Source organism: Condylostylus longicornis, unplaced genomic scaffold, assembly GCF_029603195.1.
Source record: "Condylostylus longicornis isolate FDR11 unplaced genomic scaffold, ASM2960319v2 ptg000038l, whole genome shotgun sequence".
NCBI classification, from domain to species: Eukaryota; Metazoa; Arthropoda; class Insecta; order Diptera; family Dolichopodidae; genus Condylostylus; species Condylostylus longicornis.
The window spans coordinates 7,530,956-7,819,313 of record NW_026578007.1 but is presented as its reverse complement, the minus strand read 5'-3'; the positions used below and the strand labels follow the sequence as shown (position 1 = coordinate 7,819,313).

Sequence of the window (288,358 nt, the reverse complement as noted above, 5' to 3'; positions counted from 1 at the left end):
TAAAAGTATTTAAGATTCATTTTTCTTCTAATTTGTTCAATATGTTAAATTATTTTCTCAAATTACTGATCGCAAAATTTTCTTGTCAATTGAGCAGACAGTGAAATAGAATCTTTTAATACCTCAGTTGATTGCTAAAATTTATATATAACGTTCACAAATGTTACTGATGATTGTAATGTTAACTAGTTTAAGTTAACAAAAAATGTCAAACGAATTGTTAAAATAAATAGGGTCATTAGATCAAATGTATTCTAGACCATTAAACAGAATCGGTGCAGGTTTTTTGTATATGAAACAATAACAGGTTCAAGTGAAAATCGCTCCTTTCTATAAACCATTGATTTGATCCGAAATAATCACTTTGTAAGGAAATATGTGCGTTCATATGTACATAAACTGTATCTCTCATTTTATCAACGAATAAAGTGGAAATTATAAGATAAAATTTGATTTTTAAAAATTTTGCAAAAATTTAAAATACTTTATTGGCATTTATGTTTTACTCAGCCAATAAAGTTTGAGATCCCGTAAAGAGTTTCACGAATGGGTGAGGTTATGTGGTACGTTACTTATTGATTGATGTTATAAATGATACAAAAAAATGCTCATATTTACTTACCATAAATTATTTAAAATACTTTGGTTTAAACGCGTTTTAAATGAATTTTAAGATGCCTTTGTGCAAAAGAGCTTAAAATTTTTTTTTTTTGAGATATTAAAGTGATTTTACACCTAAAAATATTTCGTACATATCTAATCTATACATACATAATTATATTCAAATAAATTCAACAATTTTTAAGCCTTAGTTTGGATATTTTTAGCCTTAGTTTAGAGTGATGTACATATCTGTTAAATTTTGTGGGAAAATAGTATTTCCCATTAAATTTAACAGATATGTACATATATCAGAAAAAAAGTTTAGCTGAAAAGTGAATAAAAAATATTACAGACGATGAGTTAACATGGAAATTGGTATTTGACCTTGAAAATTATGGGAATGCATCATTTTCGTTTTAACAACGCTTAATAATTTTGACGCAAATTTTTTATATTATAAAATATTGATTAATATTATGTAGGCACATATTTTTTTGCTTATTACGTTATTAGGTTTATTTTTGTCTATAACACAATAAACAAAAACAATCATTAAAATCACTGTGCAAATATTCTTAGTAACATAATTGGTAAATTTATTTTATATTGTCACTCTTATATAACTCGTACGATAAATAATACTCCCATACGCATCTGTAAATCTATTTACATAGGTATATAAATTATACGTTCTATATGTGAATTTAAATACGTATATCCTTTATGTTCAAAACTTATATTATCTTAAGAACTTTTATTTATTCTTTTTTTATTTTGATTATTTTTCGGTAATTAAATAATTTTATTTCTCATAATTGTAACACATTTAAATTATACGCTTAATAATTATTTACAAATAAATATGTATATTGCTATATTTATATTGACATATGTACATACATTAAATATAGTATGTATATGTAATATATACATTATATTTATCTTAATAAAATCATAAAATATAACAAGGATAACAAGGATAAGAAGAATTGAATTGAATGAGGCATCATACAATTTACGTCTACAATTTAAAAATATCTTAAATATATTTGTTGTATATCTCCAGTTTTGTATATAATAATGTTTAAAAATGTAAACGATGTCACTTCTTTTTCTTATTCCAGACTCTTTGAAGAAAAAATAAGGATAATACGAGATTTTAAACGTTTTCGGCATAATATTGCAGTATCCTTTAAATTAAATTTAATAGAGGAATAATAATTATGTATGCGTATATGGAGCATACACATATTTTTATATAATATATAGGTACTCGTATATATTAATTCTTATATGTACTCAAAAATATTCTTATATATGTAATTATTTACAGTGATTAGCTTTTATGTGCGACACTGGAATCATTAATTTAATTCTTTAATTTTCTAAAACGGTTTTAACATTTACACAAGTAAAAATATTTATTTCAAATAAAAGAAGTGAATATTTCAAATAAAAAATTCACTGAGAAAAAATTAGTTTTTTTTTATATAAATAAAGTTTTTTAATATTACTTTTGAATCGAAATATTTTTAGAGTTGCATTAACGATTACTGTGCTAGAATGTTATAAGATGTGTGTTAGAATGTTATAAAAAATAATTGGAGTAAGTTTATTTAACAAATCAATTGGTTTTCAACTAGAATTTAAAATTACTAAAATTATAACCTTTAAATTTTTTTCAGAAATTATAGGTATATTTTATAAATTTAGAACTATAGGGTATGTTTTCACTTGTTATATATGTTTTTCACTTGTTCACATTTGGAAAGCATACCGAATCGTTTAAACTCATAATTTTGTACAATTAATAGACGCTACTTCTTAATAGATCCGCAAGAAACTCTTGATACTAACTAAAATGCAGGACTGCCAACATCGCTTTGTTGAAAAGAATATTTTCACTTGTTACAGATATTGTTTACCCGTTTACATTTGGAAAGCATACCGAATTGTTTATATTCATAATTTTGTACGACTCATAGACGCTAGTTATATACAGACTCGCACAAAGCTCTTGACACTAAAAAGCGGGACTGACTGCAAACATCGATTTGTTTGAAAAGAATATACTTTTGGCAATATTTGTTGAATCAGGGCAATTAATTAATGCCAAATTAATTGATTAATTTTTGTGGAACTTCATTTCAATACAATTAAAATTTAATGACAGAGTTATAACATCATTAATATTTTTAAAAACCATCATCTTTTTTTTTTCTCTGTGTTAATATTTAAAAATGATAAATATTTACTTTAGCATAACAGTTAAATGCTTTTATGTACACATAAATATAATTGAAAAAATATAAGTGTAGGAAAATATGTTTTTTTATCATTTTGAAATATGCACGTGATTAAAAAATTAAAATTATTAATAAAAAAAAATAAATGAAAAAAAAAATAATTTTTATTAGGACTCCTTCAAGATAGCAAACAAATTATTGCTGTATAAAAGCAATGAAAAATTTCAATTTAAATATCATTTTCTTGCTATAATCCCAAGTGTTAACAAGTGAACATTAATTTAATAATAAAATAAAATAATAATTATTAAGAAGTATTAAAAGTGAATTTGTAATTAAAAGGCTATATGAACATATTTTATATTTAATATTGAAATAAAATAAAAAAAAAATATTTTGGTATTCAGTTAAAATACAAGAAGCAGAAGAAGAAGAAGAAGTAAGAATTAAAGCATTAAAACTTTTAATTATTATTAAATTAAATAATTAATATTGAATAATATGTAATGGTGAATTTTTGTGTCCAAATTTATTGATCCAAGTTTATTGCTTAATATACTTGTAATTTGACAATTTACTATATAACACATTACTAGAGCCTGGTATAGTGATTTAATTAGTTATAGCTGATCTTTTATAACAATAATATATTTGTAATAAAAAAGAAATTTTCCTATATATTGTACTGTAGTCATATCGTATATGCAAATGTCTTATAAAGTGATACTATTGCTTATACCTAGAAACATTTTTTTATCACCTGTACTGAATACTGTAGAAATACTGTACGAATACTGTAGAAAGGTATATTTGAGGTGATTTTTTATCACCTTATAGTAACGCGACTAATGGGTGATTGTGTATAATTGAAATTTGTATTTCAAGCTGCTGAGCTTGATTTTACAATAATTTTTATATGAATACGGTATTAAAAAGGTAAACTAACTGTGGTAAATCTTCGAATCTGTAAAATTTTTCAAATGTCTAATAGCTTTTATAAATATTTCCTTGATAAATTGCAGTTGAAAAATTTTACTCGATAAATTAGTAACTCAGTGGAAACCATATTTGGCATATAATATCAACATTAATAAAATGGTACATCTTCTAGTTTCGAAAATTTTGAATTTATCAGGACATTCCTTAGGTCAGATCTCAACACCGCGATTTTTCAATCGATTTGAAATTTTTTTGAATCCATTGATAATTTATTTTATTCTAACGGAATCACACATGTGATACTTACTGATTTATATTTTATACTAACTCAGTGAATATTGTTGTCTTATAAGCTTTACTATTTTTCTCACAAAATTTTTCTTGTATACAATTTTAAATGTTCTTAATTATTTTTAATATTTTTAATTCTTAAAAATAACATTTATTAAAGATTATTTTTTTATTTTTTACAGATTATTATTTGCTGGCATAAACTCAAATATAATATAAACATTATAGTGTGAAATTATCATTCTATAATGGCGACATCAAAAATATATAATATATTTTTATTATTTAGTTTTATTTCTATACAATATGTATACAGTACACCATTTCCAAATACATGTGAAGATCAATTAATTAGTTATCGAAAATTTATTTTAACAGCTGTATTAAATTTTGAAGATATATGTGATGCAACTATTTATCAAGAAAATCAAGATCAACATAATAATGGTTTTTCATCTAATAATGGTCAAATAAGTACTGCAGCTATTAGATCTGATGATATACGTAATAGACCAGAAGTATGGGCATTCTTTCGTATGTTAATGGCACAATTTAAAGATTCTGAATTTATAAATATTTTAAAGGATGCAATTATTGAAAAATGTAAAGAAAAATCACAAAATGATAAACGTGATGGTGTTGTTATTGGTAAAAAACAACGTTTTCATTCATGGGGCGGTAAAAGAGCTAACAATAATAATAATTTATCTCAAGATACACTATATAATTCTAATATGGGTATTAGAAATGGTTTTGGTAATAATTTAGAAGCAACAAAATTTGGATGGAATAATTGAAAAAATAATTGCAAAAAAATGTTCAATTATAAAATTTTAATATCATAAAACAAATATTTTTGAATTTGAATATAAATGAAATAAAAGGGCTGGAAAAATTTTATTCATTATAGAATATACATATATATACTTATAGATATATATACATTAATAAAAGTAATAAAATCAAATAAATAATGTAAATACATAAAAAAAAATTATTGCAAAATTTTTAAATATATCAAAATTATTATATTGTATGTATGTGTTTAATATATCATTACAATATGTATTTAAAAAAAAAAAAACAAATATTAAAAATAATATTGCAAATCATTTTAAAAATGAAACAAAGTATTAGAATTTAATAAAATAGTTTAACAGCTGGTTATCCTAACAATATAAGCACGTATTTTGAATAGATTTGCCATTAAAACAATAATAGCATTACAAAATATATAGCTTCCGCATTATGCGGCGCATAAAATCCAAAAGAGATGCATGAATTTCTTCTTAACTCTAAAGTCTTCATTAATATTATCAAGCGTACTAGTTTGTCACAATTAGCTATACATAGAGTAAAGCTTTTTTCGTTGATGCTTCATTTCATACAAAATCTGCAACTGAATTTCAAGCTTCCTGTTTTTGTATGTTTATTAAAAATCTGTAATCAGATAATCTTATTTAGAGAATAGCCAACCCTAAAAATATCTTCTAGTAAACTTTATATTCGGTAGGAAAAGTTTCAATTTTATGAGTGTTGTTTTATGTTTCCACAGTTCTCTTAAATGTCGGGAGTATAGAGAATAAAAAGAAAATGGGATTTTGTTTTAGTATAGAGTTATAGAGTTTTAAAGAGTTTTTAATAAGTTTCGGTTCGGAAAAAATTTTGCTAAATTTCCTTTATTATTTTGACCACTCGTATGCCATTCAGAGAAATCATTCTGTTAAAATGCATGTAGGCCTGGTTGCTTTTTAGGAATTCAGTAATTATCAACTTTATTTTAAATTCGGTAGTTATTAAGCCAATAATGAAATAATCATGTTAATTTTTAGCACTTTTCCAAAAATATTTTGAAAAAAAGTGCTCCGTCTGTCCGTCCGTGGACACTTTTTTTGTTTACAAAACTTCTACACCCTGGAAGATTGAAAGCTCAAATTTAATACGTACATAGATCTTTACTAGAAACTTATTTCCGTAGAACAAAATTTTTACCTATCTCCCCCCTCTAGAAATTATACCCCCCAAAACCCTAAAAATGGCCTTTTTTAACTATTTGTTGCAATGAAACCATAAGAATTTTAGAAATTTTGCAAACGCATAAAGTCAGCGGCTTGCTTCCCCTAGCGTGGTATACTATAGTTTAACTTTAGAAAAACAAAATGGCCGTTCAAATTTACCGTTATCTAAAGTCCTTTTTTTCCAAATTTTTTATTTCGTTTTTCTTCTTAAGCCCAGCCTGTAGAAGTTTGAAATTTTAGGGGCTTTTAGACATTAACCAATAATTCGTTTCGTTAGAAGAAAATTTTTTTCCATCTCCACCCCCACTCAAGTTATCGCCTCTTGAAATTTAAATAACAATAGGGACACAAGTTATGCAAACTCACAACTGTCAATGCGTTCGAAATTCTTCGTTCAATTCGTTCAATTATCAACAAGATATCTGAAAAATATTCTTAAGTTTTCTTATTTATAGGCCAATTAGCAGTTCTCTCTATTCTAATACAATTTATAATATTATGTACTCATTAAAATTCTAACATTCCTCCGAAATATATGCAACATGATGTTTTAATAAGAAATGAATTTTGGATTTTTAAAGGTTTTATTGCGTTAAAATCTTAATTGCTTTTGCAAGATTGAAATTATTATTTAAGTGTTAATTTATAATGTGTTTGACCGAAGTGTAGAATTTGAAATAATTGCTATACTTTGTATACAAATAATAAATATTTTAACACTTCCTGGAAATGTTACTGTCAATTTTATTAAATCATTAAAATTTTTATTAATCTGTTCATTTTGTTATGAGTCATTAATGAATTATTATAACAATCGAATAAGAGTATAGAAAAAAATTGATGTATTCCCCTAAATTTATGTAAAAACTCAATCCTCTTTATTATTATATGCCACATTTTCAACTACAATACATTTAAATCACTTGTATAATGTATGTAGCTTTAATTTTAAAATATTTTCTATAATATCGTTATTATTCTATATATGTACAATAATATATAGGACAAAAAACAAATAAAATTATCAACATTAAAAAACAACAAAGCCCAGTTAAAAAACTTAACAATATAATCATTTTCTATTATAAAAGAATGAAAGAAAAGAATACAAAATAAAAAAAAAAAATAACCATTGAGCTTAACACTGGCATCGTTAATTTACGATTAAATTGTATGGAAAATAAACATTTAACCTCATAAAATTTTCTTAACTTCTTTAAAAATCATCAAACAATAAACCCTCTAAAATGGACTCTTTAAATACAAAATATATTTTTGTTTATATATATAAAACAAAAAGAATAAAAATAAATTATATACAATGTATATATAAGTCTCTTGTTTGTATTACAATTATACATTTAAAACAAGAGCCACTATCTTTCATTTATTTGCTCCAATAATAATGATTATTGCGTTAATAGTATATTTGGAGCAGATTATTGTAGGTATACTTTAAAGTTTTATTAAACTAAAAAGTAGGGGAATATATAAGTTTATTAATCTCATAAAGAATTGTAAGCATACTCTATAAACGAAATTGCATAAAAAGGATCACGATAATCGTGTCAAATAATGCCATATTATTAACAAAATCTTTAAATTTAAAAAAAAAAAAAACTTTTTAATTTTAAAAAACTTACCTATTGTGGTATTTGAGCTACGTCCAGTTTTGAGTTCAGCCTAGAGTTTTTCTTTAGCATATCATTAATCCCATACCATTAGAATCTAACAAATCTACCCCAGGCACTCGATTTATTTGTATTTTATTCGAGAGATTTTTATTATTTTCATTATAACTAATCAGAATTATAATTAATCAGAGCTCCCGTATTCGATAAAAATTTCTTATTTTGTTTACAGAAAGAAAACAAATTTATATTAGGTAAAAAAATTCTAATATAATTTCTACAGATTTTAATAATATACTGGCAATACTTTTAAAATATATTTATAATCTATAATTATTTTTCCCCTTTTACAATACATTCAAAATTGATATCCTCCATTTGTTCATCTATGTATAATTGTATATTGTTTCTTAACATAAAAATTAACATTGTATAAAAGTATCAGATCCGAGAACAACTTAATATTATGTTATAAACTGTATACATAATTGCTTTAACATAATGCTTAAGTATTTCGTTTTCTAAGTAGTAATTATGTAAGTATAGTGCATATGTATAACAGATGGTACAGCATGAAAATGAAACAATAAAAGAGAATAGATTGGGATTCATACATAGCCTGGATATTATTATACATATCCTGGATTTAATTTTTTTTTTCTCAAAAATTTTTATTAAATTGGGAAAAAAAATTTATAATTCAGTTTTCTTAAATTGTATTTTAAAAAAATTTAAAAAACAATTCAAAAACTTGTTATTGAGTATGTAAGACGGATCTTATCCGGGGAATCCGTAGATAAGAAAGATGTTTCAATGTGTTGTCTCTTGTTCTCACAATGTCCAGGCATTTATTTTTAATGAATTGAGTACCATATTGCAACTATTTTACTGCGAATGCGTGTTTTTCAAATTTAAAGGCATATTTTGTCTGTATCATGTATGTTTCATTGCATTTGTGAATTGTGTTTCATATTTACTGTGTTCCGATAATTGCTCCGCCTCAAAAAAAAACAAAATGTTAATTATTTTTAGTGTGTGTGCGTTAGTTAATATTTCATTTTTTTTTTGACTGTGTGGTAAATAATTATATGAGTTCAAATACACACACACAAACATTTTTTTATTTCTTTTTTTTTTAATGTATTCATTATTTATTTGGTTTTTTTCTTTAATTTTTTTATTTTCTTGTAAATTAAAATTTCATCTTCATTTTGTATTTCAATTTCATTTTGTTTAATATAAACTTAAGGCGTTGTTTAATTAACTGTAAATCTGAGAGTATATATTGTATGTATGTGAGATTTTTTTAGTTTTTTTTCTCTCTTTTTTTTTATTTTGTTATTTTGTATTGCATTTTGTTTGTTTATTTTTTGTTTTTTCCTTTATATTTACTTTTTTTTACTCTTTTTTTTTTAATATAAAACACATAAATAAATAAATATGTATAAAATTGAAAAAAAGGTATATATAAGAGAGACGACAAAATCAGAAAAAAATAAACAAAAATATTAGTAGAAAAGGAATAAAGAGAAAAGAAAATGATATTGGATTTTGTTTTGTTGTACCCAGAAAGGGTGAATAAAGGAGAGGAGAAGGTTGGCTTGGCAATAATAGAGTTAATGAGAAAATATAAAGGGAAATAATGTTGTTACATTTTCTACATTTATAAAAATATAGCAATAAGTGTTTGTATATATTATGTATGTGTGTATGCATATGTATGTATATGGATGTATTCTAAATACTTTATGGTTTGTTATGCTTTTTTTTTATTTTTAATATTATTTTCTATTTATTTTTCTTTTTTTTATAATAATTTTTTTTCTAACTTTATACTTTGCGTAGACTTCATGAAAATTGAAATTTTCAAGTAGTCGAATTAAAAAACGGTAAAAATAGGAGGAGTTTTTTATATTCTATTTAAAATGTATATCTATGTATATATACATTATAATATAAAATAGATTTTGTGTATATTTATATTAATATGTACATTAATATATTTGCCTTTAAATAATGTATTATATGTACGAATGTATGTATATATATATAGATTTTTAAAGTGAAATTATAGCGTATAGCGTAGAGAAGACGTTAGATAAGTAATGTATGTTATGTATGTATAGAAATGATATACTTTTATAGATATTGAATTTTACTATACAATATAATTACTGGTAAATTATAAATATATGAATTTCTAGTTTTTGGGAACACATAATATATATAGTTAGTGTATCTATATAAAAAAGAAAAAAAAATTGGAAAATAAATATGAGAAATTTGATTCGAATTACGAGCTATTTTTGGGTTTCTTTTTCAAATATATATTTGAAATTTATAAACTTATCTTCATTTTATATGTAAATTGTACATTCTAGATATTATATAATTGATTAATATATGCATACACTTGTGTAGTTATATGTATATACGTATGTTCTATATATATTTTTCATTATAAAGTTGTTTATTTATGAAAATATTTTGTAAAAATTTTAAATTTTTTGGAAGTCGTGCTTTATTCTTCTAAATATTTTATTTATAATTTTTAAAATTCTCATAAATTTTAAATAATAAATTACTATATAATCGTACATTTAATTTTATGAATATTTTTATTTCAATTCCGATATGATAATATTTTATTTTCATTTCTCTGTTTTTAGTTTATATGAGGTTATTATAAAACCGATTTGTTTTGAGGAGAAAAAATGCATGTATTTTGGAAATACGAGTATAGTCAAGAAAATTTTCATTTAATATTTTTATTTTTATATATCATCAATATTAAATATATTATTGTAAAAAAGAATTAAATGTTTTATTATAAAACATGTTCATTTAAATCTTTTTGGAATATTCTTTGATTTTAATTTAATTTAAAAGAATCATTTTAAATAATAACTTTTAATTCACTTAAAAAAAATTTGTTATTTTGCATATATTGAAAATATGCGCCTAGAAGACTGCAATATTTTTTTCCATTTCATATTAAATAATAAATTTCAACTATGTAAGTACATGACGGACGAACACGTAAATTAAGTTCTTAAATCAATTTGACTTATTTAACAAGCAAAATTTATAGTATTGAATAAATTGATTCAATGCTTCTGCACTAAAGTAGGCGCGTAAGTATTTGCTGATATTATGCTGCTACATATATACTCTTTTAGAAATAGGAAATTCCGAATTCCTTAGTTTTGTTTTACATGCCAGTTGTTCATAAACTTATTCAGAATAAACTTTTATTTTTTAAAAAAACTTATGCATTTAAATTTAAATTTTTAAAATATTTTTGATTTGAATTTTTGGCCGAATATGTATATATTATTTTGGCCGAAAATTGGGAAATCTACAGAGCATTGTACAGAACTTCTAGAATACAACTTACAAGTTTTTTTGGAAAGCGAATTTTGTACGAATAACGGTTTTGATCCTTTCAACAGTCGTAAAAATTTTATCATTTATGATAATCTCATTCAGAATAAATTTGTTAAGAAATTTATACTAAAACTTCTGTATTAAATCTATAAGAAAATATTGATATAATAAAATTATTGTTATAATTAGATGGGGCTTTTCAAAATGTTAATATTTAATAATATCTCTGAAATGATTCTGTGTTATAGTATAAAACGATTCAAAACCATTTGCCAATTTGTAGAAATAAAATGAAGCTCTTCCATTTTAATTTGTTTCCAATATTTAACATATATTCACTTTCAAATATTGGAAACAAATTAAAATGGAGTTCAATGTTGACTATATTAGAGTATTTCCATTAAAATATAAAGAAAATATTTGAAATTAAAATAATTAATTTTTATTTTATTAAATTATATTATGATCCATTTCAATCTAAGTAATTGCATATTATGTGTATACATAATATAGATGTACTTAAATACATTAAATTCTCGAGATACGATATTGTTGGCATCAAAAATTTAAGTCATATGTCGAATTGATTCGTACATATTTTTGTAATGTAATACACTATTTGCAATACTTTCAGATGTTAAGTGTGATTTCTTAAAATTTTTAATTAAATTTTTCGAAAATTTCTACAATTTTACTTATATATACTCTAACGCTTCTGCTTACATTGAAAATTTAAAGGTATCCAAATAATTTTGTTCGTCATTTGATTTGAATTATCCCACTTCTGATTAGAATTCAAAAATCTGTTAATATCGTATTATGAAATTTAAATCGCAAGTCGAAAAAAATTACTTAAATTTTATTGTGTCGTAACAAGAATTGGGAGATGTCGAATCTCGAAAAATTAGTGTAATGTCTTCAATCAGATTTTTTGGTTATTTTGGATTTTAACAAAAATTTAAAAAATTATTATTACAATTTATTCTCATTTTTATTTGTTTTTTAATATAAAAAGGGTACATACCATATTGATACAAAGCTGCCTATATAAAAATCTCAATTTTTTTTTATCTTTTATTTTCATTATAAATAAAAAATATGGAAAATGTATTCGGATTTTTTATAAAATATTTTTTGTACATAAGGATGGGAAAATGTTATTTAAATGTGTGTATGCGTGTGTGTAAGTGCGCATATATAAAAAAAAAAATTTTTTTTTTTTACATTAAATAATCACTTCATTATCGATATTATCCTTTTTCGTTTAAGACTTCATGTACATAAGTAAGTTTTTATTTTTACATTATACAAAATAGTAAAGGAACAAAAACAAAAAAAGAATGAAAATAAAAAGAGAAATAAAAAAAGAAAATTTATGATACAATTATACTTTCATACATACATACATACACTTACAAATGAATGGGGTCTCTTTTTGTTCTTCTTTTGGTATAGTTTTGTGTATAGAAACTTTGGAAGCATGTGATTTCTTTCATTTGTTTAAAGGATTTGTTTGTTTGTTGTGATCCTTATGTTCATTTTATATTCTTTTCTTTATTTTTTACTTTTAAATTATTTTTTTATGTTTTGGTCTTTATTTTTTTTGGATTGCAGTTGTTTAGTAATATGAATTTTACTATTTTTAATATGTTTAAATTTATGTACACATAATATAACATATGTATATACATATTTAATAATAGTAAAGTATATAGGATACATACTATATGTACTTATATATGTATACATATATGTGTTCAATTAAATTGGAATACAAACATATATGAGGACGGCAGCATATTTATAGTTTTCGAAGGATATTTTGATTTGCTTTGTTACTTTTCTTTCTTCTTTTTTTTTTTGTTTCTTTCTCTTGTATATGCTTTTAATGTCATTTAAGAGAGTTTAGAGTGTGTAATTAATATAAATTGTTGACGCATAAGGGAAAAATTGAATTTTCATATATGTATATGTATATGCTTTTATAGAAATATTGAAAAAAAAAATTGGAGTAATTGGAGTAAAAATTGTCAGAGTAGTATTTAAATGAGGAGGGATTCTAATAAAATCCGCAGCTATAGGAGGGAGCTGAGATTTAATCAAATGGAAATTTTATATGTGTTATTAAAAATTTTTAAGATAATTGTATGTGTGTATGTATATGAAATTTGAAAATTTAATTCATTTGAATTGCAGCTATAAAGATTAAGCTGTAAGAATTATCAAACGCACTTTGACTGATATTTGATATTAATACTCTAAACTAGTTGAAGTATACAATACGTTCTAAACTATCAATATATGATATGAACCATTTGATTTATAAGTATAAACCATTTAATTTCAATAAGAATCTTTTTCATAAATTAAAAATTTTTAGCAAAATTTATCCGGTTTAGTATAGTAGTATTTTATTTTTATATATATCATATTGATATATATGAGCTAAAAATATTTAGATATTTAAACTAAATTGAATTGAATATTCATGCTTATGCAGTTGCTAGAAATATCACATATAATCAGCAATGCCATCGTTATAAATGCAGTTCTTGATGATTCTTCATCCTTATAAATACAGTTCTTGTTAAATAATTTTCATATTTGTTCATATATTTTGTGGTTCCGTAGAGTTGTCCGCAAATATATTTTTAGCACATCGATTTCGGTGATTCTTAATTTTTTTTATTTGATAAATTTAAATTTTTCATAATTTAATACATTTTGGTAAAATTTAATCAACTAAGTTTCAATTTTTAAGGTAATGGATAAAAATATAAAAACACTACAATTGTTTTTTAAAATTAAAAAATTTAAATTAAATTTCCAGACCGTTTTTCCTTAAAATAAATAAAATTTTTATACATATAGGTTGAAAATAATAGGAAAATGAAAAAAATATAGTTTTACAGTTAAATTTACAATTTATTAATGTTATTTTTCATTCAATTTAGTGTAATCACCTCAATCTTTTTGCAATGTTGTACCACAAAAGAAATTGAGTAGTGCAGTGGTGAAAATTTTCGAAATAAGCATCTAATAGTAAAACAATTTGAAAAATCAATATATGTAAGTGCTCTTTTCAAAATAATTCATTTTGGTGATTCAGTAACAAGTTAGGAGTCATATATCATCAGATGAGTATAAATGACTAGAATTTTTATTCGAAAAAAGTATTAAATCGGATCAGTTTTCGAGCTACAAGAATTTTAAGAAAATTCCAGGAAGTTTTAACACATTTAAGTTTTTTTTGTTTGTAAGTTCCGTTCCAGTAGAAATTTTTAACAAACTGGCTATCAGAGGACTTTAAATAGAGAATAGCGGATTATTTGATTTTACATGCTTTTTACATGAAATACAAGCATTCAAACTTTAGAAAAATTTCAAATTTTCCACATCTTTCATCTTTCACTTTTTTTGTTTCGACAATTTCTCATGAAATTTTTTCAAAATTCTCTTTACAGAATTTTCCCAAACTGCTCAATTTAAGTCATTAAACGTTAAGAAATCTTTTATGGTACTGATTGTACCCTCTACCCGATGATAAATGGCTCCTAACCCGTTGCTGAATCACCCTGTATGCATTACATGATAGCCTGAACTGATACAATATATGATTAGGAAGAATTAGTAACCACGCAAGGAATGCAAGGAATTGTTGTTTTTCTTTAACTTTTACAGGAAAAACTTGTTCGACAGCATTAATTTATTGCTTAAAATAAAAAATTTGCATCCATTAAAACCATGTAGCCATCTATACATTCAATTGATTAATTTATGGAAGATCATTTGGATAAAATTAAAACAAGAACCTAAAAAAACAAAAAGCGCCAGTTCTTAGTGCTAAAATGAAAATTTATTTAATTAATTTATAAGATAAGGTCTTAAGAACCTGTGTAATTCTCATTCAAAATGATTGTTGTCGTTAAAATAACTTTCAAGTTATTAGAGTACTAAATGTGGTATTAACTTCATATATGCGTTTGATGTTGTCATTATTATTGAGGGCTATTAAATTTGATTTTAAATTATGTAGATTACAAAATTTATTTTTTAGATATATATAGCCTAAAACCCCTTCTCATACAAATACTTTATGTCTACGCTATTGAAATCATTTAAATAAATATAAGAACTATATCGTAAGTGTTTTATAAAAAAAAAATAATATAGTGTTAAGTATAAAAATGAAAAATAAAAAAGTTTTTGTTTTTTATATTCAATTTAAGTATTTTAAAAACATAAATTTTTATTATAACAAAAGTATTTAATGAAAATTTAAGTATATTTCTACTGCCAAAGTATAATTTGCTTTCTTTCTTAAATTTTTTGTTTTTTCATACTTCTTGTCGCATGTACATTAAAATTATATACCATTAAATTTGTCTGCATATGACGTATGTATGTTTATATAAAATATATTGAAAAATAAACTTTAATATTTTATTACATATTTATTATTTTGTATGTGTATAACATTTAAGTATGTACAGTATAATATATATAGTCACTCACATAATATACAAGGTGTTTGGCATAAGGTGGGAAATAATTTCAGGGATGATTTCTTAATACTTCAGGCTATTTCTTCATATCTCTGTAGCTCAGTTGGTAGAGCGTCTGCCTAGAAAGCGGTAGGTCACTGGTTCGAGTCCAGTTCGAGGAGAAAAACTTTTTAATTAATTTTTCTGCCTTTAACTCGATCCTCTGATTACGTCATACATCTGTTCTGCAGTTGTATGAAGAAATTTCGATTAAGTTAAGATTCAGGGATGATTCTTTGATCGATTCACAGCAAAAAATTGTATGGGTAGGGGGGTGGAGCTGCAGATTTATTCGTTTTCGAACTACAGCTTGTTGAAAAAAGGCACCAGATTTTTTTGGTATATAAATAAATGCTCATTAGTTTCAGAACCATGTGACATAGAGCAATTATCGGATGCTGATTTCACAGTCGATTGATTGCTCTTTAAAAATTAACGGATAGAGCCCGTCAAAGTCAGAATTTTTATTTTTTTTCGAAAATTTTTGTTTTTTTTTTTTTGAATGCGCTACGGTGAAATCTAAAAATTAAATCATTTAACAATTTTTTCTATCTCTCATATTTTTTTCTCTTAAACCTGTTAAATGTAATTAAAAAACATGCGAAAAATGCAAATGTAATAAATGATGCTTTGTCTGTAGCTCAAAAACGAGTATATCTGCATCTCCTCCATACAATTTTTTGCGACAAATTGATCAAAGAATAATTCCTGATATTATTGGCACTTTACGCGAAACACCCTGTATATGTAATTATCTACATATATTTTCTTTTTAGTTTTTTAATGTCCTCATAATTTTAAATGTAAAATTAAGATAAAGTTAATTGATTTGGACAATGTTTTTTGGAAAAAATTTTTGACTAATTATTATTTAAAATATTTTTAAGTATTTTACTACATATTCATTATTATTTATATATTCTTCAATTATATATGATTTCTCATTGCATTACCCTGTTCTTACCCAGAGAGATTTTGCATAAAATAAAATGTGGTTTAGAAATTAAAATTGTGGCTTCAAAAACTTTTTTTTATTTTCAATATAAATATGAAATTTTGTTTTTTTTTTCATGATTTATTTTCAATATTTTAATGAATTAAAATTTATTTTTTCTTTAAAAATTGCATATACATATATATAAATATTATTTATTAATAATTTTATAATTATGGATAAAAATTTTTTTTCCAAATTAGTAAAATTAATTTTCAATTTCTCTTTTATTTTTACTTCAATAAATATTTATTGAATAAAAAACAAGGAAAAAATATTCAAATATGTCATTTTAAATTATAATTCTAATATTTATTTTTAATTAAATTATAATTATAAGGAACAATACATACATACAAGCATATATTTTCGATTATTTGCAAAAAGAAATCTAATTGAATTGGATGGGCTTTTCTTTAAATAAAATTAATTACATATTTTTTTAAAAATATGTAAATGGACAAATTCAGATGAATTGTTGCGGCATTTGGAATTTTTAAAAATAATTTTAATAATTATAATTTGTCACTCACATACATACATATTTAATGGATTCGAATTTTTGAAAAGCCTTTGTTGTTGAGCTTTTGCATATTAATTGTTTTGCAAATTTTTGGAAGAAATGATTTTTTTTTTGAGCCTGGATTGGAAACTCGGAATAAATTAAAGACTAGCAGAAATTTATTTTTTAATTCAATAAACAAATATATGGAGTTTCTAAAATTCCCGGATTAAAATAAGTTTTATTTTTTAGGATGAACTATACCAGATACAAAGAATGAATCAAGTTTAAAAGTCTTTTAATGCCACATAAACTAAATTTCAAAATTAAGCAAAAAGAAAAGTGTGAATATTGGAAATTAATTGAAACTGAATAATCCTCTAATATTTGGAAAAATTGTTAATCGTAAGTGTTTGTTTACATATTGAATTTGAATATTATTTTGACTCTTTGAAGTTTTGGGTTTTTAAAACTTAAAAAACTATGAATAGTAAATTTGTTCATTTTACTTTTCTTTAAATTAATTTTAATAATGAATTCAGGATTGTATTAAATGAAATGTTGTAATTCATAGCGTTAGTCTCATTGAACTAGTATAAACTCGAGGTATATTTAAAATAAACCAAACCTTAAATAATGGAATACAAGTTTACTTTTGTAGAAATACTTTGGTAGAGATTATGATACCATGTACGTGACTTAGGTTATAACAACATATATGTTGTTTACAATTAGGAGTAGATAGTGTTTCAATATATTGTTACAAAAATACCTTTTTGTAACATAAACTTTAAAAAAACCCTTAAAATCAAAGATTTTATGCACATATATCACTAAACAAATACATTTTCAAGAGAGATGATGAAATTCTTACTGATCTCCAAAACTTAATATTTTTCATTTAATTAGATGCGTATAGAGTGAAAAATATGAGTTGGAATTATGAATTTTGATTCTTTGCTTTCATGTAACAACTGTCCGTAATTTTTTTATTAATTTTACTGAAAATACATTTTTTAATTATAGCTATTACTCAGCTAAGATTTATTGTGGCGAACCGTGAATTATGCATTATTTAATAATTTGATTACAGTTCCAAAAATAGCGATAAACAGAAGGCATAGAAAATCATTCACATCATTTAAGACCCCAATCGATTGTAAGACCCATTTCAATTTGATGGATAATAGGCAAATTCTATTCTAGTTTTTGTTGACAAAACAACTTTATGTTGCTTTCGTAAGACCAGTCTTGGAGTACACATGTCAGGTTTGAGGCTGTGCAGAGGCGTTTCTTTGGTGTGGATTTGCCGGATCCGTTTAATTAGAGTTGGCCTAAACTTTTGGACTTAAGGTCGCTTCTCAGTCGTAATCGGTGTCCGAAATAGTTTTCATTGATTAACTTATAATGGGTAACGTGGTAGCCCCGGTCTTATTCTGTCAAATTTCTTACAAGGAAAATTACGTTAACTTGAGGTCGGTCGAGCTTTTCAATATTCCTCGTTATAGTACGGACTATGGGATGCATGAACTGGTAACGTGTATATGTTGCGCGAAGTTAATTTGTTTTTTGTCGAACGTAAGTAAAAGGGTGCTTAAGGCCAGACTAATTAATTTATGTGACAGTTTCTATGTACATGTCGTACAGTAGTTGTACGTTCGTTTGGTTTTTCTTGTTTCATTTTTAATTTACTTATAATTTTTAAATTAATAGTACCAATACTATATGTCCTTCACCTTTCCCTTCCCTTTCCATCTATAAATGATGACGACTTTAGTTATAGTTACTGACAGCCATATTTGTTGGCTATAATCTTATAAAGTGATATGTTGCTATACTAATTGCTTTTACTCGTCTGATATATATCAAAATTAGAAAGAGAATTCGATTACATACTAACTATAAAAATTTCGGTTTAGAGAACACTTTGCAAAAATTTAATTAAGTTTAGAAATTAATAAGAATTAGAATTAAGTTTAGAATTAAGTTTAGAAATTAATAAGAATTAGAGTTTAAGTGGTATGATTTTGTGATTTCATTACAATAATTCACTGTATAATGCTTGAAAATCAAAGTAGATGCTTGAAAACTTCAACAGTAACACTTATATTTTTAATATATACAAGCATATTATATGCATACACATGTATATTAAGTAGATATAAGCCTCTTATCCAGTTGTATATTAAATATTTTTACTATAAATTTTAAGGCAGATGTTTTTTATTATAATTTAAATAAGAACAAAATTATAAATCTAATGTCAATCAATTGGTATAAAATTGGTAAAATCGAAAACCTAATTATTTTTTTATCCTCTTAAAAAAAATTTCCTTTCCCCCTTTATTTTTTTAAATTTTCTAATCGATTATATAAAATTAACTTTTTTTCACAATAACAATAAAATTTATTTTTATTGACAAATCGATTGATCATATTTAAAAACTCGTAACTAACGTGAAAAAATTATAAAAAAGCAAAAATAGATATAGTTGACCATGTCAACTCTGTGATACCCGTGCAAAATAAATGATTTTAAATTTTGGAGATAATTAATATACAGTTCCCTACAATCTCTTACTTTTTATATGCGTATAGTGCTATTTTATACATATATGGTAATTACCATCTAAACCTATACAATTTAAAAGAATTTTATTAAAAATATTGCAACTACCTTCAAATTCCTTTGTTCAACACTTCAGCTTTGTAGCCTTAATAGTTTCCGGATTATTTACAAACAGCTTATGAAGTTGTATGACAACTAGCACAAGAAATTTCATCGATTTTTATCAAACGAAACCGCTCTAACAATAGATATGCTTGTGCAAATTTTCAAAACTGTACGCTTAATAATTTCTGAGAAATGGCCAAATTACTTTTGGAGTTGTATGACATTGGCAGCTATAACAAGCACTCATTACATCTCAACAACTTTTAACGAATATATAGCTACCATTTTACCATATTTGTTTTTACCAAATTTCAGTGATGTAGGTTGAACAGTTTTTAAAATATAGCCAAATTTCTTTTCAATTGTATGGCATAACTACCAGAAGGAGCCAACCGATTTCAACTAATTTTATTAAATACAATTGCCCAAATAATATATCCACTTGTGTGAAATTTTAATACAATAGCCAAATATATTTAATATATTTTGAAGTGGTACGGCAACTACCCGAACCAGTGCCTCGATTATATTCAATTTAAATAGGGTTCTGGCATTTACTATAATAAATCATTTGTGAAAATTTGGTATGCTCAGCTGAATTAGTTTTTGAGTTATTGTTGGGACGGGCGGACGGAGGGACTAACGGACCGACATAGTCAAATCGACTCAGAATTCGATGCTGATCAAAAAACATATTCTTGAGTCTATATCTCAGACCATTATTTCTTAGTCTTACAAACTTAAAGGCAAATTCAGTATACCCTTCGAGAAAACACGTTCGTTAGGCTATAAAAAAGAAATTGTTCCACCATATTATCCTGATCAATTTATGAGAATTTCATATTTTCATATTTCAAAAAAAAAAAAAAATATTGTCCCGATTTTCATTATCCTTTTCAAACCGATCTTATTTTGCAAAAAAATAAAATTTTATTATTCCTTTAAATAAAAAATTACATGAATTTTTAAAAAGAGAGTTGCTTCCATCTCATGCTTACATATAGACAATAATTGTATATACGTGCTCCTACTTAATATTTTTGAATATCCTTTGTTATTTTATTGCAGTCATATTTATTTTTTATATCCAATATATGTCATTGTATACGTATAACAAATAAAATATGTTCTTTTAATGTCCTTTTTGTATCAATAATGCGAGTAATTATTGAAGCGATTAAAATACAATAAAATTCTCTAACAAAAATAGTTTTCCCGAAAAAAAAAATTTAATTGATCTTCTTTATTCAACAGACTAGAAAATATTTAAGCATCTACACATATACACAATCCATATTTTCAATAACGAAAAATAATAAAATTAAAACTATAAAAATTAGTCAAATATCCTTTTTCATTTTAAATCATATACGAGTACATACAAAATATTTGAATGTCCTCTTTTATAATTGAATGTACAATAATTATTTTCAGCTTGAACTAAAATAAAAATGTTAAAAATAAACAAATATTACAATTAGAAAAAATATAAATAAATGCTAGAGGAATTAATTCTAATTTCAATTGATTTTCACTAAAAACACTTTTACACGCACACAGAAATTTCGTATTAATTAGAAAATAAAACAACAAGCCTCTACACTTGCAATTCCATGTGTGCTCATAATATGTACATATTTAAAAAATTTAATGAAAACTGATTTTAGAACAGTTATTATATGGGATATGAATGAGAAATAGTGAATTATATATGTATACAATTTTTAAGAATATGCTTGTATTAATTCAAATCACAGCAGGAATGAACCAGTAGTTGAAACTATATATACCTTTCAATTTCATAACCGGAATAATTTGCGGAAATACTAATAATTTTACAAACTAATGGCATAATATGTTAAATTTATAAACAATTAGAGTGTTTTTGATTAAAATTTTGAATAGTAAATTTACTACATTTTTAGTAAAATTACTCAAATTGAATTATAATTTATAATAAAAAAATTGTTTTTTCCTAAGATTAATATAAGAATATATTTGCATATTAATTACTATAGAAACAACGGAAATTAAGTGCATATATACACCTTATACGAATATAACATATTTATAGAGTAATTTTAAACAATTCGATAGAAAAAGAATGTTGAGTTTTTATAACGCTTTTGAGTTAATTTTGAGTATGAGTTTTTAACTCACAATGAATTTTGACTTTTCATTTCAAACTAGGTCTGACCTTTGTTATAGTGTGAAAACTTCATTGAATTGGTTCTTGTACTAAATTCACGGGTCAACACACTTTCCCTCACTGAGTTTTAATATAAATTAAATCTTTTAAGAGGATAAGGTCTTTCATTCACTCAATTTCTTTTTTTAACTGCAAAATTGGAGAAAATTGTAGAACACTATTTCACATAATGGTTTATACTAATCTTTAATACGCTGTATAAAGCACCCATTCTCCGTTTTGCTTGATGTGCTATATAATGTAGCAAGTTCTAATGAAAAATTTTATGAAATAAATTAATCTTTCTTAGCTTATTTCCAAAATTGTCATTCAAGTTATAGATTTTTTGCTATTTCTATTAGATTTATCTATAATTTAATTAAGAATTACAATGTAGCACAATAATCATTTTGTATGGCCAAATACAAAAGAAATAAAATAAAGAAAGTATTCGTTGTAACATCTAAAAAGAATTTCAAGAAAAATTTCTGTAAGAATTTACATATTTTGGCAATTAAGATGATTGGAATTTTAACTATTCAATATTTATTTAATAGTGTTACCGTTAAGACTGTAATGTTGAAATTATAATCTGTAAAAATAATAAAATATTGAAATTGCAATCATAACGGTAACACTTATCTCAAATATAAATTTGAATTTGTTTTGTGAGTTCAAAATTTGTCTTATATCTGACATTTTTTTTATTTCTTAATCCAATTAACTGCTAACACACCTGGAAAAGAATACCTCAAAAAAAAAAAAAACAAAAGAAAAAACAAGAGAACAACACAACACAAACTTTTAATTTTTTGCTTCCTAAATCCCCTAAAAATTTCTTTTGTTTCTCTTTAAAAATTTTGGTTTTTTATTCTTGCATCGTTTGTATCCTTATTTGTCAATCATATTATTTTATGTATAAGCAAAATATAGAAAAACTTTTGACTTTATGCCTTTTTCATACAGATTATTCGATTTGATACTAATACGGGTATAAATTTACGTTAAACATGTTTAAAAGAATGAAAAAGGACATCGGCTTTTGTTCTGATTTAGAATACAAAAAAAAATAGTAAAAGAAAAAAAATTTATATTTTGTAATTCATCTTTTTCATTTTCTTAAATTCCGGTCTTTAAAACTGATAATATGAATTACTTCTATTTTCTTTGACTTTTTTTTTTGGTTTATTATAATATTAAATTTACCAATAATAAAAGATATAAAAGGATATAAAAATGTGTACAGAATGTATTATATTTAAAATGACATCCAAACATATTATAAATTTAATAGAGCAGGGTGTTTTGTAATACTCTTCTCATTTCACGTTAGATACTAAAAGAAAAAGTGATCAATAATTTTTAATTGAATTCCTCGAATGGCATTATTTAATGCAATTAATTGTAGAGTTTCTTAAATCTTTAAAAATTTCTTACCCTTTAATATAATCTAATATCAATTTCATGCCTTTCTTAAAATAGAATAAGCTTCCAAACAAATATTAATTAATTGCAAATGTTCTTAATTTTAAAGAATTGAAATTTATTAGTATAACAATATTGATATCGAAACTTGGGATAGGCAAAGTAAATCATAAGCAAATTTCTAAATTTTCGTGACATTAACCTTATTCGCCCCATAATTGAAAAATATGTATAAAACTATTATTTAAATTTGATTGCATTACATTCTAGATATATGCAATATAAGGGAATTTTGATATATGTAAATAGACATCCAAACAAAAGCTTATATTTATAGAATTAATAAACACATCGAATTTGTTTTATAACATAATCCAGCACTGTCCAATCGTTACCCCGAATCATTTTTAAATTGTGCGATTTTTCGGATACAGCGATCAAATACGTGCGAAAAACTCCAAATACAAATTATTTCCTCTTATATCAACTGTCTGTGGCAATGAAAGGTTACAAATTCAACATCAGTCTGGAGTCAGTCGATTTTATGACGATTACGCGATTGTTTATCTTCGTTTCCGCATTTTTCAGTGGGATATATAATTCTTAAATGGAACCAGATATTGAAATTTGTTAAAAAATTGGACTACTCTTTCATATTTTTTTTCGGAATTATAATTAAGATTGTTTCAAAATATAATAACACAAAAATCAAAAGGGATTTTAAGTGCCGTTATATCGATATCTAAAAATAATTCTTCAAAAGCCTGAAATTGTTGTAATAGCATAGTTTCTTTAGAACTGCAATAAACTGATATAATCACTTGTACTATAAAACAGATTTTGCATACTGTAGAAACTTCAATATATCCTGACTTCAAAATCAATACGGCTGCAACACAAAATAAGTTACAGCTAGTTACAGAATTCGTACATATACATTTTCGAAAATAATCAAATTTCAAAACCAAATTTCTGTCCTTAGCACCCCTGTCTGTAACAATGATATATATGTATATGTATATTTATTAAAATCACAAGGTATCGAAGCATTAAATATGAATGAATCATCATATAAATTAAAAATATATAAAAAGAAAACGGAAAATTAGGTATTAAACGGATATACGAGTTAAAAATCATTATTTGTAAAGGACACTCTTTATAGAGGATAATAATATCTTCAATGTACAAACATATATATGGGTATTAAAAACTCTACTAAACAATGAATGGAATTGCCTATTCAATTATGGAACATTAAATACATGTACACACATACGGCACATATATTTAAACGGCACATATTTAAAGGTATATGTTTAGTTCCCATTATGTACATGAAGAAAAAAAAAAGTGTCAAAGGATCAATTAATCGTTTGAAAAAAAAAAAAGAAATTTTCTTTTTATTTTGAGTTAATAGAGTGTTGGCTGCTGTTGTTAATTTTATAAGGGGCAAAAAAATAGCTATTGTTCTCTTTTTGTTTTCTAAAGGACATGATTTTATATACATATAAAAATTGAAAAATTTAACTTTGTGAATGAATGAAAAGGATGCCGAATGAATGAAAATTCATGTTTATGATTTAAACGAGAAGATTTAGTCTTTCATTCATCCATTCATTTTCATTCTTCTACTCTATATTTAATGTTTAATTATTTATTGTAATCAATATAAATTAATAAGACATGTAAGTTGAGGAGATTGAATTGTATGCAGAGTTATTGTTTTGTCAAATAAATGAATGAAAAATTTCTTTTAAATTTAGTTTGTGCGGCGACTAATTTAAAAATATAAGGGATTTTTTTATTTAATTTTAAAATTTTTTATCAATATTATTTAGTAATAAATTGTTGTTTCTATTTTAGTTTTGATAAAATTTTTGATTTTACCGCAGTAGAAAATTATTTGTTCCGGTTATGAGTTTTAGAAACTGTTGAATATATGAGCTAGAACGTGATTATTTATAGGTTTGTTGTGCGAACGTGATTATATATAAAATTTTTAACTAATATTAATTTAATAGAAGGCTTATCGAAAGCTATAGGAGTTTTTTGTTGAGTTTTTGCAAAATAAAATGATTACCAAATATTTTTTGAAAAGTAAAAATTTCTATAAGTTATTTTCAAATTAATTTGCTCTTCTTTTCAACAATATTTTTTAATTCTTATAATAATTTAATAAATTTTTCGTTCTCGATGTATTTGCATAAATAATTGATTAAGTTAAAATATTGTGTAACATTTTAACGTTACATTGAGAAACTATCTCGAGTATAACATTGAGAAATTATCTCGCATTTATACAGTATTGTCTCTGCCATTGCGAAGAAAAATTAAAAAATACTTATGCTATACGGAATATACTTCTGCAGCGAATATTTTTACGATCATTATGTGGTAGCAATTCTCTATTTGCTCATATGATTAGAGTTCCTGTGTATTTTCTATTTTCCTTTGTTAATAAAACTAATCAATAATTTTAGGTGTCAATGAAAATGATGTTTCATAACAATTGAATACTTTAAAGGTCTGTTATTATTATTAAAAATATATTTCAAATCTTTTTCCTTGAGATTTGATCCACTTTGTACAAGCTCTGATAAATATTTTTATAATACTCTGTTCTCGAGAAAGTTTTCTGTTTGGGGTATTTATGGCTTTCTTGCCACAATCACTATTTGCCATTATTAAAAAACCCACCCAAGATATCATTATTTACCATATCCCGCATTTGTTAATGGAGTTTTTCCTTTGTCATTTTTTCTTATTTAGTGTTATCCACAGAGATGCTTGCCGATAGTTAGTAGAAAAACATATTTTGCTATTTTTTTAGCTTATTAGAAACACATATTAAGCTATATGCTATTTTGTGACTTCGTACTCTTTGTAAGTCAGTAGAGAGGTTTGCTTCACATAAATTGTTTCGATTTTAATTAAACAATATAACAAAAATATTCAAATTCCCATTAATTTTAAAATAAAAGAAAAAATTTGAAAATATTATTTTGAAATATTAACGAAGTAGGATTTTTTTTTATTCCTATTCTTTGGTTCTATTATTCTCAGTAAGAGCTATAGTAGCCGGTTCTAGTAGCTGCTTCTAGGTTAAGAATAATTGAATATTTAATTGGACTTCAGGAATATTCAACCGCCTACACTGCTTTAATGTAAAAAAGTATAAGCTTATTGTGACATTTTTTTAAATAAAATTTTTGCAGTAAGTCTAATGCTAATTAGTATATTATTGTCACAAGGATTTTCATATTAATTTGAGCTCATAGCACTATTATATAATTATAATTATGTAGAAATTATAAAAAAAATTTCAAATCATGACCATATCAAGTAACACATCATTAACATGTTTTTTTTTATTGAAGAATGTTGCTTCTACATTCTACTTAAAATTCCACAATTTTATAATTCCTAAAAAAATTTCGCTATATTATACAATGTCAAATTAAAAGTAAATAACAAACCTTTAAAAATGATCACGTATAATATTTTTTATTAAAAAACTGCTCTTTCCATCCTTAAAAAAATAAATACATATACACACATACGTACACACACACAATATATGTTTATCCTTAAAAAATTATTGAAAGCATTATAAAAGCGAATAAAAGAAATATAAAAATAATGTTGATTTGATTAATGATGAGAGATTTAATCACAAAAATATTTTAACAAAGAAAAAATACGCGACAATGTGATTCCAATAACCAATAAAAAAAAAATTGAAATTTTAATAATTTTTTTTTAGAGGAAAAAAAACATTTCATCACTTCACACTTATCACTACACAAAAATTCTTTGAAAGCGCGCAATTGTTCTGCGAATACAGTGCCATCCGATATAATGTTGTTATAGTATTTCTCTCATTTTTGTAATCTGAGTTGTTGACTATAATTTTGACAGTAAAAAACAAAAGGTTGCAAAATTTTCATAAGATACTCGTATCAATAAATTACATTTTGTTATTAAATCTTCTTAGATTTCATTTATAACCTTATCCTAGTTATGCGTATTTCTAGTGACTCCTAAAACTATACAGGATGTTTCGCATTAGGTGGAAATAAATTTTAGGCATAATTCTTTGATAAATTCCCAGCAAAAAATTGTGTGGGGGGGAGGGGGTTCAGATAAGAATTTGTATGAAATGCATGAAACATGCATTTTTCGAAAGTTTTTTGAGAACTTTTAACACGTTTTACTGTCAGCAGAGATAGAGGAAAATATTATATGGGTTAACTTTTAGATCTCATCGTAGCGCATCGAAAAAAACAAGAAAAAAAATAATAAAGAATAATCAATCGCCTGTAAAACAAGCTCCTAATGATAATTCTATGTTGTATGTTTCTGAAGTTATAAGCATTCAATTATACGCAAGAAAAGTCCGGTACTTTTTTTTCAACAGAATTTAGCTCGAAAACGAATTTATCTGCATCCTCACTCCATACAATTTTTTGCTAGGAATTTATTAAAGAATTTGCCCTGTATAAATAAAAGATTGTTTCATATAATTTCATTTGTTCAAAAACATGCTATTGCAAATGACAGCAAGAACAAACCAGAAGAAATGTCAAATAATTTCTCTAAATTTTCACAAATAAAAAATTTAATTTGCAAAACTTAAATTTGCAAAAGAGAGGCCCGCATATTTTATATTCTTCTTGATTTTTGAAAAAACAGACCTATATTTCCGCGAATAATAAGATAAAATTACATGTTGTTTTAATTTTTAATGTAAATGTAGATAAAATATAAAATTTTGACAGTCATCATTTCATTGACAAAAATACTCATTTGAGCGAAATGAATATGAATGATATGTATACATAAGTGTGTGTGTATTAAAATCTGGAAGTGTTAATGTTTAAGAAAATATTTTTGATTTTTCAGTGGTTCACATTTAAAAAATTTTTTTTTGTTATATAAATTAATGTTTTATTGTCATCGCGATTATTTACCTTCCTCTTATTTCAAATAAAATAAAATCAGGAATGTTCTTTAACTATAGAATAAGTAAATTAAAAAAAAACTGGGATTTTAAATTATGAGAAAAAGAGAAATGGAACAAAAGTTTATACGTTTGACTTTACAATTTTTGTGAATATTGCAAGAATAATATTTACGTACGTCATAGAGATTTAGATTAATATTTTCATATTCTACGTAAGTGAATTGAAAAATTTTTAAATTTTTGATAGAAATTATGGTTTATTTTTCACACACACTTATAGTAGCAATTTAATGTAGCAAAATCAATAATTATTAAAATGTACAAAATGAATATGAAATCATTCTCTGACACTGTTGCAACACAAACACAACGAGCATGTCGGTAAACAATATTTCTTTACACTGATTAGTAGATTTTAAAGCAGTACGAAACACTACATTATATTTTACTGCGATTCCGAATTACTCGTTAACATTAGATTAAATTATTAAATTTTAGGTTCTCAAATACTCGAATGTTTACAATACAATATAAATATTAAATTATATACAAATTTGTATTGTAAACTTTGCTAGATCCTAAATTTTATTTTAATATTTAGAGGATGAAAAAATAATTTACAGCATTTAGGAATGAGAAATGTTTAAACGGCAAAATATCGAAGTTCCGCATATATAAATTTTACTCAGTTTCAATTTCATTACTTCATAGTTGGCAGGACATATGCAGTTTCTCTATAGTAATACTACAATGAAAATATTCAATTTATTTTATTTTCCTCTTAATAGCAATAATAATTATGTCTGGAAGCGACAAATTTTTTAAAAATTAATTTTTTTTTGCCATATCACTTTTTTTTCATTATATACCAAAAAAAAAAAAATAAAATTCATTTTTGTCAATATTGTTTGTTAACTGTTTCCGCTTACAAATGTCACATATTTTAACTATTATACAGTCCATACGTATCTATAATAATATGTGCTTGCTCATAAACGTATATACCTAAGTTAATAAACAATAATATATATGTATAAGCATGAATGACATTCCATAATTGTTATATGATTGACATTCTATCAATCATTCTAATTAGACGCACTAACTTACCTATTACTGTTATTGTTATTATTACTATCATTATTATTATTTTTTTTTTTATTATTTTCATTGTATAACTATTATATGAGTGTTAAAGTGTAACTTCATTTATTCTTAAAAATTTTTTTTTTTTTCTATTTTTTTATTATTTTCAAATATTTTCTTTTATTTAATAATGAACCTTTAAAGGTTTTATATTTTCTTTTTAGTTATTATGAAGTTACGGTGAGATTTTTGTATATAACAGAAAAAAATAATAACAAATGCATCCGGTTTTTTGATCTTCTGAGAGCTCTTCTTATGCTTACAATAATAAAATAACGATTATTAATCCAAAATTTTCTTATTATTTTTGTATGTAATGAAAAACTTTTAGAATATTATCACGATTCTTGCATATATGAAAGTTTATTTAAAATTTATAAAATAACAAAATGAATGAAATTTATGTATAATTTTAACAGAAGTGAATTAAGGTATTTTGTGATATTATTAGTAATCAGTTGAGTATGGATACGAGTATATAGTGCATAATAATTTATTGTTATTGCAAACAACCAGCGACGAAAAGCGACAAGCATACAATTTTTCGTTAATAATTCGTTGAAAAATTTAACGAGATTCTACATTACGTTTTCCTTTTTCGATCTGATTAGACCGAGATGTATTAAAAAGATATACCTATTTTTTAGCATTTTTCCAAAAAAAATTTGAAAAAAAAAATGCTTATTAGTTTCACTCTGTCCGTCCGTCTGTTCGTGTGTCTGTTTACAAAACTTTTACACCCTTGAAGATAGAAAGCTGAAATTATATGTACATAGACATTTACTAGAAACTTATTTCCATAGAACAAAATTTTTACCTATCTCTCCCCCTCTAGAAGTTATATCCCCCCAAAACCCTAAAAATGGCCTTTTTTAACTATTTGTTGCAATGAAACCATAAGTATTTTTCAAATTTTACAAACGCAAAAAGGCAGTGGCTTGCTTCCCCTAACGCGGTATACTATAGTTAAACTTTAGAAAAACAAAATGGCCATTTAAATTTACCGTTATCCGTTTTTTCCAAATTTTTGTTGTCGTTTTTCTTCTAGACCCTAGGCTTTAGGAGCCTGAAATTTTAGCAGCTTTTAGACACTAATAAATACTTTATTTCGTTAGAAGAAATTTTTTTTCCGTATCGACCCACTCTCAAGTTATCGCCTCTTGAAATTTGTAAAATTTGAATTTTTGACACCTTATATTTCCGAAACCGCAAGTTTTTTCAAATTTCTATAAACGTAAAAAGCTAACGGTAAATTCTATGACATTAAAAAATATAATTATTTTTCTTAACTCACACAATTAACCCTTAAAATCGAGCATTATGTTAACCCCACTTTATATTATTTTTGCTTTATTTTAAAGACTGCAGAAATCATTCATCCTAAATATATGCAATCCTAGAAATAGTTTTGTATATGGTAGAAATTAATTTTAATAGTGTGATAGGTATACATACACTGTATTTAAAAGCAGAATTTTCACTTGTTGAGAGTTGCAAAGTATTCAATTTTTTTAATCAGAGCGTGATCAGATCTCAATTTGTACTCACTCATACTGAAATTTCATTTATTTTTTTTTTCGTCAGAATTATTTTTTTCCCAACCTTAATCGATTTGACAACAAAATGCATTAATGTTGTTTGAGTATAAGCTTAAATCTGTTTTACTATTTTAATTTTTGATTTATTCAAATTTCTGATTGTCTTAAATCCGATCTGAGCGTGAACTTGAATGAAAAAAAAGACTAACGCCCACAAATATAATTGAATTTTTTAAAAGCAGTGTGTGAAAAGAAGCTTTAATTTATATACACGCTTTTATCTAATATTTGTAGCAATATAAATTAAAGCAGAGTGCGTTAAGTCAGCTCAAAAATTCATTCAGGTCGAAACGTGTAACTCTAACTCTGTATATAGCACTTCCATATGAAATGTATAGATTAAATTGGATAATAACGTTAATTGGATTTATTCAGCAGCACACTTTTAATTCCTGAATAAAATTAATTATAAATTGTAGATTGTAGATTATAGACTATAGGATTTAATTAGGCAAACAAAAATTTCATCGTTGTACTAGGTGAGTCTACTTGTATGACATTTAAGATAAGAATCTCCTAGTTACTCTTCTCTCCGGGGAAGTACTCAAGTACTCAATTGAGTGCTTCCCTGGTTTTTTATTATTGATTTCACATACTTATTTCTTTTCTTTTTACTCTTTAATGATTTGAGCAAACGAATATAATGGTTAATGATTAAATTAAAGAAAATAATAAACCAAAAAGTGGTTTATTTTTTTTAATTTACCATTTCAATATTATTTTACATTGTTATATGTCACGAAATTATTAATATTCATTTTCTTTTCCTTTTAATATAATTTCATTCATTCTTATAATTTTAATAATTCATTGGCTCATTTATTCATTCATTGATTCATTGATCCATTCAAAATTGAATACATCTTTAAGGTGATCGATCATATTTTAGGTAAGATGTAAGGTTTTTAGTATTTTTTTTTTTGGGTTTTTCTCTGAAGTAATGGTGATGTTTGTTCAAGTAAAATTGCCTTTTCTTCTTTATCTGGATGTTTCTTGTTTGTGTTTCTTTCTTTTAAACGCGTACATATGTACTTTGAATTTATGAATGAAAATATTGTAGACATAAATGTGTATGTATGTATGTATATTTATGGTGCAAAATACGAACATACGAAAAATTACAATACGAAAAATTCTTGAAGTTGAAGTGAAATATATAAATGCGTGCGCTCGATTATTGATATATGCTCATAAATTAGGTACATATAATTAAATTATGTAGAAAAATCTTTGCTTCCATAGCAATATTTCAAAGTTTAAAATTTAAATTTAAATAGGAGAAAATATTTATATCACATAGCCTAAAATCATACACCTTTTCAGGGCATGTAAATTTATTATAGGAGAAATGTTAACTTTTATTAATGTTTACTTAATTGCATTACACGTATATAAGTTATTGGTTATTGCTATTATACGAGTGTTTTAATCTTGTATTTCTGTAGCTGTAGACAAAAATTAATTGTTTCAATTTTGCTAAGTTGGTAAGCAGTTTTAAATTAAACTTATTTAAATACATATTAATAAACCAAGGCGGTTCCAGCTGGAGTTAAATTTTCAGACTATTAAGAAAAAATATAGTTTTGCTTAGAAATGTTCAAATATTTGCCAATTCTTCATTTTAGCACCTTACACGTTAAATTACTGAATTAAGTCTGAATTGATAATAACTCAGTCATTTCTGATTAAATTACAGTTGAGATTTAGTATTGTCATAATATTTAATAAATCTAATGTTCAATTGCTAAACAATTAAATCAATGTTGTTATTGTTAAACAATTGAGCTTTGATAAAAAATTGAGTATTTTACAATTCTATTTTAATGTTTGTGATTCGAAAAAGCAGTATAATATAGTTTAACTGTGTTAACTCTGTGCTCCGCATATGAGTGAGAGATAGTTAATTGCATAATAAACTTACTAAAATATCAATTTTTAATTCCGGATTATTTGTCTTTTTTTTTTGCTGTAGATTAGTGGTACTGTTATAATATATGATTTGTTTGCATTAAATGTCAGAATTTTCCGTTTTTGTAGAACTTTCAATATTACAAATATTTTTTGTAAGAATGACAACATCGGGTTCCAATTTTTTTATGAATTTTTAGTTCAATTAATAATAAATTAGAATTTCAATAGTGCATTCTGTTGTACATACATAATTGATCAACAGGAATCACACCTGAAAGACATTAAGCATAACATATAGATTTGTATATTTACATATAAATGTAGGGAGTTTGAATGCACATGATTTTTGGTCTTTTTTTCGATACCCTTAAAATTGACCATGTTGGTCGTTAAATTGACTCATTTACACTAATTAAAATCAGAAGCTCAGACATACTTATATGTTATCCAAACAGTGCCGCTATTCTCAAACCAAAACTTAATTTGACATTTTGTGTTAGACAGTGAGTGTAAATTTCGCATTCACTGTCGAATAAAAACCGATTTATTTTCCTCTTCTTAATTTCCTCTTATATTCCATATCGTATTCCGTATTGTAATATTCACTCCTATCAAAGAACAAATAAATTCCTTTGTTAACCCATTGGAATCAATTTTCTTGTACATTTTGTGCACCAGTTTATATAAACTTTAATTCAAGTCAATTTTAACTGAAAATTGCTTTATATACATTTGTACAAACCAATAAGATTTCTTTTTCAGTTTACTTGCGTTTTGAACAAATAAAAAGTGGCACGAATTGATCATTAGTTTTCATTTTTCTCTCTTTTATAAAATAAGTGGGGTTTTTTTTTTGTACCTTGTATTTAAAGATATAATGAAAAGTAATTTCTTTAAGCTACTCTTTTAAAATTATTAAATAAAAAATAAACTATCAAATAAGAAAAAAATTTATTATTAAAAATCATAAGAGCAAAAACAAAAAATCAAAATTTTTTTAAAATGAAATCATTAGTGGAAAAAATTGTAAAGAAAATTATGATTTTTCTGAGGTGACACGAATATATTTTTTATATATTCAAAATAAAAATGTATAATTAATAAAATCAGATTATTTTATATAATAGAATAACAATATTTTCATATATGTATATAATACTTGTATAAAAAATGATTAATGAGTTCATTGTGTTATTAATTTTCTTTAAATATCCCCAAGTATTCCATATTATTAAATTTCTTAAGGCATATTTTCTGATTTGATTTGAATAATTAATTAATTTATAAGATTTTTTTGTTTGATTCTCTTCCGCCTCTCCCCCTGCTTCCATGTATATAAATTCATAATTCTATTCATTGTAAATATGAGTGAGTGTGAGTGAGTACACAATGAAAAAATGGGATTAAGTGGAGTAAAGGATTTAAAAAAGAAGTGTTTCTGTTATTTCTACTTTTTTTTTAATTATGATATGATGGAATTATCTAGCATTTATTATATTAAATTGCTATTTATTGTTACTTCATTTGTATATGAATAAATCAATCTTAATTAAATTATATTTCAATTTATTCAAATTAAAATGCGTTATGTAAGTAATTTAAATATTATTAAAATATAATATTTAGAAATCTTTTTCGGGAGAAAAATGTAAATAAAAATAAAATAAAAAATTTGACATTTACAAGTTACGGGTTATAAGGTATTTGTATCGAGTTTATGTTGTGAGTTAGTAATATTTGGGAGGGGTGTAAATTGTCGATTTAAAATCTTGAAGAGAAGAGAAATGGACAAATTCCCGGAGGCACGACTCAAGAAATTGTACATGACCACCTGTGCTGCTATGTGGCGATCAGAACAAAAGTATGTCACACAAAATATGTATGGTAGTCTTCTAACTATTTTGGTTGAATCTAAAGGGAAGTCAGATTTATCAATTTGTCCAGCAATGAATAACATAAATTCGATTTCAATCCGTTCTTAGTAATTCTGATAGTATAATCCTTTTTTGTGAGGATAACTTTATAATAAATGTACTCGTAATTAATATTTTTTTTCATAAAAGTGTTGCAATGCAATAAAATGACAATGTAAACAAAGTAATGATAACAAGCAGGTAGAAAGTAAAATTGTTAGACGAAATGAATATTTGATTCTAGCATAAACGTAGTGAGATTGTTACTTATGCAGTTTTGTGTTATTTTGCAATTATGTCGGTTCGATTTAAAAAAGATAGAAATATAGGATAGAGAAACCCAATTTTCATGTTGCGGTTCCCCATCTTATATTCAAAAGATAGAGTATAATGTTTCCCACTTATGTAAGTGTGTGTGATAAGATCAATTCTTATTCAAACTTGAAAAATTAATCAATTTGATGAAATTGAAAATACATGACCATATATGCCTGTATAAGGACATGTATATTACCTACATCTTTTATTTACTAAAACAAAATTAACTTACCATGGTTGTTGAAAATTCTTTTTCCCATTATTTTGTAAAGGGCTGTGTGTTTTAAACTTATTGTTAACCATGAAAATTATAGCAGTTAACTATAACATTATCAATTGTTTCCTTTAATACACCAAATTCAATTTTCATTAAAAAAAAAACGCATTTTTGAATTTTCTTATTCGGAAACAAAACAGGGATGTGAAACCCTAATTAATTGCTGTTCAATTATATTGTCACATGCATTTCAAACTCGGATTCAATTAAATATTTAAAAATTTATGCGTGCATGCATATGTGTGTGGATTTACATAAGAGATATTTTGCTGTAAAACCGTCGATATCGATATGGAAAACAAACGTTATTATGGCCAAATTTTATGCCCCTTTGATAATCCCTTTAAAAGAATTTTCTTGTCTTAAATTTTATTTCATTTTTATTTTTATTATTGTGTTTGAGGTTATATTTAAATATTATACACTTAATCCTATAAAAGGAAAATATACACAAAAATTTCAATAAAATAAAAAGCAAAAAAAATTTATAGAAATTTTAATGGTAAGAATAAAATATTACATAAGAATTCATTGTACACAGCAGGTTTCTAGGATTGACCGGAAGTTTGTTGGGATTTTCCCTATATAGTCTACATAGGGTACACTATTAAGTAAATAATACTTTACTCTTATATTTTATAACTACATACATAGGAAGAATTTTCAAAATGTGAAAATATTTTTACTTTAATTTTTTTAAATATTATGCAGTGTAGGAATTACTTTTCGCAGTTAGCCAAAAAAACGTGTTATAGCTTTCCTATATTCGAATTGCATAAAATTTAAAGAGGAAATTTCTTTCTTGCATGAAAATTCCCGCAAAAAAATAAAAAAAGAACATTTTAGCGAATACATGAAATGGGGTACAATAAATAAGTGATATGGGGCTCCAGTGATGTGGTGTAAAATTGAAAATGTAATAAGAAAAGTGTAGCGTTTGACAGAAATATAAAATCTTAAATTTTATTTTAACGTCATTGTCCTGATCAACATAATTTTTAAATTGAAGGTCTTGTCGTCTCGCTCTCTTTAATCTCAAGTTCTTTATACCTATTATTTTTCTTCAATATTGAATATTAGTAACGCATATACTAAAGAGCTTTCGGTTCATAATTATTTTTATAAATTTTGTTTGTTTAACTGAAAACGATTTTATGAAGAAGAGGAGAAGCAAACTGAATAAAATAAACTTAAACTAAAAAATATACTCGATTTTTGAACCTTGAACAGAATAATTTTCAGATTTTTAGAGTTTACTTAACTGTGTGTAACTTTAAAAAGAAGTTTCCAAAACAATGAAAATAAAATGAAGGAAAATATTTAATTTTTTAAAGGTAAAAACAAGGAATAGAAAAAAAATAGAAAAAGGGCCAATAAATTTTAAATTTTAAAATACCTTAAAGCATTTTAGAAAAATTTAATGTTAGATACATAAAATATTTGTTGTAACCCGGTATAATCTAAGCAATTCTAGATCAATATTATAAAAATTTATTGTAAGTTTCATGAAGAAACCATAAATTCTAGGACTTATTATTATTAAATTCTATTACTCAATTAAATTTAAAAAAAAAGTTGATTTAAGAGATTGAAATTCTTGCAATATCGAATTACCCAATTGAATACTAAAATATTTGAATTTAAAAATTCATTAATGCAATTATCTCACTTCACATATTATCTACACAAAAGTAAGCTTTACTATACCTAGTTCTATTCTTGACATTTGATAATTAAGTTTGATTTTGCTTATAAAACAAAATTATTATTGGTTCCTCACAGAAAATGGGTAATAAATTTAAAAAAAATAGTTGGGTTTGACCACTGGCTTATTATGTAGCACTTTTCCGTTCAACAAGTGAAAATGCTGCTTTTTAAAACAATCTATCTATGTACTACATATAAGTAAAATGTGCATCTTATATCTTTTTGAAATACTAGAGTTAAGTATCGTTATAAATATATTTATTTAAAGACTCCTATATTTTAATAAATTTAAAGAGTATGAAGGTGTGAATAATATTCAATCTAAGTGTTCTCTATTCGACATGGAAAGCAAGTTTTATTAAAATGGAAATTTTTAATTTATAATGAGCTTTTCTATAATAATAAAATTTTTTTACTTTTGCTAGTACATAATGAGTACATTTTGAGAAAAGAAGGCCAACATCACTTACAAGAAAATCTTTTTATACATTCATATGTACATATATAATTAGACGTGGCCACAATATAAGGTTCACCAATTTTTCAAAATTATTTATTTGTTCGCAGCTGTTTGAACATTTTCAACATTGTACTTCAACTATATTTCAACTTCTATGCAAGTTTTGCCTCCTTCTCAGTTGCCAATTTGTTCTTCAAAATTGAGTTTATGTTTTGCAAAACTATATTTTTAAATATGTAAGTCAAAATCATCTATCTGAACTTAAAATGAAATAGAAATGAATTCGTGTAAATATGTGCGTTTTATTTTACATTTAAAAGATTCATTAAAATGTTTCGATATTCAGTTAAGATTTTGATCTGCTTTCATAGCTCTGCATATGATGGTTTTCATTGAATGTATTTTCTTAAAAATTTCCTCACAATAATTAATTTATTTCCATCCATTTTAATATTAATTTAATTGTAGTTCTTTCTATAATATTATTCTATTCATAATGATACTCAGATTGAAAGACGAAATTGACAGCAATTTTTCATTTTCATGAAATATGAAAAAAAAAATTTACCTTGGGTTCGAATCCAAATTTTACCTTTTTTTTTTAAAAAAAATTTTAATAATATTTTCATTTTGAATTGAAAATGAAAAAAGAAAAATTTTATCCTCATGAATATTTAAAAAAATAAAAATTTTTTTGAAAAATATATGTATACTATAATTTGGTGGTTTATATTAAGAATTTGTTCCTATATATTTTGTGTGAATGTTGTTGAGTTTGTTAGTTGTTGTGTGAATGTGTATTAGGTTAAGTTTAAAGTTTTCAAAAACATTTTCTAGACTCAGATTTTTAGAATTGCAGTATGACCGCACGGGCTGTGACTAGTAGCTGGTCAATTTTGTAGACCGGATTAAGGCTTTGATCCGTCAAAATTTGACATTTTTTGTTTTTATACAAAAAAAATATGCTTGAGTTCAAATCCAAATTTTACCTTTTTTTTTTAAAAAAAATTTAATATTTTCATTTTGAATTGAAAATGAAAAAAGAAAAATTTTATCCTCATGAATATTTAAAAAAATAAAAATTTTTTTGAAAAATATATGTATACTATAATTTGGTGGTTTATATTAAGAATTTGTTCCTATATATTTTGTGTGAATGTTGTTGAGTTTGTTAGTTGTTGTGTGAATGTGTTATTAGATTAAGTTAAAAGTTTTCAAAACAATTTCTATACTTAAGTTTTTAGGATTGCAGTATGACCGCACAAGCTGTGGCTAGAAGCTGGTCAATTTTTAGACCGGACTTACGTCTGGATCCGTCAAAATTTAACATTTTTTGTTTTTATACGTAAATAATATGATTGAGTTCGAAGCCTGCAGATTTTACAATTTTAAATTTTTTTTTTTGTATTTTGAAGCTTTTTTTTTGTAAAATAATAAAATTTATATAGAAGAAAAAAATTTTATGATATCTAGAGACCTTTGTTCAAATCCATATCTCTATTAATATTTACATTTTTAATAGAAAAACATGAATTTTAAGAAAATTTTATTGGAAACGAAAATATTAAATAAATAAGAAGAAACAAAATTTATTTCAATAGAATGGAGGTGAATTAATTACTGCGAATCACGAGTTTGGACAGAGAGTTACGCGATAACAGTTTTGAAGAATTCAAGATATGTGAATTAAAATAATTTTCATTTGAAAGAAGAGAGAATTAAACTGAACGAATAAATTTTAATTTTATCCAGAATTATGCAATTAATGAAGGCTATAAAAACTTTGAATGAGGGCAAATTTTAAAGAAAATAAAAAACAGTTAAGCAAACCAAAAATTTTCAAGTTTTTCACTAGAGTGTGATTTTCTGGTTCAAATATTATCAAAAGTGGGCCATTTAAATAAAGAACATACATAGAACATCTTGAAACTCAACTTCAACTTCACCGGGAACTAAAAATTCAAGATAATTACCTTACTGAGAATTGAATATCTCAATTTTAAATTCATACGAAACACAAAAATGTTTCCATATAATTTAAAAATATTTTATTTAACTTGTAGAATTTATTAACTGCAGCAAATTTCAATGAAATTAATTACAAAATGTGGTTGTGCAATTCTATACTAAGCTTCCCTTTAACATCATTTTATTTAGATACAATTTTAATAAATAAAGTATACATAATGTGGATGAAAAAAAATTTAACAATTCTTATTAGTATGATCGGAATATTTCTGTAATTTCCACTAACTACAATCAATCAAGTTAATTTTTTGAATATTTTTAATACATTTTATAAAAAATATGTGTAAAGATTTCGGTCTATTCGTTCGACCGAAAATTTATTTTAAAATTTTTATTTGCCTTTTACTCATAGTCCGGTATTATTTCAGATTTTAAATTTGCAAGAGTTGAATCATTGCTTTGATTGGTTGCAATATTATTATTATGGAAGAATTTAGAAATTTGGACAAAGTTAATTGGATGAATTTAAAAAAATAATGATATTTTTTATTGGCATGTCATCCATCTTTAGCGTTCTGCATTTATAAAAATTTGGAGAAATTTACAATTTCGGAAATATAAGGTGCCAAAAATTTGAATTTTTCAAATTTCGTTAGGCGATAATTTAAGTGAGACGGATCGAGAAAAAATTTTCATTAACACTATTTTTAACAGTATTTTTTAAGTTTTTAAAAACTGCTAAAATTTCAGACTCCTGAACTTTCAGACAAAAAGAACTTTATTATCAAATATTCTTATCGAAAACTGAAGTTCCAATTAAGTAGTTTCATAATACAAAAATGTTCAATTGAATTCGAATAAGAATTTTTATCCTGATATCGCAAAACCTAAATCATCTTAAATGCGCACGCTTTCATAATGAAACAAAAACGAAAATCTTTATAATGACACAAAACGAAAAAAATTTGGAGGATTTGGGAAGCACGAAAATTAATCGATTTTTTAGTACTCGTAAAATAAGCGTTACTAGGTCGAAAAATTATGTTAGTATATTGTTGGTGACCCAAAAAAGTCAAAAATAAAAACATAATCACAGAAAACCAAATAGGCGACAAGTTTAGGTCTGAAGTAAACAAGTGGTGGTCAAAATTTAAATATTTCCAACCGATTCCTGCAAAAAGTTTATAGAATCTTGAAAAATGAGGTGTGTAGTTCTCCCACAATTTCCATAAATCATTCATTTTTAAGTTTTAGAAATTATTTGGGATTTAAAATTTGGAGGTAGTTTTGTATAACAATATGGATGTAATATATCAGTGTTAAATATTATATAAGGGTGCAATATTAGTTATTCAAATTTATATTGCAGAAAAATTTTTTTCTATCTGCATAATGTTATATTTGATTTTTGTTTTAGAAAATATTGTAGCAAGTCGGGTAAAAACTTCTTAAACTTAAAAAATATAAGGACAAAAATTTACATTTTTGTTCTTTTTATAAAATGTGTTATTGTATATGTAATAATAGCAAACAATAACTGTTATATTAAATGTAAACTATACATAAAACCAGGTTTCGATAAAATTTTTAAATTATTTTATAATCTTCAAAGCCTGCACTTTTGTACGTAATTGTTGAAACTTACGGTCTATGGTCGTTTCAACAGCATTTTTAATTGTGTATAACACATTGATTTGATTTTATATTTCGTTAAATTTACTTTTGGAAACTGGATGCGTTTCAAGGCTGCTTTTAAAATTAAATAAAAACAAAAGTCGTATAAACAATAGAATTTTTAATTTTTATTTCAAATATATCTAATAATAAATTTTTTTTTTTGTTGTTTTCATATTTTATATAATATTTACATTATTTTTTTGTTTTCATTTATTATATAATATTTTAATAATAAAATTTTAAATTTAATTAATTAGTTAATTAGTTATACTATAAGCTAAAATCAATATTTTATTTTAATAATTATTATATTTATAATAATAGTATTAAGATTTCTTAAGCATATATTCTTTTTTTTAATTATATTAATTATATTTATTTAATATTTAATACATAATATTGTAAAATTGTTTTTAATTTAAGACCTAATTAAATTTAAATATAAATTAGTTTTCAATTCTCAGATTTTTGTTTTATTATTTTTGTTATGGAGGCTAAGAGCTACATTCACGCTCTTTTACCTAAAAAAAAAACAATTTTAAAAACAAATAAGCCTGCAGAGAGTAAAAATTTTGTTTTGCACTGTAAAAATTTTTGTTTTTTTTTTTTATATGGCGATCTATAAATTAATGAATTTATTTTATTAAAATAAATTTCTGAAAAATATGTGGAATTTTGTTATTGAAAGATCAGTATTGGATTTATTTCCTTAATAGTGGCTCTTTAATTTGATTCTATTTCAAAAGTGATGGAAAGTGGACAAGGATTTAAAATAAAATTATTGAATAAAAAATATTTTCAAATTTTCAGTAGTTGTCCAATATTGTTACTATTTCGTTAAGTACAGTTTTATATGTATAAATTTAATGCAGATTGCTACTCCAATATGTATACAGACTTAACAGTAATACACTAAAAATTCTATAAACAACTGTAATGAAATTGAAATGTATAGTTGGGCATTGTTTTATATGTACCAATGTGCAGATCTTCATTGGAATAAAAAAAAATATTGTTCCACAAGAGATCTTTACCGCAACCGGATCAGGAGGTGGGAATTATTAAAGGCGAACAGTTTTTTTTGTTTGTCTTTATAGAAAGTGGAATTTAATTTTGACTGTGTTAAATACAACGGTACTAAAGGTGCTAAAGGTGCAATAGGCAATTTAACAGATATACGACGAACTTAACAGTACTTTTAATTTAATTACCTCAGCCATTTAAAAATTGAATTTTTGAAAATTTTTTCATTTATGTTTTTTTCGGTCACGTAATAGTAGCTTTCCAAAGTACTCTTTTCCGAGACTTAAGGAAGGCTGATTGGCTTTTTCAATTTGCGAAGTAAATGAGAATGAATTAAAGAATAACATTAATATCTACAATAAAATTTTAGAAAATAATGACAATTTTTGCTTGCCCGAAATTTAAAAACACTTAACATTTTTAGTAACCAAAATAATTGAACTTAGCAAATTATTGGAACCACTATTTAGAAATTAATCTCGAATAATTTTTACAATATTTTTAGAGACCAGGAGCCTTACTATGTAATTAGATTTTTAAGTTAAGTATCGTAATAAATATATTTATTTAAAGACTCCTATATTTTAATAAATTTAAAGAGTATGAAGGTGTGAATAATATTCATTCTAAGTGTTCTCTATTCGACATGGAAAGCAAGTTTTATTAAAATAGAATTTTAATTTATAATGAGCTTTTCTATAATAATAAAATTTTTTTACCTTTGCTAGTACATAATGAGTACATTTTGAGAAAAGAAGGCCAACATCACTTACAAGAAAATCTTTTTATACATTCATATGTACATATATAATTAGACGTGGCCACAATATAAGGTTCACCAATTTTTCAAAATTATTTATTTGTTCGCAGCTGTTTGAACATTTTCAACATTGTGCTTCAACTATATTTCAACTTCTATGGAAGTTTTGCCTCCTTCTCAGTTGCCAACTTGTGCTAAATTGAGTTTACGTTATGCAAAACTATGTTTTTAAATATGTAAGTTAAAATCATCTATCTGAACTTAAAATGAAACCCAAATGAATTCGTGTAAATACGTGCGTTTTATTTTACATTTAAAAGATTCATTAAAATGTTTCGATATTCAGTTAAGATTTTGATCTGCTTTCATAGCTCTGCATATGATGGTTTTCATTGAATGTATTTTCTTAAAAATTTCCTCACAATAATTAATTTATTTCCATCCATTTTAATATTAATTTAATTGTAGTTCTTTCTATAATATTATTCTATTCATAATGATACTCAGATTGAAAGACGAAATTGACAGCAATTTTTCATTTTCATGAAATATGAAAAAAAAAATTTACCTTGGGTTCGAATCCAAATTTTACCTTTTTTTTTTAAAAAAAATTTTAATAATATTTTCATTTTGAATTGAAAATGAAAAAAGAAAAATTTTATCCTCATGAATATTTAAAAAAATAAAAATTTTTTTGAAAAATATATGTATACTATAATTTGGTGGTTTATATTAAGAATTTGTTCCTATATATTTTGTGTGAATGTTGTTGAGTTTGTTAGTTGTTGTGTGAATGTGTTATTAGATTAAGTTAAAAGTTTTCAAAACAATTTCTATACTTAAGTTTTTAGGATTGCAGTATGACCGCACAAGCTGTGGCTAGAAGCTGGTCAATTTTGTAGACCGGATTTAGGCCTTGATCCGTCAAAATTTAACATTTTTTGTTTTTATACGTAAATAATATGATTGAGTTCGAAGCCTGCAGATTTTACAATTTTAAATTTTTTTTTTGTATTTTGAAGCTTTTTTTTTGTAAAATAATAAAATTTATATGGAAGAAAAAAATTTTATGATATCTAGAGACCTTTGTTCAAATCCATATCTCTATTAATATTTACATTTTTAATAGAAAAACATGAATTTTAAGAAAATTTTATTGGAAAGGAAAATATTAAATAAATAAGAAGAAACAAAATTTATTTCAATAGAATGGAGGTGAATTGATTACTGCGAATCACGAGTTTGGACAGAGAGTTACGCGATAACAGTTTTGAAGAATTCAAGATATGTGAATTAAAATAATTTTCATTTGAAAGAAGAGAGAATTAAACTGAACGAATAAATTTTAATTTTATCCAGAATTATGCAATTAATGAAGGCTATAAAAACTTTGAATGAGGGCAAATTTTAAAGAAAATAAAAAACAGTTAAGCAAACCAAAAATTTTCAAGTTTTTCACTAGAGTGTGATTTTCTGGTTCAAATTTTATCAAAAGTGGCCCATCTAAATAAAGAACATACATAGAACATCTTGAAACTCAACTTCAACTTCACCGGGAACTAAAAATTCAAGATAATTACCTTACTGAGAATTGAATATCTCAATTTTAAATTCATACGAAACACAAAAATGTTTCCATATAATTTAAAAATATGTTATTTAACTTGTAGAATTTTTTAACTGCAGCAAATTTCAATGAAATTAATAACAAAATGTGGTTGTGAAATTCTATACTAAGCTTTCCTTTAACATCATTTTATTTAGATACAATTTTAATAAATAAAGTATACATAATGTGGATGGAAAAAATTTTAACAACTTTTATTAGTATGATCGGAATATTTCTGTAATTTCCACTAACTACCATCAATCAAGCTAATTTTTTGAATATTTTTAATACATTTTATAAAAAATATGTGTAAAGATTTCGGTCTATTCGTTCGACCGAAAATTTATTTTAAAATTTTTATTTGCCTTTTACTCATAGTCCGGTATTATTTCAGATTTTAAATTTGCAAAAGTTGAATCATTGCTTTGATTGGTTGCAATATTATTATTATGGAAGAATTTAGAAATTTGGACAAAGTTAATTGGATGAATTTAAAAAAATAATGATATTTTTTATTGGCATGTCATCCATCTTTAGCGTTCTGCATTTATAAAAATTTGGAGAAATTTACAATTTCGGAAATATAAGGTGCCAAAAATTTGAATTTTTCAAATTTCGTTAGGCGATAATTTAAGTGAGACGGATCGGGAAAAAATTTTCATTAACACTATTTTTAACAGTATTTTTTAAGTTTTTAAAAACTGCTAAAATTTCAGACTCCTGAACTTTCAGACAAAAAGAACTTTATTATCAAATATTCTTATCGAAAACTGAAGTTCCAATTAAGTAGTTTCATTGAAAAATGAGGTGTAGTTCTCCCACAATTTCCATAAATCATTCATTTTTAAGTTTTAGAAATTATTTGGGATTTAAAATTTGGAGGTAGTTTTGTATAACAATATGGATGCAATATATCAGTGTTAAATATTATATAAGGGTGCAATATTAGTTATTCAAATTTATATTGCAGAAAATTTTTTTTTTCATCTGCATAATATTATATATTTGATTTTTGTTTTAGAAAATGTTGTAGCAAGTCGGGTAAAAACTTCTTAAACTTAAAAATATAAGGACAAAAATTTATATTTTTTTTGTTCTTTTTATAAAATGTGTTATTGTATGTGTAATAATAACAAACATAACTGTTATATTAAATATAAACGACATAAAACCAGGTTTCGATAAAATTTTGAAGTGATTTTATTATGTTCAAAACCTGCACTTTTGTACGTTATTGTTGAAACTTACGGTCTATGGTCGTTTCAACAGCATTTTTAGTTGTGTATAACATTTTGATTTGATTTTATATTTTGTTAAATTTACTTTTGGAAACTGGTCGTTTCAAGGCTGCTTTTAAAATTAAATAAAAACAAAAGTCGTATAAACAATAGAATTTTTAATTTTTATTTCAAATATATCTAATAATAAATTTTTTTTTGTTGTTTTTATATTTTATATAATATTTACATTGTTTTTTTGTTTTCATTTATTATATAATATTTTAATAATAAAATTTTAAATTTAATTAATTAGTTAATTAGTTATACTATAAGCTAAAATCAATATTTCATTTTAATAATTATTATATTTATAATAATAGTATTAAGATTTCTTAAGCATATATTCTTTTTTCTTTTTAATTATATTAATTATATTTATTTAATATTTAATACATAATATTGTAAAATTGTTTTTAATTTAAGACCTAATTAAATTTAAATATAAATTAGTTTTCAATTCTCAGATTTTTGTTTTATTATTTTTGTTATGGAGGCTAAGAGCTACATTCACGTTCTTTTACCTAAAAAAAAAACAATTTTAAAAACAAATAAGCCTGCATAGAGTAAAAATTTTGTTTTGCACTGTAAAAATTTTTGTTTTTTTTTTATATGGCGATCTGTAAATTAATTAATTTATTTAATTAAAATAAATTTTTAATGTAGAATGAATGTAGAATGTAGAATAGAACTTGAATGTAGAATGAATTTGAAGTTCGGTATATTCGGATTTATTTCCTAAATAGTGGCTCCTTATTTTGATTCTAAAGTGGCTCATTAATTTGATTGAAAAGTGGTTGATTTTTTGCAATTTGATTCTATTTGAAAAGTGGTGGAAAATAGCAAGTGGTTGCCTATACTGCAAGGATTTAAAATAAAAATATTAAATAAAAAATATTTTCAAATTTTCAGTAGTTGTTCAATATTGTTACTATTTTGTTATGTACAGTTTTATATGTATAAATTTAATGCAGACTGCAGATACAATATGTGTACGGACCCAACAGTAATACACTAAAAATTCTATAAACAACTGTAATGAAATTGAAATGTATAGTTGGGCATTGCTTTATACGTACCAATATGCAGATTTTCGTTGGTATAAGAAAAAAAATTGTTCTACAATAGGTCTCTACCGCAACCGGTTTAGGAGGTACTAATTATTAAAGGCAAAAATTTTTTACATCTGTGCTAAATATAATGGTACTTTTATATATCACTAAAATTGGCCATGTAATAGGCCATTTAATAGACATAAAACAAACTTTACAGAACTTTTAGTTTAGTTACCTCAGTCGTTTAGAAAATGAATTTTTAAAAATTTTTCGTAGGTTTTTTTTTTTATATAACAATGTTTTTTTCGGTCACATAATATGGTAGCTCTCCAAAATTTTCCGGGATTCAAGGAAACCTGACTGTTGCTCTTTAATTTTGTCAATAAGATAATTTAACTTTTAAGGTTAGTTTTTTTAGTCTGCGAAATAAATGAGATTGAATCCATAAAGAATAATTATATCAACAATAAAATTTTCATACGGAATACTCTGTTTTTTAGTAAAAACATTTAGAAATATTAGAAATTAAAATTCTCAAACTTACTATAAGGCAAATAAATTTTGTTTTTCGAACAAGTTTTCCCTAGATAGCCAAATTTTTCGAACCACTATTTAGAAACAAATATCGAATAATTTTCACAATATTTTTAGTGACCAGGAGCCTTACTATGTAATTAGATTTTTGTGAAACGATTTTCGTATTCGGAAATATGACAAGGTAGCACCTATCAATTTATAGGGTACTATCTTTCCATAATTATGCAAATACGAAAATCGAATTACCAAGTTAATCCCCTCATTTTATTTTAAATTTAATTATATCTGAAGTATGTGGTCTTTAAATTAACAAAAACAAAAATAATTAAATTTAAAATTACAATTAAAAAATTTTACATTAAGGCTAAAATTAAATTTTATTTTCTTAAAATACATAATTTTTTTTTATTTTTTAATTTTTCCTTTTTTTAAATTTAAGTTTTACTAATTATTATTTTATTTTATTTGCTTTCTTTTTTTTTTATTAAAAACATTATTTTTATTTTTTTTTGTTGAGTTTTTTGTAAATTTTCAATTGTTTAATTTTTTATTTTACAGAAACTTTATATTTTATATTTTATTAAATAATATTAAATTTATTGCCGAAAATCATCTTCTAGTCTGCAACGTTTTCGGCCCGGATCGCCTAAATCTAAACTTTCTGAATCACTATCTATTGGTTCACTACAATCACCATCATTATCGCCAAGTTCTTCTTGTTTTCTTTTAGCTGTTGCCATTTCAGCAGCATGTTTTTTTCGCCATTTTGTTCTACGATTTTGGAACCACACCTGTAATGGGAAAAAAAAATAAATTGAAAAAATTTTAATTTAATTTAATTTTAATTTAAAAAAAAATTATCATATTTGTTATTTCTAAAACTTTTACTCCCTTTGAGATAGAAAGTTGAAATTTTTTAAAAATCCATTTCTCTAGATTTTAGAAAAACATTATTTTCTTATATTTCGATCTTCAAAGTGCTTTAAATGCCATTTGTTAAATTATTGGGTCGAAACCAGAGGAATTTTCTAAATTCAGTGAACGGAAAAAATAACGAATTCCATCTTTTCCTACATAATCGCATTGGTTTTCTATTAAAATAATGGTTACTTTGAACTAGTTTTTTGGACTATAAGATGTAAAACTTCTTATAGTGTAAGAAGCTGATAAGATTTAAGATTATAAGATGTAAAATAATAAATAATTTATTTGTTTAACAAAATTACTTTTACTTCCTTAATTTTTCAAGGAATCGCCTCTCAAAGTTGTCAATATATCAAACTTTGGTGTTATATTTTTTCTGAAACTATTTGTAAGGTTTTCCGACAGGCCATTTCACCTTAATCAGGGAAAAAATGCTTCAATTTACCTTACTCGCCTTTATTTAGTTAATTTTTAATGTTATTATTTGATTTTCGAGGTTTGGATTTGATTACAAGCATATATTTATACCCGCACGAACGTATGTTCGAAGGGTATACTAAATTTTCCTTGCCGTTTGTAACGCTAAGAAATAATGCTCTGAGATATAGACTCAAGTGTATGTTTTGATCAACGTCGAATTATGAGTTGATTTAGCTTTGTCTGTCCGTCCGTTTGTACCAACGATAACTCAAAAACTAATTGAGCTAAGTTCACCAAATTTTCACAAGTGATTTATCATAGTAAGTGCCAGTACCCTATTTGAATTGGACATGATTGGGGTACGGTTCGTGCAGCTGCCATACAATTTCAAAATTTATTTGGCTACATCTCAGAAACTATAAAAGCTGTGGTACTGAAGTTTCACGCAAGCGAATACATTAGTAGGGCCGATGTGTTTGATATAATTCGATAAAATTGCTTGGCTCTTTTAAGTAGCTGCCATACAACTACAATAGTAGTTTGGCACACAAAGTATTTTGAAAAACATAGTACTGAAATTTTGCAGAAATTAATATGGTAATACGGCCACTTAAAATCATAGTTTGTCCCATAGTCAGTTATGGCATCTTTATTCGCACATAGGACAAATTCGTACGGGTATCACAGAGTTGGCAGGGTCAACTCTATTTTTTCTCGTTTGATTTAAAATTGTATGGCTTAATTATTTGATTCAAATTAAAGGAAATTGATAAAAAATTGGAATAATATACTTTTCATGTTAAGTTTAACAAGAACAATTCAAGTTTTATAAATTTTGTTATAATCTAATAATTAAAAAAATTTTAATAAGATTTATTTTATTAGTATGATTATTCAGATAGATTTATGAATTAAGACATTGGGAAACAAGTAAATGTGCTTGAAATTACTAAATCTAAAATATCGAATTTTCATTAAGATAATATTTTTACATATTTCACATTAAATTCATATATATGTATATAACAAAAAGGAAAAAACTTGTGAAAAAATTCCTAATTATTTGAAAATATATGGAAAAGGTCTTGATTTTTGCGTCGCGGTGCATTGTTACCAGCGTCGGATCTACCATATATGTAAAGTAAGCATATGCAACGAGCGCCAGAAAACAATGGCGCAATTACTATACGCAATGTGCATTGCTTATTGCATATCGTTAATTGCTTTGAAAGCGGGACTGCGTGCTCTTTGGAAACCGCGTAAGGCGTCGAAAAACTCAGAACCTGGTCTAATTGTTACCCCATATCTAATAAAGTTTAATTCAAATATCATGCCCCGGAGATGACTCATTTTTTGTATGTTTAAAGTTTTAAATTTATTCATGTTACAATAACCCACTTTAATAATTTTTCCAGAGGATAATTTTTTAAAATTCAAATATTAAACTTAGAAGATAGACATGTGTTTTTTTTTTTATAAAAAATTTACCTAAACTCTTACATTAATTTCATATTCCACCTTGCGTTAACATATTTAATATATAAAATTTTGCTACGATATTTTAACGTGCGTGTGTATTACAGAAATAATAATATCGACATGTAAAATCAATAATTTAAATAACAAAACCCAAAAGATGAAAGAATTTATAAAAGCGTACGTTATAGATACCATATTGTTGTCTTCATAATTTGGAAAGAAACAACATATACCTTCAATATGTAAACAAAAAAATAACAACAACAACATTATTACATACAAAATATTGAAAAAACTTTTCATCATAATTCTCAGACTATTCAAACAAATTCTTAACATCATTTTAAGTTATTTTATTATTTTTTGATACTTGAATTTAATAAACACCATAATAGTACAAAAACAATCATATTTTGTATACGCAGGTATGTATGTATGTACATAACTTAAATTTCATACCATACCATACCATAAATACTCATGTATTTTGTACAACTATCTTTAAGATTTTCTTCATTTTATATTTTTATATAAAAGGAGCCTGCCTTGTTAGCATGGACAAGGTAAAGCAATATGAGAAAATACGGGAATACAAAAAAAAAATGTGTACACGTATATGTGCTTACACATACATATTTTTTATAATAACAGGAAATTAAAGGTTTGGGGAACCTTTTAAAGTATTCACTCATCATTTTCCATTATTATTAGATAACAAAAACCCATTAAATACATGTTTTATCGTAAAAACAGGCAAATAAAAAAAAGAAAACAAGAAAAAGAGGGAAAAACGGAAATCTCCAAATCTGTTCAGTATGTCTGCGATCTTTTATTTTTTGTTTTTTGTTTTGTATGATATGATTATAAAGTATATAATTTTGGGTATCTGTTAAAAAATTCAGTATCCGTCGGAGGGATGTTGTGCGTAGCAAAAATTTATTTTCTATAAACAATTTAAAAAAAATTTATTAATTTTATATTTTGCACTAATTTAAAAATTAGTTGTAAGCCTTTTTGTAAAATCTAGTTATTTCCATATGTAGCTCAATTCTATTCCAATTTCATTGAAACAACTTACACCCTGTTACAATTTCATTTTGATTAGCTTTATGCTAGGAATGAAGACGGAATGTAATTTAATTTAACTGATTGGAGAATGTTAAATAAAATGCAAAGCTTTTTATGTGCTTAAAATAGCTCATTGATCGTTTAGTTCGTGTGCTCAAAAATTACTTTACTCACTTAGTTCGTATAAGGAAGTCAATATACATAAATTTATATTGTCATCCGGCATAATATTTATCACATGATTAGTGTAGTGATAATAATTATTAGTTACAAAAATTTACGTAATTTAATTTGGGGTTAGCCTGTACAACTTATAGAAATTCGGATTAAATTTTGAATTTAAAATTAGAATTGATTAAAATAAGTAAAGAAAAATGCATTTTAGATATTAGAAGGAAATCTTGAATTTATTGAATTTGAGTTGGTTCACCCTTATGTAGCTCTTATACAATATCAACGCAATATTTTCAATATTAAGTTAATTTATTTTTTTTTCATTTCTATATAGTTTCACTATTTTACACTACAGTTTTTCATATTACAATACGCTGAAAAAATATTTTAAGAATTTTCCAAAAATTTCAAAATAAATTCTATATTTCCTCATATCATGTTTCTTTTTCATTCTGCATAACAATGAAAATTCACTGAGAATTTTCTAACGAAACTCTCTATTTTGATTTAGTTAAGGAATCAGAGAGATGAAAAAAACTAAAAAAAAAGAAACAATAATAAGGAAAAGGTTTTTCCTTGCAACAGATTGTAAAATTTTTTCCTTCATTTTTTTTTTATTTTTTTGTACTGGATTGTTGTTATTTTTCTAAATATAACAGCACCAATAAATAACTATAAATATACACATATAGAATAAATCTTTAAAATAAAACAATATAACAAAAGATTTGGACTGTAGACATACCAAATTTGGTGAGGATTCTTTACACAAAATAAAATATAAAACAAAAGTTGTGGAAAGCAGAAAAAGAAGAAAAAAAACAAAAGGAGTTAAAAAACGTCATTCTGACCAGCATGTTACCATTTTTAGCCGCATACTTTTATATTATGACCACATCATTATATTTGTTTTCAATGTGTTTTGTTGTATGGCATAGATGGGGTATGGAGGATAATATATGGGGGAGACCAATGGTATGTTCATTTAAATGTTTTTGATGATTTTTATATTCTGTTTTTTGTTGCATTGTTTTTTAAACTAAACAATAAAGTAAGATTAAATTTTTTAGTTGACCTGGCCGATTATAGGGTATATATTTTTTTGGATAAGAAGAGAAGTTGTCTAATATTTTGAATACTTTTGCTTTTCAAATGGCAAATCTATAATAGCAAATGAATAGAAGAAGTCAATAAGAGAAGCGACAACAATTTTGACAATTTCTTGTTAGATGTCTTTTCAATGTTTTTTCAATTAAATTCGTAAAATTTTTAAATTTTGCCATCAAATTGTTATTTTCGATCTTAATTTTTGTTGTCTTAATTTTAAACGTTATTGTGTTCAGCATGCAAAGTTTGCTGTATAGAATAAACGAGTAATGTGACATCATCGGGGAAGAATTTATTGAAATTTAAATATAAAATACTTCTTCGATCACGTGAAATTCCTTAAAAATGGCGGCTATGATCAATTATTCTTGTAAATTTTTAAACCATAAAAGTGAAATAAATGTTAAACGGTGATTTAGAATATAGTGTAATACAGAAATGTGGCTATATAAGGGGTTAATAATCATGTGAATTCGATTTAAATTACTAATTAATATTAGGTACACTTTAACTGAACTCCACTTTTAGTATATTGGGAATACGACAAAAATGTTTCGTTCTTCCGTTAGGATTTTCATTGACCATTACTTACGACTATGACTCGACATTATTTGGTTGTCATATAATTGAAAATCAAAAATTTAATTTTCGAATTACAAATTGTTGTGCATTATTATAAAAATATAATGTTAATTTCGAGTACCTACATACATACATAATTTATATATGAAAAATGGATTTAAATTATGTAATGTAATGGAACAGGCAAAAAATAGAAGAAATTTTCATATTTTTATATTGAAATGCAAAAGTCGAACTAATAATGAATGTGTAGAACAGCATAAAATGTTGATTTCAAAGTGCCCCTCTTAACAAAAAAAATTTTTTTTTTAATTTTTACCCCATCATTAAAAGATGTACATAATAATAGCATTGCAAAATAATGTGTAACAAAATGAGAACTTACACAGGACAACCATAACAAATTTGTATATAGTACGGTTTATAAAATGTAGTACGTGTTGTGTATGTATAAATATAGGTGTACATATTTTTTTGTTTTTGTTTTTGGGAGACCATCTGTGGCTCATGGTATAATGACTATGAAAACCATCCTTAATTATCTATATATTTGTATATGTATATAAAAATGTTACACCATATTTATATTTTATTTTATACATAATAAATACAGTTTACATATATATATATATATATATATATATATATATATATATATATATATATATATATATATCTATATTATATGCGTATATAAGGTACTAAATCGACCTTATATACAGTTTATACCAACATTTAGATTATGTATTAATAGTGCTTTATGATATACTCATATAAGCGTCAATGTATATATGTCTGGGAATAATGTATAAACTATGATGTTCAGGAGATTTTTATGTTTGTATATATATTAATATAATATTATTATAATATTAAAGGATATTATTATTATCATTATTATTATATGACGATGCTCTTTTTTTCTAAAAAGGCAATTTAATGTTGTATTGCGAATTATTTTAGAAATTTTCCTTCAACGTTAATTATACATATAACATTTACACAAGCAATTGTTATACGTGTATAATTTACATATTATAGTATATAAAGTTAACCATTGATATAGATATTAAAGAAGTTAAAGCTGTTTTTTTTTTTTGTAAAAGGTTTGAGTTGATTAATACAAACATTCAGATTTAGATTTATACATGTGTATATATGGTATGTGTCTGTTATATAGGTTTTTAATAGGCCCAATTATATGTTAATTTAATCTTTTCTAAATTAGTTCATTACACATTTACATTTTGATATGATATGTATATGTAAATATAAATGAACAATTCTATTGTCTGTATACAAAATGTTAGTAAATGATTAGTTTTTTTATTAATGGTTTTAAGATATTGCTGCTGTTTGTAGTTAAGGGAACTTGTTTTAATGGATTTTCATGCTCAGTTAAAATTTAAATGCATTTAATAGGAACTCTTTCATTAAATTTGAGAAAAAGTGGTTATTAGTTTCAATCTGTCCGTCCATTCGTGGATAAAACTTCTACATCCTTGAAGATAGAAAGCTGGAATTTCATGTATACATACATCTTTACTAGAAACTTATTTCCTTAGAAGAAAATTTTTTCCTATCTCCCCCACTCTAAAAAATATAACTACTCAATGCCCTAAAAATGCCATTTTTCATCTATTTACTGTTGCGAAATCATAAGCATTTTTGAGATTTTACAAAAGCAGAAAAGTAGTGGTTGACCTCTTCTGCCGTAACATACGCTTACTTGAACTTCACAAGAATAAAATGGCCGTTAAAATTTACCGTTATCTAAAATCGACTTTTTTCCAAAATTTTTTTTCCCCTCATCCTTAATGTATGCAATATTTGAAACATTTTCGTATGTAAATGAAAGTAACAGAATTTTAATAATGTAGTGCATAGATTGTTTTTAAAAGCAATATTTTCACTTGTTGAAGAAAAAAGTGCTACATTACAAGCCAATGGTTTGACTCAACAATATTTATATGCGCCTTTATTATTGAAATGCCGTAGTTTAGTGAAAATTAAAAACTTTCAGAAAATTTAATTCGAATGATCAAATTTATTTCAAAAAGAACAGATAAACGTTGGTCCATAATTAATATATTATTTACTTTTCTGCTATACTGCTATATGCTCCTACTTTTTTTCCAAATTATCACACATATCATATTCACTTCGCAAGGGGTCGTAAAAATTTGCAAAAGTATAATTCAAAATTTGTCAAGTTTTCCAAAGTTTTATCAGATAGCAAAAACCCATTAATTACATGTTGTTACGTAAAAACGGGCAAATAAAGAAAAATAACAGAAACGGTAAAAGGAGATTTTCAAATCTGTAGTGTCTACTATTTTTTCTTTTTATGTGTGATATAATAATATTTTAAATCTCTATTTTGGCTAGCCTCTTCAATTAAATAAACTTTTATATTAACATTATCATTTAATGAGACTAACTTAAAAATTTCCAATTAAAAAAGTACACTGCTAAAATTATTACAAAATTTAATAGCCTATTTCAAAATTCTTATTTTTTTTTTTTGAGTTTAAGTTTTCGACAAATTATGGTAGAATTTATTCGGAGCTATCTTGTAACATTTCGACTGTAGAGCGTTGAGCAATGCAGAAATAATTTGTTCAGTGAATAAAAAACGGATTTGACACAAATAATTTAAGTGTTTAATGTTTTAACTGTAAAATTCTACTATGTAGAAGATGAAATGATGAGATTTGAAGGAAGTGGATTGTCACTCAAAATTTTGTAGCAATAAGCACAAAATTATGTTATTGTATACACAAAAACATAAAAAGTAATAATTTTAATAAATTAAATTTGAAAATTTTGATAAGATATTAATGCAATTTTCTGTACGTAAGGCATATTTGGTATACTATATATATATGGCATATTGGTATACTATACTTTAGAAATCGTGGTCTATACCTTAGAATAGTTTTAAATATTGTATATTCTATAGTGATTGCTGAATTATTTCATTGTCGCCACCTTAAATTGATTTTATTGCAAGAAAATTTTTAATAAATATAAAATCGTATAATTAAAACACGAATTGAGCAGATTATATCAGAATGTGCCTACAATACATAACGTGTGTAATGTGTACGTTCATATATAATATTATATGATACAAAATTATTCATCTCATATTAAAATTAATGATGTCAGAAATCAGTCATACAATATTATTGTGAAAAATAAGAATTTTAAACACAAAAATGATTTTATTTTTTTATGAAAATTATTTTTTCACTTTTATTATTTTATAATCCTGGTATACAATTTTAAAATGATTTATGACTTTCCATGATATTTGAATTATAATTGCTACAAACTGTTATATGAGATTGCAGTGATTGTTTTTTATAAATTATTTTAATTTTGGAAATGAGCTAGAAATTCTTTTGATATTTTCGTTTTTAAAAGAAATTGAATGATTTTCAATATTTTTAAAATTTCTTTTTGCTATTTGATTATTCATTGATTAAGTAACTAGTCTAAATATTTTTAGTTAATAACAATTCACTTATTTTGGACGAAATCCAATTTATGAAGATCTATTCTAAAAAGATATAGAAAATAATTTATAATATTCTCGAGGCATCAAGAATATAGAATCTCTTGCATATCCAAAACAAAAACGGATCTTGCATATCCGGTTAAGACTGTCTTGAATACTTTCAAGGCGGATCATTTAACGAGAAACTATTAATTTTAAAATTCTAAAATTTTTACGTGTTAAGTAGATATTCACCTGTTTTTAATACAAAAATGATTCCAAATTTATTTGTGTCCCTAAATTATTATTAGGAAAAACAATAGTTATTTCATGTGTCCATCATTTTTCTACTCAAAATTCTTTTTCATTATTATTTTCTTTTAACAAGGTTGGCTGTCTCATTAATAACGCTATAATGTAATTAATAATGGCTTCTCTCCTATTTATAAACCATTTTTATTAAATGGTGCCTTTTCAAATAAAACATTTTGACTTAATTTAACAAAACAAAAAAAAAAAAATAGAGAGAGAGAGAGAGAAAAACGTTTTTGTTTTTCTTTAATATTTGGATAAAAGATGGCGCGACAATAGAAAATTAGTTTGATGGTTTTAGGGTTTTTTTTTTTATTTTTCCTCTTAGTTTTATTTTTTTTTATCATTCTTATACATATGACAATTAGGAATCATGTAAAACGGTAGAAAAAAAAATAAGACAAAATAAAAAATTTTATTTTTAAGGTATTTTTTTTATTACCTTTATTGGGATCTAATGGTAATTAAAAATCAATTTTCAATTCAAAACCAAAAAATTCTTGTATTCTTTTGAATAGTTTTCTATACAAATTGAATTTAAAAGTAGAGATTTTTTTATGGGGACTATTTTTTTTTTAAGTTTTTGGGTTTCGGTTTTTTTTTTGTGAGTTTTAATTTCACATACTATCGTTAATTTACTACTATAGTACAAAGTGATTCATATTTATTTGCATTGCTTTTATTACATGTACAATACTCTAAATCATGAGGCCATCTATGAGAATGATAATGTGCGTAAATTCTTCTCTCAATTTTTATCTATAAAAATTTTGTAGAGAGCTAAGAATTTTATATGCCTTAATTGTTATACATGTTGAACACAATATTACGGAGTCTGCCTTGTTACACTTCTTATTGTTTTACTCCCAAATTATTCCTTTGGTATCCTCTTTTAGGGCTCAAGCAGCAAGCAATTTTTAGTTTTGAATCTGTTTGATTGATTATTTGTATTTCATATAGGACAAGTTATGCAAAATTCTAAAGCTTTGCAGTTTTAACCTTAACAGCTATTAGCAATATTCAACTAATTGTAATTTTTAATTAAGCGAATTTCTGAAACTGCAGTTACTATGATTAGGACTGCAAACCTTTCAAAACTTTATGCACAAATTAAATATAGAGCTTTTATAGCTTTACACAATCGATTCGAATTGTTGCAATAGTATAGTTGCTCAAATGTCCGTGCAACGATTTTACAGCCAAGTAGTAATTGCAAAAATAAAAGTTACATGTTTGCCGGAACCCTTACTGAATTGAATTTGAGAATTTTAGAATGAATGTAGGTAGTCGTATGCAATACGATGATCTATTTTTTAATATGATATAATGATATACGAGGGTAACGTCTCCATACACTATAAAAATATTTGAATTTTCGCTGGCAAATTTCACCCTGTAGAAGAGGTTAAAGTTGAGCTGAATGAGGTTATATAAATTCATTTTTTTTGTTTGATTATTTTTAATTCTTTATGAAATCCAATTGAATTTCATTAGTTATAAACTTTTTTTTTTCTAAAAATAAACACGTTTTCTTTATTATTCGGTGACTAAGGGTTTAATTACATTAAAGCTTTATAATGTATTTGATGAGACAAAATAATGGAGACGTTTTTAATATTTTATTGGACTTTGTCTGGATTACGTCTTTAATTTAATTTTAACTATAATAAAAAATGTTGTTTTTTTTATGGATTGAATGTTAAAAATCGTGTTGTCTTTTAATTTTCTTTTGGTTTGAAATAAATTTTTTATTTTTCTTATATACACTCATAAATAATTATTATTGTGCATGTAGTTAAAAATATGATATAAATCAATTTTAAAAAAATGCATTTATATTTGTATGTGAGTCTGAGGTATGTGTACATGTGATTGTGAATGTAATAAATCAATAATATTTGACAGATGTTATACTTTTTTTTTATTTATTTCTATATAGAAATTTTAAGTATTGTGAATATAATTTTAAGAATAATAGATGATTTGAAATTGAAAGAAATAATTATTGTGGATTTAATTTAACAAAAAATTATTAATACTGAAAAAATAACATTCATGGCATTCATACATGGCATAAAAATTATGATTCAAATTGAATTCATAATAGTTAAAAGATTAAAAATAAAAAAATTGTATAATAAAAAAAAACTATTGAATAAAAAATGTTTACGGTTAATAAATTAAAAAAATATTTGACAGGAATTATAAAAAATATATAAAAATTTTGATTTCTTTAAATGATTGAAAATAATTGAAAGCAAAAGTTTTCAAAATGGAAGTTACTCATTTTGTGTAAAGTTATAAAGAAATTCGGATTGAAACAGTCCAAATTTGAACTAAACAAATTGTAATTCCAATAGTTTCCGAGAGATATCATTTAATTAATTCTTAAAGTTTTAAGGTAGCTATTATCATAATTTATTCAGAACCGAGGCTTATGCGACTAGGCGCCCTAGTACATACTATTTGTTACTTTAAAGGTACATGTCAGCTATCATTAGAGTTAAAACACCTATAGTTATTGGACTACTTATTAGAATGTTAATCATATTTCTAAATTTGTTTGTGCAAAATTTCATATTGGTCTGGATGATACCTTTAAAATTATGATCGAGATAATAATTTGCATAGCTGTTACAGAATTTATTTAAAGATATCCTAAAAATTATTTGATCTTATCTACATTCCTAAATGATTATCAACTGTATAAAAATGACATTATGGCATGTCGATAAAATAAATTAAGAAATTATTTGAGAAAGGGTTTATATTTAGAAAATGAGAGTTTAATAAAGCGATAATAATTATTCAAGCAAAATATTCGCAGAGTTTAGCTGGTTCACATTGGCCCAGCAGAATTGTTAACTTACAGTGTTTTATTTCAAAATTATAATTATAGTATTAAAATTTAAATCTAAAATCCCATTTGATATTTTATTTCTTATCATCACCTCTCATTAATACTAAACATACACATTAACATTCTATCAAGTTATCGCATCCCAAAATTAGTAATATTTGAATTTTTTTCATCCTTTTTCCAAATTTCTATAATTGGCTAATGGTAATTATCATGTTATTAAAAAATATAATTATTTTTCTTAACTCACTTGTTTAGTCATTAAATTCAACCATTATGTTAATGCACTTTTATATTTTTTTTAATCCTAAATTTATGCAATATTTTTATATAAGTATATTAGATTGTAGATTTCTAAGGGAATCGATTGGGGCAGAAGTATCCTTCGGCCAACGGCAGACATTCGGGAGTTATTATAGCCTACCATCTCTTCTTACCCCCCCGCGGCCTACCGTTATAAAGTGAATCGGTTCCATGGCCCGCTAATTGTGAAAACAAAATAAATTTACAAAAACACTACTATATTAATGTTAGTAATTAATAGATACTAAAGTATATTAATGAAATATTAATTTAAATAATGTAGTAGATTGTTTTTGAAGTAGTAGTTTCAGTTTTTGAAGGGAAGAGTGCTCTCGTACAAAGCATTGGTTTAACCCAACTTTATTAAAAATATCACTGAAGATTTCGAATTAATAATGAAATTTCTAAATAATATATAAAGAATATTTTAATAATTTTAAAGATTAAAAATAAATTAGAAATTTAATTAAATATTAATTAAAGAGAGTCAATATTTTACTTCATAATATTGAATTAAAAAAATTTGTTTTTTTAATTCCAATATTCTCTTTAATTAATCCTTAAATAAAAAATGATTATCTTTCACTATTGAACTTAATATTAAATTATTATATTGTATATAAGATTTTTTTTTTAGGAAAAAAAGAAAGGATTATTTTAATTATATAAATATTTTCATTTATTCACCTTAAAAAAAAAATGCTTATTTTTTTCTCTTTCTAACAAAATTTAACAGAAGTCTCATTAGTGCTATTTAAATTCTTGTTTTTTTTTCCATTTTTTTACCACATTTTGTTTAAAAAGTATAAACCGAAAAGAAAAAAACATGACATTTTATTAATTATTCTTTTTAAACTTTAAAAATTATTATAAATGAAAGAGAATTATATGAACACATACATACAAATATACTATGTTATACTATGTATATAACAGTATTTTATTCATATACATACATAATGTACTTAGATATATTAGAGAATTATAAGAAGAGTTTCAAAATTTAATCTTTATAACAAAAAAGAATGTTATATAACCAAAATATTATAGGTATATGAGTATGTATATATGTATGTAGGTATATGTATATAGCTTGTATAATTAATTATAAATTTATAAAGCCATCCAAATATAATTTCAATATACAATCATTTAACATTATACTTATATTATGAAAGCATCAAATTAATTATAATTTCCTTAAAATAAAAAAAGAAAACAGAGAAAATAAAAGAAAGAACAAAAAGCCCCATAAAACATTTATTCTTTAAAAATATTTCTAATGAGATTTTGAAGATGGTTAGTTGGTTGACGGTTGGTTAAAATGATTTTTTTTTTCTGTTCTCTTATTTTCAATTAGCAATTAGAATTTAATTAGAATTTAAGAATATATAAGATTTTTTTTTTTTAATAAATTTTTTAGTTATTATAGTGACTCAATATGGAATCCAGGAAGTTTTTTTTAAAGATTTAAGAGTTTTGTGAACTTTAATATTAGGATTGTGTAAGCAGAGATACGCAGTGGGCAACTATACTTCTTAAATTTTGAAAATTCAAAATTATTTTAATTCTATAGCAGTTTTTTTATTGCGTTTATTTCGTTTCAATTCCTATAGTGTGTGTTTATTGATCAATGGACTATATTTCCCATCAATCATGTCTAATTATAATACTGGTTTAAATATAACAGGTAGAGGCAAAATTACGTATCGCAAGCTCCGCAATGCGACACTTTGAAAAAATTTTTGGAGCTCATAATAAAAGCTCTTGAGTTCCTTTTACATTTCTGTGTTATTGTACATTTAAACATGTGTATAACATTTAATATATGATACGACTCTTCGAAACAGCGCGAATGAAAATAAACAGTGGCCATAAAAAATCGTCTGCAATACATCAACCGATTTAGAATTTATGAATTTCATTGCAGTGAACATGTGGTATTTTCTTCTTTGAAGGAAACAAATTGAATCACTCTTGCTAGGGATATAATTTTTATGCGTGGAATTTTGGATGAGTGAAATTAACAGTTGACTTAAGATAATAGTTTTAATAGCGGCTGTAAATTTTGAAAAATCGCTCTGAATATCAAAGAAATCGGCCAACCCTGAAATGTAAATTTAACAGAAGTTCTACTGTATTTTAATTTTACGAAATTATTATAAAATGTACTTTTTATTGTGATTCTTGCATCGGAGCTTTGAAAACGACGGTTGTTCGGTAGTTTGATGAATATCAGGACTGGGATAAGAGTTGGTTGGGAATATCAGATTCCTAAAAGCACAAGCAAAGAATTTTCTTGCGTTGGATTGTTCTGATATTCCAAAGGTTTAAGATTGGTTTGTTCATTGATCATTGAAAATTTCGACCAAGTTGAAAATGGTGGCTGATGGTGTGGAGTAAAGTCTGCTTTATTTTATTTCAGGACGATTAGACTGCAATTATAGATTGTTAATACGTGGTTACTGAAATTTTTCGGGAATTTAATTAAAACGGTCATACTTTAAACTCAGGGAACAAAAATAAAGTAGTACCATCATTTTTTATTTTCTTGATTAAATTTCATTATGATGTAAAATTAAAAATTTCCATTAAAAATTCTATTAAAACACAATTCAATCCAAATAAAATATCTTAAATAATTACAGTTAATGGCAACTCTTTATATTCGATTAATGAAGAATATACGAGTATTATGCTTCCATAACTTATTTAAAAATCTTTTACATATACTAATTTGATTCTATACTTGATTTAATGGAATGATTAATGATTTTTCTCTCTTTTAAAATTTTCTCTATATAATATTCTTTTACTTTATATGGGATTAACTTTGTTTTTGATGATACAAATCTATGGAACACCACATTATTACATTTGTTTTTGCTACTAAATTTTAATGCTATAATTTTCTCAAATACAATTAACTATAGTATGTATATTTTTACATATAAACTGTGCATGAATGTATGTACATATTTTTGTATATTCATTGTTAGAATTGTGTATTTTTTAATGAGAATTTCAATTTCTTTTATTGTAAAGTCTAAAAAGCATACACGTATATAAAATGTATGTGCGCTTCTGATTTAGAGTAAAACAAAATTATTCAAAAAACCAAAAGTATCATCATATATGCCATGGGTAGAGCTCAACCAAGAACATTTGTATATATGTAAAAGTATATAATGGAACATATTTTAGATTAAATTAAAAATCTCATCTTTAACATATTCAAAATAGTAAATATTAAAAGCAAGCAAAACAAAAAAAAAACAAACGAAAGGGTTAAAAAGAGTAATGGTCTTTTATTTGTCAGAGGATAAAAATAATTTTTCAAATAAATAAAGTGGCTATATGAGCATAAATATGTGTGCATTTGTAAGTGAACATAATTTTAGTGTAATTTTAATTGTAAAACAATTTCATTCGAAATTTTTTTATTTAGTCAGGGTTGAATACTCTCCAAGGTCTATGTTAAGAAATATGAATTTGGTAGTAGCTGAAAATAAATAGCTTTGAAGGTTTTTGTTTACCAATAACAATAAAATTATTACTGAATTAGTGTGAGTTTCTTCAAAATTTTCAATAAGTTTTGGAAATACTTTGTTTGGTACTAAAATTTGTTGCATTTTTTATGTAACTTGATCCTGTGACTACGTTATTTACTTACTCTATGCAGTCGAATAACTTTTTCGATTTTACCTTATAACCTCATTTATTTGTACACATATTCCCCATTAATTCGTATACATACGGGTAGTATCAAAAATATACACATATTCATATACCATGGATTAATTTAAAGAGCAATAATTAAAATGTTATCAAATCGGAAGATTTGAAATCTCAGGTTTACAAGAAATTTTTAGAAGTCTATGAACAAGGATATCTTTAAAATTTAGCAGTAAAGGCCCTGAACCCAGCGTCTCGAATGCAAATTTAAATTGAAGCTTGGGGGTTTTCGTTTATGTACGCTGCGCTGAAAGTTCTACATTAGAACTTAACTTTCCAAATCGCAGCGTTAAACAGCATGCAAAAACTTTATCTAAGCTTTTTTTGTTTAAGCAGTCTACAAATTCTGAAACTTCAAAATAATCTGTCATTCGAAAATAACATAAATGACATGGCGACAAAATTTATACTAAAGGTCTGAGCTACATTTCTAACATGTTTTTATTTCAGATTGAATTTCCGAACGAACTTTATTTCAGCCAGTAATTTCCGAACGATCTATATTTTTAGTGTTTGTATCGTTAATTTTCGAACGTACTACAAGAACTGTTCTAGAACTGAATAAGCGAAAACCCTTTGAAATCGTCCCTTAATTTTTATTGTATATTTTGTGAAAATTTTTAAAATCACAATCGGTTCTGATTTCGCGCCAAATTTTACAAAAATTTGTATATTTATATAATCTGATAAACAAACTGTATTTATCTGATGAAATATATTCTAATGTAGCGCATGCACTAGTATTTCTGAGCTATATTGTTAATATTAAATTGTATAGTAATTTAAATTTCTCAAAATATTAAGTCCAATACAAATATTTTACGCAGAAAAATAATAAGTATGTACATTCGATCATAACAAATTATCTTGATAAGAATAACAAGTATAATTAAACTATTCCCTAACATTCCATGAAATATTGAAATAATTCTTAATATATATTTCTAATGCAGGTGGTATATATAAATATGGAGATTTCTAACATAGTTTCGACATATCTAAGTTTGAGGTTGGTTTTCGTATTATTCAAGTGGGTATGTTCGCATAACAATGTTATCAATTGCACATGCAAATAAAAATAAATTTATTTGAAAAATGGAAATATTGGAATAAAAATTTATAAATATTTATTTTTATTTTGAGAATATTTTCTGTTATATAACAACAATGGCAACAAGCAAAACTCGACTAAGTCAGAATTACTAATTTCATGTAAATCAAATTAAAAAATTTAAACTCATTTTTGAAGAATCTGAAACCAAGATTGAGTTGGATATAACTTAGGTCAATAGTTTTAATTATCGAGATAATTATTTTCTTACTAGTTTTTATCAACTTTTCTTTTAAACTGTAGAAGATTTTCGAAATTACTGTATTTTTTTCATAAAAATTGTTTAGCTGAATTTGTCGTATTTTTTCTTTTAAGTTAAATAAAGCAGTTTCGCCTTCTTACCACAGATACATTTTTATATATCACAATATAAAATTATGCTGCAAGACCTAGTAAATGAAATGTAAATGAAAACAAAGTTGAAAATATTTAGAAAATCTTTAAAAAAAAATTCAAAAATTTTCCTCTTCAATAAATAAAGGTAAATAAATTTTTTTATAAAACAATAAAAGAGCAAAAAAAAGTGGAAAAGAGTTAGAAGGTATGAATCATTACTTCTGTTATTTTTCATGTTTTTATTACCGTTGTTTACTTACTATTATTTTATCATATAATATGAAAACAACAACAAGATGTGCTCTTAAAGATAAAATTTTGATAAATTACTGTTCTGTCATACAATACGACTATTATTTGGTAAAAATATATGTATATATGTGTGTGAATATCTAAATTATGTATCTCTTTGTATAAATGAATATTATATATGTATGTGTACACAATTTTTAAATCAGTACATTTGCATATTAGATAATATTTGAATTAAAGTTTATGTGTACATAATAATTTCGATTGGATTTCATGTTCGGATTCTTTTTTCTTCCAAAATGATATATGATTTTTGTAAATTCAAAATATAAAATAAAATATAATATAAATTAAAATCTTTGGATCTCTTATTGAGAAATTTTGTGATACAAACAAGTCTAGTTGTCAAATTTTGTGTAGTCAGTATGAATTTTGCAAACTGTTAAATAACCCCTTTATATACTATTATATTACTTTAATTAACCAAAAGGAGTTAACCGATATTGTTAATCGATAGTTTTAGCGATTAACAATATCGATATCGATAGCGATATAAAAATAATAATAGGCAAGTATATAACATTGAACCATTTCCTTTAAGGTTGACTACAGGAAATTAATTCGTCAAATTCTGTGCCCTTTCGTATTCAAATGCAAGCTAAAGGGCATAAAATTAGCAAAGAATAAAATTATTATCGCACATAAAATGAAAATTTTTCTTACTCTGAATTATGCTATCAATTCTGATTTGCTAACTCAAATTACTATTAAAAATTAACTAAAATAGATAAGCAATAAATATGTACTAGAGCCATGTAATTAACCTTTTAATTAATATTATGTACTATTGAGCCCCTAAATATATGCAAAATTTAGTAATAGATATTAATAAATTCTGAATGAGTGTTGACCCTCATTCTTCAATAATTAAAATTTATCGAGATTTTTTTAGTTTAGTTAGATCATCTTATTTAATATCGCATTAAATGGATCGTCTCTGCATTTTTGCAGAATTTTTGAAGATTAACAAATTACAAAATTTTTCACGCGACGTTGTGTGTTCTCTGAAACAATAATATTATATATAAACATATATTTTAGTTCAGTCCAATGGGACTCCAATTCTCAACATAATTTTTAATATTTTCAACATAAAAATTTTAAGCCATCTTCTAATGTAGATGCCCGTAACTATACTCTTCTCAACTATTGAGGCCTTGTATAGTACTTCCAACTACTAGGCCTTGTATAGTACTTCCGAACAATAAAAATCACATAAATATATCACAATATAATTTACAAAATCTACCCAATTCAATTTTAAAACAAAATTCTAAAATGATCATTAAAATAAATTAATTATTCTATCAATATTTAAATTGGATAGAAATCATTTTTAAAAATGTTTGCTTTTTTTCGTTTAATTCAAAATTCCTTTGTATGGTCATGAACCTCCATCACTATAAAAATCACCTACTATTATACAAGAACTATTCAAACTCCATTGTTGATTATATTTATCTGATTTTTATAGTTTTCCATTTTTTCTTTTTATTCTAAATTGGTTATTGGTTTATTGGATATGATTCACTTCTCGTTTTAGGATTGGTTCCTTTCCATTTTATTATTCATTGGTATGTTCGTGTATATATATTAATGTAGATTAATAGATTCTTTATAGTGACTCTATAGTTAGTCTATCAATAGGATCCTTTTATACAGAGTAATACTCATATATATGTTATGATATACGTATAAATACAGGAAGAGCTAAAAAGAAAATTCAATTTTAAACTCATATTCTGTATACTATTACAATACAGTTATGTATAATTTGTCAGTGAATATCTAAAGCTAAATTAAGATATGCACATATTTCACTACTTAGATTAATATAGATGTGCTTGTGTATATGCATGTATTTTCATCTAAATATTGTATATATCGCACCCTTGCAACAATAACGTAACATATATTATCAAATTTTAATTTAAGTAATTCTTAAAACACGAATTTAATCGATTTATGTTTGTCTAATCGGCGATACTAATGTAAGAATACCACAGTTTCCTTAAGGATAACACTCTTTCCTTGGAGATCTAAGCATTATTATTATTAATTAAGAAATTACTAAATTTAAAACTCAAATATTTTAGGTGTGTGTCGATTGAAATAACATGAAAATATTACAGTTTATATATTGGACAAAATTGAAGTACTTACAATTTTCTTAATTAACAAAATGGAAGCAAAAATTTTTCAAAATCGTTTTTAGCACTTTTTCAAAAATTTTTTGAAAAAAAAAAGTGCTTATTAGTTTCACTCTGCCCGTCCGTCCGTCCATCTGTTTGTCAGTCCGTCCGTCCGTTCGCCCGGTAGAAGTTATACCCCCCAAAACCTTAAAAACGGCATTTCTTATTATTTGTTGCAGTGAAACCATAAACATTTTTCTAATTTTGCAAACGCAGAAAGCCAATGGCTTGCTTCTCCTATCACGGCATACTATAGTCAAACTTTAAAAAAACAAACTGGTCGTTCAAATTTACCGTTTTCCAAAGTCCGTTTTTTCAAATTTTTGATGACGTTTTTCTTCTAGACTCTAGGTTTTGGGAGCCTGAAATTTTAGTAGCTTTTAGCCACAAAGAAATAGCTTATTTCGTTAGAAGAAAATTTTTTTCCATCACCAACCCCTCTCAAGTTATCGCCTCTTGAAATTTGTAAAATTTGAATTTTTGACACCTTATATTTGCCAAAAAGGTAAGCTTTTTGAAAGGCAAAAAACTAACGGTAAATCCTATGACATTGACAAAATATAATTGTTGTCCTAACTCAAGCAATTAACCCTTAAAAACGAGCATTAATATTAATTTTTGCTTTATTTCAAAGACTGCATAAATCGTTCATCCTAAATATATGCAATCCTAGAAATAGTTTCTCATATGAATGAAAATAATTTTAATAGTGTGATAGGTATACATAGACTGTATTTAAAAGCAGTATTTTCATTTGTTGAAGGGAAAGTGCTACAATACAAACCATTAATTTGACCCAACTTTATTACATCTTCAAACATCATATTATATTATTGTGAGCTTAATTTTGAAATTCATTCTGCAAATTCTAATACATTTCTCTTGTGATTATTAATAAGTGTGTAAATCTGGATCATTTGGCATTGTATGGTTTTATTGTGCTTATTGTAAATATACGATGAAGTTTCAATTTTCCAATATTACGGTATTAATTTTGTATCTTATTATTATGGTATTGCTCTGAAGGTATGTATGTACTTAAAAGTTTTAAAATTTTAACATTTTTCGGAATAAGAACCAAAACCAGAACAGCATATATACATTAGTTTACATAACGTACATACATGCATCCCCATATAGATTTGTGTATAAAAGTATAAAAGGAACAAGGAATCGAAAACGGAATTGAATAATAATAATAATAATAAAAATAAAATCGATTTTTATTACAAAAAATAGAATCGAAAATGCAATGGAATGGAAACAAAATGATTTTTTTCTCATATATTATAGCCATCATTTAAATAGATTTTATTTTACATTTTATATATACGGACAACCATTCTTATTTATACATTATATATTTAAAATTCTAAAAATGGTGATATTTAAATTGGAGCTCTTAATGTATATTTTTCAATTTTCAATTATGTATGTTTGTTGTTGCCATCAAATATAGTTTTGGAGCCATTGAAATTTTTTATATTCCCCCCTTTTGAAATGGTAATTAATTTTATTTAATGGCTCTTGCTCCATATTCAATTCAATTTTGTTATAATTTTATATACAAGTTTAATATTACAATTTTTATATCTGAATTACTAAAAATTATTTCTTTTTTTTCACAATTTTATTAAATTAAATTTTAAATATAGTTAAGAGTGTGTATAGAAAGAAACTAGTGTATATAGAAATGAATTTTAAAATTATATCTTTTATTACACCTAAAGATTAATGGGGAACAGAATATTTAGAAAAAAGTGGAACATTAATGGTTTCATTCCTAAGTTAATTTTGTTTAATAAAGTATTTACGATATTTAAAATAATGGAATTAATTTCTATACTAAAATTAGTTCAATTTAATTTTTATATAATTCAAATTAGATTACAATAAATTTTGATTAAATAAAATAGTTATTCGCAATTTTAAAATATTTATTGTCACAATTAATACACCTAGAAACTCGTAAGTAATTTAGGAGATTTTCTAAAAACTTTTAATTCAGTAATGTGCATTTACACCATTAGGAAAATATTAAGGAATTTTATAGGCAAACACTTGTTTTTGAAATCACTATTATGTTTTTTAGTGCGTAAGAATAGCACGTACCAGTGATCACAGTGATCTATAATGCTAAGAATCCTATACATACTGAAAATTTATTTTTAAGATGATAAGAGTTATCATTAAATGTTCGATTTATGATTATTATTGAATAATATTTTTAGGTTTTAAAAGAATCAAATAAGAGAAGAAGGTTTTCTTTTTAAAAAAATTTAGCATGACCTAAAATTCGTGTCTTAGAATCAATGTTAAACATTTGAATCTATCAATTTTACTTCCATTACGCGTTTTAAATTTATTGCAAATGCTTTCGTTAGCGCCGAATCTATTATATATACAAAATAAACATTTGCAATTAGCATTCAAAAATAGAGGCGCCATTGCAAACTTAAAAAAAAAAAACGAAATTTTTTAAAAGTAAAAATTTTTTCCAACTTTTTCCATTATGTGTTTTCTAAAAAAAAATTTTTCTTTCTGTTTACAGCCAAATTAATTGATAACGTTTACTCATGTACGTACAAATATTACAAAACAGTGTTGACTAATTTTGCGACTAATAATTCTATGACTAATAATCAAGAAAGTATAATTTATTATACGCAATGTGAAGTATTTATTGTTTAAAAAACGGAAGGGTGGTTCTGGTGGAAACCGCACTTTTAGGAAAGCACATAGGGCGGCGAACCGGGCCTGACTTTCGTCATTAATCCACGTTGTACCCAATTTAAATTTTATTTTTTTATTTTTCTTTAAAATAATGAATCATTTGGAATTTTATGTCAAATATATTATACAAGACCACACAGTATGAATTTTGATTCGAACTTTTATAGTATATACATATTTAATTTTTTAATTTATTGGATATAAAATTGTACAGTATTTAGAAGATCATAAAATGTTCTCAGATTGTAAGTCTCATTTCTATATTTACCATTTAAATCTTATGGCTTTAAAATACTAAAAAATTTTTATAATTTTATCGCGTATTTCAATCAAATTTAATTACTATTAAATTTATCTTATTCAATACACATGTACACAAAAAGACTCGTATGCTATTGATGCACACACAAGATTTATGTGTTTGAATTCCTGATTTATTATTCAAATGTTTTTTAATTAGGTTCATAAGATTAATTTTAAATTCAAATTAAATTTAAATTCACATATAATATCAAAAATTAATTTTTAATGTGTTATAATAAAAAACATCTTGTTGCTGTTGTTTTTGGAATTGCTATAAAAAATCGGACTTTTATTTGTTTTTTTTTTTGAAAAATTAATTTTATTTTTTTATAACAAGCTTTAGTTTTGATATTCAATTGCTTTATCATACATTTCGAATGTTGTTTTTTTCTATATCCAAATTATTCTTTTTATCACATTGATCCTTTCAATATGGTGTCTCTTTGTATCCCAAAACAGATCAAAAAAAATTCTATTCAATCATTTTTTTTTGGTTTTTTTTTTTCTGAGTTTTAGATTTATGTGTAAAATCAATTGAAAAAATTTGTCATTCTTATTTTGGTTTTAAGAAATCGTAAATTATAAAAAAAAAATGACAATCAAAATAAATTTAATTTATAACAAACAATTTTGTTGAAAAACCAAACCTGCCAAACAAATGCCAAACAAGCTGTGTATACCTGATGAGCATTATCAAAACAAAAGTCGTCAAAGCCAGAGCTAAACGCAATAAAAAACAAGAGAAAAATTGATTTATCGCAATTCCTTTTTTAATTTTTTGTTTTATTGATATTTAAAAAAATTTCTGAAGGATTGAAAAATTTCTGACATTTTCTCATCAAAATTAAACCAAAAATATATGTGTTTGTATTTGGAGTAAAAAAAAAATATTTTAAAATCATAAATATTTTTAGAATCATAAATTTTGAAAAAAAAAACACAAAATACTTTTAATGATAAGAAGCAGAATGGAAATTGGAATTGTTTAGAATAGTGTAGAAATAATTTTGGTTCACCTGAGTTTCACTTTGTTCTCTAATTTTTCTCTCTTTTTTTTCTTAGGAAATAATGATTATGGCTTTCGCTCTTTTGTTATTTTTTATTTCTCGCAGTATATTTGATATTTTTACTACTAAAATCGAAATACTAGGTTTGTATACCAGGTCTTTTATTTAAATAAAAATTTTAAATGATATACGAGTGTAATAGAAAATATATAAATTAAACATAAGAACATGAATGTCCAAATTAATGTGCCTTAGCCGAAAATTTGCTTCTCCTGAAGAGGGTTTTTCAATGAATGCACAAGAAAGGTGAATATTATTTAGCTTTTGTGATAGACTATATTTAAATTAGGCTATTCTCCAACTAATATTTTAATCCATGTTTTGAATTGCACATTACCTATGTAATCAATTCGAGATAAGTAAACTGTTTCTAATTCTGATTCAAAATAAAAATACTTGAATTGTGAATGGCATAATTGAATCATAACGGCAATTCTTTTTATAAAAAGAGTCAATATTTACAAAAATTATTTGTTTAGTTCAAGAATTCTAAATAAAAGCCAATATATCGCAAAATTTTTACATACAAATTCAATGATATTTAAAAAAAACGTTGAAATTTTAATATTAATATGAGGGACACCATGTACAGACTCTCATAATTATGTATATGTATGTAAATAATAAAATATATACTTATTTAATACAAATATAAATGCAACAATTACAAAACAAAAAAAAACAAATTCCTTCAAAGGGATGTCATCAGTTTTATGGCAACAATTCTGCCAATACAGACAATATGCCCCCATAAATTATTTAAAAATGCTATATTATATAGAAACAAACAGTAAAATCCTTTATTTGTTCAATACGAATTTTTATATTTTATGTTGTTATGTTATAATCAATATCGGATTATAGACGAAAAACTAAAAGGTTCGGCACTAATTATCATTTCGTCTTTTTGCCAAAATATATGGGTTTTTTTTAAGTAATTTATGGAGTGGCAACACAATAGATTCGTTTATTCAATTGTTTAATAAAACTGGTTTATACGCGCAAGTAAAAAAGCTAAAATCTACAAGTGAATTAGCCTATAATATCACTTTCAGCCTATAATATCATTTGGTGGAAAAATTCAATATTTATGAGAAGTAATGCAAGTTTTATAACAAAAATTAAGAAAACGAACAAGTAGCATGCAAAAAATAAGACAGTTTTCATTTATTTACTTATTTTCCAACATCTTTCTGTAAAAGTTTTGATTTTAAAATGATGTGATAGTTGCCATTTTACTGTCTTTTATATAAAACTCAAGGATAGTAAGGTACAGTTTCCGTGAATTATAATTAATAATATTGTTTCCTCTTCTTGAAAAAGTACAATAAATTCTTATACCAATTTCAAAGTAAATTCCAATTTTAAATTGAAAAATTGCAACTACTTATGATTGTACTACTTACATTCAAAATTTACCAGCGCAGTATTACGAAAAATAATTATTTTTCAGAGAATTTCGAATAGTATTCCGATTATTGAACGATATTTTGCCGTCAAATAAGCTTCAGAATAATTTTTTGATATAAATTTATTATCAATTGTCCTTTTCTATTCCTAAATATTCAAAATATCTGCGTTTTACTGTTAAAAACATAAAATATATTATTTTAATATGTCGATAAATTTATTTAAGAATTTTTATAATCTTGTGTAGACATACGTAATATATAAATATGTGCACATTTAAAAGGATAATAAATTTATTTGATAACTGTAATAAATCTTTCTGAAGTGACTTTTTAAGTGAATTTTTATGATGGTCAGCAAAAAATAAAAAGAAGAAAAAAATTACACAATAATAAAAATAACAATATCAGTCAGAGAAATTCATACGTGTGCAAGAATTAAAAAATAAAAAAATTAAAATACAAAATTTCAAAAATTCTATTGAGACAAATTGATAATACACACACACATATATACATGCACATAAAAGGAAATCCTGTAAATTTTTGTGTTTTTTCATTTTATTTTTATTTCATTATCCTATAATATTTTTTTTATTTTATTATTTGATGGTTTATGGCGCTTTAAAAATAAATAAATGAAAATAAAATCAGGTATAAAAAATATTTTTCCTTTTTAGCACTTTTCCAAAAAAATTTTGAAAAAAAGTGCTTATTAGTTTCACTCTGTCCGTCCGTCCGTCCGTCTCTCCGTAGACATGTTTACAAAACTTCTATACCCGTGAAGATAGAAAGCTGAAATTTGTACAGAGATTTTTACCAGAAACTCATTTCTATAGCAGAAAATTTTTACCTATTTAACCTCCTATAGAAGTTATACCACCCAAAAACCCTAAGAATTACCTTTTTTAACTATTTGTTGCAATGAAACCATAAGCATTTTTGAAATTTTGCAAACGCACAAAGACAGCGGCTTGCTTCTTCTAGCGCGGTATACTATAGCTAAATTTTAGAAAAACAAAATGGCCGTTCAAATTTACCGTTATCTAAAATCCGTTTTTTCCAAATTTTTAATTTCGTTTTTCTTCTAGATCCCAGCTTGTAGGAGCCTGAAATTTCGTCAACTTTTAAACAATAATAAATACTTTATTTTGTTAGAAGAAAATTTTTTTCCATCTCCAACCCCTCTCAAGTTATCGCCTCTTGAAATTTGTAAAATTTGAATTGTTGATACCTTATATTTCCGAAACCGCAAGTTTTTTCAAACTTCTATAAAGTCAAAAAGCTAACAGTAAATTCCATGACATTAAAATATATAATTATTTTTCTTAACTCACACAATTAACCTTTAAAATGGAGCATTATTTTAACCCCACTTTATATTAATTTTTGCTTTACTTCAAAGACTGCATATATGCGTCATCCTAAATATAGGCAATCCTAGAAATAGTTTCATATATGAATGAAAATAATTTTAATAGTGTGATAGGTATACATAGACTGTATTTAAAAGCAAATTTTCACTTGTTGAAGGGAAAAGTGCTACAATACAAACCAGTGATTTGACCCACCTTTATTTATTTATTATTATCCTTATATTTTATATTCCTTATGCTCTTAATACACGTATAAGATTGTTTAAGAATATGTTGAAGAAATTGCTGCAGAAATTAACAAAAAGAGCAACTGCAAAATTAAATATGAGTATAGGGAATTCATTAAATCACATAGCATTAAAAATATTTTTATTGTATATTGAAAAATTAGACGCACTAATCTGGTAGTTATATAAAATGAATAAATATTTATGCGCTATACACATACGATTTATTTAAGGCCCCTTATCAGAAAGGAATCACAAATATTTGATCATAAAATAATATTATGGTTGTAAATGAAAATTGTTAAAAGAGAAGAAGCTATTAAATCGTTAAAAATTTAATTTATTTTCAATTTTATATTATTCTAATTAAAATTAAAGATTTTATTCGATATTGCTATATGAGAGAGATTATTGGCATAAATATTTTTTTTTTATTAATCAAAACTATTTACAATATTGTTATATAATTTATGGGATTTTTCGAACATGTGAATAATTTAATTTGATTTTATTATTAATATTGTACGTATACAACATTGTGGTAAGCAATTGATATAATCAAAACTTAATTTATGCAGTTTGTTAGGTATCACCATTAATTTAACCTCACTATTCAAATTCTTAAATAAATGACTAATTTAGGGGATTGGTGGGATAGGACCTTCTATCTTTCTGTGAAATCTGCCTAAATAATGTTTTTTTTTTTTAAATTTGTTTCATACGTGATAATACTAACTCTCAATAAAGTTTAGTCGAACCAATTATTTGTAAAGTAATTTTTATAATCCATGTAATACTGTTTATAATCCTTAATTTTACCAAAATTTTCCCCTTGAATTAATTGAAGTACTAGATTTTAAAAGCAATCTAGTATTCTAGCACATTATTGATATTATTTTTGTTCATATGTATTATAAAATATGTGTATCAAATTATTGCATACATTAAGGATAATCAAAGGAAAGAAATTTAAACATGAGTCAAGGTAATGGTCAAATTTAATCAAGTAATCGGTTTTTGAATGAGTTAAGGTAAAAATTAATATTTTTTAATTAATTTTCCGTTAGCTTTTTGCATTTATAAAAATTTAGAAAAGCTTGCAGTTTCGAAATCAATCAGAAAAATAAAATTTTTGATTTATATAGGAATTTGTTTTTCTATTACTCGTAAATCTACTGAAATTTGATTCGTATACTTTGTTCCCAGATTTAAAAAGATTTCGGCAATTGATCGAAAATTTTCGTTGTCAATCAATCAAAGTTGTATGAGAAATTTCAATAACCGGATTTATTATTAAATTCTATTGGTAATATGTAATGATTTATTTGTACAATTAATTTTAGCTCGAAAAACTCCTTGCATAGCTAATAATTCCATAATTTTGAAAGCTTTACTAGAAAATCTGTATGAATCTCCCCTTGAAGCAATATTTGAATTCATTCCATTGATCTTAAATCTTAAATTATTGTGCGAACAATTGAGAAAATATTCAAAACCTATAAGCTTGTTAACGCAATTTGACAATAGTACAGTACTCATGTAGCATCATTTCTTTTAAAAATGAATTCGTAACTTGAAATTAAATATTCTAATTACCTAATCCGAATTCTGAACTTTTAAGAGGTTACTGTAATTTATTTGTGAACCTACATTCTAACAAAAATTTTCAGTCGATAAAATCCTTATGAATTGTGTTAATAAACAGAAATCCTTAAAGGCAAGATTTAAAACTCTTTAACATACGCGGGTCTATTTTGAATTATGTCACAAACCATTTCTTTGTACGTGATGGTAAATAATTTGTTGCAACAAACAAGTTTATAATGATTTTTCTTGATACGCATATAAAATTGGGCGTATGTAATAATTTCAAATGAAAATGGTTTAATTTTTAAATAACGTCTTATTCTTAAGAGTCTGTAGTATATAACAAAAACCGACTATTGCATACAGAATACCCTTATGAATATTCTTCAATACTTATTTGTAATATGGCTGACATACCCAAATTTAGTTTAATTCCAAATATTTTATTACTTTAAATCTTGTTAACCCTGCTTTAAAGAATTTTTTTATAATATACTTTATATATCAACTTTTAATGCGGTGCCTACACACATATATGTATGTATATAAGTCCAAAAATCCATACACAAAATAATTTTTATTTATGTATGCATATTAATCAAATATAAATTAAATATACGCTCATAAAAAACTTGTATAACAAAATGTCCTTTCAACAAATAAAAAAAAAAAATGATTGTGTTCCTTTTTAAGAAAATAAAAGAAAAATCCAGTCTTGAGAAGACTTTTTCTTTTCATTTTTGTTTTTGTGTGTGCGTTGCTTCTTTTCTTTTCATTATTTTTGATTAAAAAGGTGTTTTATTGATTTAAATATAATTTTATATAAGTGTACGCTTGTATGCTTTAAAACTTGACATTTACGCCCCTTTTATTTTTTTGTTTCTTATATTTTTTCATTTTTCTTTTGCCGTTGATAAGGACCTTAATTTATTTGCTCTTATTAGAGCCATATAAATTAATACATTCTGCAGGGTATAATAAATCTTGTCCGTCATTTGTAACATTTTATAAAAGCTAGTAATATTAATTCTTGAACGATTTTTGTGTGAGTGTATGATGTCAAAATTAATTATTATGCGTATTACTTACATAATAGTTTGTAATATTCACATGAAATTTTATAAAAAAATTTTTGAGAAAACATTATTTGCCGAAGACAGTGACTATAATTATTAATATGGTACAAGTAAAGGAAATATTAGGAGTACAGAAGAAACACACACGTATATTTTAATAGTACAAATTCGCAAGCAGATTCGTATTTATTATATTCTTGTCCGACTACCAGACAATGGTACTTAACTATTGAACTTACAATAAGTTTGCATTATTTTGAACCGTTAAATAGAAAAATCATTCAATAAATTCCTTGTTGTAGTAGAGGCATTTATAAATGACAATCGGTAAAATTAATTTCATCAATTCTGTGAATTGTGATACTCGTTCAAATTATTATTTATTCAACATAAGCTATGTGAAATATTTAAGATAATTTTAGCAAATTTGGAAGGTGCACTACAAATGCAACTATTGAATTTGCAAAAACAATTTGAATATTTAAGAAGATCCAAGAAGCAGTTGTTGGAAGAAAAAAAAGGAAATGGTCATAGGAAATAACAACTTAGAAAATTTATTAAACATATTTTTATGGTGGGGTCCAACTAACAAAATTAAAAAACCCTTTAAAAAGGTTAACAGGGATATCTGAACCAATAAATGTGAATAAAAAATGCGAAAAGTTTGCAAATAAATATAAAATTGTTATTATTTCATTTATTGTATATTCAACTAACCTAATTGAAAACAGATGAAGTGACAAAAAACTGTTCTTTCAACAAGCATAACATGAATTACATCACGTCAAATATGATTGCTGGTTATTAAATATTTATTTAGAGTGACGCTTACCAAAAGAACAATAAAAACCCCAACGAAATATAGGAGAATTGTTGCATGACATAACAGATAGAACTATGCGTCAGTCATTTGGTATTTGTATGTGAAACTTTAGTATTGTATGTAGCCTCAATAGTTTCGGATGTATGATTACATATTTTTTGATGTCTTGTCTAAAATAAAAACTGTGAGCTAAATTGTCCTATGTCGTTTACTATTAGAAAACCAGTTGTTAAAAATTAGTGTAGTAATTTGATTTACTATTTTAATTAGCGCTTCTTCTTCGCAAAAATTCTTCGTTTTTCCTAGCCTCATTGATACAATTATTATAAGACATTGTTTAAAGTTGAGTATCCCGTAGTAGTCAATTATAACTCCATTAATATTTTCCTTGCTTTCTTTTGTATTTATCATTATTATTACTATTATTTTGATTGGGGATTCAACGATTTTAACATTTGTTGAATATTAAATGTAATGATATATTATGTATGTAGATTGTTACATTGACTTACAACGAAAAATATAAATGGATGTCTTGTTGAAATGGAGTATAAAAAAAAAGCTAAAATAATAACAATAATAGGAGTGCAGTTAGAGAATGAGTATAAAAAAGAATAACGTACTAAAGAAAAAAAAAAGGATAAATCGTAGACACACAAATACAAACGTAAAAAACTGATATTTTTTTTTGATCTGATTTGATTTAGTATACAAGGATAAAATGAAATATTTTTGAATTTATTTAAAACGCAAAATATATGTGATTGTATGTACATTGTATGTAAAAATGTTCAAATGTTGATTTATTTATGTTTCAATTTTTATAATTTATGGATTTCAAAAGGATATTAAGAAGAAAATTTTTATCCTTTTTTATTCGTGTATTTTTTTTTTTAATAGAAAATCAAATTGAAAAATTTTGATTTTTATTTTCCAGAAGATTTATAGAAAATTGTGTAGGTATTTAAAATAATAGCAATTGTAAAATATCTTGACGTTACACAATCGAAAAATATTCTCGGTTAAATTCAGTATTCAAACCACAAGATGTGTGTTAAACTTCAACAATGACATAGCTATTAACAAGTGTTTTCGCTTGTTCATTCCAATGACGGAATATTAAGAATGTAATGAAAAGCAATGCCATAGCTTCACTTGACATTTTCAAGAAATATTTGGAAAGGAATAAAAGAACATAGAAATTAAAATAAAAAATTTTAATATTTCGTCAGCTAAAACGAAAAACTTTGATGTAATAAACAAGAATAAATGTAATAAACGAGAATAATGTCATGGAATTCACAAAATTCAAGACGATATTTGCCTGTTCTTGCCCATTTTTCAAAATTTATAATTTGATATTTATTTGATGATAGTATTATATCGAGTTTAAAACCATCTATAGTTTCGAAATTAGAAAACTATTGATAGTATAGATAGTGCTATCGTTAGTTTTCCACCTCTACTTTTCCCACATAATTCAGAACTCTGTTAAATTAACAAGTAAGTCAGTGCTACTTGAGTTCTTCTTGTTGATATTTTAACATTTTTAAGCGTCTGCCAAAATTTCTTTCACAGTACTCTTCGGTCTATAAATTTGAAGATTAATTAAAATATCATTGTACTTTCAGTTAACTACGATTGCATATCGTTAACTGAAAGTACAAGATTATATTCGCATTTCTTCTAATTTTCTTATCTCCTACTAGTGCGAGAAAATATCAGAAATTAGACTCACTCACTCATTCTCCTGATGTGAGACTCACTCTCACATCAGGTGAGTAAGTCTCAAACGTGTGTTGTAGGGCATTTCCCGCGCTCATAGTGGTGGCACAATAGATTCCTCATACGTGATCACGGTGCACTGTTATCCCCATTTTACAAATCTACAATCTATAAGGTTATCAATTTTTTTATTTTTACACACAGAATTATATGACAACTTCCACATAATTCCACATTTCGCCTATTCATGAAAATTTTAACTTTCTATTTTCGATTTTAAAATTTTATAACTTTTGACTTCAGACTATTATAGCAATCGAATTATTTCTAATTTAAATACATTTCTTTTATCATAATAGCTACATTATTACAAATATTTTACTTACCTTTACTTGAGATTCTGTCATTCCTAAGGCGTATGCTAATTTAGCACGTTCTGGACCAGCCAGATATTTGGTTTGTTCAAATGTTTTTTCTAATGCAAAAATTTGCTGTCCACTAAATGTTGGTCTCGTATGCTTTTTTTTACCATCTTTATCAGAATTATGATGATGAGATTGTGATAAATTAGCTGACACTGTAAAAAAAAAAACAGTAAAAAAGTAAAAATCAAATAAAATTCAATTCATGGTCATTAGATTACGCAGGAAAAATCCATAAATTCAATAAAAGATAGAATTATAATCCATAAATGAAAAAAATGGATTTATGAAAAAAAAAATATTTATTAATAATGTTAAAATGAGTATGGAAGCGTTAAAAGGTTGGATTTTTAACGCAATTTTCATGCAGACAAACAAATTTCTTTTTTGTGTGTTTTATTATATGGGCACAATGTAAATAAAGATTGCCATTTAAATTATTAGATTTTTGGGGGAGAACACAAAAAAGAAAAACAAATCGTAAAAGTCGAAAGAATTTGCAAAAAAAAATCCTCGTTTTTGTAATAAAATTCCAACTAGAAGAGTGGGAGAGAACAAGTAAAGAATAGTTAAATAAAAATGTTAGAGATGTAAGCGAATTTTATTTCTAAATCCAGATTGATAAATCTTATAATATTTCTAAGTCGATGTTGGGTAGCACTTTTCAAAACAATTTCTTTAATGACTTTCCAGTTTAACTGGAAAATAAAAGTTCTCAATTTTCGCTTTTAATATTTTTAAAATTTCCATACAATTATTCATCTACCTTGTTTCAGATGGATAAAATGATAAAAGCCTGAATAAAACCTGGAAAAAATTTTTCAATGTTTGACCAACATTATTTCAAGTTTTATTGAGAGGATTAATTGAAAATATATGCGATTAGTGAACGGCTTTCTTTTGGGTCACAAACCGTAGATGCTTTTAATAATTGCAATATCAAAAAGGGAGCATTATAATATTAAATTTTAATAATCAAGTCAATTTGTAATTATTTTTTAAATTACACAATGTATGTTTCGAATCACGGGATTTATTGTAATAAAATTTGAGACAAATAAATCGTATTCGATCTGAAAAATCATAAATTTCCTAAATTCCTGGAACAATAATTCCATAGTAAGTTTATTAATGTTAATAAACATCCGATTTGTATAAATATTATAGAAATTATAAAATATTAATAAAACAATATTTTTCATATTTTAATTAAATTAATGAAAACCTGAAGTAGAATTGAACGATTTCAGTAAAATTATTAAAATCTTACTTTTAAGTTTTTTATAATTAAATAATACCCTTCCTGTCAGCCTTCTTAAAGAATAAATGAGGCAAATTTGATGTTAGGGTTTGATATAAATTTGATTTTGAATCAAGTCGTTTTTCGAGCTCCTCTTCTTCAAAACTCCTTTAATGTTTAAAAAATCTTTTCAAAACAAACCATTTTCAAAACCTCTGCTCTAGCTTCTAAAATCATTAATATTCACATATCTAAATTCTTTTATAATCATGGATCTGATTATAACTTAAAATCTGGAACTCTCTGTACACAAAACGTTTCCAAAATTTATACTTCTGTTAAAAAAACACGAAACATAAAAAAAATTATTGCGTTAAAATAATATTATTTTTTTTTTTGCGTTGTTTTATCCTTTTATAATATATTTGGGTTAAAATGATTCCCGTGAGGCACATGATATTCAGTCCTTTTCCCCCTCTCAACTAAAATATTATTATATGGCAAAACAAAATATCAGACATTAAAAAAAAAAAAACAAAACATGATTCATAATTGAATTTTCCATCTATCGTCATAATTTTATAACCAAAAAAAAAAAAAAACAAGAGCAAATTTAAATGGTAGCATCTTTAAAAAAAAAAAAAAATTCAGTAGCGACGCGGTTCTATTTTTTTCGTTTTTAATATTATACACGTATATAAAAAGTTTTATAGTGTTAGGAAACAGAATGATGATAATGATGATAATTTTTTGATTAATCATCGTATAACTATAACAATTTTTTTTTTAATAATTTTATGAAATCATTTCAATTAGAGTGTTTTTAGCGTTTTGTACATAACATAATACAAGCAGCAGTATCCTTTAATATAATATTAAAAACGGAGAGGGTTCACATTGTTTTTGAAGAATAAAGAAAATAAAATATTAAAAAAATTGTTTGTTTGCAGATAAAATCAAAGATATTTGTTATAATGGTGTAAAATCCTCGTATATCCTGGTGAAGAGGGTTTATTACATTATTTAAAAGTATAAAAGTCCATTATATTTTATCCCTTTTCATAATATTTTTCTAAAAGTCATCTCATCTGGATCTTATATAATTTTTTTATACGAGTATACAAACATTAATGCTGTATAAATAAGTAGATACGACAAGGATAATAAACAGTAGAATAATGTAATGAAAAGAGAAAAAAATATGAAAAAGGAAAAATCAATTGATTCTTTTGTTGCATTTTTGCAGTATCTATATGAAAATCTAGAAAAATTCGATGCAATTGAGACGGGACCGACAAATTTTATATTTAGTTTTGTTTTTTTTATTATTATTGCATATATTTTTTAATATTTTTTTCCCAATATATTACAGTACATTCATTTATTGCAACAATTGGAATAAAATAATTTGAATGCAATTTGTCAAATTTCAAAAAAAAATATTTACTGCGCATGAAACAGAATTACGTCATGATAAAATGACTTTTGCCATATAACAGAACGGAAAGCCTTTCTCACATGAAATTGTTGTGATTAAATTAAATTTTATTGAGAAAGAAAATCATTTCAGTTTTTCTAATTTTAATAAGAGAATTCAAATTAAATATTACTCTCCCACTGTCCTGCAATGAAAAAAAAAATCTCAATATCTTGATCTTAAAAATCAAGAAAAAATTTTGGTTTAAACTGAAACTTATTCTTTTCATTTCAAGCCTTTATAATATGGCAAAATCCTTTTTCAACTACTCTGACGCGCTTAATATAATATTAACATCTAATATTTTATATCCTTTAAGAACTTTAATTGTATTGAGTAAAGCGAAAATATTTTTGTAGCTTAAATTCTTAAACACTTTCTTTTCATAATTAAAAATTTTTCATGGTATGAAAAATTCACGGTCTTACACACTCTTATGTTAGTCAACTTTATTTTTTAAATATAATTTCTATGCAAACTTTAATTTTTTTAAACAACAATTTCTTTTTTTTGTTTTTGATCTCTAAATACGAGTATTACAAATTTTTTGCAATAACTTTGTTCAAAATCTGTTTTTCAAAAAAAAAAACTTTTGTACATGATTGCTTTTATTGTTTTTATCAGTTTTCCAAAAAATTTTGAAAAAAAGAGCTTATTAGTTTCACTCTGTCCGTTCGTCCGTCTGTCTGTCTGTGTGTCTGTTTACAAAACTTCTACACCAAATTTTTGATGTCGGTTTCTCCTAAACCCCAAGTTTTAAACGTCTAAAATTTCAACAGCTATCAGACATTAATAATTAGTTTATTTCGTTAGAAGAAAATTTTTTTCCACCTCCACCCCCTCTCAAGCTATCGCCTCACGAAATTTGTAAAATTTAAATATTTGGCACCTTATATTGACAAAAGCGCAAGCTTTTTCAAATTTCTATAAACGCAAAAAGCTAACGATGAATTCTATGACATTAAAAAATATAATTATTTTTCTTAACTCACACAATTAACTCTTAAAATCGAGCATTATACTAACCCCTCTTAAAATTTATTTTTTTTTATTTCAAAGACTGCATAAATCGCTCATCCAAAATATATGCAATTCTAGAAATAGTTTCGTATATGAATGAAAATGATTTTAATAGGGAGGTAGCTGTACATAGATTGTTTTTCAAAGCAGTATTTTCACTTGTTGAAGGGAAAAGTGCTACAATACAAACCATTGGTTTGACCCAATTTTATTTGAAATTCTTTAATACTAATTATTTTTTATACATTAAATACCAGTATTATATTAAACATTTCTGTGTCTTTGTGTGTGTATAATTTTAAATAGCAGACTAAGCACATTATATTGTGTAGATTTCTTTTTCCTTAAACAATAATAGAATACAATTATTGTTATTGTTGTTGTATATTCAAAGATTTTATAATATTAAAAAGTAAATATCCAATAAAATGTTATTATTAAAATCAAAATAAGAGACAAAGGAATTTTTTTATTTCAAATTCCCCAATATTATATATATAGCGTAACGGGTACAACTATTAACACTCTGAAAATTTAGTACAATTATTGACACCCAAATTGCTATAGCGCTTTTCGAGTACTTATAAATTTTAAATACAAAAATTAATTATGGATTCTAATTATTTGACATTTCACTCATTCTTTGTTAATTATATAATAAATTTAAATTAATTGGTAGGCTTTTAATTTTAAAAAATAAAAAATGAATATTACAGAATTTATTTAAAGCGAACATGTAAATTTAGAAATTTTTAAGGATGCTGCGATATTTTTAATCTAATTGTTGAACTTTCTTAATAAATTTAAATCTAATATTATAGTTAGAAGTTGTTTGATCCAATAGTGGTAATAATAACAAAACAGCTGTTGGGTCAGCGCATATACAATTGGCTAAGTGAAAATGCAGTTTTTCCTTTTCTAGATTGAGATTTGGGAAACCTGGGACCAAATCTTAAATAATATGAAGATTATTGAACTAAATGTAAAAGACAAAACTTAAACTGTATACCTAAAACTAAATCTTCTATCTATTTGCCTCAGCTGTATGAAAGGCTAAAAACGTAGGAATTTGTTTTCAAATATGATTATTTTTCATTTTCTCATAAAAATATGTCAATAACGGTACATTTATACCATGCCCATAACTATATTTGGCTGTCAATAATTGAGCCATGTCAATAATTGTGCCAGGGTATCAACAATAGTACTATTTGGTATTCACGCAAAAAAATTTAATTTTTAATATTTCTATTTAACATTTGATAAATTTTAGTATACGATTATGAAAGAGAAGTATTCAATTTTATATTTTCCCGATGCTCAAATTTTTATAATTTTGTATAGAAAAATTTTATGAAAAATATCGCTTAAGAGTGTCAATTATTGTACCCGGTACGATATGTATAAAAAAATTTTTCTTTTATAAAATGTTTAAATTGAAATATATAAAGTGGCCAAAGATCAAAAACTTCCTTGCGTATATATGTATGTATATGCGGATGGAAATAAGAAATATTTAAATTTGAAAATTTCCAATGGGATTATTAAAAAACATAAAATTTATGTAAGTGAATTTCGATTTCCAAAAAAAAAAACAAATTACAAATCGAATTAAAAATGACAAAAAGAATCAAAATCAATAAATGAAAATCAATTTTAATATTTAAATATTGTATCGAATTATGTATATGGTATGGGATACAATGAATAGCAAGGATAATAATGTATATATATATATAATTCGCAAGGGCTTTTATTTTTGCAATATTTAAATGATAACAGCTGTGCTCTTTATATATAAAGGATAATCATTTATTGCATCTTGATATTTTGCTTTTTCTTTTTGATTTCTATATTGTTATTATTTAATGTACAGAAATTTATTATTAAAAATCGAAAATTATTAATGATATTTTTTGCAAAAATAATAATATTAAAAGTTAACGATTTTTGAAGAGACAAAATAAATGAAATATAAAATATAAAAAGGACTCAAACTTATTTTATTATAATGTTGTGTATTTGTTGTAATATTTTTTTTGGAAATTGCAATAATTCTCAATTTTAAAGATTCATGAAAGAGGGTAGAATTATAATATTTTATTTGTTGATTTTGTATATGTAGTATGTATGTATAGTTAAGTATAGTTAAGGGTATATGTGTTATTAAATTATGAAAAGTGAAAATTTTATATATGGGGTTTTAATTATATTTATTGCTATTATTTGTATATTGAATATATAAGACCTGTTTGATAATAATTCGGCCATGATTTCGAAGATTGAGAATATTTCGTTTAAAAATGCAATTGCTCATAATGTAAATTATTGTTAAATATTTTCCATTTCTATAATTAAAAAAAAAAATTTATAAAAATAAATCTTATCATGCAATTTTAAAACTATGCTATCGAATGGCAATGTCTCTACTATTTTTGTTGTTGCCTTATTATTGTATAACATCCCAATTATTTAAAAGGCACGTTCCCAAATACAATGACATTCTGTCTACATACAAAATGATAACTTCTTGCGCGATTATTGCGTTTTATTTAAAATTGAATGCTTTCAATAGAAAAGTCCGATAGAAAATCGAAAATTTTTCTAACAAACGGTCAATAAACCATAATCTAATGAGAGACTTTGTATCTGCATTTTTTGGAATAATTTTATGTTGTCTTGCACTGTATAAATTGTAATACATTTTACTTAAAATCAATATTTTTCAAACTGAAATGTGATTTTTAAGTTTTCGAGATTACCCTGATTTATTTAGCTTTTACAAATAGCAAGATAATTGAAAGAATATTTTGGCATTTCATAAGACATCCGAACTACTATGTTTTAGGGCTTGTATATTTACAATGAACATAAAATATAATAGTCAGTATTCATAATATAATTGAAAATTTCTGATGGCTATAAAGGAATTTTATTTTATTTTTCCGTTTTTGTTTTGCTTTTGGAAAAAAAAAATTACATGTTAATATACACAAATAAAAATATTTAATATAGGAAGGAAATGAATTGTAGTGCACTCATATTAATTGACTGGGAGTTTTATATATTTAATTTTATTTTATTATCCTTTATACATTATTGTGTATATAATATTAATATACGATCATACAAAATATTCATGAACAGTAATAAATTGTAAATTTATGAAGACACTTTTCCTATTTTATATATTTTTTGTTATACATATGTAGTTATTTTCATTTAATTTAAACTATTTTCATACAATACTTTGTAAAATGTTTAATGGATTAGAGATAGAGACATTAAAACTATATTGATTAATTTATTTATTTCAGTTATTTTATGCAGTATATAGTCAATATACGCATACAAGTGAATTGATTTAAAATTTTTGGCAATAATTTTTTACAAAAATTTTATTGAGTACTTGATACAGGCATGGTCTGCTTGAATACGTAGATCATTTCATTCCAACTAAGATGAAAGCTATATTGATTTTACTACTGTTTTTGCTTTTACATTAATTACTGTAGAAACCTTCTATTAAAAATTTTATTTTTCAAAATCATCAATAAATTACTCATTAATCTACAATTTTAAAACGCATTTATTTGCATCTATTTGTGTTAATTTGTTATACATATAATGGTTTGCATGCAATTTTACATTCATGTATTACAATTATATATATGCAAAATATTTACATATGAGTATTAATTTTTTATTCAAAATTAATTAAAATCACAATTAAAAAGTTAAAAATAATGTGATTTAACAAATTTGTTGCGCTGATTTAGGGGGCTTTAGCCTATAAGAGGAAATAATCAACTTAGAAACAATGGTTGGAATTCTAACAATAAAATTTCGTTTATCTAGAAGATTATTATTTTAAATTTATTTAATGAAATCTCTATGAACTTTAATTAAACCAAAATGCGGTTTTAGCAGTTTTTTAAAAACATTTAAATAATTTAGTTTAATTAAATTGAAGTGCCTCACAATTTTAGAGCTATTAATAAAATAATCATTGCTAGAGATTCAGTATAATGATAATTGAATATCTTTGTTATAAAAATGAATAAAATAATAAATATTGTTCGTCTGGAAAAAAAACTGTAAAGGAATTGTTCAAGATAGGTGGCAAGGAATTTTCAGTAATCGATCTGCCCCCTTTATTTGTTTCTAAGAAATGTGAGCAGTTATTTTTAAATACATTTTACAAACAAAACTTTTTGAATTTTCTGAAAAAGTGAGTGAGGATCAATTAAACTTAGTTCTAAAATTTAACACTTTTCTTTAAAAAATCTATTAATTTTTATCACAAGTTTAAGTCCAAGAATTTGACTCAAAAAATATTTAGTTTCCTAGCTCACAACCACAAACAACGCGGCCTAAAATGCTGAAACTTTTATTTATTTTTAAATGCGTTTTTAGCAACAAAAAAATAAAATTGAGAATAAATGTGCTTATTACTTTCATTTTATTCATTCATCCTACCGTTTGTCCATCCGCACGTTTATTTATAAAACTCTATTGTTTTCAACAATAAAGTCTTTACTTGAAATTTATTTCTGCAGAAGAAAATTTTTACATATTTCTAAAAGTAAGAGCCCCTCAAACCATTTTTTGACTATTTTCTGTATTGAAAACACAAATATTTTTTTCGATATTCTTTTCCTTCTGGTCGGTAAGTTATAGAAAGTTTCCTCTCGAAATTAGTTAAATTTGAATTTTCGACGTCTTATATATTTCTGAAAGTAGAAACTTTTGCAAATTTCTGTAAATGCACAAAAATAACGGAAAGTACCATGCAATTATTTATCCTAAATTATTATATTATTAACATATAACAGCAATTAACATATGTAAATAAAATTTATATTAAATTTCTTTTTGATGGTCTCCTAAATGTATGCAAAAATTATAAATATTTTAGTATTTGATTGAAAATAATTGAAATGAAATGATTTATAGAAACAGTATTTTCTTATTCAAGAGAAAATTGCTACTTCACAAACCAATTTGTTTGATTTTAATTTATTTTTAGTTCATTAAAGCTCTTAATAATACTGTTATGTAGCTTTTATTGGATTTATAATTTAAATTATTGTAGCAAGTCTACTATATTTATAGTTCTCATCAAGTACCATAATAAAATTATTTTGTTATACGTTAGGGCAATATAAATTAAGTTTTACAAATAAAATTCAATTATTCATGGAATATGAAATCGCAAAAAATAATTATTGAATAAAATGTCTTAAACTTCAATAAAATTCTAATTATCTCTTATATTTTATTATTAATCCATAAATAAAATATTTATCTAGAAGATTTTCTTCCAATAATTTGTTACACCTCACTTTTATATACCAGTGTTTATAGCATATTCATACTTAATAAAGGATATTCTTTCATATATATATATATATATATGAAACTTCTGTAGAATACAAGTAAATTCAAGTAAAGTAGTTTTATACAAGACATTATTTTATGAAAGCAATAACATTATTGTATAATAAAAATGAAGATGATGATTACATTTTGGGTGTCTTAATACACATAATAAATGGATACATATACATAGATACAAATTCAAGACAACATTTTTTTTAATAGATTCCAAAGTGTCCACAAACTAATTAAGAAATCTGTTACGACCTCGTAAATATTCAATTTTAACTAAATCACATAAAACAATACAAAAGCATACAGAAATTTTTTAATACCTCCTCATGAAGGGAATAAAATGGTACATAAATATATTCTATAAAATTCTAAAATGAGGAAGAAGAAGAAAATTATAAATTCACTTGAATATTTTGTGCGTATATTAATTTTGAGGCTAAAACTGCGGTAAATTGTAAATATGCTTGCCATAGTGTAAATAAAGTTAAAAACATTATAAAAATTTTATATATTTTTTTAAATTGAAATCTTTAATAAAATAAATTGCTTTGGGGACTGTTTTTGAATGCCTCCAAGGGCTAACCGTCATCATTGTTATCATCATTATCATCATTACCATTACCATTCTCAGTATCATCACTAAAGTAATTTTGTGTAGAATATTAAATAAATTAGGAAAATAATATAAATTTGATTTTAAACTTCAAATGTTTATACAAAAGGCAAGTTTATTTTAAAGTTAAAAAACCGAAAACAAATAACCTTCCCCCTCCTTTTTTTTTGATATTATTAAATATATAGGGTGATAAAATATACTCGTATAATATAGAAATTATTGTCTTTATTTTAATAGTGTGTGTCATAACGCAAGTAATTTACTAACCAGTTTAAATAAAATTTATAAATCCAGCAATTGTTGAAATAGTTTCGAATATTTATTCTGATAGATTTGAAGTTTATAGGTTAGTTTTTGCTCGCTTTTCCATAATCCAGTTTGAAAACACAATATACACGAAATTTACAGAATGAAGATAGCTCGACTTAAATTTTCAGTGAATTTGTATTAGAACGGTTGAAACCTTTACTAAACTGCCATAATTTATTCAACAACATCTATATTTTTTTAAAAAATTTCTGACAATAACACTGTTTTTTTTATCCTACTTCAGTCCTAGGAGGAGCATAGGGTTAGCGCATGATTACTGTAAATAACCATGAACCAGTTTCTGACGTCATTTAATTTACAAGGCAGTTGACGAACCTGCCGTAATAATAACGCTATATTTGACAAATATTAAGAATTTATTTCAAAGCTAAACTCTATAATATGAAAATTTCTTTGTGAACGCAATATTATAGCTTACTGGCTTTATGCACTATAAAAAATTGTTCTTCTTACAGTATAACTAACTATTTTGCAATCGTTGACTTTTATACTGCAATTGAAATGAAATTATATGGGACATTGCAATTTTATCGAATTAAAAATAGTTCAAGGAATTGAATAACCAAAGTTATTCTATTACAGAGTTCTTTTTTACACAGAGTTCTTTTATATGAGTGCAGTTCCGTGTTAGAAAACAATTACTAGTGGTAAAATTATGGTGGTAAATATGCTGATCAGGCGAAAATAAAATATATTTGTGTTTAATTTTCAGATTTGATTTTGGACAAACCCTCAATACAATTATTTCTAAGAAAGCAGAAAATTAGCTCCATAAGGAAACTCAAAAAGAAAATTAGACTAAAATTAATTATTTTTACTATAAACACCCTATACAATTAATATAATGAACACTAAACTATAAAATTATAAAAAAAAATTAAAAAGAAAAAATAAAACTTTTTTTTAAGAAAATTTTCTTAAGTGAAACTTTTAAAGTGAAAACCTTTTTATAAAACCACAAGTAAATTTTTCAATAGAATTTTTATGCTTTACATATTTAGCCTGTAGGATAACTTTTTATATTATATACAACCAAATAATAAATAGTAACTATGTAATAATGGAAAATGAAGTTTAAGATGAGGGAGAGAAGAAAATCTGTTTTTATTATACAAACAATAAAATTATAATTAAGAAACCATGGGCCATCAATATTTTTTTTCTTTTTCTTGCTCTTCTTGCTTCTTTTAGTATTTTAGTTAAATAAAGAATGAAGTGATTTTCTTCATAATTAAAATTATTTTGCTATTATTGTAGAAGAAGTTTTATATTTAAGAGCTTTCAAAATTTATACAAGTTAAAAAACTATTGTTAAATTTATAATATAATTTTGTATTTTATGTAAATAACTTTTGGAAGCAAACGATTAATAAAAGAAACTAGAGGACAGAGAGCATATAAAAAATTATTAAAAGTATAACAAAAGAATGGCTGAAAGCTATATAACAAAATTTTAAAAATTTCAAAATTATTTTAAATGATTTTTTAAGGTAATTAGCTTTAAGATTTACAAAATCAATTGAAATTGTTGAAAAATTGTTTGAAATCATAAACATTTTTTGAAATTTTTCCAGAATTAAATTAATTTAAAATTTGTGTAGCACTTGCTATATTATAAAACTAGTGGTTTTACAAGACTCATTAGTTGCAAATTTCCGTCAATGAATAAAATTTGATCGTTCACAAATTTCAGAATTGCATGAATTTGTTTAAAAATTCAAATTTAATTTTGCATTTGACTCACTTAACTCGCCCAAAATAAATTAAGAACAAGAATTTAATTTTGTACAATAACATGAAGGTCTTGCACTTTATTTTTATATAGTAAAAACAGAAGACCTTTCTGAAATTCTGTTTTGCTGACCTTGTCTTAACTCTGTGATACTTATACGAATATTTTCTAAGATTTATAGTAACCTCGGCCAATATTTCGGTATAGAATGTTGTTATATTTTTGTTACTAGGCCTGTTTTAGATAAATGAGGACTACAGACTTAATATTTTTCGTTAAATGACCGAATTAATTTTGAAATATACTACATGTCAATAATTCCAGTAATTTATACGTCCATATTTTGTACTATTACTATTCGACTTCAGAAACAAAATTCTAGGTTTTTGTTCGTGAAAGAATGAAGAAAAGGAACATCAAATTCCAATTCAATTATATATATAGATTTTCATTTCACTTATTTCAATGAATTTAATTTCAAAGAACATTAATAGCATGACGAAAATTTGTGAAATGTTAATTAAGTTTAAACCATGTAGCTTTTATATTATAAAATAAAATTTTATTTCAATTAGCATTTGGATTTGGAAACAATTTTTATTAATTTGAATCCTATATATACAAGCTTACGATAGTCTATTTTTTTTTGGAATCCAAAAATTTTACTCTTGGATTTTTTTTAATTATTACTCCTCTTAGACTTTTTATATACCTGTACGAACATATACGTTCGGCTATGCCATCGATAACTCAAAAACTAATTGAGTTTAGATCACAAAATTTCTACAAATTGTTTATTATAATAAATTTACCCGAATCTAATTTAAATAGAATATGATTGAGAAAGTGATTCGGCTACTTTCCATACTAGTTCAAAAGTGATTCAGCCATAAACTATGAAAACTGCTGTATTGAAATTTCCTACAAACTTATATATTATTACGGCTATTATGTTTGATAAAAGTCATTATAAAGTTGCATAACTATACTTAAAGTATAGCTATCATATAATTTCAAAACTTATTTGTCTGTATCTTATAGAAGTTTTATGATCTAAAACAATGAAATTTTGCACAAACGAATATGTTAGTGCGGCCATTAAAATTCATTGAAATCACTTGTAATTCTTTGTTTATATTTGTAACTCTGTCTACCCTCGTTTCTTTCTTAATACTAAGATTTGGGTATAAAATTGATTTTAGATTTTATAAACCCATTTATTGTTCGTAAATTAATTCCTAACATAAGCTTATTATGAGACTCTGGCTTGTTGATTGATTTAATTGAATCTTATTCAAGCTAAATATAATCTTGAATTAGTACGATTAGCTTCAAAAACTAAAAAGGAAATCAAATAATTTTTTAAGATTCACATATTAGAATTAGTAATTTTACTTATGTACACATGTATAGGCGCAAAAGATTAAATTTTTTCCAATTAAAATTATGAAAATTTCATCTTTAATTTGTTAAAATATTTTCATAAAAATTTCCTTTCCTTTTGGCAGCTTCCATTGAGGATAATTGAAAATACCTTAAGATTTCTCATATAAAATTAGAATTCTTCAAATTTCTCTTATTTCTCTCACCTGAGAAATTTAGGTAAAACTAACATTCTTTAACTTCTTTTCATTATAGTCAAAACTCGTAATTCATAAAAATAGTAATTTATTTGATCTCAGCCTAAAATGAGTTTTTTTTTTGTTATTTAAAATTTTCCATTTCCATTAAAATTTCCTTATAATTTCAGCTTTTCTATGTTAATAACTTTAATATAATTTTGATTTAATAAATTGTCTCTGCACACTTAATTTAAAAAAACAAATTTCTGAAGTAACAAAGTTTGAATTCGGAAAAAGAAGGGAATACGAAATCGTCACGAATTTAAAAAAAAAAAAACATTTAATTTCAAGGCCAAATTTCATTAATTTAAAAAAAAAAATAAAATCCAAAAAAAAAATTTTTTTTTTAAAAATGGTAAAATTTGGATTTGAACTCAAGCGTATTATTTTCGTATAAAAACACAAAATGTCAAAATTTTGACGGATCAAGACCTAAGTCCGGTCTAAAAATTGACCAGTGACTAGCTACAGCTTGCGCGGTCATACTACAAATCTAAAAATCTAAGTCTAGAAATTGTTTTGAAAACTTTTAACTTAATCTAATAACACATTCACACAACAACTAACAAACTCAACAACATTCACACAAAATATATGGGAACAAATTCTTAATATAAACCACCAAATTATAGTATACATATATTTTTCAAAAAAATTTTTATTTTTTAAATATTGACGAGGATAAATTTTTTTTTTTTTTTCATTTTCAATTCAAAATGAAAATATTATTAAAATTTTTTTTTTAAAAAATGGTAAAATTTGGATTCGAACTCAAGCGTATTTTTTTAGGGATAAAAAATTTTTTTTTTTCGTTTTTCATGAAAACGAAGAATTGCTGTCAATTAAAAAATTAAAATATTTATAAGTCAAAAATTTTTTCTTTCAATCAGAGTAACATTTTGAATAGAAAACTGTAGAAATTATTAGAATTAAATTAAAATTATAAAAATTAATATAAAAAAATGGATGGCAATAAATTATTGAATATGAGAAAATTTTTTGAAGAAAATTTATGAATTTAATAACGACCAAGTTGTATGGCAGCTCTTCCAAGAGCTATGGAAGTACTTAACAGCGAATTTATGGAGACAGTGAAAATTATGCCAAAATTTTGAACTATTTTAATGAGTCATTTTAATTATAAAATAGAACGTACATACATACATACACAATATTTCTTTGAATTATTTTAGGTTAATATGAAGAATTTTGAAGAATTAAGGAACAGAAAAATATTTAAATACAACAAAAGTAGAAACAATTTCAAAGCCCATAACTTAATGAAGAAAATCTAATTTTACAAAAATATTAAAGTTTGCCACAAAATATAAAATGCTATTGTAAAAAAAATAGAACTGGATACATAATTTTTGATGTCATTTCATTAACCACAAGATTAAGAACTCCAAAAAATACCGTATAGAAAAAAGGGGTATATTTTCAATGATACTTTCCAAGCAAAATTTTAAAAATTCAAAAATTCGCAGGTATGTAAAATAGTCACTTTCTAAAATTTAATCTACAAATGAATTCTTTAATTTTAGTGTAATTCTTGCACTACGTTGATTGCTAAATATCATTCTAATAATAGACCACTATGATTAAGATTTAAAATAAAGGACTTGTTCCATACAGGATAACTAACATTTCTATTATTTAGATACATATGTATGTGTAGTTTCTAGTATTCTCTTGTGTGAGATATCTCTAGCAGTCTGTTATGATTTTAAATAACAATATAGTTAAATAGAAATGAGAATTTTTAAATTATAATTCATCAAATCTGAAGTTTAGTTAAATTAACAAAAAATTTTCTTTTACGATGTTTCGAGACCTACATTTTATTCGAGACCTGATTGAAATTTTAGACAAACAAATATGTACTTGTATAAAATGTAGCTATTATTTTCGCTGCAAAATAAATTTGTTGAGATCTTATAAGATTATGCGGTACGTAGATGGAGTTCATTTTCAAAAATTATGCAATCATATTAAGAAAATATTCAAACTGGGGGTATGATTCATCAGTTACTAAGGTAACTGATAATAATTCAGCAGAAATATAAAAGTAACGCTACAAACAAAACAGTATCTATTCTCTTACAATAACCTTCTCTCTCTATTCTCTATAATAACTCTTAAAATTATTGATTCGCATGGGTATTACAGAGATCATATCGTCTAATAGTCGGGTTATGATTAATATTATGCATATTAAATACTCCAATTTCTAAATAATTTTATAAAAATAGAAATTTGGTTTTTAAGTAAGGCGCTTAAACAGTACATTTTAATTGCCCGATTTATAACAATTTATTTCAATATTGCATGTGATTTAATAAGAAATTGTTAAACCTATACTAAATTGTCATGGCAACAATAAATACTATAAAGATATTACTGACTTTAATAATTAGAATTGAAGAGAAAATTTTTCAGTTACTAAAATTAAATAGCTATAGCGATTTAATTATCAATAGCAAATTAAAATACAATTTGCCAATTCACAGAAGTCAATCTATTAACTTCTACCATATATCCGTTTTCCAGCAGAACAGAATGATCCGTTGCGGTTTAATTCAATTAATTTTTTTTCTATGATGTGCATTCCAAAAATAATAATATATTTTTTTAATAATTCATAAATATCCCATAAATCGAAAGATCAAATTTTATAAAAACCTTCTGTTAAGAAAAAAAAATTAGAGCAAATTAACGCTTATATTAAACGATTTTGATTTTTAATCTTCTTTAGTTCCACTCTTTTATTTGTATTGGAATAAAATATATGAGAATATTTGTATGTGTTCGTCCTGTATTTCTTGTATATTTCAAATATAGTTGAAAGCAAATTGCAATTGCAATTTATAACAGATGTTTCAATTTTTTTTTTCTAATATGATTACCTACATAAAAAAGGAAAAATGTACAGTACAAATACACACAACAAACAATAAAAATATAATAAAATATAAGTATAGGTACACATGTGTGTGTATGTATGTTGAATTAAAATTTTGATATCCTTATAATTTATTAATATTGCAAAGTAATTATTTAATCATTTTCCAGTTTATCATCAAATGACTGTGACCAAAAAAAAAACTGTAAGAAAAATAATGTAGTGGATGAAGGATAATTTATAATGATATATAGTACGTTCCCATATGTGGCTGTATAAGAGTAGCAACATATATGTAGCCATGTATACATACAAGATATTTTTGTCTGAATTTATTAAGATTTTAAAGAATAATATTTTACGCTAAATATTATTAAAATAATTTTTAAAACTTGAAAATTTACTTATTTTAATAACTATGAATTTTTTTTTTAAATTTACAAGGTGTTTCAAAATTATTTCGAGTTACAAATTAGTACCGTTTTAATTAACTTGCAATATTATTTGCCTTAAAAATGATATAACACTATTCCTATTTAGAGGTTTAGCTCTAGGTATTTTAGAATACGAGACAAATCGTTTAGACCAGACATCCAAACTGATATTGTATAAAAGAGCAAAAACGATCATGATTTAGACACAAAAAATGCAGCTATCCGATTGGTAAGCAAAATTATTTAATACATGAGTAGAAAAAAGGAAATTGTAAAAATTAGGAATTAAGGTTTATGAAGATGAGAATTCCAAAATTTCTAGTACTAAAATTATTTCGGATGGCCCTTGCTATTATTTCAGAAAGAGAAAGTAGTATAAATTTCGTCGAAAATGGTAGTGAATTGTTTCTAGTAGTAAATCATTCAAATTCTTGTTTTAATATTATATCTAATAATTTTTTGGCTTTTGTTAGATTTTTGGGTTTCTATGAAATTTTAAATAATTCTATTGCATAATAGAATTATCCAATCATGGTTTATATTTCTCAAATGTTAAAAATTTTTAAAATGTTCTTATCATTTTTGAAATATTCAATTATGAAGTTCAATATGATCAACTAAAGCCGGTTAGTTCTAACTTTAGCACTAATATTCTTAAATAAATTTAAGGATAATAAATGTATAATCAAAGTACATCATCAAAGACCCAACTCATGCATATTTTAATTTAGCGATAAGCAGATCCGATTATTCGGAATTATATGTTTGTGCTTAATACAGGTACAAGTATAAGTAACGCTTTAAATTCACAAGTTCCTAATTACTAAAAAATTAACTAAGTTACTAGAGAAACGTGTACAATTCCTTATGAAAATAAATTCTTTATTTTTACGATTTTTACGATACGATTTTTTCCTCAATTAAACTCCGAAACAATGCAATACAAAAATTGTCCAATTTACTCTGTTTATGCATATGCTAATGTATACTCACTATATTGAAACACCCTTACAACATACCTATATTTACAACAATTACATATATTTCGCATAACTGTTTACAAAAAGGATGATTGAGTTTCAAAAAAAAAAAAAAAAACAAAATTTTCCTTTAAATATTTTTATATATGACAAATCAACCGCACTGTAACAAATGAGCGTCACAAGGGTACAATTATCCTTTTTTTTTTTTTTTTTTTTTTTTTGACTTTTTACACCACATATAAAATTTATTTAAAAAGGGACGACAAACAATAATTTTCAATCTTAAATATTAAAATTAAGTAAAACAATTAGCTATACCTATTTATTTCCGAATATACTAATACTTGAATATATATAGAAGTATTTGAGTATATATATATATATATATATATATATATATATATATATTATATAAATGATTATTATATCCTTTGAGAAATTAAAAGAGATTGTTCTTGTATCCGAAATTGCCTTTGTTATTACGTAGAAGGGGGTCATACTATAAAATAGAAATTTCAATTTGTTTTTATGTTATTTTTTACTCCCTTATATTTATTTTGGTTTTTGTTTTTACTATTTTGAAAAAGATTACACAAAGGTGTAATTAATATCACCCCATTATTAAATGATCCTTAATTAGACGTGAAATGATTTAAAATAATAATAAGAATTTATATAAATATATGTTAATGGTATATATGTGAAATATTTTAGTTGATTCTGTCTACTATCAGTATGGTTTTTTTTGGTAGTGTATTAATTTTAGGTGAAATAATTTTGGGAACTCGCTAGTTAATTATTATTTGTAAGAGCATTGCGATATTTTGTTGAAAAGTTTTTTGTCTCTCACGGCGATATTTTGTTGAAAGTTCACATTTGTTTCACAATATTCAGTCTTTCAGCTAAAGTTTTAAAAAATGGTCGCATTTTACATTATTTAAAGTGTTTAACTTGGGAAAATTCAATGCCAAAGTCTTTAATTTAAAATTTTCGGTATGAAAACCAGGAATTATTCTGCAACAAATTGCGCTTTTTATTCATTTAAAAGAACAAGTCCCCTCATTTTAATTAAGTTTGAGATTTGGATGATTAAGAATATTGTGCTATTTTAATTTTATAAGGTTTCGGGTTAAATCTAATTAACAAACATCAGAAAAATAATTTTGTAAATTGGGTGAACCCTTTTGAAAAACGAAATTTGCTAAAATTTTGATTGTTAATAAAGGCTGTCTTTTAATTCGGTTATTATAACTGCATTTTAGAACACCATTTATTAATTACCTCATAGTTTGTATGTAAAATAAATGTAAGGAAAAATTATTTTATTTGTTTCTAAAATTTGATTTGTTTTGAATTCCACGATTTGGTCTAAATTTAATTTTAGTAACTAAATTTACAAACATATTGAAAACACTTATGTTTTATAGTGTCACTATAAAACAAAAGTATAATGAGATTTTAACTTTAAGAGGTTAATGAACAATTTTGAATAACGTTTAAGGGAAAAGATTTTGAAATAAAAATTTCACAATTTCCAATTTGCTTTGTAAAATGCATTCTAACCGATTATTCTTTCCTGAGTTTTAAAGTCAGTTATTCTACAAGTAAATCTGACCATTGGTGCAGTGGTTATGGCACCGGTCCTTTAACCGAAGGGTCTCGGGTTCAAACCCCGGTCAGGTCACTATAAAAATTATATTCAATATTATTATAACTTAATATACAATACTAATAAAAATATTATACAACTAATTTTCAAATATTCCTAATATTCGATATTAAAAAAAAAAACTAAGAAAAATAAATAGTAAATATTAATAACCTCAAATAATTAATATATAAATAAAAACTACGGCAGGCTAGTCACCTACCTAGTTCCTATGACGCTTTGAAACTGGTGCATGAGAAATCATGCACTAGCCCTATGCTCCTTCTGGGAGTGAACAGAGGAAGAGAATTCTACAAGTAATATATTTGCTATGGCTGCCATATTTCTAAACAATACAAAGCAAAATTTAAAAGATGAGTTTTTTTTTGTCTAAAATATTAAACTTTGAGGTCCAATTGATTAAAAATGGGAAGTGTTACAATTCAAATTATTATTTGTTTACATTGCTCCATCACTGCTGCTTCAAGTGGCATATGATATATCGTAATACACATTTTCTTTATTTCTTCTTGAAATACTAAATACAAAAATAAAAGATTACAGTCCTTCTTTTCAGATACATTTAACTTTCAATTTACTCACATATTAATTGGGTATACAATATGAAAGAAATTATTATATTCCAAACTGTTATAATTTACTCAATATACCGTATGTGACTATTACGTTATACGACAAAAAAAAGGATTATGCTTTAAATATTTTGTTAATTTTCTTTTCTATTAAAATCGGAAAATCACATACACATTCAGAATTGTCGAACTATATAACACATATAGTTTATATGTGTTATACAGTGAATATGCGGTTTTCATACAGTTTTTTGTCCTTAATTCTTCCTTATTACTTCTTCATACTCTGTTTTTTTAATTTCAAGTATAAAATATAAAATATTTTTGAATAAAATAAAAAATACAATTTTATTTTAGTCGTTATTTTTCAGTCCTATATTTTTTATTGAGATAAAGCCAATTATTGTCAAAACTTATGTGGACCAAAAGGGGGATGAGTACATATGGGTATTATTAACCCTCTTTATGGTGGAGAAATTAAAAAATAATAAATTATTTTACTTTATTTATTAAAAAGTTACTCACCGGTGTATATACCAACATAACCAACCATTTTCTCAAATAGCTATATAAAATTTAAAGGATCAAATTATAATTATAGTAACCCTTAAATACCACCATATTTTATAAAGATTCTACACATATGCACACGTGTAATCTATGACTGTTGTATGGTGTTATAAGAAAAATTCAGAATAGGTCAAATATTAAGCAATTATCCTAAAATTTAATAATTACATTTTTAGTCTTTTTTATAACCTTCAATAATAATTTTGCATATTATGTCAAATTACCATAGGAAAAGAATAAAAATTTTATTTTTTTCATATGATCCTTAAAAAAGGATAATAATATTAAAAAATGGTATCCCATATATTTCTTTCACAATATTATAGAAAATTTTATGACGGTCACAATAATAATTTGTCTTTATTATTCATGTGTACGTTTAAAGTATATAATAGGTATGTATATTCGCAATATACATACGTACAGAAAAAGGTAGTTAATTGTTTTTTTTTTTTGTTTTGTTAAAATAATTGTAAGAATTTATGTATTTAGACGTAAAAGTTTACATATGTTTTGGATATTAATTGTAATAATTATTATTTTAAGTAATTTTATTACTTTTAATAAACTTCTTATATCCCATATGAAAATAAAATCAATTTATTTATAAGAGTTTGTGTATATATTAATGAAAAGAAGTAAAACACTATCCTTTTTCTTCCGTTTTACACTCTACATTTAAATTTGATCTATTTGAGTTGAAATCCTCATAATGCTTTTATAAAATTTTCTTTATATAAAAAATGAGTGAGTCACAAGGCTGTGTGAATGAATCTTAAATACCTGAATATATTTAAAACCATCTTACTTTCTGGTTATATAAAATTGTTTAAATAAAATATTGCCAGAACCGGTAAGACTAATTCGTTCGAAAGTAAGGTGGTGCAAGTAAATGGCAAATTAGGCAAAACCGTACTCAAATTTGGAATTTGTTTTCAAATTATACTATAATTTATTTGATTTTGTTTTATGTACAAGTAAGAGGTTTAATTTTGTTTCCTAATCGTATTGGCCCGTTTATATACCACTAAAAATTCGAAATCTCTTTATTTTATTCTATAATATCTTACCAAAATTTAAGCAATGTATTCACATTACAATTTTACATCTAACTTTCATCGGTTAAAAAAGTTTAATTGTCACGTTTTTCTTTCGGATTTGGTTATAAAAACAGGCCATTTTAAAGAATTTTTCTTCCAGCTCTTCTAAGTGTTATAATGCTATTTTATTCATTGGCTTCTCTTGTCTAATATCACATGATCCGGAAATTCAATAAAATTTAACTTAGCAATTATAAAAATAAATTATTTTGTATTTTATTAATATTTTAACACTGAATTTTCCGACTTCTTCTTCTTCTTCCAAATTTCACATTTAGGGTATAAATGGATAGCCGACATAAAGACCTTTTAAAATGTTTCTACTTGTTTCTATTTAATTACGGTCTTCGGTATGTGTTTTCTTTCTCATCTGTTTCCTAATTTTTTTTTTGCCTTTATTTTGGTAAATTTATGACAATTTAAGATCAACTTTGGTACAATTGTTTGTTACAAAAAAGAAAACAAAAATGTCACAAAATTACAAAAATATTTTATGCGTGCGTGTATACGTAATAAATGTGAAAAAGAAATTATTGGTACTTGTGGGTCATGTAATAATTTATAATAACATTTGGATCTATATCAAGGACATTTTTACTTTAAATGGTAATAACAAAAATATTTCTTTTTAGTGTAGTAAAAATTATAAATAATAATTTTTATGAGATATAATTGATACCAAAAATTAATTAACTTGAATGAAAAAAAAATTTTGGTTCCAATTATGTAAATGAAAATCAAAAAAACAAAACTAAGGGTACATATTTCATGTATACTACCAACCCAATTTTATTATAGGAAGAATTTTTCAGGCTCTTTCATGAAATATTAATTTGCGTGGTAATTTATGCTTGGTCTAAGTAATTCGTCTGATACAAAGTCTCATACTAACATTCATCTCATAAAGTCTCGAACTAAAATAATTTAACTAAACTGAACTGAAGAATTGACGGTCCAAGAACTCTTTGGAATTGTTTAAAATTTCTAATATTTGTTAATGCCTAATCTGTTGCCTAATCAAAGTGTATGATCGAATTAAAAGGCTGATATCAAATACGATATTGCGTTTAATTCGTAATAAAAAATTCCAAAAAAATATTTCAAATGCTTAGATTTTCACAATTAAAGCATCGTCGTCTATGAATTCTTGCAAATTTTTTTTTATTAGATCCCAGAAATATTCTAAATAATTAATTGATTAAATAGCATTTTTGCTATTTTGAAAAATTGTATATTTCTTACTTTAATTCATTATAACATGGTTATGAAGTTTTGAATTACGAGATTTTTGGTAAAAATTTGATATAGCCATAGGGATGAAAAACACCTTAGTTTAAGTATGTTAATCGTGTAGGAAACGATAGTGCATTGAATTCGCAAAAATGATTTACGTAAGAGGAGCTTTTTTATTTCAATGATAACTCAACCTATAAACGAAACGTCGTTAGAATTAAATTCTTAATGATTTTTATGATGTATATTGATTGTTCGAGTGTAATATTTTGAGGTCGTATTGCATTAATTTGATTTTTGTGTGGATAATATATCTTTGATGGGCGGTAGTAGGAGTATAAGTCAATTTTTTGCAAAAACCTGATAAGTACACCAATGTAATCTAGAGCTCAAAATACATCTTCTATCAAAAATTCATAGCGCTACGACACTTACAAACCTTTGAAACAAATGCATTTAAATATATTGTTCAAAGCAAAAGTGAACAATTTTATTAAGTTTTTTTGCTCTAGTGAAAAGTTGATATTTTTGACTTATACTCCTACTACCGCCCATCAAAGATATATACATTAATATATTCCTTCTTGCCACGGAAACTTACGTCCAAAACCACTATACAATGACATTTTCAAATATATCTCAATCATAGTGATCATAAAGGATTTGAGAAAAAAAATGATTATATAATAGAAGCGAGTAGGTATTTTTATTATTATTACAATAGTACCATAAATAAACTTTCATATGAGAACTAAAAGAAGATTCCCACACACTCAAAGAGGCAAGAGATAGTGTCCATACCGAAAGTTGATAATATACCTCATAAATAATTTCATACATAATTTTTTGTAAGGCAATATTTCTTATGCAATCATTCCTAATGACCCAATAAAAAAAGTTAAAATTATTTTTATAAAAATCAAAATGCAATATTAAAATAAAACAAAAACAGTGAACCTTTAAGGAATATATAGATAGAAACAATGAGCACATACCAAAATTAATTTCAATTGAACAGTTCTGTTCAAACAAAATGCCTACTTTTTAGAAAGTGTTGCAGCATTTTCAATTCTGTATACTGTTTAAGCGGAGTAGAATAAATAAGAGCCTGTGCCATGATAACAAAGTAGAAAAAAAAAAGAAACATTTTGTATCCTTAGTTTTTGTTTTTATTATTCCCTTTGGACAAATTCACTAGAATATTTTTTTTTTTACAAATTTTAAGGAAACACAATAATTTTCACTTCGCCATTCACACTTAAAATGAGAAAAAAAAAATTGTGGCTAAATAAGTATAAAACCATAAAAGAAAAAAACAATAAATTAAAGTGAAAAGCCCACACATTAACTGGTCCTTGTTTTAACGAAACACAATTTTCATCATCAATTTTTAGAAATTCCTGAAATTCACTTCGATTTTATTTGGATAATAAACGAAAGGACAACATCGAGAAAAAAAACTTCTTGATTTATGCCCTATTTTTTTTTTTTTTGATATTTTCTTGCAGTAGAGCGCTATTATTGTTTGTTTTCCCTACAATTCAAGGGGAATAAAAAAAAATATAAATTCATGCCCTGCAATTCTATTTATTTTTATTTCCATTTTTTTTTCTTCAGTTTCATACCATAGGTTTGTTTTTTTTAACATTAAGGGTATATTAGAGTTCAGAAAACGATGATAGTATAGTTGCATCTAAAACGGATTTTCATTAAATCTATAAAAATTTAATTTATGTGTATTTAAAATCAACAAAAAATGCCTGGTATTCTCATTATTTCCGAACAGTCTATTAACACTTAATGAATACAAAAATCTTTTAACGATTTATTTACAAAATTATTTATGAATGAGCTCATCTGTATATTACATGCATTATAATAATTTGAAATATTAAAATGTGAGTTTTTATACAAACATTGGATATTGATGCCATTGAAAAGTAATTATTTTTATGAAATACGACTATATAGAATTTTTAACAATATTTTTGAAGGAATTAAGTTGTTAGCCATACTGTTATACGGTGTATATGTACGTAGTGTACCATTCATTTATAATTTTAATATTTTGAAAAATAAAAATTAGTGATCGAATTTGGATATTTATGAATTACTTTCAAATCTCTTTGCAACACGTTTAGGTACTACATTTAGTGCGCTTATGCCACATATTAGTGATTACAATTAAATAACTATTTTATTGTACTCCCATTTAATATAATCAGTAAGGAGCTCATGTTTTCAATTCTGATTACTTTATTAATACCGCAACGATATAATTAGCAGCGTTGGTTATAGAATTAGACGCTGCATAGAGGAAAATTTAAATTTTTTGTTTCACTCTTTGATTTTAATTTGGAAAACCAGCTATTTTATCCTGCATCTAAATTTTTATACACATCATATAGAATTTATTTTAGAACTTAAAAATTTTTAAAAATTATACTAAAATTTTTATGTTTTATCTTTGAATCAAAGAAAAAACCTGGTTTATGGTTTATTGTTGAATAAAATTCTTATACCCAAATCTCGACAAAAATGATTTGCAGACATGCTTCGGCTCTCAAAAATTTCATGAAATCAAATTTAAATAAAATGACACAAAACGAAACAGATTGTGTCGAATTTCAATTTAAGGTCAAAATATTTTTAGACTAGTTACTGCCTGGAATACAACTAATTGCATACTACTATGAATATTTCACCTACATTTGCTTAAGTAATTGTCTAAAGCATAATTATTTTATTCTATGTCAACCCGGTAAAATAAATCTTGTCATCAAAATTTCCATTTTATTTTATTTTATAAATTAGAATTTTATTTTTTAAATTGCAACAATTATAATTAAAATTTCCTCATTTATAAAATTATTTAATTTGCTTCTTTAATTTTTATTGTTATAAGTTAATTAAATTAAAAAGAAAAATACAAGAGAGAATCCTTTACTTCCAGAATCCTTTAACTTCTTTATTATTTGAATGTGAAAAGAGAGACAGAAAACAAAAATTCTTATTACGTGAAAAATTTTTAAATTCTGAAAGCATATTATTTTTTTATGTGCATATATTTATGTGTTACATGTATTACATTACAAGTTAATATACAATATTGTCATTTCCATAAAATACTTCGTATATGAGTATAAAGAATTCATTATTTCACTACATCCTAATTATAATTATAATAAGGATATGTGTTTTGTTTTTTGGCTAGAACAAAAAATCCTTTTAACAAAGATAAACTGTCATATTTACTGTCATATTTAATTATAAAAGTATAGTAAAAATTGTTATACTAAAATTATAACATAACAATTTACATGTAGCAATGAAAGATAAAAAAAAATATATAGCAAAGTTAATGATTAAGGGTTATAAAGTTTTGTTGATAGCCCATCAACCCATAGAAGAAACCAACAACGAAAAAAATTAAAGGAAGCAAAAGAAAAATGGAAAGACAAATTTTCCAATTTTATTTTCAATGTGTTCGTATATACAGAGTGATTTATAATTGAGATCCAAATTTCCTTTAATATTTTCGTAAAAAAATGCAATGAATAATTGTTTACTAGATCGGTAAATAACTAAATTCACTTCCCTGGGCAGTAAATTATTAACCAGGGAAGTGAATTGTACAATTTTTCGTAACACTGTGCTCGTCTCTCAAATTCAGTGATTCTTTAATTTTATAGTACAGGTTGAAAATTTCAAATATTAACATGAATATAATAAACATTAAACATAAATTAATTTTCATATTAACAAAATTTATTTTACAACTCTATTCAGTAAACTCCATACATGTTGTGCGGGACTTGATAGTATTCCGAAAACTAAATGTTTGAGTAGATAATATAAATAAGTATATAGATTTTTCTCTTTTTTCGTTCTCCTTTTCGAATCACCGGCCAAAAAAGTTGAAAAGAGTCCGGAAATATGTTAAGCAAAACTAAACTTAGTAAGTACGAGTACACCTATTTTAAAGTAGAAATTTTTCAAGACCAAGATTAAATTTTTAATAATTTTTAGTTAAAATGTTGTTTTTTCGGGATTTTACTACTCTCTTTAGACAAAAATTAAGAATAACATTTTTTTGCCATATAAAGTAAAAGAAATAACAAAATAACAATACATCAGAGCTCAGAATATCGTAAAGTAAAAGATGTTATTTTAAACATAATTTTGATTCGAAAAATGTTATATAAATTTATTGACTAAACTGTGAAGCTGCAGGCGTAAAGCTTACATAAAATGTTAATATCGTAAAAAATTCAAAGTTAATATTGTAATAGCATATACATTTTTCAGAATAAGCGGCAATATATAGAAGTTTGATATAGAAGTTTGATTTGCATATTCTGGTACTTAATACTATTTTGGAATTCAATCTAGGTGCAACTTGAATCGGTTGACAAAAATTGTACTACTATACGTTGTAGAAGTCTATAATATTTTTATACTCGTTTCGGATCAACTATTATTGTATATGATTGCTAGATATTTCATAAGCTTCCTGTACATGTTCTTACATATATACATGTTTTATAATATGGATATTTAATTATGGTTATACATAATCATACTTATATAGTTAACAAATACATACGTGTAATAATTATAATAATTTTTTGTTATACACATTCAACGAATCACAGTAATTTTTATACCCGTACGAACGTATGTTCGAAGGGTATACTAAATTTGCCTTACCGTTTGTAACGCTAAGAAATAACGGTGTTAGATATAGACTCAAGTGTATGTTTTTGATCAGCGTCGAATTCTGAGTTGATTTAGCTTTGTCTGTCCGTCCGTCCGTCCGTCCGTCCGTCCGTCCGTCCGTCCGTCCGAACGATAACTCAAAAACTAATTGAGCTAAGTTCACCAAATTTTCACAAATGATTTTTTGTAGTAAGTGCCAGAACCCTATTTAAATTGGACATGATCGGGGTACCGGTTCGGGTAGCTGCCATACAACTTCAAAATTTATTTGGCTATATCTCAGAAACTATAAAAGCTATGGTATTGAAATTTCACACAAACGAATACATTAGTAGGGCCAATATGCCCCATAAAAGTCTTTGAAATTACTTGGCTCCTTCTAGTACCTGCCATACAACTTCAAAAGTTATTTGGCTATATCTCAGAAACTATAAAAGCTGTGATATTGAGATTTCACGCAAGTGAATATATTAGTAGGGCCGATGTGTCTGGTAAAAGTCATTGAAATTACTTGGCTCCTTCTGGTACTTGCCATACAACTTCAAAAGTTATTTGACTATATTTCAGAAACTATTAAAGCTATGGTATTGAAATTTCACAAAAACGAATATATTAGTACGGCCAATGTGTCTCATAAAAGTCGTTGAAATTACTTGGCTCCTTCTGGTACCTGCCATACAACTTCAAAAGTTATTTGACTATATCTCAGAAACTATAAAAGCTGTGATATTGAGATTTCACATAAGTGAGTATATTAGTAGGGCCGATGTGCTTGATAAAATTCGCTAAAATTTCTTGGGTCTTTCTGGTAGCTGCCATACAACATCAATAGTAGTTTGGCACAACCAGTTTTTTGAATAACACATAGTACTGAAATTTTGCATAAATTAATATGGTAATACGGCAACTTAAAGTCATAGTCTGCCCCATAGTTAGTTATGGCACATTAGTTATTCGCACATAGAATAACAAATTCGTACGGGTATCACAGAGTTGACAAGGTCAACTCTATTTTTTTTCTCGTTTATAATATAATATTATTATTATGAAAACACGTCGAATAACAACAAAAATATCAAAATATGTATATGTATATAAGAAGTTTATATACGAGAACAAAATTACTCAGTACATAATATTATGTAGTTATACACATCATAATGTTCGAGGTATATATAAAATTCTAAATACGTAAATACATATTGACTATATATAGTATACATATATAATATGTGGCATATAGGGTGGTATAATTGTGTACATATGGTTATTAAACTTGAACTGAAATATAAGGAAGGATTATAAAGGATTGATGCTTTACAAAAAACAACAAAAATTTATATAATAATTAATATGCATGATATTTATTTAAGGGTGAATAAAGGAAGCACAAAAAAAAATGAAATAAAAAAATAAAGGGCGGTTTATTTTAAGAAATAACTTTATCATTCATACATACACACATACACATAAATTTGTAATATATAATTATGGTTTACATTTAACATTAATAATTTAATTAACATATGCTTGAATATAAATGTATATATATATACATAAGTCTTATATAGAATATACCAGATATAAATGTGTATAGGTATATATAGTTATGTATGAGCTATAATTAATTTTAACAGGATATTTTGCTTAGTTTTTCATTTTTTCTTCTCTGATCCTGTAAAAACAAAATCTATTTTTGTATGTATATGGTATAATAACCTTGGGAATTTCTTAAATAAAAAATTTTTATGTGTATACCAAAAGAAAAAAAAAGTAGGTAAATTTCTCTCTTGATTATTGTTAAAAAAAAAAAAAAGGATAAACATTTAAGATGAAAACAAAAAAAAATATTAAAATTTTAAATATTGTTGAAAATTTTTCGGTATTAAAATTAGATAATTTAAAAAAACAAAAGTTCCTTAAAGTATGCTTTAATGTTATTAGGTAAAATTAATTTATTTTTTATTTTATTTTGGTCTCCATAGAATTTTGGAGTTAACATTTTTAGTATACAAAGGGCTATAGTTCTAGAATAGTCTAATTATTTTATATGAAGCTAAAAAGGTATATATAAGGTGTAGCGTTAATATTTTTTATAAGACAACATAAAAAAATGAATTAAAAATTATAATATAAAATTTCTTTTTATCCTTTTTAATAATTAAGAGTGGATTAGATTAAATTATTTTAACCTTATTGTATTGAGTAAACTTTTAAATTATAATAATGATGAGTTTTTTTTGTAGAATATTCAACTCTTTGGGTGTTAATTTTTAGTTGTTCGCATTCTCGAAACATAAACTGTATATGAAAGCTTGAAATCAGTTATATTGTAGGATGGTTTTCTACACTCTAATCTTTGAGAAAATTTTTTTGAAAAATTTAATGTAAACAACGTTATGACTTACGGCATATCGCAGTTTTCACATGGTATTTTAATATTTTCTCTATAATATTTTACCGAAATGTATGTTGTTAATCTTGGAAATGTATGTTCCATACCGGAAATGTACGTTCCGGTAAAATATCATAGACTAGATACGGACAAAAATGTTGTGTTTTGAAAATATTTCCAAGATTAGAAGAGTATTGTCAAAATATTTCTTAAAAATATTTTAAGAATTGAAAGTTCAACTTTTTTGGGGGTCTCATTTCTTGGATTTGTAGTTGGAGCTATGATACTTTAAGAGAAACCATTAATTTTTGCTCTATTGATATATAGCGTTAAAAATTTAAAACAGACATTTAATAAAGATTCATTACTTGGAACTCTACTTTTTACCAAAAACAAACTCATGGTTTGTTTTTTCACTAAACATAATTTATGCATATTTCAAACAAATCCGGTTATATTTTTATGTTAAATGTATAGTCATTTTTCTGAGATCCAATATGGCTATAGTAAGCACATTCTATTAGTAAACAAAGTTAATGTATAAAATTTCAAGAAAATTTTGTTGAATAACTACTTGAATATTTATTTTGTATATTGTCAAAAAGTGAAACTGGAGCAGTGGTAAAGGCCTAGCAAAAGCTCTTAGTATCTAAATCGTCAAATATTCTTAAAGTCAGAAGTGAGAAATTAACAGACAGCAGACTGAATTAAATATAGATAGATGTTTCAAGTGCGATCTCCTTTTAAAAACTCAACATACGAAATTTAGTGCGATTACAATACCTCACTTACTTTAAGTAATTAAATTGTGGAATTTAATATTATAGGTTGATAGTGATTTCCAAGGTAGATAAGGAAATATCTACTAGTTTTTATCACTTTAAAAATTAATAAATAACGATTCCGTCGTCCATTTAAGCATATAAAACTGCACATTTTCGACAAAACTATTTCCCATAGCATTTCATCCATCATATAAGTTAAAAGTGATATTAATAACGAAAAAGTACCATCATTGTCTATCTATTGAATCTAATAATAAATTAATAATTAAATTAAATTATTAGAATTAGAATTAAATTAGAACAAATAATTAAATTAAATTATTTTAGGGTATCTTTTGAATCCAAATTCCAAGATTGCATTTCTGTATCCATCATTTAAGCCAAATATTTATCTTATATATTAGTTATAATTAAATTATATTTCATATATTACATTAATTTATGTAATGTGTATATGTATACAGAAAATGTCAATTTATTAATGAGAAATTAATTAAAATTGTTGAATTTTAATTTTTTTATATATGCATAATTAAAATCAATTTTACGAGTATTATTCTTATCTTTTCGCATAAATTTTATGATAATAATTATGTTGTGTATGCAAATTTTTAGCATAATTAAATCAGACGTAAAAGCTTTTTTATCTTAAATGTTTTTAAATAATCTTAAATTTTATACTTCACTTGACAGCTTTTTATTTGTATTATTAATTTTATTTATTCATTAATAAAATTAATTAAGTCACATTTAAGTAAATAAATTTATATGTTTAATATGTAACAGACCTACTTCATAACACACGAATTTTAGCAAAGATGAATATTAAGAAATGCAATACAATTGAATTCGTAAAACCTAGATGAAATTATAAGCTAAAACTGTATAAGTCAAATTTAGTACTTTACAATTTTATACAAAATTTGAATTTCTTATATACTCTAATTTTTATTTTGTCAAAAATTTGGTAAACAGGGATAAGCTAAAATCTAAAACTTATTGTAATTTATCTTTGGCAACAAAGATCTTTGTTGCCAAAGATAAATTACAATGAGCACAATGATTATCTTTGGTAGGTTATGTGATGGCAACAAATTTTTCATATCGAGTATTCGGTAAGAACGCACTTCTCCATTGTAGGGAAGTGTAAATAAACTATTTTAGCAACCTGTCGATCTATCGGTCTATCGGTCTGTCGGTTTGCATGTGTACGCATGTATCTCAAGTTCTGCTGAACAGATTTTGATGAAATTTTATATGTAAGTCTCGGGAATTGCACTTTTAAGCGGACCGGTTTTGCATTTTTGATCATTATGAAGAAAATATTCAACAGATTTACTTGAAATTTCATGTATAAGCTTCGATCGACCGTCCGCGAAACCACCTAACTTTTGGAAGAAATCAGGTGTCAGCAATTGGACGTTTACTACGAGCCAAATATACATTTTTGCGTATATAAAGAGAAATAATCAACCGATTTCATTGAAATTTAATATTTAAATCCTTTGTATTAAAACAATGAGCATATAAATTTTTTGAAAAGATCAGGGGTCGGAAACTGATCTGATCTGAAACTGAACTGATCTTTTACCATATCTACGGAACGGATTGGTGAAATTTATTGAAATTTGATATTTGAGTTCTGATTGTTACCGAAACTAACTGGCGAGCATTTCAGAGAATTCGGGAAGAACAAAGCGAAATTCTACTAAAAGCCAAATTAACATTTTTCTAGTTATGTTAACTATAAGCTTACTAATGCCCTAAAAATCGAAAAGAAGTATTTAACAGGCATTTTTATAATATTTTTGCAATTAACTAGACAATACCCATTGCGGTCGGTTATTGTACTGTTCACATCAGATGTTTTTTTATATAAGTCAATCTTGACAACATACAATGCTGTATTTACTGTTTAACATCTTAATTTGTACAATAAACTATAATTTATTTTTTAAGCGTTACTTGTTTATTAAGATTTTATTTTATGTTTAACCAATATTAACTCATCGCGCTAATATTGGCACATAAACATATTTTAAAAATAGATAATAATATATTATATTAGTTTCAAGTGCTTAATGAAAATAGTCTATAAAATATTGAATATTTTCAATATTGCCCTGCAAACAAATAAAAATTTTAAAATTTTATTGAGAAAAAATTAATTCTTTAGTTAACTGAAAATGCTATGTAACAAAAAACTTTAGAAACTACTTAAAAAATAATTCGTTTTTTTAAAGCCAAATCTTTATTGCAGTTTGACTAACAGACTAATATCGCTGTAAGAGTAAAGTAATGTTTAAAGAAATGCAAAATACTTTCTATAGAACAATAACTTATTTATTACTACTGAACATAATTATTGATCATGTTTACATATGGTGTCCGAAATTCAACAGTATTCCCACAGCATTTGATGATATAATAACTTCTGACGCATAAGAAACAACTATAGTGATATTTAGATTTTTTGAGCTCTCCATCTTGGGTTATGAAGCCCCAGAATTGGAATTTCTGAAAACCATCTAATCTTTACAATTTAACTGATAACACAGGAAATATGTCGGGTAAAGCAAATTTTGTATGTACTTATTTTGAAACTTAATAAGAAGAAAATAAAATTTTCTATACTAGCAATAATTGGTAATTAAATAATTGTTTAAAAAAACTCTTTTTTTTTTTTTATCAAACAATTAAAAATTCGCTTAAAATATTAAGCTTCGAGTTGTAATTAAGTTAGAATATTTTCACATATATTTATTCTAGTAAATTTTTATACAAAATTATTTAATGAATTTAAATTTACTGAACTACTCTTCTCAACTATACCCTAGAGTCTAGACTAAAAATTATCGCCCTCCCTAACTGATGTAAGTTTTAGTATTGTAAGTTAAGACTGTTATATTGCATAAAAAGGAATGTAATTATTGTCATATTGTGCAATTTTTAATACATTACGTCCAACAATTAATAAAGTTCTTCATATAATAACGTCACATTGCAAAATTATGCCCTTTAATTACAATCGGAATTTTAAAAAATTTTTCATTATTTTAAAATAATTTACCGTAAAAAATTAGACGTATATATTATATAAAATTGTATATTAAATACTCATTTTAATTTGTCTCATAAGAACTCAATAAGAACTCTGCTTTTTATATGAATTTTAACCCCTTTCCACTCAAAAAAAAAAAACAAAACACTATTATTTAAATAAAATTAAAAGTATAACGCATCCTTTACTATACGTATGTATATATATATAATGATATATAGATAATGTTTATTATTAAAATTGGTTAGCTATAAAAAGTTCTTATTTTATCATTTAAAAACAAAAGAACAAAAAAAATAATAATAATTTAAAATCTATGTAAATATTAAAATATTGCGTATAAAATATATAAAAATGTAAATTTTTTTTTATAACCCTTTTTTCAATATTTCTCATATTTACATTATGTATTTAATATAGAAAAAAAAAATATAACAAAAATAGAATATAAAAATCGAAAAATCTGCATAACCCCCTGATGGGAACTTTTTTTTTCCAAAACCGTACAAAATGTGAGCTATTTTACTATATGTAAAAAAAAAATTCAATGAAAATGCAAAATAAAGTAATAATGAAACCCAATAGAATATTTGTATTTTTAAAGACCCTAAACAATTTATATTTTAATAAAAAAAAAAATATGAAAAAAATATTTAAAATGTCCTTTCAATTTTCTTTTAAAAAAAAATTTTTTTTCTATTTTTTCTGCCCTGTTTAAAGCAAAATAATATTATGTACATTTTATGTAAATATTACAATATTTGCATAACCATATTTCTATAATATTATATTATTGTACACATTTACTTATCTATACCTATGTCATCCTTGAATATACATTCAAATAAAGGACTACAAAGCTTCCTTACTCTACACACATGTACATGTTATATATATATGTTTGTACATGTTTACATTTTTATGCCTTGTTCACTTTAAAAGAACATAAAATTGATTCGATATTTTTTTCGATTATTTTCTCATTCGATATATTTTATTTTCCTATTCTTGATGTTTATTTTTCGAATATCAAATGTATTTTCGAATACATAATATTATGTATGTAAAATTTAATATTATGTAAATATATATAATGTATGTAAAAATTATAAAAATTGAATATTAAATTTTTTTTTGTTTTCAACCATTTTGTGGCAATAAAAAAGTATTGTTTTCGTGTTGTTTATAAATTTCTTTATTCGGTTTTCTTTTTTTATTTATATATGAATATAAAAATAATCATAAAAGTATAAAAACATAAATAAATCGAAATTTAAGGGTTGTCAATCTAATTCCAAATTGATTGTTTAATTCAAACATTTTATATTTAATTAGGTTTATTGTTCGACTTTCAAATATAAAGAATTAGAAAAATCTTATATGAAAACGGTGGCAAGGATAGGGGCTTCTTCTTTTAGCCCGGGGCTCTTTTGCGGAATCGGAATACATACGGTTCGTGCCAAATGAAAGTCAAATGAAAGAGGAAGGAAATGAAAAGACAGCATTTGGAGCCGCGGAGGCGTCTTTTGGAATTTTATTAGGCCAGGGAGCTGCTGGGATACTCCAGCAGAGGCGCTTTGGGAGGATTATGGGATTTAGGCAGTAATCAGATGAAAATTCTAACCGGTTGGGGCATTATAGGCTACTTTATGAGAAAGTCTCAGTGCACATTCTGGAAAAATGTAAAGTCCTAACCCGCACGACAAGGGAAATATTATTGAACTACGTATAGGCGTTCTCACTCCGGCGGAGCTGCTGCCTGATGAACTTTTTAAATTACTCGAATTCATCAGGGGGGATGTGTCTCGAGGAGTGTTGTAGGGACGTTGCCTACACCTAGTAGAGGGCCACAATAAATCATTTTAAGCTGTTCGTATATCTGATATACCAAGGATGTCAATAAAAAATTTGATCATTTTAAGATTTAAAAACTGATTTATTTTACGTTGTATTGCGTTTTCTATACTCTCAAGATATGTTATACTATTTGCTATAGAAAAAACGGTTAAAAACTTCAGAATCAAACTTTGTCGTTATCGTTACTCTGATAATTAATTATGAAACAGTATGCTTTCAGAACCTACAAAACGGAACTGACCAAATTAACATTATCTACTACTTAGCAAACCATTGATTTGATTCAACTCTGTTACCTTATCCCTTTATTTGATTTGAGTTTATAGTCTTATCTCTTCGAAATTTGTATTCAGTGTTCGGAATTCATTAATTTTTATAGTAATCAGGTAACTCTAAATAATTTATTGCATATTTATAGGAAAATAATCTGCCGCGCCAGCAAAAATAATAGCGAAAATAACAAAATTTTATATCAACTAAAAATTGTAAATATGTACATGTAAGATATAAATTTACTTATAGTAACAAAAAATGTGTATATGCTGAAACAGCAAATTTACATTCTGCGATTCATGTTATACCTATGTAAGTGAGTACACTTGTATTCATATAATATACCGTTACATTTTGCTTACCTTTCTAGTTCACCTTTTATTGTTTTTTGTTCTTTTTTGAACAAAAAGAAAAAGTTTTTTTTATTTCCACACACATTTCCTCCATGTTCTACATTTTAGTTACAAATGGCATTATGTTCATGTGTATGTATGTACCTAGATACATATATGTACATATTTTATGGTGTGGCCACATACTTCACATATTGTTTTGCTATTTTAAATAACCGTATATATACAATATTCTCTCCTATATCCTTGGTTTATTTTTTACTTTTCTCGTTTGCTCATTTTTTTGCCTTACCAATTTTTTTCTTTGTATATAAAATTTTTATAATTTTCTTATCAAGCAATTTAAAAATATTAAAAAGTAAGTGAACGCACATTTGTGTGTGGTTGTATTTGATTTTATTTAAAAAAAAAATAAAGTGTTACAAGGATACATCTGTTATACATGAATGCTTTAAAAATGCTATTTTCGAATATATTATATTTTAGAAAGAGGGTAAGCTATGCCGGATACATTCATTAATATTTCAATTTTTGAATTTTACCTTAGAGATTTTAAATTTTATGAATTTAAGTTTGAATTTACATGTGTACATTGAACATTTAAATTTTTTTATAAAAAATATTTAAGAATGTTAAAAATGATCATTTAAATTTGGTTTTGCTCTATATTAACATTTAAGTTTTAGAACAATTCCATTGCTGCGGGTATATGGTAAAGAAATTTCGCTGTGAATAATCATACAAAATTAGGAAAAAACTCGATGAATATTTTAAATTGCTCGAGATATAATACAGCTTATCTTGTTAACATTTCATTCACTGTATGAGTATTGAAATAAATTTATTTAAATTTTTTTTAAATACAAAATTAAAAACCATACAATCATTATCAATCATATGTAACAACAAATTAAAGTTAATTTATTATTTGAATCCACTTACATTCACATCATACTTGTTAATTTCGTATAAGTTTGATCTAATACATGTTCCTACACAAGGACATATCATACATGTTAATATTATACAATTTTTAATTTAAAATTTAAAATTTTATTTTACAAATTTAATATTTAGTCAATCTCTTTTTATATTCTATAATTTTGATGTAAGTGCTTCATTTGTCAATAGAAACCATATAACAACAGTGATACACTTATTCTATACGAAATTAAAATCATTGATGTAGACATTATTTGACTTAATTAAAATCTTTCAGTTGTTTTGGACTCTTATAAGCTGAAATTACTAGACTGTATGCTATTTTTATAAAAATTCTACAATAATATTAAAAATTTTGAAAAATTAGAAAAAAATTTATGAATATATTTATCATTTTTGTGTATTATATAAACAGATAACATAGCCATACTGAGCAACTAAGCAGGAGAGATGCATACAAACCTCTATCAATGAGCTCAAATGAAAAGATGAAGTCATTTGTTTCTGCAAAGACAAAATGCAAAACGATAAATTCCAAAAGTTGATGTACCCATGTACTTATAAGATACCAAGATACAGGAAGTAAAAGCTATACATCTATTATCAATTGATGGCAGTATAATCAAACACATGGAACAAAAAACAACAAAAACCAGGTTTGCATTTAGAAGGCTTTGCCCCGTATGGGGTCAACAGAGCTGCCATGTGGAATAGAAATAGGAATATTCAACAAATATGTCAGATATAAGCTGTTGTGCGGCATTAAAACATGGTTGATTTCAAAAAATGAAATGCAGAAGTTGCAAATGTTCGTCAATATCTGTTTAATGATAATATATCGCATATTCATGGTCCAGAAAAATTATGAAAGAAGAACTATGGATAACAACAGAGCATAAACACCAATATGAGCGCAAATAGGAAAAAGAAAGTGTAAAAAGATATAAATCATATTCCGAGACGACCAACAATATTAATAAGGCGTCAAGCTCTTAAATGGATCCAAAAGGGTAAAAGAAAGGTTAAAAGATTAACTTGCAGAAGAACCGTACGAGCAAAATTCGAACACACCCGCAATATCTTAAAATTAAAATTTCAATTTGAATTAAAAAATTGAGTTTCAAGCCGATCGATATTAAGCAATTTAAAGGCCAGCAGCCAATTCCAAGAAAAATAGTATTTTTATTTATACTTCTGACTGGTGGGAAATTCGAATATTAAATTTTTGAAGAGGCTTTTATAAATGATCAGAAAAATTTAATTTTATTTCTTCATACATTTTATACGAATATGACAATGGCACCTTACTACCTATACGCTTGGAGATCTTGATTTCATTTTGAAAATTTTATTTTATGTAAGATTCATTTCATATTACACAATATTTCTCTTCTTTGCCATATACAATTTTCCACGTTTCTGTTTATTATTTGTTTTTTTTATATTTTTATTTTTCTTATTCTGTGCTTTTATTTTCCATTATTTTAAATAAGATTTTATCACTGCGTTTGCGTTATCACAAATGGAAATTTTTTTGTTTTTTCTCAATCTTCTTCTTTTTGCTCCAGAATAATTTACAAAATATAATTTCGTTTCATTTCTACTTTCTGCGTCTCATATTGTTATTATCTTTCTTTTTTTTGTGTCTATTCGTCTCTTTTATACATTATTACTTATATGTAGTATATAAATTTGTATGATGCTGTTATTATTGTTTTTGTGTTATTATAATTTTTTCTGTTATGGTTTACGTGCTGTCATGTTATATGTCGGCATTTTTTATTTTATTTTGATTTCATTATGTTTTCTTGTTTTATTATATTTATTATGTTTTTTTTTCTGTGATTTACATATAGTTATCACGGTAATAATATTATATCCTTTTGTATACAATACATATACATTTATACAATTTAATGAGATATTGTTATATAAATAGTATGTAGGTACATAATTTGTATACATAATAATTGTATTTCAGATCTTATATTCGATATTATAGTCATTTTTAAATTTACAAGTAAGAAAATAAGAAGAAGAGAAAAATATACCATTTCATAGGGAAACAGAGAGACAGAGAGAGAGAGCGAGGATAAGAGAAATATAAAAGTAAAGGAGGAAATGAGAAAAGTCTTAAATTATAGGATATTATTTATCATCATTTCATTTTAATATTAAAATAACAATACTCGTATATATGTTATACAAATAAAATATAAAAATATATTCAGTAAACACAAATAATAAGGATATCAAAATTAATGTCCTGTTCTTTTTCTATACATTTTTCTTTTTTGTGTTTTTGTTTTTTTTTGTGTAATTCATTTGTAACTTACATTTTTTGCTTTGTTAACTTTCTTTTTTATTTTCCATAAATTAATATGTAACAAGAAAGAGAAAAATTTCTGTCTGGGAATTGAAATCTATATATACATACATATATGCGTGTGTATGTACAAATATGTATTAGAGTAAAATAAAAGTAGAATATTTTTCGATGTAATTTTATAAATACGAGTATATGTTTTGTATAAAAAGCAAATTTAGTAATTTGTTTTAATAATTTTTATATATGAAAATAAAAAATTCATTTATGAATATTCAAAGAAATAAATAAAATTTGTAAATTATCTATTCGAAAAGGATTCTTCATACAAAAGAAAAGAAGGAAATATGAAATAATTTAGATAATATTTATTATATTTGTATATAGATCAGTTTGTATACACCATACTACACAGTTTATATATGGTTGTATACTAAACAAGAACTTAAATTAATTATGAATAAATTTTTGTGAAAATTATATATGTTCTATTGAAATAATAAATTGAAAACTAAGAAAATTATTTTAATTTAAATTAAATTTTATAGAATCTAATAATTATTAAGATTTAAAATGTAATAAAAGAATTTAGATAAGTTTAAAACTGGAGTGAATTCAGGGTTCTAGTGATTTATGTAAAGAAGTATTACAATTCCTTAACAGCTACAAATTAAATTAATTAAGAAAAATAGGCTAAAATAAGAAATCGTTTTCTAAATAATTTGAATATCAAATGTAGCCTTTATATTTTATAAAAAAATTTACATATTTTGATATTTTTAATAATAATTTTAGAAAATTATTAGCTGAAGGCTAATTTTCAATTGTTGTTATTATGCATTATCAAATATTAATGGCCAATTACTTTTATATGTTAACATTCTATTTTATAATACTGTATATCAAGCAATATAATATTAAGTGTAACTATTAAAGTGATCTGACTTGAAATCGATGGTCTCAAAGGACGACGGTACCATAGCTACTGCACTGTTAATCAGATAGGAGATATTTAAAATTCTCTAATATTAAAATTTGAATGGACAGAAATTTAAACTTCAAAAAATTCGAATAAAATAACAAAGAGCCAATTCGTTTTGGTTAGAAACGACAAATATTTTTATTGAAATATTCAATAAATGAGAGTAAATAATAAAAAATTCCGCTATCATATTTTGGGCGAAAAAAAGACCGATTTCTTTGGCTCTTTGAATCTACAAAGTTATGTATTTTTTTTTTTAATATTGCATATTTTTTGGGGCAGCAAATAAAAAAATTTTTATTTATGTTTAAAAAATTATCGACCTTTTTGGATTGGAAATTTGGATAAGTTTTCTAATAATATAATCAAAATCAGAGATATTTGGATAGAACTGGTCATAAAATGAAGTGAAATGTTCTACTTGAAATATTATAAAGTAATCAGATGCTAATTTTATAATCCATGTAACAACGTACCATTTGATTGTATAACAGCGAAAAACAAACAACATTTGATATTATAAATTACTTAATTTAAATTTGAATAGAAATAATGAGGGTGCGAAACGATACAATGTAAATATTATTATTTAACTAAATAACTGGCATAAAATTTTATTTTTACCCAACAATGTTTTAAAATATTCAATTTTAATTACATACAGCAATGATTTGCATAATATTCTTTTACGTGTGCATTCTTCTATGTTTACATTGATTATGGAGGTCTGATAATATTTTGCATAAAATGAAAAATAATTTTATTATTTCCATTTTGCTCTTTAAAACCACACAAAATCATTGTTAAACCAAACATTGTACGTTACATAAAAATAACTAAGCAATATTTGTATAGCCCGACTATAAAATTATATGGAATGCAGCCTATCGCATTATAAGAATTGTAATTAAACATAAACATACATATGTTGTAAATCAGTAACAATATAATTGCATATTCATGTAGCAATTTCTATTCAGGGCTGGAAAAGAAGTAGCCTACATCTTGTTTGGTATTGTAAATAAATGCTTAACTTAATCTAATTATTAAAATCAAAAATTGATTATTTTCAATAAAATTTCCTATACACCTTCATTATATGTATTGGTTAAATACTTAAATTAAAAATTATTATAATTTCAATTTCATATTTGTAAATATTTACAATATTTTTATAGCCCATTATAAAATTCAATAAATTATAAAATAATGATATGCAATTAAAATTTAAAATTGAAAATAAATTATACAATTACATATTGCTTATTATTAATTATACGTTAGACTATATGTTTCGGTTTTGTTATACGCTATTACGAGTATATAGTGCATTTTAAAAAGATATTTTGGAATTTAATTACATAAGTAATTTATTATTAAATATTAACATAGTGAATGTGAGTTTAGTACTAAAATTTTAGACTTTTGCGGAGAAAATCAAATTATTTTATAGTCAAGTTATTTAGTAACATAAAAATATTATTTTAGAAATGTTATGGTTGGGATACGGCTTTTACTTTTAAACAAGTAGAATGTGTAACAAGATTCGGAATGAGTTATTAATGTCCCATTGATTAGTTCGAATCATAAACCTATATAATTATATAATTGGAATTATACTTTAATACCAACATGACAAAACATTATATTTGCATGGCATAAAATATTAATGTAGGACGAAGTGTTCTACAGATGTCTGTCGTGCTTGTTATAGGATTTTGTGGTGATAGAGAACGAGGATCATATTCTTTGCGAGCGTCTTATTAAATTTTTACTAAACTGAATTAACTAAATGATTTTGGATGATGGAGTTTTACAATTGATTTTAATTATAGGTAATTCATAATGTATGGAAAAAACAATAAAAACAAATTTTGTCTTTATCAATCCTGAAGTTTTTTAAAAAAACTGCAATTCTATGGCATTCTAAAATAATAAATTGCAATTTGTATTATCATACGCTAATCATTTGCATCCGCGATGCCTGTAAAAACAAAAGCTTCCACAGCTCAATTTGATATATCTCAATTGGATCAATCTCATATAATTGGAGAATCTAAAAGTGAGAACTTAAAATTTTGAATAAAAATGAAGATTTATTAAAATTGAAGATTTATCTTCAAACTTGAGGTTTTTTAATGCAACTGAAGTTTTTCAGAATTTGAAAGTTTACAAAAAAAATTTGAGCAAAACGTCAATGTAATAGGTAACGTATTGTTCACTACTTCCATTATAGAAGATTTTTATAGATTTTCAACTGTTCAAGTCCTGTATTAACTGACTTGGGGTTTTAACTAAATGGGCATACGGTTAGCGACAACATATATGTGATTGATGATGCTTTAGTTTTCTTCTTTTTGGTGTCTGATTTGGTTCAAATTGAAATTGTAATATTTTTGCTTCCCACTTTTTTCAATTACATTTCAAATGAAGTCCTCGGAGAGTTCGTGAAGATTTTTTTTTATAAAATAAAAATTTTATTTTTAAAAAAATGAAGAAATTTGGGCAAATCTGTGGCAGCAATGCATGTAACACTGTATGAAAAAATGCTTATAAAAACTACTAAATAATTAAAATGTATAATTAAATTTATATATTAATATTGTTTATATACAGTCTCGTACTAAAGTGCATTGCTTATAGGTAGATAGGTACACTTAAGCTACCAAGGCCCGTTGTGGTACCGCCGGATCTTTGCCCACTCCCTTATTAGAACCACCACGAATTCCTCAGAAACCGGCAAGGTCCCTAGCATTTACATTCGCTAGGTCCGTAGCCCGCCGAAAAAAGTGGAACCCAAGAAATCTCTGCCTGGAACACTACTATATACCATTGTATAGGTTGTTATGAGTAGGCAAAATGTAGAGATGTTCACAGCTCACTAGGTTCAGAGTTGCAGTTAGTTTGGCTTAAAGTCAATTTCGACTAATTTTTTTTAGTTTTTGAAATTTTAGTCACATTAATGTGCCAGTGGAAGACAGGCATATTATTAAGCATGATTTGACAACCTCAGAATAAGGGCTTTCTTATGAATATATCAATTAGTTATAATCTGTTCAGATTTTGGAATCACATGATTTTAAAGTTAAAGAAAAATTGAAATTTTAAATTTCATTTTTTTAAAAACGTTAATTTTTAGGTAATATTACATTCGAGCTTTTTCCAATTTTAGCACAGCTGTTAACTTTGTCTATTGACCTATAATTTGGTATATGGGTCATTTTCCTACATGTTCTGGTTTAGACGTTATTTAAAGAATACTGCAAATCTTATTTCATGCCAACATTCTTTCTTCAATTACTTGTACAATGTAGAAAAATGTACAACAATCGTTCAAAATGGTGTCTTTCTTCTGTTATGCAAATGTTCATTTTAACAACCGAGTTTCCCTTACATTTGCAAAAATAAATGGCCCGGAAAATATTATGTGGCGTCTTTCATTGGTACACGTACAACTCTGTAAATCATTTTTGATTTCAATAATAATTTAGACACCCTGTATATACGTACATAAAAATATATATTTACACTTCCAAATCATAAATAATAATAAAATATAGGGTATTAAATTTATTTTTATTCATATAAAAATTATTATTTTTGTATATTTAAATTGTATATAATTACCATTTTATAATTTGTTATTCAATTTCTGACAGTACTTTTTACATATTCCAATTCCATTAAAATAATTTTATTATTATGTAAATTTTGTTCTCATATAAATTCATATTTAAAATTTTGTATTTTCTCAATATAATTTTATAAAATTTAATTACAGATATACGATTATTTATTATAAAAGTTTTATAGATTAATTATCTTATAAATTAATAGTAATGGTATTTTTCATGTTTCACATACACATATCTAGCTATATGTGTATGTGAAACATAACATGTGATAACAATTGTTCTATGTACAAATCCAATATATATATATAATATATACAAATAATTATTATACAAGTATAAATTTTACGAACAAATTAAATAATTTATGTTATTAAATTTGCATTTTGTAAAAATTTATTACCAAAATAATGAAAATATCTAAAATTAAAATAAAAAAATTTTAAGAAAATTTTGGAATTATTTATTATACAAGCAGATAAGTAGATTTGTATTTGAATTCATTATTTATTTATATTTAGAAAAATATGAAAATTGAATTGAAATATTCAAATATTTAATATGTTTGATGATTATTGTATTAATTCCTCATGCAGTATATATCCAGAACAAATAAAATGCACAAGTGGAAGTTCCACTTTTTTGTTGAGTTTTAAGTAATCTCTCCTATTCTATTATTATAAAATTCAGCTGCACTATAAAAACTTTCATATAACGGGAGTTTCCGTTTATAAAATTCTACAATAGTTCTAACTTGTAGTACGTTCGAAAATTCACGATGCACACACTAAAAATATAGATCTTTCGGAAATTACTGGCTGCAATAAAGTGCGTTCGGAAATTCAATCTGAAATAAAGAAATGTTAGAAATGTAGCGCAGGCGTCTAGTATAAATTTTGTCACAACTTCATGAATTTTTGTTTTCTTTTTTAATTTAAAATTCAAAAAAAATTTTAAATTTCAAAATAGCAGATTCAGATATTGAAGGGTTTTTAAAGTAAGTTTTACTTTAAGTCTTCAAATCTCGTTAAAAATTCCTTATTTTGCAATGAATTGCAAGGCCAAAAGTATTGGGATATAATTTCATAAATAATGCTATTAAAATAATTTTTTTTTATTTTCGAACGATAGATTATTTAGAAGTTTTAGAATTTGTAGACTTTGTAAACAAAAAAAGTATAGCTAAAGTTTTTGCATACTGTTTAACGCTGCGATTTAGAGATTTTAGTTCTAAAGTAGAACTTTCAGCGCAGCGTGCATAAACGAAAACCCCCAACCTGTACTATCATATACTCTTTGTCCGGAAAAGCACTATAATATCAGCTGGCAATTTACTTTACACCAACAGAACGAAAAAGGCATTTAAAGATAAGATTTTATTAATATTTACAAAATACAGTTGTCCTCCAAAATTGAATCCCCGAAAGTAATTAATAGTCAAATGAAACGTTAAAAGCTCAATGCTAAATAAGCGATTTGCCATTATATTTAATTTTCCCCCAAGATTTCACAGGACATAGTAGATGTCAGCAACTAAATATTGAAACTGTTTAAAATTTCTGATTTATTTATATAATCTGATTTTTTTACATTAAATCGGGTATAGGACACTATACCGATGCTATATTGGATTAAAATTCCATAAACATTTATATATGCGCTCATACATATTATACAATAACGAAACTGATATATAATGTAATAAGTGATATGCAATGTAGGTGTATATTATATTATCAAATAGTGTTTTTATAAATAGTTAATTATAAAGAACACAATCAGTTTCTATACCTTATACAACTAATTAGAGATTACAATAATGGATTGTTATTAACAAGAAACAATTATCACGTTGTCCCGTTTCTTGCATATTCCTTTACCAAACAATTTATTTATAATAATCTTCCAAAAGGTTGAATTTAAATAAAAATCGAAAAAATCCTTTAATGTTATTCACTAAAATTTTTTGTAATTCACGCAAAATCAATTGTGTAATTCAAGCAATTAAATAAACTCAATTGCGCTACTCTTTCATGATATTACAAAATTTTTAATTACTATGTCAATTTAATTATAACCTATAACTAAATAGGTTGTAAACTTCGATAATATTTATATGTATATGATATTCGCATGTATTTGTATTTGGCGAAACTCGAAAAAATCAAAGTTAGGCAAAAGGACTCCCATTCAGATCTACAATTTCATTTAAAATTAAAGTAATTAAATATGCATAAGTGATAAAAATATCAAGTACCATTAATTCATGAATTTTTTTTGGCGTATATAATTGAAAATATTTTGGATAAAGAATTATAGTACCTTCATAAAACCTGTAACTCTATAAAAGCGTTTATTGAAATTTTAATTATGTGAATTGTATAAGTACTAGATATAAAGCAAGCTCTAAAAATCAACTAAATTTCACTGTTAATATTAATGTATATATAATGTTAGCTTTAACGTTAATTTTCGGGTTAAAATTTTTTTAATAAACGTTATCGGCCCCATTCTACAACTATAGCTTACAAGTTTTTAAATAAATTATAATTTTCATTTATATTTCATTTTCAATAACTTAAACTTTATTTTTTTGAAAAAAAAAATTTATATATGATATGAAAATCTCATTGTATAATTGAATTCACATAGTATAATTGAATTGAAATTTTCACATTAAAAAATAAAATTAATTAAAAAAAATACAATTGCATATTACTCATAGTCACCCTACTAATATATGTGTATATATGTATATATGCATATACACATACACAAACATAAAAATTATATTATACAAATATATTTTTTTATATTATTTTTTAACTATTATTATTTTTATTTGCGCAATAATTAAATAAGATTTACCGTTGTTTATTTAATTCACAAGTGAGCATAAAAATAATTCGATTAAAATTGCAATTTATTACCAATAAAAATATTGAATGTATGTATGTATATACATATATATGTTCATATTCATTTATATTACACTTTCATATAAGTATTATCGTACTTTATATCGTAAATTTATTGATGTAGGAAGATTGGAGTTTTTTTTCTGTTTTCAAGTACTTTTTTTTCTCCCTCTATCTCTATGTATATTGTACTTTGTAATCAATTAAATTGATTTTCGAAATTATAAATTTTGAAAATTAAATTTTTTGTTTTTTCTTTTGTTATTATCGTATTTTCACTTTTAAAAAATCATTTTTATTAATTAAATTGGATTTATTTTTAAGTTCATTTTAAAATGTAATTAAAAATAAATAGAAACGTTTCAGTCGGTCTTTACCGACTGAATTATAACTTGACAATCTGAGCTTAAAAATTTATTTTCGAAATATTATGCATTCGCTTGTTTGTATGGCAATTCCTCGAACCTGATAAACCATTTCATAAAAACTTCTAGGATGTATGGCAAACACAAGTCTCATGAATCTCAATTTATTATTTTTTCGAATATTATAAATTAGATTTTGGAGTTATATAGCAGCTACTTGAACCCGTTTGACTTTTCTACTGTTTTGGTAGAAAAGTTGCGATTTGTGAAAATTTAGTAATGTTTCCTTTATTCGCTTTTTGTTAATATAGCCTTGAATTGTCGTGTTTTTAACGTCAGTTCACTAAAATGTAAATTTGGAGCCATTTTATTGGCATATAAAACAAAATTTATGGTAAATATTTTTATTTTCGAAACAAACAATTGGTTATTTACAGAATGAATTTTTTTCGGATAATAAATAAGGGTCGAATTTCCTATTCTTGATTCTAATTTAACAACAGTACGAAAAATTTAATTTGAATACTATAAAGTAATTACCAATACATAAGTTAGTTTATCATTACTATTAATTCTTATAAGATATGGAAATTCTTCCATACAATTGTAGAACAGATGGATGACGTAATCAAGAGAACTAGTCAAGGCAGAATTTAATTTTAATTTATCTGCCAAATCTCAAGATCGTGACACGGGAATAAACGACCTGATAAGTTAAATTAAACTAAAATCATGATACATGAGGCTTTTTTCTCCTCGGTTAACGCAGCCATTCTCGACTTATTGTGGCAACACTCAAGGGAATTAAACATCAGTTCGCGAAAACTGGGGAAACTCTGTCAGGAACAATTTCGGCTCCCGACAGCTTTTACCGGGTATTTACAAAATGATGTGTATGATGGATTCTAGAACAATACTTGACATAGATTATTGGAGTATGTTATAAATTCAAATTTTAATTGTGACAATGTTTTTTCAATAAAAATCGTATAAAATCAAAATCCCTTTTGCAGGCAAAATCTTCACCATAAACATCATGATGGTAAGCAAGCACATTAAAATTGCTTCCAATATTTTGCTAAAGTAGTAACTTTAAAATACTACTAACTTACTTCTCTTTAATTAAATTAATTTTTAAATAAAAAAAAAATTTTTATTTTGACGGTAATAAATTAAATTAATAAGTACAATATGCATTAATTTTGTTTTTGTTTAACCCATTCCATTGCCAAACCCATTTTAAATATTATTTTTTTTAAATTACATCTGAGGCATTATTGAATTTTTTTTTTTATTATTATACCAAATTTTATACAATAATTATTTGTACTTACATGTATTTGTTAATCTTTCTCTCCATGCAATTGGATTTGCAACTAATCCTTGTAAACCGGGCCAATATAAATGTGGCCTTTCAACAATATGACCGGTATGTGTTTTTATTGGGCCACCTTGATTTTGTGATAAATATTGTGCCATACCAGCTGCTGCAGCTGCAATTGAAAAACGTGGCATACCACCTGTATAAGAAGAAACAACAATAAAAAAAAAAAACAATTTAAAATGGTTGTTATTATTGTATTGGTAATTTTTTTTGTTGTTGGAGTTTGATTGTAAAGAATGATAAAATAAAAAATAACAAATGAGTTACAAAAATTATTTATTTATCAACGATAAAAAATTTGGCATGGTTATTAAATAAAAATAAATTGATGGTTGATAAAAAGCATTAAAAATAAAATAAAATTTAAATTTTTTCATTTTGAATGTGATTATTGTGAAATTTTATAAAATTATTGAATTTATTTTTTTTTTATTTAATTAAATTGATTGCTCAAATTATTTGACATTAATTTATACAAGTATTGAGTACAGAGATTTAATCTTTTTGACACATGCTTTTTATAGAACCATTCATTGCAATCGTCAGCAAATTGTATACAAAATAATATATGGGACAGTGACTTTGAAATAAGATTTTACACTTAAAAAACACGAAAATCGAAGCACTAATTTAAAATTGCTCTTCAAATACAATTTAAACATTTGTGTTTCTTTCGTATTTTTGATATTACATGCCATCTTGCTACAAAATTGGCGCATTTACTTCTTATGTTGTTATTGAAATTTACTTCCTATATATAAGAATTACAATTTAAAATCTGTGGTTACGGCCAACAACTGCCGAAATCGAATTTGATAATTCTGAGTTTTATAACAAATTAAAATCTTTTATAGTTTATTAAATCTAAAATTAAAATCTAGTTTTTTAATTTCAATAAACTACAAGTATATAGAGAAAAATATAAATAGAAACATTTTTTATAAAATTTAACCTAAATTGGCTTTATTTTCTGGAACTTAGAAAATTTTTGCATAAAACTACCAAGCCGAAGGAGTTTATCTTTAAATATAATATTATGTTTTAAGATTTAAATCAATTATAGCAATAGCCGTGTTTACACAACGAATTTTACATCAATGGTTGGCATACGTGTCATTCCTTTTGCGAACTTCGTGAAGCTTCGTGTAAGTTTCGTGTAAGCCAATAATAAATGTTTGTATTATTTTATTCTTCTTTCAGTATGCTCTCGTACACTGACATAAATAATTTACACTCATTTATTCATTTAGTTAAATAACGTAACAGATAACAAAAAATTTGCAATTTTAGAACGAGATTTAAGAAGTTTTATATTAATTTAGTATTGCCAAAAAGCCTACAATTAAAAGTTAAAGAACTATGAAATTATCTAATAAGACTCATTGTAATAATAATCTAAGTTTTAGTGTTATACACAGTCTTATAGTGCATGAGTCAAATTTTAAGAAGAAAACTCATTAAAAGTTTTTTGTATTCATTTCTAAATTTAAAATAAATAAAATTCCTAAACTATAAATCAACTGAAAATTTTGAAGTTAAGAGAATTGAAATATTAAAAAACTTAAAACAGCTCTTTTTATGGCACAGGCGGTTCAAATAAAATTTCTACTTTTGCTAAATTAAAAATACTTCACGAAAATTATGGGCATGTGACCTAATTAAATATTTAACAAACTAATTTAAAATGCTTAACAAACTAATTTAAATTATGGAATAATAAAATAAATTGCTGTATTTTATTTTTATTTTATTATAACCAAAAAAAACTTAAAATTTTTTAAGTCAATTCTTAATTCTTAACCCATAGACAGCGAGATTTCAAATTATGTGAAGTAATCATAATTTAATTCTGACGCTCTTAATTTGATTCTGATAATGCGCTTTGCTCCAAGCTTACCCTTCTCTTGAGGAATTCTAAAATAAAAGTTTTGTAAATACTCAAATTCACAAAATTATTACTTAATCTTTACATAGTATGTAAGCATCTTGACAATACTACAATTAAACAACAACCAGAAACCTTTTGAAATTTTATAAACTAAATACCTTTTCAATCAGATATTTATTCCAATTTCTTGTTATGAAAATTTATGTATTTGTTTGTAATGAAATTTTTGCTATTTTATATTGTACTTGAACTGAAAAAATATTGATTACTTGAAGAATGGCAGACCGACCACCGCTCAGATTAATAATCTTAAAAAAATATTTTGTTTCCATAAATATATAAATATAGTAAACAATTTTCCGCATTATACTATAAAATAATATTATAATAGTCTTGTTTATAAGTTAATTTTATTCCTTGTAAATCTGAGAAATCACCTGGACGTACTCTTGTATCGAACGCGTCAGTAGTCACCATAAGTGAAATAAACCAAAAAAATTTACCGAATTATAGCTCCTTAACATAATGACTTTTTCAAAGAAAATTATCTCATATTATTTAAGGTCAAATAAAATAGCTGATTACGTTATACTTATTTCAGCCACTTATGCAAATTGTCTTCCAGATGTCTTAATAAATTTTGTAATTTCTTAAAAAATATTAATTTCGATCTAGGATTGAATTTGATTTTTGTATTACTCTTCCTAGAAGTTACAGCTTCTAAAAAGTTTAACAACACATCGCCTGTTCAATTTTAGGCTAATCGAATTTAAAATTTGAAATTTTGCGACTTTAAATGTATGTATAGGGTGTTAAGTTACACATAGTTGATGTATTTTAGCTTAAATTGTAAAAATATAAGCATCATAACTAACTAGACATGTTGCAGGGTTTAAAACTGTATTCTTTACGCATTTTGACTTTATTCATTCACTCTGTTAAATTTATTTGTAATAATACTTTAACTATATATCGAATCGTAGCCTTAAAATATTTTAATATTGATACAATTTCACAAGTAAACTGATAGTTTTGAGCAAAAATGTAGTAAGTGTAAAAAATATGGTTGGGAATGATTAAGTTTACATTTTAAATTTAATTAAAATCGAAAATACAAAGAGTGGCAATTAATACAAGACGTGTTGAATAAAGACTAAGAATAAAAAATGCAAGAATTCTCATAAAGAAAGCAAGTCTTAATCAAATATTACAGTAAATTTTGTTCAAAAGTCGATTTTGATTTTCTTCATTTACTACTGATAAATTAATTTTACAACTTCTATTAAATCTGCAATAGTCATGCTCAGGAACTGGTCTGCTCAGATTTTCAATTGCTTACACTACTTTCTACAATTTTAATTTGCCTTTTTGCCAGTTCAATATAGTTATATATAGGATATATTGAAGGATTTCAAAAAACAGAAAAAGATTTTAAAAAGAAAGTGAAATGCTATTCACAAAAAAAGGAAGGAAAAGTTAAAAAAATCTAATTTTCATAAATAACCGGAAATGTCCATTTGACTAAAATCCGATTCGTTTATCTTAAAAAATATTTAACAAATTTTTATATTGCAAAATGAAAAAAAAAATTAGAAATTAAATTTTTTTTTTCCTTTTTCTTTTATTTCCAAATACTTATAATCGGATTACGCATGCTGAGCCCATAAATTAACACTTCGATCTATTCATTAGTTTTTTTTTTATTATTTTTTAAAATTGATTGCCAAATCCCTTTTTATACCTTTTCAATTGTTGTGTTGTTTTGCAAAATTTTCAAGAGAAAAACAAGAAGCGCTCTAAGATTCATTTGTATTTATTATAGTTTATGTATATGTACGGTAATTTGAATATGTATGGAGAAGTCACGTTTTACCTAAAATCTATAACATGCGACTATTTGATTTATGATTTATAGACGTGAAGAAATGTAATAGAAATTTTAATAAATTAACATGCATTTGTACATTACATAAATTGTACGGTGGTTAAAAAAAATTCAAATAGTAAAATTAGGAATAATTTCTTAGTTAATAAATGATAAGCACCTCAATTAGAAACTCTGGTTACATTGTATAAAAAAAATTTAGATCAAGAAATGGAAAATCAATGGAAAATGAATGGAGTTGAAGAATGGAAACGGGGTTCGTTTAGCACGAATTTTATTATAGCATACTCAGAAAGTTTTTTTCGAATTAAGTCTAAAAATTTTTTTTATTTTAATTCTTTTATTTTTGAGGAACTAAAGCTTGAAAAAATTATTAATTAATTTTGTAAAATTTTTTTTTTAATTGAACTATGGTCCTTTTAGCGTGTAGGAAGTTAATTAAAATATACTACTAATAATATTATTACTTCATCACATATATTCTACATATTCCACAAAAACTATTTTAAAACTACTTTCATGGCTTTGAAGAGCTGTAGGAAAAGATTGCGGTGACATAAAAATTTTATTTCAGAAAAATGATTTTTTTACTAAGATGTCCCAATTTGTTTTCCAAAAAACATATTGAAATAATCGAAAACAACCCCAAAAATTTAAAAAAAAAATTAATAACTTAAACTTAATTCTTAGATTTTAATAAAAAATAATAAAGTCATATTAGCCCTATTTCATTAATTCTCTCAAAACTTACAGTAAGGACGTGCTATATACGTCATATAATTGTTCCAAGTTAAACTAAAGTAAAAATTATTCGTGCAATAAACACCAATGTACAAGAGTAGCATAACTAGATTCACCTATAGAATACGAGTTTAAGCAAATAAAATTGTGCGTCAAAGTTTATTGAAAAAAACCGTGTAGCGCAAGATGCGATTCATAATGACGCATATCAACTAAAATATGCAATTGAACCAAATATTTTAGTTACGATGGTGGATGTTACACATCACTTTTCTCTAGATTTATTTTTTGTTATTTGTGTAACACATAGCCTAAATTATTTTATCACAACCTATTTTGCAGAATGCGAAATCAAAAATTTACTTAAGTTCATGAATGTCTATAAGTTGTAATAAATGAACTATAAATTAAAATTCTTCCTATGTATATGTATAAAATAGATTTTCGGATACTTGATTTACAAAAAGTTGATCTTTGGTGTTAAAAGTATTGGAATGTCAGATCTAAATAGTATGAATATGTTTGAGTATCTCAGTTAAATACAATATTTTACTAAAGACTAAATTTTTTAATTGAATTTCTGAATTCACTTTGCAATGCAAAATTTGAATAAACTAATCGAAAAGCAGAAATATTTAAAAAGAATACGATCAACAAAAAGTCAAAAACTTGTTGCTCATTACAAAGTAAGGTTGTCGAATAAAAGTTGCAGACTTGTTCAAGACCTTTTCTGCTGGATTTTTAATTACATTTACAGTAATATGTCGCGCTGCCATATGTTAGCCAAATTTTTTAAAAGGCTTTTCTCAGGACCTTGGAAAATTATAATTAAAACATGCTGTCGAAAAATATTCGACGGCCGGAAGACAGATACGCATGACCATATTTGGTGAAAATTTTAAGAGCAATTACCAAGACTTTTATGCTGATGGTAGAAGTTCCACTGCAAAAATCTTCTTCATTTTCAAAATTGATCTGCGTGCAGTAAAATTGTAAATCTATGTCAAATTTCAACTGACTAAGCTATATCGTAGCTAGACCGATTTAGAATTTTATTCTGTGCAAACATATTTATACTTTATGCAAATAATTCCTTCTTGGTGTTACGTATACGATGTTACAAATTAGTATACGTTTTTACAAACGTACTTACAAAAGACGCGGGTTTATTAACAATTACACTTTTATAGTTATATTAAGTTCGAAATACTTATATAAATTATTCCAAATATATGTTAATAAATTCCTCAATAAACATAATGATGAGAAGTTAAATTGATGTCAGAAAAGAAAAACTGTGAAACCCTTAAACACAATTTTTATGTTGTCAATAATTCGCATAAATTTGTCAAACAAAAATCTAAAAAGATTTGAGAATTTCATAAAACGAGTAAATGAAAAGGATTAAAATTGAATTTGTTATATTTCATATGATTAAAATGAAAAATCATTTTTGAAATTCTTTGTGTCACCGCCGGTAAATATTTTCAAAAGAGAAAACCAAATATGATTACAATTACCTGCTGCTAATGCACTTAATCCGGCTGATGTTACAGGTGGCGGCCTTGACAATATTGTATCAATACCATGTGGATTAGCTGTAATATGAGAATTTTGTTGTGTATGCCCCGGCGATGATGATGACGATGACGTTATACCATTATTATTGTTATTATTATTACTATTATGTAAATTAATTGAACCACCATTATTATTATTATTACTATGATTATTATTATTGTTATTATTATTATTATTTCCACCACTTGTTATTAATCCATTCTGATGTTGTTGTTGCTGCTGATGATGATGATGATGCTGTTGCAGATGATGATGATTTTGATGTGCTGCTTTCATTTCAGTCATTGAATGTAACGCAGCTAATGGTGGTCCTAAAAAACTTAATGGTAATTTATGATCTAACATATCGTGTGAATTATGTTGCAAATGTGCCTGATGATGTTGTTGTTGTTGGTGTTGTAAAATTTTATTTGTTAAACTACCGACGGTAAACGATGATTGTGATGTTGATGTTGATGAAGAACCAATTGGTGAATTATTTAATTGATGATGTTGAAGGTGATGTTGTGAATGTAAACTATGTTGTAAAATTTGTTGATGTTGTAACGGTTGTTGCTGTTGCTGTTGTTGTTGATGATGATGATTAAGATGTTGTTCATAAAAATTACGATGATTATCAGAACTATTTAATGAATCAATACTATCAGCAGTACCGGGATGTATTGGACTATGATTATTATTATCTTCGATATCCGGTTCTTCACTACTTTTATGACTGAAAGGATATGATAATGTACTATCCACTGGGCTACTATTATCGTATTTACGTTTATTTAAATTAATATTATTGTTATTATTATTATTGTGATTATTGTTATTATTAATATTATTATTATTTAAATTATTATTACTATTATTATTTATTAATTCAGGTGATTCACTACTATAACGCGAAGATGATACCGATATTTGATGATAAGGCGATACTTCTGATGTTTTACAATTATTATTATTATTATTATTATTTTTTAAACTTAAATAATTATTATTGTTTGTATTATTATTGTTATTATTATTTGCACTATCTTCAATATTATTATTATTATTATTGGTATTACCGTTATAATTTGTTTGACATTCTGATTTTAGAGTTGGTGTTGTTGAATTATTTAAATGATCTCTATTTGTAATATTATTATTAATATTGTTATTATTATTATAATTATTATCATTAAAATTATTGTTATCATTTAATTTATTAATATCATTTAGATTATGATTAGATGATGATGATGATGATGTTGTTGTTGATGAAGGTGGTTGATCATTATGTTGCGACGGTATATCAAGTGGTAATTGATGTAATGGTGGTGGACTACCACTATGACGATAAAATGAATGATTATTTTCACTATTATTATTATTATTACTATTATTACTATTATTATTTAAATGAAGCATGTAAGAATTTAAATTATATAAATCACTACAATTTGATTTTTTTAAATTTTCAATATGTTGAAAATATTTTTCACAAAAATCACTTTTATTTAATTTAGTACTATTATGATTTTTATTATTATTCTCTTCTAAATTTAATTCAAAATCACTTTTTTTATTATTATTATTATTATAATAAAAATTATTAAATGTATTTAAATAATTTGTATCAATAAAATTTCTTTGAAGTTGTTGATAATATTGATGTTGTTGTTGTTTTTGTTGTTGAAGATGATGATGTTGTTGATGCTGTTGATGTGCTATAGCAGCAGCAAATGACTTTAATTTTAAATCAGAATTTCTGATATCATCTTCATCACAATTTACGATATCAATTATACCGGCGGCGATATTTTTATTATTTGCTATTGTTAATTGATTTAATTTTAATTCATTTAATTTTGTATTATGAGAATTTTTATCATTATTTAAATTTTCATCATTCTCTTTAAAATTAGAGAAATTTTTTATTTGAAATTTTTTTATTAAATTTGTAGGGCTATCACAGCCCAATAATTGTAAAAATTGACTACCCAGATTGATTTTATTTTTATTAAAAATAATAAATTTATTTTTCTCTTATTTTTTTCTTGTATATTTTCTATTTCTATATTTTATTCACTTTCTTTTTATTCCTTGACAAATAATTTTTTTTTCCAATTATTCATTAACAATTTTTTTTTCCTTTTATTAAAATTATTTTTCAATAAAATTTTTTGAGAAAAAATTTCAAATAAGTTTAACTAATTCTTATTATGCCCGAAACCAATTAAAACTTATTGTGAATAATTTGATTGTCAAATTACAATAAAATTTTTAAATTTAATAATTCATTCACAATTATTTTTATTATTATTATTGTTTTATAAATACTTCATTTTTAATTAATTTTCATAATAGAAAACCGATTTCACTTAAAATTTTCTTTTATAAAATTTAAAATTTTTTAAAATTTTTTTTCAAAAATTTTTTCTCTTTTCAATAATATGAAAATATAATATTTTTTTTCTATCCGATACACCTGTATTTAACTACTTGACTACCTAAACGTGACTAATTCATTATAGGCCTATCTTGAAATGGAATGTATACACTTTTTTTTTATTATTATTATTATGCTATGTGTTCAAATTTCAATTTCTCTAAATATAATATTCAGAAAAACAGAAAAAAATGTTTTTTTTTTTTATATTTACAAAAAAAATAAAAATAAAAGAAAAAAATTCGAAAAAATATCACATAAAAATTGAGTTTTAAAAAAAAATATTTTTTTTTTATATTTTCACTTTATTTACTTATATGTATATGTATAATATATTAATAAGTAAAAACAAAAATAAATATTCTCTACAGACCATGCTCTTCTTACGACCTCTTCCCTTATATAAAGCAATATTCACTAATATATACACTGTTATATTATTATTCCACGTAAGTGTTATATTCACTTATTTTACTCATTCGCTCACTATATGTATATTATGTGTTCTATAATGGTACAGGTTAGAAAGAGAAACATACAAAAATATGAAAAATACAATATTTGATTCTCAAATTTAAAAAAAATTACGTGTAAAACTACAAAAAATAAGAGAAAAAGAGAAAAAAATAAAAATGTATAGGTATACAAAATATAATAATATAATCTATTAAATTCACATGCACTTATACATGAATATATTTGTATCCAATTGGTATATAATGAAGTACTTATTATTATATATCAATTTTATATTATGTATAAAAAGTAGGAAAATTATAAGGAAAAATTATAAGAAAAATATCCTTTTTTTTTTGTTATATTTTTTTATAGTTCTTTAGCTCTTTAAAGTTTATTTAATTTTTATATAGTATATACACACATAATATATATAATTCAATTTTTATTTCTTACGTATTTTATTTGTATTTTATTATTTTATTAAGCGCATACATACTTTATATATTATTTTTATTATTTAATTGAATGAATGGAGATTGGAGATAAAATATAATTATGTACGTGTCCTACCAATACTATTACAATAAAAATATTTATCGAATTATATTTTTATTTTTTTTTATTTAAATATTATTTAATGATAAATATATCATATTAACACAATGATAATATAGTGTATATACTTTTTATTATCTCGTAAATGTACATGTACAGATATACAATTTTTATATACGTTTTATACACATACAGTATATGGTTGGGCTATATCATTATGATGAAATTCCCATTAAACGTAATTAAATAAAAATATAATTGTATATTATTATGTATACATACAAATGTTTTCCAATTGATAATTGAATGTAATTCTTAGAGTCAGATTGTTGTATATTATATCCATATATTAAAGTTAATTATTATAGTTTAATATAATAATTTATAATGAAAAAATTGTATTCTATATAGTTAATTATTGTTGTGAGAATAAGTTAATAGAATTATAAGAATCTTATTTATTTGCTATAAATCAGTAGTACGAACATTTAAATGCAAATCTAATGGGAAAATTTTAGCTTGAACGATAAGAATTGTATTACTAGAAAATTATATGATTTTAATATTAAATTTCCATTTAAACAGATTTCTGTACTACTACTATTTTTACACATTTATTTAAATAAATATTTAGAAATTTTTAAATAATCACTTTAAAAGATTAATTTTCAAATACGTTTCTATTGTTCAATTCAAGCCTTGAAAAACAAAAATCACGTATACTTTTTTCAACGATGACAAAATTACGACTAACTATATTTACTTAAATAAATATTTTTTCTGTTGTAGTAAATATGTTAAAAAAAAATTAATTATTCTACACCATAAAATTGAATATTAATATTGAATACCAATATTTATATATTATGTGCACAGTACGACTATATATATGAATATATATAATATATAAAATTGGACTCAATATCCACTATAATATGTACAGAATTTTTAACTCAATTTATTCACTTAATAACTGTATATGTAATGTGTGTATTACAAAATATTTCAATTTTACATATAATATCATATATTATATTATTATTAATTTTTCTGATATTTGTATAATTTCTTTTTTTTTATAACACAAAAAAAAAATTGTTCTTATTATTATTATTATTTAAAAATCAAACTATATAAAATATTCGTTAAGGATAATAATTCACACATATGTATATTTTATAACAATATTATAATATATTGTTATAAAATATAACAATTTAATTTTAAACACATACATTTACAGTAACATAATCTATTATAATATAATATTATACAGTAAACATTTCCATTCAACGTAATCTACAATACATATACAATATTATTTAAATAATAATCATTCGCTGCCACCGTTTTTATAAAATAAAAAATATTTTAGAAGTGCAAATTGCATTTTATTTCTTTTTTACGAAGATTTTTAAATACATTGGTACATATATATACATATATAATAAAATAAATACAATATAATAAATTTATAATATACTAGCGTAAATATTATACTGTAAGTTCTCTAAATCCCGAAAATAATCTAATGGAATGAAAGAAAATAAAATAATACCCCTAAATTCTATACAAAATGTATATATGTATACAAATATACAAAATAAAAATATAAAGGTTAAAACAAAACGAACTCAGTCATATAATATAATAAATGAGATTTTATAAAAACAATACGATATATGCATATTATACAAGTTATTATATGTACGGGTAAATTTTTCAAACAATTAACTTCCACTTTATTAATATACTACTATTTATTTGTGTGTATGGACGCGTATGCATTTTTGTATGCATTTGCTTAGGTATATGCTCATATGTATCTTATATGATTAAATGTACATATTTTATAAATTTTTTTATATATCTTATTTTATTTCACAAGTATACAATTATATGATTATAACAGTTTTCGATTTATTGTATGATTGTATTTAATTAAATATTTTTATTTCTTATACATAACATTTTGCACAAAATCGAATATTATTTACAAAAAATTTACAAAATAACTCAATTATTTTTAATTCAAAATAAATAACATTGCTCTCTAAATTGTCCACACGATTACCTATACCTATAATATACCCATTATAACAATAGATATAATATCTCTTTATTGCTTCTACATATTATAAGACAATGTAATCATTAACAATATTAATGTAATTCAACTAAATGATCATCATTAATATTATTTTAATATCTAGTACAATAGTATTCATTCATAATTATATACAATCAACTAAATTAGAAAATCCACAAGTATATTTTTAAGTTCACAATCACAAAATATATGAATATAAATTCAAAAAAAATATAATAACATTTTCTTAAAACATTTTTGTATTCAGATAAAGGTATGCCATATGTTGTACCACTACATTTAAATACTATAGCAGATGCCACACACGCATAACGCTTTAAATATTAAATTCACTATGAAGAATAATAAAGAATATTCGGAATTGAAACACATTGTGAGTGTGTGTGTAGTGTATTATCTATATTATAAAAACAAAAAATATGGTTTTGCATAATATACTAGTACTACTATTGTGAATTGATATATAAAAATACAATTGCACTATTAATACTACACAATTATACTTGTACCCAATTCATAATATATAAATGCGATTTTGTACTACACTATTAATATTACTGTTCACAGAATTAAAATGTATTGATATACAATGATAACATTAGTGAATTAAAAAAATTATATTTGTATAGTAGTTATAGAAATATTAAATTTTTATTTGTGTTAATTTTTATAAGGACACATCCCATATAATTTTGAAAGTGTTTGTTACAAATACAAGTATTATGGGTTTATTAAAAATGGTTCTTCTTCTATACAAATGAACACATGTATAATATAGAAGAAACATATAGAGAATAGAGAAAATACACTTAATAATAGAGAATGAAAATTAAATAATGGAAAATAATGAAATAGAGACATTAAGAGAACAAAAAAATAAAAGAAAGAAAAATAAAAATGGAAAAGATAATTTGAAAATTAATGGAGCTTTTGATATATTTATATACTTATCCATGTACATATACATATATACATAAGTACATCCTTAAATAAAAATTATATTAACATATAAGATACTATATACGGTATTGTTATTAAAGTATTTATATATTAGGTATATGTTTGTACTTATGTACAATAAAATGTATGTACAATACACTTAATATTGCAAAGAATTTTATTTAAACCGCATTTTTCTATTTTGCTTTTGTTTTTTTTATATAATGTACTCATTGGAAAATTATTTTCATAGATTAGAAGTTTATATACATACATACATGTATGTACATACACAAACCGAAATATAATCCGAGAAATGGAAAAACAAAGTTAATAGTACAATTTCAAATTTATTGAAAATAGAGATGGATAGAGAAATTGTATAGAGAGAAGGTAGATGAAACGAGACAGAAAAAAAGTATAAAGAGTTTAGAAACTCTTCCGATTTCATTTTTATTTTTTGTATTATTTGAAAATTATGTTAAAAAATATTAGAATTTTTTTATTTTTTTTTTTTTGGTTGGATTTTTTCTTGGAAATCTTGTAAAAATGTAATCAATTGGTTTCATTTGATTTTGAAACTTTGAATATTTTTTTCATATTTTTGTTTTTTTTTTTTCTTTTCGGAATTAAATCCATTATATTTTTTTGTTATTATTGATGTACGATAATGTAAATTTTATATACAACATTGTGTATTTATGTGTATATATTTATATATAATATATTTCATATTATTTACTGTGCAAGTATGTATATGATTCTACTTTTAGCTGGTGCATAACAAATATAAATGGTTCTTCTTTCTTTTTTGTATAGCATATCAGTATGTAGTATAAAAGAAAATAAAAATATTGAATTATTTACAGAAAGGAAGAGGCGAAAGGAGGTGGGGAGGGAGATTATTTTTCTTTTCCCTTTCTCCATATCAAATTTAATATAATTTGAATTTCACTTAAAAACACAGAGAGTTTGTCTGACAGAACTGCAGGCGACAAAATTTATTATTATTCAATATTCAATTTTTTGATTATGTTTTTGATTCTTTTTTCATTCTTTTTTCTTATATTTTTAGTTTGTTACATTTTTCGGTCCAGATTATGTTTACTATTAAAAGGACTAATATAAACAGTTATAAAAATATAACTCGCAAAGTATATACGAGTATATATATTTGTGAAGCCATGTAAATGTATACAAATATGTGAATATGTATAGTATGCGATTTATATTTTCATTTTTATTTCGAAATTTCTCGGACATTGTGCTTGAATATGTGGGTCTGAAATCGGTTGATATATTAATGATTTTATAGATAATATTATGTTGTTGCATTTACATTTATTTTTGAAGCAATTCATAACTACGATAAAATAATAGGAAGCAATAGTTGATAAAAATAAATTAGTTTTTTTTATAATAAAGATTGTTTTTTAACAAAGTATATCAGTAGTCTTTCATACATAAAATATTTTGGTCAAATATCTTTAAAAATTCATTCTTATTCAATCTTGTTTCAACTAAATAACAGAAAAACTTGTAGGATGGATTGATAGGGTTGGATTGATAACAGAGAAACTTGATAGGGTTGGATTGATAGTGAAAAATTCTCAATATGTTAAAAGTTTTAACCGGCATTTTTCCTTATAAGTCTTCAACTTTTGTTTCAAAAAGCGAAATCTTAAATGCTGACTGTCAGGAACTTTTGAAGTAATATCCATCTTCTAAGAAATTTATTAACAAAATTCGTTAAAGAAATTTTCTATACTAGTTCAAGGTGTACAATGGCCTCAAACAACTTTACTTTGTATTATGAGTTACTACTCGCTGAGTTGCTTCTAATGTTAAAAAATCTAATTAAATATATTGAATAAAATAAATTACATATCAGCATATCTTATATTCGAGCCAAAGAATAATTCATAATTGCAAGTTAATAAAATTTCAATGCAAGTTGAAATGTGTCATAATTATAAATATTTTAACATTCTGCAATTATCAATTTTAACTAATAGAAAGTTAATCAATCAGAGTCCTCGTCTTCCATTATATCCATTTCTTCATTGCTCAATAAATAATCTTAATACAGAAACCAGTAAAAAGTAAAAATTGTTAAAAAAATAATATAACCAAGTTTTATATTAATGAGACTGAAATTCGAAACAGGCCGATCGTGAGGTGGAAGTTTACACTTGCATATTGTCATCGAAAACAAAATTGAAATAGCAAAAATTTTATTAGACTTAATAAAAATTAAGATTTTAAAATTTTTAATACGAGTATGAAAATAAATAGAAAGAACCGGTTTAAGCCGTCAAAAAAATTAAGAGGGCTTAATAGAAAAAACTGTGATCAAAAGAAATTTTAATTTCCAAAAATTTGTGCCATTTATTGAACACAGTACTTTATAATATTTATTATTCAAATCAAATAATAAATTCTTCGAAATATTCCAATAGAATAATAGGATGAAATCAATGTTATAATCATAGTGAGTTTTGAAACGAGTCTTTTTGAACTACTACATTTAACTTGTTATGAATTGTTATACTCAAAACATCCTTACTGAATAACATTTTTAAAATATTCAATAATTAATTAATTAATATTTCTCTCAAAATTGCATATTATAATAATAGTTATACATAAACTTATACACTACTTTGTTATACTCTCACTCATTTACTCATTACCTTTCTGGACACACTACTTCTAAGTTTTCAGTATTTGAGTGTATTAAATTAATTGTGAGAAAAAAATATTTATTTACCTTTTTTTTCTCTCCTTAATATATATATATATATATATATATATATATATATATATTAATAGTTCTCCTTATTATTACTTATTGACGCATGCGGATCCCATTTAGAATTAAAACCATAATTCAATAGGCGGAGAATTTATACAATTTAATTTAAGTATAATAATAATAAGAGGTCCTTGATACACGTATATTTATGTATACATATTTTACCTACATATTATGTATATAATTGTGGAAGTAATCTTAAAAATACGGAGAGAATATAAATTTAAATATACCTATATTTATATTTATGAAATAGTATATATAAAAAAATGTAGGGGGTATAATAGGGAAGAGGAGAAAGATTTTTGTTATACAGTAGCCTGCTATAATTTTTTTTTTAATATTTAAACTTTGTGTTTTTAAATAAGAACCAGAAGTTGTTAATCAATTATGTTACAATTTTCTTTTATTTATTGGAAATCTAATTATATACTTGCAATACTTATATATAGGAGTTCTATACATCTATGTATGCTACGTTTCAGTTTGTGACAAGACTGTACACATACATATTGAGCAAAATAAAAATATAGAATCAATTATTTATGGAAAGAAAAAAAAAGGAATTGGAAACAAAAGAGAGTGTGGGAGTTATAGACCCATAAATCTCTTTTAATATACATACAATATGTATCTATGTATATGCACATTTTATTTGAATACATTTTTATATAAATATAAACAATATTATTTTTGTTTTATAAAATTTAATAAATATGGCATTAAAATTACAGTTGCTGACAAATATTAGAAAACACATGATTTTTTATAGGAGTCTCACATTTCTTTTATAGGAAAAAATTCGGCGCAATTTCATTTCTCTGAGCAAAATACGTTGTACTCCCAAAAGTATGCAAAGCACAAAATCATGGTAAATTCAAATAACGTTATGTAAGTATTAAAATAGTATAAATAATCTATACAAATGATTTATAATGTTATGATATTATGCTTTTGAATTAATATTTAACGTTATGAGACTATACATCAGATTTCTGTCACTATGACATTGCTAATAATTTTTATATATATAGTTAGTGGCGGACATATAACATATTTCTAACTTGTAACACGTTCAGATGACCATAATTCAGTTACAGAATTCATAGACACTCAAATCAATTGCATTGTCATAGCACTTTTAAATTGTTTTTTTTTGTCCATCACTGTCATAACTACGTTATTTTTGTCCATTACGTTCATAAACTAATAAGAAATATTTAATGTTAAATATTTGTAATCATCTTACTTTTTCTTTGTGATAAAAATGAGTACAGGCTCATTATAAGGCTATTTTTGAGGCAAGGATTTATTTTTTTTTATACACTGATTTTTATAAGCATATTTACAGAGCAACAAGGAGTAACATTTTTGATTTAAAAATAAATTTCTTTAATTCATTTCCGTTAGTTGATCCTGAATTTAGTTTATAAATATAAAATTTGTATTATTCCCCAATTAAGTTGGAAAATTGAATCATTTTTGAGTTTCTTAAAGAGTTTTTATGCTCTAAATTACTCTGAATTTAAAGTATTATGCTACTGTGAAAGTTCTATATTACTATTCAGGTGTTACGCTCCTATTTAACTGCTATGCTACTGTGCAAGTGCTATGCATACTTTTTGAAAAGTATCAATTATTTGAATTCTTGTATATGAACTTAATGATTTTTCATGTACTGTAATTTTATTTTCATAATGAAAATTACCATTTGTATGTATGTATAAATGTATACAAAATTTTATATACGTATAATGTTAATATGTGAATATTATTTAAATATAGAAGAAGAAAAGAAAAGTTGTAAATAAAAAACAAATAAATAAAAAAATAATAAAGGATAATGTGAATATAAAAGAAAAAACACAAGATTATAAGAAAAAATAAAAATCAAAGCAAAATGGAAATAATATATATATATATATATATATATATATAAATTTATATACGAAAATAATAAATAAAATAATAATTTAATAAACATTTTCTATAAACCGAAAATATATTGTTGATGGTTTTGAAAATTCAATTTAATTTTTTATTTTTTGTTTTCCTTTCATAAAAAAAATAATAATTTTTATATTTGTTCAAAATGAAAGGTATACTTTGTATATTATGTACAAAATTGTACAGAATGAAGAAAAGGACTTGAAAGGATAAAACAAGAATCAAAATAAAAGAATAATTTTTTTTTTTGTTCCAAAGAGAATTTGAAATGAGAATATGAAAATGTAAAATTAAAATTATCGATCACAAAATTGGGGGTTTTTCCATATTATTTTTGGAGTTTTTTTTTGTTATGATGTTTTGTTTTTCTTTTTAATAATATTTGAAAAATAAAAATGTATAAATTATAAATTTGACATTCATGAAAAGTAGAAAAATTATAGAGTTAAACAAATTGTCAATATTTTGTTTAACAAAAAAAAAATGTAAAATAAAATTTTAAAAACAGGAGTTTGATGCCAAGAATCACATTAAGATTTGTACGGATTTGAAATTGTATTGTAATTGAAGCCTAAAACAATGTCATTATTTAATTGTCGACAATTTTGTCATGGTACAATTATTTAAAATCTCGGAAAGAAAACATAATATGCTCTTAGATTCTAAAAACCAGACAAAAATGAAAAAGTAATTAACTTAAATTATGTTAATGCTGGAATCAATATTCTCTTGAATATTATGAGTTCTTAAAACTGTAGAATATAAGAACAATATCTTCAAAACTGCCCAGATTTTCAAATTTGAAAACATTGAAATATAAGATCTTGCGTTATCTACTATTTTTCCACGTATTCTTTTGCAATCATAGTTGAAATTTTTAGCCTTATTGTGCTGTTTTTAGCTCTCTTTTTAACTGGGATATTTCAATAGCTGTAAAGTGTTATATAAAACTCAAAAACAGTACACTCAGCACTATAATATTAAAAAATCATGAATATAATCTATAATATTCACTATTATTGTATCAGCATTAGCTTTACCTTACAAAAATTATATTTTTAAATCTCAGTTCATGTTTAACATAACATCAGAAAAAACTATTTAACGAAATTATTTGTCTGCATTTTATAAAATTTTAAAGGCAATTTCGTTGAGATTTAGGCTGTAAATAGTGAGTAGCATATTAATATGTATTCGACAAGCTTCTGAGATAGCAAAAATTGTCTTTTCAGGAATTTTTCAGGTTGTGGAATATAAGCATGAATTAAATGAAATTATGTTCCCAAACTTGAGTGAGAAATAGTTTGCTATCAACAATTGTGTAAATTTCGTAAAAGATCCTTTAAAAGGCATATTAAAAATTGTGTATGTAGTTAAAAAAAATTGAATGTGATCCTTTTTAGCCCTTTTGTCAACTCAAATGTAGTTTTTTCTAAATCTTGCCAACACTGGTTCCAAAAAATATTGTTACTATAACTTTTTCCGTTCGATGCATGTGGCATTACTGAGTGTGCCAATTGCTTTTTATATAGACGTCCAAAACTGATTGCTTGTATCGTTTCATACAATGGGTACAGTTTTTTTCATTCAGGATTCCTTGAAATCAGGATTTAATTAAAATTTATGTTAAAATAATCAAACTGCTTACAGAAAACTTAATGAAATATTCTTACCCTCGCTGAGCTTACGTTTTCATGCGAAAAATTTTTTGGTGTCTGGACAGACAAACAAGACTAATCAACTTTATAAGGGAATTGACTAATTTTTCTTGTGATTCAAATTAATTTTTTTACTGAAATCCTGGACAATAAAAAAAAAAGCGAATTCAACAACAATAAAATGTTAAACAACTTTCAAAGAAAAATTTTTAACAATTTAATGAATGCTTTTGATTTGTTTGAAGTGTTAAAAAGTTTTTTAATAATAGGAAAATAAAAAATTATAAAATGGGAGAAAAGAAAAAAGTTTTAACAATTTATAATTTTTTTTTTCAGATTTTCTCAACTCCTTGTTTTTTATTTTTGTTTTTTTTTCTAAATTATTGTTTTTAATTTTGACTAAACCTTAGTGCATAATTGTTATTTAAGGCAAAAAAGACTGAAACCCTGAAAAAAAAGTTTGAAATTTTCATTTTACCGTAAAGGTGAACGTGTTGAATTTCGGTGGTTGTTCGGGGCGGTTAACGTTATTTTATGTAAAGTTTTCTGACAGATTTAATATGAAAATTAAATTTTTCTACTTCAGATAATTTTCAAATATTGAAAAAATTGTTGATATTTCATGGATTTTAGGAGAAAGAATAAGTATTGCAGTTTTAATTATGTGTAATTATACACTCATAAATTAAATAATCACATTTATTGTTGTTCAATATTCACGTGGCATTTTCCAATTTAAAATTAATTTCGAAAATACAATTAAAATATTTTTCTTATAGAACATCTGGTAATGACGTATGTTTCAAGTTACCACTCTTAATGAATGCAAAATGATAAAGGTATTGTTACATTAATGAGAACTGTGAATATAAATTATTTTCAAATTGGTGTCCCAGATTATGTACTATATAAACAATTTTAATTTATAATTTGGGAAAACCAAAAACTTAATGGTTTATGAGAAATTTTAATATTGTTTTAAATTTTACCATAAAAAAATCGACTTAATTGCGTGGATATAAAAAGCTTCTTTTAAGTCACACTCACTCTTCTCTTACTCTTTCAGTAAGCTAAATTCACCTTTTTTTGAATTCATTATTTGAAATCTTAGCTTTTTATATACTAAGAAAGTAAGAGATAGTTGACACTATAATTAAAATTATTTTCAAAACTAATTATAATATTTTTATGATGGTCCTATCATTTTGTAACACAAACATTTTTTATATGTATAGAAAAAATAAATTTACAGACCATGTTAGGGAGTGCACTGAAATATTGAAGTTTTTCGCATAATTTCTTTTTTGCGAAAAACATAGTCACAATATACTTTCTTTTTAAATTAAACAATCTCATCCTTAATTTGATACTATAATGTTAATATTGCTAAAAGTTTTCTACATTGCTGCAATAAGCAGTTTCCAATGAGCGAAAACTAAATTCAAGGAAAAGAAAAATTATTGAGTAATTCGAACAGGTTGTCTTTTAATACAAGTTTTGGCTGGCATTAGAAATTTGTAATTTTAATAAAATTCAGTTTATTAAAATTACAGTTTTCTAATTCTAAAATTTTGAAAAAATTAAAATCTTTTAAAACATTTGCAATAAACAATTCATGAATATCTAAAAGCTGCTACAATTTCAGGCTTCTGTTACGTACGGTGTAAAAGAAAAACGGTATCAAAACTTTGGGAAAAACGGGTTTTAGATAACGGTAAATTTTAACGGCCATTTGGTTTTTTTAAAGCTTAGAAATGGTATGCCGCAATAGAGGAAACCATCCACTATTTCTCTGCTTTTACAAAATTTGAAAAATGCTTATGATTTCACTGCAATAAGTGGTTTAAATATACCATTTTTAGGGTTTTTAGGGGGTATAACTTTTAGAAGGGGAGAGATAGCTGAAAATTTTGTTCTACGGAAATAAGTTTCTAGTAAAGAGCTATGTATGTACAAAATTTCAGCTTTCTATCTTCAAGGATGTAGAAGTTTTGTAAATAGATACACGGACAGACGGACGGACGGACAGAGTGAAACTAATAAGCACTTTTTTTACAAAAATTTTTTTAGAAGTGATAAAAACTACTCAATAGGAAAAAATTCCTGTTCATATAATATTCATAAATCTCTGATTAGATTTATATTTAAATGCTATAAAAAATATTGTTTTAAAAACTTCTTTTACTCTTGTCACAATTATAAAAAATTTGAAGAAAAAATGTGCTTGAATGCATTTGAAATTTTAACACTAATTTCTAAATATCACTGAAAAATATTGTATTTTATTAAAACAAACTTTACTTGTAACTTCTCATTCTCCCGAATTAATACCAATATACTTACCAATATAGGCTGAACTTTTTATTAGTATAAATTTTTTTTTATATTCTCATATCGAAATTACTCCTATTTTTATGCAAAATTATTTTATAATAAGAGAATCACTTATAAATTTGAATAGATCATTTTTATTAGTTAGACCAAAATTTATACATTCCAAAATTACACTGCAGACTAAAATTTTTTAAGATAAATGAACTATTTTACAGCTCATGGGTATAATCTACTACATTTTTGAATGATTATGTATTTGTGATTGTGTTAAATTAATAATTAATAAATGGCAATAAATATTTCTAGATCTTCATCACAATTCTTTAAATATTATATACTCCACCCATATATTTAGTATAGTTATAAATCATATAAATAAAATTAAATAATAATCAACAGATTTTACACCATTTATAAATAAAAATGAATTTTTTTTAATGATCTTCAATAAATTTTATGTTTAAGAAATCAAAAAAAATTTTATAAATTTTTGTATTATAATTCTTTCAAAACTAAATAACAAAAATTCAAAATTTATTCTTTTAAAAATAATAAATATAGTGTATGTATATTATATTTAACAATTTTAATAATAATATCTACCTTATTTTAATATTTATGTATACCTATACAAAACCTTTAAAATACACGTAAACTTTAACCATTTTTTATTCTTCATATTAAAAAAAAAGAAATTTTTTTCTTATATTCAAAATTTTATGACTTCATCTTATGTTATCGGACCCCCTGCTGTTATCAAAACTTTAATATTACCTTAATGTATATATGTATGTTTATTATATATATGTATGTGTATATAGAATAAGTGTAAGTAGTAAAAATTTCTCAATATTTTTGGTTAATAAAAAAAAATTAAAATTTCAAATATTAACCAGCAACAAAATAAATACTGTGATTGTAATAAAATACAATTCAAAAAAAGGACCTGAACTAAAATACACACATGTCTATACATATATATGTATATGTAAATATTAAGAGCAAATCAAAAATTCCAAAAAAAAGGCAAAACAAAATAAAGAAAAAGAATCTATAAAAATCATAATAATTCGAATTTATTTTTTATAACAATATACTTATACACAGACACACTTGTATATGCATATATAAAAAAAATTATGAATATAAGAAATGTTTTTGTACCTAAATTGTTGTAAAAATACCTTAAAAAAATGTAAAATAAAAATAATATTATGGTTTATTAAGAAAACAAGAATAAATAAAAAAAAAAAAAGAGTAACCTTTAAAATTTCCATATAAAGCACTGGGTGTTTGTGCATTTATTTATAAGAATTTTAGTTGGAAACGTACAAGGAATGGTTTTTTAGGTAATCATTGTGAATTTTGTTTTTAACATATCGAATGAACTCTCCACACATCACATACACATATATTAGAATATTATATTTGAAATTATTATTATTAGCCTTGGCCCTTATGTACGGGACATAAAAATTTTTATTTTCTTTTTGTTTCTGGATTTTTTTGTGGCAACTAAATTCAAAATAAAATAAAAAAAAATGAACAGAAATGTTTAAATTTTCTTGATTTTTATTTCTATTTTTTTCTGTTATACCATTTTATATTTATTTTAGTATTTCTGATTTTGATTGTACTTGATCCAGAAAAAAAATCATACATGTAAATATATAACTTCGTATGTGTGTGTGTATAATTACAAGTAAGATACGAAATACTTAGGAAATTTTTTTTATTGTTGCATTGTCTGTGAAAATGATAAACTAAAGGTTTTTCAAATTTATTAAAGTATTAACTACCGCATTCAATCAAAAACTGAACTAGAAAATTTTGAAAATTAATTTGAATCGGACTATAGTTGAACTTATCCCTTATCTGCTATTTAAAATGAAATAAATATTGCCGTCTTTCAGGCTGTCGGATTCAAAGGCCTTTTTAGGCATGTTAAAAAAAAAATAATTAATTTTTATTGATCGTATTGTGTACACAATAGGTAGGTTATTTTATTTGAATACATATACCGTTATTTTTTTGCTTTCAAAGAAAATTTCGAAAAGTTTACAGTTTTTGAAAAATTAAAAAGCTAATTTGATTGGTAATGACTTTGAAGAGAAGAAAGTTGGAAAAACGTTTTATTCAACAAAAATAAAAAATTTGGTTTAATACTGTGAAAATCTTAGATTATTATACAACTGACCAATTACCAGTTTTAGAAATATTATTTCGGTAAGATAGTCATACAATTTCAATAATAATTTCATATGTTATGTGCTCAAATTATTGTGATTAAATTCTAAGTCAACTAGTTATAGTAACATGAACTCTAAAAAAAAATGATTCGAGTGAATTTCGACGTTATTTCAAATGCATCTTTCTTAATGTATGGTCTTAATGGAAGGTCTAAGCCCTTCTTTAATTTTATAATAAATCTCAATTGTCCTTAATTTAAGCAATATAAATTTTTTCTATTAAAAGTTTTAAGCTACCAAAGTTTTTTTAACTAATTTTCCAAATTAAAATTTTTAAAATAATTTTACTCAAAATACATTTTTTTCGACCTAGGCAGTTTTCCAATTCATTTTTTCTACTTTCACAACAATTGAAAGTATTTTCACTGTCATATCACATTATAGATCATACACTATTATACGCAAGCAGCATTATTGTTTTCTTTAATGATTCTCACAGAACTTTTTTCTCTCTTATTCTCCGAGAATTACTGTCAAATTTAATGAGAATATACTAATATTTCGTTCTTACAGTGTAACTCATCTCAAATTGTATTCAATATTTTTGAAATAAAAACAAAAAACAAAACATTTTTTTTTTATTATTACTATTATACCAATAATAACCGCAAAACAATAATACCAAAATAACAAAACAAAAAAAAAAGGTATAGAAATTTTTAAGAGCGTAATTTTTATAGCTTTTACATGTGTGATACCTCATATTATTCTTAAAATATTCCTATAAAGGTACCCAAAAAATAAAAATAACACAAAAAAAAATTATTGATGATTCTGGTTTGGTTTCAGTTTTTGAATCATTTCTTTATTTTAAACTCTTTTTCTTCCAAAAAAAATAAAAAATCTAAGGTTCTTCGTTTTTTTTCTTGTATATTTTATTACACATTCCCATTTTGTATTTTTTATATCATTAAAATAGATGACTTTATATAATATATACTTACATACATTATAATATTTCTCTATTATATCTAATTTGAATGCATGTATTCGTATAAGAGTATAACAATTTTATTGATACACACGGTAAATAACTTGATTTTGTTGACTTCAATATTTATAAGAAATAAAAATCAGGACATATTCAAAATTTTATATAAATATCCCTATTGTAAGGATTAAGAAATACAATAAAATAATATGTGTATAGGTGTGTAAATATATAAAGGTATACAAATTGATTTTTATTATAATTTGAATTCTAAATACATTATTACATATGAGTACATTTATAAACGTTTACATATATGAAAAAGACATTAAAAAATAATATTGTAAAATAGAACTTCATTTTATATGATTTTTATGGTCTCCCTCCCTCATTTTATATAAAAATTTCCACCACAAACAAGGAATTGAACATATTTTAAACTCATTATATTTAAACATGTATAACATAAATATGTGCATATGTATAACAATAGACAAAATTTAAAATGATATAAAATTGAAAAATATTGAATTTAAATAAAATATAAATAAAATAATTATGACTCCTGACATTATTGAATAGTTTAACAGAGACATGTGTACTTAAGCTTATATAAATCATACTATGATATTTAAGTTGGGGGGGGATCTAAAATATTATAACATTTAAATAGATGTCGCTTTGATTTTATTATAAAATCTTTATATTTTATTTAGAATTATTTTATTAGAAAATATATTGATACCTTCGTATTCACATATATTTGGATTTAAACTACGTATGGCGACTATAAAAATTTAATAAAATAAAAATAATTCAATTTTTTGAAATTTATTCTACAATTATGCTAATTTTATATTATTTGTCGTGCTTTTAACCCTTCAATCGCTATTTATTTAATTTCTTAATTTTGTGCATCGAAAAAAAGTGTTCGGTTTGTATATTTTAATAAAATCAAATTTGATTTTAATAAAGAGATTAAAAGTATTAAAAGTTATGTAGAATAAAACAAGTTACTGAATGAAAAAACTTGCCAAAAACCAAATTAAATTTTAATTTTTATTACTTCTTTATGACAATATTTGAAAACGAGTAAGAAAATATGACCTCCAAAGAATCGTGTAGTCGAGCACATTATAAATTTTCAATATTTAATACTCCTGCATACGAAAACTGTGAGCAGTATATGTAGCTTACAAAAATTACCTTGATCAATGTTGGTTTATATTAAAAAAATAATAATTTTAGGAAATGCTATAGAATATAATCGAGGTCTAACTGGATTATCAAGGCTATCACAGGAAGAGGCAGAGTTACCACTTAAGTGATAATTACTTGTAAAATTGGTAATCCTGCGCGTAACCCAAAAGACAATATGATTCTTTTATTTTTCAGAATAAGCTTGTCGCCAATTTTTCATTTTAATTAAAAATCACATTTTACTCTAATTAATACAATTCATATTTTCAAAAATAGCTGACCAATTGGCAGTGGTTATTGATGTTGTGCTTTAACCGAAGGGTCTCAGATTCAAAACCTGATTTGGTCACTCGAAAAATTGTATTCAATATTATATAGCTTAACTAATGGCCATATGTTAATAATGTTCCAATATTAGTTCTATGCTCCTCCCAGGAGCGAAGTAAGATTACAAATAAATATTTTCAAAAAAATATTCATTGATGATGTAACGATTATAGAGCAGTAACGATTTCCATTAAACACACAAATTCAACTTCGACGTCAGTCTCAAGGAAAGATGACGAATACCAGAGAATAAAACATTAAAAAATATGCGTTCTCTATTTACATAATAATATGACACTGTATAGGATTTCTTTGGCATTAAATAAGCAAAATTACTGAACACATTCATTCGATTTATTAAAAACAAAATGCCCTTTAGCAATCGACGTCTAATTGGTATAGCAAGTATTTTCTCTGCCATTTCAAAGCTTTCAAAATATAATTCCAAAAATATAATTTATTTTAAAATTAAAATAATTCCAAGTCAATTAAATTTAAACAGGATTGTATTTAGGGATTTTTGCATTACAATTCCTAATTAAATTTAATGAAACAGTTAACTTAAACTTTCCAATATAAAATATCTTTCATTAGCACATTATAAAACTTAGAAAATGACATTAAATATATAGAAATTCAATATAAAAGTAATCCTCTTAATTATATTTTTACTATAAATAAAATGAGATTTATAATCCTCCATATATTTTTGTTAATAAGAAAGGTGACAAGTGAAATTAAATCAAAATTGACATAAACATATTTTAATAATTTTGACATTTTGAATAATAAAATAATCAAAAATACTCAATAAAGAATTATTAATAAATATTTCGACCTTTTCTTTTCTCTCCATCTGGTGGTCTATATCATAATACTATAAAAATAATATATAAGCATTTAATTTGGATGCAATCAATGAAATCTTAAATTATTTCAATCAATATCATTTTTATTATTAAATTATACACCATACAATAAAATAGAAAAAAATGTCAGTGTCAACATTTTAACTATTTTTGATTGAATTTGAAATATTTAAAACTACATATACAAACTTGGGTCACTATAATATATATAAAAATCTTTTTGGCCATTCAATATTATAAAATTTACACCATATTAATATTGGAATAATAGAATTAGTATGTAACAATTTTCTAATAAAATAAAATTATTTAAGTCTTATACGAGAAACCCTCTTTATTTTCCTTTTTGTCAGGAAAATACTTTTAAATTCTTTTTGCAATCTAATTCTCTTTCTCTAAGGAATTTCAATTGCCTGCTAAAGATCCAGAAAACCACAAAAAGAACAATATATATGAAAGAGTTAAAAAACAAAGGGTAAATACAAGCTTTATTCTTAAAACCAGCAGTTCACAGCAGTTGTACAGTAACATTCACTCCTTTTTTTTAATAAAACTATATAAGAAACAAATCAAAGTAATACAGCAATAGAGTATAGTAGCAAATTTCATCTTCATGATTGCGTCTTCCCCATTAGTTTTTTAACTAAAATAGAATAAAAAAAAAATTTATAAATACGTCAATTTTGGATAACTAAGATTTAACCCTAAAATTTGATGGTGTATATATACTTGAATTTTATCTTACCACATATATTATATAATATGCATATATTATGATTGTATATATACATATATAATGCATTAATGTTTGTTATTGTATATAAGTAATCGTCTTTACTGAGTATCACTTGCATTAATTTGGTTTTCAGTAAATAATGCTGATCTAATTGTCAATTATGAAGAATTTATTATTTATTTCAAATTTAAGCTTAATACTCTGTGTGATTAATTTAAAACAAAAAAATTGAAGGCCTAAACTTAAAATCAAGAAAATTCGGTGTATTATGCTAAATTAGGAGTATGTATGTTTTTCATTCATTCAAAATTTTAAATTAAATGTAATTGCCTTTGCTCTACAACGTCCTACTTTTGCTCTACAACGTCCTAGACATAAATTGAAGATTTAAATACTACAATCTACAGAAAACCAGTCATGAAATGGTGTCTTTTGTCATATGCCATTAAAAATTCATTAATGTTATGTCTTCTAACACAGTGCTTAATTCAGTTTTCTTAAATTCTTAATTCAAAATGAACAGAAACTTTGAGAAAAAAAGAGAGTAATTATCAAAAAGACTCTTTGCTTTATTGTCTTTATCTTCAAATCAACTAAAATACCTTTAATTCTATATAATTTAGCTTAGAAAAAAATGGATTTAGTTGGCTTCTTTCAGTTTGTAATAACGAATTTAAGTGCCCGCATTTGTTTTATGTAAAACTTAAAATTTTCGCCCATTTCTGTACAAATCTTCTATTTTTCTCTGGAAAACATAATTATGTTTTCCAGAGATAGTTTTGTGCGAATATTTTCAATTTATGTATATTTATCAGAACCGACAAGAAAAATTCTTCCATAGGGTCATATAACAAGTTTGGCAAAATATGCCTAAAAAATAATGTGCCTCTAACGCAAAAATCTAACACAATTCATTCGCAATATTCATAAACCAAATTTAATTAAATTTGATTCATTTTATAAAATTGTATTCAGTTGCCTTCTACTATAACAAATATTGGCCCATGCCAAATTACACGGTTCATGATAAAAAGGTATGTATAGATTAAAATTAAACAACAGCATTGAATATGCAGCACTGAAAGTAGTTTACTTGCGGAAGTGATCTTGTATATACTTTAAAATATAAATATTCGGAAAATTTACATACTTTCATGTAAAATTTAAACAGAATCTAATTATTGTTTTATCTTTGAAGGTAAGGGTAAACAATTCAAAAATATAATATGTAAATTTTCTTCTTTATTGTAAGTTTACGATAAGAAGTTGAACTATAAGTATCTCTTTTCGAAAATTCCCCGAAAAATAGCCTTAAAGTCGTTTTGGGATAGAGATACCAGTGTGAGTAAATTGTTTTAAGAAATTAATTGTGAATGTAGACATTAATTCTTTAATAACCATCGAGTTAAGCTTCAAAGTAATCTTGAGATTTTTTAAAATTAAATTTTGAGAGTATAGATTAAACTATTTCTAGAGAATCCCGATTCGCTAAATAAAATTTTTAGAAAACTCTTTAATTCCAAAACAATTGGACTAGCACAATGTTATTTTGAAAAAATTTTAAGTTTATTTTTCAAAAGAAAAATTAAAAAACAAAAAATGCGTTAAAAATCACACTATACTTATATCCTGCAAGAAAAAAAAAAAGGATACCCAAAAAAACAAAGGATATCACCCTCTTGTTTTTCAATTCAGTAAAACATTTTTATTTCCTCCTTTTTTTATATTTTTTATTGTTTTACTTTCCATAAATAAAAATTTATATAAATTAAATTGTATAACAAAGTATACAAGGATCTAGATACAAAAAAAATACACATGTTCAAATTTGTATCCTTCTACTTGTTTTTTTGTTTTGTTGTGTTCTTGTGATTGTTTTCATATGTATATACGAGTATGTTTACAAACAAGTCATTTAAATGCCAACAAACAACATTGTATGTATTATAATCTATATGTGTATATGTATATGTCAAATATGTGTAAGTAGATGTGTCAAAATAAAATTCTTCTATTATTATTTTGGTACTTTTACACTGACTTCTTTTTATCGCATATTTATTGCGCTCTTTTCATTTTTTTTCTCTATATATAGATTGTGTATTTCTTAAAATGCGAAGTTATGTAAGGACAATTTGTAAAAGAAAACGATAGAGTATAGAAATCATTGGTTTTGTTTGGTTGATTATTTTTTTTTTCACTAAATACAAGGATATAAAAATTTAAAACGAAACTACAATGTTATTTTTGTATTAAAAAATATCAAATTTACATTTTTAGAGTGGATAATAAAATTGTTTTTGCGTTTTGTTTTTGTTTAGTATGAGAAAACCATATTTCATTTACAATGTAATGAAATGAACGGAAAGAGAGCGTAAACTTCATAACTAAGTAATTTACGATCACTTTCAAAATAGAAATTGGAACACAAGAATATGAATTTGATGGAGTCAGCACATTATTGACCGCAAGGTGTATTGTCCTGATTAGCAAAAATATTGCATAAAATTATGAAAATGCCTTTTAATTACTTCTTTCAAATTTTACAAGGGCGCTAGTAAGGTCCTAGTTAACATACTTAGAAAAATGTAAATTTGGCTCTAAATAGAGTTTTGTTTTGTACTATCCGAATTCATTGAAAAGTTTGTCAGTTACTTTAAGTACCAAATAAAACCCAAGTATTAAATTTCAAGAAATTGCAAAAAGTTTATAAGTTCATTGTTTTGACAATGTGGATTTTAAATTTCAAGTTATTTCAAATTAATCGGTTGAACATATTTTTAAAAATAATCAAAAATATAAAATCGGCCCGCAACAAAGATCTAGTAACCAGACCATATGTAAAATTTTATTTAAATCAATTCAGTTGAATTTGAGATGCTGATCTGCACAGACAAACTGACAGGCAGACAGGCCGACAAACAAAGTGACAGGCAGACAGACATCTCTCTACAAATACCTTATTTACACTTCCCTAGCATGAAGAAATGCATTTCTACCGAAAAATCCATATGTTAAATTTGGTGCAATCATATAACCTCCCTAATTGTATGTAATGCGGATACGGAGATTGTTAATAAAACAAAACAGGTATTTCAAATTATTTTGATTGCCATTCACATAGCTGGAGTTTTAATTGTTCTTAATTAATTTAAATTTATGAACTTCACTCTGATGTTCGGTTATACTTTTTCCCAAACGCCGATACTGTTTGGTTTTATTTAAGCTCTTTAAATTTCTTTAATATTTATGAATAGCAGTTGTGTCAAAATATAAAAATATTTTCAAAAGTATCTTTCTTAAGTAGAATAATGAGCTATAAAGAATAATCATTTAAAGCGAAGTATTAATTAAATCTTACAATATTGTCAGAACCAGACTTAAGCTACTTAATTACTAAAATTGGTTGAATGGTCAGTTAAGTGTCTAGTACAGCAGGTCCATCGTACTCTAATTATCATATGAATGTAAAAATCCGGTTACAAATCAGAAATATCGGTTTCAACTTCATACCTATAATTTAGTTTTTAATTTGTGTTACTTTATCACTAAAATTCTTCAAAATCACAAGCAAATTATTATAAAATTTAGATTCAATTGAAACTCATCAATTACTTAATCCGAAGTTTGTCTTTCATCGCAATCTTTTTGCATTTTATTAAAAAACAAAAATCAGCCCACACTAATTTTAATCAAAAATTCAACAACATTTTATTTTTTATTGTAAACGTGTATTCTAATTTTCCTTCTTACTTATTTTCATTTTATTCTTTTTTTTTTATTATTTTGTTTTCCTTCACTATTTTTCATCTTAAATGTCGTCGACATTAAATTAATTCAGGAAATCTTTCATCCACAAAGTATCAAATGAATTAAGTGAAGGAGTCAAAATGTTTTAGTCCTTATTAAATTGAGCGTAATATGCTCAATATAATAATGTAAATAAAAATTGTATTAATATACATACATACATACATACATATCATATACATTTAATTGACATTTACAATGATAGCTGTAAAGAGGAAAACAAGAAATAAAGTTTTTAAGAAAAGGATATCGCCCCATAATAATTTCGAAATTTAACCAATGTAACAATAATATTAGAAAAGCAAAACAAACAAGACAACAAACAAATTTATAAAACGGAAAAATCATTTTTATTTTTAACATGATTATTTCTTTCTCATCAACCTCCCACCGCCATCTACATACAGCCACCCTTCGATTTACACATATTCATTATTCCTTTTGTATACATTTTGTAGTTTTGTATCGTCATTGTTATTATCATCATCATGATCATTGTCATCATCGTCGTCATCATTATCATTTTTCATTTCTTAATAATATTTATATTTTTTTTTAAAGGATTATTTAAAAAAATTTTTGCGCTGAAAATTTGTACGTTTTTGTCTGTCTAAAAATTGTAATTTCGAAAAATACTTTCGCCGCCTGATAAGAATTCAGATGAAAATTTTCTTTATCTTAAATAATTTTTGGACTCCTAGTCTGTCCTTCTATTAGCTTTAACTGAGGTAGGGAAAGTATGTAACTGCAAGAATGCCAGTTCTAGTATACTTGTGCAAAATCTAATCTTTAAACCTGAAATATCAAAGTTTTCAGTTTTATCCAAATAAGTGTTTTGTATTAAAATTTTTACTTTTATTAAATTAATTTTGAGTATTACAATTTTTTATAGCATAATGTTATGCAGCTACTTATTTTACACTGTTGTAGTTTCGAAGCGTTCTTTATACTGTAATACCACAATTAATCTGAAGTTACTTTATTCAACTGCTTATTTATATACCTATGGTTAACAAGAAATAATTTGTAAATTATTTGGATTTCGAACAGTACACATTCCAAAAAGAACTGTTTTAAATTTTGACTTACAATTTTTCTAAAAATAAATTTTTAGACAGTAGCTTGACATTAATGCATACTCATAACATCAGAGTGTGAACTTCTGAACGACTAATAACTCCTGAAAATGAATTATGATAAGTGATTAATCAATTATTTATGCTATAAAAAAGTTTAATTATAAAATATACAAGTTACAAATAAAATTTGTTATTAACTTCCACGCTGGATGCTCTACCTTTTCAAAAATATGTATATCACTCCAAACGACTCTTTATATCCCAGCGTTTTATAAATTAGGAATAAAGGAATAAAAACCAATCACTATAAAATGAATAATCAAGCTGTTCTACCTTAATAATTATTTTCCAATTAAGAATATAAAACCGCATATACAGGAAACTGCACAAAATTACATGTTTTAAAAGGCTGGCTTAGTTGAAAGTATTATACACTTAAATTGCTATGCAGTTTGATTGTCATATACACTTGAATGGAAAATAATCAAACATTAATAATATCAAAACTATTAAAATATTTTATTTTAGGCAATTTCAATTGTTTTACAATTCATTACTTTTATTATTTAATTGTATTATATTTCATATTGTTTTCAAAGTGTTATACATTTCCATAATTCGACTTTGTATCCTTTAATTCTTAGTTAAATATTAATACAAATTTATACATACTTATACATAATATATTTTCATTATATTATTTAACTAAAAACGAATTGAATATGTGATCTATTCCTATGTATAGTCTAAAAACCAAATGAAGAAAAAATTTGTACATTTATCAAATAAAAAGGGAGAAATGATGTTCATCAAGGGTATAAGAATGCTAAAAGAACAAAATTAAGAATATAATAAGCGAGTAAAAGAATTAAATTGGAGGAAAAAAAAAATGTTATGCTTATATTTTACATAATATGTACACTTGTACACAATAGAATAAAAATTGAATTTGACAAGTTTTAAAAAGGAAAAAAGGGAGTGCTAAATGCCGGAACTAAATCAAGAGTTAGTTACTTAGTGAATTAAATTGAATGAAATAAATATATGTAATACATGTGTATTTGTTGTATAAGGTAAAGATTTAAATTTTAGGCTTCTTAAAATATAAATTCTTTAGACATTCTATGAATATATGGCGACTGGTGGAAATGAATTACTTTATCATGAATTTTAACATTATAACTGATATAGCGTGGATAGTAAAAAAGTGTGGAAATATAGTAAGCACTCTTTCCTACTATCAGGAATAAAATTTGATATTTTACACAAAGTGCTTTTTAAATTTTGCACTGATATACATAAACCGCTATATAGATTCTCGTTTATAAATAAAAGATTGTCCCGTAATAGGCCCCTATTTGAATCTGTTTATTTGGTAAGAATTTTTTAGAGAAAAATTTGCTTTTTGGCTGATTTTTTCAAAAGTAGGCTCTATTACTTTGACGAGGGCTATGCATGTAACTCTAGTACAGTCATTTGACGAACTACGTACTCTAGTAATAGTCATTCGACATAATTTGACGAGCTACGGTTTTAATTGGAATATCAGCACGAAATTGGAAACGTTGCAAATCTGTTTTGAAAATTAAAATTTCGAATTGCTGCAATATTTTTATTGCATTAATTTAATAAATACCGTTATAATACCACATACTTGTATTAAACACATTTACCCTACACATAAAAATGTATATACGTGTATAAGCTATGCATTTTCAATTAAATAAAATTTTGTAACAAGGATTATAATATCATATTAAATTAATATATTGGTATATAAGTAAAATATGTACAATTAATGTACATACAAAAATACACATATATTTTTATATTTTATTCTTAAATGACTATGATGTAAACATTTAATTTTCAAAACACCAAACATAACTACGATTCAATTGAAATAACTTTTTTTTTTGTTTTTGAAATTTTAAGAGATATGGGCATGGGAAATTAATGAAGAGTTTTAATTGTATATAAAAATAAAGTTAGAAATGTTTTTATAAAGATGTTATTTTTACTCGTACGTTATATAACTGTTATACATTTGCATCTGTACATATTAAAAAATATTGCAAAAGTTGGTTATGACTATGAGTGATGATCTTCATTTCTCTACTTCATTGCACCATCCTTGTTTTTCTCATTTATTCTTTATCTTTAAATTTTAATAAGATAAAAGCATTTATAATTGAAAATTATTATTATTTTTTATTTTTAATAATTAATCACGCAAAAAAAAAAATTTTTTTTTATTATTTTACATGGACATTTAAAATTTTAGATCAATTTAAAAAATAATATAGAAAAGGGAAAAAAATTTCTATTTTTGATTGTTTTTTCTTAAATTTGACGTCAACATACTCCTGGCGAATAATATCAGAAAACAGACCAATCATTATGAACTCACAACTTAAAATCTGAAATTAAATTACGTTCATTATTATATTGGATTTTATGTAATTTTTAATTAATCTTTCAACACATCTTGGGTCAAAACAATTTAAGATTAATGAATTTTATAATAATTTGAAAAAAAAAAAAATAAATTAATTTTTTAAGTTTCACATTAAAATTGGGATTGTAAAGTGAGAGCATATCAAATCATTTTAGAGAGATTTTAATAAAAAATTTTTCACTAACTTGAATTACACTTTGTAATGTCATAACATACAATGATAAGTATTCAAATTAGTCTTATAATTTTTGACTTCAAGTTTTAAACGACTACATAATTTTATATGGGCTGATTTCCCACAAATCACTACAATGAAAATAAGTTTGGGATTTAGAATTACTACTCTAATTTTACGTTTCTTTTTGCATAAAAATCTTCTCACATATTACAATATTTTGTCCTCATCTAGTTCCTATGAAAATGTGTCTATCTGAAAAGGAATTCATTTAAGAAATTTATCGTATATGCAAATGTGTTTTTTTAGAAGAACAAATTCCAAATGAAGAAATTGTGTCTTTCTGGAACGCAATTAATATGAAATGTGCAAAAGATATAAAATGTACTTTTTAGAAGACAAAACAAACGAAAAATGAGCAGAATATAAAATCATAAGATCTGTACGGAACGTTATTCATATAATAACGTCTTATTTATAGAATATGAAAATTTGTCTGTCGAGAAAATTATTTATATTTAAAATTGACAAAATACAATTAATTTTTTTAATAAATTTACGCAATCGCAGGATTATATACAGCTGAAATTTCTTAAAAAGAAAGAATCCAGCAAATTGTGTTTTCTTCACCGTTTCAACTGGCTGGGCTATACTATAGGGCTATAATACAGTAGTAAGGGGTTTTTCGTTTATATACTCTGCGCTGAAAGTTCTGCATTAGAATCTAAGTTTAAAATCTAAGTTTTGTTTTGTTTACGCAGTCTTCAGATTTTGAAACTTCTAAATAATCATTCGTTCGAAAATAACAGAAATGATATTGTTTATGAAATTTTATTCCAATACTTTTCGCCCTCCAATTCAATGCAAAATAAGGAAATTTTAACAAGATTTAAAGACTTAAAGAAAACTTCCTTTAATAACCTTTCAATATCTGAATCTGCCATTTTAAAATTTAAAATTTTTTTTGATTTTTAAATTAAAAAAAAAAAAAATTCATGAGGCAGCTACCAAATTTATACTAGAGGTCTGCGCTACATTTCTAACGTTTCCTTACTACAGATTGAATTTCCAAACGCGATATATTGCAGCCACTAATTTCCGAACGATCTATATTTTTAGTGTAGGTAGCGTGAATTTTCGAACACTATAATCTACAATTATTCTAGAACTGAATAAACGAAAACCCTCGTAGTTTCTTATTTTCTATTCTTTAAATTTCAACAATAATTTTTGTACTTTTAAAATTTCATTCAATTTTTATTTATAGTTTTTTAAAACTCACAGATTTTCTTTAATTCGACATTTTCAAATTTTGTCTGTTTATTTAACTGTATTAAATTTATTTATTCATAATGATGAACCCTGTTGCTAAAAAATACAATTTATGGCTGCTTTTACTTACATATAATATGTGGGATTCTCATATTTATGTAATTTCATATGTTTAATAATAAAGCGTTAAGTTACAACAAAAAAAATTTTTTTTTAACTAGAAATTTAATTTTTTCATACAATTTTATAAAACAAGATTCAATTTACTCAAACCATGACCTAATAAATAATAATGTTATCCCAGCCTAAATTAAGTTTTCACTGATTAAAATATGCAAAAAAGGAATTGCAATTTAACATTTTAATTAACCATGATAACAATATTTTAAAATTATGTATATGATAGAAAATATTGTAAAATAGCTAAATTTAAAATTTTTGTTAAAAATGTTTAATCCATGAAATTAAATAATTTATATCCAAAATAAGTCAAAAATAAAGTTGGGTCAAACCAATGGTTTGTATTGTAGCACTTTTCCCTTCAACAAGTGAAAATTCTGCTTTTAAATACAGTCTATTTGTACCTATCACACTATTAAAATTATTTTGATTCATATTTAACTATTTCTAGGATTGCATATATTTAGGATGATGCATTCATGCAGTCTTTGAAATATAGCAAAAATTAATGTAAAGAGGAGTTAACATAATGCTCGATTTTAAGGGTTAATTGTGTGAGTTAAGAAAAATAATTATATTTTTTAATGTTACGGAATTTAACGCTAACTTTTTATGTTTATAGAAATTTGAAAACGTTTGCGGTTTTTGAAATATAAGGCGCCAAAAATTCAAATTTTACAAATTTCAAGAGTAGATAACTTGAGAGGGGGCGGAGAAGGAAAAAAATTTTCTTCTAACGAAATAAACTATTTGTTAAGGTCTATAAGCCCTTAAAATTTCAAGCTTCTACAGGCTGGGGTCTAGAAGAAAAACGAAATCAAAAATTTGAAAAAAAAAGACTATAGATAACAGTAAATTTGAACGGCCATTTTGTTTTTCTAAAGTTTAACTATAGTATATCGCGCTAGGGGAAGCAAGCCGCTGCCTTTATGCGTTTGCAAAATTTCAAAAATGCTTATGGTTTCATTGCAACAAATAGTTAAAAAAAGGCCATTTTTAAGGTTTTGAGGGGGTATAACTTCTAGAGGGGGGGAGATAGGTAAAAATTTTGTTCTACGGAAATATAAAAGATCTATGTACATACAAAATTTCAGTTTTCTATCTTCAAGGGTGTAGAAGTTTTGTAAACAGACACACGGACGGACAGACGGACGGACGGACGGACGGACAGACGGACGGACGGACGGACGGACAGACGGACGGACGGACGGACGGGCGGACGGACGGACGGACAGAGTGAAACTAATAAGCACTTTTTTCAAATTTTTTTTGGAAAAGTGCTAATAAAATGATATAAAAATTTCATACCAACTTCCTGAACTGCTCCTTGCACACAATATTTTCTTATCTCTTAAAACATTTATATTTTTTACAAAATAAATTATTCAAAATACTAGTTATTTAAATTTAACAAAAAAAATTTTTTTTTTATTACTATGAACGTATGCATCTTTTGAACATAATACGAGTAACTTACCATACATAATGAAACAAGCAGTTCAATTGTAAAAATTTTAAACTGAAAACAAGAAGATTTTTATCAAAAAATTTTAAAATGTGGAAAAGAATGCATTGCATTGCCGAAATTTAGAATTTTTTAACTATGAACGCAGTGTGCCTCTGTGTAATTCCACAATAACAATTTCTAAAAAAAAAAACACCAAACCTAAACTAAACGCCTTCTTTTCTAATAATCTTGTCTATTGTTGTTTTCAAATAAATTACGTAATGTTCATTTAATTTATTTGATTTTAAAAATCATTTTTATTTTATTGTATTTTATTTTGTTCATGAACCCTTGTGAACAATAATAATAGCAATTTCGACACTATGGGATAATCATTTTTTATCCTTGTTATGTACACACAATAATAAAACACATTAAAATTAAAAAACAAGAAAAAATGAAAGGAATTGAAATCGAAATAAAATTTTAAAAATAAATTTTTAAGTTTTTCGCACTTTTTTTTTTAAAATTCGAAAATATGCTTATTATTTTTATTCTTTGAAATAAAAATGAATTCTTTGAAGTTCAATGCTTTAAGAGAAATTTTTATACAAACCAAAAAATACTGAGAAAATTTTTCTAAATTTCCTTTTCATCCAAATTGCAAGTACGCACTAAATAATAGAGCTGGCCTCATTGACTAATTTAAGTTATCGAAAATTGAATTTTAATTATCTTGTTTAATTTCCAAAACAATGTTAATAAAAAATTATTTGTGTTGCATAACTTATATTACCTAATCGCTAAAAAACTTATTGCACCTTGAGCAAAATATCGCAGCATCTTAAAATCGCCTCTATATTCAAAATATCTCTATGTTTTGGCCCGAATCAAGTAACGATTCATCTATTATTATCACTTTTATTCAAAATTTTCTAAGTTCAGTTTTCAGATCTTTTTTTCGAGAGTGCTCTTTGCTAAATTCAATACCGCAATATTTTATGATATCATCCAAACTCCAAAAAATATTTTAATTCAATACAGATGACATACTCGTATTGAAATAGTACACGATTTTCTAAAATCAGTTTCGGCAATATTTCGACTTATACCAATTTTATGAAAAGAAATTTTGATATAAACCGCAATAGTTCTCTTTTTATTAAACATAAGACCGCAATATTTCGTTTTAGTTTTAACTTTCCATATAAAAAGAGTTCAAAGCTACGAACTTAATATACTCGAAATTATAAATTTAGAGATGTTGCGGTATAATTCCCAAGGTGTCTTATAGCCTAGTGCTCTTAATTCAAAATTTGAAAGGCTCATTTTAAAAATTTTGGAAATTTTAAAAAAATATTTCCGCTTATAAATAAATGATATATTGAATGCTTCATTGAGTGATCCATGAATTGAGATCAGATATATTGAGTGCATCATAAATGCTACATATTCAAAAATTTTTAAATTTTCCCAAAATCACCATATAATTTCACTTTTAATAATGGCATTTTAAAATATAATAACAATTACGATATTATTCTGATTCTTCTACCCTAATTCAAATAAAATCAAATTATAAAACATAAATTTAAACAAATTTAAAAAAAAACCTTAAACTTATGTACGATCATATCAGCTTTAAAATTCCCATTTAAACGAACCTATATTTTTACGTACACATGCAGATATTGACAGCACTTTTTACTTGACTCAATTAAAATACTCTATAAATATTGAGCTAAAAAAGAGCAAGAGAGAAAAAGAGATAAATAATAAGAATAATAATATAATTAATAAAATAAAAAGAAGGAAAATACAGCCAACATAATAACCTCTTTGTCATTCGCGTCATCGTTCATTTCCTATATCCTCAGTATCCCAAAAAATCATTTCTCATCTCATCAAGAATAACGTGATTACTATATACTCGTATATGAACAATTTTTCTACTTACATAATATTTGTATACTGTTTTACAAAATTTTAAGTAGATATACGAAATTTGTATAAAAATTATATAAGTACTGTTATCAAAAAAATGGCACGTTTATGGCACGTGCCATAATTTATACAACATAAATAGTATAATGTGTTGTATGACAAGGAAAAGAAAAACAAAATAAAAAAAAACCTTAACCAAAAATAATCATTATCTTGTAATTGCGTATAATTGAGGGTGAATAATTATTTTGTGACATTTTATAAAAAAAAAAAGAAAAAACAGAAGAAAAAACCGCATAATACTAAAACAACATGTAATACTACTTTTCTCTTTAAACAAAGTACTCAACACTTTATTTTAAAGTATATATGAACAATTAATGAATTTTTATCAAGCCGACCGACTACAATATTATGAATGTTATTTTATAAACTAGTAGCCCATATACGGTAAATGAATAGAATACCGGAAAGAATATGTATATTATTCTTCAACAAAACAAAGTTTCCAATAACGTCTTAAGGGGTATGAACTGTATAATATTTAGGAACTTCGTCGGCAATTTCTTCATACTTCTGTAGCTCAGTTGGTAGAGCGTTCCCCTTGAAAGCAGTAGGTCACTGGTTCGAGTCCAGTTCGAGGAGAAAAATTTTTTAATTAATTTTTCTGCCTTTAACTCGTTCATTTGATTACGTCATCCATCTGTTCTGCAGTTGCATGAAGAAATTTCCATTAAGTTAAAATTTAGGAACTTAATTTCTAAGTTACGTGCGCTAGAACTTAATACATATGTTACAATGTACTGTAAACAAAGTAAAATTATTGTTAGTACAAAATTGTAAAAGTGAAAAGCTAAGAATTTGTGCGATATAAAATTTGGGTAAACATGTTTTTTTCTTTTTCTTCCAGCTAGAGAGTAAGTTGCCGAAATCTGAAATTTTAGGAAATAAATTAATAATAAATTAGTTATTTCGTAAGAAGAAAATTTTTTCCACCTCCATCGCCTGCCAAGTTATCGCTTTTTGAAAATCCTTAAATTTTGAATTTTTGGCGCTTTTCTGAAACTGCAAGCTTTCTCTAATTTCCAATGTTTAAACCACTAAATGAAAATGCCATCCTATCAAAAAGTGAAATTATTTATCTCATCTCAACTTACCTATCAAGTGTTCTATTAAAAAAATTGTGTTAACACTTCTTTCAATTTTTTTTTATTTTTTTTTTTGCCTCATCCTAAATGTATGCAATAAATTGATATATTTTGATATTAAAAGTTATCAAAAAAACATTTAATATCTTGATCTCTGATATGTTTGTTTTTCTTTTTAACAAATACCTTTCGATATAAGATGAGTTCGAGTGTCTAAAGATGGGTTTACCTGAAGACATTTAATCTCAGAAAGAAACATAATTTACTTTTGAATGCTGTACAGTAATAAAATATTTTTCATTTCGAATGTAGTTTTAAACTACGTAAGATTAAGACAGCTATTAATTTATCACTTTTTTTTAGTAGTTTTTGAGGTTTTTGCTGACTCTACTAATCATACGAGTATTTGCAGTTTTATATTATATTAAATGCGTCATAATATATTCCCTTAACTAAACCTCTTTTACAATTTTGATCAAGGATATTTTGTTTCGAGAATATCTACATATATGGACACGATTAGTCTTGTGCCAGTGTACGTACATATATATTTCACATATTAATTCATAAAAAATAACAACTTGAAAATATAGGAATGCGTCCATTGGCAATCAAATTATCTAACAGAGTATATTAATTAAAATTTCAAATTTTGACTGAGAAAAGAATTATTAAATGCTGAAAAGGCTAATCTTTTTCATCCTACTTGACTCATTCTACATCCCTATAAATTCAAATGGTACAAATATCTGCCATAAATCATTATAATTTCAAAAACATTTATTGTATTATAATATTCAAAATTGATACCATATTGTATTGAACGGTATTAAACCGCCTTAGATCTTGTTTCTTGCTCTTTCTTTTCAGATTCGGTAATGGGTTTCTATTTAGACACATTTAATATATATATATATAATTTTATTTCAAATAAAATTTTATTCAAAAAAAAAAGAGTAATCAAAAAAAAAACTTTTTTTTTTTTTTCTAAAATCTAAGGATATAATTAGGATATAATACAAGTATTACAAGGATATTATTATATAATAGAATATAACCAAAGTTAACTCCTTTATTTTGTAAATACAAAATATGTTCGTAATATGTTCGAAAAATTTAGAAATTGAATATTTATTAGGTGTGAGACAAGCATGTCATTTGAAAACTCATCCTATGTCTATGTTATCCTTTTTTTCCCCGTTAAGTTAAAGTTATTATAACTGATTCTTTTTAGTATTTCTTATAACCTGCTTTCATATCTCCTTGCATCTCTCCTGCTATTATACATTGTTTGTACTCTGTTGGGTACGAGTAAACGACGACTTACTGTGATTGTTTTTATAATATTTTATCATATTTTTTGATATCCTTAGGGAATTTCATCATAATACTTGTTCGCACGCAAAATTTATTTTATAATTTTTATTTGATTATTATTTTTTTTTTTTTTAATATAATATAAAAATATATTTGAGGTATAAGAGAAAATATGTTTAAATTTTGAGATTTTTTGTTTAACCATGTTGACATTAAATTTATATCCTATCAAGTTTTTTTTTTCAAAGTTATTTTAAAATCCGATGATATCAAATTTGAGTGAAATATATGAAGAGAAAAATAAAAAAATTTATTTTGTTAAATCCTTAAATCAGCTATATAGGATCAAATTTTGTAATAAAAAAATTGTTAGAATATTATTTTATATAAGATATAATTCTCCAATTTATTTATGATAATTAAGGATTTATTTAGAAAAAAAAATAAAAAAATTTAAAGTAAATCTTTTATATAATAAAAAAGGAAAAAAAAATGTTAAGGGTTCATTATCAAAATTGAAGTCAATGTATGTTAGACCTATACGTAGATATATTGTAGAATTTAGTATAAAAGATTTAAAAAGTTACTTTATATACGTGAGATAATGAGTTTTTAAAATATTTAAAAAATTATTTTTTTACATTGCAGGAACAAATTCGGAAAAAAATATAAGGATTTTACAAAAATTTTGTTTTACAAAATGCTTTAAATTTAAAACAAAGTGTGATTACTATAAGTAAATTTTTTGTATAACAAAATCATCCTATACCAGACAATTTTTGTAATTACACAACGAACTATTTGGGGGTTTTCGTTTATTTAGTTCTAGAGTAATTCTAGCTTGTAGTACGTTCGAAAATTCACGCTACACACTCTAAAAATATAGATCGTTCGGAAATTACTGGCTGCAATAAAATTCGTTTGGAAATTTTGAAATAGTTACAATACGTAGTAAGGAAATGTTAGAAATGTAGCGCAGACCTCTATTATAAATTTTGTCGCTGCCTCATGAATTTTTGTTTTCTTTTTTAATTTAAAATTCGAAAGAAAAATTTTAAATTTCAAAATGGCAGATTCAGATATTGAAGGGTTTTTAAACAAAGTTTTCTTTAATTCTTTAAATTTGAAGACGAAAAGTATTGGGATACAATTTCATAAGCAATTTCATTTCTGTTATTTTCGAACGACTGAATATTTAGAAGTTTCAGAATTTGTAGACTGTGTAAGCAAAATAAAACTTAGCTAAAGTTTTTGCACACCGTTTAACGCTGGGATTTAGAAATTTTATTTCTAATGCAGAACTCTCAGCGCAGCGTGCATAAACGAAAACCCCACTTGTTTGAGAGACACTATTGAGTATTAAGTTTTTTTAATTTAAAAAGTATTTAGTTCTATTGTCTAAATACAAATATTGTCTTCTGTATATCAATATAAACTATATACACAATAGTTGTATGTAATTCAATTTTTTTAACATACAACTTTACAATACAACTTTAATTGCATTGAAAATGAATTGTGTTACGAGCGAACTTAATGTCACAACTCGATATTGTGAGTTAAAACATTGGAGCTCGCAGTTTACATTTTATAATTAAAAGCCATAAATAACAACTATACAGGCTGATTCTGAAAGGTATACAACAATATATACCATTGGTTAGAGGATCGAAAATGAGTGAAATTTTTGTTCCGGATTGGGTTCAAAAACTCAAGGCTTTTAAAGTTCTAAGGATTTTATTGAATTTTCACGAAATTTTTACTTATCCATGATTTTTTTTTTGATTATAACTTCCATTCTGAAAAAATTAGGAACTTCAAATAAATAGTTTTTGAAATACCTAGTAAAGGGCTTAAAATAAACATGTTGCTTAATTCTGTATTTTATGTACCTTCGGAATACCAAGCATTTGAACTTTAGGGATAATCAAATTTTTCTCTTGCTTTATTTTTTCAGTTTCTAGTTAGAAAACTAGTTAATTTCGTAACAAATTTTTTAAAATCTTGAAATTTTTCCTTATAAAATTTTTCCTAGCTGCTTAAACTTTAATTTAAATCCCAAAGCATTAAAAAATTTTTTATGGTACAGAAGATATAACACAAAAACCACAAATATTGTGAGCCACAAATTCAATTAAAATCAAACCAGATGTTGATAAAATAAAAATTAAATTCAATTTAATATTCCTTTATCCAAAAATTTTATAAATTTCTCAAAACAAACACCAAATTTTCGTAAGAAATTCGCCTCATTCGGAAAAAAATTATGTTTTCTTTCAAATCTATTTCTATTCATCATCACATATTTTAAATTAATTGTTTTACTGGAACACTTCTTTAGTAGCATCAACCGTACATCAATTTTAGTTCTTGTAAAAATTTGTTCCACATTGATTAATCCCATTGAATTATTTATTAATTATTTATTAGCTTCATAATTTTAGCACCAAATCATTTACAAACTCCATTTTGTGAAAAAATAAATTTTCCTATTAAAAAAAAATTTCTTTCTATTAAAATAAATGTCAAAATTTATATGGCATGACTTTAAAAATTCGCTCCAGCTGGATAATTTTAATAACTTCAGATGCCAAATGGTCTCTAGATTCCGAAAATTATTTTTTCAAATTTTTAAATTGAACTCAATGTGAGAAAAATGCATTTAAAAATTCCAAACCATATAGGTACCATTTCTTATAAAAATTGGCAAAAATAAAAAACCTATCAGTTTTTTTTACCAAGAAAAGTTTCGAAAAAAAATTTTTGATTACTAGATTTTTTTTTTGTTTTTCCTAATAAAAAAATTCTAGTTTTTCTTTTCAAAAATTTTAAATTTTTTAAAATCAATTTTTGGTTTTTCAAATTAGAAGTTTGTATAAAATTTCGTCTCAATTTTATTATTAATTGTTGGATTTCGACAAAAATATTAAAATTTAAATTTTTTATCAAAGTAACGACTCTTAAAAATATCAACTTTTTTCGAGTAACTCTTGCCATCAAAAATTAATGATAGTTGATAATTAGAGCGCTTAAATCAATAGAAATTAAAAATAGTAAAAAATAACGCCTTTAAAATCTTCACTTAGAAATGGTTTTAATGCTATATCTTCTATACCATAAAAAAATTTTAATGTTCGAGTACTTAAATTAAAGCTTAAGCAGCTGTACAAAATTCTATATCTAGTTAGAAAAAATAAAACAAAAAAAAATTGATTTTACCTAAATCGAGTGCTTAGTATTCCGATGGTACATAAAATACAGAATCAAACAACATGTTTATTTTAAGCCCTTTACTAGGCCTTTCAGAAACTTTTTATTTGAAGCTCCTACCTTTTTCAGAATGGAAGTTATAAACAAAAAAAAAAACTTGGATAAGTAAAAATTCGTTAAAATTCCTGGAATTTGGAAACCCTTGAAAATTGAAACCCAGTTCGGAACAAAAGTTTTATCCATTTCCGATCCTCTAACCAAGGTATATGTTGTTGTATAGCTTTCAGAATCACTTTGCATATTATGTTGACGAAAAATTTCAAACAGTTCCAAGCAAGATTATGTCAAATGTTTTAGAATACAGAATATAATATGATTGGAAACTTTTTGATGAATAATTCATTTTCAAGCTTTTTATTTCTTAAATTTATACAGGATATGATTCTTACCGTTACATATTATAATTATTGTTATTTCTTCTCAATGACTTCCTATATACTAAGTGCAAAAAATTATACCATTTTATATGACCAAAATTGTTTATCGTCCAAATTTTATGTGTATAAACAAAAACTATAGACTCATTAATCTAAAAAAAAATCCAGAGAAGTTGAAAAATGAGACTTACAAAAGCCTGAAAAATTTAACAATTTCAATTCTATTGTTAGGACCAAAATATTTTTAGAAAAAATTCAATAAACTTACAGGGCGTGAATGTTACGAAATGTCGTTGGCAACAAAAATGTGCTCTAATACAAGCACAATGAAAAACTTATTTTACTATTCGGAAGCTTGATCCCCAATCCCCACCAGAAAGTTTAGCATTCTTTTATTTCGCTAGTTTGCTGATGTATGTTCATTCGAGCATTTTACATAATGAAGACATAGAAATTTAGAGCCGTATGTTATGTATATGTTAGTTTTAATTTAATGCTAAAATAATTCATATTTTATGGTAGCAATAATTATTAATGAAATACCGTAGAAAAGAAAAATTAATGACGGAAACCAAGAATTCAATCAAGAATTGGATTAAGTCCATTATTTTTTATTAATGATTATGCAAAAGCATTACCATGCCATATTTGCAAAGAGAATCTACAGATAAGTATATTGAAAGAATTTAGTTTGCGACGTCACGAAATGCAAAAATGTGTATGATAAATACGAACCTCAATTCTGTTCTCGCAACATTTAAATGTGCGGCCCCGTATAAAAAATTTTATTTAATAATTTCCTTCCATCCGATAAAGATTGCCGACCGCATTTCTAAATTATCTTTTAGAGATTTGTTCAAGATTTGCTCATATGTGGTCGAACTAAAAAAAAGATCTCACTTTTAGGCATAAGAAAGCAACACTTTTTGTCCAAAAAAAATTATTTTTGATATAAGTACTACAAACAGATTACATCCTAAACATCAACGACCCGTAATATTTCTTGTGCTGTTAAATGGAAAGTATATACTTAATCCATTCAAACTTTAATGCATTAATTTTTGCTTTAATTTTAATGAAAATCCTACCAAAATTTAATTTCTTCTACCATTTCCAACGAAATTGTTATAAAAATAATAAAAATAATTTTATTACAAAATATTTCAATAAATATCACTGATTTTTATTATACAAGCATAAGTATAAAACTTCCGTCTTTATTAAAACCTTTCACCCTCTCTATATATACCAAATTATAACATTATGGGTAATCATAATATTTTACACTCTAATATTTTTACATAATTTTCCATACAGCTTAAATTTTTCCATATAATTTATTTTCTCTAGCTCTATAAACAACAAATTCTATTGTATACCATATTTTAATACATAAAATCACAATTTACAATGTTATAAAAATAATTTTCAATTATCATAATTACAATTACGATTACAATTACAAGACACTTTATTATATTATTTATATAGGTATATAAGAAAAAAACTTAAATAAAACATATTTTAACAATGTATATAAAAATTTTATTTCTGTACAATTTGGTTTACAAGGATATTATTTAAAATTTATTCAGAGGCATATTTGTACAGGTAAATTTTATATTATGAAGCAAGGAAATAATGAAGTGTGTTGTATAAAGTTGAATTTTCATTTGAAATACAATTAATTTTGTTCCAGCCAAGTTATTTAATAACTCAGAAGAATTACTAGTAATAATTGAACTACCTTTTTTCCGTATTCATTAAATACTCGTATCCTCTAAATTCTGCGGATCGGACTAATTTCTTTTACAAGGAATCGTTGATTAGTCGAAAATGAGCTATATATTAAATTTATGATAAGCATTTCATGTGTATACAAATGTATGGTCACGAAAGTTATACAGAAATTTATTGAATTATAATTTTAAGTTCCGAGTGAATACAAGCCGATCTTTTTTAACAGTGTCGCCATATGTCGGACAATATATTATGCCACTTTGAATTCGAACTTTTTAAAAAAGCTTATATCAAAGCTTATATTCCTTTGATACTAGAAAAAAAGCGTGTCTTTGTGTTGTAAAAAAAATTCAATAAATGTGAGTACTATGATCATCAATTGCTCTTATTAATTCCCGGTATAAGCGCTAATATTTTGATTGCCTGCGTCAAGGTTTTCTGTAATAAAAATATAAAAATGTCATGTTGATGATGATAATATTGAAAAATGATAAATGCCCTGTTATACTTGCAAAATTTTAGTTTACCCGCTCTGTACCATTAAATACCATTACTCAATTTTAATTAAAAATCCTTGACATTTATTTAGAAAAACCTTTTATCCTATAATTAGACTAAGTTCAAAAAGTGAATTTCAATATACAAACAAACAATTCCCTGATATAATTGATATATACACAAACATACAATTCTCAATGTAAAAATTTTGATTATCATTTTATATTTTTACCACTGTGTTCATTTTGTGCAGGAGGCATAAAATTTTTCAATTATTGTATAATTTTAGGTTTACAAATTTATTTGTGTACATATATATATATATATATATATATATATTATTTATTTATGAAAATTACATAATATTTATTTATTCAAAAATATATAAAATTGCGTTTAACAGTTGTTTAAATTCATTCAACATTTTATATAATTAATTCAATTTCCTTTTTCACCTCAATAAAAATGTGTGAAAAAAAAATAAACATAATAAATTTCCTCTTATATTATAATGTCATACGTATATATACGAGTATATGTACATCATAAATTCTTTTATAATAATATTCGTACATATATATACATATTATGATAGCATAAATTTACATATAAATAATTATGAATTTGTATATTTTCTGCATAGTTACAATGAAATATTTAATAATTTTGTATAAGGATAATAAAAATGGAGAAAAATTTATTACAATTTATTGCAGGACACTGTTGGATATTGAAACAATGAAATATATGTACATAATATATACTGAATATTTCTCAATTCGATGATTGATCTTTTCTTTTGAACTGATTGTTAAATTAACACCCGCATCTCCTTTTAATATATACGCATGATATAAAAAGTATAAAGGGCAGCCTTTTTCAAACGTGTTCTGTCCATTAAATATATTTAATATTAGCGTTCAATAAGATGTACGCTTTTTTTATTTTATTAATTAAATTTTTAATGTAAATTTTGTGCATATTTACGATTTTGTTACCTCTTAATAAATCACACATTATCGTTATAATACGTATGTATATGTAAATATATGTTACATGCCACATATTTTGTTTAATAGTAATAATTAATGATAATGTAGTTCGTAAAGTCAGGGCTGGCAGAGTTAGGCAGCCTAGAATTAAAAGCGTCCCTCAACATGATATTTGATAAATTTTCAATAGCGAGAGTCATATTAAGATCTCGTCCCACCAACATTTTTTATTAAAAATTTCTCTTAATTTCGATTTACACATACGATAAGAGCGCCTAAGTTAATGAGTTTAAAATTATAATTATTAAGGTATTTCATTTCTTTTCCAATTTTTTCCCACTATTTTTTATTAAATTTCATGCAACAATCATATGTTTGAATTATAGTGAGAAGTTTGCGAACTGGACTCGAACCAGTCACTTACCGCTTTCTAGGCGGATGCTCTACCAACTAAGCTAGAGGAGAATGAAATTTCCAGAAAATTTCCATTAGTTATTCTTAGATCTTCTCTAATCTTACCCAATTTTGCCTCAAAACCCTTTAATATCCAAATTTGCAAATATTCTATTTTTAAAAACAAATTTTCACGATTTATATAATATTACTACATATGGCAGTTAAAAATAAGATAGCATTTTTTATACTTTGCCACTTAGTGAATGTTATATTAACTTCGGTATAGAGTTTATAACCATTTGAAAGAGTAAAAAGCAATTATGTAGCAATAGAAAAAATAATAAACATAACTGAGTGAAATTTGGTAATCGTGTGTCTAATTATAGCCTGAATATATTCTTGAAAATTTTATGAAATGCCTTGATAGATTCGGATAGCTCCGGTACAACCAGTATTTTAAATTTCAGTATTACAAATTTAAGTTAGTTCAAGTGTCAGGTTCAGGTAAAAGAAATTCAGTGTGTAAAATCTTCTTCGACAAATTATTAAATCGCCAGATTCAAAACCTTATTTCTAACACCAACTCAGATAACTAAAAATAAAGCAAATGAACTTCAGTTTAACAAAATATCATGAATATATTAGTGTTATTCTGTAGGTGCGATAAAACAAAATCATTCAGATTTTAAGAAAAATAATTGAAATAAAAAATTTTATATTAAAAAATTATAAAATAAGAAAATGAAAATTTAATGAAATAAAAAAGAAAATTTTTGTGCATGTTTTATAATATGATCAAAATTACCGTTATCATTGCTATTGCTAGCAATCATATTCTGAATATTTTTGTGTATATTAACGGTAAATAATGGTAATAATAAGTGAAAAACAGACAACACAAAAAAAAAAAAAAAAAATTATAATAATTTTCACTTTCATTTCTTATTGTTTAGCGGATTTGCGTATTTGATTTTTTTGTTTTGTTTTTAAAGGGGAATTTTGCGCTTGTTTTTTCGAAAGAGAGGAACTGTTAAGGGTTTAAAGATTTCTTTGCCTTTTTTTTACATTGTGTATGAGCAGTGTTTTTTATTCTTTTTTTTTTCTGGAAAATCATCGTCACCCATAATTCTGTATTATTATCAGCAATTTAAAACATCTGAGGTCCTTTTTTTTCGTTTTTTGTATTTTTTTTCTCATTATTGCTATTTTTTATTATTTTTATTTCTTATTATTTTGTATTCATTTCATTTCATATACATTTTACTGTTATATAAATGTTAAAAATAAAAAAAATTACAATGAATGCAAAAGAAAAATTATTTTCTATAATTTGTCATCTAGGATTTTTGTATAATAAAATGAAAAACATTAAAAAAAAGAAGCATACACACACAATTTCATTATTCAAGGCTAACAAAAAAATGAAACGAACAATACGAGATGAAAAAAAAAAAATTATGGTAAGATTAAATAAAGATTCAATTTCTCTTTTTTTTCATTTGCCCCTGAAATGAAAGAAAAACAGAATAAAAGTAAATTTTATTAATTTAATAAAAAGATGAGGCACACCTACATAAAATCATTGGGCATATATTTGCGTACATCTTCAATTACAAGAATTTTTTTACATAACATTTTTGAATTTGAATGAATGTAGAATTAATTTAAATGAGCATTTGCTATACTGAGTAAATTTGTAAATATTGTGTGCCAGACTATTTAATTATTATAAAACAAGAATTTCAAAAATTAGAAAATGAGAATCAGAAAAGATAATTGAAAATTTTTAGAGTTATTACAGCGTTTTATTTAACGTCACATAACAATATTCTAAAACTATATATGGCTATTACTCTAGCTCTAATGGTATACGAGTATATAGGTTTAGTTTAATGGTACATGGGATTAGTTGAGAGGAGTAGTTATGCGCACATTTATTACGGTAAATGGATAAAAACATCAAAACTTCTATATTTAACTTCATAAATTAGTTTCGGCTCTCCAATATAAAATGGATTCATTCCTATAAAACAAATGTCCAATTTATAAGTTATAATAGTAAATACTTTGCATATTAGTTTAAAATGTGACATTTCTATATATAAAGCAGAAGCACCAAATACATTTATATTAATCGGACGATTTGAGTAACTCGGCTCGATAATTATGCTAAACAAACATTACGAGTATAAATATCTTTATCTGACCTGATATAGTCAATAGGGAATTATAAATATAAACTAGAGAGAATTTACCAGTTCAACCCTTTAAAATTGAAAATACATAAAATAACCTTAATTAATAACTTTTTATTTAGTAAGTATATTCTTCTAAGACCAAGGCCTTTCAGAATAATTTCTTAAATAAGTTTTTAAACAAAATTTCTAGAGCTTTTGAATTACTTGTGAAACATACATGATTTTGATGAAGATACTTGCCCTTTTTAATATTCGAGATGCTGAACAATTTCTTATCAACTATACTATTCAAATTGTTCCAAGTCATAATTGGCTCTAAATACAAAACTGTAGTGGTAATCGATATTTATAGAAGAATTTTTAGTACGAAAGTTAAAATTTTGATTTCGCACTTAATATAAATAATTTAAGTTTCCAAGCTGTTACAAGCTATGCGCGGAAACAAAAACCGATCAGCAGGAAAAACTGGTGAGTGCAAAACTGCTTCTTGAAAAGTTCGGGTAGCTGTCATACAACTTCAAAAGTAGTTTGGCACACACTGTATTTTGAAAAACACAGTACTGAAATTTTGCACAAATCAATATGATAATACGGCAACTTAAAGTCATAGTCTGTCCCATAGTCAGTTATGGCATATTTTTTCGCACATAGGATAACAAATTCGTACGGTTATCACAGAGTTGACGAGGTTGACTCTATTTTTTCTCTTTTTGTTTCATTTTTTTTGGTATTATTCAAATGATTTCCTAAGTTTTTGGACGTTACTCTTAAAACTACTTATTATGAATAATTTTTGTAGAATGCCTGCAATTTACTGACATAAGTGAACATTTGATTGAATAAATTATGTACACATTTCTCAGTTTATTAGTTTGTTGTTGCATTATTAATATAAAGTGAAAATTGAATATTAAAATTTTTATTGAATTGTTGAACATATTTTTTTTTTATTAATAATAATAAGTATGTTAAGTATACGCAAATAAAATTCCTCAGAGGGGTTGTACATTCGAAAATTTCAAATTATAATAATGTACAACATATTACATTGACATCATATTGTAAAAATAATAATCGAAATTAGAAATTCAAATTATATACAATTTATTATTCAGTAATACTATTTTGTAGTTGATTTAAACTATGGGGCAAAAATACTGCGATAAATGACCTTTTCAGACTGTTTATTATAGACAAATAATTTTATGAAATTCATAAATTATTGAATATTGCAGTAAATTTGAATTTTTTGTTTCGGATTTTTTACTAAAATTTTACGATTTTACCAATGTTTTCGAATTACGAGTATGATTACAATTTATTAAGAAATGGACCCAAAAATTTTGAAAACGGCATTGTCAATAAAATATTTCTGTTTGAGTTGAATTATACCCGTACAAACATATATTAGAAAGATATTTAAAATTTGCAACTTCATTTGTAACGCTAAAAATTTTTACAGTCTGAGATATAGACATAAGTATATGTTTCGGTTCATTGTCGAATTTTGAGTCGATTTTACCATTTCGATCCGGCCATCCGTCTCGGCGAAAACTCAAAAACTAATTGAATTAAATTCATAAAATTTTAAAAAATGTTTTGTTATAGTAAATACCAGAATTTTATTTATATTGGTTCAAATAGGTTCCTTGGTTCAAAACTTATTTAGTAAGATATAACTAATAGGAGATAGAATGTTGCACAAGCATTTAGTAATATGATCAATATTTTGGTTAAAAGTCTTTAAAATTGTATGGGTTTATATTGTGGGTATAAAATTCAATTTTCAATTTTCTTCATATGGAAAGTATATAGTTTTTTCTATGAAATATAAATGTTGATTTGATTACCCCGTTTTTAAGACATTTAGCCAAATACAATTTACTAAAATAAGGCAGTAGTGAAAATTTTAATAATTTTTCGCATTTTATGCGAAATCTTTCAGATTTCGAATTTCTTTAGTTTCAAATTCTAAATTAAATATAGTAGCATCTAAAATTCTAAATTGGTAAAATAAAATGTTAAAATACAAAAATTCATCAGGAATTGTTGTATTTTACAATATGTTAACAGGAATCAGTCAGTTCAACATTGTACTTACTTCAATTATAATTGGCCATTTCAAGCTTTTAATAATGAATTCGATGTCGCTGGGCTTGTTCTGGCATCATTATTTTTTTACATAATTATAGCAGAACCAATCAATAATCGCTTCTTTTCTATATATACAGCTATTATAAATTATCATATGCATATTTAAATTCAGACATATTAGCATACATATACATCCAAGATATAAGCATCATCATCATCTGTTGGTATTACAGCTCGGGGTGAGCCTTAACCTCGTTCACAATTTTCCTCCATTCCGATCTATCTTGAGCTATAACTCTCCATCATCTATTCTTTCGAATATTTTAAGACTCCTTTCATCGTTTTTAGTCATTGTCCAGGATTCACAGCTATACGTTAGCACAGGTTGAATAATAGTTTTATATATTCTAAGTTTAATTGTTCTATTCAGTAGCCTGGACTTAAATAGATTTTTGTGGGCATAGAAACATTTTTGGGCTGCTTGCAAACGATCACTAATTGTCCAATGCATGTCGTTTCTGTTATTAATTAAGGCACCTAAGTATGTAAAACAGCTTACTCCTTCAAAATTGTAATTATTTATTGTGATGTTCTGAGGGGATCTTGTCGTTTCCGAGCGCGTCATTTTCATATATTTTGTCTTTGATTCGTTAATTTTTAGACCAACTGCAGCAGTTTCTCTTTCTAGCGTCAAAAATACTTCTTTCATTTCGTCAACTGATGTTGCTATGATTGCAATGTCATCCGCGTATGCGCTGATTATTGATGATCTTATAAATATGTGTCCTCCTCTATCTAGTTCTCTAATGGCACTGTGGAGCACCAAATTAAATATTGTTGTTGACAGTGCATCGCCTTGTCTCACACCTGTTTTTATTTCAAATTCATCGGTCAATTTGTTCTGTAGTGCCACTTTACATCTGGTCCTTTTGAGTGTCAACATGACCAAGTTTGTAAGCTTTATCGATACTCCCAAGTTTTGGAGTGCAGATTCAACTATTTCTCTCCTTATAGAGTCAAAAGCTTGTTGGAAGTCAACCATCAGTAAATGTAAATTTCTCTTGTATTCGTAGCACTTCTCCATAGTTTGTCGTAATAAGAATATTTGATCGATAGTGGATCGATTCCGTCTAAATCCACCCTGGTAGTCTCCTAGTATATCTTCAGCCACTTCTTTTAGTCTGTTATTAATGATATTGGCGAGGGTCTTGTAGGCTGTGTTCAGTAATGTGTTACCCCTGTAGTTTGTACAGTCGAGCTTATTGCCTTTTTTATGTATCGGCACAATTAATCCTTGCTCCCACTTTTCTGGTATGTTCTCTGTATCCCAAATCCTACATATTAGAATATGTATTCTAGAGATAAAAGTTTCACCCGCGTTTTTAAATATTTCTACCGCAATGCCATCCTCTCCTGGAGATTTGTTATTTTTCATCTGGAAAATTGCATTTTCCACTTCTTGTCTGGTTGGTAGTTCTTCCTGTCTGTATTCTATTGCACTTATGCTTCTTTGTATGGGTATCCCATTATCTATCACAGAATGTTCTATATTTAATAATTCGTCAAAATATTCTCTCCATCTATCTAGTATATCGTCCTCCTCACTTAATATTGCACCATTTTTGTCGTAACAGTTATTTAGTCTAGGTTGAAAACCGCGTTTCTCATCTTTTATCTTCATATAGAATCGTCGAATCTGATTTTCTTCAAAGTCTTTACATATTTGCTCGGTTTTTCTTTTGAGAGCCGCTTTTTTCTTTTTATTTATTGTCTTTTTGGCTTCTTTTCTTAGCGTGTTATATATTTGTCTGTTGAGTCTGGTATTTCTTCTTAACATATTGTTTCTGGCATCGTTTTTCTTTTGTACTGCTATTTGGCATTCATTGTCATACCATTCCTCACTTCGTCGTTTTTGTGCCACACCGATTATTTCATTCGTAGTTTCGTTAAGAATTTTTTCTAGTTGCCCCCATTCTTCATTGACGTCGATATTTGCGCTTTCGTATTGTGACAATCTTCTGTTTATGGCCTCAGCAAACATAGTCCTTGTATCACCTTCTTTGAATTTTTCTGTGTTCCATTTTTTCTTTCGAACTCCTTTGTGTTTCGCTACATTCGAGATTCTTTGCCTCAGCCTAGTCTTTATAAGAAAGTGGTCACTATCGCAATTTGCTCCTCTACATGTATGTACGTCCATGATTGACGACATCCTTCTTTTATTTATCAACACATGGTCAATTTGGTTTACCATATCACTGCCAGGTATCTTCCACGTCCCTTTATGTATGTTTTTGTGAGGAAAATTAGTACTTGCTATGTATAACGAGGAGTTTGCTGCCAATTGACATAGTCTTGATCCATTTCCCGAGGTCTCTTGATGTAGAGAATGTTGTCCAGCAACTTCCGTCGTAAATGATTCAGTGCCAATTTTGGCATTAAAGTCACCCAAGACTATAATTGTTTCATAAATCCCTATTTTGTCAATTATTCTTCCTAGTTCATCATAAAATTCATCTTTATCGTCATCTGATGCTTCTTCTGTTGGGGCATATGCACACACTAAAGTTATATTGTTGAATTTCCCTTTAAGTCTAAGTGTGCATATTCTCTCGTTGATAGGTGTGAAGCCCAATATTGCTGACCTTGCCCTTTTTGACACCATGAAGCCCGTTCCAGCGTATCCGCTTCTATTTTGTCCGCTGTAGTATAAGGTGAAATTTTTTTTTCTATTTTGCCAGCCTTCTTCCATCTTATTTCCTGCAGAGCAAGAATATATAGATTATAACGTTCCATTTCAGCAGCTATTTCTTGCATTTTTCCTGCCCGTAGCATCGTTCTTACGTTCCAAGATCCTATGTCCATATCATGTTTCCTAAAATCGTTAGCCTTATTTCGTTGCCTATATATAAGCATGATCCAAGATATTATACAGAAATAAAAATTTAATAAAAATTATGAATACACGTGCTTTCAACAATTTTTCTCCTCTATTCTTTTCTGTCATATAAAATTTGAATTTAAATTCTTTATACGCTATACATCAGATGACTAAATTAATCAATGTCGGATATTGTTTCTAAAATGATATTCGAGGTCATTTTATGTAGGAAATAATTATAATATATACATATATATATATGCATACGTGTATATTGGTTTCCTTTTTTATTTAATAATCGTCACCATTTCATCAAAAAACAATTTGGAATTTTTTAGTTAATTTTAAAGCTATAACATTTCATCCTTATTATGGAAATTATAAAATCAATGAAGATGCTCTCTTTACTTAAATTTATAAATAGAAAATAAAATGAATTATAATATAAATAGAGAGAACAATTGATTAGTTGAAAAGGGGTCCTTGTTTAACTGTAACAGTACGTGTATATTTCAAAAGGACTGTAATTAGTATATTACATAAGTTATAAAAAAATCCTTCATATGTATCACATGTGCTGCCGTATATATAATGTTTAATTAGAAGCAAAACAAAAATAATTTTATTCAACCTCTTCTTGCATTCGAAAGCTCCTTATATATAAAAGATAATGTGATATAAGCAATGAAAAAGCGGAATTTTTTATGTGTTTAAAAACTAGCCTATTGTAATGCCACAAAATTATATTTTAACATTTTGAAGATTAACAAAATTTACAACACATTTTTCGATTTAAAAAATGGTAGAGTAAAAATTAAGATTTTTATTCTATCAAACCCAATTTTCTTCCCTCTTCCTTTCCCTTTTTCTTTGATAGTTTTTATAAGTTAGATTAGTTTTGGTAGAGTTAGTAAACTAATACTTTATATAAGGTAGATGGTATAAGGTAAAGTTAGTAAACTAATCTAGTCCGTAAAATTTGTCAAAAAGAAACAAAATATATATTATATTGCAAATGTAAGGTAAAAATTGACCACAAATTGACCAAAAATGTTTATATATACGATTCAAGTTTATATACAGAGCGAGTGAAAAATTAACGTTCAATAATAATTTTAATTTATAATTTAATTTTTTAAATTTAGTAATTTCTATTAAAATTAATTTAAATTAAATTTTCTATTAAAATTAAAATTAGTGTTGTTCAATATTAAGCAAGTTCCGCAACTTTGTTGAAAAATTATCATCTATTAACGAGTCGTTTAAAATTTTCGCGATGAGGACTTTGCTAATAATTTTTTACAATTTCCTATTAAATTAAATCAAAATATTACTAAAAAACAACTAGAAATTCAATAATTTTTATTCAAATAATTTTAATTAAAATTATTACCTACGATTTCAAAACTTACAAAATTTCCCGAATGTAAAACAAAAACGAGTCGAATTATCTCACTCATTTTATATACCATAATTAAAAATATAAAATGTTTGCATAAGTTTAGGCGAAGAAAAAATTTAATTACCAATGAGTAGCTGTATAACTACATAAAAGGTATTAGAAATAGCTACCTTCCTTTTTTTTGCAAATCAATTCTTTTTTTTCCCCTTGTTTGTCGACAATCAAATTTTTTTAATTGAAAGACTGCGTCATACTGCTCATAATTTAAAAAAATTATAATTTTTTTTTTTATATTTGCATATTAATCAAAATTTTTTTAATAAAAAATTGTAAAAAAAAAAATTACTTGTTTTTTTTTTTTGTATAATAACTTAAAAAAGAAGAAAAATTATGTAGAAGGTGCAAACAAAAAAACACCTTAGAAGAAAGAAAATTTCTCTTGATGTTGAAAATAATTACTGCAAGTTGATGGTTTCTTATTTCTCATTAATTTTTGCGCATTTAAATAAAATTTTGAAACAAGGCCTTATGGAAAATATTGTTCATTTGTAACGATGTGCTTTAAAATCTATTCAATTTTAATTTTTTAAATATTTACCATTTTCCCAAGTTCCTTCATGAGAATTCTCTAATTTCTTGAAAAAACACTATTATACATGATACAAAATATCTTAAATATTCAATTGAAATTGAAAAATGTTACCAAAACTGAGTGTAAGTTTACAACATTTATATAAATTATCCAAAAAATATGTGGAAGAAAGCATATCTATATGTAATAAATGGAAATGAGGCGACTCAACTCTTAAACATCTTAAACTAGTGAAAAGAATTCCTTTATACTATCAAAGAACAATAAGACGTTGGAAAGCAGACGGACATCAGGTAAAACATAAAAATAATAAAATTCTCCAACCACTCAATTCTACTCAGCGAATTTGTTCTTTCCACTCTCTATCTTTGACTCTAAGTATAGCACCAAATTTACTTCTCATTTAGCTTCAAAATTTCTTAAAATTCTTTATTTGTATTTTTCTATTGAAATCTTCCATTTTATTAACAAAAATTATCTCAAAAGTTGCACGAAACCATTTTCTGCTGAAAATTTATATTTTTTTTAATTCTTTGCCTTTTCATTATTTTAAAGTCCAAGACTGTTCAATCCTTATTTTTTTTATCTCTACATTTTTAATCAGTTTCTTTTCTTCCTCCCCTGACAATTTTTTATGGTTAGCCAGCGGTGTAGCGACGGTATATGTACAGTTTATCGCGCTTTATTAATTTTTTAATTTCTTTTTTGTTGTCCACAAAACAGCAATAAGGACGATAAAATAATAAAAAAAAAAATGGAAAAGATAATTAAATTTTTTTTGTTTTTTTTTTTTATTTTTTTTTTCTTTGAGAATTTTTTTAAATGTGTCGCAATGAGTTGTTTTTTTCACTTATAATTTTGAAACATTGTGATATTCTTTCTCTTTTGTTTGTTATAGTCTCCCAGATGGTAATCGTAATTAGAAAAATAGAGAGTATAAAAAAAAGCCAGTGAAAACCAATAATTATTAAAATAACAAAAATATGTGAATAAATTAATGAAATTTTAAATTATAAAATTTATTTAATGAAAATAATATTAAAGGCGGCATAAAAGGATGTGGAATTTTTCGAGAAGGATTGAAATAATTACCTTATATTAATTTAATAATCACCTGAAACGAAATAATTATTTTAATTTTAAAATTTTTTTAATTACAGGTATTCCAAATTTAAATCAAAGAAAAAATAACGTGAATCTGCACATACTTATGAAATTCTACCAATCCAATTTCATAATAAAATGATCATGAAAAGAATTTGTTCGAACGTATGTTCGAAGGGTATACTCAATTTGCCTTACCGTTTGTAGCAGTAAGAAATAATGGTCTGAGATATAGACTCTATATCTCAGATATAGATGTTTGTGATCAGCGTCGAATTCCGAATTGATTTGACCATGTCGGTCCGCTTGTTCGTCCGTCCCAGCTCAAAAACGAATTGAGCTAAGCTCATCAAACTTAAATAAATGTCAGAAACCTATTTAAATTGGATATGATCAGGATACTGGCTCGGGTAGCTGCCATTTAAAATTATTTACGGGTATCACAAAGTTAACACGGTCAACTACATATTTTTTTGTTTTTTTTTTTTATTGTAATTAAATAATAATTTTGGTAATTAAATAAAATTTTAACTTAATATATTCTAGAGCTCAAAAGCGGGACGGTTCTACATATATAAAGTTAGTATTTTAAAATTTATTTGAGTATAACAAATATTTACGTTTACAATTTAAGGTACAACAATTTAATTAACAATCATTTCATTTTCCAAAAAATTTTATTTAACCCCCTTAGATTTTAAACAAAAATACAAAAACTAGTTCATTTCTTGAGAGTTTAAATGTGAAATCGCAAAAATAATGTCAAGCCTTCCTTTAACTCTTAAAATTTTCCTAATAAATTCAATTTAAATTTTCGTATTTCAGAAAGCAATTAAATAAATTCTTTCAATAAAAACAAGGGATAAGAAGGAATACCAATTTTCTAAACAGTTTTTCAACTAAGCTCCACAATTTTTGTTATAAGAAGTCGAAGTTTTATTATTTTGCGATTTTTTACAAACAATGAGGAAATATGTAAACCCATCTGTTTATACCTTGCTATATATTGTATGTTTAGTTTAGTTTTAAAGGAATTTTATAATTTTGTATTAAAACAAATAAATTTGCTTACTTACATATCATTATCATTGTACAAAACTATTAATCCTAATAGTTAAACTCGCGCATAAAAATCACTGAAGCAACATCATTACACGTCCAGCAGACTTATATCCTTGTCCTTTCAACGAGACTTACTGTATTATAATGTCTTTGATACTTTCTTTCTTTCTTTCTTAGCATTACAGCCCTCTGTGAGCCAAAGCTTCCTCAGCTATTCTCTTCCATTCACTTCGATCTTGAGCCAACGTGCTATAATTTCTAATATTCATGGTACTTAGATCCGCTTCAACCATGTCCAGCCATCTACTTTTGGGTCTTCCTCTCGCTCTCGTCCCCTGCTCGCGATGCATGAAAATTCTTTTTAGTGCTGTTTCGCCTGACATACGAACCATGTGGCCCAGCCAACTTATTCGTTTGGATTTTATAAATCGAATAATGGTTCGATTTCGTATTAATGCTTCAAGTTCATGATTATATCTTGCTCTATAAATATTGCCATTCATTCTCACTGGTCCGTATAATCTTCTTAGTATTTTCCTTTCAAAAATTGATAATTGATAAAATTAGGTTCCATACTTCGCATCCGTAAGTAAGAATAGGTCTTATAAGTGTTTTATATATTTTGAATTTCGTAGACCTCGTTAAAAGTTTGGACTTCAAAAGTTTTGCATGGGCGAAGTAACTCTTATTAGCAGCACTAATTCGCTCTTTAATTGCGATTGATGAATCCTCTGAATTCGAGAAAACTACTCCCAAATATTTGAATTGAGTAACGCTTTCAAAAGTGTAAGTTCCAATACTAAGATTATGTGTTATTCTGGGCGTTCTGCTTTTTATGAAGTATTTAGTCTTTTTTTCATTTATATGTAGCCCAACACCTGCAGTAGCTTCAGCGAGTTTGGTAAAAATTTCTTTCAAAACATTAGCATTACGCGAGAGTATAACAATATCATCCGCATACGCACATATCTGATACGATTTAATGAAGATAGTAGCTCCAGGATCAATTTCATTAATTGCATAATGTAGCATCATATTAAATATCAAAGCAGATAATGCATCTCCCTGTTTTACACCAGAATCAATGTTGAACGAGTTGGTAAGTTTTCCTTGTACAAGTACTTTCGCTTTTGTATTTCGTAACGTAGCGCATGCGAGTCTTATAAGTTTTTCTGGTACTCCTAGCCTTTGCATTGCTCCAAATACTTTTTTCCTATTGATTCGGTCAAACGCCTGTTCAAAGTCTATGAATAGGCAGTGAATATCTCTTGAATACTCTTGTGATTTTTCAAAGATTTGACTTAATGCAAAACATTGGTCTATTGTAGATTTACCTCTTCTGAATCCACATTGATATTCACCTATAACCTTTTCCGCTATTTCGTTTATCCTGTCATATAATATATTGGTAAATATTTTGTAGGATACATTAAGTAAGGATATGCCTCTATAGTTGCTACAAATTTTCTTGTCTCCTTTTTTATGCACCGGGAAAATTATACTATTTAGCCAAGATTCAGGAATAATCTCAGTATTCCATATGCTAATAATTAAATCATGAATCTTGTAATGTAAGTTATTGCCTCCGTATTTAATTAATTCCGCTATAATGGAATCTTCACCGCTAGCCTTTCCATTTTTTAGCTTTTCAATTGCAATTTGAGTTTCTTCCATTGTTGGTTGGTTTATGGTGTTTTCTACTGTTTGCAAAAGTGGCATACTGTGTATTCCCGTATCAGGTTTATTCAAAGTTTCCTGGAAATGTTCATACCATCTTTCTAATATTTTGTCTTCTTCCTTTAATATTTCTCCTTCTTTATTTTTACAGATATTCAGTCTTGGTTGAAAAGCGGTAGTTTGATATTTTACTCCCTGATAAAATCTTCTAGCATGTCGCTTGGAATTTTCTTCTAAAGCTAAAATTTTATTTCTTAGATGTTCCTTTTTCTTTCTCTTCATTATCTTTTTCGCTTCCCTTCTTTTATTTTCGTAATCTAACCGATTACTTCTTGTGTTACATGATAACTGTTTCTTCCATGCTTCATTTTTTACTTCGTTGATTCGTTTACATTCAGAGTCATACCAGTTATTGTTGTTTCGAGGTTCAGAGCCAATAACCTCTTTAGCAGCGTCTTTGATAGCTTCACAAATGTTAGCCCAGTTTTGTGATGGATTATTGTTTATATAAACGTTGTCAATTCTGTGCGATAGATTTTGTTGATAAACTAATTTTAAATCTTCATTGGCAACCATCTTTTCTGTGTCCCATTTTATTCTTTTAAATATGTTTTTATTAGAGTTTATTGTAGATAAACGTTGTCTAATTTTTATTTTAATCATATAGTGATCTGAATCACAATTAGCTCCTCTGCATGTTTTGACGTCTAAAATCGAGGTAGCATGTCTTTTGTCTACCAGAACGTGATCAATTTGATTTGCGCCTCTTTCACCTGGTATCTTCCACGTTTGCTTATGTATTCTCTTATGTTGAAATGAAACGCTACTTATCCACAAGTTATTCTCTGAGGCGAAGTTAACCAGACGTGTTCCATTTTCACTAGTTTTAGAATGGAGTGATTGTAGTCCCGCTACATTTTTAATAAAATTTTCTTTGCCTATTTTGGCGTTGAAATCTCCCATTATTATTATTAGATCGTGTCTGGATATTTTATTACATACTCTAAATATATCATCATAAAAAGCTTCTTTTAGTTCGTCTTCGGTAGTTTCTGTAGGAGAATACACTGATAATAGCGTAATGTTTTGAAACTTCCCCCTTAACTTCAAGACACAGACTCTATCATTTATAGGTTCAAAATATAACACACTGTTACGTATTTTCTTGCTTACGTAGAAACCGGTTCCGTTCAAGCCAGGTTTGGTATTGCCACTGTAAAAAATAGAATAATCTCTTTTGCGTAATTCACCTTGTCCTTTCCATCTTAACTCCTGAAGCGCTACAATTTCAAAGTTATAATTCATAATTTCATCAACTACTTCTGCCATTTTTCCCGGGAGTAGCATCGTTCTAATATTCCATGAGCCGATATTCAAATCAGAGTCCTTAATACATTGCCGTGGTCGTTGCCTAGTTGATCGATCGTGTATCCGAGGCCAGGTTTGAGGTTCCATGACTAAAGAAATATGGAATAGAGTTGTCAACCCTATGTCCAGTATTTTATACCTACTACCAGGTACATTAACTGCCGTCCCTCTGGGATCAGACGCAGACCAGGGAGCCGCCCATTCTGGGTCAGACGCTTCTGGATTTAAATCGCCGCACTCGTTTGTTCACTGACCCATACTACACCAACTGGGTTGGGTACCAGTTCTTTCGTAAGGGTTGCTCAGCTTAACAGGGAGGACCTCGTGAAGGTGAGTTTTGGCGTTGGGTAGCAGAGGCTAGAGGCTGAAGTAACTCGTACCCATCAGCTATAATCGCGTACTACCCCATTTCCTTCCCATGTCTTTGATACAATAATTGTATTTTCAAAATCTTTGCTTATATGCAATTACACCAGGAGATACAAAAGTTATAGTAATAAGAATCTTGATATAATCACAAAAAAATTAAAAATGTATAATTTTTGCATACATTAAGGAGAACCTATATTTCAGCAACTAATCATAAATCATTTTAGAAAAAAAGTAATCATTCTTATTGAATTATGTATGTAAATTGTGTACTGAAATTCCATTTAATCTGCAAAGGTCGGGAAAACATAAAAATTTCTTCTATATTTCTCCATTTCCATATTCTCAATCTAAATAAACGCCAGCAATTATTTGTGTTAAGGGATTTCAAATGAAAACAAAAACAAATAAAAATATGTGAAAAATAAAAATAAAATTAAAAAAAAAAAGTAATAATAATAATAAAAGAAAATGAGTCACCGTGTTGTTGCGACATTTAAATAAATTTACTTATTTTGATCCCTTAATTAGAAAACAACGAGCAAAGATTTACAATTGTATAAAAAATGATGACGATAGCATTAATATATAAAATAGAAGAGGGAGGAGGGGTAAGGGTAGTAGAAAAGTATGGTATACAAAATTGGGCATAATTTTCAATACAGATTTTTTTTAGATATTTCTTTAATTCTTCTTCTCTCACAAGAATGTCACAAAGTTAAATGGTATATTAGAAAATTCTTAAGAGTTTCACCATTTCGCGCAGTTATGAATTTGAATAAAGAAAAATAAATGAAAAAAAAAATGTTTCGTAATTTAATAGAATTGTTGGTAAATGTTGGTAAATATTGGTGTTGGTATGAATTGTAATTGTAAATTTTGTTTTGCTTTTGTTATTGTTGTGGAATGTTATTACTTGTTATTGTCATTGTTATTCAAAATACAAGAGAAGAATAATTCCACAATACCTAATAACAACATTAAAATTATGTAATTAAAAAAATTTTATTTTAATTTTTTAACCTTTGTTTTTCTTTTTATTTATTTGTTATATAGAATTTTTCCTATTTCTGTATCTATGATTCCTTCATCTTGTATACCTTTTATAACAACATTAAAAATATAATGATTTCATTTAGTTTGTTTAAAATTTTAAAGGGTTAAAAAATAAAAGAGTTAAGTAACATTTGTAGTTTTTCGAGAAAAATTAGATTTTTATATTTTGATTTGCATTATAGCTTACATTATTCAAAAAATTGAGATTATGCAGCTCCAATTAAGCAAAAAGATATATACAAGCAAGTAAAAACGTTTCAATCGGTATAAACCGACCTTCTGACAATAAATAATAAACCTTGACAATCTGAATTTAAAAATTTGTTTTTGCCTAGAAATGTCTAGAACTAGCTTCCATTCTTGCAGCCATGGCAGCCATCCTTGACAGAAAAGAAAAAACTTTTGAGAGTTTATTGTCAACTGCATTTTTCATTTTTGAGTTATCAAGCGATCGGGTGGTCAGACGAACGGACAGACGGACGGGCATGTATTAATTAACGCACAATTTTTACACTGAGCAATATGTAACTAGATATGCCTGTCCATACCAGAGACGACTCTTTAAAATGGTTACAAACTCCATACCAAAGTTAATACAATTCACGAAGGTGCATGGTACAAAAATAAAGATTTTGTTAAAGACGTTGCAATGTTTTAAAAATTCCGGTAGTGCAAAATTCTGAAATTTTTTGGTAAAAATGTCAATTAGGCCTCTCATCTATTTGTCTCTTAGATTATGAATTTCGCATAGGAATTTTTGTCCACGAATCGCCTATTGGATTTTGGTTTTGGTTTCAACTTAATAAAAATTTTCCTTTCTCATTTGTTATATTAGCGATTCTTAAGTCAACTATTTTAATAAGTGCTTATTTTCAGTTGATTGTTATTTTAATATTAATGTGTTCATATTAGTATTCATAATAATAATGATAATAGTATGAGTTTGCGTATATGTAAAAGTAAATAAGCCTGTGTGTAATAAAGTTAAAGTAAGTAATTAAGAAGAAAAATTAAAAAAATAACAAAAAACCAAGAGTACTAAAATAAATTTTTGTTTTGGTTTCAAACTTTTCATTTTATATCAAATATGAGGAGGTAATTATAATAATTTGCAATTAAATTTCAATTTTATATTAAAGAATACGTCCTATTATATATATATAAGCTATTATAGATATATAATAAGCTTTATATAACACACGTATGTACACATGTATATTTATGAAATTTAACAAAACTTTGTTTTATTTTTCATATAAATTATAATGTAAATTTTTTTAAAATTAATTTGTAATTGAATAAAATTTAAAAGAAATTTAATTAATTTTAAAAAGTTCTATGACAACATATGCCTTTAATAATTGAAAATTTTGAAAAAAAATTGAAGAAAAAGTTTTATTTCTATTTCGAAGATTAAATTCTTTCTAATCTTTTTCTAATATCCTTAAAGATATTTGCAAAAAGTGAATTATGTACGGTATTGGTAGTTTATTTCATTGCAATCGAAAATTTTTAAGTTTATATCAAAAATTTAACAAAATATTCAATAAGATATTTAGGGGTCTCTAGTATTACTCGCTTAGAATGAAAAAATTTTAAATCAAAATTGTTTTATAGGAAAAAAAAAATAGTCTTTCTGTTTTTATATCCTTTTTTTTATACTTAAGCTTATATTTGAAAATTCATTAAAATGAAATTTACAAGCCCTTAAAAATTCATTCATACAATTAGCAACCTTGTTTACAGCCGATAATTTTTCAATTTTTTCGCTTTGTATTTTTCGCGAAATTGTACTCTAATTTCGGTACTTTAATATCGCAAAACGTTAATTATCATAAAAATTATGTTACATCTAATTTAATATGTAATTTAATTTATAAAATTAAAAAATTTAAAATAATTTAAATTTATAATTTTATAAATAGAAAATTTTTAAATCAAAAACTAAATTTATTTAGCTAGATAGCAATTAAATTGCATATCAATAATCAAACAAAAATGATATTCTGTTCAAAAACAATTGCATATTGATAGGCGAACAATAAAATATTTTCAATATTAATTTTGAATGTAAATTTGCAATTTATGATTTTCTCATGATTTCTTTAACTTAGTGGATTTTATTGGGATATTTAATAATTTATTATGAAAATAATGAGGATTAAGACAATAATGTTTTTTACAGCTCTGATATAACTAAAGTAAATAATATAGGAATATAAGATATATTGTCAATTAATATTATATAAATTTATTAATATTATATAAGTTGTATTTAAACCATTCATTCTCTATCAATTTTTATCCATAGTTATAAAACACTGTTCTTACACAGATATTTTAAACACTATTGGTGTTGTTATACCCTTAAATTATACTCTTATACTACTCTATTACTTAAGCAAATCGCTCAATTATAGGTTTTATTTGTATCATTAAACGTAAAAATTGCTATCCTTTTTAAATATTTAAATTGTATTAAATAATAAAATTATAAGCATTGTACGATCTTTATTTAAAATTCTAAATGCACCATTGAATTATAAACTCTTGAATACAAATTAGGTCAATCCCATTATAAATCAATTTGATAAAATTTTCGGGTGCTTTATTATACAATAGAACAAAAAATTCGGTCAAAAATAAAAATTTATTAAATCACAATAAAATATAATAATAAAATTAAAGAAGTATAATAGTATTAATGAAGTATGCAATATAATGGGGAATACAATATAGAGAGCAAAAAATGTGCAATGAAAAAATTGCAATTTATTTTGGGACAAAAATTTGAATGTTTGCCATAAAAGAATTTTTAATTTCTGCAAGCAGCCATGAATTTGATTGCAAATATAAAATAATTAGAGTTTAAACTTAAAAATAAATTGTATAAGTATAATAGTATTTTGCAGATATTTTTCATAATTTTTTAAATTATTGCGGATATTAAATGAGTAAAAATGTAAATGAAATTTTTGGAAAAGTTTTTATGATTAATATTTTTCGCATTACAATTTTGTTGTTTTTTGTGAAAATGTCCGGCAAATTCACTCATAATGAGATATAAATGTTACAATACAACAAAAATTTATGAAAATAACTAAACAATTGCAATAAAAATTTGAAAAATATCATAATTTCGATATTTCAATTTGAACCTAATCTCTTACTAAATATATTATATTAGATATTGAATATTAGGATTCTTTAGGAGAAGGTATCAAATATTTAACCAACACTTTATTTATTAATTTTTATTTACAACTTTTCCAAAAGTTTATAGTACATATAAGGTTTTTTCTTTCTATATCTAAATTACAAGTTCCTTATCGACTGAAAACTTTCTAACATACCATCCATGTAACAAAGACTATTTATACATGCATTCATTACAACATATTTTTGCAATAAATGCAGAATTGAGTTGTATTTAAGAATATATGTATATTTAAATATGTGTATGTATATACTGATATATGTATATTCCGAGAGAATATAAAATAAACATAGAATTTAAAACATAAACTAGAAATTAACCGTGAATTTTTTAAATATTCTTCAATTATATTATGATAACCTGTTCATTCTAATAAAATGAAGAAGAAAAATTTCTATTATTTCTTCATTTGAAATAAGTAGCAAAATAAAAAATAAAAATAATTATGAGGTTATGTAATGGCACGGAATTTCAGATGTGGAGTTTTGGATGGGAACGCACTTGTCTACGGTAGGGAAGCGTAAATAAACTATTTTTAGGTAGAACGTTTGTCTGTCTGTTTATCTGTCTGCCCATCTGTGTGTGTGCACGCGTGTATCTCAAATTCGGCTAAACCGATTTTGATAATGTGAGTTTATTTTGGTTATGTCATGGATTGATCAACTTTTGGGATATAACAGGCTTACGTTTTTTCGCATATAGGGAAAAATAATCAACCAATTTTCTTGAAATTCAATATTTAAATTCAGGATAGGAAAAATCAGCGTTCGGAAAACGAACTAGAAGATAATTACATATTTTTCACCATATCTATAGATGGAGATGAATTTTCTTGAAATTAATTGATGAATTTTCTTGAAATTAATTGTTGAATTTTCTTGAAATTTAATATTTCACTTCTGGTTGTTATTTGAATTATGGCGAACTTTTCAGGGGACTTGGACGGCACAAAGCGACGTTCTACTAAAAGCCAAATTTAAATTTTTTTAGCTATGTTAACTAAGAGCTTAATACTTACTTCCTTAATATTAGTAAAAAGTGTTTAAAAGGCAATTTTATACTCTTCTAGTAACACTTTTACTAAACTAGACAATATACATTGCAGTCGGAGATATGCTGACCACATAACATTTTTTTAACAACAACATTATTTTGTGCCCATCTTCCTGAATGTCTCATAAAAGATATTTATAATATATTGAGTAAAAATAAAAAAAATTAATTCAAGATTTCCATTTTCCATTTCCTTTTAATTTATTTTTTATTATCTTTCTTTGCAATTAGAAAATTATTAGTACTTTTTATGAACATGTATAAACTAGAAATTCTATAAAAATGATAATTGATGTTATTGAAAATAATGATAATCAGAGCTCACCACTTCATCTTTTCAAAGATTCTTTAAAAAAATGAACTATTAGCAGTAGCATTAGTTGCAATTTTCATATATTTTAGAGGAATTTATTCTACTAACAACAATCTTAAGCTGTTACTCTTATACCCTGATTCAATTGCTATTAGGAAGTAGCTATGGTGAATTATATGTAGGCATTAAAACATTAATTAAAATTTTATTCATTTAAGAAATCTAGTTTTATATCAGCATTAAGTCTAAAAGGAAAAGAATTCTAATTTTCTATCAATTTATATAAAATGTTCAATTTCAAATGATGTGATGGTATTACAGCAGAAATCATAATTAAATATCAAAATATTTAATTATGGAAAAATAAGAGTTTTTAAATATATTTTGAAATTTTTTTATTTATGCATCAAGAATGTCAAATAAAATTTCTTAAACCTGATATCTTACAGAATATTTTTAAAAATATTTTCAATTTTCGTCACTAATTAGGAGATAATAATTTTGTTGTAAATGCGACGCTTACTGGAATCGCAATGTTTGGGATATAACAGTAATTAACATTAATTGGCCTTAAAATTCTAAATAAATTTAAAAAAAACAATTTAAAGGCGGAATTTTTTGCTTACTTATTCTGTCTTCTTAAATATGACTAAATCAGCTTTTAAAACGCAACCCTTATCCTCCAAGTTAGTAAAAAAAAATGGGCAGAGAGATTTGTAACTCTTAGAAAAAGAAATTGAGAAAATCCGAAAATTCTTTATTATATATCAGGCCATTTGAACATTTGAGAAGCTTTGAACCGATTAAATCCTTAAATAAAGAAAATCAGTTTAAAGAAAACTTATAAATAGTAAAACATGAAGCGAGAATTGAAAATGTTATTCTCTGCTTTTCAAAATCTATATAAAATACTATTAATAAATGATTACCAGGATTTCCAAATAGAAAATGTAAAATATATTTTTGTGTGACTCTTATGCTGCCCATCCACCACTAAACTTTGTTTTGCAATACAATTTTTCAACATGTTGAAAGGTTTAAAATTAAATAAAAATTAAATTTAAAGAAACTTTTAAGTGTGGGCGGTTATACTGATCAATATGTTTGTTTTAAAATCGGTAAGGCATATTAAAGGTAATTTTAAGTTGGCTTGACTAGAATTTGTCTTAATGTTAAAAATTACAAAATTATAAATTTTATAGTTGAACGCATTTTTCCCACAATCTTTTCTAAAGCTATTTCCTTTTCATTGCTCTTGCTATTCGTATATTGTTATTCATTGCAATTAATCTCTAATTATACTTATAAGTATCTAGTGTGTGTAGAAAAATACATTTGTAATAAGGTAAAAATACAATGTGAAAAATAGCTTATATAATATGAAAAATTAAACATAATGTGAAAATTAATTATTAATTTACTTGATTGCTAAACACACAACAATAGTAAACTTTTCTTAATTAATACTTAGCATGATAGTTGTAATATAGCTGTAAGTGAATACATGTATTGCAAATGTATAACAAAAAATTTCACGCGTAAATTTTTAAAGTCGAGCATAACATAAAAACAAAAAAAAAAACAAGAACAAAATAATGAATAATGAACAATTTTCCACTCTTCCTTATTTTTAATGCAACATTGTTGCAATACAAAATTCTTTTAAAAGCGCACTCTAACCAATGGATGCTACTTTAATACTACCATATATACACATAATATGTATATTAAATAGTAATAATAATGTTGTAAGATTCATGCTGATTATGCACTTATGAATATGTCGATAAATATAAGTTTATGTATCTATACTCATACACTTATCGAATATACATAAAATATACACATTATTGCATAAACATTATAATATGTAATTGCAAATTGAAATACAAGTTGTACAAGAGTCATGCAACGAAATTATTTGTAAAGTTGCTATGTGGATATTTTATTATTCAAATTTAATATCAATAAATTTGAAATTAAATAACAAACCAAGAATTAAACGTGTGAAAAAATTTGAAAAAAATGCTTATTAGTACTCTGTCCGTAACTTTTATACTTTTTAAGATAGAAAGCTTGAATTTATGTTTATAAAAAATTTATCAATCTCCCACCTATAAAAATTATAAAGTCCCGAAAAATCCTAAAAATACCATTTTTGATTTCTTATTGTATCGGAACCACAAACATTTTTAAAAGCAGAAAGATAGTTATTGAATTCCTCTACAGCGATGCGTCATAGTCAAATATTAGAATAACAAAATGGCCATTAAAATTAATCGTTGTCTATAAAATCCGTTTTTTCAAATTTTTATTATCCTTTTAATAACAGTTTTTAGACACTAAAACTCGTAAATAATTTATTTTTTTTTAAAAAAAATTTCCACTTTTACTTCCTTCCAGGTTCGCCTCTTGTCTTTGTCTTGCAACACCACGGACATTTTCAAATATCTATAAAAGCAAAAGCCTATTTTACCGTCGAATTATTAAACCCCTCTTTCAATTTTTTTTCATCCTATATGTATGCAATAGTTTGAATTTTTTTTTGTATTTTAATGAAAGTAATTTAAATTGCTAGCTAGTACATTACTTTTTAGAAAAATAATTTTTACTCGTTCAAGCGAGAAATGCTAATTTATATATAGTTTAGTTTGATCCGACTTCATTTTTTTCAAAAATTTACAAAATCAATACACTCAATTTAAGAAATGTAGAAGAAGAAGAAACTACTAGGTTTAAGAAAACGAGAAATTTACTCAGTAGTTTCATATTTTTACGTGATATCATTAAGAACAACAGGATTAATTAAATGTCATAATGTAATTAAAAAAAATGGAATCTTATTTGATTTAAAATGCGTGAGATCCAAGATCCAAAATTATAAATTCAATTTGAATGGTTAAAATAATTTCATATAAAATTTAAACGCATCTAGGAATGGAACCCCTTATTAAATAAGAATAAATAATTGATAATATATTATATGTATACCTATATATACATAATATAAATAATTATATACTTATATAATTTTGCAATGATATCTTAATTTTTAAGATATACATACATATATGTATGTACATACATAAACTATTTTTCCTTTTCCTTATTCTCAGTTCATATAATTTTTTATTATATTTATACACATATATAATATATTAGTATGATGCATGCCATGAAGGTCTAGATATAAAATTGAAATTGAAGCACTAAAAAGGAGATTACAAGAAATCAAAATAAAATACTCATTCATACTATTTATATTTTGTATAAATATGTTCTATGTGTTATCACGTTTCGTTGATAATATTTTACTATTAATAACGAAACGTTCTTATATATACAAATATATTTATACATATTATTTTTATACACAGTCTCATGTGTATTTTCATATAACTAGATATTTCAGTTTTCATGATTTTTCCTCAATTCATTTATTAATTTTTATTTTCTTATAAATACATAACTATTTTCTCTTTTCGCTATTATAATTATTACCATAACCTACTGTTAACATATGGGTGTACTTTTTATATATAATATTATAATTTAATGACTTATTGCGTAGAATAATTTTAAGTACATATTTATATACATAGACTATATACATATGATACATGTGTAATTATTACATCAATATCGTAATTACATATTATGTTTACATATAAGTCTATAATATTATAATAATAATAAATACACGGTTCATAATTAAATATACATATATATGTACGTGTATAACAATTATAAACGATTATAATTATATAAAAGTATGTAGTATAACAAACGCGTTTCATTTTAAGTTGCGTGAATAATGAATAATTTTCTAGGATATTGATTACGCTTTAAATTTTAAAAAAATATTTGAACAACTTTTTAATAGTTCAAAATATAATAATTATTAGGTTGAATATAATACGGGTAATGGAATATTGAAATAATCATAAACTCTTTGACATATGTATTACAAAATCAGGTTTATTTATTTATTTTATATAAATTAAGATTAAAATTTATAAAATAATTTGCAAGTATATGCATACAAATAATAATTAACTTGCGTGTATATGTAATATAAAAGTGTTATACATTATAACTGAGGGAATCAGGCGACGTCTATAAAAATGTCTATATGTCAAATAAGTAGTTGTAAATAGAGTATAGTTGTGTAAGACTATAAGTTTTAAAATTCGAATTTTGTTACATAATTTTTATTTTAAAAATTTAATTTTTTCTAAATTTACAAAATTAAATTTTTTTTGTCCAATATTCATGAAAAATCTTACTCAAATTTGTATATGAAGCAACATTTTTTTCACTTACATTATATTACCATTTAGAATTGTTGGAATTTATTCAAATTTAGTTTGATTAAACATACACAGGGGGTTTTGCATAAGGTGACAAATAATTTCAGGGATAATTTTTTGATTAAGCATCGTATCAAACCGAAAACAACGAAACAAGAAAAAATAATAATAAAAATTTCCGAAATATTTCGAGCTTTTTAAAAAAAAAAAATTCAAAAAAAAAAACAAAAATTATGACTTCGACAAAATTTATCTCGAAAAATATTGCTGAAATCAAATTGATTGTAAGACCCCAATTAAAGATCAATTAATCGTATGTAAAACAATCCCTCAATAGTTACTCTATAATGTATGGTTCCGAAGTTATAAGTATTTATTCATAAGATTTTTCAGAAAAAAATTCTGGTCACTTTTTTTTTCAACAGGCTGTAGCTCGAAAACGAGTATATCTGAAAACCGCCAGCCATATAATTAATCAAAGAATCATCCCTGAAATTATTTGCCCCATATTGAAAACATTCTGTATATTTGATGAAATGAGACGACGTCGTGTCTCTAAGTGATACATATCCATCCAGGCCCGTTGTGAATCTCTCCTTTTCCTCACCTCATCCGAACCAATCGGAATTCCTGACAAATCAGCCAAGATCCCTAATATTTATATAGAGTTTGATAAGACGAATTCATAAATTTTATAATAGCTTGTAAAATATACACGTTAACCGATTTTTTGCTAAATCGTCTTAGACTTCTTTGCCTTTTTGACACTTGATATACATATAACTAATTAAATTATAGTTATAATTCCACTCTCCTTATTCCTCTATATTATACCATTTGTAATCTTATAATTCTTTCGCTATAATTACATAAATATACATATATACATGTAACATACACTGTACTAATATTTTACTATAGTTATACAAATTATACGATGGTCATTTTAATCAGTCAGCTGATATTTACTTTTTATTATAAATTTATATAAAAATCAATATAAATATTTTATATATGTACATATATGTAGTACCATACTAGAATCTGATATATGTATGTACTAACGACACTCTCTTGCTGTAATACGAATAATAACAATCATAAGAATAAGACGAAAAGAAATAGAATATAAGAAGAAGAAGAAAAATTTAAAACAAGTAGAAAATAAAAATAAAAATATAAAAATGTTGTTTTCTGCTTAGCTTAGCGATCTTTCAGTTTTTTTGCATTTTTTTTTTTCTTTTTTTTTTTTAAACCGTTGATTTCATCGTTGTTGAGTAAAACTTTCATCCATCTAGCTTATTCAGTATTAATTCTAGGTTTTATGCGTGCTGAACGTTTTTGACAAAAAAAAAAATTATTTAAAATATTAAATTAATTATTAAATTTAAAAAAAATATTAAAACACACATATAATATGAATATCGTACATATGTAATATAAATATTTCAAAAAAAATTAACGAAAATTCGTAATTTTATTAAAAAGAGAATACAAAACAAAAAGGAATTTATTAAACTATAGCCAAATTATTTAAAAAATTTCGAATTTTCATTAAAAATTAATTTAATTGCAAATAATAATTAAAAAAAAATAAGAGTGATAATTTAGAATTTGCGTTTATTTACGATAAAAAAACAACGTGTTTTTTAATTTTAATCCAAGAAAAATAAAAGCTGAGAAAAATTCATAAAATATTTGCAAAAATTATTAAAATTACTTAATTAATTTTTGAAAATTACTAAAAATTTGTCAAGGTATACCAACAACAATTAATTTCGAAGAACTATTTTAGATTTGTAAATGATCATTAATTTGGTTATCAAGATCAATCAGTTTATACATACACGCATGCACATAAATGTATATATATCAATAATTCTACATAATATGAAAATAAAGTGTATATATAGTAATAATTATTTTAATATAGTGATTTTAAATTGTATAACAATATAATTACGAGTACTTTAAAAATTTTATAAGATACGCGCATTTAAAAAAAAAATTCATATATATATACGCATAAATATTTATGCAAGTCGGTCAAGTGAAATATTTTTTTTTATATATTCATTTGATTTTATTTGATTTTTGTTTTTTTTTTTAATTTTCTTCATTTTTTTAATATCATTATTGAATAAGTAATTAAATTTGTATTAATTAAAATCTGTAATTAAAAAAAAAAAAATAAATAATTTTTTATATTTTATTTGCTTGTATATTTGATTGCAAAATTTATTTAATTAAGATTTTGGAAAATTTTAATTAAATTTAAAAAATTAAATAAATTATAACTAGAGTGGTCAAAATTAAAATAATAAGATTATTTTAGTGACGGTCATCTATAGCGCTAAAGAGATTGTAATCAAAGTAAATAGATTCGATTACATAATTGTAATTGTAATATTTTTGGTAATTAATTTTTGCATATTATTAATATAATAAATTATAACATTTAAAATTGATATAATAAAAATCAAAAATATTGATAATTTTCTTAATTAATAGATTTATCTTTAAGGTACTAAAAATCTTGGAATAGAAATAGAACATTCTTTTGTTATATCTCTTTTACCATAAAAACTTTTTTTAATATTAAATGATTTAAATTGAAACTCAAGAAATTGGAAAATTTCAAAAAATTTTGGACAAAAAAAAGAGAGAAATTCTATTTTTTTCTAAATTTAGAATGTTTAGCATTTCAAAAGTTCATAAAATACAAAATCAAGTAAAATGTTGACTTAAGCCGTTTTAAAATTGCTTCTTTGAAACTTCAATTTTTTTCAGAAGAAATGTTATAAGCAAAAAAACTTTGGCAAGTAGAAATTTCATGGAAAATTCGTTAAAATCCTTGTATCATGGAAATTGTTGGGGTTTGTTCTATATTGGTAGTAAATATAATTATTAATTAGTTCATAATTAAAATATATACACTTATATTTATATAATGAGGTCATGCGGTATGATCTTTATAGAGATTTTGAAAAACCCTTAAAATTTTGCTCATAGGGATAAATTTCATAAACCCGCTTTATTAGATGAAAATTTACATAAATAAGTCTTGAAAAGAACTGTAAAAATTAAAATATATTCATTTATCATAAATATTAGATTTTATGTCGGCGATGTGAGATACTTAATTACTAATTTTTCTGGTTTCGCAATTCGCTTAAAGTGAGAAATTTCGCAAAATCAAAATCGAAAATATCAGATGTTTTTTTTTGTAATAAGGACAAAATTGCTTAATAAATATAGAGGAGATGAGTTCGCGATAATAATTACAATTTATAATATTAGTGATATTATAAAATTTTACAATCAATCACACCAATTAGTATAGAATACATATTTGTTAGAGTACAAAACTTTTCCTAAATAGGTTTACTTATAACATTTTCATTCTATAAGTTAATAAAACCTTTACTTATTTCTACAAACAACAATACAAATAATATCTATGTATATAATTCATACAAATTAGATTTTAATTAAAACTTTAATATTATTATTTTCTTACTAGCTCCTCATTAATTTACTTATAAATTTCCTTTTGATTATTTTCTTTGCAATAATAAACATTATTGCACATATTCTAAATCTTGCTGACAATCAGCTAAAACTGAAACAAACACGCTTATTTGTTTGGTACCTGATCACTTTTATTATGTCAAGGATCTTATTACTAAAATAATTATTAAAATCAAAACTTACTAAACTATATTGGAATGCAAATATATGCCTTTCTTATATTGTAAACAATTCTGTCAACCCAACAATACTGACTATTTTATGCATTCGGTGCATTTTTTATATTTACCTAAATCAATTTACATACTCCAAAATTTTTTAAAATTTAAAACGCTAACAAAAATAAAATTAAAAAATTTATTTACTAATTTTTTCACGGTAGTAAGTGCGCCCGTAAACTAAAATTATATATAAACAAAGCAAGAAAAAAAAAATATAAAATTAAAATTATTTTGAAAAATGAAAACAAAAGTTCATTTAACTTTACAATGATTATATTTCGATTAACTTACCAAGTATGCTGAAAAAAAAATATACTCTTTCTTAATGAAAAATATAAAAATTCTCAGGGAAATTAACACATTCCATTGTATTAATCATATCACTTGGTATATAATTTTGAGACCCAAATTTTTTAATAAAAATTTCATGCTTATTTCATGCAAAGTTCTAAGCTATCATATTGCAATGAATTTATTATTAAGTATATAAGCAACTACATAGGCAAATCAAAAAGTTTTTGGAAATAAACAAAATAATAGAATGAAGAGCTTTACATTTAGAATATTATTTAGTACCGAAATTGACCATTGGTAGAACAGAAATGACATTTCATACAATATACTGATAATATACCGCAAAGTTATCAGTATATTTTAATGATACTGATTTCGTTAAGTATACTGAATAATCACGTCATATGTTTTTAATGAAAATCATATAACCCTGTTCACTATACATATATAAGATTTTCGAAACTTGGTAGTACTCTCAAAGCATGGTGATTTCCGACTTCCAGTCGAACAAAAAATAATAAAGAACATTTTATTATAGTTTTTCTGAAAATAGTTCATTGATTTCATTTTTTCTTTGTTACTTGAAGAATATGGCAGCTCATAAAATTCCCATTTACAAACAAAATTTTAAATACATGTTCTAAGTCACGTTTTCGTTTATATTTTCTCAAATAATTGGCTAACAAAATATTCTACTTTTAGAATAACTACTTCAAGGAAATTTAAATTAGAATACGATTTCCTTGGTTAATTAAAATTTTTAAATTTATAATACTTATAAAGAGTCACTAGTTACTCATAATAAAAAATGAAATATCCAGATTTTCTTGATTCTAGATATATTTGTGCAGCATTAAGATTCAAATTTTGAATTAATCCCGAAAATACGGGAATTTTCTGTATATTCATTATACATAACTATATATATTTATTTTCCTTGATTACAAATCTAAATATAAATACTTGATATAATATTAAACAAAAAATGTTATCAGAAATCGCATGCGGCATTAAAAATAAAAAATAAATTATTTACAAATTAATTCATTATAAACTCGGTTAATCTTAAAACAAATTTATTTGATTAACACAATATGAAAACAAAAAAAAATATTATAATAACTTAATTTTTATTTTATTATTTTATATTTGCATATATATACAAACACATACACTTAATACACTAATTAACTAAAACTCACACCTACGTTATACTTATAGTTTGTTTACCTTTATTGCATTTTTTTCTTAATTAAATAATTTTTTTTCTGTATGTGTGTGAAATGCTATATTTTATATGTTATAATTTTATTCTATTAAACTGATATGAACGAAAAAACAAAAATTTGTTTAATTTTCACACAAAATACAAAAATTTTTTTAATTCTTTAAATTACGAGTTATACTGCAGAAGAAGATAAGAAATGTTACATATTATCTGATGATTAATAGCTTTACATATACATATACACAAAATTTTAATTTAAATAGCATAATTGTAGATCTATAGAGAATCAAAAAAAAAAAAAGCAAAAAATAATTTATATTTGAAACAGCTTTTATTGCACCTTAAACTTCTAAAGTGAACAATTAAAAAAAAATTAAACAAAAAGAAAATTAAATATTAAATTTCTATTATGCATTGGAAAAAGGGCAATTCAAGATTACAAATATTGTAAATTTGTGTTTTAAAATTTAATGAATAAATTCACCTCATAAATTTACCTTGCAAACGTATATAAATTCATTTTCTTTAAAAAATTTAACCTTTACGTCCGTCTTTTAATAATTGAATTTAATAATAATTGTTGGATTGCATGTATTATAGATAATAACACTGAAACTTAATTACTTCCAAATATTAAAACTATACCACTTTCATTATATTCGTTTGATTACATATTACAACTCAATCTTAATTATTTTACAAGATTCCGGTTTTTATGTATTCGTCCTCACAGCTTCCTAAAGTACTTAAAAATAATTTCTTTTATAATAAAAAACCGTAAACAAATAATATCATGATCTGTTAACCCCTTGAAATTAATTATTATCTCAATTCAATTTTTCGATAATATTAAGAGAAATTTATTTTATACGAATACTTATAAGAAAACCATTGATTTAAGGTTTCCAAATCATATTTAATAAAGCGCCTATCTGACACGGACAAGGAGTTATTTTTAAAATTTCAAAAAGTAAAAGAATCAGTCGAAATTGACTTTAAGTCTCTGTAACCCCGAACCTGTTGAACTGTGAACAATGTCTCCGCACAAAGGTTTTGTCTACTCATGAGGATTTATACAATGGTATATAGTATACGAGACACCTAGTATGTAAATATTTTATTTTACTTGAACAAAATGTCTTTGTTTTCATCCTCAGAATTTGAATGAATGTTATTTTTGCTTCAAAATTTATTCGAAGCTATAAGGTCCATCGAACTTCTATAAAATCACAAACTTACAACCTAACTAAATTAATTAATGTCCTTATCTATTGAATAGCTAAACGGGACCTGAACTAAATTAAACAAGTTCTACCATTATGCTCCTAAATTTGTGCAACATTTTTTTATAATGGTAATAAGAAAATTAGTGATTTGATATTATTAAATTGAAAAAGTCAAAATTTTGACATGTTTTATTACCACAGACCTAAAAAGAGAGATTAATGTACCATTAACCCTTTGCACTATAATTGTTTTTCTAATTTGTTCTCGGTCAACTCTGATTTAATTTTTCTGGTTTTGATATCATATGTCAGGTATAAAGTAATTACTTGGAGTTACTACCAAATGTGCGCAATCTTACAGACGAGAATGCACTCAATAGTAACAATAATTGAATTGCGCATGCATGAATAACTGTTTTGTCACGCCAGAGGTGACTTCAGAGTTTTAGGCGTGACAAAAATATTTTTCTCTAAAAGTCTGAAGTCACCTCTGGCGCGACAAAAATATTTTTGTCACGCCAGAGGTGACTTCAGAGTTTTAGAGAAAAATATTTTTGTCACGCCAGAGGTGACTTCATAATGCAAAGGGCTAAACTGTTTAATTTTTTAAATACAACAAAATATTTGTGTAGATGTTGTACTTTATAACAGAATACATTTGTTCTTGCTCAAAGTCACTATATCATATATGATTTACTGACTTTTTTGTGTAATACAAATGAACATAATATTAAAATACTCTTATCATAAAAAAATTTTTCAAATTTCATAATATTATGATATTCAAAATAATATCAAATAAATTGCCCTTAATTTAATGAAATTATAAATATTTGATATTTACCTACTATCGTTATCATTATTGCATTAATATTATAACATATGTACCTTTCACACATCCATATATACATTATACGATCTATGTATTATGGTGTATGTATATATACGGAAGGTGAAACCTTCTCAACAAGAAAAGCAAATTTATTAAAGAGAATTTTTTTTTATTGTGCTTTTTTTTTTTTAATATTTTGTCAGTTGTTAATATAATTTGTAATAATCAAGTTCAGCTAATAATTAGTGAGGAAGAAGAAAGTTATTAAAAGTCAATTAAAATTATATTAGGTATAACAAACTATATTAAAATTATATATGTATAATATTATTAAATAAAATTCAATTTATTGCAAGTATAAATTATAATTATTATATTTAAATAAAATTTAATTCAATAATAATTAGAAATTTTTATTATAATGCGGTAAATAATAGCAATAATAATAATATAAATAAAATATAATAAAATTTATTGATATAATATAATTAAATTAAAAATTAAATTGATAATTATAATTATTATAAACATTTTGGTTATTATTAATAATTATATTTTCTATATAAGAAGATTTACTGATAAAAACTAAGCAAATCAATATAAAAATTTTTTGAATAATCAATTAATAATGCAATTGCAAGTGTAATTTGATTTTATAATTTTAATTAATTACAATATAATTTAAATAATATTTAAATAATAATAATTAATTATATTTATTTAATAGAAATATACAATTATTATAATTATATAATATGATAAGAGAGGTGATACAAATAATGATTCAAATATTTTATTTTGAAAAAGAAAACTTAGAATTACAGTATGATATTACAGTATGAAATTGGTTATTTAATTAAATAGTGTTAAATTTTTAAAATAAAAACACAAAAATATTATTTTAAAGTAAAAGTTCTCCCATTCAACTTACAATAGGCCAGATTAGTTACATAATCGCTTTAATGTCTACCTATCAAATGGCAAATTGAAAAAATTAATTATTTTGAATAACAATTTTTGCAGTTTCTCTTTTTTAATAAAATTTTTACAGATATCAAATAGATATATTTTTTAAGAAGACCCGGAAAATTATTTTCCTTTATCGAATATTTTTTGGTAAGGCAACAAAAGAATGTATAGCCGATCAAGCATATGGCTTGTAAATAATTGAAATCTACAACTTGGGTTTAAATAATAAAATGAATTTAAGGAATTATTATAAGAAAACGATCTATTGGAATAATTATCTTATTGACTTATCATGTTACTAACTACTGCCTTATGATAACATTAGAGAAATTAAATTTTACTTTACAAAACAGTATAAAAAAATTGAATTAGATTTCTAATTAAGGCAATACTTCATGGTAAATAAAGAAATACTTTTCGGTAAGAGGATGTTGTTGTTATATTTTTAAAATAGTACATGTGTTATAAAGTTTAGAATCAATATAAGAGACGAAAAAAACGAAAATTTTGCAAAATAAAGATTCATAAATTAACAATCATTTTTAACTGAGAACAGCTCGAAGACAAATTATTTGGAATTTAGATAACAGTTAATTTAAATATTCTGCCACAACATTACATTTTGCAGATTTTCTGTTATAATAGAACAAATATGCAACGTCTTAATCTTTCTACAATGACAGAATTTGCAAATTGCTTTTAGTTTAGACAAAGTTGCATGTCAAAAATTTTTATTCTTAACATATATTAAAAAGCTATATGAAGAGAAGGAGAACTATGTTACATACATTAACATACAAAGTTTTTTCTTCAAAATTTAAGTTCTGTATACCTTGAATGATGTAGAATGATTTGCAAATAGGCGGAAAGATTGACAGATTAAATAAAACTAATGGATAAAATTTCAAATTTTTGCCAAAAGAAACTTGCCAAAAAAATATCAGTTAAATTGATAATTGAATAGTTCAACGCCACACAATTTTGTATCAAAAATGTTATTGAACTCCTCCTTTTTTTTATTTATTCTGAAGTGTTCTATTCTATTTTTATAATTTAATTCGCCATGATATGATCAAATAGTTTAAAAATCTCATAGTAACAAAACTTTTTAAAACACCTAGCTTACCATTTTAATATTTTTTTTTTGGCAATTAATCTTTGCATCGGTCATATTTAGCAATTTTAAATTTGTAAAACACTTAAACGGTTGCGTAATTTATTGTAGGAACAAGATTCAAAGCAAAAATTTCTCACGTTAACTTTTTGCTTATAGCTGAAATTCACAGCGCCCACTTTTTTTTTTTTTAAATTTCTATTTAATAATCTAATTTTTTTCTTCTTGGTTATCTTAATTTAATTACAATACAAAGGATTTGTGTTTCGAAAGAAAAAAACTCTGTTTTTTTATCATCCAAAAGAACTGGGAGAAAAAAAACTTAGCAAAAAAATTTACTCATGCTAATTGTGCGTATCATTCATTGATCATTAAAAGCTTTCTATCTGTAAAATTTTTAAATTTTTTATGAGCTGTTTAAGCTTAGGCTTTGAAAAGTGACAAAACAAAAAACCAAAGGTCTAGTAAATTTATCATATTTTTTTTTTCATTCCTCTTTTCATTCTGGTTTCATGTCATATTTTATAGGCGATAATTATTAGAATTAAGTTTGGCAACCTGTTTTATTTATTGCTTTTTTCTTTTTTTTTTTGCTGTTGTAAGGGTAACAGAATAAAGACAACAAAAAGATATTTTTATAGAAAGACAATTTAATTTTAAAATCACGACAAGCTGACAAATGAATAATCTTTTTATAGGCTTTATAATTAATATTAGATTGCTATTGTTTTTTACCAAAAAAAAAATAGTTACAAAAAATAAATTTACATAAACACATTTTATGAGTTCTTAGATCTCAAAAAATTATAAATTAATTATTATTTACCTACAATAAAAAAAAATTAAATTAATATGTATTTAACTTGTGCTTGTTTCTTCGGGAGTATATTTCCAGATATACATATATGTCTGGAAAGAAATGGCGCTAGAATCGAGATAGTGTTGACCTCTGCTAAATTTTGTGTTAGAATTTTTTGCCTTCACTATGAAAAGAGTGGAAAGATTTACACAAAATATTATCAAAAGCTTAGGATCGTAAAAGAATTATGTCACTTTTTGGGACATTTTCTATATTTTGTTTCGGTTTTAGTTATTACTACACTGTATTTAGACGAGGATGAAAGGCTAAGTTTTTTCTTTGAATCATGTCTGTAAAACATCCGGTTCTCAAAACACATACTGACTAATTATTACAGAGCCGTAAGTGTATTCAGCATCTAAGCAATATGTGATTGATTACATTTCTCTAATCGATTTTAATTTTTTATTTATTATAAATTAATTACTATCAATTCTAGTATAACTAATGGAAAGGCATTTTTGTATTATAGATAATAAACGATCAAAAAAAGGAAACTTTGATCTGATCAATCATATATTTTATATGATTGATTAGTAACTGATCAAACATGTTCGGTAAACTAGTACGTACATACTTGTGTATCTTAATTAATATTATATTTGATCATGGCCCAAATTTTAATTGCATATTTTTAGGGAAACCAAAAACTTCTCTAGTTAATTTTGTTATACAATTACACAATACATTTATATATATAGCTACTATAATATGTACGTAAATTAAAAAATAAAAATTTCTGAAACATTTACAAAAATAAATAATTTTTATAATTCCCGAATTTTACTTTAATATCCGCTTCAATGTCGCGGAACATTAATAACACGCGAATTTTTGTTTTTTTTTTTTTGTTTTCAATTTTTGCGCTTTTATTTCTTTCCACAATCTTCTTTTTCTTGTTTTTTTTTTTGCTGATAGCTGGGCCTAGGCTACAAAAGAAATGTAAACGTATAAAAATATATAAATAAATTTTTTTATTGTTTTTAATTTAAATTTCAAAATCAAAAGATCATGTCAAAAACATAACCTTTTTTATGTTATTCATTTGATTAGCTGTCAGAGATTGAGAGGTGTTGGCAAATTTATAATATATTTTACTTGATTTCTTTTTCTGTTTCGAACCAAGTTATTGTTATCACATCAAAATTATTATATATATTTAAACAGGCAGATATTATACACAAACAATTTATATAGTGCCACATTTTCAGTAAACAAATATTTAAAATAAATTATTATGAATTGAATTTACTTTTATTTAATGTAAAATTTTAAATAATTCATATTTTTTTTTTAAATTACAAAAACGTTTTATACTAATTACTAGTACAATATTGTGTCCAAAAAATTAAAATACAATGTGAGGAACATTTACTCTTTATCTATTAACTATTAAGTACCTATGCACACGGTAATGCGGAACTGTCTCTTAAATTAAATTGTCTGTTAAAGCTGTCAGGTATTAATTTTTTGGGTTTTTTCAGAAAAAAAAAATTGTCATTAAGGGCTTTGAACTTGAACTTGCAAGGGTAGGTTTGGATGGTGAAAGAAAATTAAATTTTGTTGGACAAATATCGTTAACAACTTTGAAGTTTCCAAAACTAATGCAATTTGTTATTTGTAACTTTTTTTCTCAGTTGATAGACCTTCATAACAGTAATACCAATGATTGATGTCAGACGACTTACCGTTTTCGTGTAATAGCTATTTAAAGAAAAAATTTTAAAAATAAAAATTTAAAATTTTTCAAAAAAAAAGCGTGAAGATAAACTTTAGGATCTCAAAAAAGTTTGTTATTTCTGGCGGTCTACAATCCTTTAGAGCCTCGATTATTCTCTGTAGCACTTTACTATACATAATTATTTTGTAGTACATTACCGTTTGTCTCCTAAAATGAAAATTTAAGCAAAAAAAAAAAACAATTGCTTCAAAAAAAAAATGCAATAAAGTCTTGAAGACTGCAATGAAGGCTTGAGCTTTGCAACAATAATATAATAAGTATATACATATACATAAAATGAAAATTTTTGAATATTCCTCTAAAAGAAAATCTTTCTGTCTGCAATGTAATTTCTTTTTTTACTTACTTGTCTCTGGGAAAAAAACGAAAAATTGGAAAAGCAAGTCATGTAAAATAGAAAAGTTGAACATGTCTAAAACAATTTTTGTTTAAATTGCTAAATTGTAAAAATATTATGAGATAATAAAATTGCAAATTGAATCAAAATAAATGAATATATTGACAAGTTCTACTAGTATAAGAAAAAGGATGGACTGAAAAGAATTTAAAAAATTGAACATTGGGCCTTGTAGTCCTACACAATATTATAAGGCTATAGAAAAATTTGATTGCCATATTTATACCAGCAATCAGTAGAAAATTTATAAAATTAATTATATAACTATTTTTACAAGTAATTTTTTGTATAGTTGTAAAGAATAGGAATGGGTTGAGAGGTTCAGGTAGCTGCCATACAACCCCCAAATATGAAGCTAATTTTAAATATTCAGAAAAATAATGAAGTGTTCAATTAAAGGTAACGCATATCCTTGAAGTTTTAAACAGACTCGAGTAATTGCCATACAACCATGAAAACTAATTAATATATTTAAAAAATAAATTTTTATGCTCGAATTTTCAAAGTGCATGGAACAATTCAGTTGGTTTAGTAGACCGACTGAAACGTTTTTACTTGTTAACATTTAGTTCAGTTTAAAGTACATTGCAGGAATTTTTCTTAATATTAAAATTTATATTGAAAATATTTTGCTATGGAAAATGAATTTAATGAATTTGTGACACCAGTCACTCAATTGTTTTATGAAAAAACCAAACTTAGAACCGAATTCAACAGCATATAATTAATACTGTGTATACTTTTTTGTATAATACAAAATCCTGGAAAAATGATACTTATAATTCAATGGTGAATTTAAAAGTTTCATTTAAAATAATCTAGTGATGAATATGTCGTGTTTTTAAAAATGTAGTTCTTAAAGTTAGAACTGTAGAGCTTTAAAAGTTCTACATATAATTTGTACAAGGAGCTTTAAAAGTTTTATAGTTCTAACCTTAAGAACTGCATTTCCAAAAGCACCCTATTTTAAATTTAACTTTTAAATTTAATAATACGCAATATCGGAAATGCATAAGATCAAGGAAGTAAACAGCAAATTAGACAACTTGTAAAACAGTTTCGATTTCAATCATTTAAAATATCTCAATTTTAGATTTCATATAACAAAAAGTTTTTTATTATGAATAACGTAATAACCTGCAATAACTCATATATTTAAATCGAAAGACTTTCATTGACATTTTAAGTTTAACATCCTAAAACACTTACCGGTAAATTCTATATAATATTTTTTACTCAAAACATGCATTCAATTTAAAATATATTTGAAGGAATAGATAGAAAATATTGCATTTTATTATCTTCTTCTTCATTTCTAGTTTTATTTTTTTTTTGTTTTTTATTCAAACTTTGATTAGTCGTTTATTGAAAATGAGGCTAAGAACTAGTTTTTTTTTCTATTTATTACTAGTCATATACATATGTATTATATTTGTATGTATAAATTTCTTAATAGATTTGTGTACATTGTGTAGATTTATAAGAAGTTCAATGATAATGTAATGATGATTGCATGAATATATTTATGCAAAAATTGAATAAAATTCTAAATATGTAGCCTATATACATAAAATATAAATATAAAATAAGAAAAAAACTTACTTTATTCTGATATGATATATGTGTATATGTCGTTACGTTTAGTTGAGCCCGCTCTTATTAAATCAGACTATTAAAAATGAAAAATAATAAAAAAGAAATGGCATGCGGAAGAGATATTAAGTTTTTTTTCTTATTTTATTATTGTTTTTTTTTTTTTTTAGTTTTTGCTTTAATTTTAATGTCTCATAGTACATTTGATAATATTTTAAGATTTTACTACTTGTTTTGATCGCTTTTGAAGATCATTTCTAGGAGACTGGCTAGCCAATTTCAATTATTATTATAAGAATTTTTTAAGATCAGTTTATAGTTAATATTATATGTTAGAACTTGCAAATAAATTGGAATATTAAATTGATGAAGAAATTGTAATAGTGCACTATACGCAAATTAAAATATAAGTATAGTTTATAATATATTTATTTGAGAAAAAAAAAAATAAATTGAATTTTTATTATATTTTCATTTATAAGATGCAAAATTTTATATATTTTGTCATCAATTAAATTGAATTGAATGAAAAAGACATTTTAAAAATGATTTTTTTATTTCCGACAAATTCATAAAATATATTTATTTTTCTAAATATAAATATATTATAATGTACATATATATAAGGATTTTATCTACAACTTTTTAACAAGTTTTCGAATTTAAAATATAGGCATGATAGTTATTTAGTTTTAGATTTCATATAATGTGCTTTTTTTAAATTTACAATAAAAAATTGTACTATAAAAAATGCATTATATTAAATTGAATTCATTAAATTTTTTAATCATAAAATCATTAATTTATTTATGAATATACTTTAAACACCACTTAAATAAAATCAATATTTAATTGTTGTTCATTGCCATTGCAAAATTAATATAAAATTTTATAAGATTTTTAAATAAATAAAAATGTATTTTTTACAAATATAATTTCTTTTTCGTTACTTATTTTAAATTTCAATATCAGAAAATTGAGGCTATTTTTTTTTTATGTACACATATTGCCTAGAAAATTAAAAACAAATTGTAGAAAAAACCCTAAAGAAGACGAATAATTTGTCTAATAGACGTTTAAAAAAGAAATTTAGAGAAATTTTAAAGGTACCCTAAACAAATAAAAAAATAATACTTTATTAAAACATTTTTCGACCGGTGCCGATATTGGTATAGTGTTTGTAATTGTGAGTGAATAATTATAATACGAGCCTTATGTTATTTGAGCTCTTTTTAGGAACGAAAACATTGATAAATTTAAAGAAACATAATTAATATATAGCTTATTGCGATTTATACCAATTATTTTCTGCTGCATTAAGTAGATTCTTTTTCACATTAATAACATTTGCAGAAAGAATTTTTTTAGTTACTACCAAAAATATTAAAATTAACAAGTTTAGGTAATATTACATAAATACCTTGTATGTTTAATGTTACGTAAATTAACATACGTCATACACATAAACTTCCTCAAATTATATTTATTATACTTAAATTATTATTAAGTATATTAGATTCTTCCACTTTTAAAACAAGGTTAATTGAAGATCAAGGCTACAGTTTTTATTTTTGATAATACATACTTTAATATAATGTTTTATATGCCTACATATATGTATATATTAATATATATTATAAAAATACTACATTTAATTTTCTTATAATTATTTCATATCAATTAAATATTTATTTTTGGTATGAATAAAAATTTTTTTGATAAGTTTTAATTATCGCTCATAGATTATAAACTTTTCTGTACTCTTAATTTACTTTCTGTTCTCTTACGCTAAAACCCTTTTAAAGATTATAATTGATAATTTTTCTTCCGGATTATTTTTTTTTTCTTATCATTTCTTACGTAGGTACATATATACATTCTTTATTATTTGTATATTACATTCATTAAAGTCATGTAGGTACTTATAATTACATATTATTTACATAAATAATTTTGATAAGTTTAAGAGTAAAGCAAAAAAGTCGTTCACCTTTTCTGTTAAATAACAAAATAATTATCATGTTGGTCTTATCAAATAAATAAATAAAAAATATAATTTTTTTTAGTTCATAAACATAATATTATTTTATATTTAATTTTATTAAATTGTTTCGAAAATATTTGTTTTTATTTATTTTTTGTTGTCTTAACTTAATTTTAATTTCTTATACCCTTTCCCAAAGCAGTGAATGGTTATTTTTATTTTCTTTAATTTCATCGCATTTGATAATTAAATTTCAAAGTTTTGTTTTGTACGTAATCAAATTTGGTTCGTAGTGTAAACATTTAAATAAAAAAAAACAAAATTACTATTTATAATTAGGACCATCAAAAAATATTTTTAAAAATCATAGTAGAAGATGCACAATACAAATAGTTCATTGTACACACAGTATAGTACTCGATTTTCGATTTAATGAATTGAAATATTTAGTATAAAACATATTATACCAGACTCATTGACTGAATAGATTGATCGTATAAAACCATGTTTGCATTATTTTAAATAGTATGGTCATACTACTCCAAACTAGTTCCGGAGGCGCTAGAAATAATTTGTACTAAAATGAAACATTGTTTTGCATAGAAAATCTTTGTATTAAAAATTTATATACTCATTTTGATAGTAAAAAGAAGAACTGTTCATTTCTAGTTTTTTCTCAAAGTCGTATTAATGGCACCAAGCTTTCTAAAACACCCATTTATAGTTCTGAGTTTAGGGGAAATGAAAATTACAAAATGATTCATCTACCTGTATCAATTTTTATTTGCTTTTTCTGCACAAAGACTACAAATGCCTCGTTTTACCTTTTTACTACAGTTGAACAGAAAACTAACTCAATTTATTTATATTTCTGGTGTTCAACCTACAAAATTGATAATAAAGCAATAATTAATAAATATAATTTATTGCTATTATGACATAAAATGTGCTAGACTGGTAAATATAAAAATAAATAATGAGAGCAATTTATTAAAAAAAAAAAAAACTACATTATATTGTCATTATACTACTTGTATGTACACATATATTGCAAATATAGCTTATTTCATAAAACACACGTGACTTTATAAAATTTTTTCATATACGTGTGTATTTGAGTATAATAATAAAACTTTATGACGTATAAAAGTTAATTTGCAATTCGATATTTACTTTAATTGCAATTATAATAAAAAAATTTTAAGGAATAATTTTTAATAATTTTTGCAGAAGGTGAATAAAAGAGTACAATTGAAAATCTATACGTTTTGTTTACATTAATTATAGTAACATCAGCATTTATACAACCTAAATTATATTTAATTTTCTTTCAAATTTATTATTGAAATTCATTTAATTTTATATAAAGCTAAAATCCATCAAATATTTTATTTGGATAGTGCATACATTGTATTGATTTTCAATTATTTCATACTCTATATTTTCATATTTTGTTTTTTGTCATTTAATCATAATATTTGCTCATAATTTTGTAAAAGTAAATTTCAATTAATAATTGATTTCTAGTTTTAAAATGCGGTAATATTTGTATCATAAGTACATGGGATCTTTAATTTGTTCAAATGTTATTGTTTAACATTAAAATTTTTAACACACATATTTAACGATTATTTTGGCAAAAATATAGCATTGTTACTATTCCAAAATCGTCTCACATATCTTGTATAAATTCTGTTACTAAATTCTACCAATATAATTGTATAAACTTAATGACTTTGAAAGTAAAATTTATTAAAATTTAAATCTGCATTTACAAGTTTGTAATAAAGGTTTCTATGACATTCAATTCAATTTGATTTTTGATTTAAACTGCTCTTAAAATTAATATGACAAAAAACTTAAATTTATTCTATAATTAGTACTGTAAATCTATATTTCTCTAACTTGTTACAAAATTATATTTATCATTTAAATATCAAATTACATCCATTTAATTTTATGCATTTTTATTTTTTGAATTTATTTCTTTCATAAATTTAAAATGTATTGTTAAAGTATTAATATATTCATCAATTATTTAATTGCTCTAAGTTTGCATGAACTCATTAAAACAAAGTTACATGTGCATTATATACCCATTTAGAGACAAAAACTCTATATTACAGATGGCTAGTCTATTTTATGATGAATATATTAATACTTTAACTTAAGTAACATCTTTTACTCAATAACATATTTTTTACTCAATAACAAAAATAGCTGACTATTTGAACTTAATTAAAAACTAAAGCTAATGTTCAAAAGGTTCTTTTCTTAAATTTAATGAATTTTTAAAATGTTATACATATTAATACAGATTTTTAATAAAATGAATAAAAAGAACTTTATAATTTAGTTAAAAACTTAAACAAAATCTAACAGTAATAATAAACAACAATAAAATGTATTCAAATATTTGGCACTAAAACTTTTTGATCATATTCTAGACTTTTTTGTTTTAATTCATTTTTAAATTCTTTTCCATAACAAAAATATAATAATTTACATTATTTTTCTTAAAATCGTTTTTCAGAAGTGCTATCTTTGAACTGAGTTTAAAATGTCCATTATACTATGCGTCCTACTAGTATTTTTATTTGTAGTTTATTGTAAATGGATACTACAAGTATATATGCTAAAATTTTTAAAGCAAAAACGTGAACGTAAGAAAAGTATATGGGATATACCAGGACCAATGATACTACCATTTTTTGGAACAAAATGGATATTCTTATGGAAATACAAAATATCAAAATTACATGAAGCTTATTTTGGTAATTATAAGTTTTAACAATATAACAATGATCAAAATTGATTACTTTAAAAAAATTCTTTAGAGTTAATTTAAACTATTCAATATAAATCATATGTAACATTTCCAATGACTTTCATAACCAACAAATAGTTTAATTTTTTGCATAATTTTATAATTTCATTTGAGTAAATTACAATATTAAAAATATTTTGATATAATTAAATTTAAAATTATATTCAATTAAAAACATTAACATTTCTTTTTTTAAGATTTTAATAAGCAGTATGGACAAATTGCCTTAGAAGTAACACCTTTCGGTACGCCAGTCATCCATATATTTGATAAAGATGATATTGAAAAAGTTTTACGTTATCCCAGTAAATATCCATTTAGACCACCAACTGAAATTGTAATGTATTACAGACAATCACGACCGGATCGATATTGCAGTATTGGAATTGTAAATGAGTGAGTATTATTAAAAAATTATTAAAGTTTTTAACATCGTAAAAGCAACTTTTTTATTAGGCTAAAATATAACACTTTTATTAATAAAGTAATTATTGAACTAAAAATAAGTTTTGCCAAAATAAAAAGGTTCATATTTTTTTTTCAATTATTAAACTTGTTAATCTTTTTCCTAAAAATAAAAAATCAATTTAAAATATTTATCCTTTTTAGTTTTTAAAATTCAATTTCAGACAGGGTGAAAAATGGCATAATTTAAGAAATAAACTAACACCTCATATTACTTCTCCGAAAATAATTCAAACGTTTTTGCCAGTTTTAAATTCAATATCTGATGATTTTATACAACTATTGAAAACGGAAAGAGATCACAAGACGTTTCTTTTAAAAGATTTCAATGACATTGCTAATTTAATGGGCCTTGAAGCAATATGTGCATTTGTTTTGGGTAGAAGAATGGGTTTCCTAACAAATTTAGAAAATCAACCGAAAGAAATTAATGATTTAGCAATGGCGGTTAAACAATTATTTGTTTCACAAAGGGATTCATATTTTGGAATGGGTTTATGGAAATATTTTCCAACTAAAACATATCAAAACTTCGAATTCAGTGAGGATACAATTTATTCGTAAGTTTTAAATTTAATAAAAAATATCTTATTATAATTTAAAATATATTTTTAGAGTTATTTCAAATTTAGTTAATAAGTCATTAGATGATGAGCAACTTGAATGTGATAGTGAAGATATCAAAAGCGTTTATATTAATATTTTAAGAACAGAAGATTTAGATATTAAAGAGAAAAAATCAGCAATTATTGATTTTATAGCAGCTGGTATTGAAACGGTAAAATTAATTACAGCATTTGAAATTAAATAAGATTTAAAAACAAATTAATTATTTAAATATTTTAAATAAAAAAATCTAGCTTATATTTAATTAAAAACAAATAATTTTAAAATTTCAAAATACATAATGAAAATGAAATATAGCTAATAGTAACTACATTTATATATATTTTTCATAATATTTTCATGTACATAATAGAAAATGAAAAATGTTTTTAATTTTGTTTCTTTTTTTTTTTGTGTTTATAATAAGATGAAAATCTTTTTTTTGATGTGAATCATTCGCTCTTGGCATTCACCGCGTGCCTTATGAAAAGTAAAAAACATACAGGCCTGCAGCTAACGCCAGGAGAAAACGTTAATGATAATATAATATGATTAACACTTTAAATATAGTATAAAGTAGTAGGAAATTTAAATAAAATATAAAATATAAAGAAATACATGTGCAAATATTCTTAAATAAATAAGTATATCAAAAAAGCTAATATATAGTAGAGAAAAGCTTGCAATATAAAAGAAATTAATTAAAAGATTTTATAATTTTAAATAGTAAATTTTAAAAAACTAAACCTAAATTTGGATTGCCAAATATATTTCAAAAATTATTCATGTATTGTTTATCGTTGAACCAAAATCCATTTTCGTTATTTAAACATTCATAATTCTTGCAAAGAGCAGCACACGGTGAACTCTCAAACCTAAAATTATATAAAAATTATACAATTATTATTGATTTATAAATATATTATTAAAGAAAATATATTTTTTTCAATTCGCAATCAAACACAATTAACATTTAAAGCAAACTGTTGACAATAGTTCGCTCTTGGCATTCACCGCGTGCCTTATGAATTTCAATTTTTAAATTATAACATACAGGCCTACGAGGTATGCCAGGAGAAAACGTATACTTTGAAAATAAAAGTTTATTAATATTGTACAGCTAAATCGATTTGACAAATTTTATTTATTTTCATAGATAATTTTAAAGAAAATCCATAAGCAGATTATGAAGAACACCTAAAATAAAAAAAATAATATATAATTAATAATTTAATTAATAATTTTATATTATAATATTTTAGATATTATCAAATATAGAATGAATTATTATATAATTATTTTATATATTATTATTTATTAATAATATTTTTTTTAAAAATAAAAATATAAAATTTTAGATGGCAAATACATTAATTTTTATGCTGTATCATATTACGAATCATTCGGATGCTTGTGAACGTATTATAAAGGAAATAAAGCAGTTCAAATCAAGTTCAGTATTGGAAATTGATTTAAATAAAGCAACATATACCAAAGCATGTTTAAAAGAAGTTTATCGTATACAACCGACAGCATTTTGTCTTGCAAGAGTTTTAGAAGAAAATATGTTTTTATCTGGTTATTACATACCATCTGGTGTAAGAACAATATTATATAATTATACGAATATTCGTAAATATATATAGTAACATAATACATGTTATATTTAAACATCAATTATATTCTTAATACATATTATTTGTATATATATTTTTACAGTCTGTGATTTTATGTCAAAATATGATTGCATGTCATAATGATGTATATTTCTCTGATGCAAAAAAATTCATACCAGATAGATGGTTAGATGAAACTAAATCAGAATATCAAATGATGAATTCAACGATTATAGCACCTTTTGGTGCTGGTAAACGTATGTGCCCTGGCAAAAGATTTGTTGAAATGGAAATTTTAATTCTTGTTGCAAAAGTATAAAAATATTTTTAAATATATTAAAATAAAATGATTTTTTAAAATTTGCATATTTTACAGTTACTCATAAATTTTGATATTCATTTTGAAAATGAATTGGAAACTGAATTTGAATTTTTATTGGTACCAAAAACACCAATTGATTTAATATTAAAGGATCGTGAGCTAAATTGAAATATAGAATAATTCAAATTTGTTTTTTTTTTATTAAAATAAATATATTAATTATTATTATTTTTATAAATGTGTATGTATGTATATTTAAATTTTAAAATTAAAAAAAATATATAATTATTAAGATTTTATTTAGCAAATATGTAATATATTTTAAATATACTTATATATTTTATATAACTATGTATTATTGTTATTTTATTTACTTTTAGTGTAATTAATATTATTATATTTTAAATGTTAATAAGAAATAAAATGTATTATAAACTCAAATAAAATTTAATTAAATCCAAATCTACATTCATATTAGTTTATAAAATTCTATACTTTTAAAATTTAATTATCTAAAATTAAATTGGGATCATAGAAATAATGGTATTTTTTCACTATCTTTATAAAATTATTTTTATATTTAAAAAAGGATTAATCATCCATTTTAACGATATTAAACAGAAATTTTATAAATTTTAAATAGTTTTATTATTAAAATATGATTTTATTTTAATAATATTTGATTGAGTACAAAATTTAATTAAACTTTGTTCTAAAATGTATTCATACATGATTACACAGTGAGTATATAGTATATGTACATATAATGTTTGAAATTCAATTTTAAGGATCATAAAATTTTTATATTTAAAAATTAACAATTTAAAAATTATCAATATATTCTATGTATGTACAAAGAAATTGAATATGAAAATGATAGGAAAAAACAGAAAAAGAAAAAAAAAGTAGGAAAATAATGCGCATGCGTTTTTTTTTTTTGAAGTTGCTAGGAGGGATGCAAGTTGTCACAGAGATTGTTGTATTCGTTTTAGAAAATTTTATTTCCAAAAAGGACGAAAAAAATATTTTTTGTACTTTTCTTCTTCCTTTTTTATGTTTAAAAAAAAAACCCTTGATGAATTTCCCGGGAAATAGCTACATTATATTCTGAGTAAAACATAAAAAGAAAAAGTACAACCATACTTCATTATAAACGAAGTAAACGAAATATGCAAAAATGCAATACTTATTAAGTTCTTTCATTTTGCTTTTTTTTTTTGTTTTCTGAGAACCATTTTCATTGTAAAGGTATTTTAAAAAATATTATTCAATCTTTATTACATTTATTTCACTTTCTTTTTATACATACACAATTTTTGAAAAATAAAAAGAAAAAATTAATTTAAAATGTAAGAATTATTTTTTTTTTTGTTAGATTTTTATATTTAAAAATTTTCAATTCTTATATTAGTATTTTTTTAATAGAACCTTTAAATTTCAAAAATTTTAATATTTAATTTAAAATGCTTTATTATTTAGAAGGCTATTATATTGAAAATTTCCTCTTATAAGTATTTTTAAAACTATATACATACAATGTTGAATGATAATTCACTAAGATAATCCATCTTTAAATGAATAAAAAAGTACTTAAGTAAAGTATATTGTATAATAAAAGCAACCAGTTGCCTACTAATATAGGTCATTAAAAATCTTTTTATAATTTTATCTCTACACCAGCACCACCATACATATACATATATATATAAAAATATATTGAAATAATGATAAAAAGGATATAAATTATCTCTATATAACTAGTATGCTATATGAAAATTATATATATAATATATAGGTAGGCAATAATTTTAATTTTCTTTCTAATATTTTATTAATTTGAAATTTTCGATTCAATATTTAAATTTCATAATTTATAAAATTTTAACTAAAAAAATCAGATAATAATTGAAAAAAAATGAAATTTTTAAGGCACTTTTTTTAAGTATCTGTAAAGACTATGATATTTTTTATAGCCAACATTTTTCTTATATGAGAAAAAAAATAAAAATGGAAAATCTAGCAAAAAAAGAAAAACAAAAAATTTTTCAATTTACTATAATATTTTACTTATGACGGTATGTGTTTACCTACATACATTTAAATTAATATCTACTTTTTACTTTTAACAGGTTGAATTTTTTTTTTTTTCAAAAATTGTAAGAATATTAAATGACTCTCTAAGTACCGAGAATTCGATAAAGGAAAGCACAAAACACACAAATGAAAAAAAAAAACAAATAAACTTAAAAACGGCTCCTAGTAAAATACACACTTATAAACAATATACGAAAATATATTTATGGAATTAAGTAAGTATAAAAATATAATTTTAAAACACATTAGGTATACATAAGCGTGTATCATATGTACGTACATACGAGTATAACATAGAACCACAATATTTTACACTAATGATAATTTAAATTCATATAACAGTATTTCAAATTTTTTTGTATATTATATTAACATGCATGTATACTTATTATATATATATATAAATATATAACAATATATTGTACACATTATTAAAGTATGCAAGTTCATCTATTAGATTTTATATTTAAATCATCAACATTATCATTATTATATTAAAAATATTCATTTTATTATTGAAAAAATCATATATATATATATATATATATATATATATATATATATATATATATATATATATATATATATATATGATTTATATACATATATATATATATATTACGATATAAATATTACGATATATATTTATATATATATATTTTTTATTTTCATGAAAAATTATTATTATATATTTTTTTGCTCAACAGATAAAAATGTTTTTTTAATAAACTTTGTAGCCAAAAAAAAAAAAAAACCCGAAATAATAAAACAAAAAAAAAAGCAAAAATGAAAAAACCGACAAGTAAGATTGATTTGTATAAAATTTATTGCAGGACTTATAAGAAAGGACTAAAATATTCTATACACACAAATATATTCAAAAAAAAAAAGTACACTCAAAAAAAAACGAAACAATAAAAAATTACTCTCAATATTTTTATAGTAATTTCAATTCTATAGAGCGTACATTTTTCATCAAAAGCAACGCATAAAAAATGAAAATTTGATTTACAAAAAACAACAAAACAAAAAAAAAATGAGAAAAGTGAAAAAATACAATTTCATTTCCATCTTAATAGAGCTCAGAAAAAAAAAAATACGATTGTGCGCAATCGTACAACAGACTCCTTGGGTCCATTCTCTATTCTTTATCTACTCTACAATGTAAAAAGTAACAGAGAAGAACAGAGCAGATAAATTATAATTATTATTAGTATTGATTATGATAAATGATAATAATTAATGATGATGATGAAATTGGTGATGTATGTAGTGATAATATTGAGATTAAAGAATTAACTAATAGATTTTCTAGTTAATACAACAAAAGAATGTATTGATTGACAAAAAAATTTAAAATTAAAAGCTTATGTAAAATAATTAAAATAAATATAATAAAATATTAATTAGCAAACTGATCAGTATATAAATATACAATATGTACAATAATCCTTGCAATTTTTATCTTAAAAAATAAACATATTAAAAGAGACCAATAATTTTGGCCATTTTCAAATCAGAAAACCAAATATATGTATGTAGTAAGTATATCGATAATCATTACAACTATTTTCTTTTATTTTATTCTCTTCTTTTTTTTTGTCTTATTTCCAATCTCCTTTTTCTCTTTCATCTTTACGTTTTTTTTTGTTTCTTTTTCATATTACTTCTCTTTTTTTTTTGGTTTTTGTTTCAAGGGTTTGCAGGTGGGGTCCTGTAATTGGGTAAAACACGGTAGCTGCTTACACATACTCGTTAAAAAACAAAAAAAAAAAAAAAACAGAAAAAATTACAAGGAATATAAAAAAAAAGAAGTAAAAAGAAGAAAATTCCTTAAAGCTACTATTTTGTAGTTTGCAACAAAATTTTTTGATGATGATGCCCTAAAAAAAAAAATAAGAAAATTCTTTGAAAAAGCAAAAAAGAAACGAAAAAAAAGAAAGAAAATTGGAAGTAGAATAATTTTCCAATTAAAATCACTTTTTTTTTATATACACATACTTAAATACACTTAATATGAAATTAAATGATTTGTTTTTTTTCTTTTATCTAATTATTCACATAGGTATAGAATATATTTATTATATTATATACATAATTTTAAATATATCTACAAAAACAAAAAATTACATTTACAAGGTAGGTAAACCTACCTCCCTATAGGAAAAATTAATTAGGATACACATAAATTTTATTTTACAATTTTTTTAATTTTATAATTTTGAGCAGATAAAAAAATTTTTTACCAAATAATAGAAAAATGAAATGAATAAAATATATAGAAAATTTTATTAAAAAAGGAGAGAAAATACAAATTAGATAGTATAAGTCTCTACATTTTAAAATATATGTATGTATACCTATAAAAAAAATCTATTTTGTTCTCTTTTACCTGTTGAAATTTTTTAGTTTCTCCATTTTAAATTAAAAAGTTTACTTAAATAGGTACATAGCATAAATTGCCATTTTTTATTGAAATTCTGAGTTTACTCTAATAATCTTATATATAATAATTAGTTTTGTAATTTAAATCCAACTCTGTTCCTCTACTGCAATAAGAGAAGGCTTATTTTATGTGAAATTTAATATTTTGGTCCTTAATTTTTTTTTTTTTTGAAATATTTAACTAGATACCTACTTATTATGAAATTTTTCTTAAAAATTATCTAATTTAATTGAAAATTTACTTTAAATTTTATTATTACATTTAATGATATTGTATAAGTTAAATTTTATGAGTAAGCGTATGTATCGCTCGTTCAGCCAGGACTAAAATGGAGTAAGAAAGTAAAATGATTTTGCAAGAATTCAGAATTTTTATTTTTACGTATTAAAAAATAATACGAAATTAGATTTAATAATTAAATCAAATTAATGTATTTAAAAATTAATTAATAAAATTTAGAAGTGAGGAAAAAATTATTTATGGCGCTTATAATACAAATGTAATATAGGTGTAAAAAAGAAAAGATCCTAGGTATTGTGTATAAAAAAAAATCCCAAAATAAAAATTTAATATCTGATAAATTCGTGGGTATACGTAGGTAGATAAGTTGGTAGATAGATATAAAATTTTAAACATCCAAAATTAACTTATAAAAATCAATAGAAAAATTATACTTATATAAAAAACGGATGCTTTCTCTTTTATTGTATACTCATACATACACACATCTACTTTTTTCCTTACATCCTTTTTTTTTAAATCGATAAATTATCACACAATTTCCTTTACATTTTATTATAGAATTAGATTAAGATTTTAATATTAAAATAATATTTTTATGTTTACAAAAAAAAACTTACCTAATTATTAAAATTTTTGGAAATTCAAATTTTGAAATTGAAAAAATTATTTTCACATGGATAAGATAAAAATTTTCCTAGAAATTTTTAAAATAAAATGAAAAAAAAAAATATGTAAATCCTTGTTACATGAAATAGCAAATCTCACAAAGAATTACAATCTACTGCGAATATCCTTTTCTTTTATCCAGTATCCAGTATATAATTTACGTATGAATGTAGGTATTCTCTTTATGTATGGCGGTGACAGAAAAAATCTATTTTTTTTTTGTTTGCTTTAATATGAAAATACAAAAAAAAAAAACCTATAATTTCAAATCCAATTAAGTTTTTGTTCCTTTTTCTTGCAGAAATAAAATTATCCTTTTTTTCGGTGTTACATGTAATGTAGTTTAATTATTTCTTAGTTTCTCGTTTAATTGTTCTGGTTGTTTTTTTATTGTTGCAAATTGTTATAGATACCATTTTTTTTTTTTAGTAAAAAAATTAATACAAATTTCAATTGTCGTAATAATTTAGTGTTTTAAGCGCTCCGAATACACACCTTAGCGTCAAATTTTTACTTTTTTTTTCCTTTTTAATTTTTTGCTTTTGCTGGTTAATCCGACTTAATTTTTTTTTTGCTTTTTTTCTTATTTTTTATTGTAATCGTCCTGTTTTTTCATTTAAATCTTTTATAATAAATATTTTATATAATTTTTTTAAAATTATATTCACAATAATGTATTTTAAATTATTTTTTCTTGATTTTAAATATTAATTTTAATAGAATTATTCACAATGAAATTTTTTTTTCAATAACCGGCTCTGACATTTTTTACAAATTTTAAGCATTTGTTTGGCATTTATTGATTTTTATGAAATCACTTTCGAGCTGAACTGTACCTTACTACTAGAAAATCCCTGGATATTTTCTTAGTGTGCGTATTAAATTATCCAGCAAAGAGTTTACTTATGTGATGTCATGTATGATTTGATTTCTTCGTTTGAAACTATATGTAATCAAAAGTAATCATTTGATTATTTTAATGATTACTATTGTGAATTTATTTTATTTCAACACACTATTAAACGAGGTTTATAGTTTTAAATATGAAAATTTTACATAAGCTTGGTATGATTTAAATAAAATTGACAAAATGAATATTGTTTTAATTTGTTTTTTGATTTTTTATTAAAAATAATTGTTATATAATGGATATATACATTTGTATGAGCAATCATATTTTCTTAGAATGCGAATATGAATTTATATTTTCATAATTGACGTACAAAATTCGTGTAATTCAAAGAACACGGTCCGATATTTTTAAATTATACTTATAAGACTAAATAATATTATTAAAAATACTATAGTATTACTTTAATATAAATTAATTACGCATATTCTCCATATATAAAAAAACATAAATTACGTATAGACCTATGCATTTTTTGATAAGTAGAAAACTTGTTTTTGAATTTTATAAATTTATTGTAGAATCTTGTGCAATATATGCTACGCAAAAATAAAACAAACAAAGTATATAAATAAAGTGTATAAAATATACTTAAATACAAATGGACAAAAATTAATAAATAAATAGCTCACACAATCAGCTGATTGTCAAAATGAAATTTTATATTAAAATTAATGAAACTTGTCAAAAAATTACATAATAATTTTTATTGAAGAAAACTTTTCACGAGACCAAGCTGTTAATTTTTTAAATAAGATAACTGAAATAAAATTTAATTCTAGTTCGCAAAGAGTCATATAAATATAGAAATGAATGCGCTACGTGTTCCGAAAAAACTCAGATCTTACAGTGGTCACGTACTGTTATGACACTTCATATTTGAAAAATTATTAAATAACAGAAAATAAAATATTAAATGGCAGAGTATTCAAAATCAAAGCTTTACAGAAATAACCAAATTTTTTGGGCTCTGATATTTCTAAATATTATCAGATTTCAATCTCCGATCAAAAAAAAAGGAAAAGTCGTTATTTTACTTTTCAGCCAGTATTGAATTTTTTCCTTTTTTGTAAAGATTTATAATTGTTTAAAATGAAAGAGCACGTGACATATAATCAGGTGACATATTTCTCTTAAATTTGCGCTGCCACTTGTCTATATAAACACTTTTCTTTATAATGATTCATTATGATGATTTCTTATCTGTGATAGATCTAATATATTTTTGGATTCACATACACTAGATATTTTAAAAGATTGCCATATGAAATTATATTTTTGCAATAATAAAATTGCCTTGTATTATACATCAATAAAGAATATTTGAAATTTCTTTATTAGTAAAATTGGAAGAGTTTTTCATGTTTAATACATTTTGTTAATGCTTATATAAAAATAAGTACATACTTTTTTGAATCCTGAAAGGAATCAATATTCATGTAATCGCAAGGATATTTTTAAGTAACTTTTACATATAGTAATTTATGAGATAGGTATATAAAAATTTTGAAACTGCAAGAATTTTAACTTTAAAGAATTAGAGAAGAAGAGAACTAAAAAACAAAAAAAAATTCATCTGCTGGTCCATTGCCGTTTCCATTCATATAAAATATTTTTTTTAACTGCTAGAAAAAACAGGGATCTCTTTTTTATTTATATTTGTGTGTGTATTTTTAATATATACGTAAATATTTTTGTATAATTTTGGATGTTTTTAAAAATACGGTGGTACTGGAGATGGATAGATGGATGGATGGATGAATGGTGTGTATTGTATATACGTTTATACTCTTTGTCTGGCCAAAAAGCAAAAACAACATAATAAAATAAAAACAAAAATCCGAAAACAAAAAAATGCCAAAAAAAAATTATATTTGTACATTTACACACGAATTTTATATTTAAGGGTGGTTGGTTAGATGGAAAGATTATTACATACATAGAAATCAAGGATCAAAGAAAGTTTAATATATTTGTATACACATAAATATATTTTACATCATGCATTATTTTATATCCTTTTAATATAAAATTATATATGTATGTACAAAAGTATGTGTTTACGTACGTACGTAAGTATATTTTATTATATTAACATTCAAATGCTGAAATTTTATTTTCGTCAAAACGTAAAGATAATTTAAACTTTTTTTTTATGAAAAACAAAACAGGGTGTTTAATCTGCTGTAATTATCAGTTGTGTACAGTTTTTTTAAAAGTCTTTTAGGTACATAGTTCAACTTTTTACCACGATATAAGACTATACATACCCCTTAGTGCAATTATACAGTTGTTCTGAATATTTAAAAAAATAATAAACGACAAGTTACCTCAAGCTTATTCCAGTACTCGCTCATGATTTCCGTACTTGTAAGCCATTATGAAATTATTTCTTTGGAACGCATCATTTTTGTTACACTTTTTCGAAATTTTGAGGCAGAAGTCAACCGAAAACGTATTTTATGATGTAGATATATAAATTTTTTTTATTGCAAAAACGGCGAAGAATTTGCGTTGTTAACACAGAACAACAGCCAAGCTGCAAAATCATCTGAAATGGCGATATCGGTTTTTTGTATTTAATGTTCACATACATACATGGAAACAGATGGCTATTTTACCCCCGGCGGTAAAATTCGTGGCGCTAATTTTTCTTCATTCTGGCCAGTCCCACTTATATATGTGTATTCTGTATTAATTTTGACGTTTTACCGCGGAAAACCGCTCTGGTTCTGTCTTCAACTGACATAATATATGGAAGCGTGAAATGTAAATGTAACATTATGTTGAGGGTTATAAAACACAAATTTGTAGGTACATAACTATCTAAAATAATTTGAAATAGATTGAATTCTTACTATTATTCACCCTATATCTATATATAAAAATGTAAATTCTAGTTTTTTTTTCATTTGTGTGTTTTTTTTTTTAATAATATCAAAAAAAGTTGTTCATGTATGCATACATATTTTGATTAATTAGCTCAACTTTTCCATTACATATATATATATGTATATAAACATACAAAGTACTATGATTTGTATATATGTATGTACATGTACATTATGTTTTTCATAAAGTAAAAATTGTTTACTTTTTTCCTCTGGTCTTGTTTTAAAACAACTCGCAACAGGATAACAGATACACTTCTAATAATAAGAAGATATGATTATAAAACTATGTGTACAATGATTTTTATAAAGTGGAAAAAGGACTAGACACTGTAAAAAGAATAACATTGAATATACTCGTATAATATGCAAAGAATAGAACAAATATAACAACAATTGTAAAAAAAAGGATTTAAATAGATATGTTTTGAACATACGTGTATTTATTATTTAAAAATTTCGTGGTGTTTAATGCTTCTATTGTAATTTTCAAATTTTGCTTTAGAGGGTATGAATTTTCCTGTTCGTACATACATACATATGTACAAGCTCACAAATATAGTGCGTGTGGCACGCATAGTTTTTTTTTTAAATTTTATATCACTTATGTATATACATACATATGTACACATATTATATACCATATGTATATATATATTTAGGTATGTACTTATATACATATGTAACATTAAATATACGTAATATATCTTGCATAAATTATTCTCAAATTTTTCGCCTTTATTAATATATTATTATGCATTTCATTATAAATCAAAATGTGAAATTTATATGTAGGTATGTACATATTTCTCACAGGGTGTTTTTTCCAAGTTTCTTTAATAACAAATTTCTAAATTAATATTACACATAAATATATGTAAATTATTGAAAATTTTCTTTTGATTAATTACTAATGAATAATTAATTACTTATTAGTAATCGAATATTAGAAAAATTAAGTACAATACAAAAATTTTTAAGTCATTTAAACATAATTAATTTAATATAGACTTTTTCTGAACGCTCATTTTTATCATTTTGACAAATTGTCAAAATACTGTCGCGCACTTTTGGTGCGTACTAACCAATAAATTTCGAATTGTCATAACAAAATATCTGAAAATCATATGGCAAAAGTAAACATAATTGAAATGCAAGGTAAATAATGACCCAGAAAGGGCAATGAACTTGATTAAATTATATTATTGTACATATGTACATGCTTATTGCCTACATATTAAAATAAATTTAGAATTATGTATTTATATTTGTTTTTAATAAATAAAACTTATGAAGAACAGGTTGTTGTTAATAAAAGATGCTTTTCCATTATAGTTTATTTTGTATTTGTTTATAAAATTTTCAAATTATTTAAGTTCGCATAATACTAAATATAATAATACATATTTTTTTTTATCGTTACCTATAAACACATGTACACGTTTAAATTGTCAAATTTTCTGATCACTTTGTTGTTTAATTTACCCAAGATTATTGGCAGAACGAATATTTGTGTTTTTAAAAATATGAGTATTTTCTGGGCTTATTTTGTGTTCTTCTATAAAGAAGAAATAAATTTGGTAGGTAATATGTACATATTAATTTTCTATGTTGCAAAAACGAAACAAAATTAAAATGGTAAGTAGCAGTAGCTAGAGAATTTTTATAATCAAAGATGTGAAACAAACAAAAATATGCTACCAGATTGTTTCAAGCTAATGTGCCTAAGTATTTATTTATTATACATTTTATATACATACATATGTAATTATATGTACTTATATATATGCGCCTGAGAAGACACGTTCGTTCCTGCGTATAACGAATATTGATATTATTTGTGTAATCGTTATGATGTGCAGAAGATTTAAATTTTCTTGTAAATTTCATATATGTATGTATGTATATAAATAGGCTTACCCGTATAAAACAGACAGGCAATTTTTGTAATTTTTCTGAATGATATGATAGCACAATAATTTGTGGAATGTGCCTGTTATGAATTCTTATGCTCTTATAAACATGTAGGTTTATAAATATTTACATTTAAAGAAAATCATATTAGATTAAACTTCAAAGGCTTAATTACGCACATTCATTTTATGCTTAAAGCATTTTTATATAATATTTTAAATGTTTTATATCAATAAGGAGTACAGATATAAAAATATCCTTTCATTATATAAAAAATGAAAAAAAAGAAACCAAAAATATAAAAACAATACAATAATATACGAAAATTGTACATACATACATAATAATCTAAAGAACGGTTTGATCTGTGACCTCAAATTTAATATTCATACATTGAATAGGTGGGTATGAGGACATACGCACATATATATTTAGATAAATATTATATTTTGCAACATTTATGTATGAAAATTGATATATACCAAAAAATATGCATACGAGTATCTACATATGTATGTATTTAGAAGATGCTTGAATTAATTTTTATTTTTATGGATTTTACCGTAGATATAGAACAAGAGAGTTAAAAAATAAAACCATTTAAATATAAATACATATACCTATTTATTTGCATCCTTTCAAAGCTTTCAGGCAATTAAATGTTAAATAAACATCTAGTGAAACAAAATATAAAAATATTTTTTGAAAAGGTGAATTATGTACAACAAAAACTATAAAGAAGATGTGGAGCGCAAAAAAAAAAAAAAAATCAATTCATGCTGATGCCTTTTTGTTCTTTTTTTATGTATTGACACACATGCATACCGTCTTTTTTACGTTATTATATTCAGGCTTTTTTATATTGTAATCCTTATAAATTTTTTTAGCACATCTATAACACATTTGCACATCACACATATTATATGGATTCATACAGTGAAACTTTAATAATTGTAAAAAATTACACCTTAAATTATCAAATTCCGCAAATTATTAATGAAAATATAATTTAGGCTGGAATTTTCATTTCATTCAGAAACTCTGAAAAAAAAAAATTAAGGGATATAGGTATGTAGATATTGTACATTATAAACTTTATGTTTTAAATTGCTAGAAAAATGAGTTCTCAATCATAATTTACTTATAAACTCGTTATGAGATTAAAATATTTAAACTAAAAATTTTGCAATAAACCATAAAAAATCTTTACTTTCTATGGATACGAGTATTTGCTAGATTTTCATACTTTCCCAAACCATAACATCACTTGAAATTTATTAAAGTGGCCTACAGTAACAGAAATTTTAATGATATTTACAATATTTAAGCTGTAAATTCAGTAATAGCAAGATTACTTATAAAAAAATCTGATGTGGTCAGCACATAACCGACCGCATTGTGTATTGTCTAGTTAAATGAAAGTGCTACAGAATATTATAAAAATGTCTGTTAAATACTTCTTTCCAATTTTTAGGACATTAGTAAGCTTATAGTTAACATACTTAGAAAAATGTAAATTTGGTTCTTAGTAGACTTTCGCTTTGTGCTACCCGAATTCCCTGAAATGCTCGCCAGTTAGTTTCGGTAACAACCGGAACTCAAATATCAAATTTCAAGAAATTCCATCAATTTGTTCTGTGGATATGGTGAAAAATGTAAAATCGGCCCGTAAATCAGTTCTCGAGCCCTGATCTTTCCAAAAAAGTTATATGTTCATTGCTTTAATATGAGGAATTCATATATTAAATTTCAATGAAATCGGTTGATTATTTCTCTTTATATACATAAAAGTGTATGTTTGGCCCGTAGTAAACGTCTAGTTGCCAATGCCTGATCTTTCCAAAAAATTTACATGTTCATTGTTTTAATACGGGGAATTCATATATTAAATTTCAATGAAATCGGTTGATTATTTCTCTTTATATACACAAAAATGTATATTTGGCCCGTAGTAAACGTCTAGTTGCCGATGCCTGATTTCTTCCAAAACATACGAATTTTTGCGGACGGTCGAGCTGAGCTTATATATAAAATTTCAAGTAAATCGGTTGAATATTTTCTTCAAAATGTTCAAAAATGTAAAACAGGCCCGCTAAAAAGTGCAGTTCCCGAGGCCTGATATATACCAAAAGTTGATCGATCCGTGCCATGGTGGAAACAAACTTACATATAAAATTTCATCAAAATCGGTTCAGCCGAACTTGAGATACACGCGTGCACACACAGACCGACAGACCGACAGACCGACAGACGGACAGACGGACAGACCGACAGACCGACAGGTTGCTAAAAATAGTTTATTTACACTTCCCTACTATGGAGAAGTACGTTCCCACCGAAAATTCGATATGCAAAATTTGTTGCCATCACATAACCTACCTATTGTTTACACAATACGGTCGGTAAAAATAAGTGGATTACAATTGCAAACCTTATGTGTACATACTTATTTAGATTTAAGTTGGAAGAATCAAAAATCAAATGAAAATTAGTTTTAAATGAATTTTGCTTTGGGGTTCATAATTTCTTTATAATTAATTCTATTATTTTGTAGATCCGCATTGTAAAATTTAATTAAATATAGATGAGTAATGAATTTTATTAAAAATATATTATCAGTTAATTTTAATTTTAATTTAATAGTTTACAGTTTTGAGTATTTGAATTTAAAATTTTTAAAATCAACAACTTCATTCTAACAGCGGATCATATTTAACTTCCCTATAATTTTGAAAAAAAAAGATCTAATAATGTTCTTAAACTTCAAAAATCGAAATATTGTAAATATATAGGTTCATTGAAATCATATAAAAACTGTCATACGACAAGCTAAGAATTAGGTAAAGATATGTTTGTTCCTTAAATGTGCAATGTGATGAATACAATAAATATTATAGCAACACAATGCAATGAATTTATGATGCCATTTTATAATTTTAAAATAATTTTAATGAAAATTGAATTTATATTAAGTTTTTACTTAATCAACAATAAAAAGTTTTTTTTTTCAGAAACGCAATAATATCGTGATATATAGCGACATCTGCGTTGTATTTGTGTTCAAGACCAATTTTTCGCAATATAGCGAAGTTACTATAACGCACTTAAGCTAGCAGCGCACTTAAATCGTATATAAAGTGTTTTGATTTTATAGAATAGGTGATAATAATGTATATTGCACATTCATCACGTTATGGGCTTTTTTGGTTTTTTATTGAAGAACTACAAATTTCGTGTGTTCGATTTTGAATTATTGTTTTGCCGTATGTTCTGTAGCTTAAGCTGCAAATAAAATTTTAAAAAAGCTTTAGCATTATGAGGAGTTTAAAAAATTGCATTACAAAAGTGATTTTTAACACTAAACTGTCGGACATTGAAGATTTACTGAAGTAAATTGTTTAAATTTTTAAGTTAATTTAAAATATATATTTTTTTTTTCATTTATACCCTGAGATAATTGGGTTTTCAACAAATTTGAAATAAATTCGCGCTCCACTTCTTTTTCATCTTTTATTTTAAATTGATTAATTAAACGAACAGCTGACTTTAGTTTTGACATACTTGCGCATCACATAAAAATAGTATAGTGTCAAACTTTGTAGTACTTCAAATATTGCAAAAAAATTTTTAGTTCTGATTACAGGCAGTGCATCATGCAATACCGAAAAAACCCCCTATGTTTGTGCAGGATTGTGTTTCGCAGTTATCGTTTTTCAGTATCGTGTTAATGAAAATCTCTAATATTATCGAACATCTACTGTATTTATGTACATTACATTTTTGTAAAATGAAAGTAAAAAAAAAAACATTCCAAATATTTTCTTTCATCATCTTAATTGTATGTATGTATATATGTATATGTATAAAATCTATATATATATACCACATTCCCATTATATTGCATGTACATATGCCTATATATTTTATATATATATTTAAAAAAAAACTGTTATCTTATTTAACCATTTAAAACCATTAAAACTAACATTAATAAGTACAGGGTGTTAAATTAATTCTTATTGTATCCCATATGTACAAGAAAAAGAAAAAAAAAACAAAAATAGATTTGAAAAAAAAAAAAAATTTATATTTATTTATAACAAAAGAATTCCATAAACTCAAATTTCATAGAGAGAATTTGATACAATAAGAATCTAAAAAAAAAAGTGTAAAGGAAAAAAAAAACGGCAAGAACAAAATGAAAAAAAAAAAAAACAATAATAACGAAAAATAGTACTAAAAAAATGGTTAAAAGGATAAAAAATAATACAAAAATAAAATAAAAAATTATAAAATAAAAACTATGAGTATATTTGTATGTATGTATGTACTTTTTATATTTAAATCCACCGTTCGAAATACAAAAAGAGAGAAAGCAAAAAATAAATTGAAAAATAAAAAAAAGAAATAGGTGTAATCTAGATGACATATCTGGCAAGCCCTAAAAAAAGGATATTGTTTTTCTATTGTACAAATGTACAAATGCATATGTATATATAAATGACTTTTAAATATGTATGTATGTGCATATATATTTCTGGTCTCTATTATTTTTAATTTTATTCAATAACAGGATTTTTTCAATTCATATTTATGATTCACATCCTGTAATCATTTCATTTTTGTTTTTTTTTTTATTATTATTATTACTTACAATATTTTACACACATACCATGATAGTTAAATAATATTTTTACGAATATATGGATAGGTACATACTTATATATCGCTATAATTTGAAATTGTATGTTTGTATATAATATAATAATATGTATGTATATATTTTCTATTATTTAATATTTTAATTTATACAAAGTAAAAATATAATTGCTAGAATATTTTTGCTTCATTTATATTTTTGAAGGATTCAATTTTGATTCTTTTTTTTTCATATTACATACATACATATGTATATGTATGGTTTTTATATTAAATCCCTGTGTTTTGTATATATACATATATATGTAATTTTATTCTTTTATTTTTTTGAATTTTTGAATTTTTATTTAACTAGGTAACAAGATATATATATACATACTATAAAACTTTTATTACTGTTATTACATACATATGTATATACAAACATTGTTACATATAATATAAATTATAATTCGGTTACATTTCATATTATATATCGTTATTGTAAATATGTAAGATAAAATTTGTTTTTTTTTTGTGTGTAAATTTGTATGTAATAAAGTAATAAGAATAAGCAAAAACAGAAAATAAAAAAAAAAAAAAAGTATATTTGAACATAATTCAGTGGCACCTGGAAAATGTTGATTTTCTTCATTCTATTAAATTTATAATAATATCATATAATATATTTTTATACATACATACATACATAGATAGGAATATGAGTTTTATAACGCGTGTTGTTAAATAAAATGAAATTTTATAACGGTGATGTAAATTATATAATTATACGTGTATGTATGAATGTATGTACATAATATGTTGTAAAAAGAAAAAAATAAATTTACTTTTTTTGATTTTGTTATTTTTTTTTCCCTTTTTTTTGCAACTGATGATGAGTTTTATGACTTGCGCAACGAGAAATAAGAAAAAATAACAACTTTTATTTTATTTTTTTTCATACATGTCCTTTTTGTATTCTTATTTTTTATTATGATTTTTCTCCTTCTTATTAGGATTTTTATTGTATATTTTATGTATAGAACGTATGTGTGTGTATGTCATAGAGAGAATGGTAAAGAATATATCCTACTTTTTTTTTGTTTTTCGAAAAGAAATTTACAAATTAATGTGTGTATGCGTGTATATTAAAATTTATACATTAAAGTTAGGAAATATATATAAATATATACATACATACATTCATACGTATTTAATATGTACGAATTGAGTGTCCTTTTTTTTTCCTTGCATCCCTTCTAATTTTCCATTTCTTTTTTTTTTATTAATTTTATTTTGATTCTTTGGTTTTATTCTTGTTGTTTTTTTTTTTATTCATCTTATAGTATTTTGAATTTTTGGACTTATAGGGTACAATGTATGTATACACGTAAATAAATATACAATTTACGTACATTGAATACTAAGTACTTAATAATATTGTAAAATATTGTATAGATTTTTATAAAATTATAAATACATACATATATATTTGGTATATAGATTTATGTTTGTGTGCACATATTCTGAAAATGTTATTAGCATCCTTTTTTTCTTTTTCTTCTGTTGGTACATTTTAACTTATATTATTGTTTGTTCTTATTATTGTAACCGTTTATCATCATCATATATATAAATACATACATACATCCAGATATATTTGTTTGTGTATAAATAGCATTTTTGTATTTTAAAGAAAAAGCAAAAAAAAAAATGGTTATAGAACATTAAGAAAAACAGGGTGGAAAAAGAATATAATAGTGGGTGATGATGAGAGGGTATAAATAAGAATATTATAGAGAAAAAGAGAAGAAAAAAATGTAAGAACGAAAGAAAATGGTTTAAAGAATAATGAAGAATGAATAAAGAAATGAAAGTAAATATAATAAGGAATAAATGAAAGAAAATTTTCTGTCCTACAAAATAATTTTATTTTGCCCTCAAGGACCAATATAATAAAAAGAAATCTTTTCTTTACTTTACTTTTATTATTTTAATTTTATTTATTTTTTTTCTTCAGTTTTTTTTTTTTTTGCTTTAGTTTGTCGAATATTCTAAATGGAATATAATTTTCAAATACTATTAATTTTATTAAAATAAATTTTCATTTAGCTCATATAATATTGAGTATAATATATGAGTGTATGTATGCATGTTTGTATTATTAGAGTAATTGTACTATTATACTTTGCTTTTTATATATGATTGGATATAAGAATATAAGAATAAATTTATATTAAAAAGTTCATATTTATTTACTTAAATGTATATACATATATATAGTAATATAACTATATGAAAGTATATATAAAAATAATGTTATAATGTCAGCAAATTTAAAATATTTGAAATTTTTTTAAATCTTGTATTATTTTAGTAACTTGTTAGATGTAGATAGCATGTAGTAGAGTAAATATTATGCTATATATTAAATTAATATTATATAAAAATTGAGGGACAAAAAAAAAAAATAATATTTATATACGATATATAATATTTATATACGATAATATAATTATTATTTAATAATATTTTATTTTTATTTAAAAAATAAGCCGTAATTTATAAAAATATTTATATTATTATATTAAAAATATAATTATTTAATAGATTTACTAAATTTATTTTATTTAATTAAATGAAAATGAATTTCTATTCTCCATTTAATTCTTACAATATATAATTTAATGTTGTAATTTTAAATAAATCGTAATTCTTACAATAAGTAATTATTTTGATTGGTAATTGCATTTTACTAAACAATTATACTCGTATAATAGTAATTTTTAAAAATTTATTAAATATTATTATAAATTATTGGATACAATTTAATAATATTATATAAAAACTATAAGTAGAATTTTATGAGAATTATTTTATTGAAGAAATTATGAGAATTTTTAAGGTTATTAACAAGATTATGAGAATATAAATATATTATATAGACAAAATATTGATAAAATTAATAATTAAAGAACATTATATAAAAATAATACTCGTAGAAGACTTGGGAAAACAAAATAAAATATTTTTAAGAAAGAGAAGAAATGACAAGCGTGTTATTATGCAAAGTATATTGGACCGGTAGTGCAATAGTTAGTTATACAGGACTTATTTAAAAGTTAATTATAAGCTAATTAGTTTAATTAGAACATATGTAAAATTAATTCCGACTTGTCAAGCATCTAGACATTTAATTGAAACTTAAAAATTTCTTTAAATTTTAAATTTTTTTTTAAAATCTTATATTGTGATAATTGAATTTTAAACAATATTTGCATAAAATGTAACTACATATATCTAAAAATTATTTATAATAATAAATTCAAGTCATAGTATTCCAAACAAGTTTTCACAAATATTACAAAAGTAGATATTATTAAAATTCTATTTTATTTAAAATATAAAGTATTATATATGTACTTTAATCAGGGTAAATAATAATTATTTTACTAGAATTTAAATAGGACAAATAAATTATGCAGAATCATCATCTCTTATTGAGAATAATGTATATACAATATGCGTAATTACTTACACAAAATTTATGGTATTACTTAATTAATGTCGTAAAAACTTAGAAATACTGAACATATTAGATCATAGATACTATCTTAATATACATAATATATAGCATATACAAAGATATTTTAGTCTTGATATAAATTAATGTTTTTTTTTGGGGTAGATACTGTGAGTTACATCAAAAACCGTATAAAAGATTATAAGGTTTTTGGTTACATGCATACCTATAAAATATACTTGTGTGTTATGTACATTGGAATTTTAAAAGAAATTTTACAGATTCTTAAACTCTTTTATTGAATGTATATACTGATAAATTTCCTTTACAATTCTTATACATAAGCTTGCTGCATAAGCTTTATTTACTTGTTTTCTTTTTTTTGCTTTGAAAATTTTTACTATTTTATATAATAACGATTTAACCGGATCCTCGATATTTTTTCTTTTTGTTTTTTTTTTGTTTTTAATTCATTAAAGAATTCGCAAATTTTTTGTATATATAAGATTTACTTACTCTAAAGTTAATTTTTATGAATTATGCGTTGCATGAATTTTATACAATAATTTTCATCTTGAAACATAACACCTATCTTGTACATACATATATGTGCATACATATGTTATAATATACTACGTATTCCTTCATTTTGTTCATGTATATTTCAGATCAGGATTCAAAATTGTTTTGTTTTTGTATTTTTGGTGAAAAGTGTATTAAAAGTACACACACATATAATATGTACGTTATACATAAATATTATCTATAAATACACATACAATATTATTCTATACACGATTTTAAAACCCACAGTAAAAGGAAAATCGAAAATTTTTTATATTTTACTATTTTTTTGTTTTTGTGTTTTTTTTTTTTAGAGAATGATGAAGCTGTTTTAATAAATTTGGGTTATTGAGAAGAATCCTCTTTTTAATATTATACATGAATGTGTTTGTGTGTACAGACGTACGTGAACACAAAAAAAAAAAAATTACTTTATTTATTTACGTATTTACTACGTAAAATTTTGTGCGTTTTTCTCCCCATTTATTTAAAAAAATAATATATTTACACTACATACATACTTGTATAGATAAAATTATGCGAGTAAATTGCATTGTTGTTGTATTTTCAACAACTGCTATTTAATTGCTATTGCTCTGCTGCTGATGCAGCTACTGTTGCTGCTGTTGCTGCTGCCAAAACTACAACTACTACACTTATACTGCTGCCATCCTTTTTAATGAAAATGGTATTAGGTACTGAAGTGAAGACTATATGGCTCGCCTTATTGAGAGTTCAATAGACGAGAGTAAGGGTGGTGTTGCGTAGCATTTTTCCTTTTCAATTTTTGGTTTTCTCTTATTTTACCGTTTCTATATTAAAATTTTTTGATGTTTTTGGTTCTACATTTTTCTTGTTTCTTTGTTTTTGTTATTATAAATTTTCTTATTGTTTCGAATATTTTGTTTTTTTTTTTTGGTAGACATGTAGTCGCCAAAATATTGCGTTGCTGCAAGACAGTTTTTGTTTTTGTATCGTTCGTCGCCCTTTTCTTTTATAGTAATATAGCATTATAATATTGTATACATATGTTTTGTACGAATTCATGATATGTGTTATGTATGTATGTTTATTATTTTTGGTATTGTTCTTTTCCTTTTCGCTTTTTTAATAGATTTCGATTTTATTCATGTCATGACGATGATTTTTCAAACTCCTTGTAAGGCTACACACGAACACATTTTTACACATACATTTGCACAGTACGTTTTTTGTTTTAAATACCCAGATATTTAATAGAACCATTTATATGGACCTAAAATATTTATACTTCAAATTTTAAATTCTAAGGGTTAATAAATTATTTTTTTTAGCCAAAATGTATGTTTGCTTATTTTGTTTGTATTTGCAACCATAAATACTTTTTTTTTTGTCGGTTAACTTACGGGTAATGAACTTTATATATTGTCATCCTTTATAATTGTTCATTTTTACATAATCAATTGATTTAATTTTATATATTTAGCTTTAAAAACATTGCTAATAAGCACATTACTATATTTATTATTTAAATGTTGAATTTAATGTTTTAAGATTTGAATTTGATTTAGAAATTTCAAATTTCCTTAAATTCTTGAATTAATAGAAATTTGTGTATACTTTAAATGTCTAGTCAAAATCAAAATTTCAATACTAAGCAAAATTAGAATATTTTGAATACAAAATAAAAAGTACAAATTAGTAAATTAAAAATGACGTTTGTATTGGAGATTTATTCACTTGAAAAACCATGTTCAAATCTGTAGATCATATAATAAATTGATTATTCAATCAAATCACATAAGATTGAGTAAAGAATAAAGATGTACTATTATATTTGGCGTATATGTACTATGCATACCTATGTATATACCCGGTAATGGCAAAATACGAATTTCTTACACATTAATATATCCTTACAACTAATATTCCCATTTAATTCAACCAAAATTATCTATATATTATAGAAAATATAAATATGCTTAAATATACATTTAATTATAATCTAACTATATATATATATATTTTTATTATATTATAACTTACTAATCTTAAGGTAATTCAGATTCTACAGCAATATAAAATTTTGGAGCAATGAGCTCAATCTAATCATTAGTTTTAGTAATTACGAACCAAAGGAAAACAAAAATTAAATATTAGCTTATCTAAACATTAAAAGAAAACAAATTTGCATATTTTATAAAATTTAAATTTCCAACAGATTTTAAGTTTCAGGAAATGGCGGTTTTTTAAAATGATACTAATAATAGAAAATTCGCAACACTATTATAAAAAATAATGATCACTTTCATCACTTGATACAATGTTTAAAATATTATAAAATGAAAGTGGAACTATAATACTTAAATTAACAGCAGTTTTGAATTACAAAATGCTTAGAATTACAATTTTATGATTTTTTTCTACACGAAAAATGAGTCAAATTGTTGTTAATTAACTACCTTCAAGAAAAAAATATGTTATGCTGTAAACTTTAATTTTATTTCATTATAGCTATATATTTATTTTATAAAAGTTTGAACAAAAAATAAATAACAAATAAAGTTTGTGCCAAAAGTATTGAATAACTAAACAATTTAAACACAATTAAATACATAATTTTTAATTGATATTTTTTATAAATACTTAAAAATCTTTAGCACATAAAAGAGTACAAAAGACAAGATTTTAATTTAAATATTGTATGTTTTAAAATAGAGCAAAAAGCATCTTCGACGGATACAATTTTAAATAAAATTAAAAACTGTTCAAAAATAACAAAAACTTATTTGTCTGAATAAAAAATAGGCTGTTTAAAAACTGTTTTTAAAATGTCATTTTAAATATCATATCAATATAAATTAATAAATATAATATTATTTTTTTTTGATTAGTTCATTGAATTTTGGACTAGATCAGAGTAGCTAGTATTTTTTTACTAATGTTGTAGGACGTGGTACACCTGATGTACGTGGTCTTACGGCCGATTTACTTCGAACTGCATTTGAAACAGATTCCGTATTGTAACTGAGGTAAACATGTGACAAATCAACAAATTCAGACTAAAATTTCATTTGAATTAAATTTTTATTTTATTACTTTGTAAGTAAGTTATCATCTTACTTCCTTTGCGCTGATTTTTTTCTCAGGAACATGTTTTCGCATATTATTACCAGTGTACGCAACACATTTCAATTGCCATTCACCAATATCTTCATTCCAATGTGTATGTTGTTCAATCATCGACTAAAAAGAAAATTAAGAAGTTATAAGTTATAGATAGGCATATAAAAATGATAAAAAAGAAGATGTATTGCTAAACACCTGGTATTCTTTTGGAATGTATGAATTCAAAACTAATTCACATAAAGCTAATTCTCTTGATAAACTTCTAATGCTGTCATAAATAGACTCTTTTTCCCTTTGATGTTCTTGTTGCTGATCAGATAATTCTTCTTTTGCAGCCATTAACATTTGCATAACCCTTTGAAGTTTTTTAGTTTTGCCAATATTTTCTTCTTGTAACGTTGAATATCGTTCTTCTATATCAATACGTTCTGTCTAAAATAGAAGAAATAAAATTTTACGAATTAGAAAAGATTTGTTATCTCTTTGATTTATAAATTAGAAATAATTAATTACCTCCTTCTTCTGTAGTGTTTCACGTAACATTTCCTCGGTTTTCTCTCGCATTTCTAATTCAGCTATGGAATTTTCTAATAATTTTTCTTGTGCTTGGGCTTTTTCTAATAAATTTTCACCACCAACCAAGATTTTTGTTTCTAAGGATTTCAATTTCGCTCGCAATTGCTCTTGTTCGGTCCTAAGAGAAAAAAATAAAATAAAAGCATTTGAGAAGTTGAGAAGTTTCCCGTAGGGGTTAAAAATTTCGCGTACTTTGTTTTGTTCAATTCTTGTTCATTTTCTAAGGCTTTCTTTTCCAACAATTCCTTTTCAGCATCTGCTTTTTCTTTATTATTTTTCTTTCGTTTATCTTTCTTTTCATCGTCGTCATTTTCTTCATCTTCAATATCCACATCTTCTTCGTTTTCAATATCATCAAGTTCTTCGCCAGAACCAGGATCAAATAATCCATCTTCGAGTTGTTTTTTAAGTGCTGCGATTTCCTCCTGAAAGTGACGGAGTAAAGCGTCTTTTGGTTCTTCATTAATATGAGTACGATTCTGAATGCTTTTAGCACGACTGGCATATCGGAGGGTTGAAATAGTTTCCACATAATTCGAATCAGCTGGGCTTATAGTAGCACACTAAAATAAAAAAAGAAAATTATCATTAGTCATATCAACATTTTTATTTATAATATTAATTTTACCATAACGGTCTTTGAATTACCACCAAGTGAATCTTGTAGTAGTCTTGTTAATTTGGAATTACGATATGGAATATGAGTACTTTTTCCATCTACTAATGCACTTATAACATTACCAAGCACCGATAGCGATAAATTTATTTTGGTAGCTTCTTTTAAACGTATTCCAGTAGCTTGAGTTTTACTTTGGCGTTCTGAACCAGCTAAATCTACTAATTGTAATTTACCCATTTTAACATGCTGAGCACCAGTCATATCCATTTCACTTGATTCAACAGTAATTGAAAATATTGCATGTGATCTTGATGATTCTACATTCATTTTTGTAGCACCAACAACACGATTTTTATTACCCAATTTCATTATATTATCCAAATCATCAGCATTATGTACAACATATCCGCTTAAATCTTTTACAAAAACTCCAATATCAGCTCTTTCCTTTACTTCTAAATTCTTGTTATGATCTTTGGCAAGTAAATCACGAACTTCTTCATTATATATTTCCATATAACTCACTCTGACCAAAAATCTAAAAGTTATAACAATATTAAATTATTGTGCAAAATTTATATAAATATTTTTTAAAACTAATTTACTTTTGATTATCCTTAGCTTTAGCTATATGACCAAAAATATGCGCAAATGTATTTGGAATAATTCCTTTTGTTTGCAATGAATCAGGATTTCCAGACATTGTATAAGTTTTTCCCGTACCAGTTTGTCCATATGCCAAAATTGTACCATTATAACCTTCTAAAACCTTATCTACAATGGGGCGTGCTGTATCCACATATAAATCAATCTAAAAACAAAAAAATAAAAGAATCATTGTAATTAATTAAAGAATTTGAAATAATTTAGAAAATTTTCATATATGATAAGTGAATTACTTAACGATTCAGAATATTTAATTATAAACAATTATGAAAAATATTCCATTATCTATAATTAATATGAAAATAATTACTATCGATCTAAAATCATTTGAAGTTAGGGTCAAATCTTATATGATTTTTACGCAAAGAAGTTAAAAATTTGAATTTTTTGTTTGAAATTTTAGATTACTTATATTTAATTACAAAATTATGACAACACGCAAGTAAACGATACAGAAGCACACCTATTCATTAAAATTCATTAAAAAACTTCATTAAAAAGCTACACACCCCTAATTTTTTAATTAGTTCCTTAAGTATTTGTTTCAATTTATCTTTATTCGTTTGGAAAATTCTCAAGATAGATAAAAGTTTAGAGCCTGTATTTTGCTTTCGTAACTTCTTTTATAGATTCTTTTTAGGTTTTTACAATTTTTGTAATAGAGAATGTGAGATTTTGAAATATTCATGAACAATAGATAATTTTTTAAGTGTAATTTTTCTCGATGTCAAGGTTACACTATACATACATACATTAAATAAATAATTCATTGTTTTTAAAAAAAAAATTATTTTCTTTTTACATTGGAAATTGTCATGTGTTTACATAATGTAAAAACGAATGCCAGTAAATAGGTGAACTTTGTGTCTATTGTTTTGAACAGAATTGCAATAAGAGTTGTCATATTATTAAGTTTTTCTACGCTTGACTAAAATATATCTTATTTTATTGCATGCTAACATTTATGAGAATTTACAATATCGTTCATAAATAAATAACTATTATTTTATTTAGTTTTATGTTATATTCATTTAAAATGAAAATTTTCATTAGTGTTATAAAATATAAAATTTATTACATATTTTAGTTTTCAAAAGGCTAAAAATTTTTTAACACGTTCCCTGTCCCAATACAAAAATGCAAAATTGACCGACAAGTCCAACAGGGTTTTTTGAATAATTTGTTTTTTTGTAGTCATAGGATAGCACCTCCAGGTCCAGTCGAATAATTTGCTATAGAAGTTTCATATGTCTCCTGACGCACATATGGCTCAGGAACGTATCATTGCTTATCAAGCGCATGTTTCCTGAACCATATGTGGCTCAGCGGACAGGGAATGTGTTAATGTACTATTACGTTTACGTATTGTATTAAATTAATTAAAAATTTCTTGAATTTTTAAATGCTATTCTTTATCGTTTTATTAATTCTTAAGATACATTGCTAATTTTTAATTTGAATAATTTTTTGCAGCATATTAAAATTCAGAAAATCTTAAAATTTATTAATGTATTGTTAGTTCCATAGTGAAAATTAACAAATTTATTTGTTGTTGGTTTTTTGAAATGGTTTAAAATTTTAAATATATGAAAAATTTTAATATTATTTTAGTATTTTAATAGTTCATTAAACTCAATCTTCTAATGTTTTAAATTTAAAGAAAAAACTAATGGCAACCCTAATTGTGAACAACAGAACGTACTTGAACATAAATACAATAATGAATTACATTAATACAAATCATTCATTCGGAAAAATATTCAAATTTATAAATGAATTTATTTATACTTATAAGCTATAATATACTATTATTGAAACTAGATTATTTTTTTTTAATTTTCAATAAAAAAAATGTAACATTTCCAAGTTCCCTAACTGCTGGAGGTTCATATTTAAAGTTTTAATCTTTAATTAAATTGTAAAATAATAAATTAACTTCGTATCAACGCATGGAATGAATTTGTTCCACAAGTAAAGAAAAATATGTGAAATGCACTTGATTTCTAATTTTCTTAAATAGGAAATATTTTGTAAGCCAGAAATTAATCTTTGCTTTCGTACTGAACAAAGTGCTTGCATATTTAACAGAGGTGATTAAACGACTCTTCAGATTTTTTCAATTTGATAAGAGCAGATCAATAGTTTCTTTTAACAGAACACAAAATTTTATAAATATTTTTTGATTTTCTAGACCTAAAACACTTGTAATGTATTTATACATAATACATATACATATTTTCAAAAATATTAAAAACAGAGGCAAAATGCTAAATTGCTTCCATTTCAGAACGTAAAAATTATGATTTTCGTTCATTCGTGTATATCGCAATCTTGTTTATGTATTAACTACTCGTATAATCGGACATCATTCTTTATTTCATTTCTTACTAAGCGGATGAGTGACTATTGTAAAATTACTAATAAATGCGATTAATTAAAGAAAAAATAATATATTGAAAATTCTAGTTGATTAAAATCTACATATGCTTCAAAGGCTTTGTTGTGAAAGATGCCAAATTAAATAATTATGTTCCAAGAATTGAAAAAAAAACAGCATTATTTAAGAATTCTAAATTAAATTTAGAAATTTTTCACATTAAAACTTAAGCTCAAAAATCTTTATAGTTGTACTTATGCATACCACAATCGAAAATTTCTTTTTCTGTATATTTGTAATCTTTCATAAATAGTGTGAAAGTATTGGAAAAGAAAAACTTTTTAATCAACTTAAAATAGTTAATTTTTTTGTTTTTGAATAAAGTTAAAAAATTAATAAACTCAATTAATAAAGCAATGATCTAGTCATCGACATTAAAATCTTATGGATAACATTATACATAGGTACACAGAAAAAAAAAAACTTAATTGGAAAGAAAACTGGTCCTAATCATAAATTTATGTATTGGTAAAGCTTATATAGTAATTATGTCTTTCAAAAAAAAAAACATGGTATGCACAATTTGATATACAGAACAGAAGCAGTAAAATCGCCCAATGTCGAATTTCTTTAATAATGAAAAATCTGTATTTTAAATTTATAATTTTGTAGGAGTTTCTAAAACATTTGATTTCAGACACCAAAACTTTCGATGAAAATGAAATGGTACTACCTTTCCATTTCTACAAATACGAAAATTGTTTTACGATAATCGAATCAGGCGAGAAAAATTTAAGATCGTAATCGTGTATCTCCCCAAGTGAGAAGAATGTGATTTAGTATCATTATGTTCGTATAAAAATACAAATATCCAATCCAATCCAATGAGTAATCAATCAAATATATGAGAAATAATTAGAGGATTTGAAAGTGAGTACAAAGCGAGATACATAACAAGGCTGTAAACACTTAAATATTTATAGTAAATACTTTTATCAGCACTGTTACAGAATTTATTCTAAATTTATTAAACTTTGACCTAGAGCCCTTATACAATAGCAATTAAAGAGTCATGAAATCCTCACTGTTGTTCAGTCCCAAAATGTTATTTTAAATAAGGAAGTGTTGTCGAATGTGTGATTGAATTTTTGTGAGCAATATTAAATCTTTCAACGATTTACTGAATTTTAATTATAAAAAGACATTTGGAAAGTAAAAAAATTTTGTCTACCACTGTATTTACGATTAATATTTTTTCATCTCTAATTTTCATGTTACATAGGTATTTTCCTCGTGTTGATCACTATTTAAAATAAATTGTTGTGTTGCATTTCATGATAATGGTATGCTTGCAACGAAAAAAGCAAAAACAAAAGACAGAAAATCACCTGAAAACAAGACTTTCAAGCTATACGAAAACAATTATTAAAATGAATAAATAATATAGAGAAGAAAAAAAAATTGTTTTAATAATATGCAGCAATGTTATTGTTGTTACTGTCGTGTATATGCATTAGAAGGAAGGTTATTAACGCTCTTTGACAACGAAAAACGATATAACGTAGATGGTTTACCTACATATATAGTATGTCTAATTGTACACAATAAAGTCGCGCTTTATATAGTAGAAACAAAAACAAAATAACTATAAAACTTTTCAAATGCATTTGTGTTAGTGTAAAGTTTAATACCGTTGTTGAACTTTAATGCTTAAATTCATTTGAAAATTTTATGATCATAGACATGGAATAGATGGGAATGGTATACAATAATATTTAATCTTGTATGAATGGCAATCTATTTTTCACATATTTCTTATTTATAATGAGTTGATGAGAATTTCATTTAATCTTTTGTTGTAATTTTGAAGTTCACATAGTTCCAAATGTAAGCCCTGCTTTTTTATTTGTTATTAAAAGAAAAGTAGAAATATGTATACAATAAGAGCATGTAAAACAGTTAATTTTGGTCTTTGTTAAAATAGAATGCCCGCCTTTGCAACGATAACTGGCATGATCGAAATAATCTAATTTATTAAAAGAATTTTGTCAGAGCCAATGTTCAAAAGTTCAAACCGATGTTATGAAACAAAAGTTGTAGAGATTTCGGAGACTTTTTTAACGATATGCCACATGACCATTATTTAGTGAATTTTTTTTTAAAGCCAATCTTCCATACAACATGCATCTGTTCATTTTCAATACGGATTTGCGTTCAAACATGTATCGGCGCCAAATTTCAGATAACCGGTTTTTTGCTCTCTCTAAGGAGCGCTTCAACAATAGACGGACGGATAGATTCTGAAAAATAGACAGACGGACGCAAGCTTCTTTTCATGTGTTAAAAATTGTGCTTTTTGACTCGTTTGAATTTAGTAAAAAGCAATAAGACTTATTAAAAAGATTGAAATTTGATCTAAATTTGCTTGACTTTTTGAAAGAACTAATTGTCACAGAACGCAAACATAAAATAGGCACACGCCAAGATATTTTTTTAAATTATTCAAAAGAAAACAACTTGCTTGGTCAAGGCATCATAATTATTATTAATGAACAAAAATTATGGTGCCAGTTACGATTTATATCTGTACCAAATGGGAAACCTTTTCATTAAAAATTTCAAGTAGAATTTTGTATTAATTGTACCTACATACCTACCTACATACGTACATGATTTTTTTTAAAATTGATTCCATGTACATAATGTAGTTGCAATCTTTTTGTTCGGCATCAAATTGTTGATGGTTTTGAAAAACAAAGCCCAATTTATAGGAAATACTTATGTTCTTCGAAACATAAACTACTACATGATCACATAAAATTTTCAATATTTTCTTTATATAACACTTTAAACTAAAATATTTTCTGTCAATCTAAGATTAAAATATGTGTACAGAAAACAAGTAGTTAATTGTTATAAAGAATGTCATAAAATAAATAAAAGAAAAAACAAAATGAAAATAATATGTTAAACAAAATTCAAAGCTTCACGTTTTCAAAGTTAATATTTAAAAAATAACAATAAAATAAAATGTTATTAATAGATCATATAGGTAATAAATACATCAAACATCAATATGTTGTACACATACATGTATGCTTTTATAACATAATACTGAATATGTAAATGTTATGTAAAAATTCCAATGTTAATTATTTATGTTAATTTACATTAGTGCTATTTTGCTTTTTACTGTTAAGACAAACTCGATATTTTCGAGTTTTCATGTATGTAAGTATAATTGTATTTGTTGTAAAATACCATAAAAATGTAATACGTAACAGTGTCTATTAAACACTTAACATTACATTATAATAATAGTAATTGATAATAACATTATTACAAATTATTGAATATATGTATTACTAGCAGAAAATAATTTTACTGTCCAATCAATGTTGTGACAGTAGTTTTTCATTTCATTATTAGTAATAATAATTTAATTAATGGTTTAATCTGTTACTGTTAATAAAAATGGTTTGCTAGTCTGTTACTGTTATTCGTTAACATTGTTTATATTAAAACAAAAAAAAAAAGAAAAACAAAAATTATTTTTATTATTTTTATTTTTTTTTTCGTGTGTGATTATTGTAAAGTTTTAAAAACGTTGCAGTTGAATTTTTTATTTTTATTTTTTAATTCTTGTTATTTTTTTTTTACTCGATGAGACTCTGTTTTTCAGTTGGAATTTATAGTTTGTTTAGTACTAAAAAGAAATTAAAAGCGTTTTCAGGTTTTACAATTTTTTACCGCGTTTAAAATTTTAAAATAAAAAATAAAAATATATTTTCGTTTTCTTTTCTATTTTTATTATTATTATTAGTAATTTTTCATACAAATAACAAGTGTGTGAGAGAAATAACATATTTTTCAAATTAATAAATGAAAGTAAAATATTAAAACTGTACACATAAGGATAAAAAATTAACTATTTAAAAAAAAAAAATAGTTTAAATTTTCATTTTCATTGGATTTTATACGAGTATAATAATACAAAGAAAAAAAAAATAACAAAGAAAATTATTAAAAATGTAAAATTAATATTATTCATTAAATTTTTATTATATATAAAATATTAGAAATAATATTACATACCTATACACACACATATATATTTTATTGTATTAAAAATGCATTTTTGGCTTAGTTCTGTTTAATAAACAGAATTAAAACTACATTGTGCAGTACAACATGTGGACGCATACATTTTAAAAATTAATACATATTATTATTATGTACATAACATTATAGTAGAAATAATGTTAATTACACTTTAATTATTATATGTACTGTTGTAACAATTAAATGTTATATATTTAGCTTTCATTGTTCACATATTTATGGAATACATCTACATGCAAAATAATATACCCATCAAATGTATTTGTTATGATGAATCATGCTTTCATGTAAAATAAAATTGCATATATTTGGGGTGAAATGAAATTAAAATAATTATTATAATTAAAATAAAAATATGAAATAAAAATAATTTTTATGTGGATTTTTGGGGATTAAATCAAAATATGTATATATTAATTTATTTTATTATTATTATAATTATTATTATAATTATTATTCATGTATACTTATATACATATTATGCGCATATAAATAGACAAATCCATTTATTGATTAATTAATTAATTAATTAATTATAATTACATGGAAAATAAATAAGTAGATAAAAAGAATTATAAAACAAAAACAAAATATGTATATTGGGAAAATGGGAAAGTTAGTACACATGTGCAATTACACATGTACACAATATGTTAATTGGTTAATTAGAAATAAACACGATTGAAAATATATGTAGTGTAAAATAGTGTTAAATTAAAATGAAAACATTGAGTACCTGATTAAATATTTTTGAAATTCTAATATGTGTGCATAAATGTAATGCATATAATTATTAGAATTTAAATAAAAAAAGACATCCTTAATCTAAAAAATTTAGTAATAATGTATAAAAAATGTTGAATACAGTATATTATATATATATAGTATATACAATATAATATATTATATTATATAGTATAATATAATATGCAATTCTGGTACTTCCATAAAATATAGAAATACTAAGAATAATGAAAAAAATGTACATGTACTTGTACTAAAGATTTTTATTGATTTTTGAATTGTTGAATTGGTTGTATTATAAAAAGAATTTGTAATACGATAAATTTAATTAAAATTTTATTGGATATTAAAATAATTTAATTTCTTTAAAATTCTTCAAAGCAATATAACATCTTATTTATTTTGTTATTTTACCTTATTGAACTATTTTATATGTATAACAGCTTATAATTCGAAAATTTTAAAACTAAATTAAAAAATTTAGCTTCATAATTCTATCGTTATAAAAAATATCAGAAACCTGTTGATTTGCTGTTATATACCATACATTAGATATATCTTGTATATGAGTTTTACTGTAATTAAATATGTACATGTATTAATATTTACAGTATCAAGGCGAGTACTCGTAATATGTAATAGATTCGAATTCTTTATATAAAATTAGGTAAAATAAATAATTTCTATTATCAGTTGTTAAAAGTATGATTTAAGAAAACTAATAATGACAGCATACTATTTGGTTTACGTATATAACAAAATATTAAAATTTTATAAAAAAACATTTAAATTTAAGTTTAAGAGATGAATAATTTGTAATAGGACTATAGTAAAGACCAATGGTAGGCACTTCGAATTTGATTTATATATGTAACTTGTGCCTAAAAAATTTGTTTCTGTTGTATGCTTTGTAAGATTTTTTAGGCTATTCTGAACAGTAATTTTAACAGCTGCTTAAAAAAAATTATTACATTTTTTCCACCTGAATTTTTTATTCAATAAAATATTATTGTGTTTTAATCTTATCAATAAAATATTTTGCAAAATTTTGAAATAAGTAAAATGAAGTTTATTTATGGTACTTTACTGCTCAGTTGAATATGAATACCCAATAACTGTCCCCAATGGTGTTCAATTTACAACTTGCCAAAAGACAGTTAAATTTCCTTTTTATTTGAAATAAAATAAGTTAAGTAATTGTCTAAATAGGAAAAACGGCTAGAATTTTTTTTTTAAATTACCAAATTTGGTCAATTCATGATTTACTAATGAGTTGCAATTTTCTCGTAATTAATTAGCACTTTAAAATTTTAAAAACAAAAATAATTTCAATGTATAATTTAATTTAAAAATAAATTCCAACACATTACATGTTCTTAGAAATTAATTATAACAAAAATTAAAAAAAAAATAATAATAACAAATACCATGCAATTGTTATAATTAAATAAAAAACTATTTTATACAGTCTTTAACTTTCTTACTTTATGCATAGTCTGTTGTTAACAAAATAAAAAAAATTAAACAGAAAAATGTACTTTTAATGTAATTAATAGTCCGAGAGTTTGTCGTGCTTTAAATTCATTTACTTATATTTACATTTTATTTTTCATGTTTTATTTTTCGTAAGCGTTATAAAGAAGAAGAATAAAAACATATAATTAAATCATGAAAAGGTCTTACATGAGGCCGTCTCTTTAAAGAAAATAGTAAATGTATTGTAATAGTAAAATATATTTTTTCTTGAGTTTTAAGTATTCCAATTCTTTCAGTCCCTTATGATCAACTCTTAATAATTATTGATTATACGGTATGTATAGGTATATGTATATGGATGGAGGCTAAAAATCTACGAAGACAATCAGTTTAACTGAAAAAAATTCCTGAGAAAATTTATTTATTTATAATTTTGTTGACATTCAATACTGCAAAATTAAAATTATAATTACACAATAAGAGTAAAAAATTTTAAAACAAGTTTTTTTCGATTAATGTTAACAATAATATAAAGTATGAAGCGATTATTCAAATATTAATGGTATTTTTTAAATAAAAGAAAATTCATTATCAATTTAAAGGTATTGAACAATTCATTTCACGGTTATAAAAATAATAATTATAATCGTTTTCAAAAAAATTATAATAAAAGAATAAATAGATGTAGACCGTAAGCCTATGTTATTTTAGTTTTAAAATAAGAATAATAAACTTCAATGTGAGAATAATTAAAGTTAAAATGGAACTTCGCTTTTGGCAATTTTTCATACGCCGCTCAGGAATGATTTCGATCAAATTTTGTAGCCGGGATATTATTTTTGTTAAATCGCTCCCACCAATTAAAAGTAATCCGCTTGTCTACCCGCTAACGCATATAATAGGATTAAAGTCGGCACCGAGACTTTTTCATCGAGTCCCCCTCAGCTCACTAGTAAGAGTATGGAAGACCTTGCGCAGAAGTTATTAAAGTTTTAAGATTTTGATGCTAATTTGAACAATATTATAGACATATGCTTAGATTGATTCTGATATTAAACAACTATTGGAACAAAATTTGGTATTAAATTTTTTAACTGCAATAATTAAATTAAAGATAAAAAGGCAAAACTTGCCTAAAACTTGTTCGTGTAAGTGCACATTTTGTATTAAATTTTAAACAAATTTATAGAGGAAAAACTGAAAGAGCGCCTTCAGCACCTTTTTGCTTCAAACCTATTTCTTGTTACTTAATTAAGTTTTATAAATTAAGTTTTTCCTACTGACTTGATTCTAACTAATTTATCATGAAATTTTGAAGTTGTCTTCTATATCTATAACTAATTTGCAATTCATATTAAATTTTTCTCTTGCAAAAACGGAATACTAACAATTTATTTATTTAGTAAGTTTAGTTAGTATTCTTATGATCAGCATGATCAACCATAATTTCATTGATTTCCTTGAACAATTGATATAATACAATATAAACCGTCTAAAGATTAATTAACATTTTTTTTTAGTTTTTGTTTTTTAAAGTTCAACATTTTTTCAATAAACACGTGATCGTTTATTATTACATTTTGCGGTTTTTTTTTTCTTATTAAGCAATTCATTCGCTTTTCATTGCGATGCGATTACTAATTTTTCCATATTATATACTTTTTATTTTTAATACATGAGTACAAAAAGCATTTTTAAACAAAATTCGAATAGCTTCTTTAATTTAGGAAAAAATTTTTTTGTTTTGTAAAATAATAATTGTAAAATGTGAGAATAATATTCCGATTATTATTTAATGCGGTTATTGTTTTTAGAAATTTTACAAGTTTATATTTTCATATGATTTCATATAATATTACTAATAGAGTAATTAAATATGTGAATAATTTTACGTAATTTTTGAATTAAAATAAAAGTAAAAAATTCCCACGGATGTTAAAAAAATTAAATATTTGTTTTTAATGTCAAAAAAATTGAAAAACAATTGATTTTGATAAATGTGCTTTCCAAAAAACAAAATCTTTTATTTTAGTTTAAATTTGAGCTGTACATAAGTATATTATATGTACGTATGTATATTATTTTTAATTGAAATAATTAAAATCTTTCTTATTTTAATATTGAAAGATAATAAGTATTAAAAATCAATTCTTAAAATTTTATTAAAGTATAAGGCATGTGATGTGATTCAAGATGATCTGCATTTATTTTTGACAGAAAATCATAGTCATATCATTCTAAAATTGAACAGAAACTTAATTTAAACTACATGAAGCTTACAACTTGCAACAAAATAACATAAGCAAATTTTTAAAATTTCGAAATTAAGTTTTATTCTAATATTTATTTCAATTTATGTATGTGTGTTTGTTAATGAGTTCTCCCTTCAAAAACTAAGGTAAATTTTATTCATCGGATTTTACTACAGCTTTTTCTTTTCTGAAATCTTTCAAATATAACTAGAACAATTATGTTTATTTGAACTGTAAACTGCGCTCTAATCTTTCGAACTCTTTTGTTGCAATTGTAAAATCAATGGTGACACTCCGTCCATATAGTATGTAATTGAAAAATCTTAACAGATTTTATAAAAACTTGAATACAATGCTGTTCGAATGAAGCTTGTACTTTTTTATATTAAGCATTTTTACATTTATATTAAGTATATACATATGCATTTTTACATTTCCCAAGTTTCCTAAAAAGTTCACTACAAATTAAGTTCGTATATATTAACATATTCTTGATTTTGTACACTTGTATGTACATGTATGCATACTTAGATTAAAATCATTTGTTCTAATTTAATTGAGAAACAAAGAACCTACACTATTTTCGTTCACTTTGCTTTTTATTTTATTAATGAACTTAGGCATGATATTTCTGTATACGATTTATAATATTATATACTATGTATGTACACACATAAATGTACGTATGTGTATAAGGGTTAACAACATATTATATGATCATTTCATCAGCAATAACTTAAAATTGAATTACATTGTTAAAAAGTTAATTGATGTACAAATTAAATTAAACATAAAAAAACATAAGAGAAAAGCAACAAAAATTTTTAATTTTGGATTCCTTCTAGATATGTTTAAGAAGATTTTTCTACTATAATATATTTATACACTTGAGAAAACTTATATACATTTCATCATCAACCCTATAAGACCTATAGGAAACAAAATTTTTCTTGTTTCTCATATATTTTATCTAGTTTAAATATGAGAATAAAACTTATATAACAAATCATTTATAGAAAGAAAAAATTCAATTGTTTAGGTTCTTAAACATGATCTGAATAATACGAAAAATAAATTTAATATTGAAAAATACACATAGAACAATAGAAATGACTATTTTATGTTTGTTTCAATTAAATTCTTGACATTGCTTTCAATTTACAATTAAAAAAAAAAACACATGATAAAATTAAGAATGTGTGGTTACTTAAATACTAAATTTTACTATATTAGTGTGATATTTAATTATTTTCAAAAGTTTATAAATGAAATAAAAGTATAAAAGCATTCATTAAAAAAAACGTAAATGGTGTCGTTTAAAATTTATCGCCCACTAATTATTCCTTTTTTTTGATGAAAAATGGAAATTTATTAATTTACATTATTACAATATTGAAACCTATAAAATACCAATTTAATTTTATATTGATTCAGAAAAAAATTCTATTTTGCAATATTAGAAATTTTATTTTTCTGCATAAAAAGTCTGTTTTTTGTAAGTATTTTTGTTTGTATTTTTAATTATTTCTTGAATATTACAAAAGGAATGTATTTTTGTTCTGAGTTGCTCCGTTATGCAAACGTTTGGGTAGTTCAGGGAGAGTATATTAGAAGAAATCAAACAAATAGAGGAACGCTAGTTTCAAATAAACTACTACTGTAGCCTTAAAAGTAAAATAAAATTTGCGAATGTTGACACAGAAAAAAAATGCTCTTTCATAAAAGATAATTGTGATAGCCTCCTAAGAGTGGAATGGTTAATAAAGAATAGTATTAATTGATAAGATACTTCATTTAAAATTTAGCAGAAATTGAAAAACTTTCAAATAGAAAAATATTTCAAAAAAAAATTACGAATTTGCTTAAACTCTGAGTAGCATTAAACTCTGAATAGTCTTAAATTCGGATTAAAATTGAAATTCTGGTAAAATGTATAAAAATTGGTAAATTGTAAATAATAAACATTCTTATTGTGATAAATTTGTGCCTGAATATTGCTAAAAAATAAGCACATATTCGGTACCATATATATTTTTTTTATACTAAATTTCGGAACATGCCAATATTTTCGAACCAACTGTGAGGTTTTTAATTTTTGAAATACTATTGTACAATAAAATATTAACTTTGCTTTGATATTCTGTACTACAATATTTTAATTCTAACTTAAATCTTCCCACTTCTAACAATAACAAATTCTACTTGATATTCAATGAATCATTTCAACGTTTGTTTTTGTTTATTATTCTTATGTTTTCATGAATCATTTTCAATTGTTAAAATAATTGTAAAATATAAAATCGTATTTACAAAATAATATTCAAATGTTAATTGGTAATTTATTTTGTATTTTTCATCCACACAATCTTAGATTTTTGAGACTGAATAATTTATGTGTAAATTATTTAAATATTCTTTGTTTAATGCTAATTTTACAAAAGGTTGTCACATAATTTCATTATAAATACCATTTTTTAATTTACCAAATTAATTTCATACCACCATGGATTTGTTATTGAATCAAATTCATTAACAATTAATCATAATTAAAATTTTATAATTGTTGAAAATTTATGAAAATTCTTTAATATGCAATTTATGAATTGATTTTAAGTAAAATTTTGTATAATCAATAAGTAATTCTATTTGAAGTATATATTTACATAGTTTGAATTAAAACAAAAATAAAAATTGTATTATAAAATTGTTATACGCATCATTAAGCATAATCTCAAATATCATTAAATTTTTCATAGACATCAAATTAGCCAAATTTACAAAGTTAATAAATGACCTAAAATTTAAATTCAGAAATCAATAGGTATTTTAATTTTATTCTTACATATAAGGTCATTTAATAATCGTATATTTACCTATCGATATATACATAGAATAACAAAATATAGGACAATACCTAATTGGTTATTAACATCAATTTACAAATTAGATTATTCTATGACAAAATGTTTATAGTTACTAATATTTTACTTTTAACTATTGAATTTTTACATATTTTCAAATCATTTATAACCTTATTAAGGAAAAGCAATTACAAAAAAAAATTTACACTTTAATATTTATGTATGTCTATGGTAATAGTTCAATGTTTTTCAATAGTTATTTATAATTTAAAAAAAAAAATCTTGTTCAATTGAAGATTAAAATTCTTATTTCTACAGTTCAATTGTATTATAATTGAAATAAAGAAAAAAGAAAAAAAAATTAAACAAATAACATTGAATTAAAAAAAATAAATTGAACAAGAAAATATAAAAATAATAGTAATTCAAGGTAATTAGGTTTACAACTTTTAATCGTATGAATGAATGATGATGGTATAAGAAGCAAAAAAGTGTAAATAATTTTGTGGTAAATAATATAATTAAAACGCTTATATAATTGTTAAGTGAATTGTCAAGAATTTTTTAAGATTAAATTACTTTGTTACTTAATTTCAATTTAAGAGAATTGAAAATAAATTTAAAATTGAAATTAAATGCAATAATGAAATATTTAAATTTAAGGATTTGTTTATAAAGAAAATTGTTTAAGAGCGAATTTTTAAATTTTATCTGTGAGTAGAAAACATTAAATAATTTTAATTTAATTTAAATAAAATTATTAATCAAAATCATCATATTTATCGCTCTTTTGAATTGCAATTTCAAGAATTAAAAATATTCCTTAAACATAATAAACAATTTTAATTACAAAACAAAAAATTATCAAGATAATTGTAAGACTTATTCGTAAGCAAAATAATCACATTCATAGAAAGGCTAGCAATAATTCTATAGTCAAGAGAATACAAAGACTCTATGCTGACAAGATTCAATAGTAACAAAATCAGTTTTATATTCTAATCAACGCACAGGCTCCATAAATAATTGCTCCTGGTTTTCACGTATTGTAGTTATTCTCCTATTATACACTCATTTAGTCTAATAATCTAAAATCAAAAGAAAACTATTAAAAAATGTTAAAGAATTTACAAAAAAAAACTTCAAAATACATATATTTAATTATTTATGATTCAACAGAATTTTGGTACATTTTAATAGTAATATCTTTAATAATTATATGCTTAATAATTATTTTTCTATAGTAAAAAAAATTCCATTAAATCAAAAATTCAATTCTCATATTAAAACAATAAAATTGCTCATTACTCATATTACATTCAGACTGATTTATACATAGATGAATATTGATGATTAACAACTTAAGAATTTTTCCAACAATATTTTAATTTACGGATTTTCTTGTACCCTTATATTAAGATAATAAAATCGTCATAGTAATTTAATGAGAAATAATGTTAGTAAGTATAATTATCGGAAATCGGCCAAGAAAAAAAATCTGTATGGTTATACTCGTATGTATTATATTATATTTCTTATTATTATAGTCCCATATGTTATGAGTACATATATAACATATTTTTGCATTTTTCTTTACATTTACTTGATCATAAGAAAACTACTTTTAAGAAAAGTGGAAATTAATATTTTAATAACCAACTTATTCGTCTTTCAATCAATCAGTATATTATTTATTATTATTATATTGCGAGCCAGTCAATCAAATAATAACAAATTTGTATAACAATATAAGTTGTATAAATTTCATTTTTTTTCTTGTTCTACAAATTATTTTATGAATGAAAAATATTTCTGTTCATTCGTTTGTTTTGCTATATTATGCGAATTTTGTTTATGAAAAAAAAAAACAAAAGGAAAAAAAGAAAACAAAATTAAAGAATGGGAATATAAACAAAATAAAAAAAGTAAATACCGTTTTTATAATATTCATTAGTCATTTATTATAAGCCACCAACACCGTAAATAATATCACCTGGCCCGTAAATATACCATTTCAATGCTACTTATACGAGTACATATATTATGAAAACAATAAACCTGTTGTAAAAAAGCAAAAAACAAAACAATAACAATCAAAATATCAATCATTTGCATTTAGGTTTAGTAGTTATTAATGGAAATCAACACTATATTCCATTATTATAATTATTAATATCATCATCATTATCAACATCATCATAATCATCAATAAACATTTTTTGTGTTATAGTTTTGTAACTTTCCTTGGTTGTCTCGTCTTTTGAACAAAAAAATTAGTATATTTTCTGATCGGGTCAATAATTATATTATTGATTCTAATTACTGTATATTCAGTGTTATTTGTGAAGCATGCTTGTTCTGTTAGACAGGATCAAATTTATTAATTTTAAGGCAATGTAATGTTAGTGAGGAAACTCGATTGCTTCAGCAAATTCCTGTCGTTTGTCTCAACTAAATATGAGCCCTATTTTATTAAAATTTCATAATTATTGCTCGTTTTCATACAAAATTAGTTCCCCGCTTGGAACGTAAAATTATTATTTTTTATTTGCTTTATCATTTTTTATGTATACTACATATAAGTATGTATAACAGTTCTAATATTATTTTCGGTATAAGTTTTATCAACTATTACATATAGTTTATTAATTCAATTACAGATCAATATTTTAAACAATAATTAAAATGTTTTGGTGTAAAACTGTTTACTCAAATGTATGTATTTCAATTAAGTCGATTATTAGAACTTAAAATGTTAAGAGTTCTAAAAGTCAAATTGTTACAAATGTACAAATGTATACTTATTGAAAACAAAAATAAATTTAATAATTCAACAAAATTATAATGTTTAGTGAAATTAGTGAAACAAATTTTTCATTCTAAAGTCCCAAATCATAAATACACCTCTAGAATCTACATCATATACTAAGCCAACACTCAACATAGTTGTATGCCATAATACAGACGAAATTGTTAAATTTTAAAAATGTATAAATATATAATTATATATTTATACATTTATATCATATAGTTATTAACAGTCAACTATTCTGTTAACATGTGTTTAAATTTTTAATGAAAAACGCAAAAAAATTTAGAAAATGCTACTTCTTATATACTACTGCTTTACTGCCTACTATACATGTATGTACATATGATGTTTGAGGATAAATATATTCGAGTAGTAAGTTAGTGGTATTAAATTAGAGGCAATAATTTAGAAAATATTTAAACAAATTTACTATTTGTTAATAAACATACATACATATGTACATACAATAAAATCCAAGAGTGATTCCGTTTCATTTTGTGTTCTTAAGCTCTTGGTACAACAGGAAAATAACAAATCAACATTGGTATTTTAACAATTTAACAAAGTAGATCAAAGTTTTTAAGATAAAGTATAATTTTTATAATTTTTCGAATGAAATGCAAAAGCATACATATGTGTATACATAGTGTAGCCATACAAACAAACATATATGCATACTACTCGTACGATGTGGTTAAATAGAATTTTATTGATTTGACTAATGCGTGACACCAACTGCACTTTTCTTTTCTTATTGAAATTGGGTTGGATTTAAGTTGCATTCGTTTACTTAAATTGAAAAAAATCATATTACATGTAGTATAAGAAAATTTATTGCTGATTATTTGGTAAAAAAAACAAAAACAAGTTAGAAGCAAAAAATCTTCAACAATAATAATTTTGTAAACAAAAATGTCAGTGACCTATCTAATTTAGTAAATATCATTTATATGTGATTGTCTGTGTATTGTAAATGGATCATTTGTTTTTTTTTATTAAATTAAGAGAAAGTGGTGTGATGTAAAAATAATGTTTTATTATTTTTTTGTTTTAAATATTTTATCAATTTTATGATTTTATTTATTTTACTAATTCGAGAAAACTGTTTGTTTTGAGAGAAAACAAACAGTTTGTTTAAAAGTTTATGATTCTCAAAACATTAATTGTTTTGGGAATCATAAATTTTGAATGCGATTGAGATTAAAATGTAATCTTTCACAAAATTAAGCAAATTAACTGACGACCAAGAACAACTTTGATATATACATAAAAAATAAAAGTAAATTTTAAAATAATTCAACAAATTATCATAAAATAATAAAAGAATCGGGAGAATCTTGTAAGAAATTTGTATGTTATTCAAGTTATGTAAATAACAAAACCGTCAACTATTTGATTAAAAAATCGTATAATAATAAAACCAAATCAATTATTATCGAAATAAGAACAAGTGATAGAAGGCATTTTTTTCCAAATTACAAACATACATTCATCATTCTTTAATAGTGTTTTATTACAATACCGTCTTCTCTATCATCAATAGCTTGAAATCTACAGAATTCCCTTTAAAATTGTATTCAAAATATAAATAGAAAAATATTATTCAATTCACGTTTAAGTTCAGTTCAAAATAACTTTCCTAAAAAAAAAAACAAAATTTGTAACATAAAACACAATATATGTTTGCGTACATATGTACATATTTAATATATTTACCTACATATATAGAAATTGTGACTTGTTTGCTTACTCTATATGTACATATATGTATATATAGGTTAAAACGTGTTGCGTTAATATTGTTATGCTTTTTATTTCATTTTCTTTTAATATTAAACTTCGATGTACACCTGAACATATTAATAAGGTAAAAATTTATTACGGTAAATAATAGTTATAACTATTTATTTAATAATCTATTTGTATACATTTAATGACAACTATTATTTTAGTTTCTTCTGTAATCGATAGAATTTTTGTGTTTTTTTTTTGGTAACTTTGATATGTAATGTGAAAAATAATTTGATTAAAACAAAATTTGAATTACGAGTAATTCAAAATAGAAAAATAGATGATTTTATTTGATTTATGGAATTTTTCTATTATGATAGCTGGCAAACAATTGTTTAAGTAACAGTATAAAATTTCAAGACAATTAAGATTTTACTAGCTTAATATTTTGCTAACTTGAATTAAAAAATAATTATTTTGTTGTTAAAAGCTTCATTCAAATTTTGAAATTTTTGGTATTCCAAGATATCAATATTAAATTTCAAATATTCCACAATCATAATTTTTTTAGTTTTTTAATTTCAATTTCGTTTTGTGAGTACTTAATTTTAGACTAGTAATATAGAGCAACATATAGTAGAGTTTTAAAACTCATAGCCTAGAATCGCAAAGGGTAAAATTAATAACTATATTTCGAAAAATTTAAAGAAATTTACATATAATTAATGCCACATTAGTCGAACAAAATGCGTTCTACAAGGACATAATCTATTAAATGACAATTTTTAAAATTAAAAAAATTCTGTAACAATATTTTTTATTACTACAACATTTTTTCATTTTTATTTATTTAAGAAATTTTTATACAATATGTTATAAAATAATTAATTAAGTTGAAAAATTTTTTAAACATAATTCATACCCCCCTCCCCTACTGCCTTTTTCTTATTTTTTAGATCAATACAGGAAAATCAATCTAATTTAAGGATTTCCTAAAATGATAAGAAAACTTTTTAAAAGCTATTCATTTTTTTGCTTTATTATAGTTTGTCCCTGATTTTAATTATCTCTTATATTCTGTTTAGTATTTTAACTGAAAATCGGTTTTTTTTTTTATTTTATTGACCTAGAATAAGAATATTTGTAGAACTATAACTATATTTATGTTAGGATTTATATAATATTCACAAAGGATAAAATATTAGATAGAAACTAGATAACAAAAAAATTTTCTGCAACTTTTTTTTGCTGTTTCCTTGCCTTTCTTTATATTTTTATTTTTATTACTCAATATAAAATATTTTATTTGTATATGTATGTATGTTAGTAAGTCGAGGACACAATACATTGTTTTTTTTTTCTCATTTTTTTTAAGTAACTTTTAAAAATTTACACAATATGTAGATTTAATGTGAACGCATGAAAAATGTTCTTGAAGAACACATATATCATTAATATTAGGTTCGTTTATAACGTATAAAGTTAAAATATTTTATGATCAATAGTTAACGCAAAAACAATAACTGCGAAAAGCAATGCTGCAAAAACATAACAAAATGAATATGCAATATATATACGAGTACATTTAACTTATCTATGAAATCAAAACAGTTCATATGATTTAACTACGGTACGCATACTTAATTCGCTACATTGCGAAAAATTAGCCATATTTATGGGTAAACACAAACTCATATTCCGGTTCTATAATTAAGAATTAAATATCAAATATTTTGTTGAATTTAATAGTGACAGATTATCTGGATATAATTGTTTAAACAGCAAAATCCAGCTTATGAGTTCTTATATTTTAATTTTCGAATAGTATAATAGAATAAAATAAATTTAATAATATAGGAACATATACCTTCCAATTTATTAAAAAATTCTATGTGAAAAATTTATTGCATTTTGTTCTGAACCATGACAATGATGTCAAATATGTGAACTTGCAAATTTAAACATTCCTAGTTCTGACTCTTCATTATTTTGAAAAAAAAAATTTCTATATAAATTAAATATAAAAAAAATATCAAAGTTTTAAAATCAAAATTTAATACCAAACCGTTGATTTATTTTTTTTTTTTGTATATCGTCGGTATTATGGGAAAGTACTGCTTTACTTATTTGTGTTTCGAGAAAAACGCATTTGGGAATATACATACTAATGTCCAATTTGCAAATTCGTGTAAAAATTTATAACGTTAATTTTCCGAAAATACTAACGTTAGAGTTAACTTGGTTTTTTATTAAGATGGAAAATTCTAAATTTTTCTGTGTATAGCTCAAAACTCACAAAAACCAGTTTCGTGACTATTCCATAATACTGACGATATGCAATATGAGACAAATTGCAGTATACAAACTAACGTTAGTATGTACTTAAGATATTTCAATACCAAAAATTTTTAATTTTTACATAGGTTACAATTTTACATTTACACAAAGTATTCACAATATTAAGTCAATAATATTAAGAAAAATATTTTCTGAATCAAAAATTTCGTCTACAATTTTCCATTTCACGTAACTTTAATTTTTTTTTCTCTCTTTCTTAAGCATAACTACTATTAAACATACATAACTAATTCTCTTTTCATTTTTCATTATCATTACCATATTCATCATTAACATCAATAAAACATAATAGAAATCAAAATCATCATCATCATCATTTTAATATTATTATTTATAAAGGTAACGTATAATGTGTGCTTTCTGTTTATGTTTTTTATTTTCGCTTAAAAAAAAAAGGTTGGTTATGATTCTAATACTATTGAATTTTAAATTCAGTTCAATAGTTTATTTCATAAGAGACAGTAGTAGTAAAAATATTTGTTAAAAAAAAAAGAAAATTACAAACAGAAATAAAAAAAAAAATTTAGAAAATAATAAAATAGAAATTGAAACGTGTTCGTCGTGAATATTGTGACGACATTATAAGTAGAAAATTAATGAGGTAATAATGGAAAATTAACTGCATCATAATTAAATGAAAATGAATAAACGCGCCTAGAATATATTAAAAATAATTTCTTTTAAATAATAAATTTATATTATTTTCAATTAAAGAAAAGAAGAATAATTAAAAATACACCACTTTAAAGTTATTACACTAAAATTATTGTTATAAAACTATTCTACCTTTCTATTTACCATCATAATACAAAATATATAATCAAATCAGAATACCAATATACAAAATTATTTCAAGAAGATTCAATAAATATTTTGATTATTTTGATATCGTGATATCAGTAATTCAAAAATATTAAATACAAAGTTCAAATATAAAAAAAAATATTTTTCTATATTAAAAAACGCACACACACATTATATAATAATAAATAAATACCAATTGTAAATTTGTGGGTTTCTATTTTTAATTAACACAAATAATGTAGGTGAATCCAGCTATATATGTATATTTCTAACACGTTCTTATTAATTCGATATTTATTTTTAAATTTAAAGAATGAAAGTTTTAACTAAATTTGTTGGTAGTATAGTGTTAGTAATATAAATAATATTTTTAAAAAAATAATATAATTTTGTATACTCAGTTGAAGATTGAAGATGTAAAATAAATAAAAGTAATTTTGGGTTTATTAAATTGAATACTGAGCTCTTTATATTTTATATGTGTTATTTTTTTTTGTTTAATCTATTAAAAAATTAAAATATCTATGTATTAAAAAAAAATCAACTAAAAAATTAGGTAATTTTTTTTCTTATTGTTGTGGCAATTAACATTAATTTGTGAGTTTTTTTTTTATTGTTTTATTATTGTTATTATTATTTGATGTGAAAGTGTTATATTTTATCAATAAGTATTTTTGTTTACATAAATTTTCGATACATTGATTTTTCAATTTTTAAATTAAATTAAGTTTTTAAAGAAATCTACCGATATTAATTAAAACAAATTTTGTTATACAAAATGACATACAAAATAACAAATAACATACTCAATATAATTCTATAATTATAATTCTCAATATAAAAATGGCAATTGAATATTCAAATTTTATTTATTACAATTGAAATAATGTTCGGCTTCGTTTAAATATATGTCAAAAATATTTTCTTAATCTTATTGATTGTGGCCCTAGTCATCACTTAAAACGCTTTATATCTAGCTTTATTTCTTTTAAATAGGTACTAATATCTTTATTAATTGGAATTTAATATTAATTTAAACTTGTTTAAAAAATAAAGAAAAATATTAAAAATTTTAAATTATTGCCCTATTCTAACATTTTAAATTATTGCCCTATTGTTATACATTTTAATAAGAAGTTGCTAATTATATTAAAAGAAGCAAGTAGTAATATTTTAGAATTTGAAAATTAATTTTTACAGTCGTTAAAAGTTAACATGCAAAATTAAAAAGAGTAAAAAATTTATTTGAAAAAAAATTTTTTTAAATTTATAAAATATAATTTAGAATTATTCGAGTGATATTTTTGAATATTTTCATCATTTAGATGAAAATCAAGATTATATCAAAATAATACTGAAATTTTTACATAAAATAATAAATTTATAATAAACACTAAATAAAGTTATGCAAATTTTCCAACAATTTACTTTTACAATTTATAATTAACAACTTAGTTGCCTAGATTTCATAAGGTTAATATTCTGATAATTCGCTTTTGTGAAAAACCTCAAAACTGGTCATATACTCTTAAAACAGAAACTCTTAAAATTAATAACATTGACATATGATAGATATATATATACATATATTTTAAACACAACACTTTTGTATTATAATATAAATATCACAATTATAAATATTCATAATTTTTATATTTTTCTTCTTCATTTTAAAGCTATCCCATATATGTGTTACTAAATTTTAATTAAAAAGCTGAGGTGTTTTGGAATATTGATTTACAAATTATTAGAAAAAAAAATATGCATTATTTACGTGGAATAGGTATTACAATAAATTAAATTCATGATTATTTCTATAATAAATAAATTTACTATTTACACTTACTGAACTAATTCAAAGCACATTATGTTAATAGAATTACATCTTTTTTATTAGATTTTGCATGAAGATATATCTCCATAATCAAAATAAATTAAATATAATAATTTATCTTCTATAAAACAAAATATTCACTTGCATTTTTAGTGTAAAAATAAATTAATGATTCACTTATATTTTATGAAAATCTAGATCATTTTTAATTAACATTAGCATAGTTTTTCATTTTATTTAATATGAATATTTTTTAATTAATAAATTAAAATTTATGACTATATTTTATTAAATTACAATATACCTACAATAAAAAAAAATAGAAAAGAATTTTATAGTAAAATCTTTTCTCATCTATAAAAAGGCAATTTTTATAAAAATTAAAATTATTTTGTACTATTCTTTGGAAACTAACGCACTACAATTTTTATATCCAAAAAGTATAATAGAAAATAATCGCATCATATTTTATGTAAAATTAAATTTTTAAATGCATACACAGAATACATAATTCTAATAAAAATATAATTCAAATTTATATTATAGAAATTACTCGTGTCACAATGAAGGAAGAAGTTGAAACAACTTATAATAAAACAGCAATTTTTGCAACAATAACTTTAAAAATTTTTGAATTGGTATGAATTGATTTTAGTTTATATGAAAATAAATATTTAACGTATTCCGTTTTTATTTACAGTTGCTAATAATATGTTGCATTGCAATAATTGATGATCCAGCTAATCATCAACCAATAAGTAATAGACCATTAATAGAAAATAGAACAATACAATTATGTTATGCAACATTCGGTGGATTTTTAATATATACAGGAATTTATTTAATTGTTAGATTATTACAAGAAACGTAAATATTATTTTGTTAATTAAAATATTCAAAAAGATTTTTGGAAAAAAAAAATTTATATAATTTTTTAGTACTGGTTGGAGAACATCTGCATTTTGGTCATTGGTAGGATTTGTATTATTTTTAGCATGTGCTATTGCTGTTTTAAGAGATTATACTGCAACTAAGGAAAGATATTATTGGCATCCACAAACACAAAGGTAAATTTAAAAAAAAAATAAATAAATAAAAGTTACTAAAAAACGATTTATATTTTATATAATAAAACTAATTCTACGTTGTTAAATAAAGAGTCTCCGAATTTAATTTTAAATTTGTTTTTAAATTCATTATTTCTTTTAGACTAATTAAACTCAAATATTATTGCACTATTTCGATTTACAACACTTTTATTAATGCAAAATTAAAAAAATGTATTATTATTAGATTATTAGAAAATTTAATTTTATTTGCTATTTTATCTTAAATTTTAATATTATTATTAATTTTAAAATTTTTATTAAAAATCCCAGGAATAAAATTAATAGAACTTATGTTTTGATATATTTTTCGTTACAGATTGGATTTTGTTTGTGTCACCGGTGCGATTTCGGCAGTTGTAGCAGTCTTTTATTTAATTGATTTGCTCGTAACTATTCGTTATGGCGTGAAAGGAGATATTGAGTAAAACTTCATTATGAATATTTATAGACTAAAATTCATTTTTCATTAACCGCGAAATAAATGTAATCTTAATTTAGGTTTTACTTTATTCTAAGAGCAAATTTAAAGAAAAAACAAAAAGAACGCAAAATGATTAAATTTTTAATTATATTATTGTTATATATAATATATATATCAATGTAGAAGTACAACTAATCATCACCACCAAAACCAAATAAAATTTTTAGTCTTAAAAAAAATTTTTAATTACAAAAATTAAAAAAATATATCTTTATAATATAGAAATTTTTGTAATTTAATTAAAAATCTCTTTATATTTTGATGTCAGATTATTGATTTAAATTTAAATGGTGTTAATTAATTACAATACGAATATTAAGTTAATTGTTAATAATATAAAAATAAATTATATTTTTAATTGTTTTCAAATTTGTTTTATTCGCTATTTTTTTGAAAAAAATTAGATATCACATTTGGAATTGTTTTTCTAATTAAAAATTCTTAGTACCTACTATTTCGATGAGTCATATTTTTCGTAAAATTATTTAATTATTTTCTATATATTTACAATTAAAAGCAAATCAAAATCAAATATTAATTCTTATTCCTTCACAACAAAAGATATTTTTATTTATCCTACCGATGATGCATTCTTACATATTTTATGATTTTGTTTAATAAAAATCGATTTGTATGAGATAATTTCCAAAAAAATTTTGTTATCAAAATCAAAGTATGTATCTCAGAAAATCAAGTATATAGTTAAGATTTTCTAATGATATGAAATAAGGATTTCCTAATTTGCTTATTTCAAATCAAATATAAGGATTACTAAATACGATTTGTCTCTAAGTGTATGTACATTAATGGAAAGATCATCCTATGTATCATATGTATTATTTAGTTTAATTGTATTGAAAAGATTAACATTTAGCGAAATAGTTTATATCAGTAAATTTCCTAATTTTGATTGGATACATATAAAAGAATATATTAAAGAAATAGGCAAATATTTGAATTATTGCAAATCACATACAGAATATTTAAGTAGGACCTTCAAAATTACATTTACCTAACTACTTACCTATGTAAGAAAAAGATCTATTTTATGACTTATACTAATTTTATTACTTACTTGGCTTGAATTTTCTCCAAAAACGTTATCAAAATAATAACATTTTGGTGGTCCGGGGGTATTTGGTTTATGAACAATTATTGATCTTGTTATAATATCACATCTTACAATATTTTCGCAATTACTTTCTTCTTCAATTTTATCTAATGGCCGAACACGTACAACTACCCGGACATTTTCAATTTCATCAGCCTAAAATCATAGATTATTTTTATGGATTTTCAAACTGATGGTATGTATTATATTTTAAATATTAATTATGTTAAATATATTAAATATAAAATTGTTTTAATGCTTAAAAAATTTTTTCAATACCGCCTTACCGTCAAACTTTCTGCCATTGTTTCTGTCATTGAAAAACTTTTAAGGAACCTTAGCACTTACTGAATATATTTCATTTTCCTTAAATAAATTTTTTTAATAATTTATAATTAAATAATATTAATTTTACAATGAAATATGTAAAAAAAAAAATCACTAAATTTTCGATTTGTGATTGTAACTTATGTCATGGAAACGAAAAAATTTAAGCCTTCAAATCACAGATGATCCCTAGTGTAGTGAAGCTGTCAAATATGTTTTGGAAATGTGTTTAATATATTTGGTATCAGATGTCACTTTTCCCTTGGAATTTATTTACAATTTGCATTGTAGCCAACTCATTTTAATGGAAATGCGATGAGGTATTTAACTAAAAATTAATATAAAAGAAATTTCAATAACTTACTATGTTATTAAATATGCTGTGATGCAGAATGATGCTGTAGAAATAAAATTCTAAAGAAATTTGGTTTAAATTATCTATCAATCTCAATATTACCCAAAAAACAACTATTCCACATGAAAATTTATAATATTTTCTACAAATTGTATTATAATGCCTACTCAGTATTTTTTTTAATTCATATTGAGAAACTATTCATTACTATCTTAATGTGTATTTTTACATATTTTGCCTATTCAGGATTATTCTTACATATCAAGGATAAATGTTTGTACATATAATGGTTTTCCATCCACTATTCTACTTGATCCTTAAACAAGATTTAAACATATTGTTCAAGTTTGGTTGAAGAAATAATATTAAAAAAGTTAATTTTTGTGAACGTAATTATGAAGCTGCAATAGTGTAGTTTAATAAAGTTTTAAAAAAGTTTAGATCTTAGTGGCTATATTGATCAACATGCTTTAAACGTGTTCAAGGATCAATAGTGGATTGTTAAAATAAAAGAGTATGTATCAGAATATGAATTATTCGCGTGCTCTATTGCATACAAAAATTGATAAATCGTAAGCTAAGTTTAATAATACTATTGAAATTTTGCGTAATCATAAATAAAATAACTAATTTTTCACAGCATATTTTATTTACAATGTAGTTTTTTATAACCTGGGGTCTACACTTTATGCGCGGCTACCACAGATTCAACAATATTGACAGATTAAATAACGTTAGCTGCATAAATGGCAAAATGTTTAGTACATACATTTTATGAGTTTTCTGCACTTTTTTTATAATATTCAATGTAGATTGTTCAATACTAAGTTAATTAACGAGTAACGAATTTCAAATTTGGTTATTTTGTACTATTTGGTAATAATAATTTAAAAAACAAACAATCAAATAAATAAAATGTATATGTAGATTTTTGTCCTTTTATTCCAAAAGGATTTTGTATATTGTATTCTGAGCAAAACCATCTTCTAAACGTATTACTAGTAATCTAACATTACCTACCCCTAATTGAATTAAAGAAAACGTCAAATGTAAAAGTCAATAAAAAAAAAGTCAAAAAGGATAGGCTACAGAAAATAAAAAAGAAAAAATTATTTATATTCGAAAAATTTTCTTATTAAAGAAATATTAATTTATACGCCAATATAAAATCGAAACTAAACTTTAAGCCATAATAAACGAAATAAAAAAATGTAAGTAAAATAAAAGAATATTAAATATTTAGAAAAAAACAAATAGGGCATGTTAAAAATACTAGCATCCATTTCCTTTTGTATGACGTTGTTTTATATAAAAATTTACTATCATTAAATTTAATTTACATTTATTAATTAGACATAAGCCAGTTAATTTAGAAATGTTTTTGCGGACATGAATGGTTTTAATGGTCCGCGTGTTGTTACTATACATAAAAGTGAGACTGGATTTGGATTTAATGTCAGAGGTCAGATATCCGAGGGCGGACAGCTACGTAGCATAAATGGAGAATTATACGCCCCATTGCAACATGTAAGTGCTGTTCTGGAAAATGGTGCAGCTGAACGGGCTGGTATTAAAAAAGGTGATCGAATATTAGAAGTAAATAATGTGAATGTTGAAGGTGCAACGCATAAACAAGTTGTTGATTTAATCAAATCTGGTGGTGATTGTTTAACTTTAACTGTAATATCTGTAACACCACAAGAAGCTGAAAGACTTGAACCTCAAGAAGATCATAGCAGTCACTCATGTCTCGATTATTCAGAAAAACGATCTTTGCCAATTAGCATTCCAGATTATAGCATTACTGACAGAAATGGTGAAAGATATGTTGTATTTAATATACATATGGCTGGGAGGCAGTTATGTTCCAGAAGATATCGTGAATTCGCAAATTTACATTCAATATTAAAGAAAGAATTTGTGGGATTTAATTTTCCGAAACTACCAGGAAAATGGCCATTCCAATTGAATGATCAACAATTGGATGCAAGACGTCGTGGTCTTGAACAATATTTAGAAAAGGTGTGCGCTGTACGTATAATTGCAGAAAGTGACGCCGTACAAGAATTTTTAACAGATTCTGAAGATGATATACAAACATCACCAGTTGATATAAAAGTTATGCTACCAGATCGTGAAGTTGTTTCCATTTCAGTTAAAAAATCATCAAATGCTCAGATTGTTTGGAATGTATTAGTTCAAAAAGCAAATTTAACATCATTTACACAGCAATATTTTTATCTTTTTGAAATAGTTGAATATAATTTTGAAAGAAAATTACAACCACATGAAATTCCACATCAAATTTATGTTCAAAATTATAGTACAGCATCAAGTACATGCCTTTGTGTAAGACGTTGGTTATTTACAATTTCAAAAGAATTAACTTTACCTGATGATGAACAAGCAATTAAATTTATATTTTTTCAAGCGATTGATGAAGTGAATCGTGGTAATATACAAGCTGACGGCAGACTTTATGAATTGAAAGCATTGCAAGATGCTAAAAAAGCACTCGATTATTTAAAATTAGCTAGAACTTTACCTGGTTATGGTGATGTTGTTTTTCCGCATTGCTCTTGTGACAGTCGTAAAGGTGGTCATGTTGTACCGTCTGTTGGTATTAACAGTTTCAAGTTACATGCATGTCGCGAGGATGGTACACTTGAATCATTAATGGTTGAACTAATTTGGGATTCAATTACAAAATGGGAAAGTGATGAAGAATCAATGGCATTCTGTTTTCAATATAACCGTAGTGATAAATCTGCTAAATGGGTTAAAGTTTACACGCCATATCACTCGTTTCTATCCGATTGTTTTGATAGAATTATGGAAGAAAAGAAATGGGCTTTAACAGGCAGCGAGTGAAATATTAATTCATATATTATATTTACTTATTTAGATATTAATATGACAATGTGTTTTATTTATGCAATTATTATTAAATAATATTAAAACAAGAAAAATATATTATAAAACTTTTACGAATGATTATTATTACTATTATTACTATATATTTAAACGTTGAAAAAAGGAAAATGTATTGTAATATATGACATTTAAAAATGAATAAAAAGAAATACAAAAAATTAAATTTAAAGAGAAAATTAAAAAAAATTCAAAAAATTTAAATGATAAAAATTAAATAACTAAAAAATTAAAGAAAAAAAAAACAAAATTAAAAATGTAATTCATTATTATTCCTAAGTAATTATTAACGACTGTATAGTAGGCGAAATGAAATAAATAAAATTACAAAAGTCCGAAAAACTTTAATTCTTATAAATTAAATTCAATGAATAAATTTTTATCATTTTTTATTTTGTTTTAGCATAACATGAAAAATAAAATAATCGAAAATATCAGCTTTTCAATCATAAATTTTTCGAATTTATTTATTACTTCTTCAAATAATATTTAAAATACATTAAAAAACAACCTTGCATTAAAGATCATCAGCCATTCAAAATAAAAAATAATACTGGAGTAATTAAATAATTATTTTGTATATAATTTGTTAACGGCGTATAAACTTACATTACATACATATATTTTAAGGGATTTAATTTTCTGTTTTTAACATTTAAATTTTAACTTTTGTTTTTTCTAAATTAAATAATTTAAAATTTTAGTTTTTATTTGATTGTATGTTTTTGGTCTTGTTTTTTTTTTATTTATTTTTGCTCACTCACACAATTAAAAAAAACGCACTTTCTAGAATTCTAATTATTTTAGTTAAAATTTTTTAGTTTTGTGAACTTGAATGGATGAAGAAACTGAGCAATTAAGAAGATGGCAAGCTGAAGCAATTGAACATTGCGATTTTGAAAATATTATCAATCATACATTGGAAGCATATCGAGTACGTAGAGAAGTTCTTGATTTTGAAATATCTGCCGTTACAATGGCTATAAATTCACACGGATTACGCGGCAATAACAATAATGATAATAATATTGACAATGAAAACGATGACAGTGGTGATGTTAATAATATCAATCGCAATAATTTACCTATATCAAGAAATATTAATCGTATGACACAACAATCATCATCATCATCATCGGAGAATATAAATAGAAATAGAAATAGAACAAGCTTTATTGAACATGCTATTGATGTTGCCATTGAAAGCGAAGGTTTAAGTTTCTTGAATAATGATAATTTGGATACCTCACATATATAGTAATAATTTTCTATGATACTAGTTTTTTTTTAATTTATGCTTATTATGCTTATGATTATAATATTGTAATTTTATATAGATTTTAAGATGTAATTATTAATATTAATATATGGAAAAGATATTTTTAATTTTTAAATGTAAAAAACAAAAGATAAGTCAAAAATATTAAATCATTCGAAAAAGACTAATAAAAAATAGATGGTAAGAAGCAAAACTAAAATGTAGAAATGAATTTTTTTGATTACCGTTTTATTAATTTAGTCTTAAAAATAGGCTGATGATCTTTAATATAAGTTACAATGAACCAGACTACGAATTTATTTTAAAGTTAGTTTTCCTTCCTTAAAGTTTTCTTTTCAATTTTCAGTATTTTTATTACATTTTTAGAATTTAAATTGCCGGAAGTAAGTATCATGTAAATGCAATATTTTTATTTTTATCTGCTTGCAAAATTATTATGCAGTATATTTATTTATATTTGTATTGTATACATGTAAGTCTGTAACCAAGCATGTTTACATGTCGTTTTAAAATCAAGACATATGTATAAAGACGCAACTGAATAATTAGGTCATACCTCAAAAATTACTTTTATTTCCCTGATATTTACCTTTGTATAACATCTTTATTATCAAAGCAGTTAGTTGATTATTTTACATCCTTTTACTCTTGTTTAGTTATTAAAAATTACGGGAATGAATATTTTATTATTTGAAATTATCAAAAAAAAAAAAAAAAATTAAATTTTTTATTTTACTTTAGGAACAAATTTTAAATTTAGTGTAATAGCTAATATCGATTTTACCCACCTTCAACCATAATGTAATAATATTACTATATATATTATATAGTCAAATGTAATGCTGCATGTATTATATAATCTTATAAGATTTTTTTCTCTGTGCCTAACTATATAGTTCATGTGTATAACAGTGATATATTTTTTGGGTACATTTTTTACAATGAAATTAGACACTTCTGAAACCTTAAAATATAAAGGTTTAGAGTACGAAAAAAAGGATTCAAAACGATTTTAAAAACAGAAACTACATTTTTAAAACATTTTGCAATATAAATAATAAAAAGCAGTATTAAGATGAAAATGCATTTATGCCATATAGTAATAGGTTTATTTTAAAATTTTAGGAGTATAATTTTGGGAATAGGGGTATTTCTAATATTTTCAATATTTTTCAATATTTCTATATTTTCAATGTACAACATAGATTATTAAATGTATAACATAATGTTTGTTGTACATTGTTCAATTAATTTCAATGAATTAAGCCATATTTGAAATGACCACAGTTGAAAATGTAATAGCAAAAATATAATTTAAATCAATAAATTATCAAAACAAGCAACAGAATTAATTTTGTAAAACGTCACAATACTGTATTAAGTAGAATTAATTTGGAGAAAAAAAATATTTGAAAATTTTAATAAAAAATTGAGCTTAATTTAATAATTTACAAAAATATGTTCACTTTGTAAGCATTTCCATTAAATTGTTGTAAGTTAATTTCAACTTCTTTTTTTTGTAAAAACTCCAATTTTATTTTCTTACTCAATTAGTTTAATATTACAATACATGAATATTATAAAATGTAAAATATTATTTTAGACTTTATGAAACCTGTTAATGTAAACCTAACCAAGTTTTAAAATAATACTATTATAGCAAAATTATTAAAAAATAAATAAATGAAACACAAGTAATTTCTTTAATAAATTTTAGTATATTTTTTTTTATTAAATTATTTTTCTAATTATTAAACATCTTTAAAACCTGGATCTCCAAACTTCATCTGGTAACGGTATTAAAACCCAGCGAAAGTTATAAAACTTCACTGGGTCTAAAATATTGACTAGCTGTAAAAATAAGAAAAATTACCACCACAAAATTATTTTCAAACTGTTCCCACAATTTTTAATAATTGCTTTTGTGTTTTCGGGTTAAACTTATATTTTGTTGCTTAAAATATGCGAAGTAAGTACTTACACTATAAATTTTTAATTATTTTTGTTTTAGCTGAAAATAATAACGGTATTTTTATAAAATGAAACAAATAAAAAGAGTAAAAATAAAAGAAATTACAAATTTATTATAAATGATATTAAAACTGTTATTAATATTAAAAATTCATTTTAAAACACTTATTAGGAAAACAAATTTTATACAATAAATTTCATAGATTCTATTTACAAAGATTAAATTATACATAATTGTTATATTGAATTAATATAACGTAAATAAAAATATACGATATTTGAACAAATATAAAAATATAAATATTATTAAAATTTTCCCTTGTTATTTGTTATTTTTTTTTTTATTTATGTTAGTTGCATATTTTCCCCTCAAGACAAAGGTAACAGAGTGTACAGCGATTTTTTAAAAATTACAATACTATACAACCTACTACCTCATTCTGAAAGGAACATTCATCGTATAACAATAAAGAACTAAAATATTTTATTTTTAGTCCTTATTTTCTGATTTTTATCTTTAAATACAAATATATAATATAATTAATATTTTTAAATTAAAATGTAAAATAAAAATATTTAAATATGTAATATATTCTTGTATATATATATACAATTAATACTGAAATAAACTGAAAGTATGTACATTAAAATTTTATGGTAAATAGAAAAAAAAATAGATATACATATGTATGTAGATATGGTAAGAGAAGAAAAATTAGGTGGTGCTAAGTGTGTTTTATTTACAAAAGTGTAATATTTAATGTAAAATAATCACCCATATATATTCGCTTAGTCGTACAATTTTACGTGATTGGTTGTTATTCAAATATTTTGTGTTTTTTTTAAGAATAAAATCAATTTCAGAATTGAAAATTTTATACTGAAGATTAAAATATTTTTTTTTCAATAATATAAAATGTCACCTCATTTGATGTAACTAATACAATACGGGTGAGTATTTAAAATAAAATACAAACAAAAAAAAAAAAGAAATAAAATTTTTTGTAAATTAATTAATCTAAATTTAATTTTTTTTTTGTTATTTTAATTGAACAATTTATTAAAAGGAAGGAAAGTAATAACAGACTCCCATAATTCTGGACTTGCAGATCTTTTTAATTTAAGTACAAGTTCGGACTTACGGGTATATGTTAATAACTCATTTTTTTTATTTTTTTTTTATTATTTTATCTATGTAATTTTTTTTTGTTTTAATTTTTATTGAATTAATTTTTTTTTTTATTTTACATTTTATAAATTATTTGTTTTCTTTATTTTATTTAGAATAAAAAATAAATGAATATTTCAATGTAAAAATGTACAAGTAACTTGTATAATTTTAGTGCAAAATTATTAAAGGTAAATAATAATTATTAATTTTAAAGGACTAATATAATCCTATTTTGAATTATTTTGGTGTTATATATAAAAAGGCAGTTACTTGTACAATTAATTACATTAATTTTTAATTTATATTACATAAAAAAAAAAACGGAAATATTTTTATATATAGGCTTGTATAATTAAGAAAATGGTAATATTTATAATATATAGAATCATAAGTGTAAATTAGCTCTAAACTTCAAAATCGCAATAATACGATACTAATACAAAATTTAGAAATTGCTGAACTGTGCAGTAGTACATCGTACATATTATTGCAATTTTGAAGTCACGGTATTTGTGCAATAATTCTAAAGATTATATTTTTTACTTAAAAGTTCAAATTTTTTTCGTATTTTTTAACATATATTTTTACTCATATAATAATATATCTAATACTTATATATTAAATTTTTAGTTTTCTAAATTAATTTACATTAATTTACCAATAAAACTAATTACTTTTGTAGCTGCCAGAAGCTGTTAATAAAAGTTATTCAATGAAAGATTTTTGACAGAAATTCGTCTATTGTTAAGTTTTACTGTCTTATTAATCTTAGGAATAATATGAAGTTAAAATATCACCATAAAGTAAGGTAAGTTCGATTTAACATAAAAGTAGATGAAATTTAGGTCAAATCCAAAATATTCTCGGGTTTACTTAAAAAATAGGTAGATTATACTTGGTTAAATTACCTTAATATTATATCTGTAAAATATATTTAATGTAAAATTTTGAGACATTTACATACTTTACTTGTATATACGTATATGTATACTTGTATTTTCATTGATATATACATAATTTATTGAATATTTTAAGATTCTTGGAATTTATTTCAATGAGGTTATTTTAAAAACAGATCTCATAAATATTATATACCATTAATATTATAAATTAAAATTTTTGCTTTAATACACTTGCAATTTATTTTTTGTATGCCACATACTCTATTGGCCATTTGAAATATTATAATGTGAAGATTTGAGAAAACCCTCATGAAGAGTATCACAATAAAATTGCATAATACAAACAATTAAGCAATAACAACTGATAAGTTGAAATGTGCATTGATAGCGCATTACTGCAATTTTGAGATCAGACGAACTCCGAATTATTAATTCTTAGAAATTAAATATAATTGTCTCTCGTTTTCCATCCATTTTGTTTCCATCCATTTTGCTTTCTTTTTTTCTACTTTGATTTTATAGGGAAATTATATAAACTATAAGATTATCTATCTAAGTGATTTAATGCAATTTTTATAAACCCTTTCACTAAAATAGAGATGAAAGCAATCGAATACTTGTTTTAATATAAATAATGGATCAATGAAGGTTTAGAATCACTCATTCATATTGTAATGATGCCCAATTGTACACTTCTTCAAAATGTATTCCTTTATTTAATGTTAAATTGTAACAAACGATGGGCGCTTATATTTTTCCCATCAAATAATCTGTTTATTCCATCACATGCTGTCACGAATTGAAAATCAAAATAGGTTTTTTTCCCTATGTTCAATAACCGGATCATATATATGGTGAACGTAATATTAGAGTATATAGGTAAAGTTTCCTATTATAAGGGACAATAATATTTCAGACTGTATGTGGATGTAAGCATTTAAGGTGATTTCTCATTAAAAGAATATAAAAGTTCTAATTTCTATATCTAATTTTTAATTTCATTCTTTATTTAATGAAATTAAAAAAAAATTTATGATAATAAAAATTAAAATTTAAAAAGATAGTCGATTATTGATATTATTGATAATAAAATTTGATTTTATGATAGTTTTAAATATATTCACAAAATATATAAATAGAGAAAAACTGGTGTGAGTTGAAAATCGCCTAATTAACATATAACTTAGTTAATTAGTTGTATTAATTTTAATTTATATATTTATATTACATAATATAGTAATCGTATTGAAGCACAAGTATAAGTTCAAGTTCAAAAAATCCTAGTTGGTTGAGAAATTATTGGCAAGTGGAAGTTATTGTCAACAACTTCAAAAAAAATAATATTTTTCAAACAAACCTTAGAGTATTATTCTTTGGTTATTTGAAACTAATTTAAAAGAAGATGATATTTAGTTCTATAACAAAATTATTTTAAATTAAAAATTGTACTATTTTACTTATATGCAAAAAATAAAAGTAATTTAGTTAGCAAGCTTAATTAGTGCTAACGTTTATCTGATCAGAAAATTAATAAAACCAAATTAGTTTCATAAAATTGTGTGGGCGATCTACAATAAATAGTAACTAATATGAATAATTGGTATATTGAGAAAAGCAGTCTTATTTTTTGAAGCAGTCTTATTTATTATCTTGAAAATTTAGGGTACTTTTATTTTTTTTTATAAAAAAGTATTTTAATGCTTTTGTGATTACATGAATATACCAAATGAAAGAGAGAAACAATAATAAATGGCCTAAATTTATAATAATAATATTATATTAATAGTAGTAAAATATGAATTTTGTCTTGTGGGTCTTTTTCGGCTTAGGCTACTCAATGCTTTATTGTGGCCATATTAAATTATTATTAATTTCTGACAAGAATTTTACTAAATTGAAAAAAAATTTAAATTATTAAATAAATATGGTCAGTACCTACGCGACCACATTGTTTAAGTGTTTTATAAGATTATAAAAAATTTCCTTTATTTAAAATTAAAATGAAAGATAAAAGGTATATGCTTACGTTAATGTACTTATAAAAATGTTAAATTGGTTCTTAGTGAAGTGATTCATTTTCCGTGAAGTGATTTCTTTGCAAAATTTCCCAATTAATTTCATTAGGAACTAGAACGCAAATATTAAATTTTAAGAAATTCCATCGACTAGTTCCTAAGATGTGATCAAATATGTAAAATCGAACTCCTAGTGAAAGTTTTGTTTTTGAGCCCTGATATTCTCGAAAAATTTACTAGATCATTGTTTTATTCGGAAAATTTTAAATATGAAATTTCAAATTAATTTAATTGGTTGATTATTTTTCTGTATATGAGCAAACATGTAAATTCGGCCCACAGTAAAAGTTCACTTACTGATACCTGATTTTCTTAATGTTAAGAAACTTATTACATTGTCAGGGGTTGCCGTTTGTATTAAAAATTTCAGAAAATCTACTGATTATTTTCTTACAATTAATCAAAAGCATATCGGTCCCTACAGTAAATATCCAATTCCAGGAACTTGATATATC

At 24.1% G+C, this 288,358-nt stretch overlaps 6 protein-coding genes across 11 annotated transcripts; 4 read left to right on the top strand and 2 right to left on the bottom strand.

Moving 5' to 3' along the window:
- The first annotated feature begins 4,267 nt into the window (after positions 1-4,267).
- On the top strand, positions 4,268-4,956 carry LOC129609288 (leucokinin). Its single transcript, XM_055521220.1, has one exon. It carries the CDS (start codon positions 4,328-4,330, stop codon positions 4,874-4,876), a length of 549 nt encoding a protein of 182 aa, XP_055377195.1. The 5' UTR covers positions 4,268-4,327; the 3' UTR covers positions 4,877-4,956.
- A 43,223-nt stretch (positions 4,957-48,179) lies between these two features.
- LOC129609259 (homeobox protein Nkx-6.1) lies at positions 48,180-180,277 on the bottom strand. Its single transcript, XM_055521193.1, has 6 exons — positions 180,250-180,277; positions 137,511-137,595; positions 135,730-136,541; positions 129,646-129,831; positions 80,774-80,964; positions 48,180-48,435 (listed from the first exon to the last, which is right to left on the bottom strand). The coding sequence occupies exons 1-6, from the start codon at positions 180,275-180,277 to the stop codon at positions 48,241-48,243; spliced, it is 1,497 nt and encodes a 498-aa protein (XP_055377168.1). The 3' UTR covers positions 48,180-48,240.
- A 26,101-nt stretch (positions 180,278-206,378) lies between these two features.
- On the top strand, positions 206,379-226,214 carry LOC129609090 (ecdysone 20-monooxygenase). Of its 3 annotated transcripts, none has more exons than XM_055520956.1 (8): positions 206,379-206,552; positions 222,660-222,900; positions 223,151-223,349; positions 223,583-223,978; positions 224,034-224,196; positions 225,383-225,622; positions 225,744-225,953; positions 226,017-226,213. In XM_055520956.1, exons 2-8 carry the CDS (start codon positions 222,687-222,689, stop codon positions 226,128-226,130), a joined length of 1,536 nt encoding a protein of 511 aa, XP_055376931.1. In that variant the 5' UTR covers positions 206,379-206,552; positions 222,660-222,686; the 3' UTR covers positions 226,131-226,213. The 3 variants fall into 3 exon arrangements, with proteins under 3 accessions (XP_055376931.1, XP_055376932.1, XP_055376933.1); XM_055520957.1 differs by lacking the exon at positions 206,379-206,552 and adding an exon at positions 211,684-211,759 and having other exon boundaries at positions 226,017-226,214; XM_055520958.1 differs by lacking the exon at positions 206,379-206,552 and adding an exon at positions 218,474-218,552 and having other exon boundaries at positions 226,017-226,214.
- Positions 226,215-248,378: 22,164 nt separating this feature from the next.
- Positions 248,379-277,393, bottom strand: LOC129609028 (kinesin-like protein KIF3A). The gene is made up of 9 exons (XM_055520863.1): positions 277,180-277,393; positions 276,857-277,048; positions 250,760-250,965; positions 250,164-250,692; positions 249,728-250,098; positions 249,473-249,653; positions 249,155-249,391; positions 248,954-249,076; positions 248,379-248,892 (listed from the first exon to the last, which is right to left on the bottom strand). Exons 1-9 carry the CDS (start codon positions 277,207-277,209, stop codon positions 248,755-248,757), a joined length of 2,007 nt encoding a protein of 668 aa, XP_055376838.1. The 5' UTR covers positions 277,210-277,393; the 3' UTR covers positions 248,379-248,754.
- On the top strand, positions 257,109-276,037 carry LOC129609029 (uncharacterized). Of its 4 annotated transcripts, none has more exons than XM_055520866.1 (5): positions 257,109-257,228; positions 274,738-274,829; positions 274,892-275,058; positions 275,130-275,258; positions 275,617-276,035. In XM_055520866.1, the coding sequence occupies exons 2-5, from the start codon at positions 274,755-274,757 to the stop codon at positions 275,723-275,725; spliced, it is 480 nt and encodes a 159-aa protein (XP_055376841.1). In that variant the 5' UTR covers positions 257,109-257,228; positions 274,738-274,754; the 3' UTR covers positions 275,726-276,035. The 4 variants fall into 4 exon arrangements, with proteins under 4 accessions (XP_055376841.1, XP_055376840.1, XP_055376839.1 ...); XM_055520865.1 differs by lacking the exon at positions 257,109-257,228 and adding an exon at positions 272,013-272,154; XM_055520864.1 differs by lacking the exon at positions 257,109-257,228 and adding an exon at positions 274,104-274,140 and having other exon boundaries at positions 275,617-276,037.
- Positions 277,394-278,625: 1,232 nt separating the features above from the next.
- Positions 278,626-280,810, top strand: LOC129609058 (sorting nexin-27). The gene is made up of 2 exons (XM_055520915.1): positions 278,626-278,785; positions 278,928-280,810. The coding sequence occupies exon 2, from the start codon at positions 278,964-278,966 to the stop codon at positions 280,443-280,445; it is 1,482 nt and encodes a 493-aa protein (XP_055376890.1). The 5' UTR covers positions 278,626-278,785; positions 278,928-278,963; the 3' UTR covers positions 280,446-280,810.
- Positions 280,811-288,358: the final 7,548 nt, after the last annotated feature.

Excerpts from the sequence above, each read along its gene's own strand:
- LOC129609288 (XM_055521220.1), top strand. The coding sequence starts at position 4,328 with ATGGCGACATCAAAAATATATAATATATTTTTATTATTTAGTTTTATT.
- LOC129609259 (XM_055521193.1), bottom strand. The coding sequence starts at position 180,277 with ATGATTGCTAGCAATAGCAATGATAACG. Across the intron at positions 80,965-129,645 it reads AGAAAGATTAACAAATACAT|TGTCAGCTAATTTATCACAA; the intron begins GTAAGTACAAAT and ends TTTTTTTTACAG. Across the intron at positions 48,436-80,773 it reads TGACAGAATCTCAAGTAAAG|GTGTGGTTCCAAAATCGTAG; the intron begins GTAAGTAAAATA and ends TTCCCATTACAG.
- LOC129609090 (XM_055520957.1), top strand. The coding sequence starts at position 222,687 with ATGTCCATTATACTATGCGTCCTACTAGTATTTTTATTTGTAGTTTAT. Across the intron at positions 225,623-225,743 it reads GTTATTACATACCATCTGGT|TCTGTGATTTTATGTCAAAA; the intron begins GTAAGAACAATA and ends ATATTTTTACAG. Across the intron at positions 225,954-226,016 it reads TTTTAATTCTTGTTGCAAAA|TTACTCATAAATTTTGATAT; the intron begins GTATAAAAATAT and ends CATATTTTACAG.
- LOC129609029 (XM_055520864.1), top strand. The coding sequence starts at position 274,119 with ATGCATTATTTACGTGGAATAG. Across the intron at positions 274,141-274,737 it reads GCATTATTTACGTGGAATAG|AAATTACTCGTGTCACAATG; the intron begins GTATTACAATAA and ends TTTATATTATAG. Across the intron at positions 275,259-275,616 it reads TGGCATCCACAAACACAAAG|ATTGGATTTTGTTTGTGTCA; the intron begins GTAAATTTAAAA and ends TTTTCGTTACAG.
- LOC129609028 (XM_055520863.1), bottom strand. The coding sequence starts at position 277,209 with ATGACAGAAACAATGGCAGAAAGTTTGACG. Across the intron at positions 250,693-250,759 it reads AAAGCTAAGGATAATCAAAA|ATTTTTGGTCAGAGTGAGTT; the intron begins GTAAATTAGTTT and ends TATAACTTTTAG. Across the intron at positions 249,654-249,727 it reads CAAGAATTGAACAAAACAAA|GACCGAACAAGAGCAATTGC; the intron begins GTACGCGAAATT and ends TTTTTCTCTTAG.
- LOC129609058 (XM_055520915.1), top strand. The coding sequence starts at position 278,964 with ATGAATGGTTTTAATGGTCCGCGTGTTGTTACTATACATAAAAGTGAG.